The sequence below is a fragment of the Nesoenas mayeri genome (assembly GCF_963082525.1).
Source record: "Nesoenas mayeri genome assembly, chromosome: 1".
Classification (NCBI taxonomy): Eukaryota; Metazoa; Chordata; class Aves; order Columbiformes; family Columbidae; genus Nesoenas; species Nesoenas mayeri.
Genome location: NC_137541.1, coordinates 180,863,666 through 181,152,023, shown reverse-complemented (window position 1 = coordinate 181,152,023; position 288,358 = coordinate 180,863,666). Strand labels below are relative to the sequence as shown.

General features: G+C 39.7%; 2 protein-coding genes across 3 annotated transcripts; both read right to left on the bottom strand.

The window, feature by feature from the left end:
- Positions 1-57,980: 57,980 nt before the first annotated feature.
- On the bottom strand, positions 57,981-95,616 carry AKAP11 (A-kinase anchoring protein 11; the record flags this gene model as incomplete). The annotated part of the gene is made up of 12 exons (XM_080348802.1): positions 95,603-95,616; positions 90,235-90,342; positions 84,487-84,603; positions 80,920-80,967; positions 79,339-79,473; positions 78,079-78,343; positions 73,268-77,891; positions 70,800-70,955; positions 66,488-66,601; positions 65,662-65,708; positions 63,035-63,195; positions 57,981-58,127 (listed from the first exon to the last, which is right to left on the bottom strand). Exons 2-12 carry the CDS (start codon positions 90,292-90,294, stop codon positions 57,981-57,983), a joined length of 5,874 nt encoding a protein of 1,957 aa, XP_080204928.1. The 5' UTR covers positions 90,295-90,342; positions 95,603-95,616.
- A 29,115-nt stretch (positions 95,617-124,731) lies between these two features.
- On the bottom strand, positions 124,732-285,786 carry DGKH (diacylglycerol kinase eta; the record flags this gene model as incomplete). Of its 2 annotated transcripts, XM_080352427.1 has the most annotated exons (31): positions 124,732-124,821; positions 130,910-131,040; positions 132,442-132,550; positions 132,923-133,042; positions 138,984-139,076; positions 140,644-140,749; positions 142,652-142,818; positions 144,184-144,318; positions 144,608-144,721; positions 147,808-147,915; positions 150,324-150,420; positions 150,573-150,683; positions 151,416-151,533; positions 153,135-153,269; positions 157,733-157,861; positions 158,313-158,589; positions 159,861-159,960; positions 161,403-161,488; positions 163,021-163,105; positions 165,423-165,562; positions 165,865-165,973; positions 167,761-167,923; positions 169,616-169,718; positions 171,601-171,726; positions 172,816-172,922; positions 179,011-179,143; positions 179,472-179,576; positions 195,893-195,973; positions 198,130-198,240; positions 278,422-278,604; positions 285,730-285,786. In XM_080352427.1, the coding sequence occupies 31 exons, from the start codon at positions 285,784-285,786 to the stop codon at positions 124,732-124,734; spliced, it is 3,729 nt and encodes a 1,242-aa protein (XP_080208553.1). The 2 variants fall into 2 exon arrangements, with proteins under 2 accessions (XP_080208553.1, XP_080208554.1); XM_080352428.1 differs by lacking the exon at positions 130,910-131,040 and having other exon boundaries at positions 124,769-124,821.
- Between the last annotated feature and the right edge of the window lie 2,572 nt (positions 285,787-288,358).

Genomic DNA, 288,358 nt, shown 5'->3' with positions numbered 1-288,358 from the left:
TTTGGAGAGATTCCCTGCCAGGATGCTGGCTCAACACGTGTCCCGTCCCTGTGCTGGCAGCGAGCAGTGGCTGCTGCAGTCAGAGGGAGCAGGGATGGGGCCGAGGCAGCAGGCCCTGCCTGCAAGGGGGCTGGCTACCTTGGCCCCCCACAGATGGAAAAAAAAGACATATAGATCTGGGGGCAGTATCTCATTGCAGGGTGAAGGGCAGGAGTAAAAAGGGCAATGGGTACAAACTGGAACACATGAGGTTCCATTTAAATTTGAGAAGAAACTTCTTCTCAGTGAGGGTGCCAGAGCACTGGAACAGGCTGCCCAGGGGGGTTGTGGAGTCTCCTGCTCTGCAGACATTCAAAACCCGCCTGGACGCCTTCCTGTGTAACCTCATCTGGGTGTTCCTGCTCCGGCAGGGGGATTGGACTGGATGATCTTCTGAGGTCCCTTCCGATCCCTGACATTCTGTGATTCTGTGAAAATGCCCCGCTGGCTGCAGCCCACTGCCGAGTGGGGGGGTGATACTGGAGAGGGGCATTTTCCCAATTCCCAGTACTGTGTGTCCAGTTAAGGGAAGTCATGGCTAAAGTAACTAGATATTCCATTTATGTGGAAATTCCTGGGGGCCCAGGAATACTCTGTCCTCTGTTTCTAGAGGCTGAGGATGTGCACACACACACCTGGGCCTGACCCCTCAGGAGACTGAGGTCCATTTTCATATGTTTTTGTATCGAGGAGGAACTTTGAGGGTGCCAGAGCACTGGAACAGGCTGCCCAGAGAGGTTGTGGAGTCGTCTTCTCTGGAGATATTCAAAACCCACCTGCACACATTCCTGTATGATCTGTGTGAACTTGCTTTAGCAGGTGGGTTGGACTAGATGTTCTCCAGAGGTCCCTTCTATCTCCAACCATTCTGTGATTCTGAGCCACTTTTTCACCCTACACCAGGCAGAAATCTCTGAGCACCCATAACTATTATGCATTGATACATGGCTTTTTTTTTGCATCGGATGTGCCAACTGACATTATAGGTGTCCCTACAACTAAGGGACTGCCCCATCCTACTTAGTTGTGGGTGCAACATAGGCAGGGGTTGGAGTATGGTGAAAGATGCAGTTTTATAGGTCATTGTAGTTGCAGCCAGGCAGGTGTGAACCCATGTCCTTTCAATGCAAAGCCTGGAAAAAGGGCTGTTGGCTTCCCCGCCCCTTTACCTGCCACAGGGTATAACTAAGAAGCGGGAAACTGGGTTCGAAGCCCAGAGCTGCCTTTTGGGTACTGAGACCTGGATGCCCAGGTGCTTTGGTTGGGTTTTGTTTTCTCAGCAGTTAGTTGCATCTGGGAAATGATGATCTAAACGAGGAGAGTTCATACCAACTATTTTTAGACATTTAACTTGGCACATTCCAAACTGTTCCCAAGCTAAATAATGAAGGTATTCTAACAGAGATGTTGTGCATTCAGAGGGAAAATTCATTAAGAAAAAACAATCTCTCTTTAAAAATACCATGATACAGTGCTGCACTGCAATGATGCAGGAAACCCTTACATTTACTGTATTACCAAGCAAGTGGAAAGAGAAGCATAGAGGAAGCTAAACCCATCTATTTGTTATCTAACATATTGCTTGGAAAAAGAAAAAAAATGTTGCAGTTTGAGTATGTGTAATCTCAGAAGCTCTAAGCCTCAAGCATACACAAGAAATATATATATATATATATATATATATATATATATAAATTACAAACTGGGACAAGTTCAGGTGTCATTTTCACTTTCTCTTGCTGGTTTGAAGATTAGCTGGCTAAGCAAAAAACTTGTGTATCTCTGGATAATGAAGCAGAATTTGGCTTTTCTTCAGGGCTGTGGGTGTTTGCTGTGGGTTTTACTGACACATTCTTGTACGCGTTAGGGGGAATCTGTCTTAGTGTGGGATGGGCAGAAAGGGTTAAGAACCCACTGCTGCTGTGTGTGTGATAATATTTTTTTCTCTATTTCATTTTCACTGTACAGCAAAATGGTTATTTTCCTTTAGTTTGTTAATGAACTGAGCACTGCCATCTTGTGTTTATTTTAGCAAGCACAATTATTCTTTAAAATATTTCAAAGGGCAAAAATAAAAGGTATTAATAAAGATCTTCCCAGCAGATTACTTGCCACCTCCATTATGATGCCTCTGTTTATGTCTGTGATCTTTGGGTGTGTGGACCTAAAAATGTAATTAATAAATCTAAATTAAAAGTATAATATAATTTTAAAAGTTGACCTGTATAACTTTGAGACATACGTGTTCAGATTTGAACCTTTCTTCCTACAATTTTTCTAGGAATGACAAAAATGTAACAGTTTTGTGTAAACTTCACAGGTTGGGGCCTCTACATTTCTGTGCACGATTCTGAGACAGCTTTCACAGACCACGAATTCAAAATCTAAGTAATTATTTTTAAAGGGCATTGATTCATGAGCTTGATGGTGGAAGGATGATTCTGTGAAGACATCCTGCACCTAAACCCAACAGGTGCTAATTCAAGGGCTCTTCTTTGGACTCTGCTTTAGGCAACAGCTATGAGACAGCATCATTTGAAACACTCCAAGGTGAAACCAGGTGCCCAAGACACTTCACTCTCGAGACTACTTAGCATGGTTTATAAACATTAATGAGGTCACCCCTCAGTGTCCTCTTCTCCAAGCTAAAGAGATCCAGTTCCCTCAGCCTTTCCTCATAAGGGAGGTGCTCCACTCCCTTAATCATCTTTGTTGCCCTACGCTGGACCCTCTCCAGCAGTTCCCTGTCCTTCTTGAACTGAGGGGCCCAGAACTGGACACAATATTCCAGATGTGGTCTCACCAGGGAGAGATGTTAACACAGCCTCCCTTTATGAAAATCATTTTGGTAAAGCATAGATTTAAAAAGAGAGAAAGAAGGAAAACTCTCTGTTTGCAGACTCTTGTTGTCTAAGGAATTAAGAGAAACACTTAAGGAGAAACATCAACTTAAGGAGATCAAAGCGTACTTACACATCAGTGCTGTTAGAGAAGTCAAAGTACATTAAAAAGTATTAAGCATACGAACCACACACACATTAGAGTTTCTTTTCTCCAAGAGGCCTCAACAGTATATGTCTACAGCAAGGTAGATAAAAGTATGGCAAGAAAGAGTGTTGGTGAGAACCCACCTCAGCATATCGTGATTAAAGAAAAGCTGCATAATTCAGTAATATATCACAGAAATGCCCTTTAAACTGAAAGAAAAAAAAAATAGAGAACAAGTGGGAACTTAAGCTGCTTTGATTTGGCTTCATTAGCACTGCCATGTCTCGTGAAACCATCAAGGACTAATTTCTTATCTACCACATTTTTTTGGCTTTGCAGTATATTAAGGGTCACCATGAGAGTAACCCAGCTGGAATATCATGGCAGAAAGTTGAAGAGCTCCTCCAGCCCACTGCAGCCACTGCTTGGAGTTGCCTATATGGGCCCTGGGTTAGGACTGGCAAGAAGCAGAGTGGGGAAAGCAAGAAGCAGTGTAGGGGAAAGGGACCTGGGGATCCTGGTGGACAGCAGGATGACCATGAGTCAGCACTGTGCCCTTGTGGCCAGGAAGGCCAATGGCATCCTGGGGGGTATTAGAAAGGGGGTGGTTAGTAGGTCAAGTGAGGTTCTCCTTCCCCTCTATTCTGCCATGATGAGACCACATCTGGAATATTGTGTCCAGTTCTGGGCCCCTCAGTTCAAGAAGGACAGGGAACTGCTGGAGAGGGTCCAGTGCAGAGCCACAAAGATGATGAAGAGAGTGGAGCATCTCCTGTATGAGGAAAGGCTGAGGGAGCTGGGTCTCTTTAGCTTGGAGAAGAGGAGACTGAGAGGTGACCTCATTAATGTTTATAAATATGTAAAGGGTGAGTGTCACAAGGATGGAGCCAGGCTCTTCTTGGTGACAACTAATGATAGGACAAGGGGCAATGGGTACAAACTGGAACACAGGAGGTTCCACTTAAATTTGAGAAGAAACTTCTTCACAGTGAGGGTGCCAGAGCACTGGAACAGGGTGCCCAGGGAGGTTGTGGAGTCTCCTTCTCTGGAGACATTCAAAACCTGCCTGGACACATTCCCGTGTAACCTCATCTGGGTGTTCCTGCTCCAGCAGGGGGATTGGACTGGATGATCTTTCGAGGTCCCTTGCAGTCCTTAACATTCTGTGATTCTGTGTCACCAAGCATTTTGCAGCCCAGGCCACTTCTCTCCAGTGGCTCAAAAGACAGTGTCATCCCTGGAAGCCAAGTGCTAAGCGAAGCTGCTGTACAGCCCATGTTTCCATAGCAGCAAGACCTGGGCTGAGAGGAATTCAACATGGGGAAACGGAGCCATGCCTGATTAGTGCTTCAGATGATGTCTAGACCATCACAAGGTGTCGAAGCCTTTGGCTCACGTACCTGCTTGTTATCCACAGCCTGGAATAGCAATGGTGTTATCCAAGACAACAACATTTCTTGCCTCTTGCCAGGAATAAAGTGTGTGTCATTTGATGACGAGGGACTTTTTCTCTGACTCAGTGCCTGAGGTAAAAGCTTTAGCGACCAAAGTCCTCCTCTAACAACCCCTCAATCCAAGAACAGTGCCCTCACACCTGCCCTTCACCACTTTTAAGACCATGCTTAGGTTCATGATGAATACTGCAAATCCCAAACCAGCAATATGGGTTGTCTCCCAGGAGAAGACATTCAGCCTTTAGCCAAAAAGTAGGAAGATGGAACAAGCTCTCCATGTCTATCGAGTGATCCTGCTCCCAAAGAAAGAGAAGATAGATATGGTTGCATGGTTAAGTTTTATGTATAGATATATCTGAGGTTTTATATGTGTTTATATATATACCTATTGCAAGCAAATCAGCCCTGAAGCACCTGCTACAGGGCTTTGTCAGTTTGGGTTTGTTGAACAGGCTCGTGGAAGCAACATATAAAAGCACACTGATATGATCACGGGATGGCTGCTTCTCCTCCTTCAGCCTTCAGGTTCTTCCCGCTGCCCCAGAAATCCCCTGTTACTGGTGGAAACAATTTACATGATGTGCATGCTAGTGTACAGGTAACAAGACATATGGAGGGGGGTGATATTTAGTATTGCAACAGATTGGTGATACGGCCATTAGTAAGTCTTGGTGCTCTTTAAAGTCTTATTTCTCCACCTGTAAAATGGGCTTAATAGTAACGTGGGTTTTTTTCAATGAACATTGACAGACTCAGCTTAGAAACACTTCATGTCATGTAAGAGATAAAAATATTAACAGTCTCTTCATGGCTCTGGTCAACAAAGTGGGAATAAATTGCTTAGCTAGAAAGGGTTACAAATAGTTTTATTAATGTCTGCAAAGCACTTTGAGGCCCTAACATGGACAGTGGAAACAAATATTGTATAAACATGCTATTATTAAATGACCACTCTCCTCTGGGAAATGGCATGGGAGTGGTTTTTCCATATTTGCTGTGACTCAGTGGTTCCAGGTAAAACACATTCATTTCACAAGTTAAAAAAAGAGAATATTTCTAACTGTCAGCTCTGTCAACACATCTGAGGAGTTGAGAGCTGAGCCTAGCTTGCTGATTAACACCAGCAGTGGCGCCGTTACAGGCTAAAGGCTCTTTGCCTTTGCTTTCCATCCTGTTCCGCAGGATTTTACGTGAGGATGTGAATTGTTTGCCTGCAGGTGAAGGGCTGAGAGACGGTCAGTTATTGCTTATTTAACAAGTGCTATTGTTGACTTCTGACTGCAAAAGCCTCCAGCTCTCCCTCCCCATACAGTGCTGTTTTAGAAGAGTTCCTACAAGTTAAAACTGTTGTTAAACATTTATTTTGACGATTAAAGGCAGCAGTGACTAAATTCACATCGAGAATGCATAGGTTGGGTAAGAAGTTCCATTTTCACATAGGCACACTACAGAGTGCCACTTAAGGTATTTAATTATACAGTTATTACTTGTCATCATAACAGAAACTATTCATCTCCTCCTTGCCCTAACAACCCACCAAAAGCATCACTTCTCTTTCAGTGTAGCTTTTAACCACCAATATTTAGCACAGATAATCACGCCACTTCAAATGTACAGCAGTTAAGTTTTGTAAGGCGTGATGCATGAAGCAGTTTTATCAGCTGGTTTCCCAAGTCTGAATTTCTGAGCTAGACTGATACACTGTGATCTCAATGCATGACTTCTGGTGGTTTCGTGAAAAGCATCAGGAGGGGAAAGCGTTGTATTGTATTTCTACTGTGTTTGGATTGTGGCCCATGTGGGCTCCAATTCCCCCAGAAGCAAGCTGAAGCTGGCCTTGTGGCCATTGACACTGCTCTGAATATGGCTTATGGAAAAGTTCCATTTAGTTTTACACTTGCAATAACATTCTGCTTTGTATGTTATTTTTTGTTAGCTAAGAAGCATATGTTTCGACTTTTCCCATCAACGTAGGAGCAATGGCTTGTATTTTAAGTCATGAGACAGAAAATAAATAACAAAGTCAAGGCTTTCTTTCCAAACTGCACCTACGCAACAGTTTTTACAAACATTTTTGTTAATTTGCATAATCACTTTTTCCTATTCTTTAATCAATTTTGCTAATTATCATCACTCAATTTTTGCACATTCTTAACAATTGTCAAAACGCAGAAGCAAATTTTCTCTACCAGTGTATTTAATGCTGCAACTTTAGCTAAAAAGTGCTGACACACATAAAATGCATGAAACATATTACCTTCTTCACTGGTCCATAGAATATCTAATAAAATCAAGTGGCACGGAAAACTTTTTTTCAAGGTGATCTGACACCAGAAGACTGGATTTCATCATTCATGTGGATTGATTACAGTTAGTTGATTACCCATGAATTGATTACAACTAACTCATGTCAGATTTTGCATTACTGGCCAACAGCCATCGCTCTTCAGAGCTTGCCAGCTGATGCACGACAAGCAGAAATTTGCTTTGACGCAATCCTCTGTGAAGCAAAATCTACTCAAGCTAGTAAAAGTATAAAGACCTAGCACTAGGAATAAATGTTACCTTGTTATTTGCTGGGCTTCCGACACTGTCCATCCAACAAGCATTAAAAACAGCAAAAATTTACTGTTTTTCTAAGGCCAACTTTACAGTTTTTGAAAAATGATCATTCTAAAATTGAATAGCGGTAGATTCAGCAGCTTGTCTCTCATTACATTGATGTATATTATGAGTATAAAATCAAGCTCCTCCATGATGCTGAAACATAGATAAATCATAGCAAAATGATAACAAAATGCACAAGTTTTCTAGTGGACGCAGTTCTGGAAGTATAGTTGATTTGACAGTCACATAAACTCTTTTGATGTCAAGGGAAAGACTTATAAGCATGAGCTGACTAGCATAACTCGGTTTTATTTAGTTAATGAGAACTACAATTAAAAATATATATATATAATGTAAAGTAATGCTTTTGTACTGATACAGGCTGGGACCCAGCCTACCTGTTTGAAACCATGTTGGGTGATAACTCAATCTTCTGAATGTCTCCAGAGCCATTTTTCTCTCCCCAGTGACTACTGAGGGAATTTTAAAACCCTACTAAGAAAGAGTGCTTCATCAAACACATCAAATTGAGGTACTTGCTAAACTGCTCAGGATGGTTCCCACTGTAGGTATACAAAGCAGCCATAAAGAAGCTGTTTACTCATAAATTTACTCTGTTGGTGCTCTGCTGAGGAATAAGCCCAAAGGCTGGCCCTGGTCACCCCCGTAGCTTGTGTGAGATGCTCGGTATTTCTTAGGGAGCAAAGTCCCTGCCAGATGCCACCTCTGAGCCAGGGCACTGCCCCATCTCAGAGCTGGCAGTTTCATCACATCCACTTTCATAGCGTGGATTCATGCATGACGAGAGGGTGGTTATAAGTTAGAGGAGTGAGAACACCGCATCAGTGAACTCTTTTATTTTGTGGGATAGGGAATCTGCCCACTCTGGTTATTACAGGCAGGGCAAGAATTAAATTATCTGTGAGGACAATCCAGCTCATAGCAGGGACGACAGCTATAGCTGGTGGCCTCTCAGAGTGTTGGAACACAGGTATGTACAATTGTCCACGTCAGTTGGATTGAGGTGACATCAGTTTAGGCTCACAAGTGGTCTTAGTGCCTGATGTGCAGGCACATCGGTTCAGGAACCATTAATTTGCCTTCTTCTAAATTATCGGTGAAGATATTGAAGGTATTGAAGATGCCATCCCATTTGCACAGAGCAAACACTGAAATATTGATATTGAAAAAGACAAAGAACTACTTTTACCTAGTAGCAATGATTTTTTTATTGGAGAAACCATCCATTCACAGAACAATGTCAGCTGAAAGTTACACTCCCCAGTTAGTATTCTTGATTTTTGTTCATGGGCTGCATATAGATAGTATCTCCATCTTAGTGACACACCATACTACACGCAGAAGAGTCAGACACAGCAGTGATTATCTTGTGGACAATCCCTCCTTTCTCTTGGAAATGTTTCAGGGATGAAGTAACAGTAACCACAATGAAAAAAAAAAAATAAAGTCAAACAAACAGTACAGTATTATGGCAACTGATTACATCTTGTTCAAAAAACATAAAGGGTTCTGCTCTGTCTTCCTATTTTTCTTTTTTTTTAACTTGCACATATATTTTTCCCCAGTTTCTGCCCCCCACAACCTTCCTGCTGGGACTCTTGTACAAAGCAAAATAGCTAAATTAACTGCACAGTACTGTACCCAGAGGAGATCCAAACTATAGGATATATGCTGGTTTCAAGGCTGCTAGTCAAGTAGCGCATTTGACTGTGAAATTAAACATGGCCCTGGGGATTCCTTCTGTGGTCATATAGAGGAGTAGGGTAAATTTCCATGTATAATACGTAGCATTCAGGGTAGGATGATCACAAAGTCGGTAGTTTATGCAAATTAATGGTCATCCAAGTAAAAAAAGATTGTCATAATCGTGCAATGATCACTTATCACTCCTCTTAACTTTGCAGATCGTTTGCGCTTCCTAATTTTTGTTTAGACTGGCAATACACAAGAGAGAAAACCAAAACATTTTAGGGAACATCAAAAGTTAAATGGTACCAAGAATTAAATCGTGTTTGAAAACAGCCAGGCAAATATTAAAACCAAGGCTTGCTACCATGTACTACCACATACTATCTGGCCTCAAGTACACATGTGCTTCCAAAGTCCTGGAATTTATATACATATGTATAAATAAGCATTTACCCTAAAACTATTTGGGATTGGAAAGAAAAAGCTTTGTTTTAGCATACATCATGAAGGATGCACTTTTGGAAGCTGCATTTCTTTAAAGTCAGGACAGTCTTAGTTAAATGCTCCCACTGATTGCAAGGCAATATGGATATGAAGCAACAGCCCATTTTTTTAACCAAGTAAAACACGTAGAGCTAAACTGCGTTGGGTACCACAAGCTCTGGGATGACTGACTGTGAAACACCAGTGTCACAAGTTGGCACTGAATTGCACTACATGTTGCTTCAGTTTCTGGAAGGCGTGAAGGCGTGATTTTATGGCAGGAACACTGCCTGAAGTCGGGCTGATGTGCACAGCTCATGGAATCCAAGTCTAGACTCAGAAGCAGACACAGCCTCCTGCCCACACTGGCTGAAAAAAAGTCATTTGAACCACTGCCATAGGAGTGACCAGCCACCACCAGCTTCCACCCATCTGATAGTGCTCGAGCATTGCCAGATAAAGCCAGAGCTTGTGTCCTCGATGCTGTCATGAAGCATAATGCAACAGAAGGAGAAAGGGAAGATGAAGGGGAGGGAAAGAAGACAGAGAACAGGAAGGGGAAGAGGGAAAAGGGAAAAGAGAAAGAAGAGACAAGAAAGATAAGAGAAAAATTAAAAATAGCTACAGTTTTAGTTAATCACTTTTGAATGTCACCAACTTTTAAAAAATAACACATTAATTGAATGCTTTCTGTCATTTATGTTTAAATCAAATTTCACTTAGAGCGGCATATTTCTGTATTACTAATATTTTGCTACAGGGCTGGCCACTAAACCAAGAACTGCTTTCCAGTAGACCCCTCACTCTGCCACAAATTGCACAACAACACAAGCAAACATAAATAATGCATCTGGAAATACATGACATATTTAAAACCTGCAATCAAAGACAACACAATGGGGAGCCAAGAACAGTGGTACAGGCTGTATGACATTTATATAGCATGGACCCTTTGCCCCCGAATACAATCTGCTGGGTACATGCTGCAAAACCTCATTGGGCCGGCGCTTCGTTCCTGATTGTTATCGGCAGGGATCCAGGTTTAACCATGCTAGCTTCAGCCAGGGAGATGACTGAGGGAATGAGGGAAGATGGATAAATTCATCTATTGGTCCGAAGGCCAAAAACATCTGCTGGAGTCATGGAGTTGTTGGTTGGCTGAGTTCACATTAAGGAAGCCCCGCTGGGAGCCGGTACCCAGCTCTTTCGAGTTTTGAGGGTTGTCCTTGGAGACCGCAGCATTTTGCTACCTAGGGGCAGCAGAATGTCAAACCGACCAAGAAATCCTTCAGCCTATTAACACAGCATGACGCAACCAAAATGCTCTTTGTGAATATCAAAGAGGTATTAAAGTCTGGATTTTTTTTTAAGACCCCCCTGAGGCTGCACACAGCCCAAAAGCTGAGCTCAGTCCACTAAATTAAAGGTTTCAAATGTGCAAAGATTTGTAGTGCATCTATTTGGGGAGATGTGAATGTGGATACCGAAGTGATGGGCGTGTGATGAGAGTACAAGTGCTGAAGAGAGATAAAAAGTAGCAGCTTTTCTTTCCAGTAACAGGACCCAAACAGATTGAAAATCAAGATTAAAAAGGAGGATAGTTCCTGTGTTAGGCAACTGTAAGAAAGAGGCAGTTTCTTATCCCTGAATTTGCTCTGTATTTGATGTGGCGATATTTGGTAACAGTATGATGCCAGATTCATTTGTGTGATTTGTTTCATCAGCTTTTGGAAACAATGGGTGTTACTGAGATAACCTGCTATTCCACAAAATTCAGGCTTAAATAAATCTTAGAAACACTTCAATTTTCAGCTCCTAGACAGGCCTAATCTTAAAAAGCAATAGGTTAAACAAGTAAAATAATAATCCAAAAACTACAGACTGTGACCCTGTACCAAACTTCACAACTGAATTTAGCTTCTCTCTCTGATGACTAAGGAGTTGCAATAAGTGTTGTCTTTGTGGTAAAAGTACAATTTCCTAGCAGTCTGCTGTATCTGAGTCATCACAAACACTAGGCAGTAGAGCAATGAAAACTCTCTCCCTTCATTTTGTGCTTCTCATATTTGAGCAGAACATTTTAGAAACCTTTCCCTGCTTCGAAGCCCATTGAAATCAGTGGGAGTCTTTCTGCTGAATTACTTCGTTTTGGACTGGACCCACCACTCTTTGGTATATTAAACAGTGAAGTTTAAAAGTTGTCTTCTTCCATTTCCAGCCTCAAAGTACAGAGATGTTTTCTTACGGTTATGATTAGAGTTGGAGGCTGTAAATGCCATTAACCTGGGAAATATGTATGTAGATATGAGGTAAAAACCCGATCCTCCAAAAATATTGCCACATGTTCAGCTGAAAGCTGTATATTTGGCACATGTACAAATATTGAGGCCTTTAAACAAAATCAGGAGTTTATGTACATTTTAGGTGTGCATCCTACAACCTATCAGCATGACACTACACTATAGCATGGCTAATTGACTGAGTTATATCCTTTAGTAGCTGGTTTATTAGTTATGGATCACAAGTCACAGAAATGTCAAAACTATTGGTGCTTTTCTCTGGGGTTTGCACTTGACCAGCCATGAAGCTCTTGGAAATTTTCAACATATCTTGTCATTCAAACTTGAGCCCCTAAATGGAGAGACTGAAATGCAGGAGTTCAGTCGTGGGCTGTCATCAAAAACACACGGTCTCCCTGTGCCTGGATTTCCACTTGTATAGAAGCAGAACCACTTTGTACCACAGAAATAAAAGCTTCATGAAACATTATGTGAGATCTTCCAAGTGTTTTCGCAGAAAATCTTTTATGATTAAGAGATACAACTTTTTCAGATCTTAAAGATTAGAATTGATTAGAAGATGACTTCTGTTCACAGGCATATTCTCATCAAAACTTTGTTTTCATGCTGTAACATGGGCAGCTATAGTGACTTGCATGAGATTTAGAAGAGGAGATAGGAATTCTTATTATATGTTTATTTAATGGGGAGGGAGAAGATAGGAAATTTGATCTGTCTTTTGTAAATTTGCTGTTTGGTTAACAAATATATGGAGAAGCAATCCTATTTTAGTAAGCTCCTGGCTAAATATTTAAACAGTGAGATATTAATTCAACAGCCATTTTTAAGTTATTATCCATCCTATTTCTATAAAACATCTCATAAAAATTATAGCGTTGAATCCTGAAATATTTATTGAAGCACCACTATGTTTTGCCTGGGTTACAACTCAGTAATGACTTCAGCATATAATTCATATTATTTAAGTCATATGCAACAACCATATTTTAAGCAGTAAGTCAGCTCCTTCAAATTGTATCAACACTGTGTTGTATAACCTTGTGGCAGGAATAGAAGCAACTGTTGTTTGAAGGTACTATTTAAATTTTCACCAGAGAAAGAGAAAGTAGTAATTTATCCATGGAAATAAGATGTTTCTGAATATTACAAAATAACCATTATTTATGGTTAACTGCATCCAGAACCTTTTCTAAACTTGATGTGAACTTGTACTTCTCTTCCAAAGAATGTTTTTAGTCAATCTTGTATGACATCCATAGCCATAATCTGGGGAAAGTACTGGATACCAGTATTTAGTATCAGTAGGATGTATGCTGTCTCTTACTATTTATCAATTAGGCTTATAATGCCTAAGTAACCAATGAGTACAATGAAGACACTGTTTGCATTCTTGAGAAACGAGCCTTTTAAAATGTAACGCTGAACTGCTGAGCTGACAGGCAGACAGACAAAGAATAGAATGAAGATTAAAGAAGAGCTTTATTTTATTGAGATGTACAATGTGGTGTAAGAAACTCTGGGCAAGTAAAAACCATGAAATAATTACTGTCAATGTTGCTTTTTCACACGTTGAAAGAAAACAGACTGCATCTTTGTTCTGTGAAGAACAAAGCAAAAATCTTGTTTATAAAAATCTTCTTTAGTTCAGGATGAGAATTTGAACACAAATTAACTGATTCTTGGGTCTGTGAAGACCTGTGGAGGCACTACTTGTGACATTTCCTTCCACTGATGGGAATAGACACATTATTTTGACTATGTGCATGTGTGTCATTTTCCTGAGTCTAGATTAGAAAAAATAAGTAAATCCAGATGCTCTTGAGAGTTAAGTCAAAGATACAAGAAAAGATAATATTCCTGAAAAAAAAAAAAAAATAAGGCAGAGGTTACATCAGGCTTTCATTTTTAACATGACCATGATTTCATCACTTTGTGGTTGGCTAGACAGATCGCTAACATTTTTTTGTAATTAACACTGTTTTTGTCACTTTGTTAAATTGTTTTCAAATCTATATTTACATAATTGCTTCTCCAAACTGCAACAGAATCTGGCACAGGCATGCGTCATGGAACAAGCTGTTTTTAGACCCGCTTGTTGTCTTACCTGATTGTAGAGACATACGCAGTTTTACCTTCATCATCTTAATTAGCTGGCCCATGTTGTGTTGGGTTTTTTCACAAGCTTGAAAACAATTAGCTTACTGGTAGTCAATCTTTAACTTTAGAATTGACACACACGTTGCAAAAGAGATTTTGTTCTGAGTTGCACAATAACATTCATCTGGATATTTATTTGTTTTCCACACTTGCTCATAGTAGTAAGCCTATACCTATGTGATGTCAATGGACCAAGCCAATGACTCCATTTCTGGCTCTACTGCAATCTGCCTGAGTGACATTAAATCAAGGATCAAGGTGTTACTTGGGTGCTTGGCTTTACTCTTCCTCCAATAACGACTGTATTTTTATTCAAAGAGATACACTCATCAGTGAGGAACCATATCTTTATGGCATTGAGCTTCAGACCTCTCATGGCCCTGGAGATAAGTGCTCTGAAGCCCTGAACCCCATGGTGAGACCGCCGACATAGAAAATACAGCCTTTGAAAGATCAGAGTTATCTTGTCTAGGAAATTGCCTGTAGAGTCTCCTATTATGGATGTGAGCTTTTCATGTTTCCATTTTAAAATCTATTGTGAATGTTGAAATCGTGTTCTTCTTTCAGCCCTAATGCTTTCTTTAAAGCAGCTGTAGAAAGGAAATTTGAGTCTGTGCCTACGGCTTTCTATGTGAACAGAATATTAAACTGTGAGAGAATAGGGATACCAGGGAAAGGGAAAAAAAAGGCATTGTAAGAAGGGAAAAAATAAACATGCTTTCATTCTTTCTATTAATACAGCACCAAGCTTAACCCACCCTTGTGAGTTGTCACTGATGGGCCTGTCATGTCTCTAGTCATATCTCAGTCTCTCACAAAGCCCTGGCACTCTTTCCACCACCACTGACAGAAGACACATTAAGACCCATAGCAGATTATTAAATCTTGGGTTCTGCTCTTTTTACAGCAGCTTGCCATAGATGTACCTTTACCTAAGACAGATTTTAAAGCATGGAAATAAAAGCTTCAACTTCTCAAAGCAAAGCAAGATGTTTACATGTGTTCCTGCACCATAGGAGCTCATCCTCCCTTCCCACCATCCTTACACATCTTTTTCTGACACTCTGGTATGTCTGAAGGGACCACAGATTATCAGACCCTGTTTGCTCTGCTCCTCCCATCATGTAGAAGATCATATAGGATGCGACTGGGGTATATGGCAGAGCAGGAAGATTATGAGTAGTTGTCATGTTGCCATGAAACATTTTCTCCATCCTCAGATGAAAGGCTGCTGAGGGGGAAAGCTCTACATCTGTTTCTTTGTTCAATATGTTCACTTATGTCAGATGTTCAGAGAACTGTCTCAAACCACATAAGCAATGGTCAGCCTGCTTCCCAAAACCACTCCCATGGCCTGTACTGATGCAGACATATTATATCAGCAAATCATTTAAAAAAAAACAAAATGAGTAAATAATTATGGTTCAATATATATTACAGAGCAACTTCTCTTTGAAGTCTTATTATTCCTCCACTGTCTCTTTCTCTCTGGATTTATCTGGGAGGGAAAGGTATGAGAGGCAGTAAGGCCAAGGAGAGGGTCTATTTCGAGGGATGTGAATCACCCATTCATGGAGCCCCTAATAAATGTGCATCGGTTAAAAAAAGCTTTAGCTTCCTCTTTGTAGTTGGTCACACTAAATTCCTGCCTGTACTGACAGACGCACTTCACATGAAAAATGGGACATTATTAAAAATATAAGCTGACACAAGACTAAAAAGAAGAAACACGATTAGAAGGCCTCTGTAAATGTGAATTATCACTAAAGGCTCACGTCTATTGCCCACGCACAGATATTTAGAGGCACTTGAGGTTCCCTGCTGTGTCCTGTCTGGACTCCATCTCCTGGCCCACAGCTCCCTTGTAGGCTTTGTGTCCTACCCCTTAGCCCCACTTGGATGTCTCAGACACCACAGGGCATCTATGTTTAGGCAGATGAATCCCTAAGCCGCAAGCGTTTGGTATTCAGGTCCAGACTGTAGACACCTAAATATACTTTCTAAGTGTGAGTGTCTTCATGGGATCCAGGTGTCTGAGCTCCCACAATAGCTGGTAGCTGGTAGCAACTAGTCAGTACAGGCACAGAAGTGTGATGAGCTATTCTGCTCTCCATAAAACAGACGCTGGTGTCTGGCCAGCTGAGCAGCCCTCCCCACAGCGTGGGGGCTCTTACCCCAAGAGTAGATTGGCTCATGGCTGGGAGGTCGATGCTTACACCCTGGATGTAAGTGTCCACAGCCAAGAACTGAATCCCATCCTGAAAACCCAATCAGTTGTCATGGGTGGCTGTTAACAAGAAGGAAGGTTTCAGGCTGAAACCTTTATTTCTCGCTGCGTCAGACTTTTGTGAAGTTGAGCTACCTTGGTTTTGATGAGTTGAGCCATTGAAGAGGTCTCTGCAACTATTGCCTGTCAGCTGGATACTTGGGTGGTTTTGCAATATGCCACAGAGGTGAAGGGGCTGTGGTGGCATGAGGTGCCCATAAACATGCCCTCTACTGAAAGACCCTCAAGTCAAACATGGCAAGGCCAACAGGGGGAAGCACCCTCTACAACACGGTGGTACAACATCTCCAGGGGTCTTTGATTCAGCTGCCATTAGCAGAGGATTACACACCTGGCAGTGGACATTAAAACTATTCTTTTAATCCACAAAGAGAGAAAAAATTGCTCAAATATGTTTTTCACTCAATGAATCCATTTTCCAGAGTTCCTCAATGCCACTTATGCTTTTTTTTTGGCACTCCAGGAATCTAGTGGAACACTTCATTTCCACAAGGTCCCTGTGAAAAGCTGTATTAGCTCCATTAACATCATCAATAAACTCTTTTGAGGAGATTTAACAAGTTACGAAAGCAAACTGTTACTGCATGTTTGCATATAGCACCCCTTCCACGGGACCAGATAAGATTTCTCTTCACTGACCTCCTACTGCTCTGTGCCTAAGAGGCTGGTTTTTTTAAATCTGAGATTAATTAAAATAAAATAAATTACAATAAATTCTCTGAGAAGCAGCAAAGTGACATTGGCAGCAACTGAAAAGGACGAAAACAGGGGAAGAAAAATAAAACACTCCCCACTGCCTCTCTGCTGCTGTACAGTACGGTGTGGAGGCTTGCAGTGTTGGGTGCTAAAAGATCATTAGTGCCTGCAATTACATGTGCAAAGACAGGAAACATGGTAAGTATCTTGGGACAATGGTTTTCTCCTTGTTTTACTTGCTAGTTTATATGGTTTATATGTCAATGTCGCTATTTGAAACTAGTGTGAATACTAACATTCACAATCGGTAATAAAATAAATCAAATAATCGCAGAAAAGCTTCTGAAAATCTTTTGAAATTGCATTACATCAGTCCAATCCAAGCAAAAAACATGTCAATATGCAGGGGAAAAAAAAGTGTGGAGGAGGATTGAATTTTCTCCCTGTGTACATATTCTAGAGGTTTCTTAGGTACCCATTCTTGTGAGTTTTGTCTTTCTTTACTGTGATGGGCTTTTGCCTTGTGAATCCCTTCCTCTCTTCTGGTAAATTTAATACACATTTAATCAAATTTTACAATATTTCCAACACCTATTTACTTAATCTGGTTTTATTTTCTCTCTCTCTCTTTTTTTTTTTAATTTAGGTAACTTTAAACGGGAAGTTTGCAAACGTTGTTTTATGATGGGGAAAGGAGTTTTGGGGGTTTTCTACTGCACTTGAAAATACCTTAAACTTCACATTTGAAAACATAACACCCACAGGAGAACATAGCTAGAAAATGAAAGCTTTAAGAAGCCAATAGAAAATAGTATGCAGACTGGACTAGGGCTACTATGGCAGTCTGGTAGGCTTTAAATCTGTCTACAAACAGCTGTTGTGGTTAACACTTGTACTATGAAACCTCTTCTTCAATTAAATTTAAAAAAAAAATAATAATACAAATAAGGGGACAAATGTTTCCAAAATCAAATTCAGAATATTATTCAACTTTCTTCAAAACTGTGTCCACAGACAGAGTCCTGTGGCCATTGGATGGGTTGCTTCGGCTTTTATTTACTATAGTCAGTGATATCAACTGTTATATTATTTTAACTATGGATTATTTCAAGGAATATTTTCGACTACACCTGTATGAAGATGAACTTTTTGCTGGGAGGGGGATTTTGCCAATGGAGGTGACCCGGGCACCAGAGGAGAATCAGCCTGTACCATGTCAGGGCAGTGCTGTAGTGCCTCAGTTCTGGGTAGCACACGGGTACGGTGGAGGGCAAGTCACTGCAGAAAGGCTGTAAGAAATTTCTCTCTGTACTCTAGTTTCAAGTAGCACATGTAAAAACATTTGACTTCAGGAGCACCTGTACCATGACAGTGCTTTGACTTTTAATTTGTCAGGCTGGAATCACAGACGGGATAAGAACTTCTACCACCATTAACTGAGAGAGTGCAAAACTAAGCTCTGAATTACATTTTAGCATCAAACCTCATTTTTTATTTCCCAATGCTGAATTGTACAAAGTACCGCTCTGGTCTTCCTCAGAGTCCAGGAGAGAAGCTCATATGCTTTAAGCTGATTAATATTCTGTGTTTGATCAGTACTGAAGCACCCAGAAATTTTCAGGATGAAGCCCCCTCTGAAACAAGGTATATGATATATATGAAATTGAATACCTGGATAAATAACAGTTGTTTTGTTACTACATTTCTCTTAGTTTAAGGTTTCCAGAGCCTCCTGTTTCAGTATTTGTTCTGAATACCACACACAGCACACACTGATGCATTAGTATTAAATAGAAAAGATGATCCACTCCAGGTATTTAGTTTCTTCTGTTTCACCGCACTGCACATGTTTCCTGAATGTGCACCAAGTACTTCTGACATGCCTTTCCAAAATACCATGCATTTGTTCTGGCTGAGATAGAGTTAATTTCCCTTTGCATGGCAAAGTTTTGGTAGCAGGAGGGCTACAGGGCTGGCTTCTGTGAGAAGATACTAACAGCTTCCCCTGTGTCATGTAGAGCCAATGCCAGCCAGCTCCTAGACAGATCCACCACTGCCTAAACTGAGCCCATCAGCGGCAGTGGTAGCACCTCTGGGATAACATATTTAAGAAGTGGAAAAAGCCCTGCACATTTGCGGCTGAAGGAGAGGAATGAGCATATGTCAGGTGAACAGCACTGCAGACACTGAGGTCAGTGAAGAAGGAGGGCAGGAGATGCTCCAGGTGCTGGAGCAGACATTCCCCTGCAGCCCATGGTGCAGGCCATGGTGAGGCTGGCTGTTCCCTGCAGCCCATGGAGATCCATGGTGGAACAGATGTCCACCTGCAGCCTGTGGAGGACCACACGCCAGAGTAGGTGGATGCCCAAAGGAGGCTGTGACCCAGTGGAAAGCCCATGCCGGAGCAGGCTCCTGGCAGGACCTGTGGCCCTGTGGAGAGAAGAGCCCAGGCTGGAGCAGGTTTGCTGGTAGGACTTGTGACCACACGGGCGACACGCACTGGAGTAGTCTGTTCCCAAAAGGCTGCACCCTGTGGAAGGCAACACGCTGTAGCACTTCATGAAGAACCACAGCCCATGGAAGGGATCCATGTTAGAGAAGTTCATGTAGGACTGTCTCACATGGGTACAACCCACACTGGAGCAGGGGAAGAGTGTGAGGAGTCCTCCCCTTGAGGAGGAAGGAACAGCAGAGACAATATGTGATGAACTGACCACAATCCCCATTCCCCATCCCCCTGTGCCACTGTGGGGGAGGAGGTAGAGAATTCGGGAGTCAAACTGAGCCCAAGAAGAAGGGAGGGACTGGGGGAAGGTGTTTTAAGATTTAATATTTATTCTCATTATCCTACTCTGATTTGATTGGTAATAAATCAAATTAATTTTCCACAAGTTGAGTTTGTTTTGCCTGTGACAGTAATTGCTGAGTGATCTTCCTGTCGTTATCTGGACCCACAAGCATTTTCATATATTTTCTCTCCCTTGTCCAGCTGAGGAGTGGAGTGATGAAGTGGTTTTGGTAGGCACCTGGTGAGCTGACCCTGGCTGAACAAAACCTGTAGCTACATGTGGCTATGCCATGGGATACCGGCTCTTTCCTGTCAATAGAAGCCTCTAATTCTCCTGAGGAAATACTGATAACTGTCTCAATTAAATAATTTCTTTAGTCATGCTTAATGCTCTCAGAGGATCCAGAGGGTGAGCAGGAAAGGTTTTCTAAGGAAACACGATTTGACTAGTCTCAGCAAAGATTAACACATTGTTTGAAAATATGACTTTTTACATTAAAAAAAATCACTCAAAGCACCTCTGCTAATAGTTTGCTGCCTGGTTTGAGGCAGTTTAACCTTAAGGTGTGGCAAGCTCTGGAAACTTACAGTGACTCACTGAGTAATAACCAGCTACAACATAAAACATCAGCCTACACACAATTTTCCAACCTCATTCTGTAAATCTTTCACTTTAAAAGAAAAAGAAAACAATTATCTCATTTAGTCTGTTTTTAATCTCTATGACAAAAAGTAATAAACTTAAGAAATATTATTATTTCTTGAAAACATATTATATTAAGGAAAACTGCAAACATGCCCTTGAAAATCTACAATCCATTTCTTCGTCTATAATTTATTTTTAAGTATAACATCTATGATAGAATATGCAAGCACAGAAAAAGAAACTTGCAATTTCAATGTCATTATTAATATAGTATTTGAAAAAAAAAAAAGAATGTGATACACAGATTTCTAAAAGAAATAAAATATATTTTTTTTCTTTATCTTTACAGACAAGATAAGGGTTATTTTAACTGCCCTCTCCTCATATGAACAATCTTTGTTCACTGAAATATTCCAAACAGCTCCAGACATGGAAGCAAATGAAGAATGTCATGAGTCCTCAATGGTCTCACCTTACTAATTTTCCCAAGTGGAAACCAAAAGATATGAGAAACGAGAATGTAAAAGAGACACGGGAAAGGCAGCATCTCACCCCAAAATGGAATCATGGCACAGATGAATGCACACCTGGATCTGGGAACTGCAAAGTGATCCCACAGTCTCCATTCAAGACTTAGTGTCTACATACATAAACACATTAATCCATACATGCCCTAGCAAATATGGATCCTATGACCACCCACAGCTACAATGATTTTCCATTTACTAGGATACGATCAGGTAGCTATGACCTTCAGGACATGACCTTCTCTCCTGCACCTGCTCCAAATGCCTTTGCCAAGAGAGATTAGGCTATTTGAAGGTAAGGGAAGGTAGGTCTGATGGGGAGTATCTCCATAGCTTACAGACTGTGCAGGTTGACCCTGGCTGGATGCCAGGTGCCCACGAAAGCTGCTCTATTACTCCCCTCTTCAGCTGTACAGGAGAGAGAAAATATATCAAAAGGCTTATAGGTCAAGATGAGGACAGGGAGAGATCACTCCTCACACACTTCTCCTGATCCAACATGGGGTCCCCCTCATGGACTGCAGTCCTTCAGGGACAGACCTCTCCAGTGTGGGTCCCCCACAGGGCCACAGGTCCTGCCAGGGGTCTGCTCCAGCATGGGCTTCCCACCAGGTCACAGTCTCCTTTGGACATCCACCTGCTCTGGGCTGGTGTCCTCCACAGGCTGCAGGTGGATCTCTGCTCCTCTGTGGCCCTACACAGGCTGCAGGGGACAAGAGGAAATGGCCTCAAGTTGTGCCAGGGGAGGTTTAGATTGGATATTAGGAAACTTTTTTCCACGGAAAGGGTTGTCAAGCACTGGAACAACCAACCCAGGGAAGTGGTTGAGCCACCATCCCTGGAGGTGTTTAAAAGACACGTAGATGAAGTTCTTAGGGATATGGTTTAGTGCCAGAGTTAGGTTATGGTTGGACTCGATGATCTTGAGTGTCTCTTCCAACCAAAATGATTCTACGATTCTAAAATATACTCATTTTTAAAGTCTTTGGTATATAATCCACTGTAATATTCTGTATGCCCTTTCCAAATGGCAGAATAAATGTGGCCATTTCCCATTCTCAGTGGTTTATCTCTCCTCTTTGTCATCCTATTCCAGGATTTAGATGAACAGGTTTGGGGAGGTAATTTCCTTTCAGGTACAAGCCTCCCCTCTCTCAGCTTGGCTTTATTGGCTGCCAAGACTTTGATTCATCTTTTGGATAGCTTCTTCTGCCAGTTTACACCGAATGGAACGGTTTAACCAGTGGAAGAAAAAAAAATGCAGAGCTCTCCACAAAGTTTAAGTTCTTCTAAAAAATAGGAGATTTTTGAGTCCAACATCAACTGCCTAATTTTGGTAGGAAGCATGAGGTTACTCCAAAGAGGAGAGGCAGTGAACCATGTATTTGTGGCATTCAGATTGGTAATATAATCATGTAACTCCAAAACAGGAATAATTCACACTGCCAAAAGCTACAGAATTATGTGTGACCTAGATGACGGACAGAGGTGCGTGAGCACAACGGGATGAACATTTCTAGTGATTGCTCCATTGTGTGCCAAGCATAAAGGTAAGGTGCTACTGGAGCCCAGCCCTTTCTAGAAAGAAGTGTAAGGACAGTGTTTGCCAGTATACAGAAGGGTAAGTATTAAATACATTAAATTGTCATATTGATCCTTTTAGAGTCAATGTTTTTTTAAAAATCACCGGGGCTTTTCCAGCTGTTTGTTAAAACCCCAAGTGAAATTGCATGGCTAATTTAACAGAATTGCCTTCGCGTGTGTGAAGCAAGTGACTGCATGTGCAGAACCCCTAAACTAGCTGAGAGGACACAAAGGGCAGTCAGCCTATGCATATAATTATTTTAACAACACAGACACAGTCTGTGCAAGCTATATTTTACCCTTTGGTATTTACTACATGAATCCTTAAATGATAAAATAAATCCAAAATAGCAGAAAACATTGTCATTTTCCAAGCCTGTGAAATGGTTCACATAAGAGTTTGGGGAACTGGGCCCAAAACACAGGAAACAAAGTTCTGGTTTGGTTTTAAATGTAAAAATAAATAAATAAATAAATAAAAATCTGAATTTGTATACGACACAGGGGTTTTCACTCTGCAGCGTCTCACACAAATATTGCTTGTGGCCATCCTGAACGCCTACAGCTGCAGAGACACTGTAATTACCCCAGCCCATGTGATGCAGCATGTACTTTCCTCTGCCAGATGATAGATGTCTTTTCCATACAGCAGTTTCCTTGTAATATACTCCACATGCAATAAAGCTCTTTCTGGATGCAGTAGGAATATGATTGGCCAATGCAATTAATCTCGATAATTTGCATGCTTTGATTTCCTAGACTTATTTATTTAATACGAAGCTCACACAAGCACCATAAAAAGTAAAGTTAAGCCATTCCTGCATGTGCATATAAAATTACTCGTTTATGTTTGCTAGATACAGGAACGCCACACAAACCACACTCAGATAGAATAGTATTAAAGTAAATGCATGAATGCATTAAATAGGAATTAAAAAAATAGCTACCTAAGAGTATAAATAGATGCTTAAGAGAATAGAATTTGTAATCAAGATGAATATTGCTTTGACAAAACATTATAAGATCCAAGGATTTAATGGCAATGATTGTAAGGAAGGAAAACAAGTGCCCAACAGGCCCCCTTTCCTGAGCCAAAGAAAATACAGACGAAAGCAACAAACTACAGCTACAACAAGAAATCAGGAAATGTAAAGAAGCCCATGCAGATACTTACTGCTGGGCTTGAAAGAAAGACACTGGACATGACTATCAAACATGGAAAAGTCTGCCCTCAAAATCCCATGAGTCTGAATTCTCTAAGCATGCAAGATTCCCAGTCAAAAAGAGTGATTATTTTTAACTGTAGTTAAAATACAAATGATAATATGTTTATTTTTATAAATATGGCTTTCGAAATGAATAAATGCATAGCTAAAAAGAAAATACCCATCATGGTTAAGTTGAGCAGCATGGAACAGGTCTGTTGGTATGTAATATCTGGAATTAGACATGCAATCTACATGCGGCTGTGTTGTTTACGTGGATTAGTTCCAGTCAAGCACTTCTGGCTATCCTTTGTCCAAGTTTTAGCTTAATGAAAAATTAAGAATACCTAAACAAAGCAATGAGTAATTATATAGGTACATGTTTGCATTACTATAATAGCAATGGGCAACGGGAGCAAAATTTTATCATGGATGTGAAATATATGCATGTAATCTCAGTCACGGAGCAGTGAGGTTATTTTTTAGCAAATTGTTTTAAATTTCTGAGACTTAAGTTGTAAAACATCCAGTTTTACAAAAACAACTGAACAGTTAAGCTAGCACAAAAAAAAAGACTAAGGAGTGTTTGCAGAAATGCTAAAAATACATACCTTTCATAAGTGCACACATGAATACGTAAGAGCACAGAAACTGTGCAGTTTAGGCACATGCACATTAATGTCTCTGCTCATGTCTGAGAACCTGCTTTTTTCAAATACACAGTTGTACAGGTGCCAAATCTCTTTGTTGCTTTAAGCTGCAGATGGAAAAGTAGCAACCTCTGGGAAAGGTGACAAAAAACTGTCAATCTTAGATCACTTTTTTTCATCACTTTTAAAACATCATCTTGTGCTTTTCTCTTTTTAAAAGATGGCATCTTTCTTTCAAAAGCTATGGAGAAACGTGTGGAGTTTTTAAGTGACTGAAAAGGGTGTGCAACACATGAAGCATTAACAATGTAGTGTATGAAGCATTTAAAGTTATGCCCAATTATTTGTTTATTCAAATGTTTGTATTTTGATGAATAAGCAAAAAGAAAGAAAAAAGTCAAAGCCATCTTTGCTTCCTTCGGATGCACATTCATTGTTTCGACTGCTTGTTTTGAAAAGCTGTCCATAAATTCGGTCCAAGTGGCATTGTGGCTCCAGGGTTCCTAGAAGTAAGAGATAACAAAACACTCCTAGATCACTCAGTTCATCTCTACTGCTAATGTCAGACAAAATAACAACAAAATAACAGCCCTTACTGCCAGGAAGTTTCTCCTACCAGCTACCATCGGTATTTTCTTTCACGGTTTCACTCCCTTGTGTATGTCTCGTGCATGAGCTTGAGTTATTCTCTCCTTTTCTGATATTCCACCACCCCGGCGACACGCAAAACCACCCTCCACTGGGCACCCAATTGGTGAAATAATGCTGCTGTGAACCTCAGGCATTTGAGAATCATAAGGCAGGACCCCAAAATAACTATAGCCTAAAAAAAAATAGTAATAATCTAATTTTTTAAAAGTTATGTATTTGAGTTCTCCTTATCCAGCCTTTCAGGATTTGGGGGTTCACAGTTTAAAACCTTTTTTTTAATGCAACTGTGAGGGCTTGGACTTTTTAATGTGTTTTTGTGTATATATAAATGAAAATTTGGATTTTATGCGTTTACTCAATCGAAGGATTAGAGTTGTAAAGGTAAAAAGACGTGCATTTTTCAGATTTGCAAAATATTTGCAAGTTTTGGCAGTATCTTACCTCTTTCCTGCATTTTCCCCAATATTTCTGGATTTATGAAGAAATAGTGCCCTGCCCTTCCGGCACATAAAAGGACTGAGTTTATGACTGCTGCCACAGACTTGTCACCTCACTCTGCATTCCTAAGACTCACATTTACTGAAGAACCGATTTCCTGGGAGTTTCCTGAATCCGGGAAGGGAGAGGGCAGGTGGCTGCCGACCTGTCGTGGGAGGTATGATTTGGTTCTTCCTCTGTGCAGTTCTGATTTTACTAAAACAGAGGAGTCACTTGAGCTCACATCTGTCTTATCCCAAGCCATCTATCAGCTGCCAGTCTCTAGACCGTAACCCACTGCCTCCCATTTTTATTGAAGACTTTTATTTTCCTGCAAGCGCAGAATGGAAACAAACAATTGAAACCTCAGAAGTTGCCACACAGTGAATTTTTTCTGGCAGCTCTGTTCACATGGGAATTTTCAAAGAGCCTTTAATAGTCTAGAATCCAAAAATATTCCCATGATTTTTTGACTTTCATCTGCAATGGTCAACGGTTTCCATCAATTGCAGTGTAGGGGTAAGTCTGTCCAGAGAAAGATCACTGCCCGCTTTCCCAAACCTTTGAAGGATCAACTGGAGAGCCGCCTCTGAGGAGGGTTGCCGTCTCTGCTCGTTTCCAATGAGAAGAAATCCTATCCCGCTGTCTCGGTTAAGATGATCCTTCCTCCTTTTCTATGTGTGTTCCCAACAAGAAGGAAAAAGCCGGTGGAAAACCACGGTTGGATGCTGGCTTGATCCAGAAGTATTGTCTGGGTGGCAGGAAAGAGGAACCAGGAGGGGACAGGGAAACAGCTGGGCAAGAGAGAGCAGGTTTTAGGGACACGGGGATGTGTGAAGCACGAAAACAGATCTCAGAGTGGAAAGCGGCTGGAGCTCCGACAAGAAGCGGGTGGAAGGATTTGGTAGGGGCAGGACCAAGTAGCCGCAGCAGCTGAAGAGTGACAGTGGAGAGAAAGAGAAATGCAGGAAGAAATGACAGATTTACAATCCTAATTACTAGCCGTGAATAAGATCATCTTTCCTAGAGAGCTCATGAGATGGCTGGACCTGTGTGGATGTGTTTCCCAAGCAATCCATAGGGAGGGAGAACAACAGCACGCATTTTTTCATTTACTTCTAATATCCTGGATTTTAAGACTAGCTCATACACTCTGAATATCTGAAGGAGGTAACAGTGTAATGACCAGGCTGAGAATGTCTAAATGGCAATTTCATCTTGTTTAAAACACCTGCGTGCCAGCTGCTGCTCAGGCGAGCCATCAAGTGTTCCAGCTGGAAACATTTCTGAACCAAGAAAGACAGAGGTGCTTGGGAAAAAAAACTCATTTCCCCTAGTAGGAAAAAGAAGAAAGAAAGAAAGAAAGAAAAAGAAAGAAAAAAGTGTTTCAAACTTCTAGAACCATGATCTGGTACTTTGTGTGGGACACTACAGGATCCTGGAGTCCAGAGAGGATCTGTTACAAAGACAAGTTGGGGATATAACAAAGTGGCAAGTGTCATATTTAGCTGAATAAAAACCCACTTCCTTTGTAATCAAAAATTGAGCTTTTATAGAATATCTATGTGTATGAGAGAAATCTACTATATTCCACATGGGAATTTCCTTAAGTCAAGAGAGTGACCATTGAGACTTATGTAATGACTTTTTGCTATTCTCCACCTTCTGTTCGAAGAGATTAACATCAAGCTCGGAAATAATTGCACTTACTTGCATCAGAAAACCTCATTCACATACCAAGATGTCAGAGCACATCAGAAAACCCTGAATTGTGCAAAGCCACAAGTGGCCTACTGTGTATTATATTTTTACTACAATGAATTAATACACAGTGGTTTTCTCTATTTGTTTCCTCTTCAGTGTTGTATTAAAAAAAAAACTTGCTTTTTTGCTTATATTATTGGAGTTGTTTTGATGCCACCTTTGATAGAATTTGAAGGGCAATAAGAGCACAGAGCATTAAGGCAAGCAGCAATCTACTTCTCAAGCAGCTCTACTTCTTTCATTTGGCTGCACTTCAAGTAAGGAGGTCCTCAGTGTGAGCAAAAGAGTTGGAATTTGCCCCACTATTTCTAGTATATCAAATATCAGCCCTCTGTGGTATTTGAAATCTTTTGAGGATCCAGTTTAACCTACGCTGGTACAGGGAGATGACTGGAAATACTCTCAGCAAAGGTCACTAGCTGTGGTTAACTGCTGGTGTGCTCAAACCTTTAGAAACAATGAAATGTGACTCATCAGTAGATGGTGTGGGACTTCTCCTCTCTTAGTATATCAGCATTTGTTGCAATATTGTGATTTGCTTTATGCTCCTCTATTTCTAACATTAGAAATTACCTAAACAATGCAAGGGCATTCAAGGGAAGATGCAATCTATAGCAGTGTGTCTTGTATTAGAATGCAGTTACAGTAAAATGGGATGGCAAACTTTTCTGAGAAGCGGATTTCTGCTCCTAAAAGTCTGTAAGGCTGACTTTGTGAGAGCACACGCTTGTCCTTCTCCGTATTACATATAAAATTGCTTGCGAATGAGTGCATATGACATTGAGTCAGAAAGGCACTTTTAACAAGGGACTGCACATTCTGATTTTTATAGCATCATTTGTCAAAGCTGAAGCACAATTTAAGTGCAATGACTTCACATTGATTTGGGAATTCTGACTCCCTTGAATTTTTTTTTTTTCAGAATGGTAAAAAAAGGAAAAAAAAAAGAGGTGGGAGGAGGAACAGAAGTAAAAGCATCGACCTGTTATACTACTGTGAGTAGTGCATTTTCATCTTCAAATGCCAAAAAACACAAAAAAATCTTAGCATGTTTAGGTAGCCTGGGCTTATATCCCAGCAACCAAGTTCAAATTTATCAGCAAAGCCTATAGGCTGCCTGGTTACAGGGTTCACATTTCTGAGAAACATGGAAGACTTGTTATGAGTCCTAGTTGAGTGAGAGATATCCTGCCTCAGTGTCACAAGTGTAGGTTTGGGCTTGTGAAAGCAGCATGGAGTTCCACAGCTCTTGACTTATACTTAGGGAAACCCCATCTGAAGACAACATCCCAGTCCTAAACTCATTTCGATAAATTGTTGCCCCTTCAAGTCCTAGAAGTGCAAGTGTCACTTCAAGCCAGTCCTACAAATATATATAAAAGTGAAATGCATCAGACAAAGTTTTTAAAGGGTGGCAGAGCTTTCTGCCAGCCATGGCAAATGATTCAGGCATGTTCCTCAACCGTATGTCTGCTCTGCTACCACCAGACCACACAGCTGTTGGCAAGTGAATAAGCAGCTGGCAAACTGTATTGCACACAAAGTCAGCATTCATAATAATACTTTTCTTGCTATTATTTCCATTATGTCTAATCCACTACTATTTTGTTGATCCATTTACTGCATCTTTTAGCAAAGTTTATAGGCTGAGGGCTGCTTTTGCTTCTCACGTGTGTGATACACACAGCAAAATGAGGTCCTGTTTTGATAGCAGCTACTGAATGTTACAAATAATAGCAAAAATATAACTGCTGCTACTATTTGACATGACCTATTTCCAGATAGGAAATGGTCTATCATAGGGTAATTGAGAAGATAACCCATTATTAACTCCTGTCTCCAAAACTTCCAAGAAGACTGATTATATGGTTCACCCTGAAACACTGCAATTTTACTAACATATTTGTTGGAGGCAATTATAATCTATACAGTACTTCATAGATCTTGGAATACAATAGCTTTAAATGGAGTAAATGGCTTGCATGCCCTGATCTCAAATGAAATGTGACACTATTATATCTTCAGAGGTTACCAACAAATGTCTTTCTCCTGGGTAAACAAAGAAAATCATGACAAGGAGAGAAAAAGAAAATATTTTGAAAACTTGTGCGCCCAGTTGCTCTCTGCCAACAGCTATGCAGACACTGGGGCTGACTTGTTGCCAGAGTCAGCACACTGGCTAAGAGCCTCACGTTCTGCAGGCAGCAGCTTAATGATGGAAAAGGAAAAATGTTTCCCTTCTTGCTGCCTTCAGCAGATGACCCCAGCCTACAAGGGAGCCAACCCAAGTGTCTGCAACAGCAATTTGTCGAGTTTTCACTCATTAAAAACTTTGTCAGAGCTTTACTCCGTGACCCGAATGACTGGCTGACTGAATGCTTCTTCCCAAGCTGAGGAGAGGGAGCCAGAGAGGTGATACTCTCTGTCAGCCTCAGGTCTTAAAAGGGTAAAATGCGGGTTTTCCACCTCTCAGCCAGACAAGGCTATGATGGAGAACTGCTGACCTGCTTGCAGGCACCAGGGGCCTACTGGGGCAGGGCAGGAGGTGCTGCCCCACCAGCACAGCAAGCAGTGCATCCCCTGGACACAGACAGCAAGGGCCCCAGTATGGTACATTCAGAAGACACTTATAGCAAATCAGTGGCTTAGGAACCTAGAGTTATGTTTTTGTCCTCTTAGAACTTGACATCTCTTCCCTCAACTGTCATGGGCCTCATTGTGCAACAAGGTTGACCAGGAGAGCTAGGACACCAGTAGTGCAGGCAGGCTCATGGTTTTGGCATAGCAAAGAGCAGGTCTTAAAGCAAGGCTTCCCAGTCCTACCTCTGGCAGTGGGCTGAGAGAAAAGGGGCTGCCCAGCATGGCTATGAGGAGACATGCTGGCCCTCAAGAAAGGATTTAAGACTCTGGACCTCAAGTGGAGCAGTCAATGCAACCATTTGCTACACGCTTGTCAAGGTGATCAGTGTTCACAGAACCATAACATCACAGAATGGTTTGGCTCAGAAGGGACCTTTAAAGATCCTCTAGTTCCAGTGACCCTGCTGTGTTGCTGGAAACCCCATCCGGCCTGAATACTTGGCTGGAGAGCAGCCCTGAAGAACGGGATCTGAGGTTGCTGTTTGGCAGCAGCTCAATATGAGTCAGCAGCATGTGCCCTGGCAGCCCAGAGGGCAAACCCCAGCCTGGGGGGCATCAAACAGTTTAACCAGAGGGTCCAAAGAGGTGATTGTCCCACTGTAGTCAGTGTTGGTGCAACCCCACCTTGAGCTCAACATGCAGCTCTGGGGCCTATAATTTAAGAGGGATGTGAAGGTCCTTGAATGTGTCCAGAGGTGGCAACAAAGCTGATGAAAGGGCTGGAAAAAAGCTCCTATGAGGAGCAGCTGAGGACTTTGAATTTGTCTAGTTTGGAGAAAAAGAGGCTGAGGGGTGACCTCGTTGCCCTCTACAGCTTCCTGAGGAAGGGAAGTGGAGGGGGAGATGTGATCTCTTCTCCCTGGGTATCCAGTGATAGGATGCGTGAGAATGGTTCAAAGCTGCACCATGGGAGGATTAGACTGGACATTAGTAAGTATTTATTTACCATAAGGGTGGTCAAACACTGTAACACACGTCCTAGAGGAGTGATCAGTGCCCCAAGCCTGTCAGTGTTCAAGAGGCATTTGCACAATGCCCTCAGTAGTATGCTTTAATTTTTGGTCTGTCCTGAGTTGGTCAGGCAGTAGGACTAGATGATTGTCATAGATCTCTTCCAACTGAAATAATTCTATTCTATTCTATTCTATTCTATTCTATTCTATTCTATTCTATTCTATTCTCACATCACTTCCAATGATGGGATATCCACAACTTCTCTCAGCAACGTGTGCCAGTGTCTCACCACCCTCATCGTAAAATATTTCTTCCTTATGCCTAATCTAAATCTACCCTCTTTCAGTTTAAAACCATTGCCCCTTGTCCTGTCCCCCATTGCCCTGGGAAGAAGTCCATCTCCATCCTTCTTATGAGCCCCCCTTATATACTGAAAGGCCACAATAAGGTCTCCCCGCAGCCTTCTCTTCTCCAGGCCGAACAACCTCAACTTGCTCAGCCTGTCTTCATAGGAGAAGTTTAGACCAAGTTAAAATAAAATAAAATTACTATGGGTGGGGAGTCTAAGGCACTCCTGCATTTTCAACCATTCCTCCTGGCCTGATGGAAGTGGCTCCCCAACAAAATGTTTGTTCCTGGATCCCAGGTGGAGGCCTGTAGCTCCATAATACAGAGTGTCCAGGGTGACCATGTCAGGGTCTGGGCTCCTCTCCTGAGGACCAAAAGCTTATAGACACCTACATCGCTTTCCACTTCTGCTTGTTAATGTCTTCACAGGCCTCCTTTTTCCCAGGGCTTAATCCCCAGATGAGGGGAAGTGAATGGTTTCTGCTGGTAAACTGCGAATGGGGAGGAGGAGGAACCTAAAGAGATGATGTCTGTTTCCTCCTTGGTGAGATAGATAAGAGAGATAGATAAGAAAGATAGATAATTCTCCATGAAGTATGATTTTGTAACCTACTTTCCAAATCTGTGAAACAGAAGACGGACAAAGTCATTTGTCATGTGTATTCCTGCCCATCCGCAGAAAGGCGAGCTGTGTGTGCATCACGGGGCAGAACCTGCTAAGAGGAAACGCAGGGAGAATGTGATGTACCACAAAGAGGCCAGGGGGTTTTGGTGGTTAAGATACACACCTCTGTCATCAGTTCTTAGGAGAAAATGACAGTCAAAAGACCAAAGTACCTGTGAGGTAATTTAGAGAATCTAAAAGGTCCTCAAAATAACAGAGGTTTTGCCTCTGTAATGATACTGCACTGAGGAAATCCATTATCTTATTTATGGTTTGTTTTTCAGGGTCAGAGCGGACACAGTACTATATATTGTGAAATAGAGGTTGTAATGCTGTAACAGGTTGGCTCACCACTGTGGGTTTGTCATACAGTCCTGTATAGTTTATTTTAACTGGGGTGTACTCACCAAGTATAAGAAATCAGTTGGTACTTTAATGAAAGCCAGGACAACGTCAATTGACTTGCAGTGTTTTAATTCTGTGAGACAGTCCAATGGAGGCTTTGCAAAACTGTTCCAAGAAACAAGAATTCAAATTTAAGAGAATAGCAGCTAAAAATGTTAGGGAACCTAATGTGTTTCATTTGGCCAGGTGAAGAGCTAACAAATTTTATTGAAAACATCTGCAAGAGGTTGCTAGTATCTGCAGGGCTGTTGAAACAAAATTCTCACATAGTACCAACAGCTATCAAACAGATATTGCCATTCACAAGCAAAGTGGCATTTTGAAGCATGCAGCAGCTGAGGGGGCAAATTCATGGTGATGGCAAACCTTTGCAGAGAGTGGATTGAGAGCAGCCCTGAGGAGAAGGACTTGAGGGTGTTGGTTGATGAGAAGCTTAACATGATCCATCATATATGCTTGCAGGGCCATGAAGGTGACCAGAGGTCTGGAGCACCTCTTCTGTGAAGTTAGACCAAAAGAGATGGGATTGTTCAGCCTGCAGAAGAGGAGGCTTCAGGGAAACCTTATAGCAGCCCTTCGGTACCTAAAGGGGGCCTATGACAAAGCTGGGGATGGACTTTTTACAAGGGCATGTAGTAATAGGACAAGAGTTAATGGCTTTAAACTGAATGAGGGGAGATTTAGATTAGATATAAGGAAGAAATTCTCCACCGTGAGGGTGGTGAGACACTGGAAGAGGCTGCCCAGAGAAACTGTGAATGCCTCATCGCTGGGAGTGTTTGAGGCCAGGTTGGACGGGGCTTTGAGCAACCTGGTCTAGTGGAAGGTGTCCCTGCCAATGGCAGTGGGGTTAGGATGAGACAAGCTTTAAGGTCCCTTCCAACCCAAACCATTCTGTGATTCTATGATTCTAAGTTTCAAAGCTGGGTCTATATGTGTGATCTGCATTAAAAGGGGGCAGAGAGATTTTAAAGGCACAGGTGCTCAAAAAATAAATTAAACAAACCAAAAAAACAACTCACATTGTGTCCAGACATGGGTTTATACGGTCCAGTGGCAGTATCTGAAGAAAGTGCCTTGCTGAGCATTGGCCCAGAGGGCTCTGACATCACTCTCTGACAACATGGAAACAACAAAAAAATCTCCTAAATTACTCTAGAAATATTGCCAGTATTTGTATTTAATCATAGTATCACAGAATCTTAGAATCATTTAGGTTAGAAAAGACCTTTATGATAATCTAGTCCAACCATTAACCTAACACTGCCAAGTCCATCACTAAACCATGTCCCTAAGGGCCTCATCTACATGTCTTTTAAATGACTTCAGGGATGTTGACTCAGTGCCTGACAACCCTTTCAGCAAATAAATGTTTCTGAATACCCAATCTAAACCTCCCCTGGTGCAACTTGAGGCCATTTCCTCTCATCCTATCACTTGCTACTTGGGAGAAGAGACCAACACCCTCCATGCTACAACCTCCTTTCAGGTAGTTGTAGACAGCGATCAGGTCTCCCCTCAGCCTCCTTTTCTCCAGGCTGAACAGCCCCAGTTCCCTCAGCTGCTCCTCATCAGTCTTGTGCTCCAGACCCCTCACCAGCTTCACTGCCCTTCTCTGAACATTCTCCAGCACTTCAGTGTATTTCTTGTGGTGGGGGGCCCAAAACTGAACACGGGATTCAAGGTGGGGCCTCCCCAGTGCTGAGTACAGTGGCACAATCACTGCCCTAGTCCTGCTGGCCACACTATTCCTGACACAACCCAGGATGCTGTTGGCCTTTTTGGCCACCTGGGCACACTGCTGCCTCATGTTCAACTGCCTGTCAACCAGCACCCCCAGATCCTTCTCTGCCAGGCAGCTTTCCAGCCACTCTTCCCCAAGCCTGTACCGCTGCCCGGGGTTGTTGTGACCCAAATGCAGGACCCAGCACTTGGTCTTGTTGAACCTCGTGCAATTGGCCTCAGGTCATCAATCCAGCTGTTCCAGATCCTTCTGTATGGCCTTCCTACCCTCAAGCACATCAACACTGCCAACTCAGTGTCATCTGCACACTTACTGAGGATGTACTCAATCCTCTCATCCAGATCGCTGATAAAGACACTGTCAGTAGTTGGCCTAGGAGTACTTGCTTTGTTTTCTTAAAGCCCCAGTCCTTAGAATCAGGTTATTACCTCAGAATTTCACCTGCTTTCATTTGAAAGCCCTTGTAATCACAGGAGGAGCAAAACCGTGAGGGAATGGAGGAAGGAGAAAGCATGCAAGTATAAAGGAAGAAAATAAAAGTAAAGAAATAAAATTATTTTGGAAGGCTTATGGTTTTTAAGCAAATGTCTTGATTTGCTGGAGGCTGACTCAGGTTGTGAGCACACAGGGTTATTGCTTGTCGCTAATAATTTAATAATTTGACTGGTTCTTCCAGTCCTGAGGATTTTGTGGCCCCCAGCCCCCTGCCAATCCTTCCAAAGATTATGATGTGCACCTTAAAAACCTGTTCATCCATATTAGCCAAATTTCTTTAAAATTAATATCTATGGATAAACTATGAATTTTATTAATAACGTTTTGGATGCTGTTTACCCAGAACAACTCCTGCACTGACCCATGGTCTCTTCTTGCACATCAGCACAAGTTACTACGAACATACTTCATGTACTGAACGAACTCACACATAGAGGACGGAAAGTTTCCAGATTTCCAGCCACGAGGGACCACGCACCGCTACTGCCTTGGCGTGCCAGGTAGGTGGCATTTGCCAAATTTCTGCCCTCCCCCGCTGCTTGCTTTCAGTCTGAGTAATTCTGACTGATACTGTGACTGGGCTGGTTTCAAGCAAAGGCAGAGTGGGATGGGGCGGGCGACTCAGTTAGGAATTGAGATACCTAGAAATGAAGTGTGAGATGACTGGTGTTCGCATATGTCAAAGAAATCTTGTGCATCCCACATTCTGGGTGCAGCGTTGCGTTCCTCCGAACCACCAGTGCCTGCCCGTAGCTGTTTTGGCACAGGGGTGTCCTGACACCGGCAGGATGTGTCACAACATGAGAAGAGTGACAGTGTGTTTAATGATTACCTAAGCAATCTGTTTTTCCATCTCTCTGGTTTACAGATAGCTGCCTGCAGGTGGATGGAAATGTGCTGACTGAAGACACAGAACTATAAATCCCTGGTTTGCCATTCAGAGCCTCAAGGAAAACAATAAGCCAGCAATCTGTCCTGCAGACTTCGTCACTTTATGCTCCAAATGGACATCGATGTCTCAAGTGGGCTATCTGTCTTGAGGACTATGTTTTATTGGCAGCTCCCTCTGATACACAAACACTAAGAGTGCATGCCTGGCCTTAAAAATGCGTGCTTGAAAGTTTTCCGAGAAAAGTTTAAAAAGTCTGCCTTGCGGCTTGGTTTCTTGCTCCGCTAACAGTAACTTTGCATTTACTGTGTTATGGGAAACCTGTATTTATTAGTCAGAAGTTGCCATTTCTCTGTGTTTCTTTGGAAAGTTCCCTTCCATCTCCAGCAACCAACAGCCTTCCACCATTAATGAAGAAGGGAACCCATGAGAGCTCCACGAGAGCACTGAGCACACACTAACTTCTGCATGTTTAGTTCAAACCAGTCTATAAGCACGCTCTGCCATGGCAAAATGTGTTCTTTTCAATTATGTTTGCTAGATTAATTTTCAAGCTGCTGAAGAGAGCACAGGGCCACAAGAACCAACGCCAGTGTAAGAGAGTGCGCAGGGAGGCTGACACGCGTCTGGCAGGGAGAGCAGCAATGTGCCATGAGCAAATGCTGACTGTGAAACACCAGCTTTACAGCTTCCCGGGTTAAACCAGCACACCCCATCCACATGCAGCCACTACGCAAGTCCTTGAGGCTCTCAGGTCTCTTCACAGGAGCACTACCACAGCCAACAATGCTGCTGGCTTTGCCAAGGCTTGTGAACCTGTTTGGTCCCTGTAGGAGACCAAGACAGGACAAAACAAAGGCCTCCCTGTCCATTTGCTTCTCTCAGTGTTCCCACACCACATTGCAATCATCTCTGGTGTCCTCACAGCTTGCTGAGGTGCATGAGGTCTTGATAAAGACTCATTGCCTTTCCTCTGAGTCATGCAATTGTCTGTTCTTCCTTCTGCATCTGTTGCCTTTGATGCCAGCTGCCCCTATAGCCACATGCAATCCATCTTTTTTGGGGCTGAGAGCATCTTTCTCTCTTTTTCTCCCTTTCCTGTGCCTCAGCCAGCCTTTTGCTCCAGCTGCTGCCTAAGAAATGCCCTCACGTGCTCTGGACAGGGGGTACCTCAATCCCCTCCTCCCACCTCACTTCTTACCCTGGCAGTCTCAGCCTTTTTCTGTGCCACACGTCCCTTTGGTCCAGGCATCAGGCCATGGCCAGTGTGCTAATGGTGTCCATAGGTAGGTGAACAGCCTTTTCTGCATTTTGTCCAAGTGCTTTTTAAGTCTCTCCCGTGGGACTGAGCACTGAGGAAGATCTCACTTCTTTTAAAAAAAATAATCATTCCTGTGCTTGAGTCATTTTGCCTATGTCAGAGTTTACTTCTTTCATCTTTTCCGATGGGCAGATATGCATTTGCTTTTCAATCTGGCACTATAGGCTCACCCATTCTTAAACATTTATCAACATGGGATGGCTGCCTATGATCAGGCAATGTTAGTGTCAGGAAAAAGTGATGATGAGGGTTTTCAATGATCAACCAAGTTTAACTGTTGTTACTGAAACACAATGATAAAAGTGAGGCATATAAACATGTAATTCCCCTAGAAGCACATGGATAATCTGCAGGTCAGAACTATGTCACTACTTCTCTAAACACTATCCTTAGAATAGTGTTGTCTAAAAATGTTCCTGAATAACATTTTTTTTCTTACAGGCAAGAGTATTTCCAGCATAGTGGCTGATTCTAGTACCTTCTAAAATGTTCTGAGGAAGGCACAACCAAATGCAATATTCCTTCAAAATCCAAATGCTGTGTAAGGGCCATGATAGGCAACAGTTGCTGCCCACTATACTAAAGAAATCTTTCATCCTGACCAATTCTCTGCACTACCATGTCCCCAGGTGCATCTCTGCTAGTTCTGCCACCCCAAGGACAAGAGGCACAGCACAATTTGGCTCTGCAGAGATTAACTCTTCCAACCCACAACAGCATCGCTTCTTCCATACTGTCTGTTGGGATCAGTCCCTTGGCCATATCATCCTCCAGTGCCTGGGCAGTATGTGCTAACTGCTACAGGCGTTGCTGGTATGAGAGCCAAGGTGATATTTTTAAGCTTTTTATTTCTGAATTGCCAACAGCTAGCGTAAAAGCAAAGCCCAAGGACTATTGTAAAGCTCCGCACAAAAGAGGTGGATCCTTCCCCTGTGAGTTTATTTTTTAATTCCAGTAACATGTGGGAATCACAGGCAATATACTTTTTAATATCAGTACTATTACATTCAGTAAAGGTGTGAAACTCAAAGACAATTTTTTTCACTTCCCAAGCATGAACAGAGCAAGGAAGGCAAACAAATCAAGGCCCAGCTAAGTGTGAAAACTCAGTCATGGGCTCTGTGGTTGAAAGTTGAACCTGATGTTGAAGCAAGGTCTTCCTTGAGGCAGGAGCATGGCAAAGCTTCCCGACAGCATCCAGTGCACTCAGTTGCATAAAGGCTCCAGCTATGCAAGATGAGACAGGGCAATATATACTGTGGTGCTTGCTGGTGGGAGGGAAAGGTTGAGATTCAGATGCTAGCAATCAGGCAGCAGCCCTATCATCACTTTACTTTAGTGATATGATACATATTTATGAATATCCCCGAATGAAAAAAAAAAAAATATATATATATATTTAAAGACTTCAATATGATTTTCAGCAGCTGCTGCGTGTACTATATAGGATGCCTGTGCAAGGCCTACAGCTCATCCACAGACTATAGTAAGAATGTTGGTGTTTGGCTACTGTAATTATTTACAGCAGTTAAAATCTATGCAGTATTTTGTGGGCCCCATAATACACTGGGTAACTTTCTATAAAATTAATCTTGAAAGAAGCTGAATATCATTAAAACCTAGAAGATTAATGGGGAAAAAAAAGATAATAAGAAATAAGGGAAAATAGTTTTGAAATGCGGAGGCCCAAGCCTCTCTCCCACCTCCACAACCACTACAGTAGTTGCGTTGAAGGGAAAGGAAAGAAGAATCTCTCCCTTTGGCTTCCTTCAGAGTGAGCAAAAGCACTGGCCAGCTTGAGCGTTAACTGTGTGAAAGAACAAGACATTGTGTTTCCTTTGCAGGAACAAAGAAAGAAAAATATCAGCTGCAGTTACACAGGATCTTTTAATTCTTCTCACCCGGTTGTGATCAATGTACCGGCCCCTTTGCTGTACACACAAAGTCTAAAATACTTCACACCAATTAAAGTGTGGGAATGCATCTGCACCAAGACTTCCATGGCCCACGGCTTCCATTTAACAAGCTGAGTAACCTCTTCATCATCTCCCTGTTTAGTGATTTTAAAAGCCACCGCTATATTTAGCCCTGGAATTAGCAGATGCCTGATTGCATCAGAGATTTAATTTGTTGCAGTCAAAATGCACTAAAAGACAACAGGCATTCGTTCCTCGTGCCTCAAGGTAACAGGGTTTGTTTGCATTTACAGAGCATCCTTATATAGCTTAAACAGCTTCGCCTGGGCAGGGAGGAGATGAGCTGCCAGCGACTGCCCGTCCTCCTAACAGAGCCAGGACCGACTGCGCATCGCGGGGCGGAAAACCTAACAGGAGACACGGGGAGGATGTCGGGCACCGCAGACGGGGCACAGGGTTTTTAGTGGTTAAGATGACAACAAACGCGCACCTCTGTCATCAGTCCCTAGTACAGAGCCCTGTCCGTGGAGAAATTTAGAGAAACCAAAAAGGTTCTCAAAAACAACTGAGGTTTTGTTTTTTGAATAATGACCATGTACTGAGGAAAGCCATTATCCTATTTATGGTTTGTTGTTCAGACTCCCAGCCAACAGCGCACCATGCTCCGTGAATATATACATTCTAATGATATGATGGGGCAGGACACAGATGTTACGGGTTTGTCACACAGTCCTGCATGGTCTGGCTTAACCAGCATGTAATCACCAAGCATAAGAAGCATTTGCAACTGTTAACGACTGCCAGGCCAGCGTCTACTAATTGCTGTAACATGATTGCACATGACGACGAGAGAGAGGGAGGAATAGGAAGGAAAAGATGGAAGGAAGGGTTTGTGGGACCAGTCCAAGGAACAGTAAAACTGAATTCAAAACAATTCAAGTTGAAACCTCAGAGCAATTTTGTTCTGTTACGTTAAAGCAGAACTGTAACTAACTTCATTGACTAAAGGACGAAAGAAGAATCTAATCACAAATACTGCCAAAAACCATCTGCTGCTCTTCTCTGGGGATGACCAGTCAATAGGAAACCTTAAAGGTTAGGATTTTGTATCACTTCACCTCTTCTCAGCAGAATCGCTGAGATGCAGATGGGTTTCTGAATCACTGTTCTCATCCTCCTTTGCTTGGGTGCTTTTGTAGCCAGGTTTTCCAAGGTTTAAAAAATTTGGGCATTTTAAATATAGGTGCCTTTCCTCTCATGCCCACGTAACATGTGATATTCTGAGCAATGCTTTTTAAAGTGATAACTATTTGCAGTTCCCCTTGACTCTGATTGCAGCTTACCTTAAATTCGTGGTCTCTGGTAAGTCCTCCAAGTACTGGAGGCACTGAAAATTAGAGACCACTGTTGTCAGTTGAGTTTTTCATAAATATTTCAGGACTACACAACATGGCAAATCAGACAAATACTCAGAAGAGTCTGATTAGAAGACAAAAGGTGAATTGTTGATAGAGCACAAGGAAGGATTTGCTTGTATTTGGGGCTCAATTTCCAAAGAGCATTGAGTTTTCAAACATTTCAATGTTAGATTCCCACCTCTTCTGTACAATTTTGTGTCTTAAGAGAGAAATGAAGGAAGACCAGGTGCCTGAACTGGGATATGAAGTCCAGATGGGCCTTTGTCCTCACTGGACAAATCTAAGCCCCCTTTATAGCATGTTTGCCCTGGAGACAGTGTCTGAGGGATGCCCAAAACAGTGCTGGAGAGCAAGCCAACTCTTCAGCACCGTGGCTGATTTGGGCTCGGTGCTCAAGCTCACTTCCCAGCAATTTTTTATTTGGCAATGTAGACATACCCTTAGAATCCTTCCACTGTTTGTGGAAATGGACAAGTACGTCCAGAAGCCAATTCAAACTTTGGGAAAGTTGCCTCATCTTCTTTTGGAGATGCCTCTGTCCTTACACTGCGTACAGTGGGAGCCGAGGCAATTTGGTGACTAAATCCTCTTATAAAACTAGTCATTTACGAAAGAAAGGAACAAACTGAGATTCCTGTGGGATTTTTTTTTTCCACAAATATTTGAAGAGCCATCACATATTTATGAAGATGTTAAAATATCAATAACATCTCAAGCACTTTAGAACATATTAGCTTATCAGAAATTTCAAGCAGAAATATATTATTTGTTTTCATTATTATCTGGCTCTAAGTGTCCCTAATCAGAAAAAGAAACATTTTGTATGACTTTGATGAGCAAACACACACTGTGAGTAGGCAAAATGAACCATTTTTCCACAATCTATAAGCAGAAATGTCTTTATGCAAACAGCTTTAATAGTACTTAGGAACACAGCTGACCAAAAAGAGGAATTTCTATCTCGAGAGAAAATTGCATATGTCTAAATCTCTTCACATTTCCAAATAGGGGAAGAAGAAAGAAAACCGTATTTTAGGGAAGTTGCAGCTCAAACAACCATTTAAGCTATCAGGTCAGATCGCACCTCCATGCTGTATGAGAGCCACAGATATCTGCAATGCATCTTATTGAAAAGGGAAACTGTAGCATGTCATGAGCCTTGAATGGCAACTGGAAAGCTCTGCCCTTTGAAAACAACGTGCTCTAGGACAATAAAAATAATTCCATTAGTATTTCATAGGACATGGATTAACATTAATACTAAATTAATCAAATTCTTTTCATATGGGTTCTATCAAGCAACTTACCAAGCACCCTGGGTCCTCCCAACCTGAAGGAAGAAATGTTATGTGTTGATGGAAACATTTCAGAAAAAAATTAAACCATTTTCCTGTGGTAAATTTTGATTTTTATGAGAACCACATTTTCCATTTTTAAGACAGAATTTCCAAGCAACTCTTAGCTATGTCTAACAAACATATCCATAATCATCACAAATCATTGGTTAGCAAATGGAAAAAAAATCTCAGGTTCAAAATAAACAATGTGGGTTTGCAACCTTTTGCGGTTTCATCATAGGTATCATGATAACCAGCCTTTTTCCCCCCTTACACCCAATGGCAGGAATTCATTCAATATCTCAAAATCTTGCAAAGAAAACAAAAATGTGAGCCCTGAACGCTCAACCAACAGCAAGCAAATAAAGCCAATACAAAACGCATTCTTTGTATGTCTCTCCGTTTTGACTGGTTGGGGTCCTGACTCATGAATGTTGAAAGTCTAGGGTTGCCAAAACTGCTTTTGTTTGTCACTAATAATCACTTATCCCGAGGAACATGTGGTTTACTGTCTCATGCCAGGCCTCTGATGCTGGGGGCTGAGGTTCCTTGGTGAGACAGGCTCTCCCAGCTCCAAGATATGTTCTTCCGCATTATCGGAATACTTTTTTTTTTTAAGCTTCAAATATAAAATAAATAGGTCTTTCCCTTGATACACATTATGATTTTTGAGTTTTCTTTTGTTTTTTTAAGATTAACTTTGCTAGCCGCAGAAGTTTTGCAATATTTCAAGACCACTGATAACTGACCAGGATGGAAAAGAACACAAGTACATCCAGTCCACTGTTTGTTTGGGTTTAATTACTTTCTCTGCTATGGCTAGAGACTTCTGGAATTGTCCTCTTGGTGGAAATAAAGTTCAGCAGTTGGGCTTTTCTATCAAAACACTTAGCTGAGTCATAAGGGTTGGGGAAAAAGCAATGCAGGATGAGCTGACAGTTGTATTGTTGTCTGGTAACCAAAGGTACGTTCTTCAGAAGGGCCCAGATAAGTTGCATTTTCTAATGTGATTTCAGTGAGTAAATTTATTCACTGGAATATCCATAGGGATGTGGAAGAGTTTCCATCACTGGAGGTTTTCAAGATGCAACTGGATGGGGTGCTAGATAACCTCACTGAGGTTCCTTTTCCCACGAAAGGTTGGATCAGATGATCTTTTGAGGTCACTTCAAACCTGAGTTATTCTATGATTCTGTAATACTTATCAGCACATTAGCTAGTAATCCAGACTCCTTTATGGCTCAAAGAAACAGAGGCAAATTTGTTTGACCTGTTTTCAAATGTCTACATGAAAATCAGACAAATTGTGCCCTAAAATGAGACTTTTCTATTTATTTTTGTTTTCACAGTATCACAGTATGTTTGGGATTGGAAGGGACCTCAAAAGCTCATCTAGTCCAATCCCCCTGCTGGAGCAGGAACGCCTAGGTGAGGTCGCATAGGAACATGTCCAGGTGGGTCTTGAATGTCTGCAGAGAAGGAGACTCCACAGCCTCCCTGGGCAGCCTGTTCCAGTGCTCTGTCACCCTTACTGAGAAGTTTTTTCTCAAATTTAAGTGGAACCTCTTGTGTTCCAGCTTGATCCCATTACCCCTTGTCCTATCATTGTTTGCCACCGAGAAGAGCCTGGCTCCATCCTCGTGGCACTCACCCTTTATATATTTATAAACATTAATAAGGTCACCCCTCAGTCTCCTCTTCTCCAAACTAAAGAGACCCAGCTCCCTCAGCCTTTCCTCATAAGGGAGGTGCTCCACTCCCTTAATCATCTTTGTTGCCCTACGCTGGACCCTCTCCAGCAGTTCCCTGTCCTTCTTGAACTGAGGGGCCCAGAACTGGACAGAATAGTCCAGATGTGGTCTCACCAGGGCAGAGTAGAGGGGAAGGAGAACCTCTCTTGATCTACTAACCACCCCCCTTCTAATACACCCCAGGATGCCATTGGCCTTCCTGGCCACAAGGGCACAGTGCTGGCTCATGGTCATCCTGTTGTCCACCAGGACCCCCAGGTCCCTTTCCCCTACACTGCTTTCTAATATGTAATTTCCCAACCTAAACTGGAACCTGGGGTTGTTCCTGCCCAGATGCAGGACTCTACACTTTTCCTTGTTAAATTTCATTAAGTTATTCCCCGCCCAACTCTCCAGCCTGTCCAGGTCTCTGGATGGCAGCACAGCCTTCTGGCGTGTCAGCCACTCCTCTCAGCTTAGTGTCATCAGCAAACTTGCTGATAGTACACTCTATTCCCTCGTCTAAATCGTTAATGAATATATTGAATAATACTGACCCCAGTACTGACCCCTGAGGCACTCCACTAGATATTGGCCTGACTACTACAGGGAACTCAGGGCAACTGATTCTGACATATGCTGTAGTCCTCCAGCAAGGTGAATTACATGCCCACATTTCTCACAAACAATGTTTTGGCTCTGATAGGACTTTGAAGTCAGAGTCTTTTATTACATTGCAGGTTTTATGGTCAGGGTGTCAGCTATAGCCAAAATGTCTGCTGCAGTTCAAAACTAGAGAGGGAAGGGCTCCAAAACCCTACTAAATTCACCGGGAAGGCCCGATCCGGTCTGATCAAGCAATGTCTAAACAGCCTGGATGCATCAAGGTCCTTTCAGAAGACAACAGAGATGGCCTTTGCTTTTCACATACTTGCTTTCTGGTAGGAACACCGTTCCCAGAAAGGATATGCCTACCACTAGGCCTTGTCTCATCTAAGGAGGGTTTAAACCACCAAGGTCTTACATTCCAAGAAGTGGTCCTCACTGCTAGACTCTAGAGCAAAATTCAGTTTTACAGTTCTAATCAAGCCTCCTCTACTTGTTGCAAAATACCTTATGGATATCATGGAATGAGCAATAGAAATCGGAAGTGCAATATGACTGTAACCCCATAAATTGGCATCTTCCCTAAAGACAGGGAACATCTTGGCCTCTCCTCTAGGCCTGCAATTTTACACTTTCCATTTAAGCTGCTTTGGAGAAAATGCATAAACAGTTCTAACAGGGCTGCCAAGAGGCGGTCTCTGGCCCACTTCTGAAAATAAGGCTTAATGCTTTGGAAAATGTCTTTTCCTGGCCCTCTTAGCAAAAAGGTCTTGTCCTGACTATTAATCTGGCTGGAGTTCTGCTGTTGTCAGCCATACCAAGATGAAGGAAGAGGAGGCATTGTAACAAAATAAAGCCATCCAAGCAGCAGAACAGGTGCCTCAGCCTCTCAGCCCTTCCGAAGTCCACTGCGCAAATGTTCAGTGGGGAGGCCTGCCTGAACTGGATTCATGGCAGATCCTCAGCCTGCCCATCGATGGTCTCAAGCTTCCGTCATCTCTGAGGACAAACGAACCAACAGAGGTGGTCACTGGTGTGACTTCAGCTGAAGTATGTCTGTTTTCCTCTAATGGGCTGATAATGCCATCTTCAGCATGAAGCGGTGCATGCTACCGAACTCTCAAATACCCATGTTTATGCACAGGCTAAAGACATTGTCCTGCACTTTTCTGGAACATAAAAGTGAAAGTGCTGTAAAATTAGCTGCTAGCAGAAGAAACAAATTTTGTCCACATAAATACACTGCTTTTAAAGTCTTCTAGTAATTTTTCAGTCTCACAAAATAAATCTAATTACATCTCTGGATCCTTATTTCTGACCCTGAATCTCAAAAAAGCCAAGAACCCAGTAAGGAGACCTAGCCCTGGACTCTTACCCATTAGTGTACTGAAGTGGCCATTTTCCAAACAGGCATTCATTTTGACAAATGCATTTTACTGACCCCTTTTACAGAGGCCAGACATTGGAGGATACGTAGAGATTTCTGTAGAAAACTACCTCACTGTTAAGTAGTAAGGACACTGGATGCCTCCATCTCAGCCATCCATAAGTCATCTTGATTTGTCAGATGTATTGGCTTTTAAAAAAAGCCCAAGATAAGAATAGCCACTGGAATAACAAGCCTTGTCAGCTTCATTCTGGTATGATCTTGGCGGTAGTTAACAACAGAAGTATCACCTTCCTATAGGATTCCTGTACTTCCAAAAAACTTCCTTTATTTACATAATGCCATCAGTCTTAAAAGATTTTTCCAATAACTAAGAATGAGCTCACAGTTTAAATAATAGCTAATTGGAAATCAGTACCAACATTTTCAGCATCCTATTTTGGCTCCGAAACACATAGACTGCAACCATCTGTGATGTCTACACGAATGCATCTCCCCAAGTAACCCAAAAGCTCAGTGAAACTGTGAACTTGAGAACTCTGTTCATCTTCCTTCTCTATCTAAAAAATCCTGCCAAAAGCTGGAACTGGTGATGCTGTACACGTTCTCTAAAGAGCTAAAAGCTGTGGACTGCCAAGCTTCCAGCTGTAGGATCTACACCCTAGAGATAGATACGCAGAACTTTGTTTATACCATGCACACATCTTAAGCTGGGCTTAAATCTGGGCATTACACATTCATAGCAACTCAGGCACTCAGCTAAATATAAGCTTATGTTCATAGCCAATCTGAAGAACAAGCAGACAGGTGTAAGGTAGACAATGCCAAATTCAGTGACATAATGAAGCATGTTCATATTTGAAAATCCATTCCTACTATTGGGTTTTACTAGGCCCGTGGTTTTAATTTAAAACCTCAGTCTAGACTTTTATTTCTGGTTCTGCAAACTGACATTTTCTTCGGTAGTTGGAGCTGTGTGTGCACAAGTTAAAAGATCCTCACCCTCACCTTTCCCTGGAAATTCATTGTCAAGCACCCACCTTGCAGCAAAGGTGCCCGGTTTCAGTTTGCAGCACAACTCTGACGTGTTATATTGGCTGTTCTTTGCTGTCACTTAGATTTCCCCAGCTCCAACACCTCTTTTTTGTTCCGGTAATCTCCGCCTTTCTGCTGACCCATACGCTTGCAACTCGGCAATCGAGCCATGTTGGGTGCACCATGGGTTCTTGTGGGTAACCTCACGCACCTCTCAGCCAACTGCTCTTCTGTCTTGCAACATGAATCAAATGCAAAAATCCCCTTTGTAGAAACCCATCTCTGTCATCTTCACAGCTGGGTAAATGTGCTTTTTCTTTTAAATCCAGCATTGAAATCACAACTTGGATAAAAACATTTGTGACAATTTCCTGTAATCTGGAATTGCCGCTCATACTGTGGTGAGGAGAAGGGTGACAGGGCTTGAAAGCAAAGCAAGGATTTAAAAAGTAAACTCAGTTGTGAGCCGGGTTTTACTGTCATTTCTAGAGCAAAATGATTAAAAGGAGATGCAGAAGAATGTAAAGGACTAAAAATGGGTCAATATTTAGAGGTATATGGTCCCTGAACATTACTTATGGGCCACTGCTGATGCCAAGTGTATTTGATATTGTTTTGGTATAAAACATTTTCTTCAAGGTCAAGTGAGGGCGAGAGATGGGGAAGACATGGAAGATCACTTAAGGCTACTGAAAATAAAGATGCATCTATCTCACAGATCCAGTTCATGTGTAAGGATTTGATAGGAAATCTTTGCTTCTGAAGATGTCAAAAAGCACAACTTTACCTTAGACTTCCAGGGTTTTGTGTTCACCCTTAATATGAAAAACATGCATATTTGAAACTTCCTACCAAGAGATTTTAGCTCCAAAGAAAAAAAAAATCTGAGTATAGACGAACTTTCTATAGCATTTTCAAGTCTTAATTCTGTGTCATTCTTCTTAAAAGGCTGTTGGAATTGTCAGTGATTAGCGCAAAGATTAAAGCTGAGCAGAAGAACTGGCATAAAACCATGTACGAGATAGAGAGGGTACAGAAAATGGAGTAATATATAAAAACCGAACAAAATAAAATAAAAATAAAAACCGAACCGGATGTACTCACTCATCACTAGACATGTTACATGATTAATCACTTGTCCTCATTGTAACAACAAAGCCAGGAAATCCACAAAACCTCAGTATGTATGTAATAGCGCATCCCTAGCTAACAAATTACAGCTATCAAGCTACAGAAAGAAGCACGCACTACATTTACTATAATTTAACATATTGGCCTTCCCTGAAAACCTGGTAAAGTTTGCTGCTATGCAGGCCCATAGCATCAAAACTATATATTTCAATGAGGGTAAAAAAATCGAGCATTTACATGAGATTCAGCCAGAAAGACCAGGATGGCTCAGTGCTATTTGCATGAAGTGGTTTCATTGTGAAGGTGCTTACAATGGTCCAGCTGGGCCAACGCATCCATCGCTGACCATAAAAACAGAGCGAACATTATAAACAGGTTGTGGTGGCGTTACCTGGAGCCAAAGCACAAGCCTGGCTGCGCTTCATGTCAAACCACTGACCGGCCCCACTGCCGTTTGGAAAGTATGGCCGACATCCGATTGCGGGCCGCCCCGTGAGGTTCACCAAACCACCAGCAGCAGAGTGGTTATGCTGCTTTCTTCAAAACATTTTTTGTGGCTTTCTTGAGGACATAGTATTTGTCAGGTGAGTAGCACAACCAGGATGGTTTTATCTCCTTGTTGCCATTTTCTGTGCTTCAATACCATTGCAAAAGCACCCCCGTTCTGCTCAGCTGTCTATAGAGTGCATGAAGAACCATTCTCCGAAGGGGCTGCAGGCATCAGAACACATTTTAGGGGCATTTTCAGTCTGAATTTGCATATACCAAGCAGGAAATAACACCCAGTTATTTATATAATGCTACTTAAAGCATTTTTATTTCTTTCAAACATAAAGATTGTTTTTACCTTTTAAGCTGCAAGTTTGTCGCAATTCATAACCAATGCTTTCTCACTGGGATATAGCCACAATCCTGAAATGGCTATTTCAGGTCTTCTCAAGAGGTGGTTAATTAGCTGTCAAATTAGCTGCAGGCACCTCAATTAATCCATGACCAGCTCCTAACATGCCTGTTAACATCCACCTGCCACACATCGCCCTCTGCTCCTCACCTGTTTCCCTGGAGCCTCATCAGTCAAATGCAGCTTGGCAGGAGACTTCTCCTTCACGTGGAAAAGAGGGGGAGACAATTCCCAGCACAAAGGGCAGTAAGTGTCAGTCAGCTGCACAAAATGAGAAACAAAGAAGCCTAAGACAGGATAGCTATCCAAGAGATCTTTCAGGACCCCCAAGTCAGAGCCTTGTAGGAAATTCCCTTATTCCATCCAAGCACAGTGATACAGGCATCACGCACCTTTGCACAGTCTCTATTGCTCTGGCTTTTATGCCAATGCCACGCCCCTGGGAAAATGATACAAAGAGAGATAACATAATACAGAATTTCAGATTCTTTTGTGTTACCTTTAGGAACTCCTAGACTTTCTGGCCACACGGCCATGGGTTTGCTACCACCTTGCAGGTAAGTTATCATCTAGAATGGGGAGAGAGACATTTCATCCTTACGATTCACAACAGCAATGTTTCCAAAACAGTCACGTACTTGCCTTACAATGTGATCACCTTCCAAATTACAAGTGCTTTTCGACATGCAACCAGTTTGGGACAGTCTCTGAATGATTTCTGGATTTGCATACAATTTTCAAATTGTAAAATGTTCGATTACATTTGGGAGCATAAGAAAAATTCCAACTATTGTGGGATTTGGCAAATACAGGGAGTGTTCCACACTTCGAAAGTCCAAAACTCTTGAGAAGAGCCCAGGGTCATTGTTCCACTTTACACAGGGGGACATACAAGGGCCTCAGATACAGCTTGGGACATGCACTTTGCCTCAGATCAAAGCAAGGTGCCAGCAGAGGCAGGTATCAAACCCAAGTTCACAGGCAATAAAGCCCTTCAAGTGCACGTGTCTTGCCTCTTGACAGAGTGAGATGGACTGACTTTTATCAGCCATGTGACTGAGTTTCGTTCAGTTGCAGTTCACTGTGCACATTTTAATAGAAAGGGAGAGGCTGAACAGCGGAGAGCTGTCTGTCTGTCTTCTCCTGGCTGCTACGCTCCTGTCCAGACTGACTCTTCCCAAAGGAGATTTTGCCTTGAGAGTATCACACCACCTCCAGGGCTGGAGAAGTGTCTGGAGTATAGGACCAGAGGTTGGGAGACCCTTTGGGAGCAGCAGAGAGCAGCACTGAAGCCAAGAAGCAAAAGGCAGATAAATCCAGGGGGCAAGGTCCCAGGGTACCGTGTGAGGTCTGAGCAATCCACAAGCCCTGCTAGAAGCTGTTAGACTGGGAAGGTGGACTGGAGAAAAAGTCCCACCCAGCCAGGACACCAAAACCAAGAAGAAAATCCTTGCAACCTTTACTTTTCTCAACATCCCCAGACTCTAGAAACCACAAATATAAATGCAAATGTTGGATTTATGACGTGTTTGAACATTGGACTTGCAAACAGATGACAGGTGGTAGGAAATTAATTTATGTTCAAATTAAGTGACCTGCAGGGTCAAGACTGTGTTATAACCACAGTTCATTCTCTTTTTCTCCTTGTTAATTAGATACATGAGCTTTAGCTTTAGTGCACTCGCAGTCATTATCGAAAATAAGTTCACATTTTAAGAAAGAAAATTTAAAATGAACAATGCTAACAAACAACCTTCTCATTGCTGACACGTATTTAGATTAATGGTTATTTCCCTAATTAGTGTAAACCACTCATCCAGTATAATTTGGATGACTGCAGCCAGGATGACTTCTTTACATACTTAAGTTTTCTCTTAACAGTTGTGGCAAGCTAATACGCAGAGAAGAACAAAATAAGTCAAATTTTAAACACACAAACTAACACCTGGGCATATGCCATAAGCAGTGCCATTCCAATGCTTTAAGGAGAAGAAAAGAAATCACAAGATAATTTTAAACAGAAATTACCATTACTCCTTCTCTGAAACCATGTCTCCAGGAGCATCCTTAAAGCACTTTGATCATACTGATGAGGGCCCTTCAGACTCCTTGGGGAATTTCCAACACCCACCTCCTTATTTTCTCAGGCAGTCACAGGAAAAGAGGTTTTGTTGAAGATGCCAGCGTGTACTGGACTTGTTAAGATGTTCCAGGCTTAACCCTTTCCTGACTCTGACCACCCTGAAGATATGATCTTCACATTGCAGTTTACAGCATTAAATTAGGACATAAGCCAAATCCCAAACTTCCTAAACTAACAGGATGAAAAATGCGCATGATGTGTTTCCGCAGAAATACCAGCGAAACATCTCACGGTCCTGCAAGAGTTGCCTGGGAACCTCTGCTATGCCCAGTGCCTTTTAACCCCAATAGATTTAGCTGCGAACTCTAACTCCTCTCTGATAAATACTGCTTGACATACTGAAAAGACTTTTGTTCAATAGGACAGCTGAGTATTGCCATTTCTCTTAATTTCTCAGAACAGCTATATTCTGATGAGTTTCTTTCAGAGTTTGCTTTCCATAGAGTCATATTTTAGGTTCCTAGTGAAACATTATCTGTCTCCTCTAAATCTACTACTTCCAGCATGAGGAGACAGTTCTTTGTTGTATTTCTGTCTGTACTGCGTTAGCATTTTTGTAGCAGCATGAATAATATGTCTGATTTTGTGTGGCTAATCAATCTAGCTGCAACACCTGCTCAGAGCACAATATTACAGGGCAATAATTACAAAAAACACATTATTCTCAGAAACAGAGATACTGACTGTTTGTTATTAAAGGTTATACCTATCTAAACTGAGACCTGATGTAAGTGGGGGTGAGACACGAGGATTTTGCCAGCTTTCAGAAGGAATGAGTTTTGCCCTGTGTCTGGAAGCCACTGTTATGCAGCACACTGGACAAACATCCACATCACAGAATCACAGAATGGTTGGGGTTGGAAGGGACCTCTGGAGATCACCTAGTACAACCCACCTGGTAAAGCAGGTTCACCAGAGCAGATCACACAGGAATGTGTCCAGGTGGGTTTTTCATGTCTCCAGAGAAGACTCCACAGCCTCTCTGGGCAGCCTGTTCCTGTGCTCTGGCACCCTCAAACTAAAGAAGTTTTTCCTCATGTTTAGATGGAACCTCCTGTGCTTCAGTCTGTGTCTGTTGCCCCTCATCCTATTGTTGGGCACCACTGAAGAGAGTTTGGTCCCATCCTCTTGACACCTACCCTTGAGATATTTATTATAGAAGCATAAACATGATCCCCTTTCCAGCTTCTCTTCTCCAGGCTGAACAGACCCAGCTCTCTCAGCCTTTCCTCATAAGAAAGATGCTCCAGACCCCTCATCATCTTTGTAGCTCTCTGCTGGATTTTCTCAGTGATTCCTTGTCCTCCTTAAACTGGGAAGCCCAGAACTGGACATCCACATGAACAACACAGCATGCTAGATTTACATTATACTTCAGTATCAGCTTAAAAGTTACTTTCAGATCAGCATAAAATCTAAGGGTTTTGCAAGCAATGAGCTGGGTTCCAAACCAAAGTAACCACAGATTACTTTCCTACAGGAGTGAAAAGCTCAGCCAAAAGCAAGTTTAGCTCTTCTTCACTGCTTGATGATTTCTGGTAGGCAAGCTTTATTCCATAGCCTCCCGGCTAAGAAGACTCCCTTTGCTGGTTTCTAACCACTTCCACCCGCCAAGAATGAGAAGGCCAGAAGTCACATCAGGACAACAGAGTAGGGTCAAGAATGAAGCAGAAGACGACAGCCATACTACAAGACTGGACAAGGGTCAGAGAAAAGTACAAACCAGCAACAGCCACAAGGAAAGTGTAGGAGGAGACTTGGAAGTTATACAAGGTGGAGACCATACAAAATAAGAGATTGGCACTAAGAAGGCTACAGGGGCAGATGGCAGAAAAAAAAGCACCACATTATCACACCATTTCTTCTCTCGACATCCACCTTATTCCTGGCTGAAGCATTGCAGCTTCAGGAAATCAAATGAAGTGACCTGTACAAGTGTTCCCTTTTGCCCATTCTTAATTAAAAGAAACAGATAAAAAACCCCAACCAAACCATATACATATACAAAACAAAGCTCCTTCATTTTCCTAGAAGCAGCAGCAACCTTTGGAGGAACGAAGGCAAGACAGAATGTATATTTTGACTATGCAGAGGCCCCATTTTCAGTCTTTGTAATTCCTATGGAAAGGTGTTGCGTAGTCAGGGACTAGGTAGCCAGCACCTTGACCACAGACATTGTCTCATGCTTGTCATGGTCAGTTCCCTTGCCCCAAGCAGTCACACGCTTTGTGGTCTGCTTTAACAGCAGGGGAAGAGACAGCACTTGGTTAATATGGCGCTCAATAACCAGAACTCCGGGTACGTTTCTCCAGCCTTGGCATGACTCACTTTCCAAAGCCACCTTCCAACCAGAGGCTCAGAGCAGTAACCAGCATGGAATTCAGTCACACCAGAAGCTCAGGCTCCGGAGCGAGGGGAAGGTCTGAGCAACGGCAGCAGGAGATGGAGTAGCACATGTTGGGTGAAGAGTACGGAATAGCTGGAGACTTAACTCTCAGTTTCATACACCGAGGTTAAACAAAGTGCATGGATACTGTTCTGTGGTTGAATAAAGCCAGCCAGAACCAGACTGCTGAAAGAAAAATAAAGTCCAGGCAGGAAGAAAGAAGCTCAGACTAGTCTTCCACACGAATATCCTCCTTTTTCTCTTCACAAAAATCTCTTTTTTTGTTCCCAAACTCACGACTGGTCTTTTTGGGGCTGTAACATATTTTAAGAATAAGTTAAATGTTTACTTGCTTCAGTTAACATATATTTTCTACATGACTGAACGTGAGGCATTATTTCCCGCCCCCCCCCCCCCCCCCAAAAAAAAAGAGCAAAGAAAACTAAAAAAATCTTTAAAATAGATATGATAATGAAACAAAAAGAATGCTCCTTTTGTAAGTAATCTCATAAATACTGTGGAAACCTCCTTTAAACAACCATTGCAAAAATAAAGCATCAAGGAGACTTGCACATGCCTATTATTTTAAAAGTAACGTCAGCAAAACCCTCCTAATTCTTGAAATGAAACCCTGCTGAGATTATTAGATACATACATCAAAAAAAAAAAAAAACATTTAGCTATATGCAACATCAGTACTTTTAAATCTTAGAAACGCTACCTGTGCACATCTCTGCTCAGCATCACTACTTTAGGTAGCTGACAATAGGCTGTTCGGTAGTTTTAACAAAATACAAAACGTGAGGATTTTGAATGATCCTATAAAACTCTGCGTTTAATACAACATTTTCATTAGCAGCGTATTCTTGTATTTATCCAGAAGACTCTAAAGCTGCTGATTCCCCAAATACTGTACAATGTGACAAAGACCAACCTCAGTTCACACAAAAATATTAAGCCAGCCTCCCTAACCCGGCTCCCGTGCAAGATGACACTGAGGTAAACTGGTTATTGCATCCTACTTGTGTTGAGATATTAGAGCGGATTTATTGCCAGGTCTCTCCTCACAGAATCCACATGAGTTTACTTCACGAAACTGGAGCTACGGGTTTACCTTCCAACCCAAAGACGGTAAAACAGTGTTCTCGCATTCCTCCTGGATGCCAATTTAATTCTGTAAGAAGTATGCCACCTACTGATGCGCTATTTACCATTCTTCAAGTGCCTTCACACAACTACTGATCAAGATCAATCTTAGCTGTGTTAGCTGAAAAGAAAAACAATATTCCATGAGTTTACAAGAAATGACAGCGCTCTCAAAGCCAGTGAAATGTGTTTTATTTTAAGCCACTGCTAAAACAAGGACAAATTTAGTGCAACCTGGAGTTCATAATCTGAAAACTGAATAGTTAAATTACTAAAATGGCAAAACTTGTCACCATTATACAGTACAAGACCTTCATATTCATTGAGTACAGTTACATAAAGATTTATAGTTATTCAAACTGCTTTTGGTATACAATCGCATCACTAACTGGGCTGTGAATTACTGTAACACTGCACAAATAAGCAGCAGTTCCAGCAAATTATAATAAATTTTAGTATTAAATACTATCCAGACATTACAATAGAACAAAGGCCCTCTAAAACTACAACTCCAGCTATACAACAGGAATGTACAAAGATGGTACGAAATAAAGTGACTACAGTGGCTGGGCTCTGTACTTGCCTCTTCAGAGCTCAAGTACAGTAAATGCTTGACAGTAGCGGCTCTTGCTGAAAAGCCAAAATTCTTACACTAAAACAATTCCTGAATCTTGTCTATATCTTTGCAGGTCAACTGTGTAAAACCAGGTGTTTACTACTGATTGTGTTCCCATCTCCAACAACATGTGGCTCTTCATAGAAAAGGTCCCGGACAACGTTACGTTAGAAAATGTAACATTTTACATTTGATACCATTTTTGAGAGACCTCATTAGTCTCGGAATGTGGGTTGCTGGGTTTTTGGGGTTTGTTTGTGTTTCGTTGCTGTTTTTAAAAAAAGCTTACACAATCTTTTAAAACTCACGAACAAGGATACCACACAAATTGCATTCAAGTACATCATCTTAGCTGCTTTTTCACATCCTCATTGTGAGACAGAAAATCCTCTTCAATTTTAGCATATGGGTTTGAGTTTTGTTTGGTTATTTTAAGGCTTTTTGCATACTTCTGTATTATTCGTGCACCTTCTTCTGAATGTTTAAACTTGTTTTAAATATGGCAACTTTTAATTGTTAATTTATAGAGGGACTATCTTCAAACTGCTTTTTTTTTGACAAAATCTTACAAAACATCTGAACACTTTCATTCTTCAGAACACCAAAGGTACGTATGAAGTGTTTGAGACAGGGTGTCTTCTGGAACAATAACAACATCGTATGTTTTCATCAACTTAAAAATTCAGTTACCAAGTCAGGGTTCCCATATAGGGAAAAAAACCACACAGTAGGATAAAACAATCTCTACCTTATTACATGTATTTATAAAGCAGACTTGCCTGATTTGAATGGACCAAAATGCAGCCCTTCATATTTTTAGTTTCCATTTACACTTCTGTATTTGTAATCAGGAGTTTTAAATAAACTCAGTAACAGTACAATTTAAGACTCACATTAGCAAAGAACAGCTTTCTCAATGATATGGTAGACAGCACCAGTTACATATAGCCAGAGTAATGTTTCCCAAAGATTAATAAAATTATTAGATTATAAGAATGTTGCCAGGCTAGTTTAATGCTTTCCCAATTTTGATACTCAAGGAAAAAAGCTATCCAAAACATTTTTTTAAATGGTCTAGAAATTTTGTTGTTAAGTAAAAATGAAGTATTTTATAACATACTTTCCTCATGCAAATTTGGAAGCTATGCTGCTTTCCTTAAAGGCTAATAAATCGACTTATCCCTTAATATAACACCAATCAATAATTACATCATGTATTTGGATCCAGCCTGCAAACAAAATTCCATTTATAAAAATCTTTTTTAGTGCAACTGTTGTCTACTGAACTTTTTGAACTTTTTTCCCCAAGTTGTAAGCTTGGGGAATCACGCAATTTACTGTGTTTCTCCAGGGAAGTAATTAAAAAGGAAACCTACTTCAGCAACTTTATAAAATCCAACATAAGGAATAAATCAGTTAAAACCTGGCTGTTCCTGTGGTGGTGGTTTGTTGGTTGTTTTGGTTTTGTGTTGTTTTTTTGTTGTTGGTTTGGTTGTTGGTTTTTTTTTTTCCCCACATGTACAGCTTTGTATATTTACAAGGCTTTCAATATCCTGCTCAATTTGGTTTAGTACTAGTACTAGTGTATCCTTGTGTCCTGAAATTCCACTTGGTGAAAACGCAAGGGTTCAAAACCCAGAGCAAAACTTAGTCCTGAGGAACTGACATCACAATTTTATAGGTAAATAAGTACATTCTTCCTGGGTTAAAGGGAAGATATTACAGCCAGGGAATGGTTTCAAATTTTTGTCTGAAACAACACTGAAAGTCAATCTTAAAATGAAGAAAGGTATAGGGGGTGGGGGACAACAAATCCAGACAACTTTTGTACAACTCTTCAAAAATATGTTACTAGTTGCATCTTTGACACAGAGGAATTAAGATCACTTTGCCCCTCTGCTTTGGGCTCTAGAGAAAAACAGTTCCTGAGGCTGGACATTGTATTAGCTGTAATAAGATAAAAGACCATGTAATGGTTTTTGGTCTTTTTGTCACATGGCATACACAGATCTTTCAATTCGAGGTAATAAACTACGAGCATAACAGAATTTTAAGTCAGTTGTATAAACTGGAAGTTCATACTAGTGAGATCTCACACACATAGAGATACACACACATATAAGTGTTTGCACATGTGTGAACACATACGTGCATATACAAAAACGTTTAAAGTTTTTTACTCTGTGAGAAAGGGGAACTTTGTGAGATTCAAGGCAGAAATCCAGATGACAAATGAGGACTAAAACAAAGTAGGTCTCTAAAAAGACCAGTGGAATGCCTTCCTGAAACACAACGATGTTGCAAGGAGAGTGTGACACCTCTTAGTAATTTCTGAGGTAAGAGAAATCAGAATTGTACATATGCCATTAAAATTCAAGAACAGATTTAGAGACTTTCTCCTTGTTTGTATACTATATCAACAGTTTGTTCTTCTACAAAAAAGCTCTTAAAGATTCTTTTGTTCTGCCAAAATAAGTAAGACTCCATGTTCTCTTGCAAGTGATACAGGTTTTGAGGTGGCGACCTTGTAATTACCAGCATGTGCCTTTTTCTCTCAAAGGATGTATAAAAATAAACAGAACTCAAAAAGCATTTGCAAACCACAGGCTACGTAAAGGTGCAGATTTCCCTTCAGACAGAAGGCAAGTCAGCAACAGTGGTAAGAAAGCTGATTAGACTGCTAAAAAGACTTGATTAAAAGTGTCTCTAAAAAAAAGTCAGTGAAGGTAGTTAAGAAAAATGAAAAATCAATTTGCAAGAAATTTCCCCTTTATAGTTTAATTAGCTTCCTTTGCTAAATGCTTAAGTGCTCACTGAGTAACAAAATTCTCTTTATTACTGAAAAGAAAATTCATATATGGAGGCTAAGAAATAAAGAATTAGACTAGTCAAAAAGATGGCCAAAATCTTCAGAGGAAGAAGCTTCTATCTGCTACTTTTAACACATCTATGTGAGAGACTAACACACAAATTCTTTGACACAGAATTAATGTCTTAGAAGTGGTCGCATACAAACAGCTTCAGTAAGAAATTTAGCACTTTAAACGTGACTGGCAAGCTTCAAGAAACCTGGCTGAAGAAGTATTTGTCAAATTATGCTCAGCTACCCACTCTGCCCTCCTACCAGCTCTATGGAAGTCAACAAAGAGAACATGTATTTGCACCTCAGCAGTTTCAGAGCAGATTCTCACATCTTCACATAAATCTGAGCTCAATATAGGTGGCTTTGAAGCAGACTGTATGAAGGGGCTACTTGGGCAGGTCACAATTTTCTCCTGGCAATGGCGCCCTTGGGCACATAATACCTGGCCAATATCAGTACTATTTCTCATAGTCTGCAGCAAGGTATTCCAGAACAGATTTTTGCAGAACGTCAGTGCTCTAAGTCCCACTGTGAATACAGCACACACACAAGCGAGAAAATGAGCTATCCTGGCCCAGTGGGGATCCTGAATATCACGCCTGGGACTGTCTCCTCTGAACTCCTATCATAGACAAGGGATTTTTCATAAATATTTCAACAGTCTGAACACAGCAGTAAATACAATTACACGTGAGTGGACAATATCGATTATGGACTGTAAGTGCACGGTACCACAAAGCACAGAACAGCTATTTTGACTTTCACCTCAAAGTCTTTTAACGCTGACAATTACTTGAACATTCATTAGTTGAATTTTGCTTTACATATCTGTGTTCTTTCTATCTCCTTTCAAAAGAGGAATGAAGTGAAGAGGGTTACATCTTTGGATTTTTCAGACGTTTTCCAGGAGCCAACCAACCAAAGACATATTTAGAGCTTGCTCTCCATCAGACACCTTCTCTGTCATTTCACAATATTTCAGCACTGCTTGCAAGAGATCTCCAACTTTCCAATCTCTTTCTCGCAGTCTTCTGGAAAGCTAAAGGGGAGACAGGGAAACACAAAACAAAATATTTTGACCAGCACATCCTGATTAACAGTTACAGAAGTTATTCTTGAAACATTAGCTCATAAGAGATCAGTTGTAATGAGTTAATCCTTATGCCCACATCTATAAAAACAAAAACTTCCGCGAGAATCAGGCACTTTTCTTTAGGGCAGTTTTCACAAAATTTTCTTCTAGAAGGAGTAACATTTTCAAATGATGTGGTGCCACAGGTATGAAGGCTGTGGTTCGTCAAGACTGCAGAAAACAGGAAATTCTGAACACAACATTAAGACATTTGCCACCCCTCCCATGCCAATAATTCACATATAAAAAGACAAAACTCTGTCTTAATAAAAGGATGTGGATTTTCCTTTTACAACATATAGTGTGGTTTGGGTGGCACACAGGCTACCCTCAATGAAAACAGTGTCTTCGGAGTTGGGAAATTATAAGATCTTGGTGAAGAGGAAAAGGTGAGGGTTACGTTAAACTACCACTTGGGAGCAGGGATCAGCGTAGCTGAAAATTTTTTTGACCGGGGTCCAAGCAAAAAATCTTCTTTTGCTTGTCAAGCTCAGCTATATATTGAAGAAAGGCTGCCATAAGAGAAGGATGAATCTGCCCATTTGCCCAGGAGTAAAAGAATATTTTAGGTTAAACAAAAAAAAAAAACAAACCAAACACCCGACACCCACAAAAACTAACTTTATTCTCTGCAGCTTTCTGGATAGCCATCAATGCTGCATTTAAAAAACACAATTTAGACACACTACTTATTCTTTGGAACTGTAGAATTTTATTGCCTTTTATACTCCCTACCATGACATGCTATACATTAAGTTTAAAAAAAATGTCATAAGCAGTGTTCAGGGAAATATCTTCCACAGCTACCAAATTAAAAATTCATAATGTTTCTTCTATGCAGCCTGTCAGTTTGCAATATGAAATTCTATTAAAAAATGAAAAGGAATACAACCTCTCTCTGCTTCTTCACCTAGGTGATGTTCCAACTGTCAACAAGGCAGGTGATGGAACTGACAGAAAGAATGTGGGCATAAAAATACGTATAAAACAATTAACTTCTTGAGCGAACAGTTCACTTGGACAAGCAAAAAGATCCTTTCTGATGTTGAGTACAACATATCTTGAACATCAACAATTTTTTCGGTGAAAAAAAATTACATCTTTTCTACACAAAAAATGACTGAATTCTGTAGGTATTTCTGTAAATTTTAAAACAGAGCACAGGAAGCAAGAGTTTTACAGTCTACAACAAGTAAGTCTGTAAATGGTGTTTGTTGGTTTATAAAAGAACAGTCATTTTTCTTATGTTAGAAGAAAGTTTGGCTAATGTCCAAAGACCTACTTCAGCAAATACAGTGTTACGCTTCTGTCCAAAGAAGATACCACCATGGTTACGATGACAGAGCTGGCACCTGGCTTCATTCATCTTTACATTTTAATTTAGAGTTCAAAGTTCAATCCCACTATTTCTTTATCAGACCGATCTGTTTCTTACTGTCAGACAAGGGAAATATTGAGTTTACTCAAAACAGATACCAGGAATCCTAAAACAGTTAGATATGGTCTGATTAAAAATTGAATATATATGTTTTTTTAATGCAGGCACTTCCATATCCACGCTGTCAGGCTTCTCAAAGAAGTCAAGAACTGTCTGTTCTATTTTACTGGTTTCTTGTTCTGGCTTCTAACAAAGGTATTTTGTTTTATACACAGGTATTTAACTTCCTTCTGCCTTGCTGAGCATAACATGTGTCTTTAAGTAAGAGTACATAGCCAGCTGCAGCAATAGTACCTTGCCTGACACATGCTAGGAGTATTTTTGTCTTTTATGCAGCCACACCACATCATTACCCAGCTGTGAACAGCTAACACAAGCCTTTCCTCCCTTCCAGAAACCACCAACTGCTTACAGTGAAAATGACTGTTTTCCGTGTGATCTAAAGTCCAGGTTCATTCCTCAAGTAACTGAGGTAACTTACCAAAGTACCTGAGACGATCAGAATCCCATTACTGGCAAGAGATCAGCGTGTAGGCATCAGTTTAGTTTTGTGCTGGGCTGCAGCACCCTCTGGAGGTGCTTGTCTGGCTCTACTAGTGACAGAACTGAGAAGGACTATTTCTAATTTCAGACCCTCAGTTTGACAGTCAGAGATCATTCCAACTGGGAAATGGCATGGAATTAAAAAAACAGGTAATTCTTCCCTGCCCCAGAGGGGAAACAGGATTTCAGTTCATTTTAAGATAACCGCACTTAGAGAGCTACAAATTAATCCATAAAACTAAGTGAATCAACTATTTTAACATGTTTTACATTTTATCCTGAGGTGTCAACTCAATATCAATCTACAACGGAAGTGTCACGTAGAAAAACATTACAATTTCTTAGGAGTCCATACATAATAGCCACTGCTATTTTCCAGAGTGATCTCCTCAGTATATTCTCTTCTTAGGGTAGCCAGAGTGGTGTTCAGCTGCACAGCCAGCTAATAACATCTTTCCTATGCCTCCTTAGGCATTGGCTCAAATAGCAGCATCACTTCTTTGCAATCTACTAAGTCAGAGCTGACAGAAGAATGAGAGACTAAAGAAAATATTTAAAAAGAGGCAGCTGCTATCTGTTTTTTGCCTGACGTGATATATTGTACTGTAAAATACAGGTGTCTCTCACACACAGATTTATTATTAACACTCATGGGTCCTACCACTATTCTGCCCGAGTATTTGCAACACTGCAGTTCACATCCAACAACTATGACATAGATGGATAGATCTTCAAAAGATGACAAAATGACTCACGAGGTCAGAACAACAGTAGTCACTAAACCAAACTCATTCACATCAAAAGAACTTCAGTAAATGCTGGGCCAGGCACGTGAGAACAGAAAAAGTCAAGTATTTTCTTCTTCATGTTAAGACACTTAGAAACCATACCGGGGAAGGAACATACGAAAAAGGATTAAACCCAACAGCTTCAAATAAAACCAGAAATGGAGAAAAGTATTCACAAACTGCCTTCTAGTTTATGAAAGCATGAAGTACACTCTAAGTGTCAGAACTCATGTACAACAAAATGTATTTTTGAAATAATTCTAAATAAAACATACCAACCTCCATAAAAGAAGTATAAGGGATATGTTTCAGTTTGCACTAAGAACATTTCCCAGTTTTCTGGGTTATCTTGTGATAGAATACATATACCACACGGTTACATGGGCAAAAGAAAAACAAAACGAGCATTCTTTTTCTGGGCTAGGAAAGGAGAAGCCATTCTTAGGAAAATTCAGCCCAAGTATGATCTGGACTGACCTCTAGGTACCTTTCACATTCTTACCACAAGTCTACTGCAACAAAGCACCATGGGTGCAAACATTCATTGAAGTTTGGGCGTCTATTTAGTCATACTGACCTCTACTTCTGGGCCCTCCCCTCTTCTCCTGAAATGATGATTTTTTGCTTTGGAAAGCACCAAGCTGAAAGTTCAATACCAAATTTGGGAACTGAGAGAAAGCTTTTCTTCTCTTAATACACTGACATGCACGTTAAGTTGTTTTCGTCAAGATCTTAATTATGGAAGATATACTAATGGCATCATGTTAACACTTTTTCACATTACCAGGTCACAAAATAAAAGGCTTTGATAATTTATCATTCATATCAACCTCATCATTAGAGACAATGCCTATATACAATCATAGAATTGGTTTGGGTTTGAAAGCACCTAAAAGACCATCTAATTCCAACCTCCCTGCCATGGACAGGGCCACCTTCTACTAGACCAGGTTGCTCAAAGCCCCATCCAATCTGACCTTGAATACTTCCAGGGATGGGGCACCCACAACTTCTCTGGGCAGCCTCTTCCAGTGCCTCACCACCATCATAGTGAATAATTTCTTCCTTATATCTAATCTAAATCTCCCCTCTTTCAGTTTAAAGCCATTAACCCTTGTCCTATCACTACATGTCCTTGTAAAATGTCTCTCTCCAGCTTCCTTGTAGGTCCCCTTTAGGTACTGGAAGGTGCTATAAGCCTTTCAAGTAGCCAGATAATGTTAAAATAATTCCTTGGTAGAAGAAAAAAACAAAAGGTCAAAAGTAATAAATGCCAGATTATCATGTGCAGTTTGGTATGTTGCTACAAAGGAATAATTTTTAGGATAATTTATAGGAAGAAGAAGTTTCTGTTATATGTTTGTGATGGAAATACTGAGGTTAGTACACATAGCAAAATTTCCCTAAGAGATGCTAATTGCTAAACCCTAATCTTTGAAATTCCGCTTTCACTTTGGTCACATATTAAATTCAATCTATAAAACTAAAATAAAGCCACCTAAAAATGAAACAATCTTACTGAGCCTTCTTTCTTCATAGTTTTGGTTGCAGTTGCTTACAGAATAAAAACATATTTAAAATTTAGTTAGAACCTACACTTCCTTCCAATAAGCAAATGTGCATTTCCTAACAAAAAAACCTTGAAGCAGGATACCAAAATATGAAGTTAGAAATCATTTTGCATAAGCAAGTTCTCAGAACGATTCCATTTATAGACCATTAAATAATACGTAAAAAAAATGCCTGAAAAGATAAATTTTTCAGTAAACAAAAATGCTATCATTGTATCCTCTTTGGAGTAAAACAAGGAAAATAACTTGTGAAACAATTTAACACAGCTTGGATTAATACTGTTTTATTTGTAGTACATGCACAGGCTAAACAGGCCATTCCACTTCGACCTCTCAGGATTCAAATAATGATTTTTCCTCAACAGCAAATACTTCATTATTATGGAGTGGCAAATAAAGCAGCTGGTGTATCGCAGCAAATGGAAGTAAAAAATCATTCCCCTTCCCCACCACCCATCAAACCCAAGTACTTACAGAGACAAATTCCCTTGTAGCAGCATCACGGAAGTGAAGTTCTGAGAACTCTGTTTCAGAAGCTGCCAGCCACTGGAGTGCTGCTCTGAGCTGGGGGTCCACCACATTTGGTTCCAGATCAATATTCACTATTGCTAAAATCTTTCGTATTTCCTCCATACCTAGTATTGAGAAGAAAATCATTAAATACATAGCTTCAAATTAGTTTCAAAAAAGTATCCGTAGTTCACTGTTTAGACTATATTATCTTAAAAACCTCAATTTAGTACATGTAGATAATACGAAAGGAAATAATCATGCTGGTCTGAAGCATTTTTGTACTTTCACATTAGGAAGTACTATTTATCCCATTTACAACTGTAGGCAAACACAGCTAAGTGTTAAAAGACATCTAAGCTTTAATGTATATTCCAAATTACCAGGAATTTAACACAGCCTTTCATACATTGTTTGAACAGCAATGGTTCCTACACTGTCCATCAGTCATTTGCGTTTCCAAATGCTGCTTTCACTATGCTTTCATCTACTACATTTTTTTAAAGTGTGTATTTCAGAATTCTTTCCTGCACAGGCAGACTGATCAGATTGCCTCAGAGTTCTTCCAAAACATAGTGCTGTTTTTTCTAAGGCCTATCCAGCTTTTCAAGACTTCCTTTACAGCATGGATTAAAAAAATTAGCACAGTATTGAAAGAGCAGTTGCATAAATAACACAGAGAAACGACAGTATTGTCATCTTCTGCTCCCACTCTGAATTTCTGTACCCAGCTTTCAGAGTCATCCTTTGTCACACTCTCAGAATGAACTAAGAATATGATAGTGCTCTCCAAGTTGTGCTTAAGTCTCTAATTCCTGACTACTGGACTTAACTCTCTAGAAACAAGGAATATATTTGTAATAAAAACCTATGTTCATGTGCAGTTTACCTCAATCTCACTGCTCTTCCAGTCAAGTTTATAAAAATTGAGGCACATAAAGTATTCATTCCTAACTGACAAAGCGAAGTAAGATGTAATAGATTCCCCCAGAAGGAAAAAAAGAGACAGAAAATTAACTAGTGGAATTATTATCATAAGTGTGCTTCCAGTGGATAACAGAACATTTGCCAAGGAGCCCCAAAATCTATTGTCTTTATAGGAGATAGCATCAATTATTTAAAAAATCACGACACTTAGTGGATGAGAAGTACTGTGGTAATGTATCACTGGGAAATTTTGATATATTTTAAATTTTTATAAATTAGATGTACGTTTGGTAATAACAAGGCTTTGGTAAAGAAGGTGTAGCCAGCTTAGAAAAAAAAAAGGCATTTCTAGTATTACATGAACAGAGCTTCCAAATGTAAAAGAAAAAGTACAAAGGTTTTCTACCTAGAATACTATTTAAATGGTCCTACAATGAATGTAACAGAGAGTCTTTTCAAAGCAATAATGGTATGGTAAAGAAATTAAACTGGAAAAATTTCACCAAAAAAAAAAAAAAAAAAAGCAGTCTGTTGCAGTCCAGAAGACACCAAAACTGTAAAGAAATACGATCAAGAATCATTTTAATTGAGTAATTTGAACATTTGAGATGCTAGAACTTTTTAGTTTCATTTCCTCAGAACTTTACAGTCAGATGTGATTAAAAATAAAGAGATGTGGTTCATTTCCATACATTATTCCAGGAGAGAGGGAAAAAGAGAGAAAGAGAGAGAAAGAGAGAGAAGGAGAGAAAGAGAGAGAGAGAAGGAGAGAAAGAGAGAGAGAGAAGGAGAGAAAGAGAGAGAGAGAAGGAGAGAAAGAGAGAGAGAGAAGGAGAGAAAGAGAGAGAGAGAAAAAGAGAGAGAGAGAGAGAGAGAACCACACATATTGCTGCTTATATCAAGACTATTTGAAGATGTGCACCATGGCTGAATATCCTCTGTAAGTGGGTAGCAAAGGTTTCTTGAAATGCTTATTTCATCTTCTGAATATACCCAGCACAAAGAAAAGCTCCGTTACAGCTTGCTCTAACATCAGCTCATCTTTAAATCATCCTCATACACGCTGTATTCAGGCTGTTCTCATTTGAGTTAAACTTTGCCACTTCAAACGGAGTGGAAGCAGTGCAGACATCTACAAACCAGAAAGCTCTAACAAGACTGTGGAGAGACCCTATTTTTATATTTCAGTAAGAAGAAAGAGATTATAGCAAATGTATCGAATCCAAGCTTTTCTGCATTTCTCATGACTTCTTTTCCAAGGTTAATACAGCCAATTTTAGTAACTTCTTCAGTATTTCAAACACAGCCATGTAGATGCATTGCCATGGCTGCTTATCAAATATTTTACAAATAAGTTATTCTATGCATATAAATTTATGCTTTCAACATGCTGATGAGAGTTCACTACCTTATGTTATTAAGTACGTGCATGAGCATAAGAGACTTGCATTTCCCAAAGGCTGCACATTTCACTATCTTAAGAGATGTATGTAGGGTATGAATCTGAGAATGTATTCTGACACATGACTGACACACATTATGATGAAAAGAGGTAATAGTGTTGTCACCTTGTTATGCAGTCTAGAGAAGCAAAGAATTAACAAAAATAATTCATGCAGAGTGCACAGGTCAAGAACAGTAGTACATGCTGGAACTGACATTACCTTCTACAGCATCCTTGGAGTCTTCATCTTTATCTTCTGTTCCATCACTGTATTTTAAAAATAAAACAAAAATAGTAATACAATCCAATATATGCACAAGAAATGTAGTCAAACCTAAGAATCTAATGAAGGTTAAAGGACAGGAAGATCATCAAAGAATTACGAAGTGGTTACGAAAAGAAGCTTTGCTTCTCACACCATTTCATGTTGGGAACAGATAATCATCAACTATACAGGATTTGCTCTTAGGAAAACAATGGAGAAGAGAGAAACTAGGGAAGAGTGTTAAAGATCATAATATGAAGACATTTTAAAACAAGACAACTTATTGGTTTTAGTTACGGAAGGCAGTTTAGTTTTTGCTTCATATGTGGAAAGATTGAGCCATCTTATGTCACAGGTATGAACAGCTATAGGTTATTCAAAGCTTTAAGTCCTAAGTGTTCTACAAAAATCAGTTACCTAGCAATTTTGAAAGTTTTAACAAGCTAAAGGAAAAAACAGAAATCCTGTAGGAAGCAAGCTCTAGTTTGCATGAAAAAGTAAATCTCAAAGACTTGTAAAACTGCAAGCAAGAACATGCACAAAAGGGATCTTTCATTTTGCAAGCAGAACACATTCATCAGTTTAGCACAGCGAAATCATTCAGTATGGATTAATTTAACCATTCAATATGGATTAATTAATGAAAAAAAAATATTGTGATTAAGTGAGACGAGTGTAAATAATGTAACAGCATAAAAAATGCACTGTATTTTCCCAAATAATGATTTCATGCATTAATTATGAGGAACCCATCTGGTTTATGTTTCTCAACTCAACCAACCTGTCTGATGTTGGAAAGGATAAATTCTCCTCATACATATCTCCTTCTAAACCAAGACTGCTCCAGCTACTGCTGTTACCATTACTGCCAGGAGAAGAAGAGAACACGGCTGAACTAGAAAAGAACAATACCTCAAACTAGAACCTTCATTTTCCTTAGAACTGTTTTGTCAAGACATTTAATGCAAGGGCACTGAAACTTCCTAACCAGGTTTGCTGGAACAGAGTACAAACATGACTGTCAGTGCTATTCAGAGCAGCAATGTGCACAATAATGCAAAACTGAGAAGTTTCAGTACACACGTGGAAGTATTAATTCGTACTCATTAACTTTCCGGATCAGTGCTAGCAGTAATTCTGTCCCGAGGTCTAAGCACACTGCTCGTTATTTATACAAGCTCAACAATTTCAATATGATTACCCATAGGCATACGGATTACAACTCTAATACTTGCTTAACGACTAGCTAAGAGTACATAAAATTACACATTGTGAAGATAACTGCATGAACAAAATCCTTCCAACTCTTTCCAAAAATCCAATACTGACCTCCAACAGCCTGATGAGAAGGAATTCTTAGAGCAAATTAAAAAAACAGTTTTGTTTTTAATTTTCTGAATATTGTTCTACAAGTTGATGTATTGCTTTGTTTTTAAATAGAAGGTTTTATAGATCAGTGAAAACAATATTAAAAAGATGAATTCACTCACAGTTCATAAACATACTGCATTTATTCCACAACTACATTCAGCCAACGTAGAGAACTGAAAGAACTGAGCATGTACACTGGTACATTTCAGGCATTATAATTAGCAGAGTTCATTAAGCCTGTGCTTGTGTACAAGACTGAGCTACTCATATGATTAAAGCTCCTGTTCCCCAACTTCATACCTCCCCCAGAGCACATCTGGAAGCCTCCCAGGAATAAGATTTCAAGACAATTAGCATTCTCTGAGAAGGCTAGATTGTCTACTTTAGATGGTATGACAAGCCATGAAGCAACTCCAGAGGACAACTGCTGCAAGAAGATGCTTTCTTCACCTAAGTTTTGTGTGACTATTAAAGCTCTTCTTTTCCACTCATTCCACTCAAGGCAAATAGTAAAATTTAAAACCACAAATGGTGGAAAGAAACATTTCAAGAGACAGACATTAATCTCTTTCAAGAGTCTGCCAGTAGCAGTATCATCTGTTGGTGTCCTTTCCTCTCCAGTATGCCTGCTTGGATCCTAATTTCAAAACAGCAGCAGCAGGTTAGCAAGCCTGCAATATGAACACACCCTAGCAGGGGAAAAAAGAAAATTTTCAAGTTGCAGATGCTTCATTCAGCGCATTGTTGCTTATTTCAACAACATGTGCAAGGAACAATCAAACAGTTCTCTCATTATGCAAAAAAAAAAGAAGAAAATTAAAGAGCAGAAGCTTCCAAAAAAACCAAGTTCATTTGCACAAAGAATGTAAACCTGGTCTTCAGAACATTTCTCAAGCTACTGTGTGAGACTATCATAGTATATATGAAGTATTAAATTTGGGCTGAAATACATGTATAGGAAAGATTTAACATAGCCTATTGATACCAGTATTTTGCACACAAACATCCTCTTTCACTTCCAGTTACAGATGTGTAACACAAGTGGAAGTCAAAGCTGTCCCAGTTCTGGGACTAAAGGAAAAAGTATTTGAAACCTAACAGAATGACCTCATTCATACTGCTACTCTGATTAGGTAAGAGACTAATATATTTTGGAGATGTCAAACTTGGTCTGAAATAATCATATACTTAACCATACAATTACAATGCACAGTGATGTATGAGACTTTTTTGTAAAGTATGATTTTAAGATGCCAAATTAAGAGCCTTGAAAATAAAGTCCTGCAAACACAGAACAAGCAGTAAACAAAAGCATTATAATGCTTCTACGTTTCATGCAGCTCTTCAACATGAGCCAGCAGGAGAATTACAAGAAAAGCTTTCAACTTTTATATATATATATATGTATATGTACACACACTGTATTTATGGGAACTATAGCTCAGATCATCTGCCTTGAGATTCTGCATTATATACATACAGGCAAAGGCAAGAGGCTTCTGCTCTGAATTATAACCTAACCTGGATGCTCCAATTCATCCTCTGGAACAGGTATCTATGCCTATACCTGTACCTTAGCTAGAGAGAAAGCTTAAGACTATTTTATTTCTAAATTAAAGTTGCTACCATTAGGCAGGCAAAGCAGAAGATATAAGCACTCCCTTGCATAACTTTACCGAGTCCACTAAAGAACCTTCATTCCTATTTCCATTCAAATGAAACTGCAGGGATCATGCTTGGATAATTCTTTCCAAGTTGTCTTGCTCCCTTGTTTACAGAAAGTTTAATTCTCTCCAAAGTACTGAAGTACAATTTTTATATTGATCTGAGACACAGAGGGCATGTACCATTTCAACAGAGCTACCATGAAAAAGTCTTTTTCCCCGTAGCCCTGAAGTAAAGCAAAGCAAGTAAATTGAACCAGTCCACTAAAGCTTGTATTGTTGTGTTGCTTTCTGCGGATTGTGATCTTGTGTCCCAAAAGAATTTCAGCTACCATTAATGGGATCTCTAGGTTTATTATTACGAAGATAATTTCCAAAATGCCAGCTAATGGAGTCTCGAGTACCAGTATTTATCAAACACTGCAAACGCCCAAGAAAATACTCAGGGAAGGGAGAGGTCCTCCCCCACCATGTAAAACTTGCTTAATGTTCACTATGTCACTTAATTGAATTGTACTACAATTGTCTCATGGTACTTAGTACCCCAACGACTGCTGATGGCTTCTGAGATAAAAGGAAGCCACTTGCATTAAGAAACAGATGTCAGGGGAGCAATGCCACCTGATAGTACATTTAAATGTTTTAAATAGATATGGTTTATGTATAATCAGCACAGTATGTTTTAAACAGATGGCCCTGACCATAAGGGAAAAAAAAAAAAAAAAAGGACAAAAAACAAACCAAAGCAAAAAAACCCTAAATCTTTAGCTGTTTTAACTGCACAGAATCACACACATATGCCCCCTCTATGATTGAATGGCATTTTCCTGTTTAATAAAACAGTTCATGCAATTTTTTATTTGGTTAGAAGATGCTAACACTGTTCCACAAACGGTGTCATTACTGAACCTTGTTGTGTTCCAGAAGGTCTCCCCTGCCCCTTTGTACTTGGGGCACTAACCCCAGATCCTGTCACTCCCACCTACTAAACCTCAGCAAAACAAATGAACCCATGTACTGTTATCACTCCACAGTTAGTTCTGTACAACTTAGCTGATTCATTTGCACATGTCAGTTTCTTCTGCCAACACCTTGCTACCCAAATTATGCCTCCCCTTCTCTGAGTTAAATGCTAATTTAGGTCACTCCTCCTGTAATGAGCCACAGATTTTCTTGCAAGTTACAGAAATTACTTTATCATCCCCAAAAGAGATTTAAAAGAACACAAACAACAAATACATATTATCTTTAATCTGAGTGATGCTGGAAGTACTAACTAAAAAGAAAAAAACTCTACCTCATTTCTGCTATTCTTCACTTTCTACAGTAACTTAAAACTAACTCATATATTCCTTATATAGAAGCCCAGGACACAATTCTAAATATAATTTTCCCTGGCAACAGGCTGAGTCGGTGCAGATTTTTAAAATTTCAATTGTAATCTTTGTTAGTTATCAATCAGCTAGGGGAAGTATAGTGAGAATCTCTGTGGGAAAGTTACTAACCTGAACAGGTAAGTTCCAGTATTACACACCTGTGAGCTTGTCATTAGTAGCACATAAATGCTCCACCAGCATCAGTTAGAACAGCTTACAAATTCAAGTCCCAAAAGAGACAAAATAGCTGCTAAAGCTCCTCAGGCAAGTTAAGCTCATATTACTTCTTTTCAAGAATAGATAAATTTACATAAAACATTCTCAGTTGTTAAGTTTTAATATTTCAGAGCACAACTTCTAAACGGTACTTTCAAGTTGTATTTTATACATGCATCTTTCGCTAAACCTTAAATTATATATGTACGGTTTTACATTATGTGACTCCCATCAATGGCAGTACAAACTCCACATATTTTACAGAGTATATAGTATGAACATTCGTGGGCAACAACATTTTGTAAGAAAACACAAACATTATATTAGAGCAATTTCTAATAAAAAAGGCTTTTGTGTGTTGAGGACAAAATAATCTCCTCTCCTCCAACCCCCATGAGACAAGCACTTGATGCTAAGTTTTGATGTAAAGATAACCATTTAACTGTACTGACATGTTTATAGTTACCTGTCACTAAGGTGAAGAAAACTGCTGCTCTCATCAGGATGTTCATCTTCAAAACTTAGATTGGACCAGCTCCCAGTGCTATCATCACCAATACTACGACTCAGCTGCTGGCTAACAATAGATTCAACAGAGTGAAATCCTTCTCTTCCAACAGAGCTAAAGAAAAATTTAAGACAAAAACATCACTGCATTTCATCTGTGTTACTTCATTTACAGCAATTTCACACCATTTCAAAGACATTAAATTTCAAAGGGCGGCGGCGGGGAAGGAGATTCCATGAATTCCATTAATTTGCTCCCTATTCTCAACGCAAGAAATGAAGCAATCACATCAATTTGAAATTTCAACAGTTTTAAGTCATGGATTGGAAATCTTTCACTAGAAGGTAAAGGGAACAGCACAAATAATCTCTCATTTGGAAGATTATTTGCTATAAAGCATAGAAGGCATTGTAGCCTTACAGACCGTATATCAAGGGACACTTTTCAAGCAGAAGACTTACCACTCTTGAATTTGTTCACCATAGGACAGTTTGGCTCTTGTCCCCTGCCTGCTTTCAGTACAACCAGCTAGGTGTTCTGCTACTGGGGGCAGAATGCTTAAGTACACACTCGTGTTTAAAATATTAGGATTTCCTTTTTTAAAAAGGTCTTTATGTAGGCAAAAATTGGTCTTCTTGCTTCAAGAAGCATAACAATGCATGACATGTACAGAATTTTTCCCTCAGGAAACAAATTTAAATTTTTTATCCAAGAAACAATCAAGCAGGTATCAAAGGTTATCTTTAGAAGACACTTCAAAACATCCAGTTTGATAACTTTAAAAAAGTCTGAGCTCATAGGAAAGTTGTGAGAACATGCAGTTAAGAACTAACTTTCAGAGGGAAACTGTGATTCTCTATATACAGATTAAGTGGTAGAAAGTTCAAGAAAAACCATCATCCTATTATCACCATAGCAAGCAGCCACTGTAAAATTCGCTATTTAAAATGTCAACCTTAACAGTATCAGTGACAACACTTTGCTCCAGTGGGCATGATTTTTTGCAGACAAATACGTACCTTTAAATAAATAGTTTAAGTGCTTGAACTTGAACCCATTTGGGCAATGCAAAGGTGATTTTTCGCCATTTTTATTTACAGTTATACCAGCACCACACAATGCAGTTTCTCAAGAAATATATGCATACATGCATACATTAAATGACAATGCAAGAAACATTTATAAGTTTTGTCAGGTTGAAACCCTAATATTGCCTCCTTGTCACAGATATAATAACAAATAGTACCTCTTTGAACCCTGCATTTTATTGCTGCCATGTTCTAATTAGAAATTTAAAATCATATTTTCAAGAAGTGATTCAGAAAAAGTGTCATTTTTTATACTGTATATATAGAAAAAACACCATATTACTACTTCTTTTTTGGTCACACTCTGAGTAAGGGCTCAAGGTTGTTGTGTAGAGAGCCACAACATATGTGTTATTAGCACTTTTGCACTGCTAGAATATTTAGTTGAATACTTTAATTGAAAGGCCATAAAAATTAAAACAGATCTTATAGTCTTCTGCAAAAGCTAACCTCACACAGAAAACAAAAACTCCCACTCACACCTATTGAGCAGAAGCCAGTATGTATGTGTTTCATATCAAATCTTGAAAAGTTTGCATCAGTTCCATCGTGGTCTTTAGCCACTGAACATATAAAAAAATCCATTTTATTATTCATAATGATTACCCTCTAGAAACAAGGAAAAGAAACCTTCAGCTACTGTGAGGAATGCCCACACAAAAAAGTAGGAAAATAAGTATTACTCTCTCTCTATATATATATGTATTGGAAAATATTGTTCTTGGACCTGAAGAAGAGGAGGTTCCAAGTCACTCTGCTCACTGCACAGTCCATTTTAAGAAACAGTTGCTGTCTGCCCCAAAGTTATGGTAGCATATATTTCATATTTTTATTTTCCTATTAAAGGAAACAGTATATTAGCCTTTCTTAAATACAGGAGAATTCCAAAGTCAGTTCTGTATCTACTGTATTACTATTCTATAAGCTAAAATATGTTTTAATAAGTTGGTTTTTTCTTAAAATAAGGTGTTTTGGTTTGGCTTTTTTTTTCCACTAATAAGGTCACTGTCACAGAAGTCATAATCAAAATGAAGCCTTCACACTATAAATCAATGGCTACCTTGACCAGTACCAGATGTTGATCCTACTGAGAAAAGCAAAAATAAAATTACTTTTAGTTTTTAGCTCAGAAGAGGCAATAAAGATAGGTAACAAACCTGGATTGCATCATGGTTCACAGATCAACAAAACCTGTAAGGTAAACTATTCTCTACTGTAGGCAAAAGTAACAGCATTTCAAGTTCCACATACTAGTCAGCTACCCTTCTGAATGCACATTTGCATAAACAATCCTTTTCCCGCTATCAAATGCAATAAATAAGAGAAAATTAATATTACCTTATGTTAACTGCCTGACCAATATTAGTCATAGCTGATGTCATTATTTCAGTAGTAAGGCTTTCAGCAAAACTGACTCCATCTTGTCCAATACCACTGTCGGCTGTCAGAGTTGTGTAATTCAGCTCCACTTCAGGTTTTTCTATGGCTACGGTAGCCCCCTTGTCAGAAAACACTGTCTTCTGTTCTACATCAACGTGAATTTTAGGAATATCAAGCTGAAACACTCTTGATTTTTGACAGGCGCCACCTAATCCAGAATGAAGAAAATGCCTCACCGGAAAGGAGGATTCTTGCACAGGTAGATGATGAGATGTACTTTCTGTACGGTACCGATGTTCTTTCATACTACAGCATCTACAAACAGTTCCAGAAAAAGGAGACAGTTTCTCAGTGTATGAGAGCCTATCCCCATTTTTTCTGTTTTCAGCCACATGGAGAAGAGCCGACTCTAAGCTCATTTCTAGAGTATCATCTGCTACTTTCCTGGCATATTGTTCAATAGCTTGAATTATGCTTTCACTGTAGCCATTTTCATTTAAACTGCCTGTACTACGATACAGTTTATGATCTGAGGAAAAAGGAAGAAATGTCCTAGAAAATCTTCTTTTAATAAGATCCCCTGTGACTTCATCAAATTCAGTCTTTTTATATAGACAGGAGTCTGTCAGAGACTTGGGCAAACATGCTCCCGACACTTTCAGCTTCTTCCTGACATCACAAGTGATACTGCGAGCAAGGGATTCTGAAAAATGTAACAACTCCGTGTATTCTGTTTTCTGCGTGCTGACACTCCTTTCCGACATTGGGTCTTCACAGCGACGAATGCCGCTTTTCACTTGCTGGACTGCATCTTTATTGACTGCTTTGATCTCCAGCTTACCATTAACCTGTGCACTTTGCCCAGGAAATGTCTTTCTGTTGTATCTCAGTTTGTTTTTTCTAGCAGCTTGCTGTAAGCCTGATTTGATAGACCTGTACACAAGTCTGCTAGCATACTGATCCATTAACAGTTCTGCATTACCTCCTTCTCTTTTCAAAACTCTAATAATATGATCTGCATATTCATCAGTCACACTTTCACAGCTTGGGTATTTGGAAGTCAAACCTGTCATGCTCGAACCTTGCGGTAAAGGAAGGACAGAGGAATCTCTCTCGCCCAGCCACTGGTCCCGCACTGGACAACACTGTTCTTTTGAACTGTGATCTTTACCACCTTTTCTCAGATGGAGGCGATCCATCTGACAATTAACCGGCTTCAATCTCAACAGTTTACAATGCCTTGATTTCACTATTTTCTTGGCCTCACTGATGACTTTTCCTGCCATATCGCCTGCAAAATTCCATAAAAAATTGCACGTCTCTTTGCTTTGCATACCTAACTGAACTTGTCCATCAGTTTCTCTTTCATGCGTTCTACCATCTAAATGGGAAGCAGCCATTTCAGTCGCTACTGAAATTATACGGCTAGCTAAGCAATCTGCATACTGAATTGTTTTCTCTGAATGCCCCTCTTTCTCAAGCAGCATATCAGAACGATCTTCGTCTTCACTACTTGCCACTTCTTCAGAAAGAGATCGCATGAGTTTCAGCATAAACTCCTCGTTCTCCAAAGAGTCACGTTCAGTTTCAGACAAATCAGTAACGGACGGATTGTACGGTGTAGAAGGTGGCGTTGCAGGTGCAAATTCCTTTGCTAATTCTCCCTTGAGTTTCTTAGATAGTTTTCTTAGGTTTCTTTCAGAACTACCTTGACATGGTACTAAAGGAGTCGGTGGAGGTGTATCAGGCATTACAGAGGTATTTCCATCTTTCACACTTGATTTATCTTCCACCTGCAAAGCATCTTCACTGCCAAACATCCCTGAAGAAACGCTATTTGCATGCAGAAAACAATCAGCCTGCCTGTAAGTCAAAGGTCCTGATGATGGTTTCTGAGGATCACGGCTTTTTGAGGGCTTGTTTAAGCATGTTGTTGAGCAGCTTCCTGTGTCAGTAAAGTCCTCTAGAACAGGCCTAGCAAGTGTCACAGTGGAACAAGGTGGTGGTGATTTTGAAGAAAACCTGTGTCCTTTTTGTTTCTGCCAACAATCTTTACATTCTGAAGAACGTTGAAAAGAGTGAATTGGTGTAAGAAGAAATTTACATGGATTATTCAAAGGCATATGTTGTTGTTCTACAACTATAGAAACATTACTTTTTTTCTCAGCCTCTTGCTTCTTGATCACACATTGTTCTTTTCTACCAATATCTCCGTAAGTCTGTGAGCTCACATTACATGCTAAATTCTCACTAGTGTTGCGTAACACAGTTTTACTTTTATCGACAGATTGTTTTATGACATACTTGGCCAAGCGATCTGCAAACACATCCTTGGGGAAATCTTCACCAGCACATTGCACATAAGGTTTTTTATCTATTATTTTCCTTGTTAAAAGATCTGTATACTCTTCTACTGCTTTTGTTACCCTAGATGAGGTTATGGCTTCATAAGCTTCATTTACTATCATATCTACCATAGTTCCAGAGAAAGTATTAACGCTTTTTGAATCACTTGTTAATTCTGAACTACTATCCATTCCAGATCTGTTATTTGTTTGTTTGGTATCATTTTGGTTATGTAAGAGCGATGGAGTATTTTCAGTACTTCGACTGTGATCTGAAGTTAGGTATATATTTCTGAAAGAAGCAACTTCCTCCTCTTGCTTTCTACTTGTAAAAACCAGATGAGTGGAGTCTCTGTATATTTTCATATTGCCATCAGAAGTCGGAGCAGTGGATACTTTCACTTTACAAGCATCAGAGGAAACTTCACGTTGACAAAGAGCTCTTCCAGCTAAAGGCACGGGTATTGAACTCACAACCCCAGAGGTGCAAAACAGAGCTTGCTGTACTGTATATTCCATCTTAGAATCTTGGACTGGCTTCAGTGCTACCCTGTCACTAAAATTAGGAAAAACCGTAGAAGTCTGTGTGGACTCTAACATACTTTCTGCGCTCACATATTTAATATTGTCCATGGAAACACTAATGGCTGCTTGTGTTGTGAAGGCCACATCAACCTGAGAGAGTTCAATAAAAGCTTCCTGAATGACAGATTCCGACAAATCTCTGGCATACGATCTTACCACTTTGTCTTCATAATCAAATGGTGAAGGTTGTGCAGCTGTAGGTGTTGATGGATACGAAAACTGGCATACTTCCATGATTCCTTCAAACACAAGTTCTTCAGCAAGGTCTGCTGCAAACTGAGCAACGGTGTTGGTAAATATTTGTTTCTTTACATGCCGCAGTTCCTTCAAAGCACCAGTTATAGCTTCGCTCACCAAAAAGTTTGCTATCCCATTAATGGCACGCTCCTTCAAGGAGATTGCTCTACGTCTTCCAATCTCATAAAAAGCCATCTGAAAGATCGAAGAAGTCAACCTGGCTGCCAAATGACAAAGCGCATTGGTGCATGAAGAAACACCTTTTTGCAGGTCTTTAAATGCACTGCCAAAACTTTTTTCAACTAATTCAGTTGCAAATTTTTGAATGCTATCTCTAATCATTAATGACTTATGTTTAGATTTTGCGTGTTTATCTGGCTCCTTACCAGTTTTCACTTTGAGACCTGCAGCTTGATCCTTTTTCTCTTTCAAAGCACTCCCTTTGTGTTTTGAATCATTTCCTGGACATACTTGTTCTGATGAGGACTCAGAATGAAAAACAGAACCCAATATTTCAAACGAAACACTATCAGCGTATGCTGAATAACTATTATAAGCTGCATCATGGTGATTGTGATCTGTCCCATCGCCACCAAGATTAATTCGACACAAACATTCAGAAGAACCACAGCTCCCTAGTGGACTGAAAGCTGACGACCTAATAGGGCTGAACAAGCCTCCGGTCTCTTCCCCTGATGTTTTAACTGGACGAGGGGAATCTGGGACATCAAAAACGCTGCTATACGGTGATTCTGGTTTACGAGGAGTTGGTTTCTTTACATTAGATGGGAGAGTGGGACGATCAAACTTGAATTTCTGAGGATTCATTGTAATGCTTGCAGAAGACAACTTTTCGTGTGCGGTCCTCCTTTTCTGGTAGGGATTCCCCAGGCTGGGATCCCTAATAACTTTACAAGAGTTTTCCAAGGCTTGTTCCAGCTCATCAAATTGATCAAAACTATCAAAAAATTCACCTACTTCTGAGTCCGAATCCTCTATACCATCTTTCACTACTGGAATTTTTGGCAGCTGAAGTTTTGCCTTCAAGCTTTTTTGATATCCTTCTTCATCTAAGAAGATGATGGGGCTTGGGCTGGAGCAATCTGACTCAGAAGATTCAGCGGGAGAGGAGGAAAACAATGGTTTACATAAAGAATTAACACCTTGATCAGAAGGATTATATGGCTTATAGAAACTCCTTTGTATCCAAGGATCAGAAATTGAGGTTGTAACTGAATTTTTTACTGAGGACAGTTCCTTAAGTCTCAAAATATCAATCAAAGTAGAAGATCTGGCAGATGACTTTCGACGCGCAGAACCCACGAGGATCTTTGAGTCAACAGCTTCTAAACACCGAGCAGGGATGGTCTGAGAAGCAGCATCTCGATGGTTTCGAGAAGTAAAGCTGCATGCACCTGTGAAAAAATAATAACAAAAATAAGAAGAAAAGATTGCTTGAAAACTCATTTGCATAATATACCTTTACAAAACATGATGAATATAAAAAAAATACTATTTATTTATATTTACTTTCTCATGAAATACTCACAGTCTAAATTTCAAACAACAATTTCTACAAGTCAACGGTATGCAAGAACTTACCAGCACTTTGTGTCTTCGAAGGCTCATCTTCATCTAAATGTTCAAAAGCAGTGACAAAATCATCCTCGATTGAAGAAACCGACTGATTGGTGTCATCATCTTCTCCATGGGATGTCTCTGTTTGATGTTTTTGTGATGAGTTTATTTCCACTGCATACCTTATGCCTGTGGTATACTTGCTCAGCAAGGTAAATATATAATCAACTTTGAGCCTTGGGAATGAAGGAGACAGTCTCATCACACAGAACACTTCAGGATGTTGATTCTCGAAAAAGAGAGCAACAAGAAAACAGATGTAACAACCTTGGAATGATTTCAACTGTCAGGAGTAACAAGGGATTCCTTCAATGCATTTTTATGAACAGTAAACAATTTACAAGTATTTTAAAGATAAGGAAATGAATGGAACAGTTTGTGTAGAGTGACAGTTAAAATCACTCATTTTCATAACTTCTGTATTCTGAATAAATCATTGCAGTAAAACAACCACAAAGGTGGTGTAATACAAGCCTGACAATATGTACTCAAGAATCTACTAAAAATGGACATTAAAAATCTGTAGAGGATGACAGTATGCCAAAGTAGGTTTATGCTGAATGTTACTTCAGTTTATGGGTTACTCATTTCTTCGAGGTATTTATTACCTTATATGCCACATAATTAGATTTCACATGCATGATTCGTCAATCTGGCTTTAAGAAGTTTGCTTTAACAACTCTTAATAACTCTTATAATTGGAAATAATATAATTAACAACAGCAACATAATAATGTAATAGTATTGGAAATAAAAATAATGGACATTAACATAACTGTAAATAATTATTTAATAAGAAAAGATCCCACTGTTTTACGAACACCTGACATCCTCATGATTTTTGGCACCTCTGCTCCAAGAAGAAAAGTCTATAGAGGATGAAAGCTATAGGTAACTTGAGCAGAGACAAGTAACATTACAAGTTACATTACAAAACCAAATTGGCATTGAAAAGGACTATAGTCTAGCAGAAGCATGGGATCAGCACCATAATTAAATATTTAATATTCTCCATTAATGATGCAGCACTTTAAAGCATCAAGTTTATTTTGAAATTTTTCTAACATTCAGTCTAAAGAAACACTGAAATATAACATTAATGCTGCTGTGGCTAAGATGGCCCAAAACCACATGCAAGACAAGGTGTGGTATGACTAAACTCTTTATGAGGCCAAATATAATGCTTCTGTAATTAACACATGCAAGATGAAACAAAATGTTTACCTGCTGTTTCATGACATAAGGTTTTGCCAAGGTTTTCTTTATATCTTTTAGAAATATAACCTCATTTTCTTTTAGTTTGCACAACTGGAGCGATTTCAGAACATCTGGGAGCTCTACGGAAACAGTTGCCAACTCCTGGTTTAAATATACAAATACATTGAGAACATAAAGGGGAAAAATAAGAAGTAAATGGTAACAGTTTTGATCTTATATCCCCCCTAAATATTAACAGTTGCTAAATTTGATAAAGCTGCTCTTTTCTCCCATATTTCTTGCCCCATCCCCACTTATTCTCTCCAACTATGGTGTAAAGGTTGTGTAAACAAGCTTTAATTCAGTCCACGCTCATCTTCAGGTCACTGTTTTAGCAAAAGATGAAATTCCACAGTTTCTCAGGGGCCCAAAGGGGCTTAAAAGTCACAAAGGTGAATCCTGTAAGCACTGAAATGCAGCTGCACAACCTACAAGGTATGTAACTACAAAGACTGAACTTAGCTAATATCGGTTCTCAATGGAACTCTGCATGGTCTTAGTGTTTTAGCTCACTCTTACACAAACAGGGACAAGGCACTTTCTCCAGCATGATCTTGGAAAGCTTTTAGATTTTACTAATATATAGAAGGCCTATGAAAGATCTATTATTTTTTTAAACAATCTAAACACTACTGATTCATATGGTACAAAGCAAGTCTCCATAAACATGATTCAAACTCTTTTTTTCTAAATGTCATCTAACTCTGGACAGTCAAACCGTTCTTACCCATACTTGAAATAATGACTAGCACTATAATCATTTGATTAATTAGCAACATTGATACAACTTTGAACACAAATGGACTGAGAGTTTCTGGTTTTCATTTTTAAACATAAGAAAACTACTACAGCAATCTCTGTCTACCAAGATCTAGACAGACTAGAAATGTGGAGTTGCACTGTAAACACGTGTAAGTTGCATGGGAAGTTTAAATACTTCTTAAAATGCCATGGCACAACCCTAATATTTTGCTACACTTCCCCTTTTAAAATAATGTTTCCTCATCTAATTCTCCAGAATAGTACGTTGAGGCATAAATATAATACCGACTCCTGGTCCCCCACCAGCAATTCACAGCTAGCAGTCAACTGATTAAAGTTTTAGCTTTGCAGATGACAACTGCCCCGTATTAATAAGTATAACTCTACTAAAGAGAAGGTTACAAAGGAAAACACTTATACACACATTTATAAACAAACAAACAAAAAATCCCAACCAAACAAAACACCCATCCTCCCAAAAAAAATCCACACAAAACAAATTTCCCTGCCCCCACCAATTTAAGTTATTCCAGACCGCTCCAATACAAAGACTGGCTCAGGTAACATTTTAAATATATATAAAACACTGATGGTCATACTAAAATAATTATTTTTCAGCCTTTCAATTATACTGAAAACTTGAGGTTTTAAATGCTCAAGGTACACATATTTCATTTCTCAAACACCAAAATTCCTCCATCTAAAAAAACTTATGTACTACTTAGAAGAAATCACCAGGGCTAAAGAACATTATTTTCCAATAGCAATACATACATACATACACACCTGCAAAGGAGCAGTACTCATCTCTTCAGCAAAACCTATAAATGTAACCTGTAAAATAAATACATGAACATAGTGAAATACAGAAAAACCTTTTTGTTTTCTGCAGATAATTGAGTTAAAAATTCAGCAAGCTTTACCATAAAGCTTCATTCTACTGCCATGAAAACCATACCTTAGGGTAGCATAGTTTGCACCAACAGTAGCACACTGGTGTTCATCTGTCCTTCCTTCAAGCTAGACACATATAAGACAGTTCCAGTCTGAAATCTGTCCATGTTAACTAACTGTAATGCATTTGGATATACTGAAGAGAGCACAACGCCAACACATTATACAATTTACCATGTAAATTGATTAGCCTAAGGCAAAACCACAACAGATTACTTAAGCCACATGTTAGCATGCAATATCCAAGTAGATAAACCCCTAAAAGAAAATATTAAACAAACAGAAAAAAAAAAAAAGGTGTTGTCAGGCTGTCAGGCTCAGGAACCTGGAATACACCAGAAATGTCAGCTTTATCTCAGGTTTCTGTGCTTGTGGACATTTTATTGCACATTCTCCCTCTCTTCTGTTCACAGCTGTCTTGTATTGTTCAACACAAACACACCAAAGAGAGTCAGTATATTGTCTTACATTCATTCCTCAGTGTCAGATCTATTTTACATCCACTACTAAAACTTTGTTTCAAATGTCATTTAATATATTATTTAGTATATCCCTAATGATAAATCAACAATGTATCTGCACGCTCAAAAAAAAATCTCAAAGCATTTATTTTCAAAACAAGGTTGTAAGAAAATAAATTCTGCTTCAATTTTGTAGATATGGAAAAACGCACAAAGATAAAATACTTGCATTGAGGTTTGGTCTCTAGTTTGACATGGCTCAGATTTAATTATTTCAGAACACTATAAAATAGACTGAATTTTATGTACTGAAGTCACAGCCCACACTAAATTTGTAGCAGCTACTCCCTTTTACTGTAAGGTAGTCAGTCAGTTCTCAAGTTCAAAAACAGTAAAGAACATCACTGTTTATAATCACTTACTATTGACTGGTTCAGCTATCTACTTGTGCATACATAGACTATATGGTAGGGATAAATCTAGAATACAAAATGGCTGAAAACAAAATTCTGGTTTGAACTGTATTTGAGTTTTGAATATATTTTTTTCAATGTGTAATGAGAGAAAAACCCCAGAATTTATTTTAAAATGAAATCATATTAAAACATTAAAAATGCTGACTTGTTTATTTCAGGAGGTCTCATGCTAGGAAGCTACTATGCACTCAGAAAAGATCTTCCTGTTTAAATGAACTTATCCTTATTTCAGTTATGAAAAAATTATAAACGAAACAAAGCTGCACAGTAGCATTTCAAATAGCTTCAGACAAATTACAAGTCCCCAGCACTGTATTCACTGTATTAACTATGAAACAATCTTGTTTGAGCAACGTACCCTTCAACTCATACATCTTTTTTTAAACTCCTGAATCTTTTATCTGTACAATATTTGCAAGACACCTTTAAACTTCTACATCTTTTTATCTGTATAGTAGCTATAATATGAACTTAATTCCTCCACAGAAAAGGCAAAATATCAAATAATTTAAAGGAATTGGAAAAAAAAGCTCAAGTTATCTGAAGAACAGTTTGGGAGGCTTTATGGTTTGTTGATGTCCTGGATTTTGGTAGTGGTTTGGTTTTTTTTTTCCCATGGGTGTTTGCTCTTTTGTCGTCTAACGTGTCATTTCCTCCTCCTCAGGATAATAATTCCCACCCTCTCCTTCTCCCATAGGATAACTCATTGTGTAAGACAGGGCAGGAGTTACAGCTTCACACATACGAAGGCCAACTAGTCCATATTCACATTGATGGGTCAGCAGATCATTGTCAAAGAGACCACACCACTGCCAACTCTGCCTATTTTGCCTCAATGACAACACCAACTTGGATTTCTTTTTGTGTCCAAACTCCAGTCTTCGCAGGAAAATAATCACCTTTTCACAGACCTTGAACATGTCTGAAACTAGTACATCAGTACAAAAGTTGTTGGGAAGTAGGCCAGGGAGACAGAAAGGCCAGCAGTCAGTAACACAAGCTTTTTCTTTAAACTAAAAATAGTGTATGAGAGACTGTATTTGAAGGTTTTCATAACCCATGGATAAAGAGGAAATTAATTTAAAAGGTATAGGAAAACTAAATTCTGGTTTTTGTAAGTCTGAGTAATTACCTTTGCAGTCCTAATAATGTTCATCTAGTGTTACATCTGCATATAGGTGTCATTCTCTATATTTTTATAAGAAAAAAACCCTGTGCTGTGGCAGGATATTGACCTTCTTACATTTCAACCACAGGGCCCTTAATTGCTTGAGCTAATAGGTAACTAAATATAGTCAGCTATCCTTCTCCATAGGGACCATCATTACAGGCATGTAAAACACATTGCCAGCTATTTGCCAGATCTCTGCTACAAGAGAAAAAAAAAAAGGGTGGGAGGAGGGCAGAGTCTGAAGGGTTTTGTAGATTCTAGAGCACAGTCCATCTGAACAGACACAGACAAATTTTTGCCCATTTCTCCACTGCTTAACTCTTCTCCCTTACATTTAATCTGCAACAACTCTTTATCTTTCACAAATTCAGCTTCTTGCCTGCTCCCCAAATGTTTCATACAGTCACAACATCAACATCTAGCCAGTCCCAAAAACCCTGGTGATACCCAGGCAATCATAGGTTATTTCTGCTGGTCACATAATTTGCCTCTTCCCTTCCTCCTGCTACTCCTTACCCAATTATCAGTCTTTTCTAACCACTTCCTGAGTATTTTTCCCTTCATTTCCCCTTCTCTCAGCTCAGGTCACCCTCTCCTTCTCTAAGCTCCTTGTCAGGCCTGTCAACTACTACTTAGTAGTCTTTACAAACACTTAATATTAGATACGTGGTATATATTGCTTCTTATGTTTTTCTTTTGCCTTTGGAGAACCTGTTGTTTGTCTTGTAACTCAAACAGATTTAGTCATTCCTCCTCACAGCTCACCTAGCTTTATCTAGACAGTCCTGCATTCTGTCCAGTCTACTTCTCAGACCTTGCCCTGCTTTTGGCCCATCTGTATCAATGTAAAAGAAGTCCAGATTTGCAATGTTGAGGCTTCAGCTTTTAATGCTGAGCACAGGGCAAACAAGAGCAATCACTTCACCATTTATCTTCAGACCTGACTCAAAATGTTCTGCTACTTGTTAAGAAACCATCCACTCAACCTGGATCACAGGAGTGCTCACAAATCCAGTACACCCAAATATACAATTCTTACAAAATCATGTATCTACACATTTTGCTTTTTTTGATTTCAAAAATCCTGCAAAGTAGAGAATTATAATCTTGAAGTGTCACAGCCCTTTTCAAGACTACAGTAACTGAATTCAAGAAAGAGAATAGGGGATACAGATTTCATGGCCAGTAACTTGCAGCATTGCTCCCGTTTACTGTCCTGCAACTTCTGCTTCAAGCTAAATAATATTTTCATAGCAATAATATATATGTAAATGGTCAGGTTATGCCAAACCTCAATAAAATTATCTTGTTCTTCCCGATTTAGACATTCCTCTGCTGATACATTGCATAATTCTTTTCTGCTGTGTAACAGTGACTTCATAGAGTGCAGTACACCTTCACCAAAACTCTGAAAAACAATGAGAAAAAAATATAAGACAAAAAAGATGCATTTTCAGTTTTGTATACATGGTTCATACATCTAGCCCCTGCCCCCCACAGGTTTCCCTGCTTGAAGTACTATTTCCAACTAATTTGTACATAAACCACTAAGTGTGAAGTTTAAATTTATTTCAGGACATGGAACTAAAACACGTAAATTGTCTTCTTCAAGCAATATTTTAATTCCAAAGGAATTAAAGGACCATTCTGTATTTAAAAAAAAAATAAAATAAAAGGTGAAAACATGCAGACTTGGAAAAAAGAAACAGATAAATCCAAGCCCCATCTACTCCTTGCATCAAAGCCTGCATATGGAACTTTTCAATTGTTCTTTCCTTAAAAGGGATGAAGAGTAAATTTAGCCACAAAAAGTAATGGAGGTGGCTTCAAAACTCAAAGAGGACGAAAACAAGCGAACAAACAAAAAAACCCAACAAAATCCACACAGATTCTCCTTTCCAATTCCTTGAAGACTATGAAACAACTGTAACTTAATTCCATGTAAATACTTCTTGTAAACTTCCTTGTATTTACACTTACGGTGACATGCAAGCACCCACAGATGGCTAAAAAAGGCTTAAGAATCTAAGACTTTCTCCCAGTGTAATAAAGTGCAACAAAACAAAAGAATTATCATCACTGGTATTTGAAGTCAAATAAAAGAAGACAGAACAACAACAAAAACTGGTTTGCTCAGCTTGTAAAAAAGACAACATCTTCTCAATTGTTTTAGGAAGTTAGCAGCCTTTTTTTTTTGTCATCTTCTCTAGCAAGTGGCAAGGTTAAAAAGAAAAACACGATCATGATATGGTTATAAATTGTTAATCGAGTTATTTATTCTCTACACAACTGTTCTGTTAAAAATGAAGTGAAAAAGCCGTGTGTCCAACTTGTGACAAGTTATTTCAAATTTGCGTAGCTTCTTAAACAATAGTAGAAGTGCTAGATAGCCAAACTTAGTCAGAGAATGTTTTGCATTTATGATACTCCCACAGCAAAACCAATCCCTTTATGGTAAAAACTGATCCGACATATGACAGTTAAACCTCAACAATATTTTTTTTTTCCCCTGTAGAAAAAATGGTATCAAGTACTACTACATGAGAAGCCCAATTATTACAGCATGGCCAGTGTCATCATACTTGTGCTCATTAGGAAAGTGTTCCTAGAACAGATAAAAGCAAAATACAAACTTTACTTCAGGATCCTTGAAATTACCAAAAAGTATTTCAGAATGTTAGCAAACATGGCTCAGACTACCACCCAGACAGCCAAGGCCAAGTGACTTTAAAGCAGTCAAAACAGTCATTTTTATGGCAAAAGAACATCTGAACTATTTTAAAATGCATTTAAAGCAATTATTGGGTCATACGAAAAAAAATTTATGAACTGTTCATTTAATTTCTACTTTAATCTATCCCTTTGTCCCCATATGTTCAGTTGCAATTTACCTCCCCACTTCAGCAATGTATCTTTGTACTTTCCGAAGTATGCTAACACTGTCTTTCTCTTTGAATCAGTGTATCAACCAGATTTACAGGTGGCAGCAATACTAATATTGCTCAAAGACTCTCACAGTGATTCCAGTGATTCCCCCATTCATCTCATACAAAAGCAATTTCTGAAGTCAAGTGCACCTGTTGAAATGTCTCATTTTCAGCTTCTACAATAACTTCAGTCACAGCACTCAAATCGTAACTTAAAAAAAAGTCACACAATGTAACCTGCTAATTTTCTGCAGACTAACAGTGATACAGCTTGAGAAGGGTTTATCTTGAGTAGTTTCTTCCCTAGTAGTTAGCTTTTCTAAGGCTACAAACTACCACATATACTTTATTCATAAGCATGTATTTTTCCCTAGTTTAACATCCTCAAATAAAAAGCAGGATGGATAACGAGGAGTATGGTATTAGCAGCTGCTATAGTTAAGGTGAAAGAAAATTCAAGATTTTGGATAATACAAAGTTGAAGTAGGAGAATAAAGATGCAATAATTGGAAAAAATCTCCTTCAGGTCTGGAAGAACCAGCACACAAGACTATATGTAGGTCTGGGAGCACACTGATGGTGGCACTATGTAACTGAAGAGATAGAATAACCATATTAATGAATATGGAAAAGAATAAACATGGAAAAAACCAAAAAAAACCCTTACACAACATATACATAGGGAATAGATCTTATCTATTCAGACTTCTATAGATTATTTACACCGAAACATATGAAGAGTTAACAAAACCAGAAAAAGAGTTTACTAAAAGAACTGTTTCTGGAGAAGAATTTGCCTGAATGGAGTCAGCAACAGGGTTTTTTGGATGATATAGTAGACATAGGTCAATAACCAACTTCCACAAAATTTATTGTGAGACTGAAGTCAAGCACCATCATAATTAATAAATGTAATGGGGAAGAAAAAAGTAAATCTGTAGATTAAATCTGATAATTCAAAGTAGGTGTCATTAGTTAAGAGGAAGAACACCATATCACACAGGAAGAACATGTTCAACATAAGAATATTTAAAATACAACCATATTAAGTACGAAGTTATGTCCTTAGAAACTAAAAGCAAGCCTTAAAATACAATTGCAAATTCACAAGCTGGGAAATAAGAGACCTGAGCTGACTCCTTGATCATTGTATAGTACTGAACGGTCAATATGATACAGCACTGAAAACAGCAAACATGACCCTAGTACATATCCTTTAGGGAGAGACTGACATCATCGGAATCACTGAGAAGGACATCCGGTGTAATTGCACATACAATATCATCCACATGTAAAAAGCAGATTAACTCACAACAAGCACAGAATTTAGGACTATGAAGGATAATCACTGGAATGCAGAAGCTTTCATACAAAAGCAGACTAAAACCTTAGTTTACACAGCTTCCAAAAACAAAGGCTAACAGAGGACAGACCACCAACTGTAAAAACATGACGAGGGTGAGTATCAGTGAAAGAAAAAACTATTTAAGCTGACATCCGTGGGCAAACAGGTATAGATACACTGTGAATAGCTTCAGCTTGCAATTCATAAGATTCTTAGCTATTACAGCAGCATGGTTCAAAACACCTAAAAACAACAGCAGGTTTGGGGTTTCTTTTTAAGCTCCCTAATTAACTGTGAGATTATATTTAATAACTTCTTCATATCCTTATCAAAATTGTGCTTGCAACAGCAAAGGACTGGACTCAATTTCAGATAAATCCTCCTATCCAACAGACAACGAAAGCACATTCTCTCACAACCTCAGTCTAGGAGACACCCAACTACATTAAAAACTGAAAATCAGCAAGTCCCTGAGACTATTAGCCCCATTTAGGTAAGGACAAAAGGTCAACTTCAAGAAAAGAATGTAATTTGGTTTTATAAACAGTACAACTCATTCCAATATATCTCAACATATGAGCAAAAAATCCCAGGCAATCTATAAAGCTCTACTTGTTTGGTGTGTGTACTCCTTCCTCACAGAAATTCGGAAGTCACATGTCTGGCAAGAAATTCTATTTCAATAGTGAGAACAGATTTTGAACTTAATATCTCTCACTAGGGTAAAACCACAAATTATCCTCAAATGTGTACACAGCAAAACAGACCGAACGATGAAAATCCCTCTCATGCCTCTAGCTCTAATGAGCAATTCAAAGTTTTGCACTGTCCCCTATATGGACAGCAAATCAAGAAGTCATTATTTAGGGATCCTTCACAGTACACTGGAGGTAATTCCATACTAATCAGTCTCATGAACTATTTTAAACACCTGCTCTCTAATGCTTGAAACAACTCACAAACCTGTAAGATGCCACAATCGGCAGAGAAGGCCAGTGGTGGAAAGGCATGTTTACTCTGCTCTTAAGTGACAAAACAGCTCTTTCTGATTTCATGTGCTGTAAGATTTAAACAGATTCAATATTCTGAAGTCATTTTTTAAAAGTGTAAATGTAGGCTTTAAATGTGCATACCATAACCAAGCACTGACTTTTAAGAGCTACTGCAACAATTCCTGTTAAGTATTATGAAGTGGACCTGAATCAGACCACAAACTGTGAATGAAGAGAAAACAAAACAGTGTGATTCTGACCATCCAACTGCCTGGCTCTGTGAGAAAGAATGAAAGTTCCACACTCTAAGTAGCCACTCCTCAGGGATAAAACAAGAGGTGGCACCTACAGATCAAAACATTGGAATCTGGCTGTATGAAAGTGTGTAATTTTGAGACACCTGAGAAGGGTCAAATTCATGTTCCCTAGAACTGTGCAGTCCAGAATGCTTGATGGTATTAACAGAGCAATTCACAGAGCTAATATTTTAGGTAACCAGTAGAATCAGTGAGGAATCACTGGTCACTGTCAGAAAGATGTTTCTGCAGTCCAAGGGTCTGAAAACCAAGGAGGGTGCTGATTTATTTGTTTTGTTTTTTAAACTGAAGAGAAAAAAATGAAAAGTCCTTTAAAATACTTTATATTCAGGTTAGGAATGCAAAATTACTTGACTGTAGTTTAAAAACTCTATTTCAGCTGGAGATGTCTCATAAACCCATAGAAGTTTTTATAATGTGTATCTTAAAGTGAGAGAATAAAATCTATAATTACAATACAAACTGCTTAATGTATGGCAGTTAAAATTCTGTATCAGGACCTGGCACAACTGACGAGCCTGGCAGCCCCATAATGCTTACCTTTGCCTTCAAACAGTTTCTACAGGACCTATAGCACAGACAGTTTCTTTAAAACAACAAAAATCTGCTTATGGAATAAAAGAATGCAATTATATGTGACAAGATACTTTCTTGCTCAGTTTCTTGAGGATTACACACACTCCTAAGTACAGAATTTATTATTAACCAGGAAAGACCTAGCAAAATACTCATCTGTATTCAATGATTATGACTGGATAAATAAATTTGTTCCTTCAGGAAAAATTGCAACTTTCATTTGAGCAAGTGCTTATAGAGGTTGCAAGAAAATTTCAGAAAGAGTATTTATGTTCTCCAAGCTAAAGGGATAAAATTTAAAAGAATAAGTAAATAAATACTGTAAAAAAATATGCACAGTAAGTACTACACATAATTCATTTTTCACCAAAGCACTGCCTAGAAGTTCATGTAAACACAAGGATAAGCCAGTCGAGAAAACAAAATCTGAAGATAAAGCTATCACAGTAAGTCCTAACACAGACTTTACAGAAAAGTTTTCAATTATTACATATAAACTTGAAAAATCTGTGCTTAAAATAAGTTATACTCCAAGTTTGCTGGAAAATTTTAGTAAATAAATACATCCTGATTTCATCATATCACCTTAAAACAAATGGCAAACACTAAAGGCAAAAACACGCACGCCTTTCTTATATTATTCTGTTTCCTAGTTCAACTACACCAAATATGCCAAAGCACAAAGCAAAGGCAGCTTCTTTACATCCGTGCAATGATAGGTAACCAAATTTAAAACATATTAAAAAAAAAAAAAACAAATCAAAACATCACCACCCCAAAAGCCCCAACCAAACCTACCAGTTCACTCAGTTCATTATTAGACTGTGGCAATAAAGATCAAAAAGCTCTCAAGTATATATATTTTTAAATGCAGATAATTACCTTTTTCACAGATATTCTTGGTTTTACACGATTGCCCTGAGTCCTGGCGTACACATCCATGACGCTACCAATCTCAGTATTTGAAGAAAGAAGTCAGCTCAAAAATACCTATGGAAAACATTTATAGTTCATTATTTTATGTTTCCCGATTGAGATTGAAAATGCAAGTAGACAAAACAAGAACCAATAAAAGCAATCAAGAAGCATTTTAAACCCAAGAAAGATTAAACAGCACACCATCCATAGCGACTGCTCCCTTTGAAAAAGTACTGCCTTAACGATTCTTAAAACAATGCACAAAATGCAAAACGTGCCCTACAGTTAGTTCAAACATTTTTCTTTAACTAGATTTCAAGGCTGCATTGGGGGGGCAACTTTACATGAAATATTATTTCACTATCCCTGATACTCTGATGAAGTTTATCAGCAAATTCCTGTACCATACAATGCACTGGAACTACCCTTCAACAGTCTTGATAGGAAAATGTATTAGTAATTCACTCAACCACCTAGCCCATTTATTTCTGTCAACCATAAGTGCTCCAGAGCGTCACATGTGACTCCTGCTTAGGCCAACATGTACCAACAACCTTGTTCTCTGGCACTGCTCTGGGCAGTCCCGTCTCTGCTCAGAAAACACAGGGGACCAAAGATGCATTTACCAGAACTCTTACTTCACCAAGTAGGTCAGAAGAGTTTCTGCTCAAGTCAGCTGCCCTTATGGATCTTTAGCCTCATTCTAACAGCAAGAACAAAACAAAATAAAACATAGCAATGAAATAAAAGTCTTTCAAGTTTCCCTGTTTAGTCAGCAGCAACAGAAAGAAGCAGAATAACCTAGTTTGTTTCATTTATAATATTACATATATAATTATATATTATTATAATGTATAGTATAGTATAGCATAGTATAGGGTATTAATAAAAACAGAAAGCATGTGCTGGACTTCTAAGTTCTATGGAAGTTTTAATACTTCATCTTTTCCCACAGTCACACAATTTAGCCAGGAAAAAAACTCCTAGACAATCCAAAATAAACCAGGTAAGGAGCAAACGCTCATTAAAATGACTACAGAATAAAAAATAAACACCAGAACACCAGAGTATAGGTCTCCTTTGCACAACTGACTGGCTTGGTTTTCTCAATCTCGTCTCTAGCATATATTTAACATTTATATAAGAAAGAAATCTTTACATGGGTTTGTTCTTAAGTAAATGTAATTTAAATAAGAAGATGAGTAGTGGCATCAAGTAATTTTATTTTTCACCTTCCCCCCCAGCACCTATAAAAGTAAAACCTCCTCAATAATATAATAGCAAGATATTATTAGGTACATCTATTCGCATTTCACCTTGATTTCTGCTTTCCTTCATAAAGAGGAACTTGCTAGAATCTTAGAAAAAAAACCATACACTATGTAAATAAACTGCATCACTTTAATCTCTGGGGCACAGCATGTCTCTTAATAGGATGCATGAAGCTTGGAAAATCACGACAATGACATGGTGTAGCTAGGTACATGTTAGACACATAATATATATTATATATAAATAAAATAAATACAAATAAAAAACTAAAATCATAGCTAATTTCTGAGGATGGTAGTTTAAAAAACATAATGATGCTTCTGTTGAGACTCGTGTTTAAAACAAAAAAGCCATGAAACAGTATCAAGCGAGAAAAAGAAACCCACCTCACTTGTCCCTACTGCTGTATCTTCAATGGCTAATCCACACTGTTAATCTGATCATATCAGGTAAATACTCTCAGACATATCCTTCTCCTAGGACGAGCCAGCTAGTGGAAAAGCTGGTTTCTCACATAGGGTCAAATCAATAACCTGAGTTCTACAGTTCTGGACTGATCGCTCCCTGCAGCAAAAGCCCAGCACAGCAAAATCACAGAGCTGATTTATCACCACCTTAGTTTACCCAGGTACAGTAGTCCAGAGTTACACCACCTTTGGGTAGAAGGTTAAGTGCTTTCCTGTGGCATCAGCTAGTAAACGCTGGAGACCAAATCATGAACACAGAGCCACCTGCATTGTCACCTAGCTCAAGAAATTAACAGTTTTGTAAATCACAGTACAAAGACGCTGAAAGATGTTGGACAGAAACTGTATTGGTTTATCAACATAATACCATCACCATTCTGTCTTGCCTGTATCCTGTCCTGCAGTACTTGAATTATACGGGTTCTCTCCACCACGTATTGCATCTCAGGTCTCTATTATCCACCTCGGAGAAACCTGAAGGGTCCCCACTTGTCCAACACTGCAACACAACTTGAAAGTGTTCTTTTTAATGTATAAAACTACTATCCATTTTCAAAAGAACAATGCTCCAATAATCTGAGAAGTACCAAAACTTTTAAACTAACTGGAAAGGAAGTGAAAGCACTGACAAACAAAACAGCGTGGAAATGTCCCATTTTTTGTGTAAATAAAACCAACCATTTAAAACAATTTTTACTTCTGCACATTGTATTTGACTATTAAATTTAATTTCCTCCTATTCTAAACTCAAACTAAAGGGGGAATAAATGGCAGAAGTATCAGATGTAAGAGGAAGAAGACCTTCATGTTACTGAATTACTGTGAGTAGATGCCAAAAAATAAAGAAAAAAACAAAATAACTGATAAACACCCACGCTAAGTTTAACCATCTCGACCTTTCTAGCAAGTTGGATAACCTTAAATCCATTTTTCCAGTGACTCCTCAAGGAACACCTTTCTCACCAGACCATGTAATAAGCATTTAGTTAGCTTTTCCGGTCTTGTTTGAATGTACGTAAGGAGCAAAATTACACAGCAAAATCAGCTTGAGGGAATCAAACAGGAATTTTGCCATGGATTTCACCTCTTTCTATAAATATATTCTATGTCTAAATTTATTAAAAGTCAGTGTGCATTGAAAACCATTAGCTGACAGAAAGGAAGAACATTTATGTTTTGTCTGTAAAGCGAAAATGTGCCAAATAAATCTCTTAAATAGCTCTATGGGCATACGTGTATCTCTGCACAGCTATGTTAAAGGCGTACAATAACATGAGGAACGTGAACCAGACAGACAATATACTTGACTTATACATAATATTTTCTTATTAAATTATATTTCCAATAAAAGATTCTAGCTGAGGACAACAGTACATCTGTGATTATATTTCAAGAACATATTTTTGCTGTAGTACTGTTACAAAAAAGAAATTTTTCTTCTCAAGCAAAAGTACTTTGTCTTCAACACAATGATCTGAAGCAGCCAAAAGAACTTTGCTGATGATTTGCAAAAGTCAGACTTAATCAAATACTGAGCTGTGAAAGATTAATTCAAAATATCAAATTTTAAAATACCTTAAAACCAATATGCACTCTTTTGTAACCTTAGCAGAACAATTGCTATTGAAAACCAAATGAAACAAGCCTACACTGACAAGCAGGCAGAACAGTCTAACGGATCCTTTTCCATTTCTCATTTCAAGTAATATATCACTTTCATTAATTGGGCTGGCATCTTGACAAATTCTGTTTTATAAAATAACAAGTTGTGTCTACCACAGCCACATCCACACTAAGAAAAGAGGGTGGAGGGAAATACATCTGTGTTGGTCAGCATTAACGACAATTACAAAAGGCTGAATTTTCTTTTTCTTGTTTGGTTCTAACTATTTTACACTGTTTTTGTTACATAGAGGCATGACACGAATACCAAGCTTCACCAATTTCAAAAGAATCCTTCATTTTCTCTGCCTAGATCATTGTTAAAAATCATTGCCCCAGCTTTCCCTCCAACTCCTGGGTCTGGATTCTCAGGTACAGCTTGAGAAAACAATTACTACTCGTTATACTAGAAATATCCATTAGTCTAGATTTTGTGGTTTGTGCAATTAACTTTGAGTTTCTGTACTTTATTTTGTTGTGTGTTTTGTACATAACACAACTAAACCAATTCAGTTGGTGGTGTATTATTTTCTAAGCAGTGGCATTTCCTCACACAATCTTACATCCTCTTAGAGGGAATACCTTTTTTAGGAGGTACTTTTTTTTCAGATTACATCATAATAACAACAGAAAGAAGGAATAATCTAATCTTTACTATTATTTTTCCACAGAATAAGACTCTCCACCATTATACTTCTTCAACTGCCAACAGATTTCAAAGATTTCCCAAAGGATAAGAAATTAAACGGCATCACCTAAGATGGCATAATTCAATTACAATGCCTCAAAAAAATCACCCTGCTTGCAGACCAAGAAACTCCCCTGGACAAACAAGGCTAACTGTACAAATCTGAAATAATCTTGCAAATGTGAAGCACCTTAAGACTCTTCTCAAGTGTAACATGGATAAATTAAGCATATTGCGTTATACCATTGATTTCAGTACCACTGATCTTTCCCATATATAATAGAACTTTTTTCCCCTCCCTGTCTCACTCTGGTAATATCTCAGGGCTTCAATAAGAAGACTGATATCAAAATTATAGTTCATAACTGCCCCCCATCCCACTAGACTTCAATCATAATTAAGAAAGCTCCTCAAAAGAGCCAAGAAAGTAAAGAAACAATACTTATTGTTCCTCCTCCCTTCACGGAGAAAAGGAATTGGGGGAGAACATGGGAAGAGAGGGGGAAGAGACACTTTTAAAAAGCAAAATGTTGAGAATCGGGTGAGCTTAATCTGTGCGTATCGAACACAAGCCAACCAACGCAGGAGGAAAGGCGAACTTATTTAGTCTCCGTGCATCATCATCACAACCACAAGCCAGCCCTCCAGCGCAGGCAGCAGCCAGGCTCCAGCCGAGGGGGTCAGCGGACCTCCCACCGAGGCGCCCCAGCCGCAAGGCCCCAGCGCAGGCCGCCGCGACTACCGAGGGGCACTGCGGGAAGGAAGCGGGGATGCTGTGAGCACCGCTCCGCGGGTCTCGGGGCCAAAGCGCCGCGTTAATCCCTGTGCCCCCACCGCTCCGAGGGTCTCGGGGCCAAAGCGCTGCGTTAAGCCCTGTACCACCCCGCTTCGTGGTGTGCTACAAGGGCGGCCCCACCCGCGTCCTCTCCTCAGGTGTGTGCGCGCCGCCGCAGAGGACCCGCCGGGGCCGTGAGGGGCAGCGCTGCCCCAGGCCACACCGAGCCCGCTGGGGAGGTGCCAACAGCACCTCCTCTCCGCGGGGAATGCCAGCGGAGGATGCTCTGTGCCTCCTCCGCTGCCCACCTGTGGGAGCGAGCCCCGCCTGACAGGCCGGGAGGCTGCGCGCCGCCCTCAGCGCTGCCCCCCGCCCCGCGCCCCGACGGAAGCGCCGGGCCCCTCGCTCCCCAGCAGAGCAGCGGGGGACTGTTGGGCGGGATGGGGGATAGAACGGGCGTCCCCGTACCTGACTGACTCTCAGTAACCGGCACCCGCAGCCATTTCACCGCCAAACGCAACGGACCGAGCGCCCGGCCCCGCCACCTCCGCGGCGCAGCGCCCTCCGCCGCCCCGCCCCGCCCGCTCGGGCCCCGCCCCCGGCGCGCGCTACCGCTCTCGCGACGCTTCCCACCAACCGCATCCCCCCGCCCCGCACGCCCCCGCAGGGAAGGGAGGGGATAGGGAGGGAGCATCACGTGGTGGCTGCCGCCGCGCTCCCATTGGCGGAAACGAGAGGCCGTCCCGGAAGGGCAAGTGCAGAGTCTTGCATCTGGGCAGGAACAACCCCAGGTTCCAGTATAGGTTGGGAAACGACCTGTTAGAGAGCAGTGTAGGGGAAAGGGACCTGGGGGTCCTGGTGGGCGGCAGGATGACCATGAGCCGGTACTGTATCCTTGTGGCCAGGAAGGCCAATGGCATCCTGGGGTGTATTAGAAGGGGGGTGGTTACTAGGTCCAGAGAGGTTCTCTTTCCCCTCTACTCTGCCCTGGTGAGATCACATCTGGACTATTCTGTCCAGTTCTGGGCCCCTCAGTTCCAGAAGGACAGGGAACTGCTGGAGAGGGTCCAGTGCAGGGCAACAAAGATGATTAAGGGAGAGAAGCATCTCCCTTATGAGGAAAGGCTGAGGGAGCTGGGTCTCTTTAGCTTGGAGGAGACTGAGGGGAGACCTCATTGATGTTTATAAATATGTAAAGGGTGGGTGTCACGAGGATGGAGCCAGGCTCTTGGTGACAACCAATGACAGGACAAGGGGCAGCAGGCACAGACTGAAGCACAGGAGCTTCCATATAAACATGAGGAGAAGCTTCTGTACTGTGAGGGTGCCAGAGCACTGGAACAGGCTGCCCAGGGGGGTTGTGGAGTCTCCTTCTCTGGAGACATTCAAAACCCACCTGGACGCCTCCCTGTGTAACCTCATCTGGGTGTTCCTGCTCCAGCAGGGGGATTGGACTGGATGATCTTTCGAGGTCCCTTCCAACCCCTGACATTCAGTTATTCTGTGAAGGGACTCTGGGAGCACGAGGTCAGGTGGTTGCAGTGGCTTTTGGCTGTGCTTGTGCTCGCCGTTGGGGTAGCGCACGCTGTTCCCAGCTGTTACGTCTGTTACTCCGTGTGAGGGGGTTTGGGGCCAGCCCACGTGCAGCAATCGCCTCACGGGAGCACAGCTCAGCCTGTGCCCGCCTGGCCATGACCGGGACAGCCCGCCTGTCCCTGCCAGGCCTGCTCTGCTGGGGCTCCTCGGGTGCTCTGAGTGAGTGAGGCTTAGGCCGGGTGGAAGCGTTCCCCTCGCGCAGCACAGGCGCCAGGGAGCCTTTGCAGCTGCAGCAGCGTGGGATGGCACAGTCACAACCAGGATCTGTGCCGTGGCACAGGGCTTTGGCACTCTTCCCTGTGCCTGGCACGGTATTTCCAACCTTTGGAAGGGCTTTGGGAAGTTGTGTGCTAAGCTCCCAGGCGTGCTGGGGAGTAGATTTGCGAGGCGGGTCTTTCCTGCCTAGTCACTTTGAAAGGGAGGCCTGACTTTGAGTTGATTGTGTAAGCGTCTCATTCCAGGCTTGTTATCCAGCCGGCTGGCTCAGCAGGGTAGATGGGTTAGAGGCTGGAGTCTGGTTTTAGTCAGATGAAGCGCAGACAGGAGACTGTCAAACCCTGTCTGAAACTCCTCTGATATTCCTCCTTTCTCCATTTTAAACTAGGTGCTGCCAGTTTTTGCTGTGCACCAGGTGTGCTATTTGCCATGTAGCACACTTATATGTGTATTTAAGTGTACATGGTGTTGGGACTGGAGTTTCTTTCAATTTGCATGGGAACAGTAGTTTCATGTAGCTTCCCAACAGTACTCCATTTCAGCAGCAGTTCCTTCAGATACTAACCTGACAACAAGAAGGAGGACACAAAGAAAGTGTGATGGATAGTACAATGTCAGCTAACAACTCTGTTCCTCCCCAAAAGAGAGACTCCCAGAATCCAGACACATCTTTCTGAGACTCAGCATATGAGAGTGAAGCTCATGAGGAGGAACAACAATATAACCAGAGTTCCCCTGTGACTACAGGCACACGCAAGGCAGTATGTGGGGTTGCAACAGCTTCTGGGAGACAGAAAAGAGCCCCAAAAGCTGAATTCAGCAAGAATCCAAAACTTAGTTTACCATAGGAGAGGGTAGGGAAGAAAAAAAAAAAAAGAAAATTAAAAAATCATAAAAATATGCGTTGTAGCTTTTTTCCAGCACTGGGGGATTTCACAGTCTAACCTGCCCACTTTGCAGAGAGAAAGACAGACAAAATGGAGAGAAACTACCCAGGCTTTCTTCTAAGTTGAATTTTTCTTCTGGGTACCACCTGAGCTGTGTAAAAAGGATATGGGAATTTTTTCTACTATTGTCTGGATAATTCCTGCTTCTGCCTCGCTTCTGTTTTTACTTAAGCTGTGGCTTTATTTCTCCTTACTACTCGATCATAGGCTATTTCTGGGCCATGTAATCATTTTAGATGTTCTGGAAGTCAGAGGATGCGTATTCACTCATTTGCCAACAGGCAGAGAAATTACATTTTTATTTATCCTAAAAAATAATAAACTGTGCTTTGAAGCCCACAAACCATGCACAGACTAGGGAGATAAAAGATTACTTGTTCTGAATTGTGTCACAGTGTTAGCTAAGTGTGACAAATAAAAGGTTTCTTGTATTCCCAGGGAGTGCAGCTCCCGATGGAATGGTGAGAAAGTGAAAGAATGGTAGAATCAAATTTAACTCAAGTTAGTCATCATTTCAGTGCCCACTGAGACCAGCCTGGCTTGGAAATACACTGTCATTTGAGTAAAGAAATTTTAACAGTTTTGCACTTCTTTGGTTAACCAAAAAAATACCACATTTTGACCAACTCCTTCTTTCAAAATACTTCTCAGATTTTTTAAAATACAAAAAATGCTATAAGAGGGTTTTGTTGTTTTTCATGTATCAAGACTTACAGTAAGTGACAAATTTCCAAAACAGAATAGATCTGGAAACAACGTAAACATGAGAAAGCATGCTTTAAAAAGAAATTCAAGCCTTTTATTCCCTTTGTTTTATAATTCCCCTTAGACCATTCGGAATAATGAGTTCCTATGGCTCCCTGCCAAAACCTTGAGAAAAAATCAAGTTTTACTCTCATCAGGAAACTATGAAACATAACACGCAGCACGCCATTGTTTGTCAGAAAAAAAAAAGGGGGATTTATATAATAATAAAAATGGGAATAGCTTTGAAATAGTGATTTGTAAATACATTTATTTATTTATTTATTTATTTATTACAATTGGTTTAAATACTGCCTATGTAAAAGCATAGGAAACTTGGCCAGTCAGCCAACATTTCCTAACGTTTATATTAATTACGAAGAGCTAGAGTATTGGTTTCTGGGTTCTGGTATTTGGTATTCTGGCCAGCTGGAGCCTGTCTCACTATCCCCAGCCGGGGAGCAGCGTAAGCCAGGGACAGCCCCAGCCCGGGGTGTCGGGCACCTGTGGGGACAGGGACAGGTCAAGGCCAGGCTGGGACATCAGTCCATGTGTGGGGGTCAGGACTGGGTCTGCTGAGAGGAACCAGCATCAGGCGAAGCTGACTGGGCAGGGCCATGCACCTGTAGTATTTTCTACCTGCTCTTTTGGTGTGAAAAATGAGCATCTTGGGATTCTTTTTGTCAGAACTACTGTCATGTCCCTGGTAGTAACCTGAGTCACTGTCTGCACCTGTCTTTTAAGCTTGATATTTTCAGGATCACTGGCTTGGAGCAACTTGTTGAAAGAAAATCTCTGGCTGACTTGTTTGGCATCTCTCTAAGGTACTAAATGCCAGTTCTGTAAAAGGACATTAAGAACTAGTCTGTGACTTTATATCTGGTTTTCATCCATTTTCTCTCTAGTCTCCTACTTAGCTATTTTCCTTTGTACATGAAAGCTACACAGTTGCATACTTGTGTCAGTGTTGTGGGTTTGGTTTGGTTTTGTTTTTATGATACTGCCTCTGAAAAATGTCCCTCTATAATCACAACTTTATTAAGTTCAGGCAAGACTTTAAATTACAACAAATAACACTGATGTAATTTATAATAATACAGGTTGCCTTCTCAAAGGCAGGTAGGTAATTTATAGTCTTCATATTCCTGCCTTTAGCAGGAGGCATAGCACACACTTCTTGTTTCAAGAGCTGAGTAAGCCTTTCCATTGATCTCGTTGCAGCAAGCTGGTAAGGATCTGCTGTGCTTGAAACTATTTCTGCCCACCCCCCAAAAATCTAGAGCTCACAATGTAATAATTTCTTTAATTACTATTAGTGGCTTATCTGTTTATATAATAACACACCCTTCTGCTCCCCAGCCCAGCTATCTGTTTCTACATCTGCACTGCTGCTGGACTGTGCCAGAATGAACATTTGTGAAATTAAGCAGTAAATGAGATTGAACTGAGAAGACCAGAAAACAACCTGCTTTCCTTCCTTTTTGCTGATCCAGTTTGCCAGCATAATAAATGTGTCAGCGTGGCACTGGGGATAGTGCAGTGACAGCTGAAAATGGAAACAGCTTAAATTGGCTTGTTCTGCCACCAAGAGCATACCCCTGTGTTGACTTGTATCGCCGTTTAGACCCTGTCCAGTGTCTCCTTGAAGATGCTCTTGACACACCTACCAGCTACAAAACTGGAACTCTTCATTCAAGTGCACAAGTTCATTAGTCATCCTGTCATTAATCTTTGGCCTGGGCTGGACCATGGTGTTTGTCTCTGACAAGGATTTGGTTTATGGTGTCATGGTGTAATGTGATGGCATTTTCTGGTTTCTTTTCACTGCATGTTTCACAAATCTGTTGTTTCCAGTGACCTGTTTGAGAAGTCATTTTTATTTGCATTTATTTGTATATTGACTCCATTTTTCAACAGTGAAAACCTAATAATCTTTATGTGTATAAATATGTTGCAGCTATTACTCTTCTTTCCCAGAAGCTTAACCTGTAACCTATATAAGTCCTTATCCAAAACAGTATGCATTGTGTAATCCACAGACTGTATACTGAATTTATCCCTCAGGTGGCCAGTTATGTCCTGCTGACAGATAAGTTCTCAGAGCCAATTTACTAGGCTTTTTAATGCAAAATGGAAAGTGTCACAAACGAACCTTATGAAAAGATGTGTTGTACTGCATAGGAATGGTTTCAGATGCAATGAGATTCTTATCCAAAGCCTTGGAAGGCTCTCTGGATTCACATCCTTTCTGTGCATTGTGTTTATTTAGAGGATGCGATAACGCCGTCGCTACGTTACACAAGAGTGTACAATAATAAGTGGAGCTGGCTGGGAAGCGAAATTTTTATTCTACAGGAAATTCCAGCTTGTCAATATTTTGTTTCATGGGGCGCTGGAACAAAACACATTGGCTCTGCAGCCTTTCTGGCAAAAATGGGACAATCTATTTCTTTGCCAGCTGACAAGTCTGGGGAGCCAAGAAAGCAACTGAGCAGTCGGCATATTGCCAGGGAGCTAAATAGCTGGTCAGCTGAGCTACAGGGAGCAGCCAGCTTGGTTGGATTTCTGGCCAGTGACCACGACCAGATTGTGGCTTAAGCTTCTGTAGAAAGTTATAATGGACAATCCAGTGATTCCAGTGCCAATCTGTTCAATTAGGGAATGTTCAAACACCCTCTCAATAACTGACTACTGTCAGAAAAGAATGTAACTCTACTGCACTTTGGATTCCTGATGGATTTATTCAGTTTCTGCCCTGTGATTTACGCTCACATTTATTGCTAGAATGAGCTGATTAAATCAATGAATTTTTTCTTAAGGATCAGAGATGATACCCAAGCCCATGAGGGAGTTTTCAGGGTGTCTGTCACTGATAGTTTTATGACTATTGTTGTTTAAACAGTCTTGAATGCCAACAATACCTAATAGTATCTGCTTTTGTATGCCTGCTAAGCAGCTGGTACAGTTACTGTAGACAGTACACTGTTAGATTGAAATAAATTCTACTGTCTGATTTCAGATAACACACAGTCTCTTTGTCTTCAGTCCGTACTTGTGAGTGAATTTAAGTTAGGATAAAATTGCCAAAAATGCAGTAATGAGGCAAATATATCTTCTGAACTAGGTAAAATATACTGATCTTTACTGGGTGTTCGGTAATGTTGAGGTCAGCACCAACACAGAGCGCGCCCTTCTTTGTGAGAACTAGCTGTGCTCAAGTGCACGGTTTGCTGAATGTAACCTTAGGTATTACTGCAGAATTCTGGCATTGTTCCAGTTATCTTTCCCTCGTGGTGTTTTTTGGGAAAGATATTGGACAAGTTTGTAAACAGAATTGTATCTTTGTGTTCCTGCAGTTTATGATTATAGTGTTGTCATAAAAGGTATCAGCTGCTTTTTTTCAAGTGTTTAGGTAATTTCTGTTGCAGGGTAAATCTCATAGTTTCATAAATCTGCAGATACTGTATACTCTGTACTCTTCTCTCATTTTTTAGCAGCCAGTTGATGCATATACTTCCTGTTTAAAGGCCAGAGATGTCATATACCATCATTACTTCAACTGCGGTAACTCCAGGGAACAATGAATTCCCTTGTAAATGCTTAGTGGTAATTAAATTTTCTGCAACTTCATCTGTTTAAGTAATCTCTAATACTCCTGCTGTGAAATCAGAGGAACAACAGATGCTTTACTGAGCTACGTTTCAAATCTTCTTCCTGCTGCATGTAAATAAACCTCTTATTTTCTCTCTCAAATTCAAGTACTGCAGAGATGCTACAGCAGTCTTAGTGAATCCCATCCTCTAGCCATTTGGATTCCAAATGAATTTTGTGGCAGTTGCTCTGCTTTTCATTGACCTTTATGTTTTCTATGCATGGCCCAGTTTATTGCTGTTTTTACAGAGCTTACTCTTGAACTGGAAATAATTTGCACTGTGAGTCTTTTCCTACAATGAAAATAGTTTAATGTACTGTTCATGGTGTGCTTCTTCATTTCTGGTAGATTTGTTATGCAGTTTGCTGTGCAGTGCTGCAATGGATCTTAAAATGTGCTCTTCGTCTCAGATGCAATAACTTGAGCATATGTTTAAGGTTTCAGTCAGTCTTAATCAATATGTCTGTTTGGATTGCCTGGTTTTATGTTCCACACACAAGTAACTGCTGCCATGTGTCATTTAAGTCTCTCTGATTCTTAATTTCCTCAGTGTTGCCACATACTCAGAGGTTACTTCATTTCCTCCCTGATTCAGTATCTAAAAGAAATGCTCTTTAAACACGAGTGCATTTTAATGAAAGTGTTATTGTCTTTTCCATCAAAATATTGAAGGGAAACTACCGAATCCTTACAAGCGCTTGGTGGCATCTTTTCAGCAATAATAGAAGTATTCATAGCTTCTCCCAAACATCATTTTCAGTTCTCTCTCTCTCAAAAAAAGAAAGAAACTAGGAGTGACGAGGAATCAGTCACTTAAGACAAGCTGGGAGTGCCTCACTCCTCCATCCACGTGGCTGTATGAAAGTTCACTGTCTTACAAAGAGCCCCAAAAAGGCTTGTGTCATAGAGAGGCAATTATTACCTTGGGAGGCTGGCGTTGTGAAAAATGGACGCTGTAACATGCCCTTTGGGGACCTCTTTGCAAATTCCTGTTTGAAGGTGGAAAATTTGGGCCAAAATGAAACAAATCATAGAAATGCCTGAAAGAAAGACTGTGAGTTCTTCCCTACTGCTGTAAGGTTTCTGGCTGACTGTTTCCGAGCTACCCTTGCTCAAGGGTATTTCATTTTCCCAATAAATCTTTTCCAGGAAAAAGCTCAGAAGAGTTACCTTTACATGGCCTGTTGAGAACCAAATAAGTTAAATTTTTCAGTCGCTGAAAATGGTCAGAGCAGAAATGTAGAACATAAACAATGTCTGAAATGTCTTTCCAGAATACATCTTGTTTAGCTGAATGATCAGGAGTGATGACTACCCCACGTACTCCTGGTGTACAGCATCTGGAATCTGTTGGGTCAGTAATGGAATGGGCAGGGTAATGATAAACCATGCCTGAGTCTAAATAGGAATGATTTTAAAAAGTTCTGCTTTTGGGGGTATGTGGATAATGATCACAGTAATGTCTATAATATTCTGTCATTAAGTCAAGGTGCAGCTTGAAAAAAAGCAAGCATGGCACTTTCTGGAAGAAGTAGCTCCATGATTTTGCTTTGACCAGTAAGACATGAGCAGAATGTAGCTTCTAAGAACAAGTCTTCCTATTTCTTTGTTGCAAAAATGTGACACACAGAAAATGCATTATCTGTTGGCAGAGCAACACAAACATTCTACACTATTAACAATAGTTATACCTCCCTTGATTATGACAGTAAATATTCAAGAGTCAAATGTAGCTTAAAATTATACATCTTGGTAAGAACATGTATTACTGGGTACTTTAGACCATATACCAATTATCTATTAGTCATTATTTTAATTAACAAAAATAAATCTTAAGTTTGTTGAAAGTCTCTTCTTTGTGGCCGCTGATGCCTTAAAGCCATGGAAATATATACATTAAAAACCTAAAACGTTTTTCAGTGCTGAAAAGGGAATAACCCATTGTCTGCTTGCTCAGTTTTAAGAAACTGCATGAGGAATATTTGAAAATGTAATAAAGTCTATTAAAATTGTTTGAGTAATTTGTCATAAATTAAAACTGATAAGACACAGTGCTATCCATAAATGAACGGAAAATGAGAATTTATGTTTGCTTTCAGATAATTGCCCAGGTCACATCCTGCGTAATAAAGCAGATGTGCTATAGATAAGTCAGAATTTGATCCTGGAAGCTGTATTGTAAAAGTATTACTTTATTTTTTCCTTATCTGCCAGCAAAGTTTCCAGAATTACCAGCAGCTTTTCATTTCATCAGCTTTGAATACATGGAAATGTCGAGGCCTGTCCCTGGAAGATGGTTATCTTGAGAGATTGCAGTCAAAAGGTTCCTTAAGTGTTTTCCTGCTACTAAAAGTTAGGTAAGGATTTTATGTTCTTTAGGGGCAGTGAAGGTGTGGTACAGGAAAGAAAATAGTGGCTGAAACCTCTATAATTGTAATATTTCTTTGCTTTCTGCTAAAATGTCTATGATAGTCATAAGCGTAGGACCGTCTCATCCTTTACGAGCTGAAGTTAATAGTATAATAAAGTCACTGAAGGGTAAGTTACAACAATGTACTGATAATGGATTCTTTAGTAATACACCCTTTAAAACACATCATACCAAAGGAGAAAAATTGAAGTGGATTTCATTTCCCCTACAAGCCCTACTTTACCATTTTTATATCAGGAAATGAAGTTACATTAATCTGATTTAGCTTATTCATCAGCAAAATTACGTTGATTTTTCAGGGCATTGAAAGCACTTTTTTTTTCACTGGTGGAAAACTGTTATGAATGGTTTGTGTGGTGAAGAACTTCAGGGTTTCAGAAGAATCACTGTGGAGTTTGCATGGGGCTTTTGTTAGGAAACAGGGTAATGCTTGGTTTTTCAATCCTGTTTCTCTCAGGCTCTGGCAAGGCAGGTTTGGCTGAAGGGGCATGTTCTTCTCTTGCTTCTTTCATCATCCATGGAGGGGGAACCCTTTGGAGCTTTGCAGCTTTGAATGGCTGGTTTTCCTTATCACAAAAATAGAGGGTTTTTTATGAGGCACAAAAGTCCACTGCTGATACACCTGATAGCTAATGTGCCATGGGGGAAGAGCCTAAACCTGGGAAATGGGAAATGTGCCAGGATCTAGATTGTAGCCACTTTTTTGCTGTTGTTTTTTAATTCAAGGCATTTATTTTGTCCCGTTCTATCTCAGGTGTGCTGGGGGAGGATAATCTTCTGTGTAAGTGCACTTGAAAAGACTGCAGAAACCTGATACATATTGATGGTGTTAAGGCAGGTTTTCTAAGTTTCAGGTGTGTAGCTGCTAAGTTTTAAGATACGATTAAAAAAACTGCGATTAATATTTATAGTTAGTTTAAATAATTAATTGGGACTCAGCGTGGCTAAGTGGCATTTCTGAGTGTAGTATATATGTGCATGTGAGAGAAAAATACACACTGTGCTAGGAAGAGTCTCTCAGTTGCGTTAAAATAAAATAATGTGGGTATTTCCCAGTTGTGTGCTGGAAAGATAGTGATGCACACTGCAGGTGAAGGAGGCTTGTCAGAGCTAGGACTGCTGCTCACATTGTTGACTGAGGAAGAGACTACCATATAGACTGACCATTGTGGTCCCTCAGTCTTCAGAAGCATCTGGGAGAAGTCAGAAAGTAAACCTACAGAAAATGAACTTAGAGAAAGTGAATTTAAAGTGACTGTGCACCGCACCTTCCTACCCCTGTGCTCCAAAGTGCTTCAAAAATTCTCCACACATAGTGACCTAGGGCAGTCCTGAGGTGGTGGTGTACAGACCTTTCTAAAGTACGTCTTGATTCATTAGAAAGAAAAACCTGATTTAAAAATACTAATGTACTGCTAAAGGACTACTGGATCTTTTTGGACTATATTCATGATATGAAAAACTCTCCAACATTTATCTGAAGTGTGATCATGCTCGCCTCTCTTTTCATTCAACAACCTTTTACCATGGATGATACAGAACTAATGCGAGATGATCCTCAGTCAAAAGTAAAGCTCTGCCAACAGGACAAAGCATTTAGGGGCACGATTACAGATATTTTGTCCATCTTTGTACTGTTTTCACCAGTCCCCAACTATGTAGTCAGTTTGACATAATAGGTCTCCTTTGAAATATTTGACAAGAAGCTGCACCAAACATACATGCAATAGTACGTAGAACAGTTAGCCACATTTCTCTTGAAGCAATGCAAAGTTTGCTTTAAAATGCAGAGACTTTCTGTAATTTTCTGAAATTTGTGACCGAAAGAAGCTCATTTAGACCTCTTATTCTATTAAATTTCCATTTCCATGCCAGATCCAACAGTCCAGCCCATTTTCTGCCTCTGTAGTTAACAAAAGTTGTGCTACATGAAGATGCATGTTATTCAATGAAAACCAAATATAGAAAACATTTATTTATAACTTCTGACACTTAATAATTTTCTCAAGATTTACAGTCTGAGAGACACGATTTCTACAAATGTTCTTGTTAGGGATACAGATCTGATCTTCTAGCTAGTGTTAAATTTCCTTTTTTTTTTTATGAAAGTGGAAGTTCTGCAGTGTCAAATACATTGGCATCCATGCAGGGCTGAATTTAGCTATGTGATACCATATACAGGGCTGAAGAGCTCAGTGTTTACAGTTCTTACATATGCACAAAAAGCACCAAACTCACCTCTCACTTGAAATCACCAAGAGATTTATCCAATTCATCTGATGCAGAATTCAGACAGGATTGACCATCAGCAGAGTTTAGACACACCATGAAAAGTGCCATAGGATCTTTAGTGACCACAAATAGTTGGGTTTTCTCCCTCTGTCTCACTGGGAGGAGGAAGGAAAGCTCCAGCAAAATGCTGGGATGATAAGGTATCTTCCTGGGACATTGGTTATGTGTCAAATCAGCTACAGAATTAGTAACATCATGCCAAGCTGTGCTTTTCAGCTTTCTTTGGAGATGTCACATTTCGGTGTGGAAACTACTTAGCTCATGGGTTTTTAATAACACTTTTAAAGGACTGAGGCTTTTTCTCTTCTCTAGCAGTGCGTTGGTATCATTTTGGAGAAGAAGTTGTCAGTGTTTCTACTTTAATTCTGTTCTTCTCTGTAGAACCTGAGTGTGCATTTTCTGCCAGCTTGCCAGGGGTGGAAGGGTAATATGGTGCTCTCTTTCACTTTTGTCATTCGTCTCTTCTCCGGGTACCACCTCCTCCTCGGGCCAGCCCTGGAGCTAGATCCTTCTGTCCCTCCATTTAGTTCATGAACCCAGCAGATCCCTACCACGTTGTAAGTTTTGGTCGTGGACTCTTCTTGACCATGTTAGGGAGTTAAACTGGTTGGCAGAGAGGTCTGACAAAAACCAGTGCTGAAGCTCAGTCAGTAGCAGAGAGCAAGACAGAGAACAGGCGTGTGAAATCACGACCTAAAATTTCTGTCCTTTCAAGTTGCACTATAGCATAACTTATAGCATGTCTGGAAAAGCAGGTGAGCAGCTCCCTGGTTTGAAGGGAGTGCAAATGAGGGAGCAAACCAAGCTGTTTGCAGTAGGTTTCTCACTGAGATGGAGCTCTGCAAGCACTAGATGGCCTGCTTTTAAAGGGAATGAGAAATGTCATCTGTTTGTGTGCAAGAGAGGATGAAAAAGTATGATTTACACAAGTTAGGCATCTGCTTTATTATAAATCATGCTATTCTGTAGTGAATTCAGGGAATATCAGTTTATTATGGTGCTGTGGAATCACATAATATTGTACTCGCTTCATAAATATTAGAAGTGATTTGTCAGATTGTTTAGATGTAGGATCAAGTTAATAAATGAAAACTATCCGTGTACAGGCTCTTGCTGTACTTTAGTTTAAACTTCTTCCGTAGTGATGTAGTTGAATTACTTCATACTTGCTGACAGATGCAGTTACTGCAGCTCAGCTGATGTGGTATCCTGTGACCTGATCATGATTATGAGCCACTGGAGACAATATTTTCAACTAAACAAACAGCAATGGCAGCGGTTAAGGATTAATTCTGTATACCGAATATCATCTCTGTTTTCAAAGTGCATTTCTACATCCCCATATCCAATCCAGATTCAACACATCTGTAAAATGACAGTCATATGCTTGAAGGAAGAGACACCACCAGTGTTTGGTGTTGGATGCCCTCAAAGACACTGAGGGCCAAGATGGAATGGAAGGTAAGAGATGCAGCTGCCCTGCAAAGTATGGTGTTATCAGCAGGTGTTTTCCTACAGTTTTATATTTAACTATGAAAAGGGGAGAGCAAGAGAAAAAGTAAAGACAGGACTCAGAAGAGAAAACTGCATTTTGGCTGAGGTATATGAAAGTCCTGCTAGAAGTTATGATTTTTCTTTCTCTAAAAGAGAATGGCTTCCATTCTATGCCACTAAAAAAAGTCAATGTAAAAAGAAACACTTCAAATATTTTTTGTAGAGGTCTTTAACTGCTAAATAAATAGTAATAGTAATAATGATAGTAATAATGATAATGATAATAGTAATAGTAGTAGTAATAATAATAAGAATAATAAATCCATTAATATTGAAAGGAAACCAGGCTTTGGTGAAAGAGCAAAGGACTGTAACACAAAAATCCAACAGCATTGTTATATGCATATTATGCTCCATGATGCTTTAGGTGCCAGAAGCACCCAGTGCCCAAGGCTGGGCTGCAGCAGGATTCTAGCATGGCACAGACCCTAAAATTCTCACTTTTCTCTGTTTAATGTGGGAGGTGGGAATCTGACAGCAGCAACAATTGAGTCTGGCAGCCAAAACAGGAACATTACTGGGTTGGTAAAATGTCATGTAACATCTTTCCAGCACTGCGATTCCTCCCAGGCAAACCCCTTGTGCCAACCCAAAGGGAGCCTGATGGTCACAACGCAAGCAGGTCTGCTGCGGATACGAGTGCTCTTTAAATGGAGGGAAAATATTATTTCCTTCCACTTCCCCAGGGATTAGTCTGGATATCAGATGCATTTGAATGAGGTATTAGATTAACAGATGTAAAAGAATCAGAAGGGTTTATGTTCCAGCCTTTTCTCCATTTAATCCAGCAAGGGGAAAAGTCTTTATTAGAAGTCCCAGACTGACTGACCATCTGAGAAAGTATAGTACATTGAATCTTGCTTTCAAGATATTTACATCTATCTCAAAATATATACATTTTGAGAGGGGATTTTGCACATAAGAAAAAATGACCTGTTATTCGTCCTGCTGGCAAACTAGCACTTCATCAAACCTTAACTGAGCTTAGTCAGCCATCAGCCATGGTTCTTATTGACTAAGAAATAAATGGTGAATGACTGGCCTGACATAATTAATCATTATCGTATTTTTCAAGAATTTAGGCTCATTTTCCCAGGCTTCTCTTTCCACAATGTTTGGAACGTTTAATTAATATTCCTATCAATATTTTAAATAGGCTCGAGATAATGGGAATAACAGAGTAATTGTTTTCATGGCTGAGTGACCACAGGGCAATGAAAAGATACTGAAAATTTTAAAACCAGAGACATACGACTTGTAAAGCACGATATACCTTCCTAATACAATGTTGTGAAAGTTTGACACCAAAACTGTAGAATTTATGCTGTTCATTTCTCAAAGCTGTTGTGGAACAGGGCTGGCACAGATATTATCTACTCCATCTCTGTTGGTTTAGTTCCTTTCTAAACTCTTTAAGGATCATATTTGGTTTTTATTAATATATGTACTCAGTTATTTTCATACGAGATAATAAGATAACAAATGACAGATGTGCCTAACTGGCATCTGGACAATTTCAGATTTCAGCTGGATTTCTTGAGGCAATAGATGCTGTCTGATGCTCTCCCGCCTTCAGACCTTGAGTATCCCGTGGGTACCAACACTTCCTTGGGTTTACAGTGTGCAGATTATCTGAGAGAAGGGGCTCAAAACATGGTGGCACAGAAGGTGAGGAGAGGAAGCGAGAGAGACCAAGTGACGGAGCAGAATAATGTAATGCTCACCTGCTTGGAGAGTCAGTGCTTAAAGACAAAAAACCCACCTCAGAACATACTGCTTCATTCAAGTGCACGGGTTCTAATTTTAGGGAAGGGTTATCTACACAATTCCAGGTAAAGGCACCCTCCTCTGGACCTGCACTTTGGCTCAGATGAGAAGTTCACCCCAGAACCCACCAGCTCCTGCCAGTGTCTGTAGAAGCTGGGAAAGGAGAAACCATTACGTACCAAGCTCTTTCTGCAGGTACTGTGAAGTAATTTGTGAACCTACTATGCTTAAATAAGTGGCTTCCCCCACTCCAAACAATATTTAGAAGCAGCTCCATGGCTGAGGGAGCTGGGTCTCTTCAGTTTGGAGAAGAGGAGACTGAGGGGTGACCTCATTAATGTTTATAAATATATAAAGGGTGAGTGCCACGAGGACGGAGCCAGGCTCTTCTCGGTGGCAAACAATTATAGGACAAGGGGTAATGGGATCAAGCTGGAACACAAGAGGTCCCACTTAAATTTGAGAAGAAACTTCTTCTCAGTGAGGGTGCCAGAGCACGGGAACAGGCTGCCCAGGGGGGTTGTGGAGTCTCCTTCTCTGGAGACATTCAAAACCCACCTGGACATGTTCCTGTGCAACCTCACCGAGGCGTTCCTGCTCCAGCAGGGGGATTGGACTAGATGATCTTTTGAGGTCCCTTCCAATCCCAAACATACTGTGATACTGTGATCTTCAACCACTCCTGCATTCCTTTTTTTTCACCTGAAAATAACCCCCTAGTGTTTCTGATTGACCAAATTGATGTTTTTAAGCAAAGTTAGCTAGAAAATAAGCCAGCAAGCGTAAATCAGAAGCACGTACTCTTGTTTTGCTTGAAGGCTCCTGCGTGAACCTTTGCTGCCTTGACCTTCAGAGAACTGACGGCTTCAGCAGCAGGTTGGAGAAGATGTGCCCAGGAAGCCTCAGCAAAGTGGCATTCCCTCACGGGGAGGGAAAACACACCGTTTGTTGAATAGTTATGCCACTAGCGGATTATTTCCAGGAACAGGGTGTTAGGGGATTCGGAGGTATTAGATGTGTGATTTTTAATTAATGAACTGATTTATCCAGAGTATAGCATGACTGCCAGGAGAACATCTATCTGCTGTTCCACTGACGTCGCTAGGCAGCAGACAGATTTTTTTTTTCGGAATGAAATTGAAGAAAGGAAATTGCACTTGGCAACGGGTAATTGGGAAATGACGGCAGGCACCTGAGAAGGGCTTGAAAGCTTTGAGATATGGGAGAGGCAAATAGCAGCGAAAGGGCAGAGTGGAGGAATGAGTTCAGAGGGGCAAGCGCAGGCACAGCTGCGCGCTGCCGTCACGGAAGGGAAATGGAAACTAAAGCCCGAGCAGAAACCTCGGCTGCCCCGACGAGGCATCTGCCACGTCCCAGGATGTCCCATTTCATCGCCGCGACATCCATCCATCTCTCCCGCTATAAAAAGAAAGATGCACTTCCGTGTAGATCCCCTGGGTTCGCAGCTAAAAGAGCAGGACTCGGGCCAGCTGCTGCTCTCACTCATCTCTCGTGCATTTGGCTGGGACCGAAACTATTGCACCCGACTTGTGTTTTGTCGTGTTTAGAGGACAAATTCAATCCGTGATGTTTTTCCGTCATTCAATGGCTGTGGATAATCAAGGCCATGGTTCTGTTCACATAGGTTGTTTTATTTCCTAAAAGTATGCTTATGAATATGATGAGAATTGCAGTTACATAGCTAGAAAATAGCCTGTAATAACTCCAGGGGAAATGGTACGAACATCAAGGGCAACGAAGATGATTAAGGGAGTGGAGCACCTCCTTTATGAAGAAAGGCTGAGAGAGCTGGGGCTCTTTAGTTTGGAGAAGAGAAGACTGAGGGGTGACCTCATTAATGTTTATAAATATATAAAGGGTGAGTGCCACGAGGACGGAGCCAGGCTCTTCTCGGTGGCAAACAATGATAGGACAAGGGGTAATGGGATCAAGCTGGAACACGAGAGGTTCCACTTAAATTTGAGAAGAAACTTCTTCTCAGTGAGGGTGCCAGAGCACGGGAACAGGCTGCCCAGGGGGGTTGTGGAGTCTCCTTCTCTGCAGACATTCAAAACCCGCCTGGACATGTTCTTGTGTAACGTCATCTGGGCGTTCCTGCTCCAGCAGGGAGATTGGACTGGATGGTCTTTTGGGGTCCCTTCCAATGCCAAACATACTGCGATACTGTGATCTAAATGCACAAGCAGTTTGGGCTAACACCATACTCCCACAGCTCCTTCCAGGACAGGGGCAGATTTTAATCTGAACACAAACTTCTAGTGGCCTGAATGCATAATTTTAAAATAATTTTATTTCCTACTTTTTACGATGCCCACTCTTCTAATATTCTAGTATTAAAATATTCTAATGTTAACATGAAATGAGGGAGCTGCTCATACTGCCATCAGTTTCATTTTTACCCTTGTAGTTTGTCACTCCATCCCAACTAAACCTCTTTGTCATTTACTAATAGATTTTGTATTTTAGACATCCATACAGCCCTTTTTTTTCAAAAAAAACCCCCAGACAACTGTCCAGGCAAGAGCTCTGTTAGATTTGCTTCTAGGGATTTGCTTTGAGACTTCTAATTTAAACTGTTTCCTGCCTACCACCACCATTTATTTGGATTTTAATGAATTTCATAACGAGAGTTAAATGTTTGTTAGTACAATTTCAAAGTCTTTATCATTAGCAATACAGTGTCACTGCTATGAACGCATTGATTATGCACCACAAATACTAAAATATATACCGTGGTATAAAGTTTGCCCATCTAACCAGACTCCTTTTAAAATTATTTAAAACTTCCCTAACTGTATCTCTCAAGTTAAGGCTTATAATGCAACCACATTTATGTTTTTTTTTTTTCACATTCTTTGACTTCTTATTCACACTAATCTAACACAGGGGTGAGAAAACCTATGGGACGCCTACCTTTTGTTAAGTCTTACTGCCAGAAGCGATTTTGGAGAGTTCACACTATAAATATACCATAGTATTCAGCCTCCTCATATACTGCCGAGTGCCATCCCCAGCGGTGTTCCCTACTTTTACCTCATCAGCTATTTCTCCTGCCTCTCATTTAAGCCAATGCTTTATTTTAACCAGCCATTTCAGATACACACTGAAAACACACCCAATTTGATCCTAAGAGATTTGTAGACACCTGGAACTCATTGTGTGTTAAAACCACCCGCTCTGACCTTTAAAGAGTCTGGGTTATCCACAAAAATGCCTCTTCCACATACAGTCACTTCAGGACAACAGGATCCCAACCACAAGATGACTGATGTCACCAACCGGCTTAGGTTCTTAGACACCATATTTTTCTTTCCGTATATGCCATGGATTGTAGTTACTTCCGCATCACATCTTGTGTTGGGTACCACCCTGGTAGCTCACTGACCCACAACACTGCAGAATTGCCCTGTCTTCAGGCCCTGGCATGGAGTCAACTCAAATGAGTGTTTATCTGGGTTGGTGTTGGAGAGGTTCAGCAAATACTACTACGGAAAAATGTGTTTGTTTTACTGCCGCGTGCTTTGGAAAAAGGGCCACTACTATATCTTCTGTTTTAACGACTGTTGTTACTATGAATGCAAATGTAAATCTATTTTTACATTTAATACGCCATATGCCAGCAAGACCTAGCGGAAGATCCCTGCAAATGTAAACACCTACGTGCACAGTGACCTACTTACAAGTTACGCGTGGGCTTGCACGTAGCCATATAAAGTATGTCTAAAAGCTGTATTCAAAGCCTGCAACTTGAAACCATTTACAGGCAGTGTGTGGCAGACTGAATAGAGATGATGCCTGACAGTCATTCATCCAAGTTTTATTTAGTTTTAACATACAGTTTTCTTTCAAGTTACAAAGGCTTGCACTGTGCCAATGACTTGCCATTGTATTGATTTCAATGGAGAATTTTGGTTTGGACTTGATGACATTGATAGCAGCCCACATTTTGAGTGGATAACATTTAAAATTCGGTGTCATGATGTTCAAGGATTTCCACTGACTTCCAGCCACAGAAAAAATTCGAGGACTTACATACATTGAATGCATTCTGTTTATTCGAGAAGGAAGATCTCATACGAGTGCCCATTATGGAAGGCATCTCATCATGTACAATAAAATCAACCATTGCTTCCAGCAGAATACAAAAATACACATCTCAGTGACTTCCATACAATAATAAATATGTAATCATGCATCCAACAATAAAAAGGCACGGAAAACTGGTCACTTAGTAGTCATAAAAATTACTAACTATATTAACAAAGCCACCCAAATTATCTGTACAAGGAAATGTAACAATATATTCCAAAGGTGAAAACACATAAAACATCTTTAAAATAGTATATGCAATAAATACCTCAATTGTTTTTTATATATTAAAAATAAAACTGTGCCATTGTAAACAGTATGTAAACAAACAAAATTCACTGTTCCTTACCATTATTACAAGTAAATAAAGCCAAAAGTTACACCCCTGCTCTGTTAGATATACTTCATTGGCAAGTTTTGTCAGGCAGTTTAAAGGTTTACTCTTTTCTGCAGCAAACAGAGCCCGCTACGTGTGTAATTGTAAGTACTAGAGCAACTACTAAGCTTCAGAACTGACTGCCCAGCATGTGACAGGTCACCAAACAGTCAGAACTGAAACTAGGAAAAGCAATTTTTGCAGTGTTATGGACAAAAGTAATTGATTTAAACTACGTACAACAGTGTCAGTAAAACTGAGCTGCTTATATACCACTGCTTTCCTATAGGTCTCGGGGGGCTGTACAAAGGTAGTAAGCATCCTTACTCCCAGGGGTGGAGAAAGTGAGGCACACAAAGGTGAACTGAGTTGCCCTCAGTCTTGCACCAGCTCCGCAGCAGGAAACCAAAGGCAGAATCCAACCCTCCAGCTACTTCCTCCTCATCTCCTTGTGTATCCTCTACTCGTCCTGGCCTTTCCAACAAGTAACAGTGAGTCCTGAACTCCAGTCCTGATTGTATTTACAGAAACATAACGAACATGCAAAAGGGAAGTTGTCTGCTCACTTGGGCTCCCGTCTACTCCCACTAATAAGCACGGAGGTTTGCCACTGACTGCACAAGACGAGCTTTTTGACCCCAAATCTGTAATCAGATCCACAGGAGCAGACCAGCGAGCCCAGGCAGAGCCCTGTGTATCCCTCATGAGCCTATGGCTTTTCCCAGCTGTTTGGTCTGTTGAGCTCAACAAGCTTTTGGAAAGTTCAACCAAGGTACATGCTTCCTTCCTTATTAGCAAGGGGAAGAGTAGAAATCTAAACATGATCCTTTCTTAAACAAAATTACAGCCAAAGACCCCTGGGACTGGTGGGCATTCTGCACGGACGTCTTCACGGGGGAGCAGGCTGGCTTGCTATTTCGTTAGCTTTTGATAACATTGGCAGAACTACCTCATTTTACAAACCTGCTGTGTCCCTGGGATGACTACCTATGATGAATACAAACTTAGCTGTTCTGGACACATATATTTCAAAGTGCAAGATAGCTCTTTTTTTTTTGAAAGTTATATTTTTAGCCTTAGAGCCTTAGATGAAGAGATTAAGATGCATCTATTTAGCTGTTTCACAGCCTTGTGTCTTTTTACAGTAAGAATATACTTAGAGCATACACTATTAAAAGATACCCTGGAAAGGGATTTAGGAAGCGCTGCATTACAGTATTTTTCCTCCCTGGTGCTATTGAAGAACTGATCCTTCTGTCCCCTAAACAAGTGATTTCTCTAATATCAAGCAGTTGTCTGATTTGCCTTATCACTTAGTATTTTCATCGTTTTATTTATCCATTAAATATTAAAAGAATCATTCTACAGACTGGCTCTGAAGATACCTCCATGACTTGATGAGAAGTTTAAAGCCATATACTATATAACTTTATTTTGTTTTCTTCCAAAAGGTACTTTGGGATAAGATATTTCAAGTGTCTCACTCCAGACCTGCAAAGTCAGGTGAGCTGTATGAAATCAGTAGGTATACAAAATAGATGGGACTACTTTTTACTCATCAATAAATAACTTCATTTTCACCTGCCACGCTGTGTGCCCTCCTTGTGGAGAGAGGTATGGAACGTGATCTGTTTTTAGAAGATTCTGTATTAAATCTTACAAAAGTTATTTTAGAAGGTATTTTCTTAGATATATTCAAGGATCAGACCAATGAAAAATTCTGTACATTCTCTGAGGCATATATTTCCACTTGTGTTGTAATTTGCAGGTTCTGTAGAAAAATTCAAATAGCAACTGCAGATTTCACATTGGGAAAAATAAATACATTTCACTCATTAAAAAAAAAAAAACCAAACAACTATCACAGTAGGAAAATAGCCAGTAAACAACAGATTCGGGTGGGTTTAATCTTGGCTTCAGTGAGATCAATGGGAGTTTTGCCAAGGATTTCAACAAAGCCAAAATTTCACCCAGAATTGTATACAATTCTTTAGCTGACAACAATCATAAACATCCTGCAACTCCATTGTATAAGTTAAATATTAATAAGCATCTGTAAACATCCTGCAATTCATCTGATATAAAAAATATTACAATAAAAACAATGCAGCATCTCAAGCATTGTATAGTTTTAAGTTTTTTTGGTTCTACACACAAGTAGGCGTAATTATATTGGGCAAAACCAGGGTATGTATATACATATATATGTACAGGTTTGCACACACACACACACTACAAACTAGATACTACATATATACACACATGCACATGTGAATACTGGCAAGAGAACAACATTCATAGGTATGGCATTTGTAAGTCTACCAATGGTCAGTCTAGTGATAGCTTTTGGGCAAGGAAGAGTTACTACCTCCCCAAATCCTCTGTAGGCTTATACGTCAATGCTAAAACTAAAATACATGAGCCATCTCCAAGAGGGACTAAAGCGCTATTTGAAGCTAAGCACATGCCTCAGTCCCAACAGATCTATATGTTCGCAGACAACAAATGTTCCTGTGGAGCGAAAAGGCCCAAGGGGAAACAAAGAGCAGAAACTACTGAGTGTGCAGCAATTTTTACCTAAACCAATACACACCTACTACATAATTTCTTTGTCTATTGAACGTGGTTTGGAATTGAGTGGAAAATGTGTGTTTCAGCTTTTTACTACGAAATGCAATTCAGACCCGAATATACGAGTTAGGCAGAAAACTAGATGGTGCCACATCTCCGCAACACTTCATGTGTACATTATGCACCCACTCATGCAAGAGAGTGGGTGTTACTACAGAATTAACTAACAGCCGTACTTAACCAGTTTAAGTGACAAGCCTGGCTAACGAGAGATACCACCCATGTTGGCTGGGATCCTCTCAGGACCTTTAAAATACCTTTAGATTAAATTTTCTTTTTTGAATGCCAAAAAAATACACTGCGAATAAATTCATGCAAGTCCATTATGCTTGACATTTAAAGATACCCGCTTCTGGATGTATAGTTGTGACAGCGAGAAGTTCTGTTAGTACTAACTGATATGTCTGCTGTCACCGTGAATTAAGCTGCTGGTATCAGAGGTCATTAAATTATTTGCGTGTGATGACAGCAACGAAGGACCAGGTCTCTGGTGCAGAGATCAGACTCTCTTCATCTCTCAGAAGCTCCTCAATGGCTTGTCAAGTCCCACCTATTGCACATCTCATCTGCTGTGAACATTATCTCGCCCTTTGATGATCCTCTCAACAGACAAGCTTCAGCAAACTCACTGACTAGGTATACCACTGGCAGCTCTAGGAGGGTCCCATGTTTTAGGTCTTTTAGGATTTAAATGACATGATAAATGTCATGACATATAAATGACAAATTAATGACATGAGAGTGGCTAATGAAACACATTTGTTCAGGACAGGTTCACAAGCTGTGCACTTTGAGGGGAAAAATAGTAATTTTTGTCATATATGGACAACTGCATTTTTCAAAGTGCACGTTTTAAGGGGACAGAAATCCAGGACAGAAAGTATGGACACCACAAGTGAACAGATGCCTGTAGAAAATCCTCTGAAATCTGGCTAAGCAGTACAGTCCAAATGCCTGTTTCAATATCTAGAGATGGCATCTTGTGAGAGGACGATCACACTAGAAACCTTCCCGATGAGCACCCGCATCCCTGCATGCTCGTTGTCAACCTTCACAAACTGTCCCAGGAGAAAACCCTTATATTCTGAAAATTCTCCTCAAGAGCCCCAGGCCCCGTTTGCCAGCAGACATGCTCTCCCTCCCTGAAAAGCAAAACCGAGCAGCAGCAAGGGTTTTCCTCAACCTCTCCATTCATGTCAGAATTGACTGTAACTGCAAAGAGAATTGTTCCCGAACAGAGCTTACCCCAGCTAACGCAGGGAGAAAAACACAGTCACATCTGTCAACTTTCCCTGTTAATGATATTACCACATTATTAATTAAACCAATTTTTTTTTCTATGCAATTAATACTTTAGTTTAATAAAAGTAGGACTTAAAATGCTAATTCCCTTTAAATATCCATAGCAGGGGTTTGAGGCACTGTGGGGATTTTATTTTTGGCTTTTCACACAGTTTGCATCATGAACACACACTACCCGACTTTACTTTTAGTTCGTTTCTTCCTGGTTTCATCTTCCAGTTCACATGCTCTAGAATAACATAGTTATACCAGCATCAAACACGGCTTCCTAAAAGAAATAATTGTTTCCAATTAATTGCAGGGGGGATAGCGGGGGGTGGAACTAATTACTTTAAACTCACAAATGTATTTTTCCAATGTGTTTGTTCCATAGAATAAAATATCGACTAGTCACTTTGCATACTTTGCATACTTGTCCTACTAATAGCTACTGTAATTTCTAGTATTTTCAGAAGTCTTACACAGCTGGTGGAGTTAGCTGAAACACCTCTCTTCCAAAGGGCATTCCAAACTCAAAAGCCCCTCAAAGAGCTTTTATTAAAAGCATTTCTTTCAGCTGGGAGACAGTCTTCAATTATATAGAATAACAGTTTATAATTCTACCATGTACATCTATGAATTTTCTGTTGACTGCTCTGAAGGCGGAAGGTCTTTAACCACTGCAGCTAAATTCATTACAGTTTGTCCAGGAATACTCTAGGGTCTGTCATTGCCAGCATTTGGCTAGTTTGCCAAAGTGTTAACAATGCTAATATTTTATTTACAGGTGATGAGGGGTTGATGTTTTAAGTTTAATTCTACAGACTAAAAAAAAACCCCAACCTTTCAGCACCTTTATATTTTGAGTTACAATATTGAGGACAACCACTACTAAGCTTACAGAAGTTGCTATGAATTTTGGTATTAGCTCCAACTGGCTACAGGAATAGTCTCCTGGAAGCCTCCAGATGGCCTCCAAATGGAATAGAATTTCTGAGAAACAGACTGGGCTTCTGTACGGCAGAAATGAGCATTTCAAGTACATAACCTAACCATTAACAGAGCTATTAAACCTAATGCAACAGTAGTAGAAAAGAACTAGAATTTTTTTTCTTTTTGTAAAAAAGATCATTTTCCACACTATATTCTATATATAAATACAGGAATTTATACAACCAGTAAAGATCTTCTATTGATAATTACCAAATGATGCTTTATCGATCCTGTTGACACTACCATTCATCTCTGAAGAGGCAGCAGAGATACTTTAAGTCCTGTCTCAACTCCTCAGCATCCTCAAGTCATCAAAACCTCCTCCCCTTTTACTTAAGACAGCAATACAGTCATGTATAGTTCCTGCAAATATTAAATCTTCGCAATTAGAATAAGCAGCATCAAACCTCGATGATATGAAAACCATACCACAAAACATACAATCTATGAAAACGCAATCAAACAAATGGGAGAGCCCATAGTAGAAATGTGACACTCAGGACACTGCAGCTGAGAGGTACTTTTGTTACTGGGGTGAAAAAGTTTATAATTAGTCAATTAATTTTCTGTGGCTCTCACAGAAATGTATTGCTCCAGCTCTGTTATCCTCAACAATACGTATCACTGTGACTTTACCTTTCAGAAAGACTTTTTACACTGCTAAGTATTAATTACCAGAGCTGTCAAACCTATATGCAAGAACTTAATACTCAGAGGCACAGAATGATCAACGGAGAAACAGTAGTAAACATTAGTAATGCAATCATTAAAAGGAAGCATCAAACAAAATGAGATCACTGTGGGGGGTTTTGTCTTATATGCCCATTCTGGAATTATCACTGCATAATATGTAGTTCTATATCTATTTTTAAATAGGACTATGGAACATCCACTCATACTTGCTTTATATATTAATTTTCCATTTCATGTGAAAAAGGTCCCCTGCCAGTCTTCCTGAAAGGAAGATTAGATGCACTGAAAAACACTGATAATTTTACCCTTGAAATAAGATCTGTTCATTATCAAGGCATTATGAAATTTTCATTAAGTGAATTAGCATCGCTGAGTTCAATTAAAAAGTCAAGATTGGCAGGTTATCTATTTCTTCACAAAAGCCATAGGAATATATAAAACTGTCCATTATAAAAAAATCAATTCCTGTTTGAATTACAATTATACAACATTGCAGGATGAATTTCTTTGGGCAGGGATGGAGAGAGAAAGATTATTTCTATTTATGATTTACAGGATGTTTACTCCAGTCACAGAGTAGGAAATACAGTATTGAAATAGTCTGGGAGGGTTTTTGATCACACGCTTTCCATTTAACTGTTTTCCATGTTTAAAATATTTTTCTTTGAAAGAACGATATGTTCAGGAATAAAAATAGTGGTAACAGGGAAATACATAAAAATGTATCATAAAGAAAATTTGCAATTGACATCATATAAAATTTTGCATTTTTGAACAAGTTTTTCCTTTAAAATATTGTAAAAAAACCCCTACAACCATGAGTTTGCCTGATTTCATTCAGTTTCTAAGAAGAAGGCATTAGGCATTATAAAAGCAATACTTACACAACCTGATTCAGAGGTTGCTACAGCAACTGAATACAGTGAGCTGGAAAAATCCCATTTTGAAAATGACAAAAGAGAAACATGCGTTTAGCAACCTGCTGCCATTTTAAAACACGCGTTTCTCCTCTTTCTCTTTCTGAGGTATAGGGCATTTCATCTATGCGAATACCAGACACTTCAAGAAAATGCCGATTGCTCTGTATTCCCCTCAGATTTCAAGGGATGCGGACTTACCACGGAAATTAAGTGTATTTGGCTACAGGAAAAAGATTCATCCAGTAAAATTTGTCTAGTGATGTTTTGTCTTGATGAATCTAGCATGTCGAATCAGGCTCCACACGATCTACTTGTTGTCTGAAACACTTTGTACTTCTAGGGGATGTGTTTATCCTGTTTTTGTTGAAATGTTGGGATGTGTGCATTGAAACACTTTAAACATCAGGAGCTGGGACTTCTACAGCATTAAGGAAAAAACCTCAAACTTGGAAATTACAATAATCAGGAGATAGGAACATTATCCAAAAGTCTTTCTTTAGAAAAGCCGCATCACTAAACACAGTTACGACCCATCACCTCTGAAGAAAACCCTACAAAGTATTTTGAGCCTTCTTGTCAGACGCATTTGGATTTGATAGCCAACACTAGTCTAAGGCATGGAGTTGCATAAAATTTGCTCTCCTGGGCATCTAATAAATACAGCATAAACAATGCTTACATTTTTCTTTTTCTACTTTCATGTTTAAAAAAATCTTCTGGTTAGGGCAAATGAAGTTAAATTCTTTGGTGGTCATTTAAAAAGAATGAACTACGTAAAGACAATTGATCAGTTGTCCTATACTGAGGTAATTTGAGGAGTGCCATAAGAAAGTTGCGTTACAAACAACATTTGTCCATTTTCCCTGCCTAAAAGCAGCTCCCATTATTAATAGACGCAGCGCAGACCTCTGCAGCAACCTGAAGAGATCCCCTTCCATAGCCCATCTGAATGCATTGCATATTGCAAGGCTGAAAGTTGTTAAGAGAGTGTATTCTACAATCAGAAAAGCAAAGAAAGTTCTTCCACATACGATGTCCTTGAATCAACCAGGAAGATTAACTACATAGGCTACTGGAACATAGATATATCAGAATGCTGCCACACATTAAAATATAGCATAGCTTACAGAGGAACAAAGAGAAAAGGAAATACAACTCGTGAAGACTTGACAGGTGCCATCTGAACATCACTAAAGGGGTGAATGTCAAGTACATTTAAAAAAAAAAAGTAATCTTTCAATTGTTTGTCTAACTTCCCATTGTTTGCATATGCTTTTCATACAACGTGTCACTTGGCAAAGGGATTTTAGTTTCTTTTAATGGAAAACATAATGGAACATAGCCTTTTACTTTTGTTTGTGCACCAGGATAATCAATTATAATATGTCCACAGAGCTCCCAGAGTGGTACCTGTTGAACCTACAGCAGCAAGGACACACGGTACTATAACTGGATATAAATGAAGTTTGTTTTCCTCCTTTTGATTTTTTTTTTCTTGCAATACAACAGTGAGAGGAATAGATTTTACTTTTCAAGGGACGATTCTCATCTACCTTCCAAGGGATGACTCGCATCATACTCATGCGAAAGGGAAGGCAAAACCAGGATGCAGTACTTGACAGTGGCCCCTTTAAATGGAGAAAATAGGGTTTGGAAAAAACAAATGACACTTTACGCTGCTGCCTACAAAGAAAACATACATAGACGTTAAGATACTCTTTAACCTGTAAGAAATGTCAAAGCTACTCAATTAAGTAAAAGTCAAGTGTTCCAATGACATCTTGTCAGGAACAGCAAGGAGACAGCAATTCTGTGCAAGTTTTCTGGCATGTGATGCAATATAATCTCATCTCAAACATTTAAAAGTAGGGTTTTTTTGTAGATATATGCAAATTATTTTTCTACTAGATTAACATTTTTGTGAAAAATTAACCAGGAAATTCAGTTTTGAAGCTATGTTTCATTTAAGTAAACTGTAAATAACCTTATAAACTCTGGTCTAATGCAACTTCTAAACAAAGATGGTTTTCATTTTTTAACCTGTTTACACTCATGGATTACTACCTTGCATGTGATTCATCTTTGCATGCATAGTGGAAAACCTTAGACTTCATTTTTTAAATGTTTATGATCTACTGATGTAGGAGTGCTGACAAGAAGTGAATCAATGCCTTTGTAAAGAAATGCACACAGAGACATTTTTAAGTTAATAGTTAATTAGTAATGAGTAAAAGCTTACCCCACAAAAATCAAATCAGCTGCTACATTTTAAAACTCTTCTTATGTATGATAAATAAAATGAATCTTCCTGTAAAAAATTTTCATTAATCTTTCAACCTGCTTTTTGAACAATAAATAAAACATTTAGTGCCTAAAAGTTCAAATATGCTACAGATGTTTAAGATAACTGAATAACTACATTAAAATGCACCATGAGAAAATTCTTCATCGTTTTCCATGCAGGAAGCCAACTGATATTTTTGTGAGGTACCGGTCTTTCAAAAATACTCATAAGTTAGTTACCTGATATACCTTCTGTACATAGTATATTTAAAAATCTGACTGTACAGTGTTTCAATCATATATAATGCATATAATCTGCTGGATATGGCACAAATGCTAAGTTTCCACACCCACACATCCTTTGCCATAGAACACATTTTAGGCATAACACAACACTGAAGAATAGAAAAGTGCCTGAAACTGAAAAAAAAAAAAAGACGCTCAAGTAGTAATAAATTAAATCTCATTCAAACAGATATAAAAGTTGTTCAAGTGTTTATAAAGTATCGGATGTGTCATGCAACAGAACAAGAGACGATTCAGGCAGGCACACCATGCATTATAGTTCGCATTCATGGTATCACAAGGTATAGCTTCTCTCCCCATTCCTGCGTGGCCGGGGAGCGCTGGGCTCACCTGGGAAACCTCCAGAACCTCTCGCTCTCCTGCACAGGAGGTTTCACGAAGCTTCGCCTCGGAAGAATAACTGGACAACCTCATGCTGTACAGTGGGATCTTGCTGCAGCGTAAAGAGAGGCATACAGAGCTGCACGTAAGCAAAGCGATCATTTCTTGATTATATTTTCCAGCCAGTGCAGTTCACCATAAACTGATCAATTTACCCAAATGTGCTTATCTGAACTGGCCGAGTTTGCACACCAAGAAGACGTCTTTGCAGAACACATCACCTTTTCCTTTTTCTTTTTTTTTGGCACAAATCCTTTATACTCTTGCAGCAAGCTCTTCACCATACAAGACTTCAGAGATCCTAGCCTGTACAAACACACCAACGCTTATCCTTCCACAGAGTAAACTACAAAGACAGCCAAGTGCCTGCAACAGCTTTGCTCCTCCAGCCACTTTCCCTTCTCTATGGAGAGCACCAGCATAATTACACTTCAGACAAAGGGGTGTTCTTGCCGAGCTCTTTAATTCCCTGCAGAATTCGCTTCATATGACCCACTTTCGTTATCCCCAGGTCCTACAGAAATTCAAAAAAAGAAAGAGAGAAAAAGAACATTTATTTATAAAAAGGAAAAACACAACCAACCAACCACAAAACCCAACAAAAACACCCCATTGATTGTGATCTAGCCATGCAGCAGATGTCTAGAAATGTTTTCACTGCAGTCAACACGAACTGGAAAAGATTCTATGCCACTAGCAAGTGTTGCCTAACAAAAAAAATTGCTTAGAGCATACAATAAATCTCTTTCTTTCTCTGGCAGACAGAAAATTACTTACCTGCAATGACGACAACCCAAGGCACTGCAATATCTGTCAAAAACATCTTTTGCTTGACTTCTAAGTACAAAAACCTTTCACAATTTCTGGCAAAAAGAACAATCTCCCCCTCCTCTCTAATATAGCAATCGAATGCTATAGTAGGATGTGATGGATTAGAGCTTCTGTCCAGCAATGTCACTTGATCTGAGGCCCTATGATGTCTGTTTTAATCAACAAACACACATATCCCCAGTTTCTCAAGGGAAAGTGGATGTAACAGCTACAGGCATGTAGGACAACTTCCCTTTAGAGAGCAATAGAAAAGGTAAGTATTTGTTTTTCATTCCAAAAAGGTTTCATCTCCTAACATGGATCTTCTTGATTAGAGAGCTGGAAGAAAAATTCTCAGAAACATGACAGTCACATCCCAAAGGAAAACGTAAAAAGCACAAGCGTAAATCTCCTTGTAGCCACCACTAAAGCAATCGCATCAGCTGAAATGTTTCTAATATAAGTTTCTGGGACCCATCTCCTTACGATTGATGACAGACAAGAAATGTTTGCAGCAAACCTCTTCCAGCATTAGTAACAGCTTTAGCAGCACCCGTTTGTCAATTTTGACTGGTCCAATGGTGAGAGGAGCAGAATGGGATGCTCAGCTGTGCTAATGATCCCCAGCTGCGCTAATGAATTTTCAGCTCAGCTTGGTGAAAATCTGCTTCCCTCATCTGTACAACCCAGCTTTGAAAAATGCTTTAAAATCCTTGTGTTAATGATGTTGAGCAAGTGGCGGATTCAAGCGCTAGTAATGTGTAGAATAAACCTTATGTAAACAGACTCTGATTCAATAAAAAAAACGATCTATTTTTCTATCATAGACATTCTTTCATTTTAATAGGAAGATTGTCCATTACAAAGACATTAAAAGGCAGTGTAATTAAGGAGCCTGAAATAGTTTTTCTCATAATGAGTGAAAAATGAAACCATACATAATATTCTGCACATACTCTACACAAAGACTGTATCTACCCTTCTACAGCCACAGAAACCTCAGAAAATCTGCACTTTATATTACTTAAAAGTGTTAGCATGCAATTAATTTTCCATTTCTCCAAAAGAAGAAAGGGGTGGTAAGATGCCCATAAATTAATTCTTTTATTGTAAATGTAGCAAGGCACAGATTAAACAGGTGGGTTAATTTTCAGCGAGTCAAGACTGAATTCTGGTTATGTTAGAGATGAAAAAAACCCAACTGGTTGTTTCTTCAGTTGAAAACTGTCATTACTATAAATACCTGACCAGCCTTTACAGCCCTCAGGCACAAAGGTGCCAGCATTAAAGAATTAAAGATTTGTTCATAAAAGTCCCCAAATCAAGTACTGTTCATAAACCCCTCTGAAAAAAGCTTCTGGTTTTCCACACCACATCAATTTACATTTTGTTTCCTCTAATGGTCATCTCACTTATAAAAATGTGTAGTACTAATTTTTAAGTTAAGAGAACTGATGTAGGTAGTAGTTGTTAAACTCGTCTCACAATGACAGTAATATTGTTCATTTTAAATTTGGAGAATATTTTCTTTTTTATGCTAAACTTAATTTTTCCATGAATCCAAAATACGCATGACTACTGAAACTACTGAAATAGCTTAGTTGCTACATGGAGAAAAATCTATGTAAGGAAAAACCCATAAGGATACTTCCCAAACCATGGGAAGCCACACGTGTTAAATGTTAAGAACTTGCAAATTCTTCAGAACAAACATTTTTCACAAGCAGAACTTTTGTTGGACAAGCAACACAGCGAGATGCTGCCAGACTTCAAAGATCAGAGGAAAGAATCATATTCTGAAATTCCCAGAAAACTCAGCCACTTTTTCCACCAACCTTTACAAAGTATCGTCAACAACGCCTACATTTCAGAGGCGATTTGTGGTTTATTTCCCTTCCAGTTGAAGCTGCTGTAATGTAGATCAGAACAGCGAGTTTCAAGAGCCTCATCACAATTTTTGGGACCCTTCTGACCCCACTGCCACACTCCCAGGGAAAAGAAAAACAAAATCAAACCAAACAAAAAGACCACCCAAGATAAACTCTGAATTTTTAAGCTTATGTAATAGTTTGGTTTGGAGGAAATTAAAATTTATACATTCCTGACACTGGATGCTATCTAGTACTGTCAAATTTACTACTGATGCAGGAAAGTTTGCAGAAATTCTCTCATCTCAGACTAAATCAGCAGCATATGATACATCATTCAACAAACAAGATCCTCCAAAGACCTCTGCATTTTCTGAATGCATGAGTTTCATCATGCTCTACATAATCTGTCCATATTTAATTGACAACTAATTAACAAAAATTCAGTTTGACTAAAATATAGCTTTGAGGACAAGACTCTAGCCAGAGTTTGAGGAAGCAAACAGTGCTTTTTCTCCCCAGATATGGCCTTTAAAACTACAGGATCAGCTCTTGTTCTACTCTCCCAACCTACTCTGCCACCTTTAGGCCTTTCAGCAGGTGGGGCTCAAAAAATTCTCAAAAAGTCAAAGAAAGGCTGGGCAAGAAAATTGTTGCAACGGCTCTCAGGAGTTCTTTATCTGCATTATATTATGGTGATTGCCTGTCTGCTTAACCAAGAACCCACTTATTCCAGGTTTGCCCCACAGATTTTGGCCAAGCGTACTCCCAACGTAATACTACCGAACAATTTATATAAACGCTCCTTAACATTAACATCTTCCATTAACATCTTCTCTACCCTATGTGCATCCCCAGTGTCAAAAGTCATCTAGCACGCTTGAAGTTGAGCAAATCTTACAGAATATTTTCCCTGCAAACACACTACTGCGAAATACAGAGGTGAAATGCCCCAGTCCTCAACAGAGACTTCAGCTCGACAGGCACTGCTCATCAAGCTGACACGAGCCATGGAAGCCCTTTCTTCAAAGAAATCAACATTGCTATGGAGCTCTAAGGAGATGTCACCCTGCCAAATCCTGCCAAATGTGTTGCAGTTCTGACTGTTACTAAGTTGTGTGCACAGGAAAAAGCTTATCAATGCTACGATGCCAGTATTTATTTCAGAAAAATGAGAGTCTAGTTTTCAATGAGTTTGCTTGTAAAAGGTTAAAAAAAAAAAAAAATCACGACAGCCTTTCTTTCTACAGTTTCTAGAGTACAGTGCAAAATTCACTGACCAGTGTTTCCTCAAGGGAAAGATAATCACATGGGTGTAAAAGTCTAAGATTCCCCTAAATAAAATCAGGCGTAGGAGGCTGGATAAAGGGTATTATTGCAGGGGCTGGGTGGAGGGAGGTACATAGTTCCACTTGGAGGTGCTCTCCATTTGCCAGTTGCCACACACAGAACTAACCAAGAATGGGATCCACAAGCTACACAGAAATATAATTAGAGGTGTCCAGTTCTTCAGGCAACATATTGATCTATTCCAGTGATGCATGCAATGGATGATAGTTTCATCAAATCCTTTTCTGGACTGCTTTTCATCTCTACTTTTGACCGCAGAAAGACAGGCCCAGAGGATTCAATTAAAATGGGCAATGATTTTTCCTGTTGTCGTCATGAGAGGTAATAGAGGTAAATGTATTGCACATGACTTGAGAGCTTGTGGATCAATGGCGAGCCCATTTAGTCTGTCAGGAGGCACAAGCCTTGCATTGGAGGAGAGGCTGTAGACAGATTATAGCCTGCGAGAGCCCCGACGACTCATCTGCACTCCTCGATAGCTAAAGGAGGAAATATTAACAGGGCGGCTTGTGATGTGTTCCTCATTTCCTAGGAGCCACATTACACACCTTGACAGCAATTCTGGTGAGAAAACTGCAGGCTGCTTGGAGCCATCCTTAACTGGTTCCCCGCACAGATGGTGCCATGGATGTAATGAATGGTGCGAGTGCTAAACTTCGCTATTTTAAATTCAGTATTTCCACACACAGTGTGCAAGCCATGCTTGGCCAAAAGCCTGGCCTACCTTACAAGTGGCACTGTATGGGGCGATTCTAGAGCAAGACCTCTGCTAGCACACAGTATACTATACCCCTGCCAACCGGTGCAAAGCAACTCCTTGCCCAGCTATGCTGAGCAATTTAAAACCTGTGCACAGGCTTCCAGGCAGCACTATATAGAGGGGACAGTGAAAGTCTGTCTCTGCACAGGCTCTATTTAAGACAAACTTTTAGATATTCCAGGGCATAGGCCTTTGTGATGGGGTTTTATTTATGCTGAATCAGCATGAGTCTTAGCAACAGGGGTAACAGGTTGATGATAACCCTGATGCAGATATTTCCTTGGTTGAAGTGTCAGTCTTCTGGGCGTGTAGTCAAATTGGTACCTGTCAGAAGCAAGGCACGGCCAGAAGTTTAACACTGATTTTGCCTACCATCATTCATTCCAACAAATTCATCGTCTTGATTTATTTTCAAGATTTCATAACATTTTAGCAAGCCTAGGCATTGTGTGATGCTGAGTTTCCCAGCTGTCACCATTTTAAGTAGTTTTAAATCTCTTCCCTGCCCTTCCAGAACAGGGACTTGCGATATCCATCACTGTAACATTGTGGTAGATTGCTTGGGACAGTTTTCTATTTCTAAATTTTTGTAGGCAAAGACTATCCTGAAACTGTCTCTCTGCATTAGGAACTACCCTGAAAGAAAGGAATCTAACTTCCATGGAAAGAAGCTTAGGTGGTCTAATAACAAAGGGTAAAATAATACACAACAGTCAAAGGGATCATCTCAAACACAGCTATTTTCAGCAGCTGCATTCTACTGCAACAGTCACACAAGGCAAGCACTGTCTTATAACGTCAGGATTTCATACTATATAAGAAATTCCACCAAAAAGTGGTACAGCTGTATGAAACTGTTGCTTCTATCTGGCAATTACTGCACTGTGGCTAGAGCAATGACTTTCACTCCAAATGTAAATGTTTGCAATTTATACAACATACTATTTCCTCTCTTAGGTGCTAAAAGCAGTTGCAAAACACATTATCAAGAACTCATTACTACTGAGTTCCTGGAAAAAGTAATGTAATGAATCCCCAAAGATATAGCCTCTATTAGATATAATGGATGCACTTAAGTCATTGTTGAAAAAGACCAGCAAGCTCAAATAACAGCCTCAGCCTGCTAGGTAACATCTCTCCTGCAAAACTTATAAATCTGACCTCAAAGGTTGTAGAATTTTTGAGACAATTTTTAAAAGTGCTCTTTTTTAAATCTCTACAGCTAAAATCAGGCAGAGGTTGACCGGGGATGAGAAAACTTATTGCAAAGGTCTATTTCGACACACAAACGCCAATAACATGTAAGACCAATGCTGCAATTTATTAAGCTGCTTATCTCTCTCACACCCACTATATCCAATACATATACAATAAATCACCTGAAGCAGGTCAGCCCCTTGTAGCTTCTGACCTTGAAGTAGAGAGATTCAAACTTATTATCACCAATTCCAACTGATCCATACTGATCCCGTTTAATGGAAACAGTGAACTCTTGAAGATAACATTATATTACACTGATGTCAGTAAGATATCAAGCGTGCTTTTCCTATGCCTTCTGACATAAACTATAATGCTATCATTCTGAGTAAAGTGCAAAAAAAGGAAATTTCGGTTAACACAGATACTTCTGGTTGCAAGTACAAGTCAGCACTTGAGAAATTCAGGCCAAAGGACAGCGCATATTAGTTTACTGCATATTTGCACAGTGTAAGCCAAGCTACAAGCACATAACAAGTGCAGGGAAAGAAGAAAAGTTGGTTGTTGTTTTGTCAAAGAAAATGGTCAATAGCAGAAAAGTAGCACAAAGGAAATACCTTAAGATCTCGCCTTTCCAGATGTAAAAGCTCAGAGCCTCGGATGTCATGGCTGATGAAGATTTCTTTGTACTCTCCCAAACTGAGCAGATCCAGCCAAGCAGCAACTTCATCTGTGCCCCATTTTTGAACTACCAAAGTTAAGAGCAAAACCCCCTTAATTTCTACATGCTCAAATGCATCACAAGCAAAGGTTAGGCCAAAGAGAGTGGAAAACAGAGTAGAACTGCCGTGCTAGCAAAGGGAAAGGTTAGAGGTGTAATTTCCACAAAAACTGACAATTTTCTTTTTACATGCAGGTTACAGGTTAGCAGTTAACATGAGAAAGTATCTAAACAAAGTTGGGGTTCTTTGCTTTGCAGCCATGCTTTCAGCTTTACTCCAGTTTCTTCAGTAAAGCCTTCAGTAAACCCTCATGTCCCAACAAATTCACATTAAACCATCTTAGGATCAGTGGCGCAAAGTCTAATGTTGTTCTGCTTTATATATTAATTTATTAGTATCGTCCAGGGAGAGGAGCCTGCAAAAACTAATTAATATGTAAAATTAAAATAGCAACAATACCTCTAATATAGCAATGGCAGCAAGCAAGTCTGGTTTTAATTAACAGTTTATAGAATTCTTAATTAATGCAACTTCATTCTTTAAGCTACTGTGTTACTTAGGCCATTAAGAAGCTCTCTGTAAAACATTGTTCTCTAAGGTTAGTTGCCCACATTAGTCCTAGTAAGACCACATTTATTAAAAAAAATAGTTATGCTACTTATTGCTACAGTTTTGCAACTTCATTCAATACTGATCAGTTTTACAACGAAGTAAAATCTAAAGTCTAATCTAAAATCTGAAGTCTGATCAACAAGTGCAAGATTTTGCAGATTTTGACCAACTGTCCATTAAAAAGAAAAAGATGTATAAACAGTTTTAGGACCATCTGATCACTCTTTAACTCCTGGACATAATCTTAAGGAATTAAGTTCATGGATAAGAGTGGGAAGAGAGGAGAGTGGAGTTTGTTCAACTTCTACTAATTAAAAAAAACCAATATTGATTGTCATGGCTTTTTGTTTGATTTGTCTAACTTGCTGAACTCAAAACTCATCTGAAATTTAAGAATAACCGGTTAATTAAACCAGTGTGATAAAAGCTACTGTGCACCTTCTGAAACTAACCTGAAAAACCTGAACTGGAGCTTCACGGGGGAAAAAATGTGTTTACCTACGACTTGTATTGCTACGTGTTAATCACATGTAACCACCAGCAAAGACACAGGTCGTGTCACATGACGAAACTATCTAAATATTTTCTGAGTAGTTCTTTGGTTCATTTGGAAGTCTTGGGGTCTTACTGAATGCTTTCTAAATGCACTGAAAGAAACCGTCATCCTAATGAAGACGTCAGTTAGCTCAGTTGCTTTTCACTTTGACCACTCTTAGGTAGAATGCATCATTTCAGCTCTTAGTAAAAAAAACCCAAACATAAAATCACATTTTCCCCAAACGCTACTATTTTTCTTGTAATTTCAAAACACATACCAGGCTGAGGGCTGGTCTTATGCTTCTGAACTTTTTCTTTTTTAAACTTTGGCACTATGCGAAACACTGTACTTCTATTGTTTCTTTTAGCATAATCCAGGGAGGGATCCTGCATGAAAGAAGAGGCACAGTTATATTTAATTAACAGAAAACAACAGTGACATTACATGCTTAGTTTGTAATTCATAGTTAATTGAAAAACTAATACAAAATTTTACTTTCATAAAGAGCAACGTTGGGATTTAACTCTATACTTATTTCATATATATGTTTCAAATAACTATTCGAAACTTTTACATTCACAAAAGGGAACAAAACACACAAAAATGCCCTAAGCTTAGAAGCTTGTTCACAGCAGACAGAGAGGTTTCAGCATCACTACTGAAATTGTCCCTCCAGATCATGAGGGATTGTAACTTACTGTTCCCTATCAGAAGAAAATACAGTTCAATTAGAAACAGGAACTATTAATCAAACTCACCTCATCATCATTAGGTTGAAAAACATAATAAAGCCAAGGTATTTCAGCAAGTTTTCTCAACTCTATTTCCACGCTGTGCAAAGCATCAGACAACAGCTCTTCATGGGGAGCTTCTAACTGCTGTTCATAAACAGGCCAGAAAAATAGTATCTTTAGTTTTGTTAATGTATAACATTTAAATTTGGATATGCTGTTACTATACACAAACAGATGACTACTTTGCAGTGAGTGTAAGCAAACAGTGAAAGCAAATAATCTTACCAAATTAAATTTTCCTTCAGAGACACATCAGACCACCCTGACACTACATTTAGTATGGTTCCAACCACAAAGGGATGACTGAGACAGCTCAGTCTCTCGGTGCAGACCAGCTAGACCTAGCTGTCAATCACTGTCATCATTCACCACACTCCTGAGTCATAGAACCATGGAATCATTTTGGTTGGAAAAGATGTTGAAGATCATTCAGTCCAACTGTTAACCTGTCAAGTCCACCTCTAAACCATGTCCCCAGGTACCTCATTTGCACATCTTTTAAACACCTCCAGGGAGTCTTCAGAGAGCAGAAGCTATCAGATAACACCAATACAAGAACAGACTAGAAATTGAAAGGAGCAGCACAAGGGCAGATAAAACCTGACCAGAAAAACAAGAACCTGGAAAATCTTTGTATGAAAAGCCATGTGAAAAAAAAAATTGAATAGAGGGTAGTAAGCCTGAGTTATTGTTTGCAAATGTCTTCATATGATAGATGGCTCTCTCATGGTCAAGTAAGAGGAAACGGATCTTAGCAAAGATGCTCCATTCCCAAAGGTCTTCAGTGGTGACACAATACCTGTACCACCCCTTCTAAATAGATGAGACACGGAGTGACAGCCACTGCTGCTGGCTGAGGGTGGGAAGAAAAGGGACCAGGCATGGAAGAGGGGCATGACTGCACCCCCAGATGGGAGACAAAAAGCCAAACACATCAGTAAAGGCCAGAGGAAAAGAAAGTGGAGCAGTGTAAAAAACATAGGACTTGCTGACTTAGGGGAATTCGGCTCTATCAACGCTCTGAGAACCCCATGGGGGTGGTGCCAGTTTTCCTTAAAACCCTGGTCTGAAAACCATTCTGCAGCTGTTGTGTGAGACAAACCTGTGAGAAAAAGGTAAGGCAAACAGCTGACCCCTGGCAAAGCTGTTTTGGGCTTACCTGGGGTTGCTGAAACACCATTTTGGGGTAAAGTTTAACCATGGAACTAGTTGCTTGCAATCACTCATAAAGCAATCTGAACATCTATTTCTCTCTTTGAAGTAAACGTAGTCCCAAAGCAGTGCAGAATATCCTTTTGAAAGGCTCTAATTAAGCTATATCCTAGTGAATGCATTTTTAAAAAGGAGTTGTAAGAGAATCTTTGATCTCTAGTGCTGGAAAAAGATTTTGACGTTGTTGGGGTTTAGAGATAAATTACAAGCCCCCATTAATTTATCCTACCTAAAAAAAATATTTCCTTTGCTTCAATCATTTGCATATGTGACCTTTCAAAGGAGAGACCAGCTTTAGTAAGATATTGCTGTTTAGTATAGTGATACTGGAAATATAAGCTCCATCTTGTTATTCTGTTCTTTATTCTAATGTTCACAGAATTGAGTGCCCATAAGCAGATTGGTCTTTCTTTTGCCTTCCTTTTTTTTTCAGTTTGAACAGTTCAGTTAATTTGGAGCACAGTGGGAGACCCACTTGTCTTTGAAAAAGTTACAACTTTTCTTGTGTTTTCATTTAAAAAATATTTAAGTCACCTATTTTATATAAATGAACAAAGCAAATAATTCTCTCTTTCTCAACAAGCACTTATCTAATTGCTTGATTCTCAAAGGAAAACATTTCACACGGGGACCAAAAAACTCTCATCTGATGGTGAGGAAGTGTATACCTTGGCAATATTGCTCCTGAAGTAAAGAGTGACATTCTGTTAAAGGAAGAGTCAGCAATTCAGAGTAAATTCTCTTTCCACAATGCCTTGGAAAAGGATCATATTTCCAAGGTGGAAATTAACACTATGAATGAAACAATGAAAATAAAGGATTTTTTTTCAATTCCTTCCCAAAGGAAATTTTTAATATGAAAATATTTTATTTCAGTGAGCTTGGGTAATTTCATTCAGTTGAAATGAAACATTCTGCCATACTTCTCCCTCAAGACACTGGAAAACTGAGCTCTGTTCTAAACTGGAAGTGCTTTCTAAAAAGCCAAAATTGAAATAGTGTAGTTGGAAAAATATCTAGACAAAAAATAGTATGTTTTATTTTTTACAAACTGTATTTCAGCCATAACCATCTGGGAGATTCCACAAATCAGCTTCATTGTCCCCTGCCATCCTATCACTAAAAATCCTATTTATAGCTAATTCACTATTTGTTTTAATCTAGCTGTTTTATGAACTTTGTTAATCATATCTTACAGAAGGTGGCAGGAATCATAGCTTCCTTGTGTATGCATTTACATTTATTTTGTCTCCTTCAGGAGCCATAATAGAAAAACTCAAGAGCCATTAAATGGCAACAAAAAAAAAGCTTACCAAGTAGTATCTATAACAAAGGCATCAATTTACTGCTATCAGGAGCTTTGATCACAGAAAAGAGGGGTGAGGGAGAACTGAAGAGACAAAAAAATAACCAGGAGGATACTAAAGAAAGAATATCTGTCTTTGTCAGATGAGAAAGATAATTTGGAGAACAGTGTATGATGGCAGCGGCTGATGCATCAAGGAAGACCTGACATTTAATATGTCTCTATTTTAATCAAGAAAGGGACCAACATACATGTAGCTTCAGTATTTATAAAATGCGTGACAATAAGGTTAACCAGGGTGTCTTGTTATTGTGACTGTGAAATACTGTTCTAAACAAGCACAATGTCAAATGAGTGCAATGGACAACTCTGGAAGATTATCTCATTATCTTCTAAATGGCCTTTTTATTAAAAAATGGGTTTGATGCAGATGCATGAAGACATTTGCACAAACCATAAGGAGAAGCAAAAATAGAACATGTAAAAATCAAAAATGGACAAATGAATCAAATTAAGCTTCAGAGCCTGAAGAAGGGACCACCCCCCTTCTAATGCACCCCAGGATGCCATTGGCCTTCCTGGCCACAAGGGTACAGTGCTGGTTCATGGTCATCCTGCTGTCCACCAGGACCCCCAGGTCCCTTTCCCCTACACTGCTCTCTAATAGGTCATTCCCCAATTTATACTGGAACCTGGGGTTGTTCCTGCCCAGATGTAAGACTCTACACTTTCCTTTGTTATATTTCATTAAATATTTCCCTGCCCAACTCTCCAGCCTGTCCAGGTCTCTGGATGGCAGCACAGCCTTCTGGTGTGTCAGCCACTCCTCCTAGCTTAGTGTCATCAGCAAATTTGCAGATAGTACACTCTAGTCCCTCACCCAAGTCATTGATGAATATATTGAATAATAATGGTCCCAGTACTGACCCTTGAGGGGTCACTAGACACAGGCCTCCAACTGGACTCCACCCCATTGACCACAACTCTCTGTCTTTTTCCCTTCAGCCAGTTCACAGTCCACCTCACTACCAGATCATCCAGACCACACTTCCTCAGTTTAGCAGCAAGGATGCTGTGGGAGACTGTGTCAAATGTTTTACTGAAATCAAGACAGACCACATGCACTGCTTTGCCATCATCCATCCACCTCGTTATGTCCTCATAAAAGTCTATGAGGTTGGTTAAGCATGACTTCCCCTTGGTGAAACCATGCTGACTGCCCCTAATGACCCTCTTATCCTTGATATGCCTTGAGAAGGCACTAATGATAAGTTGTTCCATCACTTTCCCAGGGATGGAGGTGAGGCTGACCGGTCTACAGTTACCTGGGTCCTCCTTCTTGCCCTTTTTGAAGACTGGAGTGACATTTGCTTTCCTCCATTCCTCAGGCACCTCTCCCGTTTCCCAAGACTTGGCAAAGATGATGGAGAGCGGTCCAGCAATGACCTCAGCCAGCTCCCTCAGCACCTGCGGGTGCATCCCATCAGGACCCAAGGATTTATGAATGTTCAGATTGCATAACTGGTCCCTAACCCAGTCCTCATCAACTAAGGCAAACTTCTCCACTGTCCTGACTTCCTCTGGGGCCTCAGCGGTACGGGGCTCCCCAGGACAGCCTCCGGCAGTGTAGACACAGACAAAGAAGGCTTTCAGTAACACTGCCTTCTCTGTATCTTCTGTCACCAGGGCACCCACCTTGTTCATCAGTGGGCCTGCACTGCCTCTGGTGTTAGTTTTATCTGCCATGTATTTGAAAAAGCTCTTTCTGCTGTCCTTGACCATTCTCACCAGGTTTATTTCTAAGGAGGCCTTAGCTTTCCTAGTTGCCTCCCTACACCCTCTGACAACAGCCTTATATTCTTCCCAAGTGGCCAGACCTTCCTTCCATGATCTGTAAACTCTCCTCTTCCACTTGAGTTTGTCCAGCAGTTCCCTGTTTAACCACGCAGGTCTCCTGGCTCCCTTCCTTGACTTTCTATGTGTCGGGATGCTCTGATCTTGAGCTTGGAAGAAGCAGTCCCTGAATGCTAACAAACTATCTTGGGCCCCTTTACCTTCAAGTATCCTTGCCCATGGGATTTCCCCCAGCAATTGCTTGAAAAGGCCAAAGTTGGCCCTACTGAAGTCCAGGGTTGCTATTCTGCTTGCTATTCTGTTCCTGCAACATGAGATCCTGAACTCCACCATCTCATGGTTGCTGTAGCCAAGGCAGCCCTCAACCTTTACCGCTTCAACCAGACCCTCCTTGTTAGTGAGGATGAGGTCCAGCAGTGCACCTCTTCTAGTCGGCTCCTCCACCCTTTGCATCAGGAATTTATTGTCAATCCTCTGGAGGAACCTCCTGGACTGTGCCTGGCTGGCTGAATGGCCCTTCCAGCAAACATCAGGGAAGTTAAAATCACCCACCACAACCAGGGCCTGTGACTGTGAGGCCACTCTCAGCTGTCTGTAGAAGGCTTCATCAACTTCCTCAGCCTGATCTGGTGGCCTCTACTAGACACCCACAACAGTGTCACCCCTGCCAGCCTGGCCCTTAATTCTCACCCATACACTCTCAACTCGCTCCTCATCCGCCGTTGGACAGTACTCAATACATTGTAGTTGCTCTCTCACATAAAAAGCAACTACACCACCTCGCCTGGCTGGCCTGTCTTTCCTGAGCAGGACATGACCATCCACCACCACATTCCAGTCATGTGTGCTGTCCCACCATGTCTCTGTAACTGCCACCAGGTCATAATCTCCTGCCCAAACACAGGTTTCTAAATCCTCCTGCTTATTCCCCATGTTGCGCGCATTGGTGTACAGGCATTTCAGGGAGTGAGCTGAGCACACCAATTTCACCCCAGGGGTATGGGAGGCCTCCCAGTCTTCACCAATTCTAGAGTGCTGGCCCACTGGTGCAAGCCCAGCTACAACCCCATCTCCCTTCGAGTCTAGTTTAAAGCTCTCCAAATGAACCGTGCTAATTCCTGTCCCAGCATCCTTTAACCCCTGTGAGATAAACCTTTTCCACGTATCACTATCCGGACTGGTGTCTTATAAAACCAGCCGTTATCAAAGGATCCAAAGCCCTGCCTGTAGCACCAGTCTTGTAGCCAAACATTTATGGACTGAATTCTTCTATTCTATCCCATGTTGGCACTCAAAAATGGAAGGAGGGAAGAGAAAATAACTTGCGCCTCAGACTCTTCCACCAACTGTCCAAAGGCCTTGAAATCTTTCTTCATTCCCCTCAGACTATGGGATGCAGCTTCCTCCCCACCTGTCTGGAAGATCAGTAGTGGGATAGATATCTGAAGTGAGATAAGATGGATGCCAACCTAGGACAAGAATTCATAACTCATTCCAATCCAAACCAGAAATGCAGTGCAATATCCTCCAATTGGCCTTACAGAGCTGCTTGTAGCATGTCATAAATCCTGCGCCAATTTAAAAAATCAGCGAAGAACAAATCACAGATAATCTGAATGAGGAAATATAAACCCATGTGTTTTGTGACCTTACCAAAGGAACTCTGCCTACTAGCAGAGATTCAGTCTCATTATGTAGGGCCTTCACATTCACAGCTATCTCCATGGCAGTGTTTCTGGTAAGGCTCTAGGGAATAAAAAGCATGAAAATTATTTGAAGTGAGTCAAGTCAGACTGAGAATAAGTACTTCGGGCTTACAGCACAGATCTTAAGTGTCTTCTCTTAGAAGGAATACATCAATTTATCTCTGCACTGACAACTTCCTCAGCACTGAGAAAAGAACAAAAATGTAGTATGAATTTATTGTCTTTTCCCCAACTTCATTTAATCTGACCTAATGCAATCCTGAAGATCACCAAGTGACCAGCCACCTGTGAGATGTATTCACAATTTTTATGGATGACAAAGGCCAGCAGAAAAGTTGTGGGCCTCATTTAATGACTGCTGAACCAAATTGTTCACCTTATCCTTAGCAGAAGTAAGCTGTTATCCATATTTCAAGAAGGTTAACTAATATATTTACCATATGAAAATTTTGGTTAGATATAGACAGCCTCTACCTAATTAATCTTTTTTTGTGTTCAAACCCTGAAAACACCCAAATTGTCTAGTGTGAAGAGACAATCCAGGAAACTCATTTCCTCTCATCCCCTTTGCATTCTCTGCATAGTGCTTGGATGACAATTAAGCATGAAAACTTCCACAAGAATTGACCTATATGTAGTAACATTTGTTGAGCCTCTGTCATGCCTCCACTGTGTGTCTGGGGACTTGCCCACATAGTTGTTTGCAAGCAGATGTGAACTTAGCTTACTTTGCCTATTTTTTTTGCTGTTTGCTGGCCCAAGTTTGTTTTATTTATGCTCAGAGCTACATTAGTACACCACCTCACTTGATCTATTAAGCACTGCTGCTGCATCACTTTGGGATGATCACCGCTGGCTGTGGGCCAACGTTGCAGATGAGGTGAAGTATTGACTGCTTCCAAAAGGCAACAGACACAATCTTACTGTGCCACTCATCCAAACTCCCTATCTCCCTTTGACTGCTCACTTCTCCCTGCAACAACACCCAGAAGGCCCGCATTTTAAGTGTAATTAATGCCCCTTTCTAAAGTCTCATGTTCGCAAAAGAGAGTATCAGCTGGAGAGGACACTGATGAATGCAGAAACTGCATCTTCTGCCTTCTCAGGTATCACATTGACCTAACATCAGGAGGGTACTCTCCTCTTTAATACTCTTCTGTAAAAAGGCAGCTCTCCTAACTCCCGTTCCTGGTATTATTAATACATTTCAGAATGATTGAGCATGATCTCTACAAATTCATCAGCTATGGGGTGTTCCTCTGTGCATGTGAAGGGTTGAGATCCCTGCTGCTACACAGAGCAGCACCTTCAAAATCGGAACTTTCCCTTTACTTTCACCTTAGAAAAAGTGGCAAAAAAGGGGACAAGATACAGCACCCATTCATCTGTTAGGCAATTTCATTTAAATTTGATCATCTGTATGTATATTTAGGAGCCTTGTTTATCAAAAATTTCAAGAATTATCATCCAACTTTTTTTAATACAGACACAGAGAGTACAATGCAGCTCCTGTGTCACAAGCTTATGCAGGCAGATATTATAGCTTATTTCCTTATACAGATACTATAACTTATTTACTTATAAATAAATCTCTGTTCTTCCTTTACCTCAGGAAACCTCGGGTTGGCTTTATTTAATGCATGCGAACATGCATTAACAGCATGAGCAAGCTCCTGCTCCAAGAGGCCATGTATTTTTGCGGCTTCACAGATCCTACAAAAATATTAAAAAAAGAGAGAAATATTTCTTACTCTTTTTAAAGAAAAATTCTGAAGAGTACACAACTTTATCAGATAAGAAAATATACAGAGATACGTTTCACAAAACACTTTCCAAAAAATACAGTGCTTTATAACAAAAGTTGAAATACACGTATCTCTTCAAGCAACATGGCACCTCAAGTAAATGATATCCATCACACAGAAGACTTATTTTGCTATGAAATACTGAGACACATTTTTTCATCTTAGAACACAAATGCTATGCCAAAATTGTACCAAAAATGTTGGGGGCTTTTAATTTAAATAGACAATAGAGGAAAATCCTGGCACATTAAGATAACTGACTTGAAGTTATTTTAAAAACCATGACACCTTTTTCACAAGGCATATCCTTCAGATGTGACAGTAAAATGGGCTGCAATTATCTGAGATTCTGGGAGGTCCATCTGTAAGTACAAACTCAGGATCACCTCTACAACAGTAAAGTTTTTAAGCTGTCTTGGCTAAACTTCACTTTGGGTAATTTATAACCTAAATTATTCTTCTATGACTACTAAGTCACCAGTACAGTTTATGAAAGGAATGTGTAGTTGTTTAACTCCTTTCTTATCAATGCAACTCAATGGATTCCTTTCAGTCTCCTTCCAGTGGTGCCCAATGACAGGATAATGGGCAACAGGCACAGACTGAAGCACAGGAGGTTCGATCTGAATATAAGGAGAAACTCCTTTACTTGGAGGGTGCCAGAGCACTGGCACAGGCTGCCCAGAGAGGCTGTGGAGTCTCCTTCTCTGAAGACATTCAAAACCCACCTGCACACATTCCTGTGTGATCTGCTCTGGTGAACCTGCTTTAGCAGGTGGGTTGGACTGGATGATCTCCAGCAGTCCATTCCAACCCCAACCATTCTGTGATTCTGTGACATACTCCAAGAACTGATCTTGGTGCTTAAGATAATTTGTGATCATAATGAACTGAGTAGCAGCTTTATAAAACGTTCCAATTTTTTAAAAATGCATTTCTTAAAAATTCTAGTGTTTTGTTTGTTTGGTTTGTTTTTTGGTTTTGTTTATTTGTTTGTTGTTGTTTGGTTTTTTAATTTTGTGGGGTGGTTGGTTGGTTGGTTGGTTTTTGTTTTCCCCCTGTAGAAAGTTCAAGTGTGTTCTTTATTAAAATACTTGCATCTCAGAAAGAAAGTCGTTCTTGAAAATAAGCAAGGCTGTGGGATCAGTTTTATACGATCAGCTCACCATCATCTCAGCCCATTTAAGTTACTGAACTGTCCAGGGACACAGAGATGAGTCTTTTGAGCATTAGGAATGAAACAGAAAGCTGGCAATGTGGGCTTTTTAAATGTTGATGTCTTTACTGTTTACTTGTACAATATTTTAAGAAAACTTTCAGGTTTATTGAAAAATGCTCATCCTTTTGAAATTCTGAGTAACAAGGATTTAAAGAGAAATAAGGTCAGGAGAAGTTAAAGTCAGGTGGATAAATCCATACTTTTGACTTCTAAAGTTGACTTCCAAGGGTTTTTTTTCAAGAAATATGTATTTGCTTTTGCATCAAATGAGAAGTTACAATCAAAAGCCTCTCTGCAGAGAAGTTTTCCAGTTTTCCATTTCCTCTGCTCCTTCGGAAAGTTGGTTTTCATAAGAAGAAAATACGAAAACACACAAAAATAAAATTACAGAAATACCTAAGAAAAGCATACTTAAACAAGTTGAGCCTCAAAAATAAGATAAAATAAAATTGAAAAAATTAAATAACTGATAGAGTGGCAACTAAACATTAATCAGAAAATGGAAAATATACACTTCTATGTATGCATTTGCATGAATAATTCAGTCTTGGTGTACAGGCTGCCAATTCAAACTTATTAATTTTACTGTACCTGGTAATAAGTTCTTCTGCAGCTTGTGAGCACAGCTGGATCTGTGCAACTTCTTCTTCTGCAGCCAACTCAACAGCCTGCTGAGGGTACAAGGGAGATCGAATGACAGGTTTACAGGAATCATACTTCTGTTTGTCTTCCCAAGACTTCAGGGTGTTTTCAAAGGCCTAATCAAAATGAATTATACATTCAGTTCACAGCACTTGGAGTATTCTTACTTATTTAAAAAATAATTTTATGTGCATTTTCATTTCTATAAGATTTTAATTAAAATTAATTTAACCAATAACTTTTTAATTTTATACAAATACAAGCCCTATAAATCATACAAACTCTACAAATAATGACATGAAACTCAATATTATTGAAACTTAATATAGAGAATTAGTAACTTCTGAAAGCTCACTTTCTCTCCCTGCTTTATCCTCAGTAAGCATCTTTCAAAACAATAAAAACACAAAGACAGTGATAACACAAGCATGGATAGTAATAAAGTAATAAAAGATTCAAACCTGAAAAACGGTGTGAAAAAGGTAACAAATTTACTAAATATAGTTCAAATGCCATTAATTGCACCCTAAATTCAGCATCCAGTTACTGGATGGAGAACTGAGGGGCAGTTACACCTTCCACCCTGTAATCCCACACAAGCATGAACTCTCCCTGTAGCTTTTGACTGCATTGACTGGGCTCTGCTGATGGCTCTTCTGTCTGAGACTGGGTCATGGGGGAGAGGGAGGATTAGTGGGATGGAGAGACGCAAGAGAAATCTGCAGAAAGTCATTCTGAAAAAAGTTATAGAGCTTTGCTTTCTCTTCCTGAGAAGGAAGGAAAAGAGGGAGGGAGGCAGGAAGAGAGAGAGAAGGTGAGAGAGACAAAGAGAGAAAGAGAGAGAGAGAGAAAGAGGAAAAGAGAGGAAAAGAAAGAAAGAAAGAGAAAGAAAGAAAGAAAGAAAGAAAGAAAGAAAGAAAGAGAAAGAAAGAAAAAGAAAGAAAGAAAGAAAGAAAGAAAGAGAAAGAAAAAGAAAGAAAGAAAGAAAGAAAGAAAGAAAGAAAGAAAGAAAGAAAGAAAGAAAGAAAGAAAGGAAAGAGAGGAAAGAGGAAGAGAGGAAGAGAGGAAGAGAGGAAGAGAGGAAGGGAGGAAGAGAGGAAGGGAGGAAGGGAGGGGGAGAGGGTGGGAGGGAGGGAGGGAAGAAAGGAAGGAAGAAAGGAAGGAGGGAAGGAAGGAAGGAAGGAAGGAAGGAAGGAAGGAGATAAAATCTTGACTGTTCTTACTATACATTAGTAAGAATAGAGGGACAGCACTAATAAAAGTGATAAAAGCTAAGAAAGAGCTCTGTCACTTACACAAAAGAACAATTCTCTATCCAACTTATTACAGAAATTATATAACAGTAAGTAATTATAGAAGTTCCGTAAATAATTAAAAACATTTTTGTAAGCACTGTTTTTCATTCATGTTGTAACTGAATCAAATTATTACAGAAACCAATGTTAGTGACGGTATCTTATAACACACTTTCTGCAACATACTCTGTCTCGTGTTAGCATCTGAGCTCTGTTTTTATGTATAATCTTAATAACTCCTGGGGGCTGGATCCATGCCTCTCCATCGACTTGCACTGGAACTCCTTCATCACCAAGTATGGTGATCTTCACAGACCGACACTGGAAGAGAACAAACACATTATTTTATAGAGCAATAAATATTAATGGAACTGACGGGCCACCTGAAATATCTTAATTACTAGGAGCTGTGGCTTCCCTCCAGGACTGCGTCAAGGATGAAGTGCTTTTATACTTCATTCATCATGGAAGACAATTTGTTACCCGTTAAAATTAAAACAATGTCAGCACTTTATTAATGTATAGGGTGGTGGTCATCAAGAGTACCGCTACTTGCCAGCGTCCCAAGCTGCTGCCAACCATGTTGCGTGCTTTCAAGTCACAGACAAACCTGAGCTATCCTGTGGTGCTGCAGTTTGATGACTCTGGACACTGCCATCTGCATGCTGCCAAATACCGCAACAACTTCCAAGATTTTATCATCGAATGATGGAGCCCCAAATATCTGAAAGGAAAAGAAAATATTCCATCTTTGATGGTTAGTCCAGTGCTTAGATTGCCTGCTCAGTGAAACACAGATTCGTTTACAATTTGTTTTCAACATTTAAATATTCTTATTTACTGCGGAATAACTACACTTCCTCTCAAAAGCCACGGGAGTGAGATGCCATAGACAGTAGGCAAATATGATTTTAAAATAGCATTTCAAATATCTGAATGACAGGGCATATTTTTATAAAGGCAGGATGGCATGTTTCAGCGTGCAGACTAAGAAATGTTTTTCAAGGCAAGATGAAAGGCTGATTCAAATCTCCGCTTGGTTAACGTCCTTCATATCTAAGAGGTGCTTGAAGTTAAGAGGAGTAATGGTGTATTTTTTTCTCAGAAGTGCTTATCTTATATTCTGCATTCTCTGGAAACCAACATCTGAGTCCACACTCGGCTTTGTTAAGCACAGCTTTCATACTGAAGAGGATCTTGTTTGTGCTGTATACAATTATCCACTGTAAATATGAAAACGGCTTCTGTGTGGAACAAACATCCTGATATCCAGACAGAACACCAAATTTCCATGAGCTTACAGAGAGCGCAGGAAGTCTCACAAGTGCCATTGCCAGCTGGTGCCCTGCGGGGGAATTCAGCCACATCATGGGGCAAGTCTTAGGCTTGACTTCAACTGGGTCTGGTAGAAGGTACCGCACTAAGGTCACTTGACCATTTAATCCTCATATGCAATAGGGAGCAACTAGGGAGAAAAATCATCAGGAAAAATTACTCCAGTAAGAGCTTATTAGGTAGAGAGATCACCTCTCTAGATGGTACTCAGACCATGTCAGCTGGCGTCATGGGCAGAGCGAGCTGCATCAGAGACACCTGAGAGAAGATTTCCTGGAGGTGAGGAATACAAGGGTGCAGATCCAGGACTGTGTAATCTAGATAGTGTCTGCAACAATGGTCCGGGGAGGGAGAGGATGCGGAACAGGCTGAAGGACTTTGATCCTTGCTGCCCACCAAGCCAGCAGGAGCCTTCACCTCCGTGCAGTGAGCACTGGCTCTGGCAGGAGGCTGAGGAGGCCTTCTCAGGGAAAGGGTTGCACAGCACAGTTGCCATAGTTTGGTGCCACATCCAGGTGATGTTTCCCTTCAGAGCATCCCAGGCTTGCACAGATAGGTCTTGAACAGATCAGTGTCAAAGAATAAAAGGGCAACTTCACTTGGTCTAGCATGTTTTGAAGCAAAAGGTTTCTCCATCTGAGTTTTTCCAATTTCCATGGAACTTTTTCCGTTTTCCACATGGGGATGTGAATGTCTTAAAAAGAGCAAGATGGTGATTCTATTATTCTAAGGTACAAAGTATGGAGACTCCTTGATCCATCTTTAGCAGCTATAACTGACATCTACTGGGATAGTTCTGCATGGATTAAGAAAAAGTAGTTGTACAATTTCATGATATTTTGTGTTTCCATTTTAGCAAAAGGATGGGCAAACCACAACACAATCTGCTGTGTCTCTCCAACAGTAAGGCATATCTGTACTGAAAAACAACCATATTATTATTATTTTTTTTTTAATATAAAGCCAAATAAGTCTCTAGAGGTCAACATTTAAGAAACAATTCCCTCCTTTTCTGTTGCAGGTCATGTTTCCAGCCCGTCTTCTGGACACTAAAAAGCTATGCCTAAGCAAGCCCTGCTCAAGTTGGTCAGCATGCAGCTGCCCTGCTTGGCTCAATTATGTTTCAGGAATAGTTACATCTGTCAAGGCAAGGTCTTTATTTTGTCCTGATAAGCAGAACCAGCAGCACTTCAGATCACCACCACTTCTGATGATCAGTCACTCAAGACTACACTAAAGCAGTGAATTATGCTCCTAACTCTATCCAGAACAAATTTGTCACTCTGCTGGCACATCTGATCACCAGAAGGCTAAGAATATCAGCAAATTTTCTCCAAGACACACACACTTGCTTTGTACTGGTATGACAGCTAGGACAGATCTTCTCTCTCAGTCAGGCAGTCCAGGGAGAAAAATAAACTCCTGAGCAGGAGCTGAGCAGACGTTAGAGATGCTTTCAAGTTATGAATACGAACATGCAGTATAGAAAAACTTCAGATATCCATAGCCAAATATAAACACAACTGCCATCCCCTGACAAACACAAAAAATAAGAACAAGACATTGAGGTAAGTTTAAATATTTTTTGTGACTTTTACATGTGTGTATGTCTGTGTAGATATATATATATAAGGAAAGGATAATAACTCACAAGAAACCACAAGCATTTTGGAAAAAAAAAAATCATGGATTGTCTACATTAAAATCACAAGCTAATTGGCAACTGCAGTTTTAGGTGATCCAAACCTCATAGCCACTAAATCAGGACATGCAGAATTAGGATAATCTGCTAATAATTACAATAGTCACACTGTGCGTGAAGAGGATGGCAGCAGTAAGACTTCTCCAAGTTGTAAGATATTTAGGTATCCATGTAGCATAACATTTCTTAGGAGATGCGAGGAAGAGGGGGAAAAAAGATATCTTAAAATATTTTGGAAGCTCATTGAAAATAATATTTAAAAAACAGATGACCAGTCCCACTAAATTATCAGTCACTAAATGAATCATTCCTCATTTTCTGAATCATCATCCTTAAGTCCAAATCTGAAGAACAGGAGGAAAATTCAGGTATTAACCATGAGTGATTATCGTTGTCCACTTTGCTTATTGTTAGAATATAGCAAACAGAGGAATCTGTGCTTTGAGAAACCTTATTTACAGGTATTTGTAAAACAATATAGAGAGAAACTATTTGTGTATCATTTTTTATAAAATTAGTTTCTAAAAATACTGTCTCATAGAGCCAATAAAAATCATTATGTCTTATTATGAAGTGAACATGACAAAAGGCAATAGACAGTGGAAAAACATAGCATATATTTTCAATTAAAAAAATAAACAAGACAATACAGCTTAACCTCCCTGAATACGAGTTGCTATCCAAACTATATGCTACTACTATTAAATGCAAAGAGCACTTAATGGTATTTATTGCTGGTTTTGCCCAGGTTACTTGTCTTTTATGTTACTCACATCATCTTCTTTGGTTCCACCCCAGAAATTAGTCCCACCAGCATAGCTGGGAATGTTTAGCACAGCTATGCCCTGCAGACTTGGAAGGGGGATGTACTGTCCGTCACACTGTAATGGATAAAAGCTCATTCAGTATATAAATGTGATAAAAGTAATCAGCCATTTTTAACACATGAAGCTTCAATAGAGCTGGCAGGGGAGGACAGAGTTGTTAATGGGTTTGACACAAGCCTATTCCACCCATGCTGTGAAGCAGCTCCAATACAAATCTCCATTTTCACATCCCTTATTGTGAAATTCCTCCTGTACTTAGACCCTATTCTGTCTATAAAGGATTAAAAATCTTTTTGCAATGAAAAAAGCTACCTCCCTGAGCGTACACAGTAAGATCACCATGGACATTACAAAAAGCTTCATTTATCCATTCAATGACTAGTTTTCCATCATATATTGGCACTCCTGAAATTGCAATACGCTCATCATTTAGGTAAATCCATTGGGGGGGGTGGGGGCGGCGAAATTAAAAAAAAATCGAAGACTATTTCTAGCATAGCCACAAAGACGTAGTTAAATGTAAGTGTTGTTAACACTGTATGCTTGGCTTCCTGTAAAAATAACTTCACTCTCCTCCCAAAAGCGCAAAGGTAAATCTAGGACTGACCCCACAGCTGTTACCCTGGTTGTTACTCTGTTGTTGATTTGCTCCTATGACCAACCATTCAGTCCTTCTTTCTTTCCACTTCATCCTCCAAAACCCATATGCAACTCCCAAATCCTGCTCAACACGATCACAGGATGCTGTAGGTCAATCTCACCCTACTTATGGCCAAGAGTAGATTTACATAATCAGTGAACTTGCTCTTGACTTCCCACAGTACCACTGCCTGCACAGGCGAGCCCAATGATCTCAAACCGCTCCCCTGGGCTAACAAGTGCCATCCTGCTTGAAGCAAGTTGGAAATAAAAGGTCATAAATGCAGGTGTCACTTTGGGGATCATGAATTTGCAGGTGAAGCTGCCTTTGAAGAAGACTGCTAGATGACCGCTAGTTGCCAGTCCCACAGAAAGATCTTAAAATCATACAAATGAAATGGAAATCCTCAGGAAATAAGGACAAAATCGGTAGCAATTTTATCAGGAGGAGAAAGAGATGCAAAATCATTTCCAGAGTATGCTTAGTGCTCTTTTTATGATTTAATCTCAGCAATAAGACAGAATTTAACATTTTAATAAAAATGTGACAGTATCCAAAATATGCTGTGATATTAATAGATGCTGCACAACCACTTCTATTATAGCAGAGGTCTGCCTCCAGTTCCTGAAATTGATATTTTTAATTTTCCAATACTTTGGACCTCATCACACGTTTTAGCATAAGGCTAATGCTATGCAAGGCAGTTTCTACTTCCTGGTTTATTTCCAGAAATATTAAAAAATAATTATAGAAAGGCCAGATTTGAATGCTTTATTGAATCTTATTTGAATCTTAGTGAAAAGATCCTTAAATTAGAATTCTATCTGCAGCATACATAATGTTCTTTCCTGTCATTATATTTGCTAACTACTGCATAATTCTTTGATAATTACTCAATCCTTAGATAACAGCAATCTGCTGCTGCCAGAGAAAATCCTCCTAGATCTCAGAGGAGTGAGAAAGAGTTCCAGTAACTTGAAATTATTCTTTCAACTTAAAAAACTATCATGAACTTCCATATGAAATACTTACGATGACATAAAAAGAGAAATGACATATGTTCTCTGTCAAAATCCAGCCTAGATACTACTTGGGTGAAAATAACTGTAACTATCCCGTGGCTTTTTTTATCGCATTTACAGCACTTTCAAGTTCCCAGTATCATGAAGAAAACTTAGATTAAATGGCAGGACTTAAAAGACAAAACCCAGTATGTTTAGATCATTTACACTGCATTTGTTGTTGCTGTGATAAAATCTTGTTTCTTTTGTGTGAATGTCTCAAACACCTACTAATGAACTTCTCTACGGGTGTAGCTGGGCTTCTTGTGGTGCACATTCAGAATCTCCTCTCTTCTGCCAGTAATTTTTGACTAAGATTACCTGTGTGTTTTCCCTATATATGTAATCAAGTTTTCAGATAGTTTAAAGTTAACCTGAAGGATTAAGACTCCTTATCTCTTTCCTTCTGTTTAGTGTATATTTGTTTCTGCTGTCTTTAAAACCTGGTTTCCCCCTTGATGCAGTGAACATCAAGAAACATATCCTACCTAAATGTTTTTTGTTTGTTTTTTTTTTTTTTAAACTCAGTAATTACAAGAAACATTATAGTGGCTATTTTGGGATATTTCAGTACTGACATTTTACTCGAAAAAATAAAACCCACCTGGGGAACCACCTTTTACATAGCACATTTTAAAACAGTGCCTTTGAGATCAGCTTGGGTTGACACAATAACTCTGAAAGGTTTCAAGAGGAAGCCCAAATTCTTCACTACACATTGTAGAAGCAAGAAACTAATTCTGCCCATAAATGAAATTTACCTCAAGTTGAACTTTTTGTTCTAAGTTCTTGTAAGTCCTCTGCAGTAGCTCTTTTGTGCCAAGAACTCCATACCACATCATGTTTTTTGTCCGACTTCTGAAAACAAGCAAAACAAGATTCACATGTTGAAATTCAGACATTATTACGCCTTGCATTGGTAGGATGAGAAAAAGTTAAGAAATTCAAATAGAGGTAAGGAAAATAAAATAATTGAAAGGTCTTGGCTTTGTTGCTGACAGTTATATTACCTGCACTTTTCAGGGTGCTCTTCTCGTTTGTTATTAAATTCTAGTGAAATTTTTGCATCTAACCCAATTCCAAAGTAGTTGTTCATGACACATTTTTCTGAATACCCCTCCCTGTTAGAAGAAAAGAGATAATTAGATGTACAGCTGGACAGCACATGGACACACAGAGCTTTGACCAAGATTGTGGCTGGTGTCAGAACAGATACCTCAACCAAGAGATGTCAGGAGATGTTTCCTCTGAGTCTCTCTGAGGAAACCCAACAGCAGTCGAAGAAACTGCTTTAATCTTTACGAGGACACTCTTCTTCCTCCACTATGAAGTGCCCAGAACTGCTTCAACATCTTGCTGGCAGCTGAGGTTGCGTTCAGACCAGCGGTTTGGGCAGGAAAAGCCAGCTCTGAAGGACTGCTGTCCTCCTCCTTTCAGAGCCACTGGGCAATGGGCAAGTGAGCAAATGTCTCCTAAATTTGAGAAGAAACTTCTTCTCAGTGAGGGTGCCAGAGCACTGGAACAGGCTGCCCAGGGGGGTTGTGGAGTCTCCTTCTCTGCAGACATTCAAAACCCGCCTGGACGCCTTCCTGTGTAACCTCATCTGGGTGTTCCTGCTCCAGCAGGGGGATTGGACTGGATGATCTTTCAAGGTCCCTTCCAATCCCTGACATTCTGTGATTCTGTGAATTCTGCACTACTCATAACTTAAATGGCACAATCCAGCCTGCTTTCAGAACCTGAGGTCTACTGCCAAATGACAGCAAAACAGAAACTCATAATGGAAAGAAAAAAGATTAAAAAAAGCAAACTAAAGCAAAACAGTAGATTTGGGAAAAAAAGTAGTTTCTTACAGTGAATCTGGATCCGGGTCAATAAATGGCGTAGCACCAAATGGATCAATGTTTGCTAGCAACATTTTGCTAATAATTGAACTTCCTGCAATAGAAGCAGCGAGACCAGCCCTCAAGCCTGATTGAAAAGAAAAACAAACAAACAAATTTGTATTTGATAAACAGAGAAACATATTGTCATAACATAAGCCACATACTGAGAGATACAATATTAAATTTGTACAGGGAATGATTATGATTCTATCTCAGCTTTTCTGTATATCATTTATCTTTCCAGGTCTCTGACTCTCTTGAGCAGAAAGGTGCTTAATACCACCACTGAGAAATTAAAAAAAGAAAAAAAAAAAGAAAGAAAATTCAGGATTTCAGGCCAACACTCACTGGCTGGCATAGTAACCAAATGGGTGACGTAACATCCAAAAAGATTACTGGATCTTTTTATTTAGTTTAATCTTCCTATCCAAACTGTCCATGATTTTCCTTTGGTCCTTTCTAAGGAATACCCTCACCATTTTTACAACTGGAAGAGTCATAGTTTAACTTAATTTGTGGAAAGGTCACAGCCCTGCCACGCCTACCCTGACTAATAGCAAAACCACTCTACAAAACGGTGTGGAACACATGTAAACAAAGAAAGCACCTTCTAAAAGCTTTCACTTAAATTGACCTAAAGAAAAATATAAGCTCAGTTCGATTATGTTTTAGCTAAACTAATGAAGTTAATTAAAACAGTGGTTTACTGGTGCCTCCTAGTACTAATTGCATTTTGATAAAAGCTGATTTTTTTCAATTGTTTTTACTGCACAGCAGCTTTCTGTAGTTTCAGTTCTCCATTTGCTAAGATGTGTCTACAGACTCTTCTGACTCAGATGTTTGAACCTTACATGGCTTTGTCCCTCAGCCCCTCCATAGCCTCCACTGATTAGGATCAATGATAGAACGGGGGCACCAGTGGGTGAAAACTTGGACACAAGCTGGCAGTATGTGCATGCAGCTCAGAATGCCAGCTGTATCCTGGGCTGCATCAAAAGGAGCGTGACCAGCAGGTCGAGGGAGGTGTTTCTGCCCCTCTGCTCTGCTCTGGTGAGACCCCACCTGGAGTCCTGTGTCCAGCTCTGGAGCCTCAGTACAGGAAAGACATGGACCTGTTGGAGAGGGGCCAGAGGAAGGACATGAAAATGGTCAGAGGGCTGGAACAGCTCTGCTGTGAGGACAGGCTGAGAGAGTTGGGGTTGTTCATTTTGGAGAAGGTGCCAGGGAGACCTTACTGCAGCCTTTCAAAATATTGAGGGGGAAGTTGTGGATGCCCCATCACAGGAAGTGTTCAAGGTCAGGCTGGATGCAGCTGTGAGCAACCTGATCTAGTGGTAGGTGTCTCTGCCCAAGTCTGGAATGTTAGACTAGATGATTTTTACATGTCCCTTCCAACTCAAACCACTCTGTGATTCCATGAATCTAAGATCCTGAATTTCATTTTTCATCCTCCAGAATAGAGGAGGATGCTACGATCTGCTACATTTGGTGTTGTGCCAAATGATCAGGAATCTTCTACATTCTTCTGCATTTCCTACAACACAAAGATGTGTAGATGTGTATGTCAGTTCAAAGAAATTCAGCGCTCCTGGCATGAAATCAAAATTGCTACTTGACAGCAAGCAGGGGAACAGGAGGCAAAATTAAAGTTGCGTAAGGAACAGTAGATTTCAACATCATAATTACCTGGGCAGATAATCCTAGTGTTAAGTACTGGGAGGTTTTCTTTGCTTGCAGCCAAAGCTGGAGCAGAGAAAGAGCCTGTTTGAGAATGGATACCTCGGCTTGTACGTCGATCTGGAGATCGTGGTGCAGTTTTAGCTGTGCAGAAGTAAAAGTAATAGCACTAATTAGACCTAATGTGACATTATGAAATACATAGCTTTTATAGCCCTGACAATATTTCAAAAACATTAATCTGTTACCATTCCACGACAAATGTCCTTCCCCCTCACACCATAGTTTTTCTTCTAAATACAGGGAAGAAAATTCAGAAACAGGTGAAATGACAAGCACAAATTAAAATGAATAAGTGTGCATGGCATTCAGTATGAGGAGTTTCAAACTTACGGTTCAAGCTACTAGGAAAAACTACCTTATATCCAGCTTCAAATGCAATAGTAATCAATGCTGTAGTAAATTTCTGAAAAGCATGTTAATGAAGTAATACGAATTTAAACTTAAATTCAATCTATATTTACTTATTTGCTAATAATTGAACTTCCTGCAATAGAAGCAGCGAGACCAGCCCTCAAGCCTGATTGAAAAGAAAAACAAACAAACAAATTTGTATTTGATAAACAGAGAAACATATTGTCATAATATAAGCCACATACTGAGATATATATTATACAGTAGATTATTATTTACAACAATTTTAACATAGATAGCTACTCTAACCCACAGACAATGGAAATACCTGATCAACAGCCACACTAATTGCTTCAAGCAGCTAGAATGGCCCCCCTGCCTGCACCAGGTTTCTGAAAACATCTGACAAAACTCTGGCATCTTTATCTACATCCAAACTGAAAACGGCAAGGGAAGGGAAAAAGCCACGTTTGCACATACTTGCCTTCTGCAGTTCAGAGAGATTCTGGGGGACATCAGTTTCCCAGAGGAAACCCAGCAATTCCCAAAATAACTGAAATAACTTATTTGCTAAAATTCTCCAGAAGATGGATGAATAAAACCTCATGACAGAGAGCAAGGTGTGGTAGCTGATGTAATTGCTATCCCTGGGGCTGCGTATGGAGGTGACGAAGAAGGACGGGCTTTGCAGAGGGCTGACCTCAGGTGCTGCAATTTACTTTCCTGGCAGAACTTGTTTCATTCAGACTGAGAGAATGAGCCAGTCCTTGCTTTAGCCTGGGGAAGTTAATCTTCATGAAATTCAGCCCTGTCAGACATAGCCAGAAATGGGTGCCCCAGGGAAGAAAGTTTGTGTATTAGCAAATGCTTTGCTATAGCATTTCCATGTGTATGTAGAAAGCTTTTGCACACCAGATGACCAGAGACAGACGTTTCTTGGCTACCTCTGCTCACAAATTATCTCACACGTTTACACTACTTCAGCTTAGGACAAGTTCAACTTTGACCACCTGAAGAAGCTCAAAACAAAAACGGAAATTACTTCAAAGTGATCTGATGTATTCCTCTCAAAACCCGAAAACTAATTCAGCAAAAATAGAATGATTAGGACTAGCACCAAGAAAGCAGAAGAAAAACACCACCACGAATGTGGTGGGGCAGAAAAAATATCCCTTTTTTTGTAGCAGGAGGTGACAGATCAGTTCATCCCAATCATGATAACTCAGCCTGAGAGTAACATGGCTATACTGTGCAAAGCCATTAATGGAAAGAAAATGTTGAGTGGGAAAATCTAGAGACAAAGGTAATAACAAGAACCAGGGTTTAGAAATAGTGTTCAAATCAATTCAGGCCAGGATTTGGGCATTTACCTTTTTTTTTTTTTTTCAAATGATGATAACCTAGCAAGGAACAGTCAACAAAATGGCAAATTCTTCACCCTTTTGTATCCCAGGAATAAGATTACACACCCTTCTGGATGACTTGCTTAAGGCAAACACAAATTATTAGATGCAAGACAGGGCTAAGTGGGTGAAATTTTCTGGACTGTTTTATATAAAAGATTTAACAGCTGTATAACAGTCTTAGCAGTTGTCACAGAATTATGACAACCATACAACTCAATCACTTGTATCTGTGCACAATAAAACACTGTAATAGTGTTAAAACATGAGAAGGAATAAAAACCGCAAGTGATATCTAGCAAGAGTTATTAAATATTTAGAGGAAAGTAATTAACATGTGGAAAAATATTATCTTCACCAAATGACCAGGAAGGTCCTCGGAGGGTAAAATATAATATTCAGTACAAAATTAACATTCATTTTTCATAATACTACTGAAAAGTTCACAATGCTATTCACACAGTCTGTTCTCTCTGTACTTGGGAAGAAGGCAGTTATATTAAATAGGAAAATCAACACAACAGCTGCTCTTTATTTGACAGATGAGACTCATGGGGATAACTGCAATAAAGATAAACTTTTGCTGTTCATGCTCTGATAAAAACAACAGAGCCCTAATGAGTAAAACTGGTGTTTCATTGCAGATAATTGAATTCATGTTTCATGCTTTTTCCCTAAACACCTATCCACTGACAGCTTTAATATGCACTCTATTTCACACATATCAGATGTATGAAGAATCATACAGCTCCGGAATAAATGCAGAAATTGTATTACCAAGAAATAAGGGGGTTTTATATATTTATAAATATGAGTATACATATGTGTATATTTTATTATATATTTACGGCAGTAAGATTGGGTCGTCTGTAGGACTGGCATCTTCTACGAGCTACTACTGAAAATGAGCAATACGCATCAACTCCTATAACGAAGGTAAAAGGAGAGGGGCCAAAGAAGAGACAATCATTGATAAAAATCTGAAATCCATTCCTGGAGAAAAGGAAATGTGAGATTCTAAATTAACAGAAGACCCAAAAAACTAAAGACATATTTCTAGGGTAGGAGCTACCAACACAGGCATGAGCTTCAGAGCAGAGCCTCAGGAGGACATAATCTCTGGAAGATCTTGGTGTGGGTTAGGGTAACAGAAGGAGATGCAAATCCCAGACAAATTTGCCGACAACTGCTTTTGCCACAGGAAGTTCCTTGCTAAATATCTAGAATACGGCTTTTGCTGTCCACCGGCTACCACTATTTCTCCGTGACCTGCAGTTTATCTCAAGACCTCACCTGCAGTGCATCACTGTCGAGTTCGGTAACATGGCAAAGACTGGAACTTCCACCTATAGTAAGAAGCAGCTTTCCTAATGTTACTATGCAGCTTGAGACTCTTGAATAACCCTGACACGTGAACTATCACTCAGGACAAAAGGCAGCGTTGATGTTAGTGATGGGAAATATCCAAACACAGACTTCTGGCTGGACTGGCTTGACGACAAAACCAAGCAAGGGAGGATGTAAGTGAGGCTCCCATTTAGACAAATCATCCTTCCTTCTTCTACTGCAGCCACTCACTGGCAGATTTCATAAAGGACACAAAAAGGAGAGATTTCACCCTATCATTTAAATGTGGGAATTAGTACCGTGCTATTTCAGGAGATGACTACGCTCTAAATATCATTTTATGCATAGTGACTGAACACTGAATAGACAAAAAGAATGCTACCTACCAATAAGCTGGTCTAAACTAAGATCACTCTATATTCTAATTGCTTTGTACAATCATTGATACAAATCATACAACTGATCGTTGATACAAACAATACAACTGGGTTCTTTATGTTGCATTTTAAAATCCAGCATGGGCTACCCACACACAAATGCTATTGCCTTTTTTGTGGAGGGCAACCTGCGGAGCCCAACAGTGAGGACAGAACAAGGGTCCCACAGGAAAGCAGAAGCACTCAAACAGCAGCAGCTGATAAAAGTCAATCCGACCAAGGACAGAGCAGGTAGGCGGCTCTTCAACTTGGAAAGCAAGAGCACCTTGGTATAGCGGCTTGCTATAAGGCAGCTGATAGCTGCAAGGAACCAGCTGGACTAGTGACCTGTATTTGGGAAAACAATGCAAGAAATTTTTCAAGGGAAGAAGCTCTAGGACACTGAAGACTGGTTCAAATTTCTGCTCTGGATTAGACAAATAGAGGAGGTGACCTTAGTACTGCCATGTCTCAGGAGACTTCCATGCTCCAGTTTCTCTTACATTCTTTCCTGCTTTACACCATTCCACTTAATATAAAAGACTTAAATTTCATTCTCTTTGTTCCACTAATTGTCTTAAGGTAAGTTCCCAGCTGAGACATCAGAGTTTCATTGTCAACATAATGAATAAATATGCCTGTTTCACACAATTTGAAATGACTGATAGAAATTCCTGTAATGTACCTTAAAACACCTACGACTGAGACATGCTATTGCCACCGTTACGCAGGCTCTGGTCCTTGCTCAGGTTCAAGTAGGAAGGTGAATGTAACCACTGGATTAAATGCAAGAACTTCTCCCCACAACAAGTACCTTCTCACCTTTGTAAATCCATTCTAAAAGATGGTTCATCTCATCTCCTGCATTTTTCCTTCAACTTCTATTTATCCAAAACTCTTAAAATTTATGACTAGTTTCCAGTGAAACAACATGCTAGTATTCTTAATTATGGAGCGAACTATGCTCCATAACACAACTATAAGGAGACAGCATAATTTAAGATTATTGTACTCCTAATTTACTCACTTGAAGGGGACTCAAGTTCCTTTGTATCTTCCTCTTTTTCCTCTTCTTTGGATTCATCCAATTCTTTGCTATATTCTAGTGGGGACTGGTTCACTTGTTCTTCACTATGAGCATTCTGCTCATCCACAACTGCTTATTAAAAATAACCAAACAAAACCAAACCAGAACATTTCAAGATATTAAAACAAAATCTGCATAAAAGGTAAATTAGCTTTTTTTTTCCCTGTAGCTTTAAGTTTAAAAATATTAGCAAAAGATTTCTATTGCCAATTCAGTGAAAGAGAGTCTAGCGATCTTTTGCCCATTGATAACAATTTGCTACCAGAAACTTCAGTTTTGTGGAGGATAATAGTTATAAAAGAAACAGACATATGCACACATATGTATGCATATATGCAGACAATCATCAACACCCAAATATGCTGCATGTCTTTTCCTTGCAGCTTGTAAAAAGCACATTATTTTATCGATGTAAAAATGTAGAAATCAAGCTTTAATAATGAAAATTTACACCAGTGAAGAAAAAAAACCCCTGCATCGTTATTCTATCAGTAAAGATCAAAATGTTGCTGATGTGCACCTTTTTCTGCTTGTTCAATGATCTGCCTCACCGCCTTCTTCAAGCTGTTTGCCCGGAGCATTAACTGTTCCCTCGGTTTGAAGAGTTTCTGGGTGGAAGACTTTGAGACACACTCCGCTAATTGCTCTTTACTTTCAGACAGGGATTCTTCACTTGAAAACTCTTCTGCTTCTTCTTCCACAATGGGGGGAGTGATGCCTGGGAGAATGGGAGCAGCCTGGGCTTCTGTGTGAAGAGCCTGGAGCAGTAGGTCTAGCTTCTCATTTAACTCAGTGCACTAAGACAAAGTGAAAAAGAACATACACACACACAAAAAAAAACCCCAGTGGCCGTGTGAACATTTAATGAAATTAAGTATCAGATTACAGGGAGGAATCTAATTTCTCTATGCAGTAGGATTTAAAATTGTCTGTGTCTAATTGTTTATGTAAAATCCAAACCCAGGTTCAACATTTTGAAATATCATGAGTAGGCCTGCATTGTTTTTTGCAGACAGATCCTGTGACACCCAATGAGATGAGAGCAATCATAACAAAAAAAACCTCTACCCTCACACAAAAATAACACCCTGTGCTAATCTCAGCCTGCCACGTAAGCAGGGTACGGATTAGATCTTACTCCTCTACCGATGGCCAGCAGCACAGAAAGAACGACGACAGATTTGCCCCTACCATGCATTTTAAGAAATTATGGGTGCTCAGTACCCCAATTTGCAGAGATAACCTACAGCCGAGCTGTTCAACTGAAAACACATAGTGGTTTTGGGCTTGCTTTTTGCAACACAGCTGGACATTTAAGCAAGTGAGCTGTCACAGAGCAAAGAGGCTCAAGCCAGAACCAACCACTGTCAAATACCTCTACCCTTGACTGAGCAGTTGCTCTCTAGGTACACTGGGAGAGAGGTGATTTTCTGTCCTTAAGGGAAAGGAAAACAACACTGTTTGGCCCTGGAACAGTAAAAAAGAAAATTCGTTTTCTAAAATGTGCACTGAATAAAAATGAGAACCAGGAACTGCCATTTAGCAAGTACATTTCCTGACTCTGGGATTGTTCACGAAGTTTTTTCTTCTTTTCTTTTCAGCTCACGTAAATTTTGTGCCTCATACCAGATTCTTCTGGGGCTTTTCAGTGCTTTTGCAATATGACCTCTACAGTTTACAGCTTAAACCATTATTTTCAACACTGTAATCTCTCTTCCCTTTATTCTCCCAGCATATTCTCTCTTCGTTATCCCATTGTTTTCCTGTAGCTCATTTAATCCCTTTCAGAGAAAAGTGTAACTCCTAATGCAAAATTTATCTCTATGTACATTACCATGTACTTTATCCTTTCTGAAGGAAAAAGAAAATGTAAACAGAGTTTATAGACATCTTATAGTTTAAAGATAGTTTGGAAATAACTGTTCTGTGCACTATGAAGAGAAGATTTTTGAAGTCACTGGTTGAAATGGAAGCCAAACTGGGCATCCTGGAGAGGTTTAAAAATTACACACCTATAAGCTATAACACAAAAACACAACTGTAAGCCAGAAAATAGTCATTGTCTTACTTTAATGGCCATGGTATCAGCTTCCTCTGCATTTTCCATAGGTTTTTCATAAGTCTTCCCTATTTTGGCAACGAAGTCTTTTACAGTTTCACATAATATTCTTCAAATAAAAACAGGAGAGGGGAGAAACCAAATGAAATGAAGTAGATATGTTTTGAATACTAAATTCTTATGGCAATTGGTTTATGTGCATATTGCAATACACTGTTCTTGTTGGAAACTGAACTCTGATCAGACTTGCAAATCAGATGATACTCTTTTCTATAGCTTGCCAAATTCAGGCAATAAGCTTTGAAACAAAAACCCTTTCCCCCTTCTTATTCCAGCCTTTGTACACATTGTATCTAAGTCTCCTATTTCTAAGAAATGAAATAAACACAACTAATTTTATTAATTCCCTTGCTTGCACACCTTCCAGACCAGAGTTGTTAGCAAACTTGCCTTCACTTTGTTAACTTCAAACAGAGTTTTTAAAGCTCCTGTGGGAAGATGAGGTCTAGAAACCATGGTGAAAATCTACTGACATTAATGGAGCACATCTTAGACGAAAGCATCTGGCCACACATCTGCCATCGCGCTGCCCTCGCTTTTGAACCAGAGCTGACTACAGAGGCTGCAATGAATTTTCATTGTGTAAATCAGAGAAAGACTTGGATCTTATTGCCTGCGCTGTAGACAGACAGCAAACTCACTAACGAGGTGTGGATAATTGCTTAGTACTGTTCATTTGGTTGGAAGTTATTTGACAGAAACGAAATAGATTTAACAAGACACAGACACAATGTTGAATTTGGAGCTATAGTAATATCCTGCAGTTTAATTTTCAACATGTGCAATCAATGTATACTTAAAAATGAAATCTTATTAACTTGGTTTTAGCAGAAAAAAAAAAGACGTGATATTCAGATGTATTTTTGAAGATACTGTCACTGGTCTTTTGCATATCACAAAATATAGAAGTTTCTTCACAGAGAAGATACACACAGAATACTTCTTATTTCAGATGATGTCCAAGATTTGCCAAATAATTATATCTGATTTTTAAGTGTTTCAGTTTTGGGGAATATACACCTGTTTTCTGAGGCTACTATTTATTGAATTGATATAGACAAAGCTATGACAAAGCTACCTAGCTGAAGTTCTGCTTCACATTGGTAAAGTTGTTTGTCCTCTTAACTATATGGATATGCATAAAATAAAACAGAAAACAGTTAACGTTAAGTAGATACCACATTTGCATTAGTAACAATAAATTTCATATTTAAGCTGCATACTGACTTGGAGTGATTTCAACCAACTTTATATTATTACGTGATTTTAAAATAATGTTGGTGTGTTTACAGTTAACATGTCCATTACAATGGCACCACATAGAAATTCTGCAGAAAAAACATCCTCTCTAAAACATATACATCAAGATAGATTAAGCCAGGCCAGCTGGGCCAGCCATAAGAAAATCAGGCTTACACAGAAGGTTATTATGGTTATGATGTTACACAGGGGATTTATGTCACACATCGTACATAAAACCCATCAACTCACTTGGCAGATGATATGACAACTGAGTGCTGATCAGAATTGAGAATTTTTGCAAGATGAGCAGCAACTGAGTCCTCATAAGCAGATATCTGAAAATAGAGAAAAAAACACTTCCATTTCCATGCATTTCAGCAGTTCAACACCAAGTAGTAAGTTAAAATGCCTCCAAAAATAGCAGGATTTTCATTTCTGATCTAATACAAGGACGAGCAGCTGGCAATGCAGATTCTACCTGCATGCTGTATTTTATGTAGCAGATTTTTAATATTCAAAGTGCCACTGCATCTAAGAACTTGATATACAGTTCTTTTCCTCCTGTAGAGAAAACAGTAAGTTATTTCTAGGCTAAAAGTAGTCCATGAGGCAGAAAAAATTTTACCTTCTTTTTAGATTTATTGCAACCAAAATTATTATAATATAATATATTTTATTTCTAAAACAAGCACAGTTTCCACGAAACTTTTTAACAGTTTTGCAATATTAGAGAACATGTAGCCTTGGTCTGACATTGGAAACTGAGCTGTGTACAATGCAACCCCATTAAAATCTCAGCCAGTGGAGCCCCAGCCTCTTTGCTTCTCCATATCCAGCAAGCTGTCAAAGGTTATAACCTCTTTCCAAATTAAAACAGCCTGAATCATTAAATTATTCAAGAACTTGCTGATTAATTATTGCTTCTCAAGTATTTTTGAGCTAAAGTTGATTTACATTAACTTTCTAAAGGAATATATTATTTTCTTATCTTCAGTCAGACTTTCCATCCCAATTAATTCGATTAAAGCATCTACCTCTGCCTCATCGGATAGTACAAGCACAAATCTAGTCTGAAAGACAGACTAAATTTTATTTTGACGTCACTTATGCTTTTCAGCTCTCTGAAAAAACGAGAATATTGGTTGGTATCACCTGATCTAACTTTTATATATGGCAAAAAGCTTGCTTCTCTCTCTTTTTTTTTTCTCTCTCTTTCAGAATACAACCCTCTCCAAAATAGTACTTTTTTTCAGTGCTTATTCCAAACTCAAGATAGCAAACATTTTGCTTTTACAGCTATTAAAGCATATTTTCATATAATTATATAATTACACTATAAATAATAGTATTATATAATAACACAATACTCTATCATTAGAGATAATAATTATATTCTTATTAAAATAATTATATAAAGTACAATATTTTGTTATATAAGAATAAAATATGATATTATGTCCTTACACATAAAATAATATATAAGCTGTTTCAAAAGATGGACCCAATTTCAGGCAGTGTGTCATTTCAAATTGGTTCCATCTTTTTGAAACACCTTGTATATTTCATATAATATAGAAACTAATATATAAGAGATATTTATATAAAAATATATATTTAAGCAAGAAGTTTTTCTGACCACTCTGCTGAAGACTCCTTACCTTCATTCATTTTTGGCAAATAATACAGAACTGGAAACCCTGATTATTTGAGATAGATACACACCATGAACAGATATTAACTCAGTTCAGTTAGCAGATCACAAAACATCTGTTTCTATTTTTCATGTGAGTGCTTCAGTTATAAATATCATAATCCCAGAAGCTCACAGTTAAGTATATAAAGCAACAAAACAAAAGTAGAAGTTCACCTGGCATTCCTCTGACTCGTCTGCAGTCACTGGAAGAATAGAAGGCTTTGCTGGTAATTTCAGTTCATATGACATTATACTCCACCTGAAAGAAAAATAACAGCTTTAAGTTTCCAAATTATTAGTTTTATCTTTTCTCCAACATACCAACAAAAAGAAAATTCAATGTCACATAACTGTTTAAAAAAAATAACACAAAATAAAGCATCTGAATTTTTAATTGTAGCTAACTGAATATGGCTGAAATAATTGAGCCTACAGATAATAATTGGTTTTATTGGTTTTTTGTTAGTGACTTGATGATGAGCCTTCTTTGTGAGCAAATTGTGGGACATTCAGTGCAGGCAACAAAGATTTTCTAGCAAAACACTGACAGTATAAAAGAATTTGTGCAAACTAATTGCAGAAGTCAAAGGAAAATATATGCATTCCTATGGAAAAAGCTCCAAGGTGACATTAGCTTTTCATCTCAACTAGGGGAGGGAGGCATGAGAACCAAGCAAATGATAAAGTATCTTCATTGACATATATATCTATATATTTTTTTCTTTTTTGGTCTGGTAAAGGACAGTACTTGACAGCATAGAAAGTAAGAAACCACTAACAGCAACATCCTTCAAATCTTGCTGAAAATAACAAGTAATGGCTGCAGGTGGCCTTGGGGGCAAGTTACAGAAATTAGAGCAAAAAAAATGACACTGAGGTCTTTTCAGTACATAAAAAGACAAACCTGATTTAATCTATGACTCTTTCAAAATACTCAGACCAACAATTATTTCTAAGGATCAGTAACAAGCATTTCTCTGTATCTGTAGAAAAGCTTAAAATAAAACAGGACTTGTTTCTGTATTTAATAAAAACCCTAAAATAAAATCCTCTTTGATCACATTCAAGTGTTTGTACCTAGAACAAGAATGAAAAAACACTTGAGAAAAAGGAACAGAGTATGAAATACCCCTCTCAAAACCAGAGTGTTACACCTTCCTTGGAATGACACAACCACCACCTCCTCTGACTTTTTCAAAATTGAGATTGCTCCCTTGCTTCATGGATGAAAACCACACAAAACCAGGAGTGGGAAGACCTCTTGGTTTTGACTAAGAAAATGCTTCCAACAGAAATGGCAGTGGATTAAGCCAAAGGTCCACATAGCCCAGCATCTTGTCCACAGCTGATGCCTCGGAAAATTACATCAAGGGTGAAAGCACACGTTGAGAGCTCTCCCCACACCCAAGGACAGAGAGCTCAGGCGTTTCCTGAATAAAGATGCTCCCTTCAATGGTATTTATTAGTGCACATGGAGTCTGTAAAACTGGCCTAAATGGTTTTGAATCTATACAAGTTCTTATTGCTTACAACTTATTTTAAGAGGCAGCTCTGCAGCTTCATCAGTTATGTAATAAACTGTCTCCGTTTGTTCAACCTGGGGAAGAATAACCCCATGCACCAGTACAGTTTAGCAGTGGACCTGCTGGAAAGCAGCTTTGCAGAGAAAGACTTGGGAGTTCTGGTCAACAACAGGTTGACCATGAGTCAACAACGTGCCCTTGTGGCCAAGAAGGTCAATAGTATCCTGAGGTGCATTAAGAAGCGTGCGATCAGCAGGCCGAGAGCAGTTCTCCTCCCCCGCTACTCTGCCCTGGTGAGGCCACATCTGGAGCACTGTGTCCAGTTCTGGCCTCCCCAGTTTAAGAAGGACAAAGAATTACTGGAGGGAGTCCAGTGGTGGGCTACGAAGATGGCCAGGGGCCTAGAGCACCTTTCTGATGAGGAGAGACTGAGAGAGCTGGGTCTGTTCAGCCTGGAGAAGAGAAGGCTGAGAGGGGATCTCATCAGTGTTTATAAATATCTCAAGGCTGGGTGTCAAGAGGATGGGATCAGACTCCTTTCAGTGGTGCCCAACAATAGGATGAGGGGCAACAGGTACAGAGTGAAGCACAGGAGGTTCCATCTGAATAAGAGGAGAAATTTCCTTACTTTGAAGATGCCAAAGCACTGAAACAGGCTGTCCAGAGAGTTTGTGGAGTCTCCTTCTCTGAAGACATGCAAGACCCCCCTGCACACATTCCTGTGTGATCTGCTCTGGTGAACCTGCTTTAGCAGGTGGGTTGGACTGGATGATCTCCAGAGGTCCCTTCCAATCCCAACCATTCTGTGATTCTGCAATTTGTGGAGAACACACTTCCCAGTTTCACCAACCATTCTCCCCTCTGACTCTTCAGGTAAAAATGCCATTGAAGACATGTCCTCATTACTGTCTTGGCCATCTTCACAACTATGATCTGCACTCTAAAAACCAATACTGAATGTTAAGACTCTAGGATGGGTTTAGCCCATCAGAAACCCAGACAAATATAAATTTAATCTCATGGTAAATCACGTATATGCACATTTAGGTTTACCTGTCTAACATTTTCGTGCTGGCTCGTTCTAGTTTCTCCAAAATCTGAGGAAGTTGTGTATCATCATCACAGGATCCTCCCCAACCAAGGACACGAGCAAGGTCATTTCCAGTACCAAGGGGTAACACTCCTAACTGACACTGAAACACAACACAGGCACAAATCTACTATTGAAAAGTAGAAATAAAAAGCACAAACTATTAAAAATGCTTGTTAGTTTGAGCAACAAATACTAATTATACAGCGGGTGTTTGAAGCTTTTAAATCAAACTCTACAATCCCAATACAACTTGCCCTGTTTATACTGGTGATATTTTTCATTGAACAGTAACTGTTGAGTTTGGCCCATAGACAGATACTTGACAAAGAACCAAGCCAAGGAAAAGTAAGCATACAAAAGTTTAGTCAGTATAGTCAACAAAAGTTAAGTATACACACTTGCCTGTTTGTGCAAGCTGAGCTTATCAATTTCTGACAAGACCCAACCCACGCTCCCATCTCCACCACACACGAGAATCCTGAAGTTGTCAAACTTCTGAAATAACCGCAAACTGCAGAGAAAACACAGCCTGTTAGAGCCAGTTACATCCATTAGCGAGAGAGCAGTTAAATTCATTAGCAACCGTTACATGAAAATATGGTGCATGGCACCTTTATGGTGGTTGTTTCGTTGTTCTGGGGCATGTGGATACAACCAATTACTTACAAAACCTATCTGCAGCCCATCAATTGCTGTATATCTCACTTATACTGACATTTCTGACAAATAACATGCCAAGTTTTACTTAAAAAAAGAATCCCTTGATATTGTTTTCAGGATTTTATTGATATTATTTTTAATATTTTATTAGTATTTTTCTAAACTTTTCTAAGCTATGAAATTGCCACTGCTTTATGCTTCCCATGTCAGCCAGAAGCACAAGGCACCAATGGGGAATTTTTCATTAGAAGAGATTAGGACACCACAACAGGATGTGCTCCACAACACGGGTGGGCTTTTGCCAGCATGTGACTAAGCAAATGCAAGGATAGTTGGAGGCAATTACTACGCATAAGGTGATCATGACAATATAACTCCATATAAATACTAGAATGTCACATTAGATCCTTAAAGCCATATTCTGCTTTCACCTTCTATGGCTCTTCCTCCTGTTCTCTCACTTTTAACAGCTAAAGGATACAACACTTGGGCATTACAGAAAAGAAGGACAACAGAGACAGAACAAGCAGAAAGGTGAGACACAGAGGAAAGGGGAATGAGATGTGAAGAAACAGCCAAGAGGTAAAAACAACAGGGATTTAAACTTAAAAAAAAAAAAGTAAAACTGGAAAGTAGAAACTCTTAAAATAATAAAGATATTTGGTTTTAATGCATGTTATTTTCCAGAATATGTATAATCACAGAATTATTTATAAAAAACAATGGATTAAGAATTTTTGAGGCATTTGTATTTTTTCTAAAGAAAATAATGTCACTTGTATACGGTAGACAGATACCTATTCAGAACTAAAGATGGAGATTTTTAAGGAAAAAATGTTGATACTAGTACAATTTCTCCTGCCCTGAGAAAAGATAGAAAACCTCCTAAAATTACATTCCCTCAAATAATTCAACTCAACTTTTCAGACCAACTAGAAAAAAGAAGGCATGAATTTGACCTTTATGAATGAGCAAGGATGCTTGGGTTGTGGCCACCACTACGCAAATTTCATCCCCATCTCTCCAACAATCAAGCCTTAGATTTTGTAGAATGCCTGACGGTTTTAACTGCATTCTTGCTGCAAATATTGTGAGATACACATTTTCTTGACCATTTGCATATGTTGCCTACAACCATATTTTGAATGTAGTTTTCCGAAGAGAAAAGTTTTAGTGTAGTCGTCCCTCAACCACTGCAGACTCCTCCTCTGACATTTGTGTTCAGCATTCAAAAAGATACAGAGCACATTCAGACAACAGGTTTATTCCACAGCTATTCACAACAAGATTACAGAAAAATCTGAATTACACATATGAAATGGAAGAAAAGCACCCAGGCCATGATTTATAATGGTTTTGAACATTACCAGATACCAGAAGTCAAAACTAACCAGAAAAAAATTTGGGCCGATGGGGTTTGGTTTTGAATTTTGAAGTGAGCTTTTCTAAAAAGAAAATATTATTCTGAAATCCCTTCACCCACCAGAATTCATCCTGAAATTGTGTTATCTATTAGATTTTAATTAAGTAAAAGCAGATATTGGTGACAGAATTATAGCAACAAGGGACAACACAACACTCTACTTTGCACTAAATTTCCTTGCAGGAATGATGGCTCAAGATTTCCAAGGTCATTACCCTAAGTGAGGTCCTCCATTCATTAAATCGAACACCTGAGCTGGATTTAACGACTGTTTGAATCGACGAAGAAACTTTACTCCCTGATTGTCTCCACTCTTTGAGTTAACAAAAACTAAAAGAGGACTGGCACAGGATGGCGGGCATGTGGCTTTCCAGAAACCTGCGAACATAGTTAGAAAGAATGAAATAAATAAGGCTTTCTAATATGGACAACACAAAAAGAAATCATGGGAAAGAGGAAGAAAGAAATGAAGGACAAAAGCAGTACATTTTATCATGCATATAATGTAAATGCTAAACTGAATATTAGCCCTGCAAGGAAAAGATAATTGCTAAAGATTTACCAGTTCATTTTTCTCTCTCTGATATTTTCAGTACCTAGCTTTAGTAAAATCCTGAAGACAATAAACCACGACAATAGCTTTATTGTTTTTCTGCAGTGAAAAAGGTTAACCTTCTAGAATACTTCTCAAATAATGTCTTCAAAGATTATCACATAATTAAATATATAGTTCAGTTAAAAGTGCTTGGTATTTATTCTGCTTTTTCTTTAACCTTACTGGGCTGAACTGGATCATTCACGTCTCTATGAACTTTCTAAGACTACTCACAGATTTTAAAAGTTACTGTACTCAGTTGCTCCCAGCTGAGACTTTGCATGAGAATTTTTTTTACTGAAGTCATACTATTAATTATAATAAAATCATCGAACAATAGACGTTCAGTTGTGATCCAAAGCTTATTGAAGCCAATACAGGTCTTAACTAATGACAACAGGCTTTCTGTAAAGGCCTTAGTAAATATGGCTAATGAACACTGTTGTCATTAACTTGAGCAGCCCATGGAAGCAGTGGTTTCTTCAAAATCAGACCTTACAGGAACACATTTTGACATTTGTTTCAGGCAACAGTAAAATAACCGTGCCGGTTTCAGTTGCCTAAAAAAATTACTAAATCTATAAATAAAAAATTGGCATTAAAGAATGATAATTTAAATCCACATTATCATAATGTATAATTTAAAATAAGGTTTGATTATTTAAATGCCAAGAAAAATAATTTCAAATATGGAATAATCTTCCTAGCATGAATAATAAGCAGCATGATGCTCTGGTCTGAGACATCACACAGCAAGTAATGAGACATGAGTGAATACGTACAGCATGAACAATCACTTTTACTAACTTCATACAATAAAATCCATTAAATTGTGCTAAAGATGTAGGTCCACATTTGCCATCAACACAAACTATATATTAAAGTAGTCAGATTTCATGATACTCCTTATTAAATCCACTCCCTGCCTTTACACACCATCTCCCACTGCTCACACATCTCCATCCCGAGCCATCAAAGAGCACCTCTGAGTTCTGAACATTTGCTGGTTTTTTAACAGTGTGTTGCAGGATTCTTACACTGCTTCTAGTCAAAAGCAATTTTAGAGAGGCTATGGAAGCTGTTCCTCTCTTTAGCCTGCTAAAGTAGCTGTTGGATCTGAGCCATTCAGCTAGCTTACCTCTGCAAAGTTACCTATAATTTGACAACTCCTAGAATGAGGGATGCATGCCAGACAGGCATCAGCCCACTTCATCTGAAGACTCTGGTCATTCACTTGAAAAGTTTCCAAGGGTCATAAATAAAATGGGAGAAAACTTGTAGTGCAGGAACTTCCAAAAACGTTTTTAAAAATCATGTCGGTTAAATAATCCTCTAAAAAGCTATATGGAAAATTACACTTCTCTTCAAATTTGAAGACTGCATTCACCTGCTCAGCAGGAGGATTTTAGCCTTGTTTAGTTATACAGGCACTGCAAGTCCAGAGCTACCACTGAACACACTACAATACTACGTACCATCAGAGTCTATACTGTTTAGTGCTGTTGGAGGTATGATCGATACCTTACATTGGCCAAGTGGACATTTACGTGGATATAGATCTTTACAGGCAGTGTGAACCTACGAAACAAACAAAAAGTTATTTACCTACAGCGGAATTTCGATGTGGAAGTATAAGTGATACAGTATTTATGTAACAAAAATAGACTAATTCGTAACATTTAGGTCTAGATGGAAGCAGAGCAAGACTGGAAAAAAAAAAGTGTTAAACCATGAAGGCTTGTGTGCTGGTTTGACTGAAAATGAGTTAATTTTCCTCATTAAGTTAGAAACCTTTCTTTTTCATAGCTAGCACAGGCATTATTTGGACTTAGTTTGAGAACAAGAAGATAACACGCTGGAACAGAGTTGTTTTTAATTGCTCTGGTCTGAGAGCCAAGGACGTTCTGAGCGCTCTGCCCACAGGTGTGAGGCATCGAGGATGCTTGACTGGCATCCAGACTGACCAATAAGAGTATTCCATCCCATTAGCATCATGCTTCATGTTTAAAGGGAGTCGGGATGTTCAGGGCTCTTTCTCGCTTCTTGGCCGTCTTCACTCTTTTTGTCAAAGCCAGGGGAGTTCTGTTTGGGATGTTTAGTTTGGCCTTTTACCATTTTGTAGAGGCCTCTGGGCCTTTCTGTCTTTTTCCTTTTTTCTCTCTTTGGGATCAGCTGTTTGGGACCAGGTGCTGCTTCCTGGGACTGGCTGCTCAGTGTGGATGGAGTTTGTGAGGAATTGCATTGAGTACCTTTTATTTTATATTCTATATCTATTATATATATATATATTTACTAGTAGTGTATAAGTATTTTGTTATTTTATTAAACTGTGTTTATCTCAGTCCAAGTTTCTCCCTTCCCTTTCAATTCTCTCCCCTATTTGGAGGAGTGTGGAGAGGGCTGAGTGAGCAGCTATTGGGGTTGTATTGTTAAACCACGACAGCTCGTTACTCATTCCAAAAAACATAACTTTGGAGTACTTCATCTTCAGCTACCCCTATAGCACAATCGTCCTTACAAAGGAATCACCTCCATCCACCAGCAAGGGAGCACCAAGTTCCCAGCAGCCAGTGTCTGTGCTGGGGCAGCAGGCACATTGTTCACATGCAAAGGAACAGCTCTGCACATGCCTGGTCCACCTGGATGTTCTGGAAGATGCATCTGCACTAAAGCAAACGCACCTACTGAGCCAGACCAACCCAACAAAGGTGGGTCTCATAAACTACGTGTTGGAGAGGCCTCTTCTTTAGTTACTGGAAAAACAGGCACACACAGAGGGTGCTGCATTTCACCTAAATTTCAAATCACTTCTGAAGATGCCAATCGTTTCCCACTGCCTACACATAGAGCCTAAGCAATAAAAAAACTGCTGACGTTCCACTTCTATAGCCTAGCATATGAAACCCATCTTTTTAGACAAGTTAAAAAAATGAGAACTGTATTTGGGGAAAACAGCAATAGCATAGCTATTATAGAATTTCAGTGAGCAACCTACAGAGTGCCCTGAAGAAGAGAACTTCAAGATTTTGCATTAATGCAAACATTGCTACAATAGTAATAATAAATAGCAATAAATATTAATACTAATAATATTGCTAAATATTACTAAAATATTACTACAGCAATATCTATGATAAAAGAGGCAAGACAGTAACATATGATTATCAGGCATAGAGAACAGGCATCTGAACCTTCAGTTATCAGTTAGGAGAAGGCAGAGAAAACACACTGGATGACAACACCTATTAAAGAAAAGCTGCATCTGTGGGCGTATTAAAAATTAACTGAAGTCAGTATGACAGTCATGAGAAATTATGAACGTCAAAGAGATCGGAGTTTGCACAAGCTGCCTGCTCCTACTTAATGCAAAATCACAGTTATGAAATGACAAAACGAAAATAGCGGTGAGCAGTGAAGCTGGTAAAATCCTCGATGCTTGGACGTGTTTCATTGCACCTACCATAGCTTTACACCAAAGGCACTTCCAATCTTGCAGGCGTAAAACACTGCCACAGGTCTTGTCGCAGACTGCGCATTTGGCACTGACGGGCAGATTACCCTCTAACCACTGGTGAGGCATAGCTATCTGTGAAGAAGTAGTCATAAAAGTTAAATTCAGAAATAGGAATGAGAGGCTTTTGTCTCTCAAATATAGGTTGATGTAAACTATTTCCTGTAACTCTACCCTTTCACCAAAGAAGCAGGTATGGATGACCAGAGTAAGTGACACTGATGCTCGCAAGGGAACAGCTATGAAGGTGGACTATGGTGGTGTTTCATGTGCTAGGCTGAAAATGTGACAGCTGAAGAAGGGAGACACATCTTATTCAAGTATTCGAGTTACTATGGTAGCAACTAACCACAAAAAAGGGGCAGTTAAATCTAGAGACCCCATCATACAAATAAGTACCCATTCTCTTAATGTTGACTACATGACAGAAACCAATTAAAATAACTAAAATTCAGAAGAATAGGCAGGACAGCAGAATAACTATGCAGCTTTATGTATCCCGCCAGTCACCATGACTGGTAGGTCACTGCTTATAACGCAGTCCCTAAATGCTGTGCAAAGCTTTACTCAGTGCACCCTTTGTTCCAGTAGTACCATGGACAACTTAGAAATAACCATCTAGGAAGAAGATTCATGCCACTGGTACACACATAGCTGTGTCTGTAAAAATAATCTATCTGTTACAATAAAGCTCTGAAAAGCTTTTGTCATTCCTCTTGTTAATTTTGAAGTTTCTGCTTTCATAAGTAAAAAATACCCTCTACAGGTCAGTGAATTCCAAGCAGGCCTCCTGGGGAACAGCTATCAGTAAGGACACAAAATAGATTGCCAAAACAGCGTGGTAACTCTATAAAATACCAGCTTTGCTTAAGAGCAGTAGGAACTTCTAGGAGCAATTCTCCAGCTTCAGAGTTTCTCTGCATGTGGCCTTTAAAATCTTCTAACACAGCTACAATCTACTGCCCACAGATACTAAAGTTGCCTTGTGAGACAGGAGTGTAACTTTTGTTCTAAATACCATGCTAATCTTTGAAAAGTGTTCAGAAATGTAGCCACCTACCACTAATTTCAATGGGTCATATGGCAATATGTTTGTGCTTAGCCTTTTTTCCCTACAAAGAAGAAATAGCTTTGTAAAATACTGTCAATATTAACAGTACTTACACCATCTTCATCTTCAATGATGTCTTTTCCAATTGAGGCTAAGGTGGTCCATTTGCAGTTATTTGTTGCTCTGACAGCACATCTTTTATGTGCTTTAAACTTACACACTGGAATACATAAACATGTATACTATGTTATTCCTTGTATTTCAGTGATATGTATCTTCTAAAAAAATAAAAACAGATATTTCATAAAACAGCCAAGTACATGTCACTTACTGATGCACACACAACACAAGCCAACTAAAAGAAAATGCAGTTCATAATCGGTCCAGCTTTAACTCACTAAACTGGGTTTAGAGGCAACAGACCCTATATGCAGCCTCTGTAGTTTTTCATACATGCTTCGAAATGGTTTAACATTCAAGGCTTGAGTACCTCCTCAACTTTATAGCTGAGTTACAAGTAGCCAGGCTAAGAGGCTCTGCTAGAAGAAAGGTTAGGAACTCAGCAGCTGAGAGACACACCATTTTGTTTGCTTAGCTGTAGCCCAGAGAAGAGAATGGTTCGGCTGGAAGGGACCTATGATGATCATCTAGTCCAACTGCCTGACCAATTCAGGGCTGACCAAAAGCTAAAGCATGTTAACGGCATTGTCCAAATGCCTCTTAAACAATGACAGGCTTGGGCCATCGGCCACCTCTTTTCTATTCCTCCAGTGACACAACTCAGACACCAGGTTTAAATTTGCAACAAGTTGTAAGAACATGTTTCAAAGAAGTATTTTGCTTCAGGATCTTTGCTTCTTTGCATAAAGAATCCCTTTTAGGCACCATACTATGCCTGTTTTCTCAGAAGCTGAGAAAGCAAAGAGCTGTGTAGTGATATATTTATTCAGGATGCTGCTAGTTACAATATTTTCCAAGAGGTTACATTAAGTGAGGAAGAACCTGAATTCTTACTTGATTATTTATTAAAAATCTACTAATCGCAATATTCGGCACAAGACTATAGTACCGCCAGACATTTTGACAAATCTAGTAACTTTTTGTATTTTGCTCAACTCAATAAGACTAGTTAATGATATCATATTATACCAAACAGGCCAATGCATACAACTGTGGGTATTTCTCTTACTGGAAGTGCATGACATCATTCTATTTAGAGTGCATTATACAAATTATTTTGGCAAAGACCATTAAAGGTTTATGAGAACTAGCCAGCAGCCCAGAAGTAGTAGTCTCTTTTCAAACAAATACTTGACAGGAAACATCCAAAGCTTTGGCCTATTGCTTGCCCACCATTAAAAACATTAAGCCATGGTACAAAAGGTCTTGCAAATCATAAAGCTCTCACCTTAATTCCACGGATACTTTGCCAGATCAATTTAAAAAGTGAACTGAGACTATGTAAGCAGCATTTGAGTTTGAGAACAATCATCCCTGCTCTGGGAGATGCATGAAAGTATGTGCTTAGCTCAAAAAGAAAGAGAAGGAAACAGAAAAAGGAGTTTCGTTCCTTTTACACTAATTCCCCTGGTTATTTCAAAGAGTAGCATCCATAGACATGAAGTGTGCAAATATCCCATATTATTCAACTAACAGGGTAGGCTCACGTTTTCAAAACAGTTCAGCATCATACTGTGTGTTTGCCAACCTAAGCTGGTTCCAAATGTCTAAAGGGGTCAGCTCTCACAGAAGCATCGGCCGCATTTTCAAAAGTCTTGGGCCTTGGGCAATTTTGCCACTTGGATGTTTTGGAGAAGATATGTCACCTTCATATTTATAAATAATATGCACTTGTCTGCCATGCAGACCTAAATACAACAAATCAGAGATGTGGGGCAGTAGGAAATCCCAAATGACTACAGCACAGCAAAGTAAGGGAATTTTGAAGTCCTGTTGAGCTAAGGTTCACCTAGACCTCAGGGTCTTGTATTCAGCCTTTGGAGAATACAGAACACTCCTTTCTCCACAAGGAGAAATTCAGACCTGTGATCTGAGGAGTTGCAGCAAGCCACACCACGGATGGCAAGCAATAGCTAATGTTTCCTTTCTGGGCACAGTATATAACTTATAAATCTTAGGTCATACTTGCTGTAGGTCTGCAACCCCAACACCATCAAACAATAATTCGTGCTACTCTGAGCATTAAACATTATCATAAGCAATGACCTTAAGACACAGATTAAACTTTTGAGCAAAATACATAGCAGTACAGAAGAAATGGGTACAGAAAGGAAAATTTTACATCAATCTCAACCTTAGTTACCAATACTCTCTAATTTATTTTGTCTCAGATGACACTGCATCCCATTCATGAATCAGTCTGATACCTGAAATCTTTTGAAAAGATGCTGACATACTGCATTATATCAATTGCTACTATTTCACCAATGAAAGTTGAAAAAAGAAAAAAAATAGCCAGAATATTTGTAGAACATTATTTTAAATTCGTGTAAATGTTTGTAGCTGGCATACGAAGCAGGTCTCTTACAAAGCTAAGAGAACAAGCTGACTAGCAAACAGTTGTCACAGTTGGACCAGTATCTGCTGTCAGACACAGTGATTAAATCTACAGCTACCATTATCTATAATGAAGAAAAGTCAACATAACTGAACATTATGATAGAATCTCTTGCACTGAAAATATACATCTTTGTTCTAAAACACTTGAATGCATAAAAAATGTACCTTTGTTTTCACAGTGTACTGTCAAAATAAGGTTTTGATTTTATATCGATTTAAAGAATGGGGTAAGTGAAGCACAGAGAGATTAATGGCAACATTGGCTACTAAGTTTGGCTGTTGAAAAGACAATGAAGACTTTTTTTTTTTTCAGTATTTTTCTTATTTTCTTATTGCTTGACTTCACAATACTAAAACGTTCTTTCAACATTGTTTGTGCAATTCATCACAGGAGAAGGTATCTCATCTAAACGGCAATCTTCAGCTTATGTGGTATATTTGGTAGTCAACAATCAGGATTCAGTCATGATAATAACACTACCTAGGGAAATACATCTTTGAGAATAATCATGAAGGCAGTGTTCCACTGGCAATGACTTGGATAGAAATGCAGTATTAGTACACAGTAATCAAGGCTAAGAGCTTCGAAGAGTTTCTGTAGATAATGATCTATAGCTCTTTACACTTCTTTGCCTAAACACTCCATGTATCCCTATGTTTACCTGACAACTGCTATGATTAGATTCATAGGCATACAGCAAGCTAGAAGAAACCTCTGAGGAGTATCAAGAACAAAAGCCTTACTTGATACAACTGGTTTGGAACAATTTCTGAAGCAAGGCAAAAAATAAGAGAAGTCCTCTGTCCTAGTAAAGGACACTCTGTGGATGAATGTAGGGGAGATCAGGCCTTTAGAGCTTGCTAGAGGAAAATTTTTGTTTATCAACACAACGTACAGATAACATTTGAAAAGTAGGTTATCATTTGAGGAGACTCAAAAGAAGGAACTAGTGGGAGGAACAGCATTGCATCTCAAAGGTGTGTATGATTAATTTTTTTTCAAGTCAATGGTTTTTTGAGCAGTAGAAAGAATGAGGCCTAGATTGGTATGGATTTATATCTTCAGTTTGATATATGTGTCAATTCTTTTACTTATAAATAAATGCAAGTTCACACCACAGTCTTTTTCCTCGTGAAGGCATTAAAAAACCCTCTTTTTCTACTCTGGTTTCCACAAAACTTACAGGAGTATCTTCAAGGTTGCCTGCAATGAATTTGGTCAATCTTTGCCAAAAGCTACTGGGAGGAAAGGGGCTCTGAAAACAGAAGGCACACACTGATCTTCTGATGTATCAGAAGCTGCAAAACATCAGCGATGGGATTTATTTCTATTTTGTTGTTACAGTCAAGAATCAGACCACAAAGAGCACAAAGACTCTAAGCTACTTTCAAGACAACTTGTTGTGCCAGTAACCCAAACCACTGAGGAAGAAGAGCTCCAGTATCTCCTGAGAAGAAGCCTGTCATGCTTTTTAATACAAGATACAATAGAGTAGCCTGGGATCAATGACCCCACACATAATTGAATTTAGTATAGATATAAATGGATTTCCAGGGTAAAGCAGTACTGGAAGTTTCAGATACCAGGCATGAATATTTAAACAGGGTTTTTAAAGATGTAATGAGAAAAAGTATCACGGAACATGTCTGGGGAATCTTAAGACTCCATATTTCCACATCGTTTCCTCAAGCAGTGTACATTGCTAACATGGGGTAAGTCGAAAAAATAGATGGTGAAATGCATTAGAAGTGCATAAGACAGAAGTGAGTAAGTATGAACTCAGTCACATAAGAAAGAAGTAGTACCAAACCAAAATACACTTCTTTTATGAAAAAAGTAAGGATAGTTAAACACGGGTTTTTACAGATATATAGAATCAAGGACAAAGTATGAATATTCCAGTAAAAGAGCCAAACTTGGACTGATTCAGATTAGACGCATAACTAAAGTTCTCCTTTTATTTTTAAAAATGCTTGGAAAAAGAAAAATGAGAAAGATATAAACTAGTAGCTAAAAAGTAAGAGTAGGTAAGCTTATTAATAGATAAAAGAATAGTATCTATATATAAACCAACCCACGTCATACATGTTTACGAAACTGTGAACCAGTGAAAGCAAATCCAAACTACCATCAAGAGCCATTTGTAAACTGCTGAACGATCTACGGGCATCAGAAATGTGGATAAATGTTTGTAATAAGTTATGCAGAAAGTTGACAAAGTCCAAATCTGGAAATCAGGAAAACTTCCTCAAAGTGAAGTTAATGCCAACATCTTGGAAATTAAAACCATAGTTAGAAGAAAAATAAGACACTGAAAAAGCAGTAAACTGTGAACTATGACCATTACCGCTGATAATCTTACAAGAATAATTCTCATTAAACAACCCTGTAAAATAGCTATAATATTAACTTCAGAAAGGATAAATTCTTTATGAAAAGAAAGAAGTCTTTTCTTTGCCTAAGCAAATATAACTGTATTTGTACAGAGATGCAATACAACTGCATTTTAGTTAAGTGCATGATGCTTCTGTCTGCCAATATCAGACACTGAAAATACTATAGTTGCCTTAAAACTGTCCAAGCGACTTAAACACAGTGGAAAACATATAGCAGAGAAGCTGGAAGTAACTATGCAATTTCTAATTTCTGTGAAACGGGTTTGTCCCGTTCCTTGGCAACTGTACCATTAGCTACATTAAAAGCATGGACAATACAGGACAGTGGGTTAATGCTTCCTTTGTAAGATTTCCTTAATACACATTATTGTGCTCAGACTTCAGGTATTATAACAGTATCGATAACAGAAATGCATTTGCAGTTAGGTAGCATACATTCGAAAATCGAGTTTAGTGTAAGTAACACTCACTCTTCTCCAGATAGTTAGCTATTTTGGTAAATAAATATTTCCACATTCCATATATATATATTATAAGGTCACACTGATGCTTTATTTTCTGCTGGATTCCAACACAAGTACATTTGTTGCTGCTTTTTCTTGGAGCTCATAGCAGAAAATAAATAAGCTGTTTCAGGTTTATTATAAATACTTGTTTGCAAAAGACCATTTCTCCAGATGAGCTTAATGCTGAAGTCTTAGCCACACCTCCTTTTTCTTTGTGCTGGATTTCATCTGTTAAACCATCGAAACGCAAAGGAATCTACATTTCTACCACTTTGCTGCATGAGAGAATATTTAAAGCAATAAATCTGTCCTCATCTGTCCCACCTGTGCTGCAGGATCAGGCAGCACCAACAGAGCAAATAAGAATTGGAGGGAAAGAAACGTAGTGCTAAACAAAGTGTTAAGAATTTTTATAGATTTTGGGCAGAAACTACCATTATTTTTTTTTTTCTCTTGAGGAATGCCGATTCTGCAAACCAGTGAAACTACTTTGTTTCACATCTGCATTTTTGAAAGGCAAATCAAAGAAATCCTGTATTTTCTTGCAAATCTTCCACCCAGGCACACACATTCCAAACTGGTCGCTGCAGCAGAAGGAACCGTTTTATTGAGAGGAGTTAGAAAAAGGCACCCGGGGCACTAAGAAGGTGGGCTAGATCATTAACAATCCCTCTGCCCAAAAGAAAGTCACTCCAGTAAATAGATTTCTCCCTTCATGCTTTTTTTCTCACTCATTATTTTCAGAGTTATTACTTGTCTTAAACTTTCAGCCATCTGTCTACATACTCATCATTATAAACGGGGGGAAGAAAGCGTTTATTTTACCTTCGCAAGACAGGCCGTGAGAAGTGACTCCAGAAAGGCTCTCTCTACACACGTTACAGAAGGTAGGTCGGGCATGGGAGCAGGCGTACCAGTTATGCATCCCTGAGAAATGTTCCACATTAAACTGTGCGGTCTAGTAAAGGAGAAGTTAAGACAAATTTGCAAGTACAGAACACAGCTACGGTGACTGAAATTACCTACGGTTCCATCTTACTGGGGGCGACAATGCTACCATCACCAAAAGTATTTTTTCAAAGGGTATTTAGCCTGCTCTCCCTCCAAACTTCTAAAGAAAAGTGTGATAATAAGCTCTCATTTCACTAGAAAAGGTCTTAACATGAAGCTTCACTATGGCATTGGACACACTATTCACACTAAAGAAGGTGAATACTCCAGTTCTGTGTCCTGTAGCTTGATTTGTTCATCTAGAACAAGTGGCATCAACAGGGATGTCAACTTACCTCATAGTGTTCTCTGGACTGAACGGACTTCAGAGAGCTTATCCAGTCCTCCATTTCTTTTCTGTTCTCAGCACACAATATTAGCCTCCTAAATGGAGTGATTATCTGAAAAAGACAACACATTCCAATTAATACAGGTAATAAAAATCATGATCGACTATAATATTTAACATACCCTTTCCTCCAAGATGATGTAAAGGAATACACACCCTAGATCACAACATATTAAACACTGCAAAATATTTTCTTTAATACACTACCAACCATGAAGGAATTTGCTTTTCCTTTTTCAGTTCCCAAGTTTCGAATCAGGCTTCAGTATATGTCTTTTCAAGGTATATTGATCACACCTCCTCTGTCCATACACTGAGATCTACACACTCAAATAGCAAGCACTGAAACTGCTAAAACAACCGTTCTGGAAATTGCTTATTGACTAAGATTGCAATCCTATTTCATAACAGCATTACAGCAACTGCAAGGTCCATTCAAATCGCTAGAGATGAAAATAAATAAAAATCAAAACCCTGTAAGTCTTAAACAACAATAAAAGTTTTCATCATATTTCTCTATCTTGTGTATTGGTACTAAATTTACACAAATTTAAACATAAATAAATTTAAACCAGAACCTTTAAGGTAAAACTCAGTATACAAACACATACAAAGCTTTCTAAAAAGACACAGAGAACAAAAGCAAACAGTTGAAATTATACCCTACTAGGATGATTGAATAAATCCCTGGATCAAGTTGATGCTGGGGAGTTTTCAGTGGTCTGAAGTTAGATTCTAGAAATCTGAAAATGGTGTATCTCAGAGGTTCAGAGTATAAGCTGTTTTCCCCTCTCCCTCACCAGTAGAAAAATAATTAAAATAACAGGAAGGCACCAGAAACTATCAGCTAACTCCCACTGAAATTATTTTGAGCACTGCACTAAAATAGACAGCGCAGTTACTTACATACCAAAGAATTTAAAACAAAATCAGTACATGAAATTAAAGAGAAGTTATTTGTTTTGTCATAGGAAGTCTGAAAAATAGAATTAAATTCTTTATCTTGCGCATAAATCTATTGCATAGTGTGTACCACCCACACTTGCAAATTACTTAAGTAGAACAAAGAAAGGACCACCAAAATATGATCATTCTGAGTATTGTTTTAAAAACTACAGGCTAGGTCTTGTAACAATTGCACGATATTAATAAATACTTATCTACAGCTGCATTTACTTACCCAATCTCTGCCGTAAATTGTCTCTAGCCTTGATTTGTCCTACCCACTTCTTCATTAAACTGAGCTGCACTTTAACATATCTCAGAGGCAACGTAACAGAAGTGCAGCAGGCTGCAAGTCACATGGAAGAGAAGCAAAAACCCTGTGGGCTTGCCCTTTTTTTTTTTTATGTACTCACTTCACATGGAAAGGAATAATTCCTCTATTTTCTATTTCCTTCAGTCTTGCTTAAGCTTTTTAATAAGGTTTATTAGTAGCTCTCCGCAGCTCTTCCTAAAGAACAGTTAATGCAAAGAGCAATGCTTCTTTCATTAGTTTGGAGCCAAACAGGCGCTTTATTACTTCAAAATGTTTTTTCTAGGCCAGGTCATCAAATGAAGCCCAGAAAAGCCATTAAATCATAATATAACCCTGGCTCCAATAACAATCAGCATTTTGCTGGAATTTCCAGATTTCAGTGGACTCAGAAATCTTATTTGGGCAAATACAGCCACCAGATTATTTCCTGTTATATAGCATGACATTATAATATGGCTTGAGTAAGGTCAAGTCCACCCAAAACTCTGCACTTGGTGTCCGTGCTTCCCCCATGCTCATTACTGATGCCAACCTGTAACCAGATGTTGTGAAATGCCATTAAGCAACAGCTGCATTTATTGCTGAAGACTCATGGCAATCTCGATCTTTTCAAGTAATATTTATTTATATTATTCATGTCTCTAGTACTACCAGTCACATAAAGCCCCCATGTGTCCCCTTGACTCTCCTCTCCCAAAATCAAGGCCTTATTTCAGTTGCTGTCACATAGTTTAGTGCCAATGGAGATGCCCTTTGGTATCCAAAGCACTGGTGTCGGGAAGGTAAATGTGATAGAGCAGCAGCTACAGATAAGCCAGGTGGGACACCAAAGACCATCTCAAAAGGTACTACACACTCATGTACCAGCAACCAAATCATATCAGCAAACATTGTTAATTAATTCATGTAAACATATCAGAAATTCCTGTATCCCCACTTCTTATTAAATTCAGAGCATTATAAACATAATAAAGTCCAGAACATTTCAACAATCTAAAAGTTAAATTATATGCTGATGATCACATGAATGTAGGATGATTAGTGCTCTAAAAATAAAGGGGAAATTTGAACGACATACATATTTGTAAATACAGCATCTATAACATCGTGATTAAACTACATGTTCTCTTTGATTTACAATTTTTTACAACAAACTTCAAGAAGGAATACAGTAACACAAAAAAAAGACAAAATGCATTATATGCAGAAAAAAAAATCAACAGTGCTTGAAAGTTTTCTTAAAGAAAAAAAAAGATAAACTAATCAGTCCATTTAGGTTCTCATCTATTTCAGTCTACAAAATCATGGAGAATATGTACTCTCGTTATTTATTAGATATTTCATGTAACGTAAGAATTCAGGGAACCCAGGAAATGATTAACTAACAACAAGAAGTGCTTTTTCCTAAATGATACGTGTTACTTAGACTTGAAAAGTATTCTCAAAGGATGCTGATGAGACCAGAACTATAAGCATCTAAAAAGGTATTTGACAAATTCATCATGAATAGATGCATCATATACTGTAAAACACAGTATCTGAAACCTTCAACTTAGCAAGTGCCCAAAATCCAAGGAGTGAATGTTGGGACTTTATGCAAGAGGAAGAACTGCTGTACCTGCCTTGCTGCTCATACTCCTGGAGTACCTGCTACTGCTGTTATATGACTTTGATTCCGTATGGCTTTATGAGCTTTATGTGAACTCAGTATAGCTGTTCCCACTTGTCCTAAACAGAGAATGACTTCCTATACCTTCTTATTTGCATTTACACAGAAGGCATGCTTTCTTATGAATGCTTACAGAAAGTTATGATTAACCAACTTCAATGTGATGTTTAAAGTGTTTTCATTAAAGATAGTTGAACCTGTATGCAAACATATTCAAAAGTAAAATGGATTTAATTGTCCTTAAAAGTATTTCAGAGTCATGTAAATTTGGATTTTACTACTAATCTTATCTCATTGCATGCAGGCACATTTAAAATCCAGTATCTTTTCTTCTACTGACTAAAGTCAGTATCTTTTCTTCTATTACTTATTATCTTTTTTAAATTAATGCTTGCTGCCTTAAATATTATTATTTCTATGTCACTCTGAATACGCTAAAACTCTCAACAGACAAGGAGAAATTGTATAATATAATGACAAAGGAAGCGTCACAGGAACCACTAGAAGACCACTGAGGTAACATAAGAATAAGAAAACTCTTAAATCTTGGAGAAACTCAGGTGCTAATGGTTCACACGCTGACAAAGCAGGAGACAAATCAAGAAGGATGAAGCCAGACAAAAGGCCTTAAAAATAAATAAGTCAAGCAGATTTAATTTAGAAGATTAAGTTACTTTGAAAATTTTCACTGTTGTCAAGTAGCCAAGAAGTCATTGCTGATTTTGGAAGAGAGAGTTATCAAAGCCAGATACTGCAGTATATTGGAAAATAATGAAATTGAGGTAGTGGGAATAAAAAATGCTTTTAATGCAGTAGGCATAGGGAAAGAGTGAGTATATACAGTCTTAAAAGTTGAAGGCGAGCAACACAAGTCCTAAAACATCATAGGGAATTAAGATTGTCTGTATAGGAAGAAAAATGGTCAATTACTGTGGTAATGTTCCTGTTCTGTTCAGAAAAATAGGGGACTTTTTGAGTGGCGAATGAAGAAGAGAGCAAGAGGACATTGTTCAGTCTGCCACCACAGAGGTCTTGCCATAAATTGGGATTTTCATACTTGTTGACACTAGGATAATTTGTCTTCTAAAAGTACACATATATTCATACATATGTACCTACATATCTGGAAATTACTTTGATGAAAATTACACAGTCCAGCTTTGGCCCACTACTGCAACTTTTCTTTCAGACGGCACCTATTAGGAACAAGCTTAATATCTTGAAAGGAAACAAAATTGCACCTTGGGCTTTCAGAGGGGATAACTTTACCAAAAACATGCTATATGCCTTCAAACCAATGGGTTTTGATTTATGATTGTAAAATAAAATCACAGAGAGTTCTACTAAAGCCTACATCTTTTGCCATATCAGCAATATATAGGAAAATATAGTCACCAAAGCTTGGTGGCTACATTTCTGGTTTCCTTTACTGATTTTAAAAAAAAATGCAATATTTGCTAATCAAGAAAATAATGGTCTCCATCTCAGCAGCAACACAGCAGCTACTGTAAAGCACCTTTCTTCCTGCAACATGATATATGCACTACGGCACCTTCTGCTGCTCTAAACTATTATCAGGCATTACACTAACAGCACTTTGTACAGCCGATCTTGAATTGACTTAGTAATGTGGAAACATCACTTAGAATCTGAAACGGGTGGGGAAATGGTCTTCCTGTTCTTTGAACAAATATTTTTAAAATATCTTTCTGGAACTAATGAAGACAGGGTGATATAAAGAGAGAGAGCACCCTCACCTTAGGGACTGCACCCGATGCCTGGGGTATGAACGTAACAGATTTAATGTTTTGTAAGTTCTCTGTGTTTCTAGACGTAGGAAAGTGAGCTCTGGCAAATACCTTTGCTTTCTGTTTGACCCTCCATTTCCCTCTCCTCAAGCAGCAGGGTCCATATGAATGTGATGGATGGATGTACCTCCATCATAGGGGTGCGGGTGGACTGCTGGGGTCACTGATGTCCCCACATCTACCAGAACTTGTCTGCAAAAATCACAGTGCTAACAGTTGGGCAGCTTCCTACAGTGCTTTAATTTATTGGATTCAAGATACTAAATAAATTATAACGTTATATCATTGTCAATGGTGTAGTTGGTGCTTTATGGTGAATTGTCACTCTTATTTTTCAGGATGAGCTGAGCCAGGCAAAAGTATAAATTACAAAGGGAGCGGAGGATTTAAAAGCAAGGCAAGTAATAAATGGCTATTATATTCGCCTGAGTACAATACAGAATTTATAATCAGAACAATTAGCTCTGTCTATTCCACTAAAACGTTGCTTCCCTCTTCTTGCTGGCCTTCTCCTGTTTCACTGTTGCCAGGCTCACAAGTAATGAAGTAATGTGTGGTTTGGGCCCCCACAAGAAAAAAATCTTAGAAGAGTGAAGGAAAGGGTTAGTCCCACACAGCATCTCCTGCACCAGTACAGCAAGACAAGTGGGCTTAACTAAAAGGCAGGACAAAAGTGGTTACATCACAGAAACAGGTATAAAGTCTACTCTGATTTGACTCTGTAGCAGAATCCAGGCCAGGTAATTTAGGTGGCCATGCCTTGGACCACATCACCAGCAAAATGAAGGAGCATCTCCCAGAATCCATTCAGGTACATGAAGGACAAGAAAGTGATGACGAGTAGTCAGCATGGATTCATCAAGGGGAAGTCATGCTTGACCAACATGATAGCCTATGATGAAATAGCTAGCTTGGTGGATGAAGGGACAGAGGTGGATATTGTCCACCTTGAGTTCACTAAGTCTTTCAGCACTACCCCTTAAGATCCTCATAGAGAAGCTGAAGTATGGGCTAGATGAAAAGACAGTGAGGTGAATGTCTGCGCCCAGAGCACAGGGATCAGTGCACAAAGTCTAATTGAAGGGCAGTAACTAGTGGTCTACGCCAAAGGTCAGTATTGGGTCCAGCTGCACAAATGACCTGGATGATGGGGCAGAGTGCACCCTCAGCAAGTTTGCTGATGACACAAAACTAGGAAGAGTGGCTGATATGCTGGAGGGCTGTGTTGTCATCCAGAGTGACCTCTGCAGGCTGGAGAAATGGGCCGACAGGAACCTCATGGAGTTGAACAAGAGAAGGGCAAAGTCCTGCACGTGCGGAGAAACAACCCCAGGCACCAGTGTATGCGGGGGGCCACCCAGCTGGAAAGCAGTTTGGCAGAACAGGACCTGGAGGTCCTGGTGGCCAACAAGATGAAGATGAGGCAGCCATGTGCCACTTCCACAACGAAGGTGAACGTTATCCTGGGCTGCATTAAGACAAAGCATTGGAGTCAGGCTGAAGGAGGTGATCATTCCTCTCTGCTCAGCACTGGTGAGGCCACACCTGGAGTGTTGTGTCCAGTCCTGGGTTGCTCAGCAGAAGAGAGACATGGACATACTGGAGAGAGTACAGCAAAGGGCCACAAGGATGATTAAGGGACTTAAGGGACATATGAGGAATGGCTGAGAGAGCTAGGACTGTTAGCCTGGGAAAGTCTCAGGGGGGATCTTATTTATTTTTGTAAATACTTGAAGGGATGGTGCAAAGAGTCAAAGGACACAAACTGAAAGAGACTCTGTGTGAACACTAGGAAACAGATACTGAAAAGCTCTTTGAACCTGGTCCTGGGCAGCTTGCTCTAGGTGGACCAGATGACCTCCAGAGGTCCCTTCCAACCCCCAAATCACTCCATGATTCTATGAAAATAGAATCTAGGTAAATCAAGTAATCCAGTTAGGACACATCCTAACTGTAAAACAGATGCAAAAATCATCCAGCAAAGGACACTCAGTATTTAAATATAGCAAAAGCAATAAATCATTCTTGTAAAGGTAAACTGGAAACTGCCATATACAGATCAAGGCCTGCACATTAAATTCTTTAAAATCCTTACATAAAGATTTGTTAAGCACGTTATTTCAGACTGCTGTGCCCTTAGCTCCAGTTTCAGCAGCTCATTACACGTTTATCAGATGGGATGGCTGCTGTGCTTAAAGGAAAACATCTAGTTAAATATTTAACGGCTTTAAGTGCAAAGTTATATAAAATAGAACAGCAAGTGAGTATTTTCTTCTTCTGTAATAACAGATTCCTGTTTAAACATGATCCAGCTGCTGGAAGCCAGGGATCCTTGTTCACTAGAAGCAGGAAATTTATTCAAAGTTTACACCAACGTCCTTGTTTATAAAATTATCCGGTAGACAGGAACTGCACTGAGGGATGATTTTTAAGGTTTCTCCAGGTATTTTAACCACATTGAGAGCAAGAAGAGGAAGAAATGTCAGAGAATACGCAAGTGTAGAACTGCAGGAAGAACAAAATTTGGCAATCTTCTTGAAGTAATTCAAAGACCAGTGCTCATGTTCCAAATACCCCAACTTCATCAGTGCTTTACTATCAGTGCAGACAAGGAAATAAAAGATATTTTAAATGTGTTTACTTCTATGTAAATCTTCTTAATGTATTTCATAAATTAAAGAAACTCAGAAAACTAAAGGAAGAAATAGAGACGTCTTCTGTGAACTATTTAAAAAAAAAAATCCTGCTTAAGCTTGAAATCTGTGGAAAACAATAAATGTAAACATAACTAGAACAAAAATGTACAATTTAGCTCAGAATGGTCACATTTTTAAGCATCCCCTTTTTTACCTCTTCTGAAAAGTGTTCAGCTTTCTTGTAATAGCTTAATCCCAAGCGATTTATCTATGGATTTTAGCCTCACAGCTGAAATGCTTTATTGCTTTTTCATAATGAAACTTAAAGCTTCAACGTTTCCAGACACTCTAGGGAAAGGGAGACAGCGCATCAAGTCAGAGATAAGGAGCTTAAAACTTGAAAGTCACACCCAAAGCTATTCAAAGAGCTCTCAGCTTCATTACATTTTTCTGTCACTGTCGGGGGAGGGGGAAACGAGCAAATGCTAAATGGAGGAAAAAGAAATCTAAGTGCATCACAAGTGCACACTAATTGCTTTTGTCTCTCCATTTTTGTTCCCTGAAGCATATTAATTTGCTATTTCAGTTTTGGGTTTTTTTTTCCTAAGCTGCCTGAATAGAGAAAAAAAAAAAAAAAAGAGTTGAAAATGGAACTAAATGGAATACAAAGCACTTCCCTCCTCTTTCTGTGGTTTGGGTATTGCTCGGGCTGGGAGCATCGAAAAGCCTTCATCATTTAGAGGCTCATCAGCATCTGTATGAAACAGCAAATGGTTCACAACTAGGAGAAAATTAAAGCCAGCCCAAGAGTTAGCTCTGTGTGCAAAGCTGAGTCACGCTGAGGAGCCCAGCACCGGAACTTGAAATGTTTCCAGCAATATTCCACCTCCTGGAGATGACAAGAGGCCTTGAGATCTTCACGGATGTGCCTCCAGGACCTCTGTCAGCCCGGTGCTGGACTGCAACTGAGGCACAGGGAACATCTGGAGATGCCATTTCCCCATCTGTGATGGTGCCATGCAAGGGAAAAATTTAAAATACAGAATATTTAAAAGTGGGATTCACCTCTCAGAGGAAGACACTCTAAGTAAAGACATCTACAAATGTGTCTGCACTCCCACCATCATCGGTGTATACCATTCCCAATGTTAAGACACAACCAGAATGCAAAGGAAATTTCAAAGTGAAGCCGAGGCCAGGAAATTGTTATACATCTACAGGATAAATTGCAGGTCAAATTTGAGGTAAAGTATGCTGAGAGGAATCCTAAGGATAGCACAACAAGCAGTACTTAGCACTTCAGTAAAATTTCTTTTGTTTTCCTTCACACAAATGATTTCATAATACTACTGTAAGCTCATAAATCATACCCAGATCACTAATGATAATAACAAAACCAACAATAATAATAGTAGATATTGTTATTATTTAGTTTACATTAGTATGCAATTGAGTTACGATGCACCAATAGCTGAGTTTCATGAGGTTCACACCAGATTCTTCAGCTGGGTAAATTTAAGGAGATACTATTTCAAGTTGGTGGTTTATGTAAGTTTATCAAGAAACAGAAGCATGTTTCCAAACACAAATCTATTCTTTGAGTGACCTGTGGTTTATTAAAGGGAGAAGTCAAGCAAGAATATCTCTCTTCAAGGGAACATCAGCAGAAACTATGTGCATTTTGAGAATGTGTATTTTGAGTAATCAAAATACATTTTCAATAAATAAATAAAACTGCAGATAGATGCACTCCAGAGTATTCCTACAGAGCAAAATCGAAGGTTTAATCGCCCAGTGAAAAAAGTTTGCTTAGCAATACATGAAACCAGGGGAAACCACCCCAAGTCTGAAATAAGCCAAAGCCTTGAAGGTCATTGCTGAGCCCATGATCCTACATGATCCCAGGAGTCTCCCAACACCAGCATGGCCAGATGATTTCACCAAACTACAGAAAGAAGAAAGACGGTGAAAGAGAAGCAGCAAAAAGCCCAGAAAAGGCCAGTGCAACCTTTAGGTGACTGGGCTTCCAAAAACACAGACTGAGGTAGAACAGTGACTGAAGGAGGCTTTAGGCTGTGAGTAAGGAAACCATCTCCTGATGCCCACCAAGACCAAACTGCAGTGAAGTGGATTTTGCAAACAAGCAGGACAGCATTAGAGAAATACCTCCACTGGCATCCACAAGCATTTCTGCAGTTAAATAAAGCTCAAGACCCTGAGCTTTGGGCAAATCAAGAGTCAGTAATAAAACTGAACTGATGTTAGATTATTTAAATAGGAAAGAAACCGTATTAGGATAATTATTCCCAGCTTTGAGATTATCATCTCTGTCTCTGATATTCAAAAATACAGAAGACTGGAGTGCCCAAACCTAAAGATGAAAGGTTTTAAATTCCTTTGGGAAAAGGCTCTTTTCCTCTTGATGTGGCTTGGGGAAGGTTAAGCAGTTCTCACATTCCCCGAAGTTCTCATAGTCCCTGAAGAAAAGCCTCAACAACAACTCCAAAAAAATCTGAGTGGCAAGAAAGGAAGCAAAATATGTCCAAATCCAAAGAAATTTACACTCTCTCTCCAACATACTACAAAAGTCTGGCAACACATTCTCTTTTCTGAGGCCATCATGAATATTAAAAGTTAAGTTTCTATAATCAATTAGAAGCAGCTGATCTCAACAGTGACCAGAGAGCTGACTGATGTTAGAAGCAGCAAGGCTGAAATAAGCTGCTAAAAAACAATATGCCTTCAAGCCAAGCCCTAATATTTGGACTCATGTTGGACGTTAAAGTCCAACAAATAGCAAGAATTGAGTTTCCAGTACAACTAGGCAATTTCCCATTAAAAACAGAGGCTGTACAGGAGGATGCAAAGGTCAAAAGAATTGGTTTATGCTTTAAACTGGTTCCACATAAATTATATACCAGTAAACTTTACATCCCCAGCTAAGATGCAGGATATGCTACATTCAGAAATATGGATAGGAAATGAGGTAATCAGAGTTCTGGAATAAAACAATATAAACTGGAAGAAAACAAGGCACATTTTAACCACAGTTGAAACACAGTTGCTCCAACAGATTATTTGGCCTATAAAAAGTACCTAACCATCTCAAACTAATAGGTCAAAAGAAAATCAGCCAACATAAATGTTTAGTTTTTCAAAATCTGTCCCAATTTACAGAGTATCAAGAAAATTGCAGACAACTGGATAAAGATTTTTTTTTGTTTAAAAACATATTAAGCAAAACAGTCTGCTTTCAGGTCAAAGTGAATTGATAAATCTGACCAAAAAAGTGGAAATTAGAGAAAAAAACCTTTCAGCTTTTTGTAACAAAATTACACTCAGGAACTAACTAATGAAATGCTGTGCATGATTTTTTTCTTTTTATAATATGAAAATAATACTTTAAAACAAAATTTAATCCATTTAATTTGAGCTAAGCTAAGTACTTCTGTTCAAAAAAAGTTAAAACATCAGTTTGACCCACAATTATTTTTAGTTCAGTCATTGAACCAAAAAGACCGATGATTTTTATGTCCTGATCATGTGATGAGAAGAAAGCTAAAGGACATTTAAAAAGTAAGGAGGAATAGTACGAATTTTTAATATGGGGAAAGATTAATGGATCACAAGCACCTTATTATTCTCTTACAAAGTTTTGGGGTGAAATTCTTAAACTGGAAGAGAAGCGTAAAGTAGCAATAGGGGAACGTTTACAGAAAGAACAAATTTTTGATTACTTAGTTCCCCCCTTTTGATCACCACGGTACTTCAGAATGAGCCAAGCAAGGTATTAAACAGACAGTACAGTGACTTGAAAAAATTCAGTGCTGTTAGTAAAAACAAAGAAACACATACCCAAGAAAAACCACAGAAGCATAGAAGAAATATTTATGAATTACAGACAGCTCTGAATTAACAGGAAAAGGATCTTGGTATCACTGTAGACGATAAAAAAATGCATAATGTGTTGCTGCTGCAGAAAGCAGACAAAATGTGGGATCCATAAGGAATGTAAACGAGGGTTAACTTAGAAAACTGTATTATCTAACTAAGTGTTAACTTAGAAAACTGTAAATATCTGTAATTTGTACTCCCTGAGTGCCAAACTGGTCACTTCATTTACAAGATGATGCTGCAGAATACTAGTCAGAAGAACTGCAATAATAGGTAAAAGTAAAGAAAAATGTTTACAAATATTATTTACCCCGGAAAACAGTCAAACTGAAAGGAGGCAATAAAGAATATAGAATAAAGAACAGGCAGTTTATAGGTTTCTGCTGCCTTTGCCTCACCACACTAGGTGAGAATACTTAATTAAAGCCTAGCACATTAAGAGCTCTGCAAGGAAGTATTTTTCCACAGAATAAATAATTAGACTCTAAGGTCTATAGGGTCTATAGCATCACTAAAACCAAGAAATCAGCAAAAAATGATGACATTAGACATTTTTGCAAGCATACCCAGAATCCCAGTAATCAATGTTATTGGCTGGAATATAAAGTCTAATTTCCAGCCAGTTTCTAATTACTAAGAACCGCAGTAGGCTTTCCAGGACAGCAGATCTGCCTACTGCAGATTCCTCCCTGTCAAGATGACCACTTTAAGAAGACGCATATTCAACAAAAAGTACTTGATTCAGCACCTGATTCAGAAAGCTAAAAGCAGGGATCGACATTGCAGGTGCCCTGGATGACAAGGCTCCTATCACAGCTAAGACAGAGTAAGTTAATAACCAGTGGAGCCTATACTGAATTGAGCAATTACAGGAATTGACTTTAAAGAACTATTAATCTTATCCTACATATCTAAATGTAGAGGTCTATAAACCCATCACTTAATCCCACCCGAAGTTTGGGCAAGCTGAATCCCTATCATCTAGTATATCAATTCTCATGTTCCTGGACGGCAACTTCCAGAAAAATAGTGAAATTATTTATTTCCTCTGTTACTCTCAGGTGTAATTAGGTAACAGAATGAATCTGATTTTCACTTTTCTGAATATACATATAGTACAAAACTGAGATTACGTTGCATGTGTAAAAGCTTAAATTGGACTAGAAGTTGGCCTAATCAAAATCGAATGCCTAAAGACAAATATATGAAGTAATGCCTCAAAGTCAGTATTTCCACCCTGAAATTATTATTTTCCATCATATTTATCACAGAAGAGCACAACTGAATTAAGTGTTTCAAACATCAGCTTGGATGGACTAAACATAGGTGTGGTACATGATGCCTGTGCATTTTACGTGAGACTCTAGGACAGATTTATAATAGCCCTGAACATTTTACACATCCATGTGGCTCAGCAATTGAAAGGTAGCATGGTTATCATCTACAGAGGTTTTTCCTAGCCAATGTGTATCAGAAGTTCTTCATCATCAAAAGCAAGGCAGAGGTAGAAACCTAAGCCAAAAAAAGCTAACCTGTCAAAATTCCCTTTGAAATCACAATTCATTATCACCCTGTTGCCCTGAGGAACTTCATTAATTGAATATGCCTGTTCAAGAATCATTTCCGTATTTAAAAAACCTTCTATCAATTAGAACAAAAGCACGCCACCAATGTTCCACATGCCCATGCCTGCATGCTGGAGAGCACTATTCAGCCTTATTCAGCCTCAAGTCTTGTTTTGAGAACAATAAAGAGATTTTTCTTAATGCACTTGAGACACCAATAAGCCATCTTTCATTCTTGCAAGCCAAAATGCATGAGGAATTACAGCTCTCAGCAGAATTGGTCACTGCCCCATCTGCTTGCGTGCAATAGGGATGGGGGGCTGATTCATCCCTGAAGACATAACACACTGTGCAACTACACTCCTCAGGACGTGCTGAGACAACATAAGCCACCCACTGAGGCCAAATCAAAGCGCTGTCGAAAAAAAAAACCCAAAAAAACGTTCAGCAGATTCCCCAGTGTCATGAAGAGGACTCAGTGCTCACTCACAGCACTGAGCTGCAGGCACGGAGAGAGCAAAAGCCCCCATGTGCTCCTGGTGTGGCTGATGGAAGGGGTGATGCACATCTTCCATGGGCTGAATCACTCTCTTGAACCTCTTCTCCCTCCCCACAGGCTTCAGAGATTGGCACCTAAAAAGTCATCGGGAAGAATCTGGCCTTGAGGGTCTCATATGAAGCCTCTGAAGTCAAGGGTCTAGATGAGAATGCTCACAAAACACCCATCATCTATTAAACATCACTCTACTTGCAAGCTCCTTCACCAGGAACTATTTGCTAGCAATGAGCTGCTTGTTAATTGAAAAGCAATATCATAATCAATAAAAAACTGAAACAGATAAGCTGTTTCAAGTTTAGCAGCTTCTCATTTTAATTAGCAGATATTTATTAGCAGATATTTATATATTTATCTCAGCTTTCCCCCAAACCTCAATTTGTTTGTAGTAAGAAAGGAAAAGTATTCTGGTGAGTAAACACTGGTCTTTAGTTACATAAAATACTCTGCAAGCATGTGCATTACAAATAAACTCAACCTTAAATCTGTGCGTTATGACTAATTTTAGGACTTGAGTTTTATCCAAAAAAAGAGCATGGAAAAACTTGACATGCACAGCTCTGTCTCCAAACATACAAACTACCCAGGGCAAAGGAAGGCAAACCAGTAGCTGCCACAAACTGCGGGTGGGAGATTGAGGGGGCAGGGGTAAGTGAAATGATAAAAGGATTTGGGGAAAAAAAAATGTTTAATGTAAATTTTAAAAGGTGTGTTTTCCTGGAAAGATCGTCATTTGGTTTGTATTCCATCTACATAAGTATGTGTTAAAAATAGTCTCTATTGGGACAAAAAACCCAAGAGGACTACATTAGCTACAGAAAGCTAAAGTTAAGGTTTTAATTTTTGCTTTTTTAACAAAAAGAATGCTAGCAGAGCACTTATAAAGAAAAACAAGTGATTTTAAGAAAGGCCGGATTATCTTTTTTAAGATGAAAGGAAAAAAAAAGGAAAATGAAATGTTTCTTTTTATTTATAAGGAATATTGCTGGAACGCTACACTCCTCCCTCAAAAGCAGTGCAGGCAAGGCCAGAGCTGGATTAATTCACTGAGCTGTGTTGCTGGGAGACTGGGTTAGGCAAACAGAAAGAAAGAAGCCAAAAGATTAAGCGAGATGATGACTATTACCATATTTCACAGTCAAATCAGATGACACTTCAATCCAGGAGAGCTATAAACCCAAATAATTCTTCAAAATTAATTTGAAGACTCCTTAGAGAAAACACTGTTAAAGCTGTAGACTCTGAGATTTTGTTCTCACTACCGTCTTCTACAGGAATCTTCGTACTGGATACTAAAAAAAGTATTTGGTGAAGAATGAGATAATGAGTGAGCCTAAAGGATTATGAAGGACACCAAAACACCAAACAATGAAGAGAAGAAGAAAAATAAAGAAGTAAAAGTACCCCAAACCATGCCACTTTTCTTCCCCACAAAAAACTACACCAAGATGAACGTCTTTATTTTATGATTCAGTGATTGGTGGTAATACTTCATAGAGAAGTGTTTTCCTTTCCCGCAGTGGAGGCTGCAGTGAAGGGATGTTTGGGTCTTTAGGGGATGCTGAGCCTTATATCCCATCTTGAACAAGAAATGACGATCACAATCACTGGAATAATCAGCTCATCATCTTTGCAGGCCTCATTATTCCTCAGCCATCCCAATGCCTCTATGACAGCTTTACTTCTGGCCAGGAGCAAGGCAGAAGCTGAGCTTCTAAGCAACACCAAAAACATCTTTGAAAGGCAAGCTGGCACCTCACACAGCCACCTCCATGTTTGAGACTTCCTGTCAAATCAGTCTTTTTTATTGTGTTCTTAGTCAGCAAAGAAACTTAGATTGATTTAACAAGCTGGCCTGTCCAGGCCAATGCAAACACATCTTTGAAGTGCTCTTGACTACTTCAGTAGCTGCCTGGGAGGCAGCAGAACAAGGAAGACCTGGTGATGCTTTCAGAAGACTTGCTCTGGATGGCCTTGGAGAAGACCGCTGGTAACACAGACCACCTGTGATCATTACAATCCTCAGGAAAATGGAAAATCCACATTTTAATAGAGAATAATGGGATTTGCAGGTTAAGAAAGGTGACACCATCGCAGTCAGTGGGATAACATAACTTTCGGAAGGAAAATTTTACCCATGATCTTCCTCATAGCTAGTTCTTGTTCAAAAAAATTTACTTTTCCAGGGTTTAAGAATGAGCAGAGGAACTATGTCAGACATTATCACTTAATTCCAACAAAGCAGTTGAACAACAAATGGCAAGACCTGTGTGTGAAACACACTTGTGAACACAGATTTATGAACACTTTTCATTTCTTATACCAGTGTTGAAATCAAGGTACGACTCTGCAGACATACAGGAATATGACTGACAATGAAAACAAAAAAAAAAATCCACTTCAATATGTCAGAAAAGAAAAAATGTTATTATAAAAAATTAAAACAATAACGCAATTACATTTTAATCAATTCAGCGTATCACCTTGAAGACAAACTGCAGCATAAAAGTAAGCTGTACTAACGAGTACTAACCAAGTACTAATACTGAATTTTGATAAATTTTTAATGCCTTGTAGGCAGCTTTACAGTAAATCAATACAGATGGAAACGTCACTTTTTCTTTTTTATTTCAGAAATAGAATAGAATAGAATAGAATAGAATAGAATAGAATAGAATAGAATAGAATAGAATAGAATATTTCAATTGGAAATGACCTGCAATGATAATATAGTTCAACTGCCATTGGATGCTGTACCAGCAACTTTTGAAGCAACTGTTATCTAACACTCTAAATTTTGCTAAAAAAACACAGAGACAAAATTATCAAGAGCTGATGTGATATTGTTGTGATACATAAAGCCATTTCCAAATAAAGGACATTGTATTTTCAAACAAAAATGATGTTATTCAGAGGATTCTTGATTTTCTTAGTAACAGTGTATCTAAAGCTTTCAAGATCAGTATTATAATGGTTCCATACCGTGAAGCTGTTGTTGACATTTTTTGTGCTCGATTCAGCTACGCTGGCATCTGACAGGTCAACTTCATCAAATATTAGTGACTGTGAATGGAAAAAGAAGACAAAAACATTAAATATAGTCTGAGTCCACTTTCAGATATGCTTACAGTCTGTGCTCTCATTTCCTTGTGTCCATTCCAATTGGAAAAGAAAAACAGAAAAAAAAAAACATGTAGTGAAAAAATAGAAAACAATGATGTGATAGAACCTCCTATTACACCCCTAAACACAGTCCTATTTTCTACCAAAATGGTACATGAGAGTATAAAAAGGTGGCTCTGAAGTTATATATATCTTTAAAATCTCTTCTGAGGTTGTTGCTTTTTTTTTAATAGATGCAGGTCTGCTTTGTAGCATAATTGTTATATCACAGAAAAGAGGTTGACACAGGAATGCATGCAGGCAGGTTTTGAATGTCTCCAGAGAAGGAGACTCCACAACCTCCCTGGGCAGCCTGTTCCAGTGCTCTGGCACCCTCACAGTAAAGAAGTTTCTCTTCATGTTTATATGGAATCTCCTGTGCTTCAGTCTGTGCCCGTTGCCCCTCATCCTGTCGTTGGGTGCCACTGAAAAGAGTCTGGTCCCATCCTCTTGACACCCACCCTTGAGATATTTATAACCATTGATGAGATTCCCGCTCAGCCTTCTCTTCTGCAGGCTGAACAGACCCAGCTCCCTCTGTCTCTTCTCATAAAAGAGATGTTCCAGACCAGTCATCACCTTCGTAGCCTGCTGCTGGAGTCCCTCCAGTAGTTCTTTGTCCTTCTTAACCTGGGGAGCCCAGAACTGGACACAAATGGATTAACTGCCTACAAATGAATTAACTAGTTTTGGGATGGAACTTTACATTCATGAAGGGGAATATATGATACAGTATCCATACAAGAAAATGGAGCTCAAAGGCCTGAAAAGATCCCTTCTACTCCTTTGTTCAGTGTTCCAGTAAGAGTAATATATGTCTTCTTTAAACACCCCAGCCTCTGGCAAAGGATTAATTAGGTTCTGTTAAACTCACGTTGGGTCTTGAAGCACAGAAGAGAAGACCAATAAAAACGCATCCCCTTTTTTATAGCCATAGCCTGTTCTTTCTCTTCCATGCCATGGGAAGGAGAATGGATGCTGGGGGAGTTTCAGCATTTCTGGATTCAACGCTACAGAGTATTTGTACAACCGCCTACATATTACACCTCCTTTTCTCATCTTCGTGGCACAGATGACATTGTCATTCCAAGAGTTCTCATCTGCCATTTATTGAGTCTTTATATAAACTGCTCAGGGTAGCACCATGTGCAGAGAAGTGTGACAACAGAGGTACTTGAGTGCTGGGCTCCCTGGAGAGGCGACATTTTCCCTGATTCATCGCAGCCACACTACCACATATCATGCAACTTTAGTCATATAGCCCTAGAAAGAGAGGTCTCTATGCCTTAGTACTAGTTTTGTTGAGATGAGGCTATAGAAATTGACAGGGACCTGAAGCAATTCACCTACAGCTCCCAGGAGTCGCTGCAACTCCACAGGGTAAAGAAAAGCAATGCCCACGGCTGTGAAACAGCACAATTCGAGCCAGCCCAACAAGCCAAAATGCTCCCAGTCCCTGTCCCAAGGGGGTGGAAGGAAATGCCTTTCAGCAAGAAGACAAGTATTCCCCTCTGCCCACCCCCAATTTTCCCACCAAAAAATTTCACTTGTCAGAAGACAGCTTCTTCCCTTCTAAATCAGTTTCGGCAGAAAATCTTCCTGTCTTGATTTCACGTAACTATTTCCATCTCTTTAACAGCAATACGGGCACCAGACTGGAAGAGTTTTAATGGAATTCGGACTGAGGGACAGCCGAGCATTATCTACTTTTTACTGGGGATTTTTATGTTAGATTTGACTGCCTGAGAGCCACCTTGAAAACAAACAAACAAAAACAAAACAACAACAAAACTACAAGCCACATGCAACTCCTTAAGATTAGTTTATTATTTGTCTGAATAGTCCAAAAGGTTAAAGTAATTGTGATAAACTTCACTAAAAAAATAGGGAAAACACCAGTCTTCCTTAGTTAATCTAACATATTACATTTTATATACAGTATTTTTTAAATAAGACAATCACTAACAAATTGTTACTTTATAATTATTGCACTTAAAAATCTAAACAAAATTGACGTTACAAGCATATGGCGTTGGATGCTATAAGCATAGAATTACCTTTGAATCCTTAGCATAGTAAAGAGTACGTCCTCGAAGCTTGAAATAACGTTTTTTCCACCTCTGAAAAGAACTGGTTTGCTTCAGCAGTAATCCTTCTTTTATACTTGTCTGAAAAATATTAAAATATAGAAGACAAAGTAAATACACATCCAAATAGCTACACATATAGACGAACATTATATTTTTAATAACTGATGTCACACCTCATGTAACCATTAATTTACATTGGTTTCTATTCGCATTACATTGAGACATTCTCTGGACAACTAGAATTTGCATTGCTAGTTTTTAATCAATTACAGTGTTGGCAAAATGCTAATTTTACAACTAAAATGAAAAGGCAGTCGAGAGGCATATAATTGTTGTGAAGATGAACACAAAATAATGCGATTGTTTGGACAGCTGCAAACCCACAAATATTACAGTAAGCAACAACTGATGGCGGCACAATTCAGAAAAGAAAAATCCAAAACCCATCTACACAAGGTCATTTCCAGTCCAGAATCTAATTATGTTGGGGAGAAAAACAATTTCCACATAGGCACTAATTCAAAAAGGTACTTAAATGCGTGTCTGATTCAAGCACATGAATTATGCCTTTAAAGTAGAGGGAATGATCCAGTATGATGCAAGTCATGCACAACTACAAATGCGCTGCAGAACTGAAGCCTTCAGCATGAAATCAGCTTAAAAATAAGAATAATTATTATACGGAAAGAGTGAGAAAAGTACCAGCTACGGCTATTTTTATCAGGCAAATATTTTTAGTCAAAAAACGATTCGCTGATCCAAGCCTTTCCACTGCAGACTGAACCCTGCCTACATAAAGCCCATTTGTTGAAATGAGTAAGACACAAATTAGTATATTTTAAACATGTATGCTGCTTGTGCCAGCGTGTGTGGGATTCATCCAGCCCGTTACAGAAATTCTCCACTTAACCATATGAAATGACATGACATAGCATACTAATTGTATGAATCTCAAAATTCATTTTCTTCAGCTTTGAAGCACACGAATGGTATGAGAAAAAAGCAAGAACATTTGGATATTATATTCCAAAATGGTCTCTAGTATTCCAGAATATTTACAATTGGTAGTGTAATAACGTGATGCAAAACATGTAACACAATTTCTAGACAATGTGATATAAACATCTGAAGTTACGCTAGACATTTAGAGGCTTAACCAAGACCTGACCTAAAGTTCATAAATATAATCCTCTGTTATCAGATGTCCTTAACTTTAATGAAAGTAATAAAAATACAGAAAAAGCAGAAAGCACTTCAATGTTCCTATCGCTTCCTTGAAATGAGAAACATGGCTGTTACATATGCACATCTCACCCTTCAGTGAGATACTCGTAACGTCACAGAGTAAGAATATGGTGCAACGCTCAAAAAGCGATTGAATTAGTGCTCTCAGAAAAGCAGCCAGCTCAGAGGAAACATCACAGCTGAAAGTTTGGAGCTATTTCATTTCCCTTCACATGCTGACAACCCAGAGCAGTGCATAAGGCAAGTGTAGAGTCCTGCATCTGGGCAGGAACAACCCCAGGTTCCAATATAAGTTGGGGAATGACCTGTTAAAGAGCAGTGTAGGGGAAAGGGACCTGGGGGTCCTGGTGGGTGGCAGGATGACCATGAGCCAGCACTGTGCCCTTGTGGCCAGGAAGGCCAATGGCATCCTGGGGTGGATTAGAAGGGTGGTGGTCAGTAGGTTGAGAGAGGTTCTCCTTCCCCTCTACTCTGCCCTGGTGAGACCACATCTGGAATATTGTGTCCAGTTCTGGGCCCCTCAGTTCCAGAAGGACAGGGAACTGCTGGAGAGGGTCCAGTGCAGGGCAACAAAGATGATCAAGGGAGTGGAGCATCTCCCTTATGAGGAAAGGCTGAGGGAGCTGGGGCTCTTTAGCCTGGAGGAGACTGAGGGGTGACCTCATTAATGTTTGTAAATATATAAAGGGTGAGTGTCACGAGGACGGAGCCAGGCTCTTCTCGGTGACAACCAATGATAGCACAAGGGGCAATGGGTTCAAACTGGAACACAGGAGGTTCCACTTAAATATGAGAAGAAACTTCTTCTCAGTGAGGGTGCCAGAGCACTGGAACAGGCTGCCCAGGGGGGCTGTGGAGTCTCCTTCTCTGGAGACATTCAAAACCTGCCTGGACGCCTTCCTGTGTAACCTCATCTGGGTGTTCCTGCTCTGGCGGCGGGATTGGACTGGATGATCTTTCAGGGTCCCTTCCAATCCCTGACATTCTGTGATTTGATCAGCACCCCTGCTCTAGCTAAGGGGGTAGCACTTCCCAGTGGAAAGGGGCTGTTCACCACATGCCATTTTACTATTACTTGTCATTTTCTGACCAGACCCTAAGAAAAGCTAGTTTTACATGCCATAAATAGATTTAATCAGTTAGTGAATGCATGCACTTATTCAAAACTCGTTGCAGCAGTCAGGCGGCATTTCTATTTCACAGCACTCTCTGAGATTTCAGAAGCTCATATACAGAATGGGAGTAAATGACTTGTGTGTTATCAAGGGTCAGAAGACGTAAGAGCAGAGAAAATCAGTTCCAAGGAGACAGTACTTATTCCACATACATGATGGGCAATGACTTATTGGAAAAATTTCCAGAGCGGAAGGGAATCAACATTCCCTAAAATGCACTGTATGTACTAGGAATCTCAGAACATGAGTTATACAGAATATTTTCAGGGATTTTAAAATCTGTTCGAAGAACATAAATCTCCCCAAACCTTGAGCTATTACCCACTAAAGAATAAATTAAGTCTTTCATGTCATTTTCATGCCTATGTAAGCCATTTCACCTATTTCTGCTCACTCTTTAAAACACCAGTATCCCTAAAATCAAACCAATAAATTCAAAACTAAATCTATCTTGGAAGTCAGTCCCTTAAAACTAACTCCCTAAAGTTGGCAGCAAATAACCATGCAGGCTCTATGGAATGTATTTTTGTATCAAAAGCTTAGAAACAGAGTAGGTTAGTAAACATTCCCCCAAGAAATGTAATCACTTCATGAAGCATACATCTGAAGTTTACATTTTACCACCCATAGATATACTGGGCTGAGGTTTCAGCATCTTAAATAGGCAACTCCATGGCTGCAGACATCAAAATTGAGCATGAAGCTTCAGCCCAGCATCCTTAATTAACTTCATTTAGCCTTTAAAATATGCAGAAAACTTCCAGCTGCCAACTGAGTCATTAGATAATCTGCTAATAATGCTTTCCTGAGTCTACACACAAGTCGCAGCACTTATAGTAATTTGAGATTGGAAGGGACCTCTCCAGTTGTTGAGTTTGGGTCCACATTACTGACTACAACCAGGTCATAGGAAGTTTTTTAAAAACATTGTTCAGGCTATAACTGCACCTTAAGAAAGCAACCAGTACCTTTTCCTTTCCCAACAGCAGTTAAGACAGTGCTCCAAGATCCTGCTGTTCTGAGAAACCTTCTAATTAATCTCAGCTGGACATTAAATCTCAAGCATAAGCAATAATCACTGCCAGTTATATTAACTACTTTCCTACTGTAATTTCAGAGAAACAAGAAGTGCACATCCCACAATCGCATGCTGCTTCTCACATTTACAGAAACATCTCTCATGTGCTTGCCAAAAACTCTGACTTCCCCATACAGCATCTTGTATCATCTAGTAATACAACACCCCTCCGGAAGTACGTGACTATAATGAGAATAGAATAGAATAGAATAGAATAGAATAGAATAGAATAGAATAGAATAGAATAGAATAGAATAGAATAGAATAGAATAGAATAGAATCACTATTATAGCATCCCTAGCGATCTTCACTACTTTAGCCATTAACAACTAGGAAAATTATTCATAATATTATAATCACAACATCACGGTGCTCCTGAGTGGTATATTTTCCTGAAGAAATCTAATTATAAAAATCACAAACACGTTTCATAAATTAAGAAGGTGTACGTATGTGTTAAATTATCCAAGAATGTTGAATACAACTCTACATCATCATAATCTACATGACAAAAACAAAAGGGATATGTAGCTATTTTGATAACTAAAAAGTGAGAGGCGTCTTCTTTTATATCATATTTTAAAATATTCAGTATATAACACCTGAAAATTCAAAACTAACAGTTTTAATTTCGAAGACAACAAACCCCACTGCCTTACTTCTAATTCAGTCAGTTCATAAAGTCCCACATTTGCACAGAAGTCCATTTTTTTACTTCTGCTGCTACTAAAAAGATCAAAAGAAAGGAGAAAATATTCTGAATCTAGAAAAGAAAACAGGAACATGCCTACAGACGCATTATTGGCAATGGCAAACTAAAACATTGAATGATTATTGATAAAACTCTCCCCTCTACCCCTTTTCAGGTATATAAACAGATGTGTTGCTCAAAATGTGTCAGGAAAGTGAAGAACATCAGGAAATTTCTGAAAGTGATGAGAATGAAAATGGGATCACGAAAGCCCATAAAACAGGGCACGTCAAATGTAAACAGGAAATTAAGAGGGTGAAGAAGCAATTTAAGATACCTTGCAACAGATGCTCATGCTGAGACTAAAATGTTCTTTAAACACCTTCAAAGACGAAAGACTGCTAGGGGTTCGGTAGGATCATTTTTCAACAGAGGTATGAAAAAGATACTCAAGGATGAGAAGATCACAGCAAAGCAGCTCATAAAATTCTTGACACCTCTCTTTTCCAGTGAGGATGATGAGATGGTATCTCACACAACGTGTTCTTCCTAACATCAGAACAGCTACATCAACGTGAAGCTATACATGAAGCTATGAAGATATACAGGGAGTACTAGACTGGCTGAATCACTGTCGTGTGGACCTGATGGCATTGACTTCAGGGCCCTGAAGACCCTGAAAGGACCACTGACACTAACTTTCAATCCTGGTGAGACAGCAGAGTCCACACAAAGGAATAAGATTGCTGACCCCATACACATCCAGTGGGAAAAAGTCAACAGAGCTTTTCCAAAGGAAAGTTCTGCCTTGCTAGCTGCAGGGAGTTCAGGGCCTGGAGACAAAGCATGAGGATAAATGAACATCCAGTGGACTTGGATTTTCAGAAAGTGTTTGACAAGGCTTCCCACCGAAAACTATTGAAGAAATTAAGATAGAATGGAACTGGGAAAAGTCATTTTTTGTGGCCTGCAAGTTGCTTGAGGGAGAAGCAGGCCTTAAACAGGCACTCTCTCTTCTGGATGAAAAAAGTCATAGCAGCAGAGTTCCCAAGGAATCAGTTTCATTCAAATTCGGTGACTCAAAGAAGGATTACACAAGGAAATCTTCATATTTGCTGAAGATACTAAGCTCTTTCAAGTAGTCAAATTCCATGCCAGTGGAAAGGAACTCAAAGGATGTTCTAAAACTAAACAGCTGCTCAAAGAGGCAGAAGACGAGCTTCAGCCCAGGTAAGATGCTCTGCTTTGGGGAAAACATCTAAACCTCACTAACATTCTCAGATCAACTTTGAACGGAGAAGAGATGTGGGAGTCACAGTTCACAGTTCTCTGTGCTCAACCAGAGCCAAAAAAGCCAAAAAACTTCGGCTGTCACCAAGAAAAGTAGCAAAACCAAGGCAGAGGATGTCACTTTGCTGCTATATAAAACACGGGTGTACCAGAAAGTTCTGGTCTCTTCAACTCAAGAAACAGGATTAAGAGAAGGCACAGAGAAGGACGACTCAAATGATTCAGAGTACGGAGCAGCTGCCTTAAAAAGAGACTAAAAAAGCTGGAACTCTGCAGTTTGAAGAGCAGAAGATCGAGGGGATAATAAGATCAAAGTTTATTAAAGCAGAATATAGTGAATGCAGAACTATTTTTCACCAAATCCCACAATATCTGAACAAGGAGGCATGTGATGAAGCTATATTGAGATTAGCTCAACAAAGATATAAAGCAGCACATCTTTACACAGCAGGTAGTGACTTTATGAAGCTTGGCTGTCATGAGAGACTGGAGAGGCAGACAGTGTCAGCGAGTACAAAAAAAAGGATTAGACAACTGAAGAACAACCACCTCTGTATGTGGCCCTTTTCAATACGCCGTGGAGAAATACTGGAGCACTGAAGGGCAGCCAAACTCATGTCCTGCTCCTGAGCAGCCTTTCCTGTTCCACTGCTGAGGATGGATTATTGTCTGAATCAGCAAAAAAAAAATGAATCATAGGGTGGATTTTTCCTGCTACACTGACAGTACCACTTTTGCTCTGAAGTCTGATGTTTGTGGTTTTAAATGGATCTAGGCCTTCATTTACCAAAATAATTAATGTTTGGATTGTTGACAGACTGGGCCATTAAAGAAAAAAAAAATTTAAAAAGACTATAGTATTTGATATTGTCTAACGCCCTCCTGTGACTCTTCCTATTCATGTAACTTTATGCAGTGTAGTACTGAAATAAAACCAACCCTCTTCTTTTAAGTATTGTGGAGAGTTTGGTACATTTTCACCAGCTGCAGGGGTATGGCTTCAGGCAGACAGACCCTTCATTACATTACAAGGTAAAGTCTCACAGCTCATATTAACCCAGAGCCCCTTATAATATTCCATGTGTTCAGTAGACTGAAAATTCCTTTTATTATTAAAAAAATCTGATGACCAACCTCCTGATTTTGATTAAAATTATGACCTGGGAATTCCAAGTTTGTGATTTTCTTGACAATCTCTGTATAGCAGCTTCCATTACTGTCACTTACACTGAGGGATTTTTCATTACTTAAGTCAAAATAAAAATAGATTTTTATCTACCGAGAATAAAAATTTCATCAGCTGCTCAGTGCCAGGTTACATTTTTATTGAATATTTCTGATCATAGTGAAGGGAGCCTGATATCTGAAAATTAAAAGCAAACCAAGAACTATGTTAAACCTATGAATTTATACAGCTAAAAATGGTCAAAATAAAATTGAAAAGTAAGATCATCTTGTTGACTGTGTAACACCGCTTTAATTTCAATAAAATCTTAACAAAAACAAGTACCATCAAGAAGCTATCGCTTAGTGTAACACATTCCGTGTAACATGATATATCGTGGGGTACATAAAGCACCGCGTTTGCCCCAGACTGCTGCTGCTAGCACATCCTCCACGTTACAAGTACCATTAGTGACAGAGAAATCACCATCAGTAGCAAGCTGCATATGCTCAGGCTGTCATTGGTGATGACAGTTCTCTTTAACTCATTAAAAGAAAAATGTCTAGCTAGCTATGAGAAAACAGCTTCCAAAATCTCAGAATGAAAGTCAGCCACACTGCCCCCACTCCCTACCACAACACTAACCTGTGGTTAAACATCATCATTTTTGTGTAATAATAACACAGTATGTTCTTCCAAAGTTATTCTGATATAGCATCATTTTGGGGTCCTTTGTGTGGATGAACTCTAGCCTAAATGAAACTGTAATACAAATAAATGCAATTATACAGCTTATGCAGTGCATTTTTTCCTCAACCTTGTTCTTCCCTCATGTTGCCTTCCAGCCTGTGCTGAGAAAAGAGATTTTACATTACTGATGTTAAGATAATTACTGCTTCCTCTACGTGGAATATATGGCAGTGCAGTAAAACATTCAGCAAATATGAAACTGCAGAGACGTTGTTGTAACAAAAATATCTTGGTGGTAAGGTGAAGTCCAATTAGCAGATTGATTTAAAAATACAGGTTATAACACACATCAAAAATGAATAGGATAATGATATAAACTTGATACAAGACTGATAGAACAGGCTGCCCAGAGAAGCTGTGGAAATGTTCAAGGCCAGATTGGATGGGGCTTTGAGCAACTTGATCTAGTGGAAGGTGTCCCTGCCCATGGCAGGGGGTGTGGAACTAGATGATCTTTAAGGTCCCTTCCAACCCAAACCATTCTATGATCCTATGTTCTCACTCTGTGTGTGTTCTCATTAATCAGGGCATGAAACAGCCGTAATACACCGAAAAAGGATAAAACACTTCACAGGACTGTGACTTGGTACCAAAGGCTTAAGGGTCTTGGCCTGTATTGTACAACTCAGCCAACTTAGTATTTTACAGCCTCCATTTAGAGCTTCAGTAGGTCTTCCTTTTAAACTACACATGCTCTGAGAAGAGATTTAAAACAACTAAGCCTAACTGATTTTGAAACAGAAGAAAGAAAGGAAAAAGAAGAAAGAAAAAAAAAAAGACAAAAACAAACCCCATGATAAACAGTCAAAGCATTCAGCTGGCAAGATTTTTTTCTTTACCAGACTTCCTTAGGTCTTGGTCTCAACTAAGTAAGAAGAGCACTCAGCACACTTCCCAGTCTCTAAAGTATATGCAGTATAGGTCCAACCAAATCATTTTGCTGCCTCACACAGCAAAATGTGAAAAAAAAAAATGCCATTACATTTCCACAGAGAAGACCAAACTGTTCCTCTGGTTCTATCCAGCATTGATATGAAAATTACAATTGATCAGTTACTTAAGGAAATTACAAAATCAGCATATAACAAGAAGATATTAAACACCACTACAAACTTTTAAGTAATCCTTTCTTGAAAATAAATTATAAGTTAAACTTGTCATAACAAACCTTCTGTGTTTTGCTTCTTCCAGTTCTAATTTTTGCCCCTCCGAGAATGTTTAAACAAATTCCAGTGATGCTGTCAGACATTGCAGGAGCTACCCTGGGCACAAGGGAGCCTATGCAGAGCAACTTCAAGCTTGCAACTCTCCAGGGAAAACTGGGGAACAACTCATTTCCCTCTGGCTGGCTTTTTCCACACCTCTGCCTTTTACCAATCAAGTTAGGAATGAGAAAAAGCTTTTAACAACAGAATTCACACAAGGCCAGGAATAGGAGCAGAGTAGAGTAGAGTAGCGTAGCGTAGCGTAGCGTAGCGTAGAGTAGAGTAGAGTAGAGTAGAGTAGAGTAGAGTAGAGTGGAATGGAATGAAAGAATAGAATAGAATAGAATAGAATAGAATAGAATAGAATAGAATAGAATAGAATAGAATAGAATAGAATTAGAATAGAATAACAGTTCAATTGGAAGGGACCTACAAGCATCACCTACTCCCAAACATACAGATTGTAAACAAACAGTTTCAGGAAATCACAATATCACACAAACGTGCTTAAAAAGAGCAAGTTCTTAGAATCTTCATATTTATTCACTTATTTGAACAGATGAAAAATGTAAAAATACCATCCCATCCATTCACTTTCTTCACTAAATTACCAGTTATTGTTAGAAAGTGATCCATCATTGCAGTTTTTATCTTACTCAATACTCAAGTCTATAGAAACAAATGGACACCAATTTCACAGACGCTGTAGCCCTGTGATACTCAGATTCCTGATATGTTTACAATTATAGAGAAGTTTATTAACTGAATATCCAAGCATTCTTGAATTTTTATAGTTTTTCTGATTGCTGCAGATACAGAGATTACACGGTTTAATCTAATTCAGTGGCTGCACTCCATTGCAAGTTTATATTGGCCCCAATTTTGTTTTACTGGATGGCAAATAAAATCCTGGATACGCATTCATCATGTTTTGAATTACATTTTCTAGTATTTTTCCACTAACAGTCTTAGCTTAATATTCTACTTTTAGAACAATTACACTAATAAAACCTTTCATTCCATAACAACTCAAAAGCAAGGATCTCTCGCTTACCTATACAGCTTTTCGGGCCTGGAGAGACAAATAGTACTATATTTCCCACTACCATGAAATTAATCTTTAAGTGAGAAGGCTGGGAATCTCATTTGAGTAACGATGGTAAAATTACTAGTGAAATAATGCAACAAGGCAAAAAAAAGCAGTGCACAGCAACAGGTACTTAGAATAGCTAAAGTATTACAGATAGTGAAAAATCCTTTTGATTATCACCAAAGTTATGTAGAGAAAGCAGAGCGGTAGAGAGGGCCACAGAGTGGAAATCTATTCCCAGTCTGACTGCAGATTTTATGTGTGACCTGGGGCAAATCAGTTAATGGGTGTTCTTTGGTTTTCACACTTTATTCTCCTTCACAAGAGTCTGGCTGTGATTTCTCACCATTTCATTAAGTGTCTCACTAGAACCGGCAGAAGGCTGGTCCTACTAGTAAAGACCAAGCTGTCAGGGAACAGATGTGCCTTAGCTTACTGAATTATTGGGTATATTGCTTGTTATCTTGGCCTTCTCCACGTTCTTTAGCACCAGGTCCTCTGCCTCAGCAGCAGGCACAGGTTTGCCCCAGTCTTCTTTTCTCTGCCCACGTACCTGTAGAAGACCTTCTTGTTGGCCTTCACATCCTTTCTAGATTCAACTCCAGGTGGGCTTTGGCTTTCCTAACCTCATTCCTGCATGATTGTCTCTCTAAATTCCTCCTGGGTCACCTGCCCCTGCTCCCACCTTTTGTACGCTCCATTCTTACATCTGAATTTCTTCAGAAGTGCCTTGTTCACCCACGCAGACTGCTCGTAAGGTTGCAGGACTATCACGAACAGCCACATTCCAACTCTCTGTTTTTCACTCTACCTTGTGTTAGTTCTAAAAGTGAAATTTCCTGTAGCAAAAACGCATCTTTTTCCGAAGTTTGTTTTTTCTGTAATTCCTTACAAATACTATTGAGTTACCCCTTGTACAATTTCTCCCAATCAGGATTTTCTTATACAAAAATCCAGCGGTTCTAGACAATGTCTGGAGCCCAAACTGGCACGAAAAATCCCAGTTCCAGTTACTATATTTTACATAATATGTAGTTTTAAATTTAGTAAGTAACTATTTGATAGCTTGGTGCATCTTGGAGGAGAAAAAGAAAATCCACAAAACACAGATTGTGAGATGTACTATAAAATATACTATATAGCCAAACAGATCTGTAGTTTACTTTCCAGGCCACTAACCGTTCTCATAACCTCTGGTAGGTGACTTATTCATTGTATTTCAGCTCTGAACAGGCAGAAAAGGAATAACACTTCTTCACCTCAAAGAGATGTAATGCTCATACATTCACTTGTTTGTGCAGCTACATATAAATATTGCCTGCGTACCTACTGAACCAGTATAACTTTAGTAAAAAGATTATTATTGCAAGAGTACTGCCAAATTCCCCCAAAGAGCAAGGCACTTTTAGTAAAGGACAGGGTCTCAGCTGCTTCTAATGCGTCTCATGGTAAAATCCCATTTTCCTTCCCAGTCTTCAGCAGCAACCCCAGTGGAAGCAGAATTCTCACATTACAATGAGAGGAGGAAATTCTCTCTTTTGAGATGAGGAGACTGGAGAGCAGAAGAATAACACACATCGGACCCTCCCTTCCCTCTGTTTACTGATGGGAAATGAGAGTCTGTAATTACTTTTGAATTCACGTTCCCTTTGTGAGCAGGCTCATTCATGTACATGCTATTTTCTCTCATTCAGAAAACACAATAACACTGCTTCTCTCCAAACACAAGTCTCTGACCAGAGCACCACAGATCAGCAATTCTCAGAGTTTAACACAGCCTGGCTTCTACTTGTCCATCCATCAAGCAACCTCTGGCTCTATAAAGGCTCCAGCTTTTACTCCGTATCCAAACCCTTGAGTTGTGGAATACAACACAACACCTCACTTCGGTTCAGGGCAAAATCAGGGAGTGAGTCCTCCTCAAACATATTTCTGGGCATGTTCAGGAGAAGGAGGTGACTGGACACAGTTTGCATGGACTTACCAAAGGTAAATCATTCCTGAACATCAGGGAATCTTTTCTAAGACCCCTGCATCAGACAACAGCATTGCACGCACCATTCCACTTGCTATTCAACAGCTCTTATTGCTAAAATATAACAAATGTAATAGTCACTTGCTATTCTTCTTTCTGTGAGTTGAGCACTAAGTATGGACTTGGCCTTTTCAGATTCAAATACCTTGATGGTAATTTTTTCCATTTAAACAATGTAAGTGGCTATTAACAAAACAGCCCTAGTATAAAACCAAGTAAAAGAAGAAGCATGGAAATAAATGCGCTAGAATAAAACTTTACTATAGTTGTCATTGTGGGGTTTTGTTGTTGTTTAGGTTTTTGTTGGTTTTTTGTTTGGTTTTGGTTTTGTCTGGTTTTTGGTTTGGTTTTTGGTTACTGAGAAGAGTACTTCTCTTATAAATCAGTTCTCACTTTAATAAAACCTGTCACTTTACATATCCATTGTGTAAGAAGATTTGGTACCTTGAAGGCAGGAGTATTTACATGTTTTACAGAGCACTTGCTTTCAGATCGTGATGCAAAACCTGCTTTCCGGGGGAGTTAAAAAAGGCAAATCCTATTTCATCTTAAATAAAACCTCAAAAATATTCTGAAATCTTTGTTTAACAACATATCCTCCATGCCCACTAACAAAATCAGAGACTCATAAAGGACCTAGAAGATGCATAAAAAGGTGTCTCTTCTCCAAGGTAATACTAACTGGACACAGATTGCAGAAACAGGTTATCTACCATCTTATTCAGGTGCCCCATTTTTTCACTGGAATTTTTTTTTCTGGCCCATTTGTTGGCAAAAATGCCACTATCATCTAACACCTGCATTAGAAGGAAGAAACACACGAGCAAGGATATGCTGCATCTCATAAGCCTGCTTCATCGCTTCTGTAGAGTTAATCTTCACATGTTCAGCTCCCAGTCACAGAATCCCTAGACAGAATGATGGGGATCTAAAATCTGGCTTTTCAAATGACCTAACTGTCATTACAAAAATACACCATCCTTCTTTCCTTGCTATTTAAATGAGGTCTGCATCTGTCTTTGTCAGCCATCCTTAGACTATTCCCATAAGACATTTGCCTAAGATGTTCTTAAAGACCCAAGTTACAGAAATCTTCTACCACTAAAATGTTTTCCCTTGTGTAAACCTCCCTCGTTGCACTTTAAACCCATAAATAGCTGATGTAGGACAATGATATAGATGTAAAATGTCAATAAATGAATTCAAAACTCAAAGGCCATTGCTAATTCATAGTACTTTGTAAGGAGAGATGAAGAACAGCAATCATTTGATAGGATGATTGATTCACTCTTCACTTGGCATGCCCCATCTTTCTTTTGTTAAAAACACACCAGCCTTTCATCGGGAGAAAATATTATGAATATGCATATTATTACATGAATAACATGAACATTATTAAATGAGTCACAAGGTTGTTCTGCTTTTTGACCCAAGTAACAAATTTACATCTAGAAGTATTTTTAAACAGAATAAACATGGGGAATCGTAAATGTTTTCCCACAAAGAATATAGGTTATGAAAATTTTATATCCTGCTATATACTAAGATCAGGTATAGCAAACAGTCCCCGAGGTAGATATGATTTTGCTGTGTGAAACCTCTCAATGAAGCACCATTTTCAAGAACATTCAGGAGTGAGAAGCTCTGCTCTCCTCTGGGATGCAGATCGAGTGTCCTCTGTATTTCGCTGGCCTTTCACATAAAAGTGGAAAGCATGGAAAACAGGTTTTAAAAATAGATGTGGTTAATCAGATTTCCTCTTATGTTTCCTTATCATGTTTCTTTGGTATCTACTCTCTTCTTTTTAAAATACTTTTCTTCTCATAATTGCTTACTTGTGTTTAACATAGGTGCTATAAACTTTTGAGATTCGACCCTTTTCTAAGCATTAAGTACTGAAGGAATGTCTGCAGTTATTATCTTTTCCCTGTGATAAGAGCTTGAGTTTGCCAGATAAACCCCAGAAAATCTTGCCCACGCCGCCTCCTGCGCTGTGACAATCACAGAAGGGAAGATGCAGCCACACTTGAGGGCACGGTGCAGCATCTTAGGTTAAGCAGCCAACAACATGAAATCTGAGTTGACACAACAAATTAGGATCTTCAATGATGGAGTCACATGCAACATGTTTCCAGACCAGTGATTTGGAACAGAAAGGCAGGGTGGCTGTTCATAAGAACCAAAACCACCAAAACATCTGAGGCAGAGCATCCCGTCTCCTTTGCACGCTATGGCTGGAGGCTGAGTTACCACAGAACTTTCTCCATGCATGGACGAAGTTGTAGAAAACAAGCCAGAAAGCATTAAAAATGTATTAATCAGATCTAAGCTGCATGATGAAAATTTTAAATCTACAGGATGATCTTCAGTCCCCTTTCAAACTCGCCAGGCTTCAAAGAAAAGTCGAAGTAATTATAGCCTTATCCTGTCTTTATTCCATGAAAAATAATTCAAGCTATTTGTTATAATGCTTTACCTTATAAAAAATGAAAACCCCTTTAGGTTAAATATTTTAAGAAAAAATAATTAGTCCAAAATCTCATTTGCATGAAGACACCGTGAGTTTATTAATTGCTTCCAGACAGTAGCTGGAGGTGCTGATCAGAAGGACCTAGATGAGAGAAAGGTGACAGCAAAGTCAAAGTACCTACATCAAGAAAAATTTCTGAGTCATCTGAACTTAGCACTCTTCTTTCAACCAGATTCCCGATATGGTCACCTAGTAGCAAGAAGTCTGGGAATAAATGTGATTAATACTCCTTTTTTCCTTCTTTTTTTTTCTTTTCTTTTTTTTTTTAATTTATTATTATTATTTTTTTACACCAAACAGTTTAACAGTTTTTATCTGTAGACTAAGAATCTAAGGCAAGTTTCAAATCAGTTGTGTTCTCCTTTAGCACCACAGCTACTAGCTGATTTTCAGGTTGCCAGCTGAAAGGTGATCAATCAGTGAGGCTGGTTAACAGCAACCAGAGATTTCAAGAGGCCATTTGATCCAGCTCCATTGAGCAGCAGCCTCTGAGGGTGCTCATTTGCTCTAGAGTTGCTCAAACCAATGGAGGATTATTCATCTAATGACCTTTAGCTGCTGCTTTCAAAGTGTCATTCAAGATATCAAACAGGTTTTCCAAACACAATACGCATATAGAGTAAAAATGGAAAGCATTTTAACTACACAGGAGAAAATATTTCTCACCAGATTTTCATCTGTAAACTACAAATTGGAATTGCTAAACCCTCAGAGAATTTCACTTGCACTTCAGGAGACTGAGGGGTGACCTCATTAATGTTTATAAATATATAAACGGTGAGTGTCATGAGGATGGAGCCAGGCTCTTCTCAGTGACAACCAATGATAAGACAAGGGGCAATGGGTATAAACTGGAACACAGGAGGTTCCACTTAAATTTGAGAAGAAATTTCTTCACAGTGAGGGTGCCAGAGCACTGGAACAGGCTGCCCAGGGGGGTTGTGGAGTCTCCTTCTCTGGAGACATTCAAAACCCACCTGGACACCTTCCTGTGTAACCTCATCTGGGTGTTCCTGCTCCAGCAGGGGGATTGGACTGGATGATCTTTTGAGGTCCCTTCCAATCCCTGACATTCTGTGATTCTGTTCTTCAAAATGTAGCTCCATACCCCAAGAAATGGCAGAATACATCAAGGCACGTTCCCTGCCATTAGCAGGCATGGTAAATGGCCTGTCAACACAACACCATGGGCGCCATCACCAACAACAGCCTTAAACCTCTTTATTCTCCACTAGAAGTCACGGTTTAATTTATATACCTGTTAGTTAATGAAGGTCTTAAACTTGCAAGAGAAGCCCGTGGGGGAAAACGCTGGGACAGGCGCTGACAAGCTAACAGATGATGGGAACGGCAGGAGGCCTTGAGGTGGGTTAGTTATTGAAGGCTAATGGGCTCCTCCATCTTCCTCATGCCTGGCCCGTCCAGCTGAACACAGCACCAACCCCTTTAATTAACGGGCCCTGCTAGGAACCAGGTCTTTTGCTTTTTTTTTCTGCTTTAGGAACGGGTTGGGTTATAATTCAGAATGAAAAGGCAGAAGGTTTCTTCGTGTGTTTTCTAATATACTTTAAGGACGATGGAATGATTTTTTTTTTTTCTATGTTTTCTAAATATTGGCTGTCCAGTTTTGAGACACAGGTCAAGGTTGCTGTACACTTTCACATTTTGAATATAGGCCATATTTGTTATTATTATTATTATTATTATTATTATTATTATTATTATTATTATTACACTACCACCTATTTTAAGACTCAACTTGAATGGGGTGGGAGCTCAATGAAAAACCTAACTGAAAATAAATACTCTGACACATCAAGCACAGTGACTGGAATGAGAAAAGTGTTTTCTTTGGAGGTTGGGGGTTTTTTTTCAAGAAGTTTTATGGTAGTTTTACATCCTCCTGCCTTAATCACCAAAGAGGAATGCAGAGCCTGCTGTGCCTTGGAGCATACTTTTGGTGCCATTTACATTTGGACCAAAAAGGGGCTGAATCTGGTTCAGGGCATAAAACAAGGAGTTACTATCCCAAAGAGCCTGCAGCTTTAAACAATGAAGATACAAAACGATGCACTTAGACACCTTATGGAAGGAATACATTAGTTTTTAACTAAGCAGAAACAAAATTTATATTAGTTTGAATACCAAAAGGAGATGAAGGCATTTAAATGGAGAGAGACAAGCGGTGTGATATGTGTGAAATGAGAAAAAGGAACCTTAAAGCAGCACTGGTACAAAGAAAGAACAAGGAAGAAAAAATAATTATTAAGTGTAGTATCATTGCCAGTGTTGGGAAAAGTCACACAAATCAGCAAGGTTCCCTTGCAGTGTGAGCTTTACATCCTCTGATTTACAGTAACCATTCATATATATTTTAGATAATCAAGGATTATGCACATAAATAATCATATTCATTATGAATAATCAAGGACTGAGAAAAGGTACACTTTGCTACTCTTGTTGAGAAAATGTGCACCAACATTACCATCAAGAGAGAAGATACCTTTCTGGATAAGCAAATCCCAGCAGTATAGGACAGGAGAGTAATATACAGTACAGCTCACACCTATTGGTAAGCAAAGTAGAATATTCTTATTCTAAGGATATACAGAAACTGGAAAGCCACAAAAAAAAAAGGTATAATTACAACAAATTTTTAAATTACACTAGCATTTATCTAGTATGAAAGAGAAATAATCTATGAGTGAAGTCCAACTAAAGTATAATTGGATACGTTATCAGATCAGAAGAGATGTGGGATAATATGGGTACAGATCTTTTTTTCTTTTCTGTCCTTTAAAATGATTGATGTATTGTTATCTACAAACTAGGAATCTGAATAATAAATGATGGCCACTGACCGCCTTTTTGTGTTTAGTGAAGATCGAGACAGGTGCTAGAAACAGATGCACTGGCCTGGCATACCACATGATGCTAAATTATACATACAAGATGCAAGAGAGACTACCAATTAAATAATCCCAGAAATTACTTGCTATAATTGCACCAACAGCAAGGAAAAAGATAATATGAAAGCTATGTGTATGAAGGAATCACATATTACCTATCCATGGGACCCACATATAGGTGAGAATATACAATTCCAGTAACCAAATGAGCTAGTTTTCAATGCAAGACACAAAGACAGCTTCACTACCAACTTGGTACTAATTTTAAGGAATTCTGGTAGAATTCAGATGGAATTTAGATATGTCAGTGATGGTTTTTACTTTAAAGGTATATCATGAGCCTTCACAAAAATAATTTAATCCTTTAGAGGTTCTAAAAGATATCATTATGAAGCAATAAATCATTATGAAGCAAAGGTTTCCTGCAATGTTTCAGAAAACCCCATTGTAATTATTTCTGAAATTTATTACATATTGTCATTACAATAAATTAGGAAACAATACCTTTTTTCTATCTAATGTGAGCATTTCGCACTCTACGTAATTAATACTTGCCTATGTATTTTTTCTGGAAAAAGATAATAAACTGGTTTATAATTAGCAATTTTGCTTTCTACAATGAATAGACAAGTAATACAAATAGTATTTCCACAACTTCCTAGAAGTTATTTGTTGCTTTGAATCAAGCATTTATTTCATTAATGTCTCTTGCGTACCTTTCTGGTACTCCTGTTCTTCACAGTGCTCTTTTACACAGCAGGATGTCATGGACACTTCCAAAGCATAGACTGTTTCTGGACATAGAAACTACTTTGGAAATAAATACAAATATTTTAATACAAAATAGCTGATGCCAAAGAAATCTCATGTTAATCTTTGTATATGTTCCATTTTATGTTTTTCAGGTTATTAAAATGATTGTAGATGCTATACCTGAAATACATAGCTGTTGTTTTTCTAGTCAAGCCATAAAAGCTGTTGGAAAAGCTAGTTCTTATAGGAACTTCCTAAGTATCAGCAACCTCGTCACTATACTATGTGAAAAGAAGAACACGTTTTGATTTTTATCATCTTCAATACCCTACATCTAATGTCTTGAACAAACATTAAGGTAAAACACAAGCACGGTGTCCTTCTAAAACGGTAATTTTCTTCTAAATGAAAACAATCCCTGAAAGCTTGCATTCCTTTTTATAAAAATTGGATTATAGCTCATGACCACGTGGGGGTAGTAGCGGGACAGTAATGCTCAGGTACAGCGTCTTGTGCCCAGCAGCACCCAACAAGGCAAAGTGGCTGTACGGAATAAATGCATTTCTGCAGTGGGTTTTGGATTATTTATAACATACATACTTTATAGGACATACATACATGCGGCAAATTGCAGTATCAAAATCTGAAATTTGGTAGACTCAGGGAAGATGTGTTTTAAGGCATCCTCTCCTTCTACAAAGGATTTGTTTTGGAAAATCAGAACAGCCACAAATTAACATTTAGTGAGAAAACACATAAGACTTTTGGCAGTCACTTACTGAAAGCTGGCATTTTCCATCCATAAGTTACAGAGGAGTAAACATTTTTGCTAAGACAAGTTGGTAAATTATCAGTGCTTAGTCACTTCTGGCCTTCAATATAGTTTTGAATTTTATATATATTAAAAAAGATGCTCAGGCTTTACGCTTATAAAAAGAAAGGTTAATTCCTATTCGCTTTTTAGTGTAAAATAAGGTCAATCTTTTTTTTCTGATAGTTACATCAGCCAGTATCATAAATAACTCACAAGAGTTAGTCTTGAGAAAGTCCCTTGCCTTTTTTAAGATAGGTATATAAATATTTATTAGATTTGTACTGCACACAAATATAATAGAGGAGAAAAAAGGCAAAAGTGTTTATTTGCTATATAAGTAGCTATAAGTACAAGCAAGATCATACAGTACAGCTAAGCATTATAATAAATTGTGCCATATGATTTGTTCTTACCCTGGCTATGCTGATTCACAGGCTTTTTATTATTTTACTTACATATGTTCTATTTTTGATACGTAACAATATACATTACAAATATAGATTATTGTTACACATGTAAGGGTCCCAAAGGCATTTGATAGCATTCTTATACATGGTTACAGACTGCCAAGAGAATACAAGCAAGAAAAGAATCTTGAAGTTGGCAAGCCAAGCTGAGCTATAGGCCACCAATTTGTTCCTCTCCAACCTTTTTTTTTCCCAATGCTTTTGCATATAATACGTCACAAAGTCAATAAACACCAGCCTTCCTACCGTCTATGTACAGGCAGTGTTTGTACTAAAGTCAAAATAAGTATTGTTAAGGGCTTGCCCAGACTTGAAAGTCGATGCAGATTATGGGAGTGTTTGACACTAAGGCGTAATAGTTGGTCCATAACCCACTGTGCAGTCACTCTCACCCGCAAGCAAAAGCATCACATTCCTGTTTTGCTTAATCCTCAGCTAAAGAACTTCTTTGCTGTCAGGATGATTCATTAAATCAACAGCTATGTCTGAGATAATTCTTCAACAGAGCAAATTCAGCTCTGACAACCCAAGAAAAACACAGGAAGAAAAGAAAAAAAAGGTCAGAATGGGGCAAAGCATCTCATGGTAAAAACAGATCAAGTCAGGGTGGACAAGTCAGGGCAGCATCATCTTCAGCAGTTACCGTTAAACATGACAAAATTCAAGAGCATGAAACTTATTCATCACACCAACTCTCTCCGAAGAGGAGGAGGTTGCTTTCCAACAGAATCTTCAACTGCCTGGTTATTACGATGTCATCTCACTTTATCTGAATAATTAAATCATTTTATAATAATAAAATAATTCATATTAATCTATATTATATAATATCACCATTGTAATACATAAGGGTGTCATTTGTTAGTTAATACTCTTTTTCCCAAGCCAGACGCGATAAGCAGCTTGCGTTGGCACAAACATGTAGGTGACTAAAATGCCTGTGTTAAACAGGCTTTAAATGACCATAATTAAAGGGGATTAGAAGCTACCCTTGTTTTTACTTTGTGTGTTTGCTAAATCTTTTACAAAACAGTTGCTTTAATTATAAAATATGGTAAAGAGTCAATTCTTCCCCTTTGTAAAGCTTTCCACAACGCAGCAGCGAAAGACATTCCAAAACAGTCATAGAACAGGAAAAATGCAACTTAAAAAAACCAAACAAAAAAAAAAACACACCAAAAAACCCCACCACAGAGCGTTTTAAGAATATGACAAGCATCAAAAACGTCTTCGAATTGTTCACAGTACTTCTGCCCTTTCGTTTGCAACAGTCAAGGCTTGCAAGCGGCAAAAGAAGGTAAGAGGAATAGTGTATTTTTAGGCTGAGCTGCTGCTGTGTAGAAAACTTAACTGACTTGCGTAAGGTCATGGTGAGTCAGCACCAACAGAACAGTGAACTGAAATCCTAATCCCATTCTCAAACTACTGGATTGACTCATTTCCCACATCCAGTTACTCTGCTTGTATTTTATGCAATACCCCGCTCAAATCATGAAGTTGCTTCGGTCAATGGAATTTTTCGTGTTACAGCCCACTCTTGTAAATCAATCAATGAAACATTTCATTATTTTTTAATGAATTTCTGTGATCTCACTCCCCATGTCATATTGTGTATCCTTGCTTAATGCTAGATAAATGAGTCAAGCTGGGCATTCCATGTGACTAATATAAAAGAGTTTTAATGCATCTTCTTAAGAATATGTACAGGAATATGTCTCTACAAAAAACCCTGATCACAAAATAAATGAGTCAAAACCCAGATATCATCATATATGTAAAGCAATGAACAATATTGTTCAGGAATCAGCTGCTCTGCCTTAGGGGAAAAAAAGAAGAAGTCTGGAAGAAAACCAGCTTAGCCTGGATGTGATTGCTGAAAGCTTCAGTGTTATCTGCTATCCCGTTTCCCCAAAAATAAGACAGGGTCTTATATTAATTTTCGCTCCAAAAGATGCGTTAGCACTTATTTTCAGGGCATGTATTATTTTTCCATAACAGCAATCTACATTTATTCTTGAACAAAAAAAAACAACATTTATTCAAATGTAGTCATGTCACCGCATTCTGGAACATCACCATAACTCTCCAAACCCTGAATTCCATCAAGAATTTCTTGTGACTCTATTTCCTTTTTCCATATACAGCAATCAACATTGACTGATATTTATGAACAAAAATCAATATTTATTCAAATACATTCTACTGGCAATTAATATTACTGTTTTACATGTATAGCTGCCTGGACACAATTTAAATCGACTTTATGAACTGCAACTAGGGCTTCTTTTTGGAGCAGGGCTTATATTTCAAGCACCCTCAGAAATCCTCAAAAATCATGCCAGGTCTTCTTTTCGGGGAAACAGGGTAACAACAGCGCAGCATCTTACTCTCACACAACCTCCAGCTGTTTTGGACAACATGGATCAAGAGGCTACACAAACACCAAGGGCTTCTCTTCTGCACTTTAGATAAATCTCTAAACTTGCTTGTTTTGAACTTTGTAGAGAGGGGCAAGAGCTGTTCTCCTTTTCAAAAGCTTCAAGGGAGTCAAGAAGAGTGTCATAAATCCATTTCTGTACAGCAAAAGCCACAGAGGTGTCAGGGCCGGGTGAAGGCAACTCCATGTGGTTGGTAGGAACCCAAAGGCCGTGCCCAGCCAGGGTAATAAGAACCCAAAGCTTCGCTCTGAAGGGCACCAGGGGGTCAGGCAGCCTTTTCTGGCATTACCTCAAATGCTGGCACTTGCCAGCCATGATCCAGTTTCAAAATTCTCCTTCATCTCTTCAGGAATGAACCAGAAGGAAGGGACACAAAACTCAGTTGTTAATATATTAACTGCTGCATATAGGAAATAGGTGAATTTCTTATCGTTCTGTTGCAATTTCCTTATAACTCCCCAAGGCTGCGGCAGCACAGACTATCAGTCACACTATGGGAAGTAGGAAAGATGTGAAATTCTACCCAGAGATAGTCATCACACAAAGATTTCTTAAGCCATACGTTACATTTCTAAAGCAAAAGTCAGATGCACCTGGTTGTGCTAAGCAGTCTGGAAGCTACGTTTAAAGAGCACCCTCATGAATGTGAGGGTCTCTAAAGTACCTGAAAGAGTACCATAACATAGCTAATACGTGTTATTTATTTATCTAATATATTCTAAAATATTTAGAGCGAACCTAGTATGTGAGAAAATTCAAACATACATAAAAGCAAAGAAAGGTAAAGAATACAAAAGTTGGAATAGAGAAGAGCAGACTGGTTTTGAAGCCACTGGATGCCCTTCGTATCTATACATCACCTCTTCACTCCTCTGAAGCTACCAAAGTGAAACTTTCTGTTACCAATTGCTCAACAGCTGGAAAATGAGATGCTACCTGAGAGCACACGAGGTATGACGGGTTACTCCTTCAGAAAGGCTGTTAACATATGGGCACTGCAACAGAAAACATTCAAAATCCAGAAGAAAGAAGAGAAACAGAAGAAAAATGTACTGACAGTTTCCATCAAGGTTTTCAGACAGCGATCTCAAAACCACTCTGGTTTAGTTGCATTAGAAAGTGGTAGAGCTGCCATGACACGTCTGTATGACAAGAGGCTTTCATAGATGCTGTGCAAGTCAGACACATCTATTAGCAAACTGAATTTTTGGCAGCGTTTTATCAGCTATCTGAAGAAGAATAAGCTGTTCTAGGAAGTATTTCAACAAACTGTACTAGAAAGCTTTTGGTGGTTTAGGTACAGGTTTAGATTCCTGAGGCAAAAATAACGAGAGTAATCCCACTCCAACCGCAGGCTCACAATGACACCAGTTTCTCTTGGGTTTCACAGATCCCAAACCTCTGTGCAGATGCACAAACACTGGCTGAACAGATCCTGCAGGAGCACTTGTCTAACCCTAAATCTGAAGCAATCAAGAAAGTTTTTCTGAACTGTCAAATTCTACAAACTCATGTCAAATCTATGTTAAAGAGATGGTCAGACTGCATACTCCACTCACTTTGTAAAGCTGGACAGAAGGAAGGGTTTCAATTAGTTTAAGCTAGTACCCAAATTCAAGATGTCTATGTTCCATTTCCAGGAGAAAACAACTCAAATGTCAACTGTCCACAAATCTTTAAGAAATGCAATATATTTAACGCAAGAATGTGGAAATAATGAACTCTATAAAATGCCAGCCCTGGCTGCACTCTTTCATGCTGCTTTCTGACACACAGACAGAAACTGAATTAAAGACTACATTATTTAATATAGTGGTAAAACACTCCTTTTGCTTAGCAAATAGATGCCTGTTTTAAAAAATAAAGTCACTCAGAGCAGATAATACCAGTAAACCAAGTATTGATCTGATTACACAATTAATTGTTTGGGCAAGTGTGAAACAAGTCTAAAAAATTTATTTATTTCTAATTATGTATCTTGGATTAAAGAAATGTTGGGATTTTTTTTTAGAAAATGAAAACCAGGATCAAGCTTTACAGATTCAAAAACCCTCCCCACTAAGTAACCTTGGAAAGGCCTTTAACATCTTCCAGCAGCCAAGCTTCCCATAATAAGAAGGGCAGCCAAGGCCTCTGCCATCAGAGAAAGTGAGGAAGTATTAATATTTAGCCTTCGTGTACAGTTGATCTCCACATGTTTTACAGTATGTCAGGTTATTTTCAATGCATCCTGCAATGGATATAACCAAATGATCATTACTCAGAAATTACTACTTTTTGCTTATTAGAAGACCCAGCTTTACAGTCATGACCTCCAGAAGCAGAAGTATTTTCCTTATACCTTCTCCTTCTATGCTTTTCCAACACGGAACACTACCATATATTTTTAAAGGAATGTTCTAAAAATGGAACTATTTGAACCACGAGACTGGTGTGGTTCACAAAGTAATGGAAGATCAGTTTAGTAAGTAGAAAAAAACATCTGACAATATGAGAAGTTTGGGGGTTTTTTTAACTGAAAGGAAATAATTTCAGGAGGATGTAGAGGTGTGATACAGTCATCACTGTGTAATTTTAATATCTCACTTGTGCAAAATCTCCATGTTCTGGCATATCTCATGTAAAAGGCTTTTGCAGAATTTTTTTGTTCTTGTTTCTCAGGTACCTCAATTAAGTAGAACCCTGCACTAGGTAAGGTCAGTTAATAAAAGCCTTCAAGCATGTAGAGAATAGTTTTATTTACACTGATGTGTCATGTCTCAATCTGTGGAATATACAAATCAGTATATTCTATTTACTGCCATGAGAAATTTGCATCTCCATCTACACAACAAAATTATAGGTGCAATACCTTCTTTGCTAAATCGCTTCCACCAGCTCTGCTTGATCCAGCATTGAGCTAAATCTACTTTTCTCTGCTGAAATAATATCTTCTCAGTTTATCCACTGTCCCTCTCTGCAAGTGAAATGAATGCTAATTCGCAAGGGAAGGGCAGAGAACAACTCCGAGCACATCCCTTCATATGAAGTTTGCTGAAAGTATTTTCCAGCAAAGACGACAAGAACAAGGAGAAACTACATTTGAAGTAATTTCACTTTCTCAAATTGCTACGTTACTCATAACAGTAATTTGGAACAGCAGTTCCCTAACACTGCTTTTGCAAAGTTTACAAAACTATGTGCCTACGGCACTTGAGGAACCTAAGGACGGACATTACAGGAGCCTACAAATTACAGTCATATTGCAATGCAAAAGACACTTGACAACCACATCCACTGAGCCCTCTCCCGTTGCCTTAGAAAACAGAAAAACAGATGCATGTACTTCCTCTCCTCATGCAAAAACTAACGCAGAACCACTCCCTGCTTTACAAACATTTTTTTTTGCTGATTAGTTGAGCCAGAGCACACCCAAAGTGCAGCCACGCTCCCCCTGGCAGCGTGACCTCTCACAACCTTCCTGGTAGGCTTATGCAACTGGGAAACCAAAAGCAATTCTGTGTAACTTGGCTAATTTCTCCCCATCAGGACATTTTAAATTAAAAGCAAATAACTGTCACCAAATTTAGAATCGGCAGGAAAAAGTGATTTGGAAAATGAGCATAAAAGCACACTGAGAATTCTGAAGGCTCCGACTTTTCTTCCTATTTTTCAAATTTACAAAAGCGATTTGTTTTATTTTAGTTAACTGCTCTTTTCCAGTTGTGAAATAGAGAATACAAGAATTAAGTAAGCTGTTAAAAATGGAAAGGTCTGGATATTAGATGTACATTTCTGTCACGATTTCAAATGAAACTTTCACCGCACACTTGCATTAATCAGATACTTTATGCCAAATTATGACTTCAATAAACCTTCAGAAATTGCATTTCATTAGTTTTACTTCAACTTCAGAATATCCCTCATCAGAAGACTACTTAAAAGTTAATGTTGTAATAGCTTCCTAAGGAAATACAGTCCTTTTGAACATTTACACCCAGACTCAAAGGCTTAAGTAAAATTCTTATGTATACATGAGGTGAATACAGAGATTAGTTTCAAGCGTCACTGAACTGCAAAAGAAGTGGTTTTCATATGGATCTGTAAGCATGAGCTCTTGAGCACCAGTGACACACATAATGCTTACAAAAATCTTCTAAGCTGCAAACACATCTGCATACAGAGAGGCCACATCTCCATCTCCTCCTTCGTAGGTGGCATTAGGCGACCAGATTTCTTCTATCAAGCTAAAATAATACCTTTGTCACACCTGTCCTTGTCTGGGATCAGCAGATTAAAATCATCCACATAAAGAAGCAGCAGTGGGAACAGGGACAAAAATCATCATCTGTAGACAACTTCATGGGAAGCTTGACAAACTTCATGGAAGCTTGAGGAATGTGTAGACAACTTCATGAGATGTTTGAAGAACTGCACACCCTGTACATGTCACTGCTACAGAAAGCAGGGAAATTATGTTTTTAAGGGAGGGATGAAGGGAAAAATCAGAGCCAGAACATTCCTCATCATATCACACACATTGATCCCTCTTCCAAAAAGCAGATGAACAGTTGAGTACAGTGAGTTTTCTACACAGCCTAGAAGGGGGAGAATGAAAAGAAAAAGAAAGACCATCATCTGATTGATTCTAGATAAGTTGATCTCCCCACGGTAAGAAATAAGATTTCTGGCAAACAGCTAGATCTTGCTATATTTTGCTAAAAATACCAGCTCATTTGAAGCATTGCACAGCTGAAAAATCAAAATGTACTGGTTTTTAAAGTGCAGGTAACTCCAGATACAAGAAACTTTGCTTCACCGCAGTCTGGTTTACTTTATGTCTCCATCTGCTGGTACATCCCATTGCCATGTTAGGTAATTTGGCATTTTAAAATGTTCATTAAAATGTCTTTAAAAATATAATAGGTTGGTGAGCTTTAATTAGGATCAGCAGAATTACAGCTGAAAGTGGATGGGAAAAAGAAGTCCATTAAAGGTTTCACCTCTACAACTGCATTCAACATCACTTCAAATAGAACACTCAAGGATGGATGCCCAGAGCTGAAACAAATACACAGTCTCCAAATGGTTCATTTTTATCACATTCAAGTAATGATTTATTCTAAAAAGACTAATGAACATGATTTCCTTTGGCCTTAAGAAAAGCTTTCACTTTTGCCATCATTTCTAGTCTACTATTATTTTCTCACATAGCTCAAAATGATTTAAAGAAAATCCTCACGTTTATACACCGAATTATCAAAGAATAACAAAACTGAAACTTTCATACACACGTACGAAGTAATTGTTTGAAGAGTGACTATGAAGCAACCACTGCTCACTGCTTTACTGTTACCTTAGTACTCAAAAGACAAATAGAAATCCCTGGCTGGTCCCCAAATTGCTCTGTACTCCCACGCAAGCTTTGCAAGATAAAACTTATGTCATAAACCTGTTCATAAGCAAGTTCCTGATGGTGTTAAACTGACCTTAGATTCATTGCATCTGAATTTATCGAGCACCTATTTTTGTCATGACCACATTTATAATAATCATATCAGGTTATGGGAGGACAATACATCAGGGAAAAAGGAAAAAGAAATCAATACACTCAATAGATCACATTAATTTATTCAAGGTACCCACTGGAAGCAATGCCAGCTTGTCATAAGCTTTCATTTGAAGCTGCAACTCCAAAGTTATTAAAAATAAAGTTTTCCTTTGGAAAAATTCATTTTCATTTACAAGTCAGTTACTGTAGTTTTGCGTTAGTCCAATTGTTTTACTTCAAATTACTGAAAGACAATATAGGAGGATAATTATTTGGAATCAGACAGAAAGCTAGGCAATTTGTATTTAATATAGTGAAATAACTGGAAATTAAAAAAAAAACAATTTATCTAAATTTGCCTTATCTATATTCAGCTTCTTGTCAGGTTGTAAGATTTGGTTCAATAGTCTTCCTATTAAAAAGGAACTGCAAAGAGGAAATGGGAGTTTAAAGGTCCCATCCTTGAAATATAAGAAGAAAAATGTCTATTAAGATAATAATGCATATTATTTCGAACCACACTGAGTGACAAGATAGACAAGTAGAGCATCCATTTTTATATTGGAGCCCTCAGTACAGGAAAGACATGGATCTGTTGGAGGGGGTCCAGAGGAGGCCACAAAAATGATCAGAGGGCTGGAACAGCTCTGTTGTGAGGACAGGCTGAGAGAGTTGGGGTTGTTCAGCCTGGAGAAGAGAAGGCTCTGGGGAGACCTTATTGTGGCCTTTCAGTACTTAAAAGGGGCCTGTAAGAAAGATGGGGACAGACTTTTTAGAAGGGCCTGTTATGACAGGACAAGGGGTAATGGTTTTAAGCTAAAGGAGGGGAGATTCAGGCTAGATGTGAGGAAGAAATTTTTTACAATGAGGGTGGTGAAACACTGGCCCAGGTTGCCCAGAGAGGTGGTAGATGCCCCATCCCTGGAGACATTCCAGGCCAGGCTGGATGGGGCTCTGAGCCACCTGATCTAGTTGAAGATGCCCCTAGTCATTACAGGGAGCTGGACTAGATGACCTTTGAAGGTCCCTTCTAACCCAAACGCTTCTATGATTCTGTGATATTTTTAAAATAAAATACCCTGTTTCAGTTTCTCTCCAACTGGCCAACAAACAGCTGCTGAAGCCTTTGGAAAAGGCTGATGACATTTAGTTGGACACGTTCTCCTCAAAGCACAGCCCAGGGCCAGAGAGGGAAGCATGGGAAAAAACTTTTTTTCTGCCATTCTGTGGTATTTTTAAAGAAACTGAGGCAGGAGGTAGTTTTATTTTAAGATGTGGATCAATTGCTCAGTTGGTCAGCTAAAATTTACCAAACCATGAGGCTGCTCGTCACCCACCACACAATTTGGATACCCACTTTGCCATCCAGACTCAGCTCACTCAAGCAGTGATGGGCCCTTCTTTGGTCACGATAAAGTATTTGTGTTCAAAGAGAAAAGTATTTCTTAGCTTCCCCTGTCCCTTTCCCAACATCCCTGCAAGGGTGTACACCAAGACAGAGATGTTGCTGGAACCAACATCTGACCAACATCCCAGTTCCTTATCCAAGTCTGAGGAAAAGAGGCTTCTGAAGACTAAATATCCCCCCTTGTAAAACAGGGGTTGGAACCAAAAGCTGGGCAAAACCACTTATTCCATCAAGCAGAAGCCATTTTACTGAATTTTTGCAATGCAAATTTCTTATTTCCATCCCATTTACCCAAGAAAAACACCTGCAAGGAAGCCCCGGCTCTATCACGTTGCCACAGCTTTCAGTAGACAAATCAGACAAACAGTCAGCAGCCCCTCCACTTTCTCACGTGGCAATGGGAAACTAAAAGTGACTGTTGCTACACATGCTGAAATTCAGAAGGCTTTGCTTAGCATTAGCTGTCTGCTGCAAAAACTACAAAAAGAAGTATAATTTTATTGAATCCTACTCAACTAAAATGCGTACCCTCTGGTAGCTTTACAATAAAAACATGTTACGCCAAAATGTCCATAGAAGCTTTATAGGGCCAGATTCTTCAAACTTGACTTTCCCTTTTGCAGATATATCTGAGTATGTAGCACATCCACATTTTTTTATTTATGTTTGCAATATTATGGATACAAAGAAAAATAGCAGGTTTACTCTTTGTGTTCAAGCATCAGACTTTTGGTGGCTTCAGGGAAAAATGTGAAAATCTCCAAGTAATTTCTAAAGGGATTCTCACAAGTAATAACCTTGACAAAAAAAAGCCTTATTTCTGAGCATGCATTATGACTTGGTAAAATTAATTACTTTCCTTTTTAACCCGTTAATCATCTGGTTTTCATTCCGGAGGAAGCCCGGAGTTTCATCTTCCTTTGTACTATGACATTAAATCACGAAAATTGCCAGTGGCAAAATAAACACCATAATGCTTCATGTAAGGTTTCCAAGATTCTGGTGGGAGCTCTGTACAGAAGTATTTCTGTACTCTGGGTTACAACATTCTGTTATTTAAATATTAATAAAACAGTGATGTAAACTGCATTAGAAAAGAAAACAAATCTTTTCAATTAAGTTTATTTTTAGAACAGGTCCTAGGATTCCGAATACAGCAGCATTTTCTGAACGCAGCATTTTTCCCTTAAGATTTCTCACTGGCGAGACTCCATAATCTACCCGGTTCGGTGGTGGGAGGTGAACTTTTGTAGAGAGAACAAAGGCAGTTCCAAGGACGCCTCAGAACACTTCTAAATGGACAGTCAACACACTCAATAGCTGCAACAAATGTTTAATGCAATGGAAACGGTGATTAGAAGTAAAACTTAAAATTCTCCATGGCATGAAACACAGAGTTATAAGGACTTTTTTCAAGAGCATTTAGTAAACTAAACTCTGAGGGATACAACAAAGAATATTAGCTCACAGCACAAGAGAAATGGGGATAAGTGGTGCTCTAACAAACCTAATCTATTCACACGACTGATGCCATCTGGCCTCGACCAGATTGTATTGTCACATCTCTCAATGGAAAAAAGAAATTCAAAAGCTGTTATTTTTAGGGGAAAAAAACATTTCTTTAACGTTTTTGGATAATAGCCAGCAGTACAGGGCTATGTCAAGATGATGGAATAACCCAACCTTACATCTCTGAGCATCATGGTCACAGGAAACAGAGGCCAAGGCTAAAATGTGACCTGTTGTGGGAGGATTTAGTTTAATCTCAGGCTTTAAATTTCTTTTCTTTTTTTTTTTTTGGGGGGGGGGCGGATGGGCGGCAAAAAATCAATAGTTAAATACACGGGTCACCACTATATTTGTTTAGTAACCATATATCCACTCACACTCTCCATGCCACATTTCCAGGAGGGGAAGGATGCACACCTCTCGCATGTGTTCCCCCAACAGATCAGTCAGAAGCAAGACGCAACTTTAAACTTGGTTACCCAAGAAGAGCAAACACCCCCAAGAAACCACCACTCTGTCCGTGACCAATTGGCAAAGGCTCTACTGTCGATTTCTTAGAAAGGGGATTTTTTCATTCCTTCGAAAACACCTGCTGCTGACGGACAGCTGGCATTTTAACCTAAGTATTATTAATGCTTCAAGCTTAATACCAATCTTTTCAACAGAGGACATGAAAGTGCATTTACAAATTCATTTAGCACAGGATATGGGGGAGTAGGAACCCCACGGTGTAATTAAGAGAAACTACCGAGTTTGTGCCCCTGGTAGGGTTAAGGAGGAAGGCTGGCAGCTGTCCAAACCTCCCCTGCTCCATCCCTCCTCGGCAGCCGATGCCTCCGCGCCGCTCCCAGTGCCCTGGTAAGCGAAGGTGCACGCATGGACAAGCACGAACAGAACGTGGCTTCGTAAGGGGAACCATAAATACTGCGTTCCCAAGGAATGCACAGCGTGTCTAAATACTTCAAAATAAAACCAATCTGTCATTAGCAATCACAGAGTCACAGAATGTCCGGGATTGGAAGGGACCTCGAAAGACCATCTACTCCAATCCCCCTGCTGGAGCAGGAACACCCAGATGAGGTTACACAGGAAGGTGTCCAGGTGGGTTGGAATGTCTGCAGAGGAGACTCCACAACCTCCCTGGGCAGCCTGGGCCAGGCTCTGCAACCCTCACCCGCAACAAGTTCCTTCTCATATTTAAGTGGAACCTCCTGTGTTCCAGTTTGTACCCATTGCCCCTTGTGCTATCATTGTTTGCCACCGAGAAGAGCCTGGCTCCATCCTCCTGACACTCACCCTTTACATATTTATAAACATTAATGAGGTCACCCCTCAGTCTCCTCTTCTCCAAGCTAAGAAGACCCAGCTCCCTCAGCCTTTCCTCATAAGGGAGATGCTCCACTCCCTTAATCATCTTTGTTACCCTACGCTGGACTCTCTCCAGCAGTTCCCTGTCCTTCTGGAACTGAGGGGTCCAGAACTGGACACAATATTCCAGGTGTGGTCTCACCAGGGCAGAGTAGAGGGGAAGGAGAACCTCTCTCCACCTACTGACCACCCCCCTTCTAATACACCCCAGGATGCCACTGGCCTTCCTGGCCACAAGGACACAGTGCTGGCTCATGGTCATCCTGCTGCCCACCAGGATCCCCAGGTCCCTTTCCCCTACACTGCTCTCCAACAGCTCGTTCCCCAAATTATACTGGAACCTGGGGTTGTTCCTACCCAGATGCAAGACTCTGCACTTGCCCTTGTTATATTTCATTAAATTTTTCCCTGCCCAACTCTCCAGAATGTAGAGAAGTTTCCTAGCAGACACAATTCTGACACTCTTAAGGGTCAAGCAGGCAAAATGCCAGAGGTGAAGTGAAATAAAGGAAAAATAATTAGGAAAAAAAAAAAATCTACCCCCAAATCCCTAAGCACCTCTTAAGTCTATGCAATGCTCATGATTCACATAATCATGCTTCTAATAATAGTGACATGCTGAGGTTTTCTTTCTCAAGTGATAAACTGGGAAAATTATTGGTTCTGGTTACTGTGCACTGGGAAATCCAAGCATGAAAAACAGGTACATAGGGACCTATTGAAAGAATTCAGCTTAATGTGGACCTTTTCTTTTTGTGGGTGTACCAATAAAAGAGGAGTTGAATGAAGAGTCAATTTTTTTATAAACAAATTACTTAAGTAAATAAAGATACAGAGAAACCTCATATTTAACAAAAAGGAGTGTAATATTCAGGTACCTCACTTGAGGACACTTTTTCCAGGAATTCCAGTTGTCCCACACAGATATATCTGGAAACATCACATCAGTAAACAGCCGCAGTATTTAACAAGAATCACAATAGTAATAGTAATCCCATTTTGTAAAGGCTAAAGATGGGGATAAATGTCAAAAACAATAACAAACCTAACTTTTATCCATAGGAACTATATAGAAGCAGCGGGATACAGACCACATACCTTAAATGCATACATAACTCTAAGGGGAAGGAAAATAGCAACAGACAAGATACTGGACTTCATCACAGGTCTGGAAGATAAGTGAATAACTAACAAATGTGGGAATATCCAAGAAGGAAGGAGAATTAATATTTCCTCAAAACAATGCCCAAAGGTAAGAGCAAAGTTCATATAATTATACTGCAAACAGTCCAAGTCTGGAACACGCTTTAAGACAAATCTCATGTACATATGACTCCTAAATATTAAAAGTTGAGTGAAGCACTGACTGTCCACCATGAACATTAACTTCAAGACATCCATGTAACAGTCTTCTACATAGTAACACCACAGAAAAGATAACCGGGAGGATCTGAATCTTATACAAGTCTTCAACCTGCAGATGAGTAATAGCCTGAATAGCTATGCTATTAAAACAAAACAAAAAAAAAAAGGAGTATGAGAAAAAAGAAATAGTACAGAAAGATGTAAGTCCACTGTATGGGTCTGTACTGCCACCCATCCCAATGACACGATTCATCACAGCACAAGAGCAAGTAATGGGGACAAGCAAAATCTATGGCTTCATGACAAACTAGGGAACCATTCTGGAAGGCAAAGGGGTTAAGTTCCAGAAGTTGTATTTATTTAAATTTCTTTCTAGCATAGCAGGAGCACAAGAAGTAAAGAAATATATTTTTACAGTTGTTGAAAGTGTACCTGCTACCTTAACATTCCTATAAATACCACAACTGATGCAGTTACTGTTCTGCACTTTGCAGAGTACAGCGCCTGCTTGCAGTTCCCACCATCAACCAGCACTGCAGATAAATATAGAACACATCCCTACAGATTTTAAATTCCCTTACCCTAAGCACCATACATTTCTAAAATCTATCCATTAAAACACACTGTCCCACACAAGTTTTAACCAGTGCCTTCCTTCTGCCCTACTCACCTCCACCCAGCATGGAGGGGGACATACGAAAACAAACCTCTCTGAACAGAAACTGCGCTTTTAGGGGAAAAGTACCCAAGAAGTGAAAGCTCCCAAGAAAACCAAAACCAAACCCAGAGCATGATCCTGATGAGTGACAAACACCTGCCATAGACATTTAAGCTGACAGAGTAGAAGCTGATTTGTCTGGTTTGGGACAAATCATTTCTGTGAAGTATTTAAGCTCCAAAGCATGGCTGTAAAAAACCAGCACCTGGTTCTTCAGGCTCCTCAGTCTCCAAATAATAAAATACTGTATAGGGGGCTAAAGCTCTATTTCTACAAGTGTCCAGATTGGGCCCCACTTTTGCAGCAGTGAGTGGTTCAGATGCAACCACACATCAAAACATGCTTGGGTTTCTCATAATATCCCACAAGTGTCTGATCCGGCAGGTGCTGTCAACATAAATGTGTGCAAAACCTACACCACACCACCAGGAAAGAGGTTTTCATAAAAGAGCCATCACAATCTCTTCTGTTGAGGAATATACAAAAAGGTTGATGGTCCAAGTTTAAAGTGTTGGCCCACGATGGAAGAAACCTATAACTGCATCCCATTCTTCAGCTGGAAGGGGCCCAAACCCATATATGTCCCTTTTGAAGACAATACCTTCACTAGAAGCTATTCAGCCATGAAACAATGCCATACTTATCTTGCTGAAGGTGCACCGCTTCGCAAAAAATAACTAGCAACATTCAAAGGGCTTCCAAAAAACCATGATTCCATGCACCAGCAGATACTTCCCCAGAAGGCATCAGACCTAGGTTGTGATTTCTGCTCTGTCGACCATTTATGAAGTCTCTGTCATACTGTCACTGGATAAACACTGCTATGTATTTTTTTGCATTAGATGCATCACTTTGTGGATTTAATACTATGATTTTCAGGCCATAACATTTTAATTATATCTTTTGCCACTTAGCTCTTGCAGGAAGTGAGCACGATGTCTGAAACACAACCAGAGTAAACTCTTAAACCAAAATCTGCATCTCTGACGTTATAAGAAAGCCAGTAATTTCTGCTGGCTTTGTCCTTACTTTCCTTCTATTTCTGCAGAAATATGACCTCGGACTGTATTTTCTATCCAGAATTGGTGGGGCAGTGTTGTAGTACATCCAGACATACTATTTGACCTCTATTGAATCCACAAACTTTGGCTCTGAAAAAACAAAAAGCACAGTTTAATTTCCAGAAAAAGAATAATAATATCTAGTTTTATAGATGTATTTAGACCACAAAATGTTGCATCTCATTTTTACATCTGTACCTTTTTGAGTCACCTGTCATTACTGTTCATACGCTGTCAACAAGCCAATTACCTTAAAATAACCACCAGTACCCAAAAATAACTGGTTTTGAATGTGCAATGCTATATTTGACACTCATTTGCCAATTAATATTCTGGTTTTAGCACATCAGTTTACAACTTTTCAAGTCTATTTTAAGCTCTACAAGTACTTTGGTTGCTGAAATTTCAATTTATTTAGAATTAACTAACACAGAAGTAAACCAAACCCCCTTCTACGCGGTTAACGCTCTAATGTCTTGGCTGCAGATAATCCCACATAGATGCTTCCACGAGTTACTGAGTCACGGCAAGTGAGAGGATTACGTTTGCTCAAGACACAACAAAAGCACATGATATCCTGTGCTATACATCCGGCTACTACAGTTATGAACAGGGAAGCAATTCTGCGTACAGCTGCCAAATGATGGTTTTTTCCAGCATGAGCTCCCAAAGGTAGCACAGCTTCTTCCTCTCCTGCATCAGTACAGCAGTCCCAAAGGCAGACACAGCAACCTGTTCTGCCCGGATCTGATTTAAGGTCCCCTCTCAGGTTAAAAGCAAAAATCCCTTTGTTTTTGATGGAAGGAGGATAAGTTCCCAAAGCACTCGCAGTTCAGCTTCTCTTGTAAGTACCTTTTCACCCCAGGTCCTACATGGCTTTTCGCAGCATCCTATCTCATCTTCCCACTCCCTATCCTCAGCTCAGCTGTACGAACAGAAAAATTCCCAGGCAAAGAGAAAAATCTCCATGCATGTTTGTAATTAAATGGGGTGTGTACTTCATTTAGATGCAAATTTGGGAGCACTCCAGAACTTTATGCTAACTCAGACACACATGAAGAACTAACTGCCTGTGTTACCCCATCTGTTGCCAACTGTACTTTAAAGGAGACCAGAACGCAGTTTAGCACATCTCATTTTCTTGTCACCTGAAGTCAGAATCTTTTTTGTTGTTGTTACCAAAAAAAAGCCCAAGAGACTAAAACTGTCCATTTGTCTATACTTTGGGACAGGGACTTCTGTTTCAGACAATGGCACAAACATGGGTTTCTTGGCAACTTACTGGTTTGCAAATAGCATTTGTTAAATTATTTGCAGTCTGCAAGAACGGAATCAAAAGGAAGTGTTATGCATTAGACCAATTAATAAATGTAAAAATAACCGTATTTTAAAAGAACTTTTTTAACTTTCTTTAAATAAAATGAGACAACAGACACACCATACTGTATATTTAATAGTTTACATGTGTTAACTCTTAAGAAGCAAAGTAGTATCTATCTCCTGAAATACATTTTAGTTCCTTCTAAACAGTAAGCAATCAAGACTGAAATGTCAATCATAAATATTTTGTAAGCACGACTATTCATTACGTTACTTCATTAACACTTCTGACAGAAAGAAGAAAAAAAAATTAGCACCAAAATACAGTGATACCATTTCGGATGGTGCCATCTTGGCTTTCACTGATATTGTAGACAATAAAATAATGCTCAGAATCAGACTTGATCCAACAGCCCATGAGAACGTCAAACGTTGATATGCTATGGCATTTAGTCTTAAAGAAGAAACATTTCAAAAACATCCTGTGCAAAATCTAGATTAAGGTTTCAAATGTTGCATCAAGAATTGACTGCAAGTGCAAATAAGGCTTCTGTATTTCACACCTATTTTTCTTATCTTGTATTCATCACAGTACTTCTAAAAACAATACCTCTTACAAATGCTCACAAGAGCAGCTACATTGGTCAGTCTAGGGGTTTCGATGACTCTTCGCTACGTCATCTCACAAAAGAGGAACCTGAAAGACACAGTGGATGAAAATGCAATTTCTACCCTGTCCAATCTTATGTCAAAACTGAAAGTAAATTAACAAGTACAGACTTCTTATGGAATACAGACAGTACTAAAAAACTTATGGCTTTTACAAAACACTATAAGACATCCAGGAAAAACAGTGTGGCAAAGGCGTGACTTGTGAATCAGGGACGGGGACTCAGTGCCCACCTCCCAGAGACTTCCTGATGATTTCACCAGGCAAGTTTCCACTTCTCTTTTATGCCCTCATTTCACAGTTGGAAATAGCAAAAATACTTTTTATTCATAGAAGAGGGAAAAGATACACTTAGTTATTTGGATGATTCATTCATATACAATAGCCATGAGAGTCGTTCTAATATGTCAGAGTAAGTTAGACAGGAAGGAGTTATTGTCAGAAGTTTCAAATAATGCCTATGCAATATCAAATTGTACTGCAATCTACTGGACACTTAGGAGGGAACCATCTGTTCTTTTAAAGAGCATTCATATAGGGTTTCCAGAGAAGTGAAAGAACTGTATGGTGTGATGAATTTAACACAGTGTTAATTAAATAGTAATCTGTCCTATTAAATGCTTTTAACATACATCTTCCTAAATAATTTAAGAAAGAGGTTTTATATTTTCTGGAAGCATCTAGAGTCAGTTCAATGCCTGCACAGATGACAACACCTTCTTAATTTACTTCACTAGCCTACCAATGTGGGAGCATTGCTTACCTTTATGCAAGGGAGAGAGTATGGGACTTTCCAGAGTAGAATACACAGTTTATTTCTAAATATAAAACCTTTCTCTGGGTATGTTTAAAAAACTTTACACAAAGCAGACAATTTTCATCTGAACAGTTTAGATGAAGAGCATTATTTTAGCTGCAGAAACCCTAGAAATAATGTTTTGAGACCGTTTAGATTAATATTTGATAAGTTGTTCAAGTCTAATCAGAAATTAAAAGTCATAACAAGGCCAGATACTCTAACCTAGGTAACAAATGGAAGGAAGGTCAGATAGACAGAATCTCAGTACAGAGTTTTAATCCTAAGTAAAGCATCAAGTAACTGATTTAGGGATGTTCCCAGTAGTACTTGCAGTTTGAAATAAAGGGCTATCTACAGTTCAAAAGTATGAACACAATCATGCAGATTAACCTGCAACACAGTCATTTGAATTGACTTCTTTTTTTTTTTACTATAAAAGATCGGATTTTTTACATATGTCGTTATATCAATTTTGAAAGTGTATTTTGACACTGAAGGACCTTTGCCAACAACTTCAGGAAAGTAAACGTGTCTGTCTATCTGTCCTCAAGCAATAGTTGGTTATCTGTTGAGTCTTCCAACTATTCATCCTCATACATTTCTGGCTACGTGGACATCCCAGCTTTTTATCTGAATATCACAAAAGTTAGAGAATTTATGAATCATGTTAGGCCATCATGGACCCAACATTAGCTTGCAATTTAAACACGAGCACAGAATCCGTGATGATTTATAATGCAGAATTCATACACAGTGTTGTATTTTTTATTATCTGAGTATTTATTATTTTTATTATCTGAGCCTTTCGACCACCATGCCATTGGGAAGAAGTGTTTGAAAGTCCATCTGTATTCTGTCCTACTTTGTTGATAAACCTCCAGATCACTGTGTAGGACCAGAGTACTGAAGTGCAGCTCCATGTCAGTAGTTTTCAATCTCTTTTTTACCTGAAGGCCATAAAAACAAAGGTATAGACATCTGAATACTGTACTACTTTTTGGAAGCTTGTGTCCCTAGACACAAAAATGCTGGTTTTTGAGAAACGCACTACAACAACTAGAAGATTCCAGTTTCCAATATAGCTCTTGAGGCTGCAGTATCTATGAGACAATATACTGTAAAAACATCTCACTGCTCGACCCCTATGTTTGCTGAGAAATTCCCCACCAGTGACAACAACAACAGTAAGATTCTTGGATCTTATCACCAAGAAAAAAAAGAGACATAAATCCATGAAGGCCATAAATACGAACGCAAGCGCTGGATGATACAACACAGTAGCAGAGGATGAGACTGCAAGGCAGACCATTCATAACGTTCACACATCAGGCCAAGTACACTTCTTAACAGTCACCAAACTAATGCAGTAGGATTTCAATTCCATTTTTTAATGAAACCAACTCCAAGTCACGATGTCAGACACTCTCCTGAGAACCAGCATTTCTCTTGCCATAAGACAGACGAGTGCAAGTAGAATCGGTTTCCAGCTCTCTGTTTCTTTTCCCTATAGATACTGGCACTTTCTTAATATCAGGTAAATCATCCATGAAGAATCAAACATGTTCAAAGAATTTTTGGGATCTCCAGGGAAGGAAAGAAACTTTGAAGAGATGGGTTCCCAAAGCAGAGATAAAAGAACAGATAAGGAGAGATAAGTTAAGGAGAAACAAAAGAACAGATGATTCTCACAGACAGGATTTCTGGAAATGGAGGAGCTTGGCTAACAGAAAGATCACCACTAATAATTGTCACATTCTTTATATGTACTCTTGCAGTCTTCAGTATTTCAATGCTTCTGAGGTACCAGGTATGTCCCTTAATGCTCTCCAAACAAGTCCTCTTCTACAGCTGTGGACAATAAGAGATTCTCTTTACCACTCCTGCATTCTTTCAGCACTTTTCCCGTTCACAGAAGGCTTTGCCATCATGGATCTAACAGCCACTATATTAGTATATTGACTGTGTGTATTTGGTTTGCATGGCAAGGTTTTGGTGGCAGGGAGGCTACAGGGCTGGCTCCTGTGAGAAGCTGCTAGAAGCTTCCCCCATGTCCCATAGAGCCAATGCCAGCCGCCTCCAAGGTGGACTTGCCGCTGGCCAAGGCTGAGCCCATCAGCCATGGTGGTAGCACCTCTTGGATAACATAGTTAAGAAGGATCAAAAAAACCTGTGCAACTGCAGCCAGAAGAGATGAGCTAGAATATGTGTGAGAGACAACTCTGCAGATGCCGAGGTTGGTGAAGAAGGAGGGCAGGAGGTGCTCCAGGCATTGGAGCAGAGGTTCCCCTGCAGCCCATGGTGAAGACCATGGAGGTCAGTGGTGGAGCAGATACACACCTGCAGCCTGGGAGGACTCTATGCTGGACCAGGTTTGCTGGCAGGACTTGTGAACCTGTGGGGGACCCACACTGGAGCAGTCTGTTCCTGAAGGACTGCAGCCAGTGGAAGAGACCCGTACCTGGAGAAGCTCATGAAGAACTGTGTAAGTCTCATCTAAAGCATTCCAACTTCACACAATGCACAGGCCAGCAGGGGCAGTGTCACCAATAAAGCTTCACACACAAGCAAAGCCAGATGTTTCCTGGCATGTGATCCTCAGAAAGAGTCCCTCTGGCTGCTCAAAACATCCATTGAACACCTCATCACACTACCCATCTCTCCCAATATGCACAGGCTTGTATTCCTTGCTCTCAGAAAAGACCTACCAAAAAAGAACAAAAAAAACGAGGGCATCCAGGGAAAGGCAGATATTTTCCCTCTCTTTAGAGCGTGGCCACCAGATACCACAGTTCCCCTTTCAGTTTTGCAAATGCACATTCTGTTCACATTCCATAACCACTCGTAAAATAGCTGCAGCACCTTTCTCCCACCCATGTGTCCTCCCGAAAAGGCTACAGAAGCAAAATTCTGTACCTACAAGAGAAATCTAAACCACTCAAAAGTTTCACCTTGAGATTCCTTTCCAGGAAAAGACAGGCTGATGGTGCCAATAGACTTCCGTGACAACGTGTGTGAGGTTTACACTTTACTACCAACAACCCCCACTTGCTACTCAAGAACAGACAACTGAAAAGGTCTATTGGAAGTCTACACATAGACACAATAAAGAAACTCAGCTTAAAGTGTTCAGCACTATCAAAGTGAAATCAGTTAAAAGACAGGCATTCTATACACACGCTCTGGGCTTGAAGTTATCTATTTCAAACTCAATTAAGCTACCAGTATCTCCATTTTCAAATATTTGTCTGTCATTGCCCTTTATTCATGTAATTCTGAGGAAAATCTGCTTTAGTTGATATTTATCCTGGCTAAAAATAAGTGAGCACTTACTTCTCAGCTGTTTCAACCTCTAATTAAAACCAGTTCTACAGCCAGACACAGACACTACGCTAAGAAGAAACAGCCCCAAGTAACACAATTTTCATTGTTAAAGAAAGTGGTTCAAAAGCAATTCTATCTTGTCAGCTCTAACAGTTAAACTAACCTCTTCAATGACACCCAGTTATTTTCACACTCAGCATCCTGCCACAAACCAGTAATTACAGCCTATACTTGCTGTCTCCACTGACACTGATTTCCAGCCTACAGAGACATAGGCAAATGAGTTTATAACCTTAAGATAACCAAAGGACACTAAAGAGGTTATTTTTTGCAACATGACATTTATTCCCGAACTTGTTTGACCATTAAACAACAATCATTTCATCGTTTAATCTGATTCTAAGCAAGACGCTCCTTCAAATGGAAAGTTTTTTCCACTGTATCATTCTTTTCTATTTGCAGCAAGTCATTAAAACAAAATTAATACATGATGAAAAAACTGCAATGAAGGAAAAACAAAAACCTGTAGATCTTATTTTCCTCCAGGGAGATTAAGATTTCTCTTGCTAGAGAAGGCAGAAGAGGGAAAATTAAAGCAGCAGTTGCATGAGTACAGACTCCAAACCCCTTCTCCCACCTTCCCAAAATTGACTGGCAAAAGACATTGGTTCTCAACACTTCCTTGCAGTCTGACAGAATTCATGCCAGAACATCAGCAATCACCTCTGAGAAATGAGGGAGTCAGGGAAGTCTGAATACACCTCAGCAAGACCAAAGATAAAAACATCGTCCTTTGAAAAGAGATTAGAGGAATAGCCAAAGAAAAAATGGCCAGAGTATTTTTTCTAGGAAAATAGTGAAAAATACAATAGGGTAACAAACCTGTGGGTACACCAGAAGCAACATGTTCTAAAACTTTTTGACAATCCCTCATGACTTTCTCATCACAAGATACAAAGTTAGTCTTGCATGGTTGTAAAAGTGGCTGGAAAACTTTACTTGGAGAAAACATATATGGAAACATGACATTTTTAAAAAAGTAATATAGGTTATTTACAAACTTTTTGAAACTGAAGGTCATAATTCAAAGATGTGCTCTCACAATAGCAAGCATCAGTGGGCATTTGAACAGATTTTTGAATTAAACATTGCAATTTCAGTAGTAAGTATAAGCAAAATACACTATAGGGTATATAATTCTACAGATTTGCCTGAGAACACAAGGTATTATACAAGCTGTGCTTGCAGAGACTGCAGTGGAACTTAAGGATAAAAGACTAAAAGAAGGAACTGAAGAGATCGCATGATCCTATTCACGGGCTACGTATAGTTGTTTCTTCAGATACAGAGACTTGGTGCATTGCATCAACAAAATGGGATACATTACCTGTGATCTGAACTGTTTCCTTTGATGTCCTCTCCTATTTACAGCTGATAACCCAAGCCACGATACAGCTGATTTTACCAAGAACGACTTTTTTAGTAGTTATTCAAGTGGGAGATTGTTACAGCTACTGCTACTTTGCACGTCATGTCTGGTCCAGCAATTTTGCCTGAGCAGGATACATTTCCAAAACCTTTGCATCAGGTTATTGGCTAAAAGTTTCATGTGTGTTTGCCATGTGTATCAAATTTAACACATGTAACTATTATCAACAGAAGTCTGAAGCCTGTACACTGAAACAAGTTAAGCACTACAGGAATTTTGTGTTCTTGTGGAACAGATCTTCCTGATTTGTCATAAAATCAACTAATTTTATTTTAAAAGAGCTGAAAAATTTGAATAAAGCCCTCCCAACAGGTTACGGTTACCTAAATTTTCCTGATGCAGACTCCTATACAAGAGGTCAGGTTTTTAAGGAACGAAGGAAAACGTAGAATATTACTAAACAAAAGAAAGCTCTAGGATATCATCTTTGTCCAAAACATATCTCATTAATACACTTGTCTTTTTTCTGTGGCTCAGTGATGTTACCAAGAGTTCAGTTCCAAAGGACCAGCTCCCTTGGTTACCAAACTGCAAGCTCTAAAACTTTTCTGTTCTATCTTTCTGTTTGCCTTTCCCACATCCACACTCTGTAGTTTGCCAACTGCCCTTCAGTGCCCAAATTTCCATTGAAAGGAAGTTCCAACTCAGCCAAGAGAACCGAAAGAATCTGGAGGCTGCACGGATGGGAAATCACTACATGAAAACCGTTAAAGAGAATGACATTAAATGCTCTCTCACTTCCTCTTACAATGAGGATCTCTTCCAGTGTTCAGTTAAGGTGTCACAGACAAGGGCACATCTAAAGAATCAAATTATATTTTAAAACAGATTAAAATGCACTTATCCTCTCAATACAATGTAAAACATACAATTAAACAAAAAGAAAAACACCAAGGAAATCAAGAGCCATAAAGACAATATTCCACACCACACCCCCCATCTTCAGGCTTATTATCATTCTTACTACATAATAAGTAACTAAACTCTGAGATGCTTATAAACAAATTTAGTCTAATCAAACAATAATCAGCGGTTCAGCAGTCACATAGGTTTGGATATCCATGGAGAACTGCCTCGGAAAACAATTTATTCACAGTGCAATGTCCCAAAGAAAGAGATTTCACTAGAAGAGCAGAAAGTGAAGTGAATCAGAGTGTGATTTCAAGTACTGAACATCTTTTCCCTTCCATAGAAATTTTCTTTTCTTTTGCTAAGAAAAGACTTATTTTCTAAGAATAAACTAAACACAGAGAGAAGAGACGAAACCCACAATACAGGGCGCACTCTGGAAAACTAATGACAGCAGTCACAGTCTCCAGAAAACTGAGAGTAAAGAGGTCATGATTTTATAACTGGAAGCTGCTCGTCCCTACTAGCAGCAGAGAGTGCTTTTTCTCCCAAGTATTCACCTCAAAACAGGTAATGTCTCCTTCTCAGCATAAACAGAAGATTAAAAGTCTGTTTAAACATTCACTGTATTGTGCGTAATTAAGCAGCCTGTATAAGGAATACTTTGGTAGACGTATTTTCCTTCGTTCCTAAAGCTCTCTAGGAACATAACAACAAAAAAACATAGGAGTATAAACAGAGAGCTGAGCTATAAATAGAACTTTTTCCTACTAAAATTATTACTAGACTTTCTTGGTAAACAGCTTTAGCTGAAAGAAGCCTGAGAGAAAGTTTGATACGATCCCCTTGCAACCCGCAAAATATCCACTTCTAGGCAGAGTTTATACAAAACCAGACAGAGAAGCTGCTGCCTGGAATAAGACAGGCCAGCAGAGACATCTAATTATGCTCTGTATCACTTTGCTGTTTACACAAAACAACAACAAACAAAAGAAAAACCCACTCCCATTTTTCATACAGGAAATTAAAAGCCCTAATTATACAATCAGCAATGCAACCGTTACTATTCAGAGCTTGATAAGCATTTTACAATCACAGGGAGAAAAAAAGAGGAGTAAAGAAACAAATATTTATACTGCCTCTATCTTTATTTCAAAAATGTGATCACATTACATTCATTGAACACTTTTTTAAGTGATAAAATCAAGTACTCAGAAACTAACTACAACCAGAATAGTTTGGCTGAGCGATCGTAATTTAGCTCTGTAAATCACATACATATTTTTACAGATCTGCAATTACAAAATGATATGCTATTTCTTCCCACTGGAGCCTCACTCCAGGCAGGTGAGGCAGTGAGCGGGATATAAGACTTGTGTTCAAAGAGCAAGAAAATTGTGTATTTACTTTTATCCTGACGATCTGGGGGTGCCACACCACCCAGTCTTTATGTTGACTTCAGAACAGTTCATTTCCTTTTAATAAGACACTTTTCACCATCATGTCATTCAACCATCAGTGCATATTATCTTCTTATCTGCCCTGTGAAGTAAGAACATAGTACCTTTCTCCTTTTGTAAATAAGGACAGTGAATCACTGACAGAGCTGAGGGCAAAACTTCAGAACTTGTCTCCAGTCGCAGATTCGCAAATTGCTCATTCCTGTAGGTCACACATGGACTTGGATTTTAATGTTCCCATGGACCTCAGGAGAAGTGATGAGTCCAGTTCTGCCATAAATAGAGTCCCTTATCCTCAACAAACTTCTTGAGCGCTGCCCATCTGTTAACCATGTATTATTAAATGAAAAACCTGCCCTTCTCAGAGCTTCTTCTTCGTGGCGTTACCAATTCCGTCCCTCCTTCCCAGTAAAGCACCGTGTGCTGCTTACAGCGCTGTGGGACCACATTTTGATAAGAGTATTTGTGCTCAGGCAGTGTTTTGACAAGCTGCCAAAATTCTGCAGACAACAAAAGCAACAACAGAAAAAGAATATCTGTTTTCCATCTTTTGTAACTGAGCTAAAAAACACTCCAGGATTTCAAGCTACAAAGAAAAAGCACTTTTTTTTTTTGGCTTTGTGGTTATCTCTGCTGAATTCCAAAGACCTGCAGTAAATAAGAGACTTAATAGAATGCCTTTTAAAAAATAACAGAGGTACAAAAATCTTTTATAATGAAAAGTGTTAGGCAACCTAGCCTAGAATAAAAGGAGATCAACCACAGACTCTTGGTGCCCTTAAAACATAATTAAAAGTGCAGCTCCTCAGACAGCAGCAGTAGCCAAGGGCTAGATAATGTGCAAATCCCAAATTCACCTCCGTGAAATGATACGCTCCATGCAACACTGACCTCGTTTCTCCCTTTCCCATCCCACACTCTTACTGGTCTACCAACTATGTGCAATTAAAACAACGTCGCCTGAGGCCGTATCACTTCTTCCATAGGTTTGTTTTTTTCCAAAGACAAGGTAGGGAAACAACAGAGAACTGGCTGAGAACTCAAATTCAGAAGAGAAGAGAGAGAGACAATCTCTGAATTAGTAGCTACGGAAAGTGCAGCCCCTGCCACAGTAAACCAGCACAAGTTTAATCCTTAAGTGTTGAACAACAAAGCAAACTGCACAAAGAAATCTGCATGGACGTTTCTATGGAAAATATTCTACAATGCAACTTCAAACAGCTGTGTAACATACAACACTGACATCTCCTTGTTGTAGTGCTCAAAATATTAAACCCAGTGAAAAAGCAGCCCCCCTTCTTCAGCAGAACTACATCAAGGAGTGTTGTAAAAGTCTAAAAATGTGGACTATGCACAATGATGACTGTTTCAAAGCTGCGTGAGTGACTTAGTTTACAGTGATCTTGTCAAATCATCCTCTTGCCATTCGCAAAACAGCCACACAGAGGCATCTTTCTTCAAAACTCTCATTATTTAAATTCATTCAACGGGTTTGATTTGGCTCTGAATTGCAGGAGATTCATTGCTCTGAAACATCAATATACCATTAGATTGCTCTAAACCAGCCAGCACCGTGTTGCTAATGACTCAACAGGGAAATTACAACTGCGTTGCTCTGCACATCCAGTCTTGATACGAGGAAAAAATGCCTAGAAACTCCTTCTTGAAATTCAAGCACTTTCCCCGCAATGTCCAATTAGCTACTAGAATGAAATTTATTTTGCTAAGCACAGACAGCAGGCAGTCTCTGATACAGCTATGACTTGGTCCATTAACCTCTTTGGGAACTTCAATCAAGTTCTCGGCTCTGCCTAAAAAACAGCTGGGGATGCAATAGGAACTGCAGAACACAGATGTGGCACAGCTGGATGCAGACACAACGTGGACATCAAGAACTGCTATATAGCTGTTCTCCCTACGGCAATCAGTGGCTCACGTGTTACTGGTGGCAAAAAAAGGGGACTGGTATGTCCACTGTCCTCCTCATAAATCTTCCCCAGCAGCTGTAGAGGAAAGAAAAGCTCCCCAATACTACACAAGAGAAAACCACCTCCCATCCCTCAAATCAAGGACAGGAATAATTTAGTCAATAGATTATTCAGTCACTAAAAAGAAGGTTCTTTCTCTAGTCTAAAACCATCAAGAAAAAAAAATGGGTAATGTTTAACGTGCTTTCAGCATGGTCTTGGTCAACACACTGGATCCTCTATTGGAAGGATGGGGTGAACTCTACTAACAAGATGAAGCTGGAAAATGTTATTTCACCCTCTGTAATCACTTCATTAGGTTTCTCCCTATTGTTGGAGGCTATAAGGCTTTTTCCTCTAATGAGTTTCGTTTTGTGGGTCATTAGGCTGCTTCCTTTTTAAGTCAGAATCCTACCTGTGATTATACCACAAGCTTGACTTCAAGCAACACGGTAAAAATCCTCTGTGAGCAAAATATCTTTTTTGATACCCTTTTGCTATCCTTTCAAAAGCTGATGCAAGCAGCAGGCAGCCCTGAGGGATCCATCCCAGCCAGTGTCTCCAGCCTGCCTGGGCAGACAGTGGAGAAGAGGGTTTTGTACCATTTGATGTGCTTTATCCTGAAGAAGGCACCTAAACCAGGCCAGACAGCAACCTAAACATTCCCATTTCCCTCCACTGATTATAAAGTGGAAGTGACTGGCTCAATATTAGGTAAGATGAATATTACCTCTGTCATTTTTCCTAGTCTAGATTCATTTCTGCTTTGCCTTTTTTTCCCTGTTACTGAATAGCATAACCTGTACACTTCTAACTTCTGTTTGTTCTTCTTTGCCAGTTGTCTCTCTGATTTACAAGCTCCCATCTCTATTTTCCACCACCACAGATGTGCTCTTAACAAACGTCAATTGCATTCTCTTCATGAAAAATACTGTATCTTAGTTTAAAAAAATGCAAACAAAACCAGCCAAAACACAAACCACCACCACCCCAACTCAATTAATGAACAAAAAAAGCTAATTATAAATGTGATATTCGGATCCGAGGTTTTGGCTGCAGGAAAACTTCAGGATTTGCTTTGATCAAGTCAGATGAAAGCCAAACCTGACACTGAAAACCCAAACAGACGACTTGTTTTTGCAGAATCCTGTCTCCATACAAATTGCCAAAGTCTGATGATGTACCCAACGCAGGGATGACAGTCACTGCAAAAGGGTGATAAACAGATAAAGACCTACACTTTACTTATTACTACCCACTGTAGGTTTTTATTATTATCTTTCATACTCCTGGGATTTTCGCATGTAAGTTACACATGTGTATCACCATGTTCGTCCCTCTTTTGCTGCCAGCTTGCCTAGATAGTCCCACCCTTTGGAGAGGAATAAGGAAAATGCTCCATAGGGAAGATCAGGCTCAAACCACTTAATTTTCACATGGTGCTTTTTGAATAAAGTGCATTAAGACTCAAGCAGCTGAAAGAGTCTTTATATGTATCTCAGCAGCAGATTGCTAACAACTGTAAGTTGCTGATTTATCTGAGGTATTCACAGTTTCAGAAGGGAGGGACAATGTCAGTTCACACCTGTCATGGTTAATGGTAAAAACAGAGAGAACAGGAAGAGGTAAATATCATGGTCACCCACAAAAACACATACACAGAATTAAGAGGGATAAATTAGACCTTTCTGAAGAGTATTTTATGCTGTTCTACATGTGCTTCAGTGCTTAAATCATATATTTCTGAATTACTTTTAAGAAGAAAAAAATTATCCGCTATAAAAATCTTAAGACAAAAAAATCTGAAGAACTAGAAATCTCAGATTAACTTGGCCAATTATAAAAAAGAAAATACTGTGATTTTTTGCACTTTATCTTCATTAGAAATATATCATGGACCAAACAAATAAGCTGATGGATTGACTATTTAAAGCGATGTGATTTTAAACTCCGTTCAAAGCATAGAGGCATATGTCTAATGAAATCAAGAATGTCAAATACTCCCTCTGTTTGGGACACTCAGCCTTTAATTTCATGCTTCAGATCACCGCAGGCAAGTTTAGGAAATCTGTCGGCCTTCACATACCCGCACAAGGTGGAAATACGGTCATACACCCTAAAGAGAAGGAATCTGGACATTCAGCATATGAGAGCAACGAGGAGACGCACGTAAAGAATCTCAGTCCGGCTCACTTGGTAACCGAGTTGCATCCAGCAGGATGTTTAAAAATGAAGCGTTTGTTCCTCAAAGTAAATCACCGAAACATTAAAGCGGAGTTTTAAAAACAGTTTTTTTCTATCATTTGAGAATTTACATTTTTATGTCACTCTGTATTTACAAGCAGCTTCTCTATCCAAACATCAATTTGACATTAAAAAAAACCCCACACATCAAAGGAATGATATGCAGAATAATCGCTGAGCATCAGTGAGCGGAAACTAATTTTAAAAATAAGCCTGTTTGAATAGATTATTCTAGCAATTTAAATGTGTACTTTCTCTTAGGAAAAAAGTAACATTAATAGTACATGGATCACTTTCCTCCAGATGCTACCAATTGTTAGGTAAAAGTATCTGTTGCTGTATGTATATGAACACAACAGAGAAGACACAAAACTAACGTAGAAATAACTGAGACATAGGTAATTTATTAAGCTGTTGTACCCAAAGTCCATTTTCAAACTTCACAGAGTTGTTCTAATGCAGTCTAGCGACCAGTCAAAAATTCAAATATAAAGAGATTTATGGCTAACACTTTCCTGTCCAATTCACTTTCTAATTAACTTGTCTAATTTCACTTTTTGTAGAAATGTTAAACATCTACAAGTCCTACGAATTAAAAACTGAGATAGTGGGTTCCAGCACTTCTAGGGAAAATAGGAGATATAAAAAAAATAAGTTATTACTGAAAATGTTAACCCAAGCTTTCTCCAAGTAACAAATAACTGTGTCGCTTATTAACTCATTTCATTCAGAAGGATTAAGGGTAACTGGCGATACAGCCCTACTTTATAAAAAATCTCTGAGGCTGGAGAATGAAGAGGAGGGAGAGCAACTTACTTTCACTTTAAGATGTGGAAGCTACTAGAGGGAGGAAATTTTAACAGTGTGTTTTTTTAAAATCACTGAACGTTTTCAACTATATTTCAGCAATGAATTCCAATTCGAGTAAACTGCAAAATAATTTGAGAATAAACAATTCTAAAATTCATGGTTATTAAAGGTACACCTTTGGTTTTTTCTACCTAAGACAAACATGCCTTAATTTCAGTCTCGGTGCATAAAAACTCCCTAGCAAGGCAAACAGAGAATTATAAAACTCCATTAGCTGTTCAGCAGAAGTTTAGATTAAATACAGAACTTCAGATGCAAAACTGCAAAAACTAGGTGAACCATCTCCAACTAATGCTAAAAATGTATATGCTGCCTTACAGTTCTTAATACAGCACTACAAAAAGCAAACAAAACCAGGTGCTGATAAACCCAAGTTTTTAAAGGCTTCTTTCTCTAAAAATTATCAAGGTAGATTATGAGCAAAATAAATGAGCAAAATCAAGGTAAATTATAAGCAACACTGTTTGTAGATTATAAGCAAAATAAAATTAAATGTTATGATCAAAAACATACCAGACAAATTATCTTCTTGCACCATCCAGAATATATTGCACAACAAATTTAAGTTTAAATCTGAGCTACAGACCAGACCAAGGTTTGCATACCCTTTAACGTAGCACACAACCAGTGGGCTGGAGGTAAAGACATTTCAGATGGAAAGCAGGCACAATGCAAAACTATAAATAATAGGTAAACTGGATGGATTATGGTGGAACACTGCACTAAAAACCTGAGAAAAATACTACAGGAAAGGCTTACAGTGTTTAAAACCATATATTTTCAAATTATTTGAGACACCTAAACAGGCAGATAAATGAAAAGGAAACATCCTTTTATAAGTGATTATCTTACCTCACTAACCCCTTCTTTGAATCCCATATAGGTTTTCATGAGCAGATTGTTTAAGAAAAGGCATTTGCTCTCAGACCTTTTTAAATGGTTTTGATATTTTCTTACAATGAACTCACAGCATCCCAGTTAATACAGTAAGAGCATTTAAATCCATGATTTTGTTTATTCTTTCTCTATCAGACTTGAAAGGAAAAGTTAGTCCTTGGTTTTCATATTAACATATGTAACTAGCCATGCAACCCCTCAAAAAGATGGAAAATGGGTTATTTCTGAGTAGTATCTAAGCAGATACTTACATACAAAATATATAGACATCTACAAACAAAATGAATAATCTTTGGGGACAGTTACACTGCTAGTAACTCAGTCCTAAACACATCAAAAAAAAAAAAAGGCAAATTAAATTAAATAAAAGAGAAGACACTGGAAATGGATAATTAGAAAACAACCATGATCCAGAAGATCCTGCCAGCTTGCAGCTGTAGTGACTAACAGAATATTGATAGAAAGCAGCTAACCCTATTCACCAATTACACATCTGTTTAAGAACTGCAATGAAGATACGGCCTTTCAAACCAACGTTAATGTCCAAAAAATCTTCTTCTCTTTGAGATAAAGCAGGGATGCTACTACATGTTTATTCACCTCAGTGGTTTGGGGGGTGAAAAAGCCTGGAGAAAACATGAAACAAAAACAAACAGATGCTCCCTTGCCAGGAAAACAACCTCCTAAACTCCCCAAAAATTTCCATATATATAGTGTGCACAGGCATATTTATACACGCACAGAGATACGTATGTACATGTCTGTGTACAGTGTATCCACAAAAATAACTCTATGTATAAAAACAAAATCTTTAAAATATGCAAATATATATAAACTATGTATATTTATATATTTCTGTATCTGTTAATATGCATATACGTAAATATATTTATATATATGCACACACACACACAAAATCTCAGCCATGTCTCTTTCTCAAAATTTGCATCCCAAGAGTAAGATTTAGTTTGCTCGAAGGGAACTAGATAATAAATAATGTATTATTTATTGTTATCTAGATAATAAATAATGCATTATTTATTAATATATAATTAATATAACTTGGACTGTTACCTGTTTCCACAGGAGAGTGCATTAACCACTCTTTTTTGCATTGCTGCTCTGTACTGACAAGCCTGGAAAAGAAGAGAGCTACTACACTGTATTCCTGTCCCCAAAGGCACTAATTAATTCATAGACCATAGCTTAGGAATTTATGAAAGTGAGTATCTGACACTTAATTGAACCAAAGGAAAAACTCTTCCTTTTTCAACTTGTAGGAATCACACACTGGCCTCTCCACATTTCTGAGCCAACCTCTATATTATATTACTTTATTCAACTGTTAAATTTATTTAAAGCTATCAAACCATATGAGAAAAAATGTCAAAAATGAAAGTGCTTACAAAACAAGGAACATCAGCTTTAGGTATTACTTACAGCCAGAGGAAATTAAGCTCTCAGACTCTACCCCTACATCACACTCCCCACCACATCCTTTAAAATCATCTATTTCTTGAAACCATGGGTTTCTTATTCCACATGTCAAGTGCTGACCCCCTGCTTTTCATCACGAACAAGTCGTAGGTGAAGCAGATGAGCAAATGAAGAGCATAAATAAACTATTTAAATTTAAAAAAAAAAAAAAGGAAAATATGCAGTGGATTTGGGGAAAGGGTGCAGTACCAGGTTATCTCCAATTCACTAGACCATCCCATCTGTCGCCTTTCCAAAGCGCTCCCACCCTGCGGGCAGACGGAAGGGTTATCATCACCATTGCACAGATGTGGCGTTTCATCCAGCTGTGTAACGCACCAAGGGAAGCCGAGCAGAGTCTGGGGGCTTCATCTGACTCCTTCCCCAAGGTCTCCACTGATTGCACAGGGACTTTATTTACTGAAGCTGAACAAAAAATTCACAACAGAACTGGCAAAATGTAACAATGGGTTTGTTCTCATCAACTTAACATCTGGTTTCTGAATTAACATGGAAGGAGTTATAATTATTAAAGCAGAGTAATCACAACAAATAGCAAGAGCTCCCTGTCTCCAGAGTGACTGACCCTATTTGCTTGCATCCATTTATTACTTTTTATTTTACAGATTGTAAACAGTCTCAATGACATCTCAAGCAATCCGTGTTTCTTGTTTTTATTGATCAGCACTGTCAACTGGCTCAGTTCTGTGCGTCAGAATTTTATATACTGTAAAATGCCTCAGTACGGTGCGAATTTTAGGTACAGTTACCGTATATATGGTCCCATGCATACAGGTGTTCTCCTTCTGGATGAATAAGCAAACACTCCTTGGTAATCTGGTTAGGACAAGTTTTGAATTTAAAATGAAATCTCATGAGAAATAAAATATCCCAGTCCCCAAACATCATCTGCTTAATATGTAACAGTCATCTAATCTGTATTTTTTTGCTCAATTAGTTTAGTTTGACAATTGTTCTCCTGAACAGTATGCCAATATCCTATAAAAAATGGATAAATGAAACTTTCTTCAAAAGTAGTTGTCTGAAAGAATTAGAGATATTAAAACTGTTGGCTAAAATTCTTCCTCTTTTTTATTTTTTAAGTCAAAACCTGTTTGCATTTATACAAGCAGAACTGAACCTAGTGGTGAACACTGATTGTACTACCAAGACCCCCAAAATAAGAAGGTGTGCTTATTCTTATTAAACTGTGAATTAAATTAACAACAGAACTCAAGATACTGCAATCTACTCCATTGCCAAAATACTACATGATTTGGATGGAAATTCTAACCTCATCTTTCCTCGAGTGATGAGCAGGACGGCAGTTAAACCAGGCTTGGGATAAACGAAGTGGAAAGATTGGACTTTATTCCCCTTCCCACACAATTCATGCTCTACAAATAGTTGTTTTTCACATCCTGGTGCACGGCAGTTCTGTCCCAACTTGCTCAGTTATAGTAGCCAACACTGGCAGGGCAGATCATGCCTTTCCCTCTTACTCATTCCATCTAATCTTCTGCCCTTTCAACAAACTGTGTCTACTTTTTTTTTCCCCCCAATCTCATTTCGAAACAGATTGTTTCTTCTCTATCTGACCCTTTTTAATTAGGTTTAATAATCCAAGAAAATACTTCTTAGCACAAGTGGGGAGAAAATGTTTTATCTAGAGGAAAACATTTGCCTGGACAGAAAAAAAAAAAACGGATTACAAAAAGGCATGCAAAAAGCATAAGAAACAGAATCAAACTGTTTGCTCTGGTGATGTAGTTGTACAGGCGTCACGAAATCTCCATTTAATTTCCCATTTACCAAATTCCAATCACTCAACTGGACACAGGCTGTTTTAAGCTGAGCCGGCATGAATATGATAGATCCACAGACACAGCCAAGAGTCCCTGAGCAAACATCGCGGCTTTTTTTCCCCTCACTCGGTTCTGCTTCCCAATTCTTTCCCGATCATTTCTGAGCCAGATCAAGTTCACCACATGGGCTGCACAAACCTCCCTCTTCCTTTCCCCATTTCCTCTCTACATTTAAACTAACAGACTGACGTAGCTCGTCTCCTCTGTTAAAACGCTGTGTTTATCCCCAGTTTAACATAATTCTTCTTTTTTTAAAAAAAAAATTAATCTCCAGCACGCTCAACGGAAGTTTTCCACATGTTCTACTTGGATGAGCATGTATTAGTTAGTGGGTCCTATTTTTAGCTGTTTTGCCTTACTTTACAGTTTATTTCCTTAAATAGCAATCTGGATATCGACACAGAGCTACGCAGATGAAAAATAAAACATATTCCCTGTTTCACATACATTTAGGGCCATGGAATTTTAAGCTTATAAATAGCAATATCTGAACTGAGGAGGACTGAAATTTAGCATTGTAAGGTTAAACTAAAAACTTGATTATTATGACTTGCTAACTTATACAGATTTTTTTCATGGGAAATCAATCCACTTAATTTTAGATTTTTTTTAACAATGGAGCAGCAGCAGCTGCTACAGAATTTACTGGTAATCTTAATTATACTACAAGCTTTACTCTGAATCCCCTTTAAAGTTGAGGCACCTCAACGGAGGTGGACAGGATCTCCCTCTGGAGGCCTTCAGAGGCATCTTCCTCCCTCTCCTGCCAAGGTAGGAAACTTCACTTGGTTGCACAACGGGTTGGCTCCCGCATGCAAACTCAGCCCAAAGACGCTCATTCTCTCCTTCCCGTTCCCCATCACCCACATACTGACCTGCATTTCACCCCCCTGTCAACGATGTTGATGGAACCCGGATCAATGAAATGACTGAGGTAAAAACAAAAATAAGCTCTTTTTAAAAGAAGATCATGTCAAAAATCTCATTTACAGAGCAAACCAAAGAATTGCACCAGCAGAATGAAGAGAAGCAAATGGCAACACCACAAAAAAAAAAAAGAAGCCCACAAAAGGAGACCACTGTGGGAAGCAGAAATTTCTTAAAGGGGTTTCATCTCTGAATGGTGATACCAATGGTGAATAGAATCAGTCTGGCTTCACCGTACCGGTGGTAGTTTGAGTACAAAACACTGCAATGAAATCACAAAAGAAAAAAAAAAACTTGCAAAGCCTCACTTCAAATCAGAGGAAAGTGCAGCTTCTCATGGTTTTGCAAAGCTCTGCCCAAACTAGGGAAAAACGGTAAGCTTTCTGATTAAAGTCTGCTGTTCAGTGAAGCTGAGATGAAAGAAAATCAGACGGTATTTTCAAACATGTTCGCAAGTCACGTAACCACTTTAGTTAATAACACAGGAGTTACCTTCTCTTGCAAGGCAGATGTGTCAAACACAGGACCAGGAGGAGCTCCAGCATATAATGGAGCTTGCTGGTTTTCATAGCTTTGGTACAAGTTTGAATTGACCAAAAGCCCCTTCCACAAACAATGCAATGCATTTACTCGTGCACTTTTTTGAATGGTTCATTTCAAGTTTTTCAAGTCTCTTCCTTCTCTGTATTTTTACTCTACAACCCGGTAAGGTCATCTTCCATATCCACCTAAGCAGCCCAGTGACAAATCTTGCATTAATCCACCTTAATCTTTGAGAAATCAGTCCTGTCTTCTATATGATAACATATAACAAGATATGATCATATAAAATAACCCCCTTCTCCTGTGGAGATACTTCTGCGCTGCCAATAACCTCCAGAACATCCTCGCTGACTCCAAATGGGCTTCCCATTTCTACAGTACCTTTTATAGCACTTAAATGGGAAACTTAATTACTCAAAACGGAGACTGGAATATTTTGTATTTGACTTAATTTTGTATTTTATATATACAGTTTTTTACTAGAACCATTTAATGAAACGAACGATTTAAAGAAGATGTTTTTGGTGATGGTGATATCCAGAGCACACTTCTGTTTCACAGCAATGCAGACAGCGCGATATGGATTATAATAGAAATATGAATAAATCAAACATATTAAAGTGTTTAATACTATACAATGCTAAAAGTTGCCATTTAATAGTCACATGTTAAAGTATTTAAGTAAAAGAAGAAAGAAGCTGTATGTTCAACAAGCAACTGTTCTCTTGCTTCTTTGTGCTTTGAAAAGAAGGCATTTTAAACTATCAGTTTATCTACTAGCACATATCAACAAGTATTCAGCAATCCAGTATAATGCCCTCCTTGATAGGTTCTAAATTCCTGTTCCTGCAATGTCGAGTACATAGTTATTTTAGTAAAGTACAATTCCCAAGCATCTGTCTTTTGAGTTAAAAGCTTCAAGAGGAAGCTGATGATCTAGCTGTTGCCAAAATGTATTTTTTTAAATTGACATTATAATTAACAAAATTAGCACGAAAGCAGTCACAAATCACAGAGCATTTCCCTTGTAACAACTCATTATACAATGTTTTACTTTAAGTGTTCATAACTAATCATTTTCATCTTCACAGTAATGGGGACCAAAACAAAACCAGGATAATATTTTTGTACCTCCAGCAGCAACACAAAATCCTACATTTAATTCCTGCACATCAATATTCTGAATGTTTGCTATTGTCAGTGAATTTGAAAAGTCTGAGAAGAAAAGACTACGGTGGTTTCAAGTAAGTGACATTTATATACCAGGTATCTACTGCATATTATTAAAATAAAGCAGCTACAGGTAAGAGAATATATTACAAAGAGAGACATAGCTGTAGATTAATTTTAAAATTATCACTGAAAATGAAACAAAATATAAAGCATAAATAGAAACAAGACCAGAAGGCACTGAGAAATACTAAGACCAACACAATTTCCTCCAATATACTCAAGATTATAAAACAAATCTATTTTAGAAGAAATGGTGCTCACTGCACAAGTTTACTAAACTTAAATGCTACTGCTGAAGTTAGCTCAGTTAAAATCCATCATTCGCAGACACACTTGCCTTTACACAGAAATCCAGTTTTACAGATGTACACTTATAGCTCGCAGGCTTAATTTCCTTACAATACTTACTGCTCCACTGATTCTCTAGAACTATGTCTTCGACAAAACCCAGAGCCTAGTCTAACTCTTATTTCCCAGGAGTTTCCTCACAAATCAGCTAAATACAAGATTTCGAGTATGTACCGTGGCTATTCTGTGTCTCAAGGTTTTTATATGCCACTGCCCTCCGTCAGATTTATTACTCCCCCATAATCTAATATAGAAAGAATTCACCCGATTGGCTAAACTGCACAGCGAAATGTTTCTATATAAAGCAATATTTTGAGCTTCCCGGTTGGGATGTTCCACGAGCGTGACACTTTGAAGGAAAAGAAAATTTCCATCTACGAGTAAATAGAAAGCTGCACTCCAAACATTTTCAGCTATTTGAGATATTTTTAAACATCTGCATTTCTTATCAGTATCTATGCAGTTCAAACCGCAGAGAATCATAGAACAGAATCGTAGAATAATTTTGGTTAGAAGAGACCCTCAGGATCATTGAGTCCAACCATAACCTAACTCTAACACTAAACCATGTCCCTAAGAACCTCATCTAAATGGCTTTTAAACACCTCCAGGGATGGTGACTCCACCACTTCCCTGGGCAGCCTGTTCCACTGCCTGACAAGCCTTTCTGTGAAGAAATTCTTCCTAATATGCAATCTAAACCTCCCCAGGTGCAACTTGAGGCCATTTCCTCTCATCCTATTACTTGCTACCTGGGAGAAGAGACCAACACCCCCCATGCTACAACCTCCTTTCAGGCAGTTGTAGACAGCGATCAGATCTCCCCTCAGCCTCCTTTTCTCCAGGCTGAACAGCCCCAGTTCCCTCAACAGCTCAGAAACGTGAGATGGAACCAGCCAGGAGCTCCAAGAAGGGGGCAGCCATTCCATCTGCTCCTCCTTGTTGCCTGCTTAGGGTCAGGTAAGAGATGGGGGCTACGAAGATCAGAAAGGAAACACAAGAAAGAAAGCACTCCTCTCATCTCCCAGCACCCTTCACATCCACACAACAGCCTTCTTGCAGTGGATGGCCTCTATCCTATGGGCAATTTAAGGATGGATGCAATGGCACAGGTGACTTAAATGCAAAAACACTGGAATGAGGGATGAGGGAGAAAAAAGACGGAGAAGTGGAAATACTGGAACTTTTACTAAATCCCCCTGCCTCCCAAGGTGACCTCAGCCAGTTGGCACCTGAGACCTTGAGTCATCTATACATCCTAAAAACTTCCACTAACATCTTTTAACTAACGCCTATATTTAAAAAATAATTTTTCCTTGTCTAAAACAGCAGTTGATTAAAGCAGTCTTCTAATAAAGAATATTCCAGCATCAAAGAGCTGCACTTGCCTTTGTTCTCATTAAATGAGCCTCATCTACACGTATTATCTATTTACTTATCTATAAGGGAAGTGAAACGGCTCAGGTGTTCATTACAAGATGCATTTTCCCCATTTTGCAAGCATCCTTTTTTAATGCCTGTCACACAGTCTGTGCACTCCTGCAAAAGTCAGCTGAGCTCCTAAGCCTTGTGTAGACTCAATCCACCAATATACTTAGTAAATGAAATTACAGTTCTCTTTCCCATGCTATTTTGATTCATACTTTCCATGAAGATATTAACGAAATCAATCATGAAACGTTTGACACTTTGTACTTCTACACAGCAGTCTTAAACTGGTAGAACTGCCCTACCGAAAGTCGTTTTCATGTAGTGGAAAAGGGCACGGGAAAGATTAGATCTGGGAGATTTGCCTTGAGCAGTGAGTGAAACCATGACCGTGAGCATTCAGAACGTTATTTGTGAGCGAATTGTTCCTGGCATCCAAATACAAGGCTATCTTGTTTGGGTTCTTATTGAACCCGCTCTTCTAAGGTGGTTAACACAGCATTTCCCCAGGTGACCTAAATGCAAGGTGAGAGGTGGTAACTCCCTTCTGAGCACCAACACAGCCACCTTTTTGGGAGCAGAGCAGATCCCCTCCAAGTCTCTGGAGAAATTACGTATATTACAGCAGAAGAGAATGAAGGAAGGAATGCACCCCAAAATGGCTAATGCATACCTGAAAACTAAATTTCTGGGAAGAGGGAGGAGAAGGGAAGTCGCAAAATCCTACAGAAACCCCTGGCACACATCAGCCTTCATGTCAGCAAGTCTCCTTGCTGACTGATTGTCATGTGGATAAAGTAAAGTCTGACCAAATAAAAGAAACTGATAAAAAAGAAAAGGGATGCCCAAAAGATGGGGTGGGAAATGGGATAAATTGCTTTGGAGAGGCACATTTTTCTTTCCACTGGCTATAGAGAGAGTTCAGATGATAAGGTAGATGACTAACCTTGGCATCAGTGAAATGAAGCAACATGAATCCCACCTTACCTACTCCTTTCAGAGGTTATAAAAGAAAGTTGCATTCACAATACGAAAGCTAAATTTCACTCTGTTACGCTGTTAGCATTGCATAATTTTTATGTAAAAAGCTTTGGTTCAGCAAAGTAGGCTTTTAATTAATTTTTCATATGGCTTTTCTGACAATCTATTTTCACCTCAAAAAGCACTACGGTTTTATATTCGGTCTAATGGTTAAAAGCATTTCAGATGACAAATATAATCTATATTTATTTGCATCATAAAGCAGTTTCTTGAAGGCAAAGCATGATAAAAGAAGTATGAATTCTCTAATGAAAAAGACATTAACATTTGTACTCGTGAAATTCTAAGGCTTTAAAAGTAATTATTCAAAGATTACTTGAGAAATGTTGCATGGACATGATACGTGGACAATGGGAACTGAAGTGGCAAAAAGATCTACCTAGAAAATTATATCCATATCAAACACCAAAGACCACTTTTCCTCAAAAAAACACGTAATTTAGACTCTTTTTCTATGTTGTCTGTAACAAAACAGATGAAGATCAGTCCATTATTACCAGACACTTTTCCAGATACATCTGCTGTACCTCAACTCTGAAGTTTATTAGTTCATTACTTTATTAGAGAAGCCTAAGAGTAACCAGGTAAATGGAACGCAGTTCATTAGCAGCTCTGAACAGAATACACACTAATTCAGTGTTGCAACATGCAAAGTGAATGGAATTAAGGAAAGCAATTTTAGATAATGAAATTTAAAATACTTTATATTCTATTAAGTTCCTTCCAGACTCCATTGGACAAAAGACAGACAGACAGAATCAGCTACAGAGCTAATTATCCCTCTTTTAGATCTTCCTAGTGAAATAGCCTGTTCTATTGATAAATTGATTCCCCAACCTAATACTGAGGTTTAAAACAAATAAGTTCATTGAACTGCTGAATTATGGCTGCATAGCTTTTTCTGAGAAAACTTATGGTACCGGCTTTGATAAAATTGTTGGACATAATAGCTACAAAGTGTAAAAAAAAATTTAAAAAGGTGGTGTGACGCATCTTATTTCAAGATCGTCCATGGGTTTTTATTGCCATCCAGTCCCTGCAACCATTGACACATTCACTGGGAAAAAATGCTGGGCACTGCCAAAGCATACTGTTTATTGGCATAGAGACCAAGAGCTCAAATGAGTAGTTCCATCAGGTATGCATTGAGCATAAACCAAACATCACTCGCAACGAGATGATGTAACAAATGTAAAAGCGAAAAGAAAATGAAGCTGCGAAAGAGGAGCAAGGGCGGCAGTCCCGGCAGCGCAGGGATGGAAGGAGGTAATTAGGGCACTAACCCTGGGAACAGCAATAAAATACCGCATGTGAAGCCCACCGCTGTTTGTTGAGTCGTTGTTTTTCTTGACATTGTCAGATGTCGGCTGGCACCCACTCCTGACAGGTGCAGGAAGGCCGCGGCCATGCCAGGCCGGCCCGGCTGACTCATTGCGGCAGGTGCTGCCCATCAATTCCCCCCCAGAAAAGGGAAGGTGACCCCTCCAGCCGTGCCACCCATAGCCGAGAAACAGAGAGAAACCCAAAGTGCCCAGTGGGTTCTCAGCCAATATGCCACAGCCAAAGGTCATTCTCCAGGGTCACCGTCTTGAAAACTCACCGACAGCTTCTGTGCGTCCTTTTGTTCTGGTTAAAGATGTGCGGTAAGAAAGGGTGTCTGTGGATGCATAACCAGGACTGCGGACATTTCACAAGCCCCACTAGTTCAGCAACTGAGCTTTCAAAAAGGAGAGACAGTTCTTACTCTGGTACAATAGAACATTTAATTCTGCTGCCTTTGTTTGCAAAATCAAAGTTCTCTTAGAGGCAACTATGCCCATGTAACAGAAGCGATCTTTTTTTAATTGGTTTTTCAATTAATAGGTTTCCAAGGCTTTCGTAATTTCCTGCAAGGATAAAAGGGCCATATTCTCTGTCATATCCAAGATTTTGCTCAGAATAAGAACTTCCATTTACTTCATTCACTAAACTCATGAGAAGCTGTTCCTGCGCAAGGATTAAAGCTTCGGGGTTTGAATCACCAGGGCAGATCTACCGATGTCTTTTGCTGGGAGTCTGGGAGCTCAAAACAAAACAGAAACTGCCCCGACACCCTTCCCAGCAAGAAGTCTTTTGATCATCCTCCCATGCAGTTCAGAAGCTGCAGCCATGAGGCAGAGAAGGCCTCTCTTCATTCCACATCAAAACCCATGCACATTTGGCTACTTCTCCCCCTCCCAAGGGCTTCCATCCTGCCTCCAGTTTCTGTCACAAATCATCAGATAAGCCAGGCTTGTCCATGCACCGATGGGAAAACCGACAATTGCTCTACGTAATAGTTTCCTAACAGCCTCTCCAGACATGCTGTTCTCTCTTTTGGAGAATAGTTTCTCTCTAGAAGGGGATCCAGGTGGTCCTTCGAGACTCCCAAGTCTGTCATAGCTGCTTCCTCCTGCCTGGGAATGGAAAAGCTTTTGATCTTAGCCTAAGCAGTCATAAACTGAGGTTTGGTGGTGTGACAGAGCCATTAGCCATCTAGCCTCTACATTCTTTCCATTTTGGTGGGCACAGCAAAAGGCACCAAACAATTCAGAACCCTGGAACTAATACTTTATTATAACATCTAATATACCTATGAATAGTGAAAATTCGGAACTGCCAAGTCAAACATTTGAAAGCTTTGCATACAAACCTCTCCCTAACTACCTACAGCATTAGAGGCCAAGTCTCTGCTTTGTAGACCAGCAGTTCTCAGTCTTATCCTCAATTGAACATGTTCTTCAGAAGCCCCTCTGGGCTTCTAAGAAGCCTCTCCTTCCACCACTGCTATGAGTCCCCTGTCCTCCTGCAAATTCCCAAAAGCTAAAAGTACCAACTCCCCTGCCCTCTTCTCTCCTTGTAAGAGATAGAAAATGGTAAGCAAGCTGTCTTCTACACTGTTTCCCACATTCTCGTTCATCTGAAATAAAAATAGATAACATTCATACAGGTAACTATGAATAAACCAATTTAAATACTTCTACCATCTGTCATAGTGTTTCTTGTTTCCTAAAGCAATGAATGATCTGAACACCTGGTACGAGGTACAGTTGGCTCTTCCTAGAGGTCCAGAAACTACTTGTGAGAACAGAGCAGAGATTCTGCAGAACAGGTGTTACAACGGATGGTAAGTCTCCCAAAGCAGTAAGTCTTGTACCTCCATTTTCACAGCAATCAAAATCTCAGCTCCTAAGAAATCGCTGCTTTTTGGCAGCCTATATATTAGCAGGATGTGTATATTGGCCTCGTCCTTGAATTCACATTTCTGTTTACGAGAAAATAAAGTTAGCCAGGCCCTTTGTTTTATTTTCCAACTTCTGCTCTGTTCATAATAAGAGACTGCTTTAAACACCATCAGATTTTCAAGAGCATTCAGCATCAACAACTCACATTCAGGCATATAAATAAGTCACTTTGGATTTGCTGGATGCTGAGTGCTCTTGAAGAGCTGCCCATCTACTACTTCTGTACCACTTCACATACTACTCACTGGATTTAAAGATGACATTGACAGACAGACGGTGCACTACCCAGGAGTAACTTTGATCATTAGACACGCAGGGAGAACAGCTCTGTCGTGTTGCAGAAACGCATTTCAAAACAACACACTCTTCCTCATATCTCTGAACCCAAGTGTTTAAATTACATACTTTGTACAGATGTCAACACTGAAAACAAAATGAACTTCCCAAGTACCCTCATTTTTCAAACAATTGCACAATTCATCCTAGGTTGTAGCAAGTGATCACAAAACAGAGACTTCTCTCCAGTGCACACGCATATGCGCATTTTAATTTCGCTCTTTTGAAACTTTCTTGATACTAAAACACTTGGGAGAGGCCATTATTGAATGGCTGAAGGGAATACGCCATGATTAAAACTGCACAGCTTTTGCTTCCAGGCCTTTCATTAGGAAGGTAAGAATTCATATTCTTCTGAAAACTGAAGAGGAGGCATGGACATTCCCAGTTGTTGTCATGGATACAGCTGCCGAGAAAAATGTCATTGTACCCCTGCAGATAAACGCATGTGCCAACTGCTTGGAATACACAGCGGTGAAACCACCACAGACGTTAAACATTCTCACATAGCCATCAGGTTCCTCTTGAAATCTACACTACATACAAAAAGAAAAAAAAAACTACAAAGTTATTTTTAAATATAAAGGTTATGGCATGAAGGAAGAAAAGGCCAGGCAGTTAAAAAAAAATGTTGGCACTTTCATAGTTCATGATGTCATGGAGGAAAAAATATTATGGAACAATAGCATGAGTAAAGGATCAAGTGTCAGCCCAACTTAGAGTTATCTGGATTTTGTCAGTGTGTGTTATAACAGTATTGTTAACTACAATAACTGTATTTCTTAGGTCAATGGACAATTAAAGAAACCAAACAAATTTAAAAAAAAAAAATAAAGTAACAAACACACATTGGAAAATTCTGAACCAGGGAAGCTCTGATCCTGATTAGACCACCTCATAGTGTCGGCATTTTTACTTGGACTAGGACACTCCAAATCTCCTTTCACTTCAGCTTTACATTAACTATTTACTGGGGACACAGATCACAAAAAATGAAGAGTTTGAAAACATGAGACTGTTCTTCCTCGTACCATTTTCCACATCCACTGCTGGGACAGGTGCTTGAATGAAGTGAGGCAATTACCAGGATGTTCCTGGAGTTTTGCTGCACATCGCGCAGTGGTATTTCATTGCGCCAAGCAGGTGGGAAAAAGCAAATAGTGTCCCCACAGAGAGCGGGCAAGGTTTTGGATTCTCCTCCCCTGGTCAAGTGGAAGGACACAACTCCCTCTCCCTCCTCAAGTAACCCTTCAGGTATCAGCTGCTAAACAAGCCCAGAGGGAAGGGAAGGCAAGTGGCTCCAGGGCAATCGTTACCTGAGAACTGGCAAAGCGTGAGGGCTGGTCAAGATGTGGAAAGGTGAGTTTGATGGTGAAGCACGCAATCAAGAAAAGACTGGCTGCCCACCTGCAAAAAGAGGCCTTCAGGAGCATGGGAGAAACCATCCCAAACTGAGGAGCTAATTCACCGCTGTGCAAAGACCAAAGAAATAAGGAAGCAGAACTGAGCACCCTGTTATAAATCTCTCCTCATAAGTACTTTGGGACAGGCCTAAACAATACAATGCCGTGTTTTGCAGAGATATGTGAGCTATCGCTAAGTGAAGCACGTTGGAACTGGAAGCAAGATAACCGCTTGAGCATGATGTAACACCACAGCTAATTAGCTCCGTTAGCAACAAAGCCTGAGAGGGCTGCACTGCATCCAGAAGACAAGCAAGTCCATTTAGGACTAGCTAAGGCACCTCAGTACTGCAGGACAGTCTTCCAGGTAGACACCTGTGTGATGTATCAGCTGAAATTGTAAATCGTGATACAATAAAAATCATCATCACCACAGGAAGAGGCACAGTTTCATTGGAAAGTAGTTGTGAAGTACACGTGGTAAAAAACAAAGGTGAGAACATCCAATCACACCCCAAAACATCAGTTATTTTACCAAAGCTGGAAGGGAACTCCTGTTTGAGGAGCAGGCAGAGCACAGATCCTGTGTTAGCACAGATTCTGACACTGCTGCTTTCAGAATAGGTCATGATGCTTATCCCAGCCAAGAAAATAGCTGTTGATCGGCGTTCTGCCATATCTGATCATCGCTATGGCCCAGCACCTCACCCTGGTGTCCACTGCAACACAAAAAGTCCTTTGAAGCTATCCAGTTGTTTTAGAAAAGAAAAACCACAAGAACAGAAAACAACTTGAAACAGCTCACACATGGCAGTCACCCCCCTTCCCATCACTATAACCAACAGACCTCACAGGCATTTGGCGTAACGGCTAAGCGCTGCACAATTCAACTGGAGAAAAAATTAAAAGGCGTTTTAAACAAGTGTTTCAATAGATTCTATAGTAGTCATCTCAGCTTAGAAGTTGTTAACTTCCTCTTCAGGAATTAACATGTTTTCTGAAGAACCTCAAAGCTCATTTGAGACAGGAAACAAACAAACAAACATACAAGAAAAAAAAAAATCTGGCCTTTCTCGTTTGACAGATAGGCTTTAAAACATAAGTTCACAAACACAAGTACAGATAATTATGGCATGAGAATACACATTTTAGAATGCACATGCCTTGCAAAATGAACATTTCTTAATACTTACAGAAAGACTTCCAGTAGTTGCACCCACAACCTCTGTCCTTTGATCCCACTAGCCTACTACACCTCCCACGCTTGTGGAGCAGACCATTAGGGAAATAAATGTTTTTAAATTAAAATAATTTCTTATCTTCGGAATACATACAAGGTTTAGAACATCATCATTTCACTCCTGAAAGATGGAAAGGTTTAGCTGGATTTTTGAGGAGGCAGGCAGTCTTGTTTTACTATTTAGACTATTTACTATTTAGCAATTAAAAATATACTCTTAACTGAAATGACATGAATTCATGGGTAGGAACCCACTTGAGGAGAAATAAGGAAAACAAAAAATGCATTGCATCAGGAGCTACAGATTATAGAAAAATCAAGAAAAAATTCATAGGCTGGATGCTGCCCTCCAGGCAACATCCTCCCTTTTACAAAGAACTAACCATGTCCCATAAGCATCACTGCCTTCCAGGAGAAAAGCTGTTACGAAGCCATTACAAGTAACACCTGACACAGTGCTAGAGGTGGAACACCCACAGGTCACCTTCCTGACCAAGCTGCCCCACAATATTTCCAGGCACACGTGCCGCAGTCAGCGCAACCTACAAGCACTTAAATCCTGTTTCTTGTTTGCTATGAACGTCGTCAGTGTGATCTTCTTACTATGAAAGCAGAAGGTCAGGTGCATAATAAGCACACTGCACAAAGTGTTAAAATCACACACACTCTCACTCCTACTCCAGAGATATTCCTTATTTCTCTGTGTCTGGTTCTCTGTCTGGAGCAGGAGCTTACACACAAGTGGATCATAGAATAGTCTGGGTTGAAAGGGACTTTCAAAGGTCATCTAGTCCAACCCCCTTGGAATGAGCAGGGGCATCTTCAACTAGATCAGGTTGCTCAGAGCCCCGTCCAGCCTGGCCTGGAACGTCCCCAGGGATGGGGCATCTACCACCTCTCTGGGCAACATGGGCCAGTGTTTCATCACCACCATGGTAAAAAATTTCTTCCTCATGTCTAGCCTGAGTCTCCCCTCTATTTAGTTTAAAACCATTACCCCTTGTCCTATTGTAACAGGCCCTGCTAAAAAGTCTGTCCCCATCTTTCTTGTAGGCCACTTTTAAGTACTGAAAGGCCTCAATAAGGTCTCCCTGGAGCCTCTTCTTCTCCAGGCTGAACAACCCCAACGCTCTCAGCCTGTCCTCATAGGAGAGGTGTTCCAAGATCAAGGACTATGTCCTTCCTTGCTGATGCACTAAACACCCTCTCCTCCACCAAGTCTTCATTTAAGCCTCTGTTGGCTGTGACAACACGTGAAGGGAGGAAGTTCAGGTTGGATATTAGGAAAAGGCTCTTCACCCTGAGGGTGTTGGAGCACTGGAACAGGCTCCCCAGGGAGGTGTCACGGCCCGAACCCTGACAGTGTTCAAGAAGAGACTGGACAACACCCTCAGACACATGGTGTGAACTGTGGGGTTGTCCTGTGCAGGGACAGGAGTTGGACTCGATGATCCTTGTGGGTCCCTTCCAACTCAGGACATTCTATGATTCTGTGGTTCTATAAAGACACCTTTAGAAGCTACAACAGTCCTATTCATTGACAACATTATGCCCATGTCCAGGCCAAAACAACAGACTTAGAGGTCACTGAAAGAGACAGTCAACTTAAGCATCTACTGGGATATGTAGTCCCAGGTCTCCAAGACATTGCCCAAAAAGCTGCTGCCATGTTACTTTGCTGTTTGCAAATGATCCTCTGCCTCTGCTTTGATCCAGCTTCAGAAGGATCCTGTCCCATACACTACGCCATTTAAACTGCACTGACGAAACGCACTGGCTGCCCTCTCCATCCTCTGCTCTCTCACACAGAAGCCTTTAGGAACACTAAGCACATCCATCCCCGTTGTCCAAAGCCCAGGATGCTGACATTTCAAATCACTGTCTCCTCTATGCAACTCATGAAAATAACAATGCTCAGGCAGCTGCTTGCCTGTATGCAATGAACCCGGCACAGGTTGCCAAGAGACTGCAATGATGAGCAGCATTTATTCCTGAATGCTCTCAAATGGGCTTTCACTATATGTTATTTCTAAGCCATAAAACATCAAGACCACATTCTTGTTTCAGTTTAGAATTAGTTTTTACAGCCGATACATAAAAAGAGGTAGTTGTAATAGACATGCTATGATGTTCTTAGCTGGAACTATATAAACAGTGCTTCTATAATAGGCACTACTCTGAACTTTATCAGGGAACTGCCTGAACTTCAGGCTTCATGCCTGGCACTGCTTTTCCTGAATTTTAAACCTGGAAGAAACATCTGCAAAGATGAGAAAAACCAAGCTATACAAAATGGTGAAGGAAAAAGTAAAAAATCTGAGAATAAGCAGTTTTCAGATAGTGTGTATAGAAACTCTCCCTGTAAGATCCGTTCCCTAGGGTAAAAATTAAGTGCAGATTCAGTCAAATTCAGGAGGCTCCAAAGAACAGAAAAACTCAGCCTATTATACCACTTAACAAGATACTGCTAGTGATTTTCAGCCTTTCAATCTAAAAATAAGGTAATTTTGCAATTAAAAGCCACCACTAAACCTTAGGTGTCAGAACATTTTTCCCATTTATACCTATAAAGATTAATAATAATTTTATACGCTGTGTAGCTACCTAGAGAACAAAAGTTCTATCACATGTGTTTCTAATACAGCCTTGCACATATTCTTAGGCTTTAATAACTGATCGACCTTTTTCAAGCAAAATTCAGCACTATCAACTATTTTTCTTCTGTGGATACTGCACATTATTTTTGTCATAAAGCTAAGTATAAATTTCTTTTTGTTTAAGTTACATTACACATCTCCCCAATAAAGGAAAAAAACACAGAAATGCTTTTCTGTACTTGACAAAATTCTGCACACATCAAGAATGAGAGGTTTAGTATTGCGTAACACCTTGGAGAGAGGAGTTGACATCAGTATTTCTCCATCACCATATGCTGCAGTAAAATGGATTAGTGGTATTAGTGACAAATGACAAAGTTTAAGTGGTCCAAGGTAAAGTAAAATGGAAGACCAAGCTTGCGCTCAAACAGGACACCTACAGTCTTTCGACCACACTGCACAGTTGGATAAGTTATATAATCACATCCATGACAAGCAATTTACCAGAGGAAAAGCATTAAAAGCATGCCCAGGATACGAACGGCCAAGAAGTCTCCATTTTATCATGCCTCTGTGCCAAGCATTTCCTTGCTGCATTTCAGTGGGTCTTTTCCTGCACCATGCTCAAGACCTGTGAGTTATCTGTCACCACCTGCAAGAGGTGCAGAATCACCCGCAGTGATGCGGGAAGGATGGTGCAGCACCACCCCAGCACCCTCAACCGCATCGTGACCAATCGCGTCGCGCTCAAACCCCAGCTCATCAAACGTGGTGCAGAATGACACTTGCAACAAAAGAAAAATGTGGAAATAACTTCAGTTCTTGCAATTTACTTTTGTATGAAATTTTTGTTTAGTTTAGTTCCCAGTTCCCCTGAGCACCTCTCAAAATTCTAGCTTTCAAATTCTAACTGAAGCAGCATACAAACAGTCTCACAGCAAATAAATCACAGGTATAATAGTAAGCAGAGTATTTGAAAACAGCAATCTGTCCAGGGAGTTTTCATTTAAAGGCAGAAGAAAGACTTTAGACCTTGATAAGGCATGACATGATTCCATGCCATTGATCTGTAATCACACAGCTTTATCTGTAATGCAAACAAAAAGTTATTTAGAATACTCCTAATTAGGTATAATAAATGTACACTGGCACACTACTGAATCTATAAATAGACAGCAACCACACCATCTTTCCCCTGCTCCATTTTATAAGGTATGGGAGACAGGGGGGGAGAAGAACAGCACTTTCCTTTTTTTAAGACGTTTCTTGAAGTTGTACCATTGAAAATAAGTTATTCTTTTTCTTCTGAAGGTATTAAACCTCAGCAGACGTAGGCTGTCCTCGACACTTGTGGAAAAGGAAGAGAGAGAATACTTAATTAGAAATAAATCAGGAATCATATTCTAGCAATCTGTAAGATACTCAGGGAGACACAGCTCCAGGCAACCCAATGTTGCTTTGAAAATGTCCCTCCTCTGAGCGTGGAGCTGGGACCAGATGACCTCCCAAAGTGTCTTCCAACCCAAACTACAATTATGATTCATAAATATTTTTTTCCTAGAAAAAAGTCCCTCTCTATAACCTCTCACACCTACACACAGTAATTTAAACTGTGGATTAGCTATAAATAACCTTGGTGTACATTTCAAAGAAAAGGTATAATCATCCTTGGCATAAAATTCAGCAGAAGCTCATTTGCCTCTTGCCATGGCTGTGACTTGTTTTATTTTTTTCCTTACTTCAATAGAAAAATATAAGATTTCCCAGTAATTTCCAGCTCCTCACTGTAAAACTGCCTCCCAGGGACACAGGTTTATCACAGGCTCAAAGGGTAATTTGAAATAGGAGCCCTTTGTAAAACTGTTGGCAGCAGATCCCTGGCTGAAGAAGGGTGGGGAAGGAGTAGAACCTGTGATTTTAACTCCTTTTATCTCCTCCTCAGTGGTGCACACAATGACCAAGTGAAAAACTGATTTTCTTTTTAATTTTTTTTTTTTTTTTACCTTAAGCAGGTAAGCAAAAAAAAGTCCTGGTTCACATTCACACATACATATGCACAGAACTACTGGTCTCTTTATGCAAGTAGTAAGAAATCTAAAGTGTACATATAATCGGAACTATGGAAAAATGCAAAGCTTAAAGAAACTGGAATAAAGATTATGCATTCTTTAAAAAAAACCAAAAAAAATATGAAAAAAAGCACTATTCACTGCCGTTGCATGTAGCTGGCAACACCAAGTAACGTGAGATAATACATAAAAGCAATGATGGGTTTTTAAGCATACAGCTTGACATTGCCAGGACATTTAATAGTTCATTTTTGACAAGAGCTCTTCAGGAGTTCTGTACTTTTTAGGATCTTCTTTTCCATAGAAATGCTGAAGAAGCAGCAGAACACAGTTTTACAATGCAGCATCAGGGGCATAGGTAGAAATCTGACAACCTTCTGAAGCCCGGAGTATTTGTTTTAATGTACCAAGTATAGCAAGGGAAAAAGCTTGTCACCTAGTAGACAGGATGCAATCACAGCCTCTAAGTTTTGTAATTGCCTTTGAATGTTTGAAAGCTTAGTTGCCAGTGGATCAGGGAAGATTGGAGACCATGGGCCTAAGCAGTAAAGTGTCTCAAGTATAAAGGGTAATTTGCCTGCACGTAGTTTTGAGGTACGCTGATAAAAACGTTATCTCTTCAAAATGTTAACTAGTGGACTCAATACAGGTAAAAGTCCTCTCTGTGCTTCCATGAGCAGGCAAGAAGCTGCACACAGATACGTGTATTAGCCCAACACTCATTCACAACCGAAAAAAAACCCACCAAAAAACACAAACAAATAAAAACCAAACAAACCAAGATGCAGTCAACTGAGCTACATGGAAAAGTTTTCTTAAATTCTTTCCCCCCCGCTACAAAAACATGATAATGAAAACTTCTAGGTTATATGCAAAGTTTGCTTAAACAAGTTCACTCACTCAGAAAGAAAATCAAGTTTGACAACATCAGATAGATGGCTCTGAAGTTTATTCCTGTTTGTCTGTAATGAGAAGCTGTGTAAATATCATTTTTTTATTATTATTTCCATAAAAGACCAGGTTTAATCACAAATATTGGCTCTTCATTTCACACCCAAGTAACTCACTTAACACTATCTCCCTGTGGCAGATCTGCATCCTCCCAGCATTCTTCCCAGGCAGAATCCACATATTATAAATATATCAAGTTAATATACAATAGTAAGGATTACTGTTTATACCATGAACACCACCATATTCTTTCAGTGATGGGATCCTTGACTCACCAAACCTCTTTTTACACTTCTCGCTCTCTCTTTTTGCACTTTAACAGACCTCTGAGTCCGAAGCCAATCAATGTTTGTCTACAGAGTAACTCGTGTGAAGATATTAGGCAAAAAATGACAATAGCTGGAAAAGTCACCAAAAAGGGTGCATTAGTTTTCAAGTCAATAGCTGCCCAGTGAACCCTCTGCTCCCAGTGCCACAAAAGGAGGAGGCAGCGCAGAGTGACACTATCCAGAGGAGCAACCTCGTACATCTGCACCCTCTCTAACACTCCATGCCCAAACTTTTGGTCAGCTCCCCTCTTTATGGGCATTATTGGGAGAAACGTGGCAGAGGCACAGGCTGAAAGGAAAAGCAATGTCACCCTTTCTCTGTTCAAACTCCTGAAGAAACCGTGACAGCGGCAGGCGGGAAAGGAGGGAGAGAACGAGAAGCAACATGTCTCTATGGGAGCATTAAAACAAACACAGAAGTATGTGCCCGTCCTCATCATCAACAGCGAGCGTGCACAGCGAGGGAAGAAGCCTCTGCCCGACAGGCGGCCGGCACTGCTGGTTATCCATGCTGGTCCTTTCCAACACCCTTAGCCGAACCAGAACAAGCCACCCTGTTCACCAAGGGCTGGGGAGACACCCAGTTCCCTCTCGCTCCAGAGCATCGCAGCAGCTACAAGGACAACCAGCTGTCAAGCCGAAGCCAGCCAAACTCGGTTGCTAAATTTAAGTGACCGCACAACAGGACATAACTGACCAGAGCAGCGTGACAGCCCTTTAGATCCACTTAAATCTCCACAGGCACGAAAAACCTCAGCGGATCTTCCCAGCACGAATCTATGCCAGAAGTGCAAAACGACACCGAGGGCACGGCCGGCTCTCCTAGAAAGACCTTGGCATGGCTGGACACACATCCTCCCGGCGGCTGCCGACTCGGCGAGCACCCGGGGAGACTCACCACCCACAAGCACTATTCAGCTTCAAAACCCTATTAAGGTTGCTAAGTGACAATAATGTAGCACGATCTCGCACCATTTGCAACCCCCAGATGTTTAAAGGCGAGGAAATGAACAGTTCGGATCATCATAAATATCATGCCGCCCATCGAATAAACAAATAAATTCTCATTAAGTGTAAAACCTTGCTGAATTCATTACAATAATGCTAACCCTCCCAAGAGTGCAGCTCAGGTTTTTCTTATTGTGCTTTCAGTATCTAAGTGGTGAAATATTCCTAAACAGGAACATTAGTCAAACGAAAAACTTAGCTGGAAAAAAAAATTATTTGCTCTTTCTTCATAATTGTGCAATATATCAGGATAATTCCTACACAGTAAAAGTTTTATAAATCAACTACATTCTGACTTCACATATGAAATTTTTATGGCCCGCATCCAATGAGCACTTAAGGGCCGGCTTAATTTTAAGAAGTAATTAATCATATAAAAGTGTACAGGACTGAAGTGTTTCAGTATGTGCTTAAATGTTTTACTAGAATAAATTTCTTATTTTATTTTAAATAGCATCCAATGCAGTAGTCTTATTTTTTACCACACGAATTAAATAATATTTATTTTCAGTCAGCATTACGCTTGTTTGCTGTGATAAATGCAATGTTTGCATTAAGAAGAAATGAAGCTCCTTTTTATCATTATGTAGAATATGTAAGTCATGGATGCTCCCAAGCCAGGCTTTTTTTTTGCCATTGCTAGAAAATTGAGAGTTGTGGCTTGAACTTAGGATAGCAGAGCTACGGTTACTGCACTGCTATTTAGTAGCTTGTTCTTAGGTTTTTAGAGGAAGATTTCAGACAATGCAACTTACTTTTTGGAGGCATGAGAGGAAAGGATAAAACAGTAATGTAAGAAGGTGCCAAATACAAAAGTGAAAGAAAGAGTTCTCTCTTTGCTTAAAAGACAAAGTCCAGGTACCAGTGTATCAAACTGAAAAAAACAAACAAAGCTAGCCACACTGTCAATAATTTTATAGCATCATATCCACCTACATTACAAATACCTATGTAGAATCTCAAAAACGTAATGGCCAACCAGAACAAAATATTGGTCTTGTGGGCCCTCCAACAGTGAGCTACCGAGCTACCCTCACAAGACACCAAACTACGTCTTAATTATCCCTATCGCAGAAAAACATCCAAAACAGCAGAACAACTACAGAAACATTATTTTGTAGCCAAAACTCCATATCCTGAGCTTCAATGAATACACACACAAACACACAACACTCTACATTATCTTCTTCTTGAACTTAGATTTTGAGGTCTCCAGACTTCTTGTTCTATAGATCCCTTACCAGAAGCATGGTTTGTCAGAGTTCAAAGAAAATGACAGTAACATTAGTTTTGTTTTGGTTTGGTTTTTTTAAGTTAACCTTTTGGAGCATTCCAGAGCAAGAATATTAGTCTAAACTGCCTTTTATCATCCTCAGCTGGTCAAGAGGACTCAATGCTTCTCTTCAGATAAAGACTTTGTGATGGCCAGACAGACTATTCTTTTGATCACTGCTTCAATTACAAAATCACTGTAATTCTACATATTCAGCTACAGATACCCAGACTAACTTGGCTAGTCCAGCTAGTCATACAGTAGTCATACAGCAGTCACACAGCATTCTTGCATCTTGGATTCTGATGTAACTGCTGGAAACAATTCAAAACGTCTACAAATTATCTATATAGCTTTACATGGATAAAGACCCCACTACAGAACAGTCCTTTCTTGAGTGAGCTCTGACGTGGCTGTTATGTGTCTTCAGGACTGTGCGCATGAAGTTCACAAGATAAGGCATCTCAGAAAGGGATTCCCCGTTGTCACTCGTTCTTCAATTAGTCTCTTCTTGTGACTCTTAAAATGAGGGATTTTCTTTAAGCTACACAACAAACTCAGTGTGTTTCACCTGATCTTTTTGTCAGAAAAGCATTCCTCAGCTCCTTTGGGAAAAGAAAACACAAAACAATCAAAATCTCTTACATTAAAGGATGGAGAGTGTGATTATCTCGTCTTTTTCCACATTCACAGCTGACCAGCTGGCTGGGGCAGGGTGGGGGTGAGGGGAAGTATAATTCACTTATCTTTCAATACAAAGTAGCATTAATCCTTCAAAGAGTCTAGAAAAGGAAAGGAAAACAAAACAAAACAAAAAAAACACCAAAAGTAACATTTTCTTCCAAGATGTGCTTCCAAATATCTACTAAAAAACGTTACAAGCCCCGCCTTTCTGGTACTTAGCTAGCAATTTAAGCTTTGCCAATACATGCATCACTAAAATGCCTTAGCAGATTTCATTTCAGTTTTATACAAACATGTGTCAGAATTTGGAGTGGTAATGACCACTGTGCCTTAAATAGTGTAACTCTTTCCGCTCTAAGTCTGCTCGCTTCTACATAGTGTGTTCAGTCATCTTTAACTTTCCAAAACTCCTATATCTTTGGCTAAAATTTTCCATTAATGGACCCTTTTTTGAAAGCTTATATAGAGACACAGCAAGTACGGGAAGCAACAAATACTGCACACCATTTCACGCTAAAACCTGGTTTGCTTCTTCCAGGCATACTCTAGAACTGAATAATATATTTATATATGTATAAGAAACCTTAAATATATTACTCTGTGCATGAGTGCATTTGTCTGCATGTATCAGGAGCATATACTGATGAACTGAGTCTGAAGAGGGAATCAAATTTGCCAGATCTTTTACAACAGTTGTGAAAAAAAGTTGGTGAAACATTTCACTAAGGATGGATATACAGTGCATGCACTCATCCACCAGTTGAACTGCAGAGTGAATATTAGGGAAAATAGAAACACTGCAGACAGATACCCTGCAGCACCCTTCCACCTTTTCTGTAGGCACGACCAGGTGCCAAGAACCTGAGGATGAGCGCTGTGCATTTGGTCGCTTCTGTTCTGCTCCACGCTGTGTAAACACAATGGTCAAGTTTGGTGACACTACATGTATGACTCCAATTGAAAAATAAGCTGCAAACTACAATGCATGTTGAAGTTATGCAGGTTCAGACAATCCTAACGCACACACACGTTCCCCATTAGGGATAAATTTGTTACTGTGGCATTTTCCTGGGAACTTCTGGTACATAAAAATCAGGTTTCCTTAACCAGAAAGGAATCAAACACTATTTAGCTGAGTAAACCAGGAATTGGCAAATAATAAAAGCTACAAAAAGCAGATTACATTGCGGAGAATGGTGTTTGTGAAGCCCAAGGCTGGTATCAACCACAGCACTTTACATTTAGGTGAATTAACAAGCTATAGCAATTGCCCAGAAATGTGCACCAAAAACAAACAGGAAGTGACTACTGGGACTTGGCACCATCAAATGTCACCATATGGAAAAGGTTAGAAACTTTTTGAAGGCTGTTCCTAAATGGCTGGTGTTATCCACTACGGCAAATAAAAACACAGTGGGGAATTTAATTAATTTAGTTTTATTACTCCATAATTACTTAGGATACCTAAAAAATATATATTAAGATAATTATAGTAACAACTCGTTCCATTTAACTAAGCAACACTGTGTCATCTCCATTAACTATAACACATCCGTGTTTCTGAACATCTCCCACATCACAGCAATTTCATTATTAACAAAAACCACTGGGGGTGAAGGAGAGGAAGAAACTATTCTCCCAAATACATTACAAATGTATTTATCTCTTGCATTTCCTGATTTATGTTTTCTGCTCCAGAATGTCTGCTTCATCCAAAAATAAACCCAGGTCAGATACCCAATCACAGATTTGAGAGCAAAACACATACCCAGCAGAGCTTTCCCATTAACTGCACATGGACCCATTAAAGCAGGAAGCCAGGTCAGCGATGCAAGTGCTATTCTTCATATCCACTTTTTAGCGGAGAATATTCAAGACCAGAGAAGGAACTACAACCGTGCACATCTGACAACTCTACTTCCAAGTATCCAGGGACCGTTTCATTTATTAATGTTGTGCTCGCCCCTAAGATGAGCAGAATTTTAAAAGTGTCAACTCTAATTTGATCCTTCCCTTCTCGACAGGCCCCAGCTATCAAGAACTGAAGCAAGACCATCTTTGTAAGGAACATATTTTGCACTATAACGATTAATTTTAAAGAAACTACAATCCCACTCATGACAGGCAGAGCTTTCAGGCTGCAACCCCAGAGAACCAAAGTCATCTGTTTCATTTAAGAAAGGCATCAACGCTGCTTGTCTTAACCAGCATCTTTAAAAGTTAAGACGACCAATTTCACATAGACGCATAAAGAACTTCGCACAACTTAAATCCCTAATATAACACTGTACAGCATCATATATGCTACTGCAAAACTGGCTAGTTTTCCAAAGTCCTCATAAAAACAAAATACATATTTCAAAAATCTTTTTTACCAATAGTAAAAATTTTATGCACTAAATATTCAGGTCTCCCAGAGGGAGGGAAATTGTGGGTAGACATCATGAAGTCAATAATTGTTCCAATGCTCTCCACTGGGGATTTCAGCTCAACTGCTCAAATTTCACAAGGTACCTGCCACCTGTTTTATTCCCTTGCGTTTCCTCGGGAAACACATAGGAGCTCCACAGATGCAACAGCTTCCAGGGTGAGGTTTGAAGAGGATGGCTTTAACCTCCCAAAAGTGCTAATTAATTTGGGTCCTGACTCCCCTAACAACACCTTCTGCTACAGAGTCACTCAAAACCACGTACAGAGCTTGAGCAAACAGGTCATAGGTACAAACAAGGTGTTGGCCCAGAGTCCTCTGTACCACAACTCCTTCTCAGGTTTGCAGACACCAAAACATGTTGCTCTCAAAGTTTTCTGTTCAAGGAAATTAATAATGGCCACATTTTGAGACAGACATGCCTTTAAAGTACTCTAAAAATGTGAGGAGTACATACACATAAACCAAAAATACAGCCAGAATAGAAGTGACATACATGTCCAGCTCTATCAGCTATCTGTTTGTCATAGCAATTTAGGGTAAAAGTAGTTTTGCTGAAATCAAGTTAGCAGTTTGCAGAGGAAGTTGCTCTCCAGTATGGGCAAGTTACAGCAAAATTGAACAACAGACTTCTAAGTAGAACTGTGAGCATACAACCAGCTTATCACAAACAAGCAATGAACTCAGTGTAATTGTATCTCCCAATATAGTATTCTTCATTTTCCCATTCCATTTTTCATCCCCTGGCCTCAGTTAAATAATTAAATTGTTTTTATTTAGGAAGAAGGCAAAGTTTAAAAACTCCCTTTGAGCACTACAGGTGTTACAAATCTTTAGAGACTTACATTTGTGCTAGCGAAAGGGGTTTGCTTTCATATATACATTTGCTAAATCTTATTATATACACGTTAAAAAAAATCCACTCCTGAATGATTCTGTCAGCAAAGTATCACCATATGGTGGCTTTCACAAATGATCAACTGTACCAAAACATCTAAAAATAACATCTTCCTTAAGTAAAATAAAAACAATTACCAGCAGAGACTTTTGGGTACAGTTCTGGGCTAAGGAATCAATACCACGTTGCTGAAATGCTTCAAGTAAGTAAGTAACCTCTAGAGAAAAACAGAGCATTCAGCAGCCCACAGGCATCAATGATAAATGCAATATACATGTTTTGGGTTCTTCCAAAAGTCTATTTTATGTAAGACAAACCAAATCCATTTAATTAAAACCTTAGCTTACAAACACATTCACGGAGTAAGTGAAGCTTAACAAATCTAATTTGAATGAAAGGGACTAGCTGCGTAAAAGAGCAGCTCCCTGATGTTCCTTGCTCTAGTGGTTTCATGTAACCACTGATCACCAACTACTACAACAGCAAACATACAACACCCTGAACTAAATGGGAGTTGTCTGTCTAAATATAGCCACTTTTAAATAATGCATTGCGAGTTATAAAATAAAGTGCTACTGAATTATTTAATATGGCTCTCATCTTTAACAAAGATATATCACTTTTAATTAAATGGAAAGAAAGATATTTATATTCGGGGTTGCATATTGTTGTAAGTTGCAACCAGTAAAGCAGCACTTTATGACTCCAATTATGTCAGCAGTCAGTTTTTCCTATATATATCTGATTCACAGAAATAGAACTGAGACACAAACTAAGATAAGCAAAAGGATCACTTGTAGAGCTGCTTAGAACTTCAGGCGATCCCAGCTTTTCATTCACTCACAGCTCTCAGACACAGAATATCCCACCAACCTGTAACAGTTGGTAAGAATTGGCTGGGATCTCATGCTCACAAACCTGCTTCAATAACCTTCATAATCCACATTTTCCTTACACAAGTATCAATCTCCATGAGAGCAAACCCTTGAACACACTTAACACCACTACAGCTAATAAAGCATCATATTCTGTCACTTTTAAAACATTTTGAAGACCGCCACACAGAAGTGGTATTAAAGCTGAAAGTTTGTGTAGGACTATGTTTTCAACATGATGCAATAGTCGTATATTATTTACTATAATAACCCTTCAGTCAGGCCTAATATCTGCAAATGCAAAATTAACATTTAGCAATAAAACGGGATGACACGTCACATTTAGGAGGCTCCAGGAAAAAATGGCTTTTCACCTCGCATAATGGGATAATACTACTGTTTAACAACAAATGCTTTCTGTTTAAAGGTGGCTGCCTCTTGGATGTATGTAGCGTGTGAAGCAAAAGCTCAAAGGAAGAATGGCCTCAATCTGACAGGACTCCACAAACAACCCCTTAATAACTTTAATGGGTGCTCTGTAAAGGAAACACCACCACATGACCTATTGTGTAGAAACCAAAATGTAAGTGTGATCTGCCTGGGCTTGCATGGAGTCAAACAGCAAAAAAATTGATGTCACTGCACCCAATGGGGCTTTGTGCAGACCCCATCACGGAACGTGGACCACGCTCTGCAGAAAGTCACAGGATCCTTCTACACAAATAGTAAGTCAGGTCTCGTTATTTTTATACTTTTAAATGCATGCTTGTTGAAGCGCATTTTACAGAGAAAAAAAAAAAAAAAGTGATGTAAATACATCATCCATCAAAAAGTCAACTCAACCAGGACCACTTCAGCCAGAAAAAAAAACCCAAACCTGCATTAACCTGACATTTTGACAGCTGCTTTACCTCTCCAGCCCCGCCAGCCAGGAGGATGCAGAGCAGTTCGCTCCCGTCCCGCCAGGTGCCTTTCGAACTGGAAACCGCGTTCCCTCCCCCTCGGCGCTCCCGAACGGGATGGAACCCGATGTGGCACCGCGGAGCGCACGGCGGCCGCCCCCCGGGGCCGGGGGGGAAGAAGATGAGCGGGCAGGGGAGCGGGGGAAAGGAAAGTTGGTGAGGAAGGGCTGTCTGAAGCAGCCCCCCCCGCACTGTGAGGCAGGGCGGGATCCCCGCGGTAGCGGTGCCCGCCGCCGAGGAAGAGGAGCCGGAGGGGAGGCAGCCCCGCCGCTTCCCCCCACACCCAGGACGCCAGGCAGGGCAGGGCGGCTGCCGGGGCAGGCGGCTTCCCCTCCGGCCCCGCGGAGCTGCGCCGCCCCGGGGGGCTCTTCCTGCCAGACGGGGACAGATGTGGACGCAACAGCTGGACGGGGAGGAGGGGAGAGGGAAGGAAGGAAGAGGCACGGCCGCCTCACCGCTCCCTCCCTCCCGCCGCCGCCGCTCCCGGGGATGCGGGCGGGATGCAGCGGCCGCCCCCGGCTCCGGGCTGCCCCCACTCTAGGATGGGGATGGAGAAACTTGCCCCGGAGGCAGCGGGGCTCGCCGGCTCCTGCCCCCCTTACCTTGCTGCGGATCTGGCCCGAGGTGGACACTTTCCGGATGAGTTTCTGGGGGCCCTCGTGCTCCCCTTCGCTGTCCGACGACTCGTCCGCCGGTCCCGCCGCCGCCGGGGGTTGGGGCTGGGGCTGCTGCGGGATCCCGGCGCCGCTCATCCCGGCCTCGGCCCCGGCCATCTTCCCGGACTCCTGCCGAGAGAAAGCACACGAGTCCGGCTCAGCCAGGGCAGCCGCTGCCGCTCCCCTCCCCGGGGAGGAGGAGGCGGTGCGGGAGGGTGGGGAAAGAGGCGGCGCGGGGGGGAGGAGACGGAGGCGGCGGGGACGGAGCCGGGCGCTGGGGGAGCGGAGCGGACCGCCCGGCCGCCATCTTCCGCCGCCCCCTCTGACGGGGAAGGGCCGCGCTCCCGCCTCGGCCACGGCGGCCGCCGCTGCCCTCTCGCAGGGCGCCGGGGCGCCGCCACCCGCCGGCGGGCGGAGCCGGGGCGGACGGGCCCGGCCCCCCGCACCCCTGCGGCCGGGCAGCCGAGCGGCCGGCGGCTGCAGGGGGCGCCGAGCGGCGGCGGGTGGCGGTGCCGCCCCGCTGGCCGGGCCGGCTCGGGGCGGGGGGACCCGCCAAAGGTGAGCGGCGGTGCCGGGGCATGAGGAGTCCGAGAGGCGAAACTGGCGACGGCGGGTGGGGAGGGTCGCCGCTGCCCCCCGCACCTGCCCGGGCGACCCCGCGTGTTTCGGGGGACGGGACGAGGCTCGGGCAGAGAGCCGCCCGCTGCCATCCCAGCGTCTCCCGATCGCATCCCAGCGTCTCCCGATCGCACCGCTGGCGAACCCCACCGGGTGGCTTATGGAACCGGGTGGCGGCGGAAAGCCAAGTTGTGAACGTTTCACACAAGCACAGCGCAACCATCCGGCTCTGAACACGGGTGGGCTTCCCACGCTTTGTCCGGTCACGGCGTGGCCCGCCCTTGGGAGCTCAGGGTTTCTTCTGGCGACTGGATGGACAGTGCCTAAAGCGATGGGTTCCTCATCCACACCTCCAACGCGGCAATCCCGCGGTATCCTCCAGCGTTGGACAACTCTGGCAAATGCATACATTGCTTTCCAGTTGTTTTCTTCTCTCTGTTTAATTTTCTTATTACTCGTTTCTGCCTTTGTAAAAGAGAAGCTTTTCCTTTCGGGGAAATAAAGGGTCATTTTTCCCTTTTAATCTCAGATCTGGCAGCTCACACGCTCTCGAAATGTCACCACGTGTTCTGAATTGTGGGACTTCAAAATTACTGTGGCTTGTATGTAGTCAGTGTTCAAAATAAGCATTTAAATCACAGCAATACTAAATAAAACACACAGCTCCTAGCTGCATGGACCGGATTAAACATAAGAAAGCAATCAATACTTGTGGCTTCTATATTCCCACAATTCTATTTATATTTCTAGGAAGGGAACTGACATCTCTTAATATGCTAACATAATGCTGCAGTACCTAAATACAAAGCAGTTCATGAGAAACAAAAACAAACCCATAGTGTACAACCTATCCTACACCACAGACACCTTGCCATGATCTTAATTTCATGTGTTCTGGAGTATCCCATTTATTTTATTTGGGCTTTTATTCATAGTAGGGGAAATATTTCCATGAAGCCTTGCAGCTCTTGTGGCTTAATTCTGCGTTACTGCACCAGGTACTTCAAGTGTGATTCTACTACCTTCCTCGACGTAGGATCGCTTCTATTAAGTTAGATTTTTTAAATGGTCAAAATTTCTATTATGTTATATTTTAAAGGAATTTTGATCATATTACCTACATTCCCTATTAGAATAATAATAGGGCATAAATCCTGCCATTAATACCACATCTCAAAATAGACAAAGTTCTCATATAGTGCCTTTTCATTACAGGTTAATTGTGAAACTAAGGGATGACTCTGTCTTGTCTCACTCCTCACCTGAGGGAGTCTTCCTTTTGCAAAAACATGGGATCAAATTTGGGCAAGCACAAGTATGTACTGCTCTCAGTGAATTAATTTAGGTCACGGCTAGGAAGAAAGATAGGTTAAGAGCAAAGCTTATGGACATTTGTTCTTTCCATCCTCCTTTCCTCCCCTTCTCCACATTAATTTCAGGAATAGCAAATTACACCAGAACATGTCTCTCTGCAGTTCCTGGAGCCTTTTGAAGGTGAATGACAACTGAACATTGCAAGAGGATGACAAGACAGAGTTTGCTAATTAACGCCAACATGTATTATATGTAATTGGGACTGTGATTTGAGGAACACTTAGTGCTAACCGAACGCCAGCAAGACTAACTCCATTTAATTCAACTGATTTAAACGGCGCTAGCTGAACAACACTAGTTACTGTTAGAACTGTTCCCATACTAAAAAAGCATTCAAAAGATGGGTGCATGTGACTGCCATGTATTCGTATCACATCCTGTGTGAAGTTACATGCAAAACTGTCTACAAGTAGACCTTTCAACCACAGAGGATACCTTTCCAAATTCAGTTGAAAAGGAGAGATGAGACAGTGAGGGGAAAAGGCACATGAAGACAGCATATTACTCAAGTGTATCGTTTAAGATTGGTACATTTGAACTCAGGGAGATAATGAAGTTGATTCTATTGGTGAACCAAAATTTACACCAATAATGGTGTTTGTTTGTTTGTTTTTAATGAAACATCATCTGGTTGCTTGTTTCTTAAATATTTAGATCTCAATCCTAAAAACTGTAGGTGGTTCAAGTGTATTTCCAAAAACAGCCTTCCATTGAAGTTTTGAAACAACAAACGTACTGCACCAGTGTCTTCCAGACTGAGACACTAATCTGGTTTGTTTTCAAACAGCTTTTACAATTGGTTACACTGCAAGCCAATTTAAAAACTCATCTTGAATTTTATAAATTCAAATGAATTTATAAATTCAAACTTAGCAATGGATGTAAACGCTTTGTTTTATCATATATTACATGGAAAAACAGAAACAAGTTAATAATTTGGGTTTTAAATATAACAATTCCCATGACGTCCAGCGGCTATTACAATGCAAGCAGAGGAGCTGGACATCTCTTTAGGTACCTACACAGACACGTCGTATTTCCTTCACTAGAGTTCATGTCAAATACATACAAACTGGTAAAAGTCTATCTGTACGTGAAATGGGGAAGAAATACAACTCTTCAACTTCTGTTCATTCAGAGTTTAACTATCGGCCCCAGCTTCTGCACCATACAGAGGGCCACCCCATTGTGATCTTCCTCTCTCCTGACTGCCCAAACAAAAAGATTAGGTTACAAGGAGGGAACACACCAGCCTTTCACTTCCAAGTGAGTCTCTTTCATCATATCTTGATAAACATCAGAGCGCTATGAAAAAAAAATTAAAAATGAAGTACTAGTTATGTTCGCTCAGGTCACTGAATGTTGTGAAGGTTTTAGTAGTAATGACCTAAATCTGCAAATGATAGGAAATGTCCCACAAGTATGGTTCAATGAGACTATGGTTTCTGCAAAGTATGTAGTGGAATCTGCAGAATTACAGGCTCTAAAATCTGTAATCAGCTAATATGTACAGAGTTCTTCAAAATGGAGAAACAAAACAAATGTTAAGAATTGCTGACAGTACCCAAGTTATTCATTCATGTTAGCATAGAAATTTGTTTCTATAAATATATACATAGTCCATGCATGAAGACAGCTTTAAAGATATCACCATTTCCACATGTTCTGCTTTCTAAAGGCGTTAATAGATAATCAGGGTCCAGTTCCAGACTCTACCAGGGTAAAGCTGCCTAAAACAATGATGAAACTTTGCCTCAGTAAGGACTGCCAACTTGACTTGCATCTCTTCATCTCACAGCTGAAATTCTCCCAGGTGGTCGATGTCAGATTCAGCATGAGAAATATTGAATAGCACATTTCAGCCCAGTGAATACGGCTATGGATACTGTGGTACAAAAGGGTACCACTAGACTGCTGCAAGTCAGGGTCTTGAAGAATTTGGGGCTATATGCAGCCTTTAAAAAAACCCAAGTAAAATATTTGCATGTGCTGTGTCTTTCATTTAATATACTCAGTTTCACACTTCTTAGTAATTGCCTTAAGTTTCCTAACTGAAACAAGGGACGCTTGGTGAAAAGCGTAAAGAAATGTTCCATTTAAAGGGAGGTGCTCAACTGATACAAAAACAGCTCTGCTGACATCATTTGTGCTATGGCAATTGATATCAGCTGATGATCTGCCCTTTATATTCAAAGAAGCTCAAAGTGCTGGGTAAATATATGCACTGTGAGAACGCTTTAACTCGACCACATCCAGTCCCAATAATAGAATATGTGTCACCAAAACGCATATGCAATGTAGAAAAAACTCCAAATACACAAGCACTCTAGCTGAGCTGGAGATTATAATGCAGATTAACGCACTATTTGATTCCAGGAACATAAATGATTCCAGCTCTAATATCGATCCCTTTGTAACAGGCATATTTACCTCTTTTTCTCCAGGTCACTTTGGCATTTATAAACTGAAGGGTAACACTTTTTCTTCCTCCACCTCAAAAAGTTGTTCTGAAGGGATCTGGATGAACAGTGGTATGTGTGACAGGTTAACAATGCATTATTCATCATGTTTAAAAGACTTTATTGAATCTTTCCTAATTTTGGTGGTTAATGATAACTATAGTTTTTAACTAGGCTCTCCAGACTGAGGAAATTGATTTCAGGTCTGCCTGTCTGAACTCCTTCTGCAGATCAAGTTAGTGATGATAACACTTCTTGCCTTCCTTACTTACCAAAGTGGAAGTCAAAATATAACAAAATGTATGCATATCGCTGTTAAAAAGAGTTACTACCTGTAGGTTACAAAAAACGTGCTGAATGCTTCAGAGTGAAAAGGTGTCAAACTGTCGAGGTCTCCAAAATAAAGAGTCAGTTTGCAAATGTGTTAGGACCCATCTATGCATTTCAAGGGAAAGGTAAAGTCAAGACTCAAGTCTCATACAAATTATGAAAGTCAGGTCTAGAACTTTGCAAGACATATATTATGTATATTTTGAGTACAAAGCCACCGAATCTCTCTTGGAAGAATGCAGGATGAGCCTTACATTTTCTGTTACTTTTATTTAGCTCCATCACAGAGAGCCTAATGCAGATCTCACTGGAGTGAGGAAGAGGTTTTCCATTCAAAAGTGATATGTGAATCAAAGAAAGGATTTTATAGAAATTAGAAGCTGCACACGAACAAGTCCAACCCTGAAAATCAAAGGAGAAGTTGTGGCTCCATTTGATGTCAGCTATCAGTTATTTCTCCAAACAGCCATCAGAACAGCACTTCTCAATGACTTCTGACCATTTGCATAGATAATCAACTTGTACAGATTCAAAACCTGCAAGAAATAGTTTCCCCTATCCTGCGGCTCTTTTTCAGTGTTTGAAGAGGAAGGAAGAGGTCTGGGTGCTTTTTTTTTCCCCTCATAATGCAGTTCTTCACTTGAATCTCCCTTTGCCCCCATTGTAATAAAAAGCCTGCTAATGAGTAGATACAAAGAAGAACAATGTGGCTTCTGCCAGGGAGACTATTTATTTTACAAGCAGGTTACCAGGTAAAGGATTGAGTGGTTTTGCTGAAATGAGAGTCTTGGAAAGGAAATCAGTGCAGGGGTTAACCTTAAAACTGCATTCATGTCTGTACTCTTCAACAAATGCAGCAATGAAATGACAGACGTGACCCAAATCCTGTCCCTTAATGGGGGAGGGGGAGATGGAGGGGGAAAAAAAAGAAGAAAAAAAAAGAAGATATGTGTTCCTTGTTTATCTGAGCCCTGCACACAGAAGGAAATGGGTTTGGATACTTCAGCCAGGACTCCACATTTCCAAGCAGAGGGGCTGCGATCCATCTGCGTCCAGAGTTTCAGCTGAGTTTTGGATGCCGGCAGCCAATTTAAATGGCACTGTTTAACAGGATAACGCGTTTGCGGGAATCAGCTTCCCCGCCTTCCTCTCATGATGTCTTCATCTCTCCAGGCAAAAATCTCGGGTTTCCCTTGCCTGATCCTTTCGGTGTCAGCTCCATGTTACTGGAACACGCATACAGCTGTTTTCCCTATCACAGCTGCATCTCCAGCAGCAGCTTCAGGGCTTGAGGACTGCAGAGGGCACTGAAATGGGATGTTCACAACAAAAATGGGGCTAATAAAAATGTATTTGGGAGGGTTACAAATCTTAACCTGGAAAAGGGTGAACTTAGTTCACTGTGGGTATCTCCAGGGCTGGGCTGCCGCTGTCCCGGGAATAGGGAGACCCAGCCACCCAAACAAGAGCTCTCTCCCAGATGCTCTTTAAAACTGGCTTTACAAGTAAAACCCAGGGGCCCTGGATCAACACAAGGAGCTGGCAAAACATGGCACAGCCATCTAAAGGGGAGCTTGGCAATGACGTGGCTCTGCGCTTCGCATCGCCTCACCAAGTTCAGGGCCAGAGACAGCCTAGCCTTGACCTCTCAGATAGCGTGAAATCTCCCAAGCAGCTACCCGAAGTCTATTTTTAGCCCTGCCTGATGTGTGTGTGTGTGTGTGTTTGCACAATGGAGGAAAGCCTAACGGCAGCACCAGACGGCCCTGAAAAGGGAAATCTGATTTTATCACCTGCTGGGGATGCTGGTGACTCTATTTCCTCTGCTTTGGAAGGAGGGTCCCCGAGCTGCTTAAACAAACAGCAAAGCCACCGAACCGCAGCTTCCCTCCTGGCCAGTTTAAACAACCCTCTCCCTTTCGAGCCGCTGAAAGGCACCCAGCTCTCCCGCACCCCACAAAGCAGCGGGGTACCCCGGCCCTGGCCTGCTTTGCCACTGCGCCGTGACGGGGGTGATTCTCAGCCTGGCTACACAAGAAGGGGAAAAAAGGTGTCTTTTTCTGGAAACCGCCTCCCAACACTGGACACGTTGCTTTTGCTCTGCTAAGAGCGTTTAACGGTATCAACATCCAGCCCCCCCCCGGCAAAGTTGAAGGCAAGGCTCTCGGTGCTACTCCTAGGCTTTCCACCCGGGCAGTGAAACTCAGAAAGGGCAATGAACTCCCCCTTCCCCAGAGGGACGAGCCCGCCAGCAAATGGCCGGACACGGCGGGGGCGAAAGGCTCCCACCCCACGGGGAGAGGACGAGAGCCGGCGGGCAGGCTCCGGTGCGGAGCGGGGTTGGGAGAAGGGAAGGGGCGGGGGGAGGAGAGGGGCACCGATAAGGATGACAGCCCGACCCCCCGGCTGAACAATACAGGCAGGAAAAAGGGTAGGAAATGCCTATGCAACTGCAAGGCACGCATGTACCTACCAGTTCCTCCCAGGCGGGGCTGCGGGCGCTATAGCAAGGGTACCCATGCTCTTCCATCCCCCCGCAGCAGGTCCCCTGCCCCCGCGAGGAGAGCGCCCACGGGCAGCGGAGCGGGTCCCGCCGGGCTGCGCTCCCTCCTGCCGCTACTCCGGCTGACAGCGCTTCCCCAGCGCCGCTCGTCCTCCTCCCTCACCCCCGGCCCTGCTCCTCCCTTTTTCTCCACCGGCCTCGTCCAGGCCCCCTCCTCCCTCCTCGCCCGGCTCTCCTCCCTCCCACAGCCACCGGGCTCAGCCCCGGCTCCCGGGGGAGCCGGCCTGCAGCTGCCGCGCCGCTCACATCATCACCGCCGCCGTGTCCTCCGGTGCACGGCGCCGAGCCCGCCCCCGCCGCCCCCTGCCCGCCCGCGGCACTGCCCCGGGGGCTCCCCGGACGACGTGCACACCCGCCTTCTCCGCTCCCGCCCCCGGGAAACCCAGCGGATTACGGGCAAATCGCCTTGGCCGTAAGCCGGTTTACAGCCGCTTCGGCTGTCGGCGGCGCGGCGAGGCCGGCGGGCGAGGATGCTCCCCGCGGCGCGGTGGGGGGAAGCTTCCCTCGGTGCGCCGGGAGCCGCTCCGGGCCCGCCGGAGTTGTGCCCCCAGCCGTCTCCCCCGGCCCGGCCCGTGGTGCGGGGGAGGAGAGCGGGGTCTGCGGCCCCGGCGGGCCCGGCTGGGTGTCCCGGGGCGCCCCGAGGGGAGCGCGCAGCGCTGCTCCTCGCACCGCTCTGCTCCGAGCTGAGCTCCGCCAGCGGGCAGGAGGCGTCGAGGTCAAGGTCCTGGGGCTGGGGCTGCCCTCTGACCCCACACCAAGGCTGTGAGAGTGCGATACCACACATTTTAAGCCCCTTTGGGCCGCCTCTTTCTGCCACAGAGGTGATGGGTGGCCCCACACGTACCACACGTACAAGCAGGTGCCATTGTGGAGAAGATGGTGTGGATGTATAGGCCACGTCTGACGCGGGGTGCCTTTCATTTCCAGGGCCACCACAGCTGCCTTAGGGAGTAGCAGGATTTCTCTACCCTCCATCACACCTTTTATTAATATACAGTGTGTATAGTTCAGTCTTCTCAGTTAACTGCTTACCAGCATACCCTTGAACATGTACCCACAGTATTACTTCTCTTCAAGTGAATGGGGGAGAAAATGCAGCTCAGGCACTGTCCGAAATAATAGTGTTCTTCACTCCAGTTCTTCTGTATGCCTTTTAATTCCAGTCTGCTCTTCTGAATTTGCAGCTGTCATGCTTGATCACCAAAAGTAATGTCTGGATCATCTACGTGATAAGTGTGAACATCAGTCACATGAGTCTCCTTCTCTGGAGACATTCAAAACCCACCTGGACACCTTCCTGTGTAACCTCATCTGGGTGTTCCTGCTCCAGCAGGGGGATTGGACTGGATGATCTTTTGAGGTCCCTTCCAGTCCCTGACATTTTGTGATTCTGTGATCAGAAAAGGAGTTGGATTTCAGAAGAAATAAGAAATTCATTTGTATTTATAATAGGTTTTAATTATATATTTGTTTACTTTGTGTTTTAGAGCTTTTTTGTACCTGAGCTCTAGCTTTCACAAAATACATCAGCAATTTACAAACAGTAGCAGTATTGCCAAATAAAAGGTGAAGTCTTACCTATGCATTTAACTAAGCCTATAGAAAAATGCCTTTAAGTTAAGATGGTGTACCTGCAAGTCAGGCCCAAAGAAGCACCACGGTGGCACAGCTCATTTGAGGAACTGAAATTGCTACATTTCTTTCAGCAGTAGAAACAGGAACTGTTTTTGTTGATAATAAGTTTATCAGTGGTCTGTTGATGGACTGCTTTGATGGTAAGAGTGTAACCTCAGAAGGAAGCAAACAAAATGTATTTTGCATTTTGGAAGGCAGCTTTCACAAGCCAGTGATGAGCAAGAGTTGTCCAAGGATGTCTGGTCTCCTTCCCCTTGTCTCCTGACTGTGAGATACTGCTGAGGAATGTCATACTATAAAGAGCTTTACACTAAGAATGAGTGTCAGAGTACTATTAGTCAGCTCCTCTCCTTTCCTCATGATGTATCGGAAGATCTCACATGATAGTTGTTTATACCTCTCAACATTTAGCCTCTTTAGCCTTGGCCACACTGGGGCTTTGTGGCAAAAAATGGGCTGCCATTAAATATATGTCCTGCCAGCACCCTGCATTTCCTTGCTTGCTGAGCCACAAAAACTGAAAACTCATAGACGAGAGCTTTAGGCAACTTGAAGTTACTTCTTCAGCTCGAGCACTATACATAATATTTCGCCCTGAAATTCAGAGAGATGCTTCCCATGTCTGCAGCCCCATTTGCTGTTTCTTGTGCCCTGAATCTTCTACCTGTGACTAGACACGCAATTACATTCACCTCATTTCATCCCCTGGAGTTCAAAGCTTGATTTCCATAAGTGGAAAGCTACTATAGGCCCCAGAAGATTACAACAGCCTACTTAGGCTGAAGGTACATTTCAAGGGCTTGTTGGACAAGGAGGACAGACATCAACCACTGCTCCGGCACTGCTAGGTCTAAATGAAACCTGTATAAAACTGTCAAAGCTGACATGGAATTTGAGGATAGAT